A 250,411-nucleotide genomic window follows, 5' to 3' on the forward strand; every position below is an offset into this window, starting at 1 on the left:
AAATCTGGGAACAGCTGGCTCTCCCTGACTGGCTGAGAGCGAGAGTCCAAGTCCAGTACCAGAGGCTGAGCTCTGGCTCAGCAAGTGGACCCTTCTACCACGCTTCCCCGTTGGAATAGCGACCACTTCTCATTTTCCCTGAAAGATTACAGGGGGCCTTGTGTTTTCAAAGAAGAATTTTTTTTATACTTTCGGGCCAATTCGGCTTTTAAAAATTTGCCTTTGAGGATGAAGGCCCCAGGGTAGTGGTAATCTGGCCCTTGTCCCAGAGACGCACATTTCTAGATGATTAGAGAACTTCAGGTGGAAGCGTTACTCTGCTTCTGGCTTTATGCCTTAAAATATGACCTAAGGCAAGCTACCATTTCCCAGAAATGAAATATGTCATATGTTACTATTAAAGTGAACCAGAAAAAGAGCATTCTATTACAATAATGGGTTTTGTTTAAAAAAATTTAAATGTCAAATCCCCAAAGGAATAAAACATATTTGATACTATTATTGGAACAGCAATACCCGTAATTGCATGAAGTCCTTATACTTAGGATTGTTCCTATAGTAAGGGGATTTTATATCAACCTTTCAGTAAAATTATTGTGTCAGAGGAAAATGAGAAACAGCTTTGCTCATTTATTCATACAATCAATATGCATGTAATCAATATGTATTGGGGGTGACTGTGTGTCAGTCATCGGTCTAAATGCTGAGGATGCAACAAGATGACTAGAACATCTTTTTGCCTTCAAGAAGCTCACATTCCAGTTGAAGAGAGAGATGTAGCAACTAACTATGGTACAACGTCCCAGCAGTTCTGGTAGAGATTCCAATGTGACCATGAAATATGCTACATGAACTGTTAATTCTGACCAAAGGGGTCCTTGCTATCCTTAGTAGCCTGTTTGAGATGAAAGCTGAGTTTTAAATAAACTACCAGGAGAAAGCACATTTTAGGCAGATGGAATAGAATGGGCAAAGAGGTGTATAATAGGAAAAAAAAAATGACACATTAGGAATTGGTAAGTAGTTTTTTTTTTGTTTTTTGTTTTTGACAGGCAGAGTGGACAGTGAGAGAGAGAGACAGAGAGAAAGGTCTTCCTTTTGCCGTTGGTTCACCCTCCAATGGCCACCGCGGTAGGCGCGCTGCGGCCGGCGCACCGCACTGATCCGATGGCAGGAGCCAGGTGCTTCTCCTGGTCTCCCACGGGGTGCAGGGCCCAAGCACTTGGGCCATCCTCCACTGCACTCCCTGGCCACAGCAGAGAGCTGGCCTGGAAGAGGGGCAACCAGGACAGAATCCGGTGCCCCGACCGGGACTAGAACCCGGTGTGCTGGCGCCGCAAGGCGGAGGATTAGCCTAGTGAGCCACGGCGCCGGCCTGGTAAGTAGTTTTATGCAGAAACAGACGTAAGCTTCGCCGATTGTCTGATGTCAAATGATGGACTTAGATGGACAAATTTAAGTTAAAGAAACTTGAATGATTTTTGAGCAGTGTAATTTTACAAAATGAATGTATTTCACATGATCAGCTATAGGCCAAGTCAATGAGAGTGAGAGACAGAATGCTGCCTGGAATGAAATTGACATTCCCACCACGACTGGTCTGTTAACTTATGAAAATACACTTTCATCAAGAAACAGACGAACATTGCTCACTTCACGTGCTTCTGGGTGGATTGAACCTAATTTTGCAGCATTAAAACCAATTTTCTGCTGAGAAAACATGTCACAGAGGATTGCATGGAGCTTTAAAATTATTAATATTTTATATTTCGATGTCACCTTTTATCCTGAAATCAGTCCTCTACACATGGGAACAGATAAGCTCCAAGGAAACAGAGATCATATTAATACAGTAAGTCACAATGCTTTTCTATCTTCCATATTCTCAGCGCTTTCTGGCTGTATGTTTCTCTCACCTTTTGAGGTTAGTGGATATGGCTGTAAAACAGTGGGCTTTTTTCTGTTTTTTGTTTGTTTGTTTTTTTAACTAACTCCTATGAGAAGTCTTCGGCTCCAGAGTGGGCCATATCCTACAGTTTACAATCCTCCTGGAAGATTAGCTTTTAAGTTTTTTTTAAAAATATTTTAAAATCTTGTTTAGTTAAAGGTCAAATAGGCAGAGAAAGAGACAGGGACAGAGAGTGCGATACCTTCCATCCGTAGCTTTACTCTACTGCAAATGCATGTGACAGGTCAAAGCCAGGAGCCTGGAACTCATTCCAGGTCTCCCACATGGGTGGCAGGAGCCTAACTACTTGAGCCATTAACAGGAAGCTAGAATTGGGAGCAGAGCACTCCCCAGGGATGGGGGTGTCTTAACCAGTACACCAAATTCCTGCCCACAAGCTCTGGATATACGCATTCCCTACTGATCTCATCCTGAGTGGACGATACAACCACAGTTAGCGGTGTCTTCACGGATGCTTCAGCTTCCTCCAGAGAGTAACAAAATATCATCATCATTATCAGCATCCTTGTCATCATTACCCTCACAACTCTCAGAATCACTGTTACTTGTAAAGCACCCACTTCGTACCTGTACTGTTCTATAGTCTCAGAACTCCCTATGTATGCACACCATATTAACCAACTCCCTATGTATGCACATCATATTAACCAACTCCCTATGTATGCACACCATATTAACCAACTCCCTATGTATGCACATCATATTAACCAACTCCCTATGTATGCACACCATATTAACCAACTCCCTATGTATGCACGCCATATTAACCAACTCCCTATGTATGCACACCATATTAACCAACTACACACCAACATTGTAGGGTAATGCTGTCCACTAGAACTTTCTTTGATGCTGAGAAGATTCCATACCTATACTTCCCAATATGGTAGCCACTTGCCATATGTGGCCATTGAGCACTTCAAATGTGGTTAGCCCTGTGGAGGAATTGCATTTTTCTTTTACTTAATTTTAGCTAACCCACTGAAATAGCCATGTGACCGGTGACTATTATTTTGGACAACACAGCTGGTGCTTTATTATTATCAGTTTTTAAAGCCAAGCTCTGATTTCATCATCAGTAGAACTTAATAATGAATAGTTCTGAAATATTCTTGTGGCTATAAACATTTTAAAAAGATATCTCATACTCTATGTTTGGAGATCTTCTAGCTCATCACTTCTCCCTGCTAAAATTTGGTTTAAAAGATTTGTGTGGGGGCCGGTGCTGGTGCTGTTGTGTACCGGGTGTAGCCACCACCTGCAGTGCCTGCATCCCATATGGGTGCCGGTTCGAGTTCGGCTGTTCCAGTACTCATCCAGCTCTCTGCTATGGCCTAGGAAAGCCGTGGAAGATGGCCCAAGTCCTTGGGTCCCTGCACCCGCATGGGAGACCTGGAAGAAGCTACTGGCTCCCGGATTTGGATCAGCACAGCTCTGGCCATTGTGGCCAACTGGGGAGTGAAGCAGCAGATGGAAGACCTCTCTCTCTCTGCCTGTGCCTCTCTGTAACTTGCTTTCAAATAAATAATCTTTTAAAAAAAGATTTGTGTGGAATACACAGGGAAACTCCGAGTTATTTCTAAACAAAGGATAATTCGAAAACGTGAGGGTGTTATCTCCATTGTCACCCAACGGTCCCAAGTGGTCACTGGGCTATCTATTGAAAAAAAAAAAAAAAGAAAAGAAAAGAAAATTGGAATTCCAGGCCGGCGCCGTGGCTCACTAGGCTAATCCTCCGCCTTGCGGCGCCAGCACACCGGGTTCTAGTCCCGGTCGGGGCACCGGATTCTGTCCTGGTTGCCCCTCTTCCAGGCCAGCTCTCTGCTGTGGCCAGGGAGTGCAGTGGAGGATGGCCCAAGTCCTTGGGCCCTGCACCCCATGGTAGACCAGGAGAAGCACCTGGCTCCTGCCATCGGATCAGCGCGGTGCGCAGGCCACAGCGCGCTACCGCGGCAGCCATTGGAGGGTGAACCAATGGCAAAAGGAAAACCTTTCTCTCTGTCTCTCTCTCTCACTGTCCACTTTGCCTGTCAAAAAAAAAAAAAATAGAAAATTGGAATTCCAATGACTGATTTCCCAAAGGAAGACCTTCGCTTCCACTTCTAAAACTGGACCATGGAAGAGGGTTTGGGATGTCCATGGAGAAACACACAATTCGTATTCACCTGTCTCCCCAGGAAAGCCATTCTCGGTTCCGTGTGTGAAGATAGGGGCATGAGCTTTGAGGCGAGGAAACCGATCGGAAGACTTAATGACATTTCTGGTGAGTCCACGCTGTTACGTAGACTGTTGCCACTGCTAGAGAAAGGGAACCTCAGTAGCCCTTGTTTTGGACCATCTGTCGCGAAAATGTGACATATGCTTGCTTTGTTTACTCAACAACCAAGTGTAAACCGATACACCGAACTAGAAATCCCTGCATGGTGTCAGAGAGCGAGAGAGAGGAGCGAGAGAGCGAGCGAGCGATCGAGCGAGCCGGGGGAGGGCTGCCCCACGAGGGAGTCGGTCCCCGCAGACCTGCCCCCCGGAACACGTGCCCAGCGAGCGGGGAGCGCCGATGGCTGGGACGTCCCCGAGGCGCAGACAGGCGTTGGCGACTGCACACAATGCGCAGCGCGCACGCCGGCCGCCGCCGCAGCCAGGGGCGCGCCGGGCCGCCCTGTAGTTAAGTGAAGAGCAGCCCAGCCCTCCGCCCTCCCTGCAGCTTCCCCTGGCCCTGACTACCCGGGCCTCCAACTTCCCCCAAAGCCCCTGGCCTTTCAATTAACCTCCCTCCATCAAAACCAGCGTTTCTTCTCGGTGCTCCGAGGCGAACCATTGTCTGGCGTGATGGGTTTGTAGATTTGACAGCTGGGCTCACACAGACTTGGTGCAAACTCCGTTTCCCCGAGAGACGAACTTGGGCATCAGCACAGATCCCAAAGACTGGCCCCCACCTCCGCGGGCTGTCCTCCGCCCGGGGTCTCCGGACGCCGTAAGACCCCCGACGCTGGGGAAGGGGAGCCAGTGTCCGGAGCGGGGCACCGGGCTCCGCAGCGCCACCAAGAAGGAGCCTCCCCCTAGGCTGAGGTGAACTCCTGTGCGTGTGTTGGGATTTTTCTTTCTTTAAAAAAAGAAACATTTACTCTTAAAACAGCCAAGATGGAGGTCAGCTCACAAATTTCCCCAAGGCAGGTCTGCTCGGGGTTAAATGCATTGGGCTGAGGTCTCCGCTTTTGTCTGGTCGCCCAAGCTCGAGCACACAGGTAGAGACTGCGCGTGAATGCGCGTGTGCGCGCGTGTCAGTGTGTAAGCGCGTGTGTGCGCCGCACGCTGGCCTGGACTAACCGGTGGGCGGCTCCGCGGTCAGCGCCCCGGCTGCCCGGGTCTGAGCGTCTCCAACGCGCCAAGTCTTGAGTCACCGCCGCAATTGACGTGGGAGAAAAACTTTGTGTTGGGAACAAGGGTCTGGCTCGATTGCACGGAGAAAGAACCCTTGTGCAGTGTGCTCGCGTGTGTGTGTGTGTGAGAGAGAGAAAGAGAGAGAGAGAGAGAGAGAGAGAGAGAGAGAGAGAGAGAGTCTGGCAGCGCCCACGGCTGGCTGCACAGCGCTACGTGCTCCGCGCGCCAGCGTGCGGGTCCCGGCCCGGGTCCCGGTCCCCCGCCGCCGAGTGAGTGCAGCTGCGGCGGCCGCGCGGGCCCCCGAGAGCGCTGGCCGAGCGCTGCGGGGCTGCGGGAGCGGGGCGGGCCTAGGGTCCCCTTGTCGGGAGGAGTCCGGCCTCGGAACCCGCCATCCCCCGCGCCGCTTGGAAGAACCACTAACATCCCTAACGGGCACCCGAGCCTGGGGCCCTGCTCGGAAGCCGTCCTGAGCTCCTGGATTACTGCATCTTTTTTGTCTGAGCGCAGGGAAAGTGAGCCCGGAAAGGGAAGGAGGGGGCGGGGACAGCCCCCCCCCCCGGAATAAATAAATAAATAAATAAACTGGCTCGTCGCCGCAACTGGACGCGGTCCGTTGAGTCCAGGTTGGTGGCATTTGGAGAGTTTTCTCCTTTCCTCGGGCAGGGAACCCATCGCCGCCCCTCCCTCCCTCCCGCGACCTCTTCCCGTCCTGCAAACCTCCCCCAAGTTTCGGGCCGCGGGAGCGCTCGCGGCGCGGGGCTGCACCTGCCCCGGCGCTCGGGGGCTGTGGGTCGGCGTGCGCGCTCGGGGGGGGCAGTGGTGTGGATGCGCCCGAGTCCCGGCCGCTGGGCGAGGAAGCACGAGGCGCCGGCGCCCGGGTAGGGGCGCACGAGCCGGGTTTCGGCGGCAGCCGGGACGCAGGTTCCGGCCAGCCCTGCTTTCTCCGAAAGGAGGCGAGACCCCGGGAGGGGGGGACGGCGACGTGGGTAGCGATTGGTGGCTTGAGTGGGGAGGGCTGGCGGCAGAGCGGGCGGGCGCGAGGAGGGGGCGGCCAACTTCCCGGGAGAAGGGGCTCTCTCGGCGCCGGGGCTGGCTAGGGAGCCGCCGCCGCCGCCGAGGGCTCCGACTCCAGGCAGCGGCCGCTGGGCTCGCGGCGCGCGGAAAGTAACGTTTATTTATTAATTTGCACGCCTTCAGCCCCTGGGGTTGCACCCTAAAGACACCCCTTGGACTTTGGGGGCCCTCTCCCGCTCGCTCCGGCGGTCCCCCGGAAAATACGCACATGCCCCCAGCCGCCCGGGTCCCGGGTGGGGGGTGGGTCGTCCGGGGGGGGGGGGTCGGAAAGACTCCCCGGGCGGCGGCGGCGGGGGAGGGCCAGGGGCGGGCGGGGGGAGGCTCCGCGCTCCGGGCTCTCGTTTCAAAGCGCGCTCTCCCTTCCAGGTTGGGTCGGACCTGAACCCCTAAAAGCGGAACCACCTCCCGCCCTCGCTCCCGCCGCCCGCCCGCAGCTGAGTCGCTGGCGGCGGTGGCGGCTGACGGAGCGGGAGTTTCCTCGCGCGCTGGATGGAGCTGAACTTTGGGTGGCCCGAGGAGCGCAACCGTCCGGGGATCGCTGCGTGCTGAGCGCCCTCGGAGAGACTCAGCGGCGGCTGGAGATCTTTTTGGGGGGCGGGGACCAGCTGCGCGCCGGCACCATGTTCCTGGCGACCCTTTACTTCGCCTTGCCGCTCCTGGGTAAGTCGAGGCTGCTGCCGGCTTTCCTACCCACGGAGTCCTCCCGTGGGTCGCTCGCGGCGGCCCCTCCAAAACTGGGGCGCGGGGACGCTGGAGGTGGAAGGAAGAAGTTTCGTTTTGGGCAAGGGGGACCTTGAATCCTTGGGTTTGGGAAGCGGGGGCGGCCCGGCACTGCTTGTGGCTTTTCGTGCTTGGATTGCATTTTCCGTGCTTTTTCATGACCCAGCCTGGGAGAGGGGGGCACTAAAGGGGCGCGAGACCTCCGGCCCCGAGCCGCGCGCCCCCAGCGAGTCCCGCGGAGCCTGAGGAGGCGCCGCGGGCAGGTGGAGTGTGAGCGAGCCCTGGGCCGGGAGAGCAAACTTCGAAGGGAAAACTTTTCCCCCACCCCGAATAACGTCTCGGCGCTCCCCGCCGGGCAGCCGGCGGCGGCTCGGGGCTGGTCCGCCCTGCGCCTAGCTCGCGCTCCTCCGCCCAGCGCCCCGCCGCCGCCGGGGGAGGCCGGGGTGCCTGGGCTGTCCCGGGGCGGCAGGGCGCCGGGCACGCGGTGGGCAGCGCAGGCTCCGCGGCGGACCGCTTGCAGCCTGCGGGCTGAGCCTGCACCGCCCTCCTCGGCCGGCTGGGTAGGGAGGGGGATCTGGCGGCCGAGCTCCAGGGCCTGGGAAATGGACCCTTGGGTCCGGGCCGGGGGTGCCTGTGGACCTGCTCCCAGCTCCGGGAGCCCCAGAAGCCTGGCCAAGCATCCTGGCCCCGGGCACGCGCCCTCCCCTCCCGCGGCCCGGGCGCCGCCGGGGTCGCTGCACTCGGATTCCCTCTCCCCCACCCCGCAGACTTGCTCCTGTCCGCGGAAGTGAGCGGCGGGGACCGCCTGGACTGCGTGAAAGCCAGCGACCAGTGCCTCAAGGAGCAGAGCTGCAGCAGCAAGTACCGCACGCTGAGGCAGTGCGTGGCGGGCAAGGAGACCAACTTCAGCCTGGCGTCGGGTCTCGAGGCCAAGGACGAGTGCCGCAGCGCCATGGAGGCCCTGAAGCAGAAGTCGCTGTACAACTGCCGCTGCAAGCGGGGCATGAAGAAGGAGAAGAACTGCCTGCGCATCTACTGGAGCATGTACCAGAGCCTGCAGGGTACGCGCCCACCGCCCCTCCCGGCCCGCCCCCAGCCCCGGCCCGCCGGGCTCAGCCTGCGCTCGCTTCTCCCCAGCTGCGGAATGAGGCCCTTTCATTGGCCTCCAGGGACAGCGGCAGCTGGTGTTTGCTGCGGCCAGGCAGCTTTGTTGGGCCAGATCCTTGGAAAACCCGTGAGGTGGGGGGCGGGGGGAGTACCCCGGGAAGCCCGCTGACCTCTCTGAAGCCTGGGCAGAGCATCCAAGTAGGAACCCAGTAAAGACCCCCCCCTCCCCCAACAAGGAACCCACAACTTTTCTCCAAGGAGGTGGGCCTGGGGCTTTGAGTGGCTTCATAGAATAATCAGGCAGAGGCTGGCCTTGAATCTTGCCTGGAGTTTCCCTGTCTGACATAAGATAGGGTATAAAAGGTCCGGTGGAACCCATTCTCTCTCTAACCCCCCTCAAATGTGATTTAAGGCAGGTGTGTGAAAAACCATTTGTCATCTGAGATTAGCCCAGTCTTGAACCAGCTGGTGTGGTTCAACCTTGATTAACACAGAAGAGGCTCAGGCAGAGAAAGATCCACCTGCCACCAGGAGACAGCCCAGCAGGAGCTGTGTGGTCACAAACACGCCGTGCATCCGTCCCCTGATGGAGAAGCACACGTGTAGAATGCTAGGCTGGCCTGTCAGCAGCCGCCGCCTCCAGATCTGTCAATGAAAACCTCTTTCAGGTGGACTCTTTAGTAGCCAGGATACCTGCTTCCCAACCACAGGCCCTGCTTGGCGAGCAAACAGCAACAACGGGGCCTCCTTGGGTCACCTTCCTTCCATTGGCTCCTGGAGGCGAGCAGGGCTTGTGACGTCACTGGCTCTGATTTCATTCCTTTGCAAAGAGTGGGAGAGTTTTTGGCAAGATCGAGCTGGGTTGCTCTCCAATGTTTTCACGGCGCTCTGGGGAGAACAAGGACAACAAAGGCAGAGGGAACCCAAAAAGACATAAGCAGAGCCAAGTAGATGAATTGGAAATCTTTGAGAGTTTCCACATCTTTCTGTTACACAATCATAACATAATTAGAATTCAGATTCAGGAGCAGGAAACTGCCTGAACTATGTCTGTTGGCTTGGTTTTCATTTGAGCCCCGTCTTCCTGTGGTTTTTAGGAAACGATCTGCTCGAAGATTCCCCGTATGAACCAGTTAACAGCAGATTGTCAGATATATTCCGGGTGGTTCCTTTCATATCAGGTAAGCAGATTTATGCTTCCACTCTGATGCCTTTTTGCCTGCTTGAAATCCATTGGCTTGCGTTCTCTTTGGCTCTAAATAAGTAGGTAGTTGAGTGGCACAGTGTTTCTGGGAAATTAGAGAGAGGATGACGACAATGAAGAGGCAGAATGCCTGGAGATGATTGTATGACTTAAGAGTAATTCTAAATGAAGTAGTGTGGTATAGTGGTTTGCAAGGAGTTGGAGGGAGGGGACTTGGTTGCATTTTTTTTTTCACATTAAAATATGATTGGCCAGCTCATGCCCAGGGAGTGCCACTGCTGTCTGTAGGTGGCAAGCGTATTCTCTTCTTACTGCACACCCTGCACAGGGCCTCCCTGGAACGGGCATCTGTTCAAATGGTGCCACTCACCCTGTGAGACACCTGCAGATAATCTTGGATTGTTGAAGAATTTCGGATGGATTCTTTCGTCTGCCTCTGATTTAAAAGATTAAGCCCTATCATTTGTTAACAGTTCTCCTGTTTCTGATTTTTCTTGAGCAAGAAAGTACATTTGCAAGAGAATGCGCGTCTGCCCTGGTGGCCCTTTAAACCCCGGGGTGGTTTGTTCTGTTTCTCTTTGTGGTCTCCTTTGGGTTTGGAAGTGAATTTTGTTCTGGAATGAAGTTTTTCATACCATCTGTATTCAGACAGCTCATAAATAATGAACAAGGCCAGTGATTTCTCTTAATGACATACGGATTGTAGACTGATGTTGTCTATTTATTTACAGTTGAGACGTTTTCTTGAGTATATATGGCTGCTACAGATTACATGTCTCATGGTGGGTCAGTATGGTGGTTAATGTTGAATTTGGTTCTATATGAAGACACCTTGTCACTGGTGAGAATCTTCTGGTGTTCAAAATATTTTTGTGTTCGTCTGCAGAAAAGCCACAGAGCCCAGGGAGTAGATATATGCTGATATCATGTGTAGCTGTAATATATGCACATTCGTGTACCGAATATCCACTGAGCACCTACTACGTCCTGGCTGTTGTGGTTTGGGCAATGAGCCAGTTACTTCCCTGCCCATGAATCTTACAAGCAGCCAGCAACTGACATTTATTAAGCCCTTATTATATGCCAGGCACTGTGTTAAGAGCTTTGCATCATTACCTTATACAATCATCATCAAGTGCTTTTTACATAATTATTATTTCCATTTTAGAGACGGCGAGATTGAGGCGTAGTGACGCTAGGAAACCAGCCCACGATCACAAAGCTCCTAAATGGGAGAATGAGAATCCAAACCCTGATTTGTTTGATCCTAGGCTCTTGTAACATCCGCCCAATGCTACTGGGCCTGTGGTCCTCAGAGCAGCAGCCTAACATTGCCTGGGAGTACAGTAGTGGTGCAGAAGGTCAGGCACCCTCCCAGACCTACTGAGTCAGAACCTGCATCTCAACAGGAGCCCTGGGCAGGGACCTTGGTAGGCGCCTGGAACTTGAGGAGCGCTCCTTTAGGTTGTTCTCTCTTTTGGTCCAGAGGAAAAGTGTGTGTGTGTGTGTGTGTTTTGGGATGAGACATAAGAGTTCACGTTTAATATCAGAGACATTCATATGTCATCCTGAATAATGGCCAGAACTTCCACTCCAAATCCCTGTTAATGTGTCCTGTCCCCTTGGCTCAGCCAGCAGAATGGCTGAAACTGAGGAGGAGGGGTACACGCACTAGGGTGTGCGACCCTGTGGGTTTTCTGAGAGCACGTGTGTAGGAACTAGGATGGGAGATGGCCCAGGGGTACCAGAGGTGACCTTGAACTTCCTGGTGCTCTGAGGGGCAGAGCCTCTTGCCTGCCGCCTGCCTGTACTCCTCAGTCTTTGTTCCTGCCTGGAAGGCTGTGGCCTCCAGTGGGCAGTGAGAAGACAGGAAGTGGGCAGTGAGAAGACAGGAAGTGGACAGTGAGAAGACAGGAAGTGGGAAAGGAAGAAGGGCCATTTGGGCTTGAATCCCAGAACTGCTGGGAGCTGTGGGGTCTTTAACTCGTTTTCCCTCTGCGGGCTGCTCTTTTCCCTGTGGGTGATGAGGCGATTGGAGTAAGAAGTCTCCAGTCTCAGTGGTCTGTGATTCTGAGGGAGGACAGAGGTCCCCTCTAGAATCCCTCCACTGTCCCCCTATGTTCTGCTTTCAACCCTTGCATTCATCTGTGCAGTTGAATGTGGTCGTCCTCGGATACCCCCGGGTTGCCAGAAGGTCTTTGATAAGCACTGGAACTTCTTCTGCATGGACCACGTCTCACTGGTTCATTGATTGGAGGCCTCAGCTGGCTTTCTTTCCCTAGCAGATGCGATCCTGAGTTTGTGGGACCTGTTCTGCCCAGAACCCAGAAGTCCTGATGCACTAACCAGAGCCAGGAAGGCCTTGTCTGGAGCTCCATTTTCCGTCCCAAGGGCATTGAATTCAGGCTCCAGCACTAATGAGCTTTGACCTCTGTCAGTGGCTGTGTTCCTTAAGTGCGTATGGTGAAGCCACATGGAGCCGTGAGCGGCTTTAAGTCATCCAGTGATGCACATTACTCAGTGGGGCCTCTCTGGAATGCAGGATAGAGAAGCAGGATGACAAGTGGTGCTTTTCACGGCTTGAAACTGAGTTTCTGGAACATCTCTCTGTCTTGAAAATCTCTCTGAGGAAATCAAGACAAAGCAGGGTCTTTGCCTCTTACAGGTGAGGGAGCAGTCAGTGTCCACATTGGGATTCCACACCCAATGTGAAGAGTGCGTTCACCCATGCAGTCAGGGGGAGCTGAGTCCTCCCCCGAACAGGCCGTGCTTGGCGCTCTTGCTCGGGCCCTCAGCCATCTTTGCCATTGCTGACTTGTTAACCAGCTGCAAGGCTCTGGTGAGGGACTCTCAGGGGTTGGGCAGGAACAAGGAAGGGAGAAATAAGGCAGTATCTAAAAGCCGTCATCCTGTTCTGAAAGGAACTCGGGGTCCAAGTGAGATGAGGACTTAGGTGGGAGGTTGGGGGCCCCCTCTCGTGGAAACTTGCTAGCAAAGTGCCTGGCCTCCACTGCCCATTGAAGGACCTGGGAGGTGAGTTTCCGGTGAGTTGGCAGCAGTGTGGTTTCATTTTTTTATTTTTTGTATTTGAAAGTCAGAGTCATGGAGAGAGAGGGAGACAGAGATAGCTGATTCATTCCCCAAGTGGCCTCAATGGCCAGGGCTGGGCCAGGCTGAACCAAGGAGTGTAGAACTCCATACGGGTCTGCCCTGTGGGTGGCAGGGGCCCAAGCACTGGGACCATCCTCTGTTACTTTCCCAAGTGCATCAGCAGCGAGCTGGATGGGAAGTGGAGCAGGTGGGATTCAAACTGGTGCCCATCTGGGCAGCCACCTGCAAAGCCAGCTTAACCCAGTATGCTTTTTAGGAATCTGGAATGTGAGGAGTGAGTGGGAATGCACAAAGCAAAAAGTGCACCAGTGCAAGACCAGCAAGGGTGGAGAAGGAAACAAAGGTTGAGCAGTGTGGGCTCTAGAAAGTTCCAAGGCCAGCAGCCACACTGTATGTTAAACATCTGTGTCTCTCCAGTCACAACTCTGCTCTTTAACTTTGGTTCTGCCTCTCTCTTTTTTTTTTTTCTTCCCCAAAGTTTAGGAAATGGCAAGAAGTAACCAGTGATCTGAAAGGCTGATGGAGCTGCTGGCAATTTTTATTTTTTTGACTCTCTGGGGGCGAGAACAAAGCAGGCAGGGATTTTGTAAGTGTAGTAGATGCCAGGAAAGCCTGAGGATGGAGGATCCAAGGGAAGACATGAGCACTTCCTGGGCAGCAGGAGACAGAGAGGGCTCCACGGTACCAAAGTGTTGATTGGGAGATTGGATTTTGCAGAGCAGAATCAAGAGGTGCCAGGCCTCTCTCCAGTAGCATCAGACTTGATTGTATTGCATGCAGGAATCAAGGGGAGAGATTGTAGGGAGAGAACAATGTTAGAATTTGAACATACTATGGGCTGGTGCTGTGGTATAGTAGGTTAGATCTCCACCTGCGATGCCAGCATCCCATATGGGCGCTGGTTCATGTCCTGGCTGCTCCTCTTCTGATTCAGCCCTCTGCTAATGGCCTAGGAAAGTAGCAGAAGGTGGCCCAAGTGCTGGGGCCCCTGAACCCATGTGGGAGACCAGGAAGAAGCTCCTGGCTTTAGATTGGCCTATCTCTTTGTGGCAGTTGTGGCCATTTGAGGAGTGAACCAGTCTGTGGATGGTCAGTCTTTCTATCTATTACTCTGCCTCTCAAATAAATAAATCAGTCTTAAAGAATTTGAACACACCAGATCTGATCTGGGGACAGATGAAGTCCCAGCCTTCTGGTGTGCTCATCATCTCTCTACCAACATTCAGACCTTCCTGGGAAGTTTTAGAATCTTGAGATTGGTACCCAAGTAATTGCCAAAGGCTTGCTCTAGGGTGAGATGTACCTAAACTCGCTTCAGTCTGTGCAATTTTTCTGAAAGATGTGCTCAGTAATTAGACAATGTGTCATATTTATGTTGCTACTTTTGAAAAGCTTTATGGAACACAAATCTAGGGGCCAGCCCTGAGGAGCAGCAGGTTGAGCCACCACTTGCAATGCCAGCATCATATAGCAGAGGGCCCTTGAGTCCTGGCTACTCTGCTTCCGGTCCAGCTCCCTGCTAATGCACCTGAGAAAGCAGTGGATGGCAGCCCAAGTACTAGGCCTCTGCCACCCACGTGGGAGACCCAGAAGGAGTTCCAGGCTCCTGGCTTCAACCTGGCCTACTGTAGCTGTTTGGGGAGTGCAACAGCAGATGGACTATCTTTCTCTTTCTATCCCTCTGTCACTCCGCCTTTCAAAGAAATATATAAATCTTTAACAGAATGAATTTTGCTTATCGGAGAAGAGACGTATGCCATCGTGTGCTATGTTCTCAAGTCATGATGAGTCATGGCCCCGCCTCACCCTCCTTCTTGAAGCCCCCCCCCCCAAGCTCCCTGAGCTAAATCATCCCCCCATGTATTTCTTGCACATTATCTTTCCTTGCCTTTGCTTGGGAATCTTCTATCAGTTCTTGGAGATCAAGATCAAGTTTGACCTCTGAGTGAGTTCCCCCGACAAGCACTTCCGGTCAGGACTCCCTCATGCTGCACTGTGCTGTGACCTTGATCCCAGCACATGGAGAGACCTATTTATGCATCTGTCTCCCACTGGAAAGTCAAGTGCTTGCTTGTGATGGTGCGTGTCTGCTCAACACCAGCCATACTTCTTGTTCCCACACAGGTGTCCCATCAGCTCTGTTTAACATCAGAGCAGAAGGGCGGGTAGGGATGGGGTCCAACCTTCTGCTGTTACGGACGCAAAGCTCAGACAGAGGAACAGTTTGGCCAGAGTCAGGCCAATGTTGACCCTTCTGTCTACACGTTCTCTGGGCAAACTCAGTCTGTTCCTGGGACCTCAGCTACCATTTTCACTGATGACTCAAAGCCTCTCTCCTACTCTGGCCTCTCATGGGCTTGAAACCACTGTTTCCAGCTGAGTCCCAGATGACCCCACCTGGCTGTGTCTCCGTTACTTCAAACTCAGCCTGTCCCACATGGATCTCATCATCTTTCCCCTTCTCCCTGCACCCTCTCTTCCCCTCTCTGCTCATCTGAGCAGGAAGCTGTGGGGTCTCCCTCCCTCCCTCTGCTGGCCCCATCCCCAGGTCTGCCACAGGTAGGTGCTGTCTTCAGAATGGCTACCCTCTCCCCATTCCCTGTGTGCATCCACCATGGCTCCCGCTTGCACTTTGCATGGGCCTTCTTACTGACCTCAGCTGTGTCTTTTTCCTCCTCATCCTACCTGGCCTCTTCATTGCCAGGTCCTGTCTTTGTACCTAGGTGGCTTACAGGTTGACCAGTTGCTGTTCCGGCTTTATGCCCATGCTGGCGCTGGAGAAAGGACACAAGCTCTGGAGTCCACCAGCTGGGCGGTACCCAGCCCTGTTGTGCTTTGCCTTAGTCAGGTTGTTTAAACTTACTGTGCCTTGGACGTAAAACGGGATGATGAAAACGCCTACATAAAAGGGTCTTGTGGATTAAAGATGTGATATATAAAATATTTAGCATGATGCCTGAAACATGCCTAGTGCGTGCTAGATCCCAGCCACTTTTAAGGCCGTGCTGAGGCCATGCTGACTGTTGGCTGGCTCCTGACTCCCAAGTCTGGGCCTCTGCTCAGCAGATCACGCTGATCACGGAACAATGACTTGGAAAGGAAAGGCTACTCATGAACCACCTTGAAAACATCTGTCCTGTGTAAGAGGCCCTGGAGGAAGTCCTGCCTCCTAATAACCCAGCTTGAGGCGTAACTGCCCTTTGGGGAAGGCCTTTGTTCCTCCTGCGCTGGGTCCCCTCGGTGCTTGGGGGCCCCTGTCCTGCTCTGGGATCCGAGGTAAGTTTGCTGCAGCTGGTGATGGCTCTTCCAGTGCTTAAGGATTCTTGTGAGCAGCCTTCCCTTCTCAGCTTGACTGATTCCCATTCCTCTAACCTCTCCCCATACGTCTCTGTGACGCCCCTCATAGCGGGAAGAATTACTGCTCTCTGCGAAGGGCAAGCCTTAAGCCTGGGAGATGCTTCCGTCTCCAAAGGCTCCGCTAAGTACACTTACATTTCACTTTCACACACCACTACTTGGGCTTTTTATTCTCTCTTCCCTGCCCCCCAGCAGTCCATTTTTATTGCAGAGCAATATGAAATTACAAACAAACAAAAAAGGCCAAGAAATTTCACTCACTCAGGACCCTACCACCCAAAGATAACCACACACAAATGTTTGCATTAGCCTTTTCAGATTTTTTTTGGACTATATATGAGTATGTATGTACATATATATTTACCTACTTGCATATTTTTTTAACTGGGGTCATAGTTCATACATACTCTCTTTTTACCTGTTGATGACCAGAATCACCTGTGTCTCCGTGTCACTGACCACTTCCTCCTGAAGACAACATTTTGTCATTTAGATTAAATGTCAACCTCAAGAACTTTCAGGAATAAAGTAGTGTAGGACATTCTTGTATCTGAATGCTTGTGGCCAAGGCCTGAGGGTGCCAGCGGGGAAGACTGCTTTTACCTAGAGTCACTGTAGGGCCTGCTCCTAGAAGAAGGGAGATAAAACATCAGTGAGTGACAGGTAATTGCATGAATTGAAGATTGTTACAAGGTGCAAAATTATTTATAGCCAGTATGTCTGTCCTCATTCTTTCCCCTAACTCCTCTAAAATATTTCTTTCTGCCGTCTCTTAATTTTTCTGCTGTCGAAGCTTGTTCTTTTCAGAAGTGGTCCTGTTTTTGTTCTCTGGGACACAGCAGCAAATTCTTAGGGATTGGTCAGAGCAGTCCCAGCCCAGGTGTCAGGAGTCCTGTGTTGTGCTTCGAGCTTTGTCCCAAACCAGTTGGGTGACCTTGTGCTGGTGTCCCCCCCCCCCCCCGAGTCATCTGCTCCTTTTCATTGTGTGAAGGCACTGGACTAGGATCATCTTGGACACATTTCCTTCCTTCTTGAAGGTTCTGTATAGTGAATCTTGTGTTAACCTGAGACTTACTGTTTTTCTTTCTGGTACTTCCTTCATATTAAGGAAACTTATGATCTGGGCATGTATCTCCCTCATATTAATAACATTCATAAAGCATGATTTATTCAGTGTATACCTTACTTTGAACTAGAATTCATTTAAGTATCTTATTTGAATATATGGAAGATGATAAAATAAAAAATGAAGGGAGAAAAGAGAAAAAGGGAAACTGAGGATAGGGAAGAGTGAAGTCTCAAGTGAATGCAGAGGACAGACTGCATGCCGTAAAATTATATTTAAATAAATTGAATGATCAAGAGTGCCGTGTTTGCTTTAGAGGAATAAATAAAATCACTGGATTGGAGATGCAGTAGGACTTTTGGAGGTCATTCTAGTCCAATCCCCTTATTTTACTGATAAGAAAACTGAGAGTTCCATAAATTTATAGGCCAGTAGCACATAAATTGTCTAGGACAGTGATGACAAGTGAAATTAGGTGAGTGTTTGTTTTTAAATTGAGATCTGAAACTGCGTGTCCTGGCCCTGGCCCGTTCACATCTGGATGCCCTTGGGGCTACCACCCTTGGGTTCTCTGCAGTTAGGGGGAGAAGCACGGTCAGCTTCAGTTCAGCGGGCAGTTGTCCATTGTCTTGGAACAAGGGTTAATTAATCGGTCTCTGGCAACAGAGACCAGCGACTGGAACATTGATTCTCGTATTCTTTTGGTCTCCTTCAGAGTTGTCTGCAAGGAAAAATGAGAAATTATTTGTTGCTGTAAGCCTCACAGCCCTCAGATTAAAAATAAAATTAATCTTTGATCTGGATTTTTTTGTTGTTGTTGTTAAGCTAACCACTTCCTGTAATTTAGAGACTCAACTAGCTGGGTCAGTGATGAAAATGAATGGGTGATTTGCATAAGGGGCTAATTTATTATGTCCCCCCGGGCATTGCTTTCATCTCTGCTCCCATTCTAATTAATGTTCTAAGAGGGTCTCTCACCATATCAGAAATTAGGGGTGAAAGCAGCCATTGTTAACCTTTATTATTAGGGATTTTTATCTTCTGTGATCTTTTAACCATTTTCTTTTCATATCCAGGATTTACATGGTTAGGGCTGCTGTGTTTGGAGAGAAGACTTTAGGGGTGTTGTGTTCTTTTATGATCTTTCTTCAAATAGTAGTTGTTGGAAAATAAAAGTGACTCAGGGTAGCTTTCCCACCATGCACGGATTTGCAAAGCATACAGAAGGATCCGGCTGCGGAGCCAGGATTGTTTCTAAATACAGATCCTGTAGAACATCTATATCAACGTGCATCCACACACGCCCCGACGTGGCTGTGCGGTGTGTCTACCTGCTCAGGCACGCGTGTATTCATAGTGTGTGTGAGCGTGGATGGCTGTATCATCAAACATTCTGCCTCCCAAAGCTCTTCCTTGACACGTGTTTCAGTTGGTCCTGGCTGTGACAAAGGCAGCTGTGTGTGAGCGAATGTGACACAGCTGAGGAAAGGCAAGAGAACAAGCAATTTCTTCGAAAATCAATTGCAATTTACTCCTACTAAATTGGCCGAAGGTCCGCCCAGTCCAATCATTAGCATACGACAGACTTTTAATCATTTGGTCAAATGGCCTATTTTTGGTCAAACACAGTGGGTATTCTCCTATCTTGCAGTCTCTTTAAAGGGGAGGCTGGTGGGGTGCAAGAGTCCCTCTGGGGAGCCCCTGCTGTGTGTCCCCTCCCCTTCTGCGTGTCCCCACTGGTCACAGGCATCATTTCCTCCTGCTCCCCCTCCATGCTGGAGGGAGGTCTTGAGCCTTCTGATTTCAGAGAGGCTGAGTAGCTTTCTCTGAACCACACAGCTGGTCCCTGGGAGAGCTCAGCTGCCCGTGTTGTTCCTGTGACTCCAGAAGCTGTGCCATTTTTACTGTTGCGTGCACAGACCTGGGTCCTTTACCCAGACCGAGATGTCTGAACCTTCTCTCCTGCCTAGATACAGCGTCTCCCCCTGGGTCTCCCACTTTAAAATGCTTGTTTGACCGTGGCCCTGTAGAGCTGAAATGTAAACCAGTACCTGTTATTTTAATATTTAGCCCTGCCTGCTGATGGGTTCTTAATTGACAACCAAAATCCAGAACACGCACACTATTAAAACCATTCCTGCGGAACTGCAGAAATATTAACCAAAGAAGCAATTTCTGGATTGTATCTTTTTTCATTTCAGTGTGAGATGGAAGGGCTTCTAAAGTAGAGCAGAATGCCTAGGGCCATTTTTTTTGTCATGTTGTCATATAAATAGCGTTTACACAGTGGTAAAGAAAGGAATACATAGTTTAGTCCCACTTTAAGGTGACCTAATATGCTATTCATTTGTCTTCCACCACCCTGGCGCTGCCTCTCTGTACGTCCCTTGAATTGTCTACGAAGCACCAGGCTGACTGCGATTTCTGTTGTTCTCTGTGCGTTATCGTTTCGTGTACAGTTAATAATGTATGAAAATCAGTATTGATTGCATTCTTTGTAGGAATAGGCCAGCAGGCTTCTTGAAGCCCATGTTTATAAAATGTTTCATTGATCCCTGCTACTCTGAGTTTCAAATAAACTCTTGACGAGGAAGATTCCAGGAGATCGCTGACTTCCAGGGTCCCCAGTGGAAACGCTGTTGTCTCATAAACTTGGGAATGACAAGTGGCGCTTGCATGGCAATGAGCAGGAGCCGCCAGGCTGTCATTGTGGACATATGTGCGATTGGTAATGCCTGCCCTCACCATGGTACCGCAGGAGAAAGAAGAATCGTAACTACAACAGCTGTGAGAGGTGCTGAGCGGCTGTGTTCCTCTCCGGGCACCCCTAGCCCTGCTTGGTGGTAAGGAGCCCAGGCTGTAGTCAGAAACTTGTGTGAGGGTGCCTACCTGGGAAGGGGGAGACCCAGCATTCTCAGCTGGAGGTGTGGCTCCGGAATGCACACCGTAGCGCCCCTTTGCACGTCCTCGGATATCACAGAAGACATACTCCATTTACGTCAGGTGCACAATCTGCATAAAGGCTTGGTATACATTTAATTGAATGATATCATGTATGCATGTGATTGATATAATACATGCAGTGTATAATGTTACCTATTAAATATGCCTTATGTATATTTATTTTAGAATGAAGAGAACAGTTGATCAATTTCTGTGATCTCTCTCAGTTGGACTGTTTCTGTGTGACAGAATTTCATTCTTGCCAAGTTCGTTTATCTGATATTGCCCGAGAATGCTCTGTGAGCACAGTGGGAGGGCTGGGCGGTTCAGAGGTAAACAGGACCCTGGCCATGCCTTCTAACAGTGCTCTTTCTTGGTTTAGGGATGGAAATGAGAGGCGTTATGGTGAGTGAATAGAACTCTGGACAAAGCTCAGCTGTAGCTGTAAGAAGGGAGTAGCTGACCAGAGGGAGTTGTGGGTTGGAGAAGGCTTGCGGAAGGGAACTTTTGAGCTGGGTTTTGTGGAATGAATAGGAGTTTGGTAAGCAGAGGTGGTTGGGAAGGGTGTTTTGAGGCAACAGCATATGCAGGGGTATGGGGTATCTGGGATTCTAATTATAGGATGTGGGCCCTAAGTACCAGATGTGAAGAGGGCTGGTGAGGAGCTGGGGGAGAGGCAAATGTGCCACACCTGGGTTTGGCATCTTAGTAAAACCAGGGGAGAGGGATGACTGATTACCCCAGCGCTGCTGGGATTTTTGGGTCAAATTCTCTCAAATTGCCATGTTGTAGGGCAACACCACAGCGCAGCAAAAATTCCAGACGGTTCACCTGACGCGATTTGTGTCATGAAAGCACACACGGAGAACCACATCAGACCTCCCCCAGCATGCAACGGGGCTGCTGCAGGAAGCCCAGGCCAGGATCCCCTGCTGTGAGCCACCGCTCCCCTCTCCCAGGCGCAGCTCCGCTGGGAGAAGAGGGCCCAGGGTTTGGGTGTCCTGGAGGCTGCCTGACCTCCCAGGGTGCTTCTGGGAAGGTGGCAGGAGGGGGTGGGGAAGGGGGTGCACTTGCAGGAGGTGGAGTGCTCTGGGGCCACATCCAGGCGGGCCTTGGGTGCAGGAGGCGTTTTGGCCGTGGTAGCAGCAGGGAGGTCACTGGGGCCGGTGAAGAGGTGGACAGCCGGCTTCCCGCCCGCCGTTCTGCTCTTGTCCTGGGCTCAGGGTGGGCTTCTGTTTCCTTACTGTCCTGCTGCCTGGCCTCTCTGCTACCCCTGGAGGCCCAAAGGCCAGCACCTGCGTGCCGGCCTCCACACGCGGGCTTGTCTTTCCGCTTCTTTTTCTGTTTACTGTTTTCTTCAGCTGTCTCCCCGGTCTTCCGTCTCCCTTGGCTATTGTCTGCGCCAAATTCTGCACTTGATGGAGAACATTTCGCAAGGATGCCTGCGCACAAACGCACAGGTTCTCAGTGCGGGAGTTGTCTTAATTGAAAGCGATGCCCGCTCACCCCAGGGCACGCCTGGTGAGGGCAGGATGAGGAGGGAGGGCTCCTGGGACTGCAGCCAGTAATTACCACTCTGCACAGAGCTGCTTCCTCAGAGCTGCCCAGCCCTCTCGGCCTGGCCTTCCGGGTGCTCGTGACATTGTTTGCCTGGCCTTGCTCGGGGGTGGGCTGGGCAGAGGTGGTGCTGCCCTTTTTGGCTGGGAGGAAGACACCCCGAGCCTGCGAGCCCCTCCGGTCCTGACGACCACCAGGCAGCACCCATGTTTGTGCCAGAGCTTGAGGTAGGGACAGGGAGGGGTAGGGGATGAGGTCCCAGATGATCCTAGGGAATTAGGCCGCGCAGGATAGCTCAGTGGTCACGAGGGAAAGTTCTGGAGCTGGGCACTCATGAGCGGCAGGGCCACCGGTGAAGTAGCCCCAGTGTGCTAGTGCTCTGTGTATAAATGGAATAATAACAGTATCCACTCCAAGGGGTTGGTGGAGGTAACATTTACGCAATCTGTAGCCGGTTGTGGCTCTTCTGACCTGCTCCGGGAAGGGGAAGTAGGAGGTGAGTTTGGCAGGCATCTGCCTTTTTTTTTTTTTTTTTTTTTGACAGGCAGAGTGGAAAGTGAGAGAGAGAGAGAGAGAAAGGTCTTCCTTTTTTCCATTGGTTCACCCCCCAATGGCTGCTGTGGCCGGTGCACCACACTGATCAGAAGCTAGGAGCCAGGTGCTTCTCCCGGTCTCCCATGCGGGTGCCGGTCATAGCACTGGATTCTATCCCAGTTGCCCCTCTTCCAGGCCAGCTCTCTGCTGTGGCCCGGGAGTGCAGTGGAGGATGGCCCAGGTCCTTGGTCCCTGCACCCGCATAGGAGGCACCTGCCTTTTATAGGCCTTCCATCTCTCTCCCTTCGCCTCCTCCCTCGGCTTTTAGTGTGCAGCAGGAAGAGGAGCCCGTGTCCGTGGAGGCAGATCCCTTCTGCTCTGGAAAAAAGGAAAGGAAAGCAGCACTAGTGGTGGCCATGCCTGGAATGCCAGTCGCCGGTGCCATGGGTTCCAGGCTGTCCAAGCGTCACACTCCCTGTGCTGCTTGCTGGGAGCCAGCGGCGAACCAGGAGTGTGCACGGCCCAGTGAAGTGGCTGCGAAGAAGAGAAAGACGGTGCAGGGAAGAAAGTTCTGGAAGGAAATGGCAGAGACTGGAGCGCAGGGATGTGGGGAGTAGGTTCGAGGGAGCCAAGGTATGTGGATGGGAAAAGAAAAGAGCACAGAAAATTAACGTTGGCCCTGTGCTGAGCGGATGTGGGCTCTGTGAAAACTTATGGTTGTCTCTCCCTGATTATTCTCAGGCACGCTTAAAAAAATGTGCTGTTTGCAAACAGGGTAAAAGCAGTCGCAGCATTGTTTTCTATTAGTCGTACGAGGTTCACTGGCTACGGGTATTTTTTTCATTCTTGTCTTCCAAATTGTAATTTTAAAAGATGAGGCATTTCATATTCAAGAGTTTCCTTTGACTGAAATAAATTATTCATTTCTACCCAGTTTCAGAAACAATGAACATAATACTTAATGCATCACAATTAGGCGGGTGCAGCTTCATCTAAAATTATGTCCCGTGCACTTTGGTGGCAAACAGAGCAGTGTCCCCTAGATCTTGTCGACATTTGTTCGTCATAAGCAAGGCACAAAGAGGCAGAGACCCAGAGTGTGTTTTCTTCCTTCTCCTGGTGGAGGAGGGGCAGCCTAGGTCCAATGCCTTGCTCTTGACATTCCTCAGCTATTGGTGGCTATGTCACTTGGCCCAGAAAGTGAGCTGACTGCCGCTGTATTGTGCATGGGGTCACGCGAGGGTCAGACTTCTTGGGAGTCGCCTGTTTCTCTCAGTCCCCTTTGTCTGGGTCTGGGAGATCCTTCCAGCATCCCCTCCTCGCAGGACACTGCCCTGTGGGTTTAGTGGCGGCCATTCCTTGGAGCCTGGCTGGCTGGTGGTAGGGGTGCTTTCTAAGGATCGGTCCCTGGCCTGCCCTTCCGCTGCTACCCTTGCTTCTTGGGAACATAGCCATGGTGAGCGAAGAGCACGGACTCCGCGGAAATCCTCAGGCTTGAAGGCTTAGCTGAGCTGATTTTCCAGAAGCATCTGCAGGGCGGCTCTGCCTCCAGGCCCAGCCCGGGCTCAGGGCAGAGTCGGCTGTGGTTGCCAGTGCAGCTGTGACAGCATTTGTTGTGACATTGTCTTCCGCTACCTGCTCATCAGGAGGACACAGGGTGCTCTCCTACGCTGTCGCATCAAATGCTCCCAAAAGGCCTGGTTGTGCCTGCCGTGGAGGTGAGGGGCATTATTCACATTTTACGTAAGAAGAAACCAACAGAGAAGTCAAGCGACCTACCTGAGGCCACACAGCTGGTGGGGGACAGAACCTGGGTTTGAGCCAGGTGTGTTCAGTTGCAAAGGCTTAGCTTCTTGCATGCTGTCTAGCTTGTTGCCTTTTTGGTGAATGGGTCAAGAACAAAAGCAACTAAATCCAGGATGGATTCTCAGCAACCTTTGGTCTAAGCATCATTTTGTATGTTTTTAAGATTTATTTATTTGAAAGAGTTACAGAGAGAAAGGTCGGGGGGGGGGGGTGTGAGAGAGAGTTTTCCATCCTTTGATTCACTCCCCAAATGGCCCCAATGGCTGGGGCTGGGCCAGGCTGAAGCTGGAAGCCCAGGGCTCCATCCGGGTCTCTCACGTGGTGGCCCGTGAACTTCTGCAGCCATCTTCTGTGGCTTTCCCAGGCCCATTAGCAGGGAGCTGGATTGGACGTGGAACAGCCAGGGCTTGACCTAGTGCTCTCATGGGATGCTGGCATTGCAGGCAGTGGCTTAACCCACTGTGCCACAACACTGACCCCAGAGGTTTTTCATCCAAACAGCCAAAAATTACATCTCTGTTGTTTTCGAGAGGCTTAGGAAGGAAGCCCTGGACCCGGTCAGCACTGATCCCAGACCTTTCCCTGGAAAGTCTCTGGCCCTGGGTTAGTTTGTCCACGCCCTGCCCTGGCTGGCTGAACTGAGCTGAGCGCCTGGAAGGGCCTTGGCGCTCCTGTGGTCTTTACACCATGAAGATCTGCACCCCTGGAGATTCTGCAACCCCCAAAGTTTCGGGTCCCTCAGAGTTGAGGAGCCCTCCGTTATACTGTGTCCATCTGGCTGCCTGCTGGGTAGTTCCAGCTGGCCGCACCCCAAACGTGCTCCCTGTTGAGAACCTGCCTTCTCTCACACGCCTGGGGAATAAGGCGGTGGCGTCCTAGAATCTTACAGAAATGTTTCTGTGTTTTAGGGGTCGCAGTGCTGTAGTGGGAAGGAGGTGGATTTGGAGTCAGCTCTGGGTTTGCATTGCGGCGTCATCATTTTATGATGTAGGCAGGTGGTTCACGTGCGTGAGTCTCAGTTCTTCATCTGTAAATGAGGATAACGCCTACCGTGAGAGTGCAGGATGGGCTCTGTGTTGTGAGATGTGTTGATGCGGAGCGGCCCAGAAGTGCTAGGTGTTCTTCCTAAAGATCAAAAGCTAGGGGCTAGCATTGTGGGACCTTGGTTTAAACTTTCTCTTGTGACACAGGCATCCCGTATCCGAGTGCTGGTTTGAGTTCTGCCTACTCTACTTGTGATCCAGCTCCCTGCTAATGTGCCTGGGAAAGTACTGGCAGATGGCCCACATCTTGGGTCCCTGCCACCGTGTGGGAGATGGAGTTTCTGGCTCCTGGCTTTAGCCTGGCCCAGACTTGGCTGTTGCAGCCGCTTGGGGAGTGAAACAACTGATGTAAATCCTGTTCCTTCCTCTCTCGGTAACTCTGCCTTTCAAATAAATAAACAAATAAATCTTTTTAGCTGCCCCCCACCAAAAAAAAAAAAACTTACTGAAAAAAAGACATTGCACAGCATCCAGAGAGGGCTGGATGTGCATCCTTCAGTCCAGGGGAGACTTGGCGAACTGAATCTCCCACTTGGTGGCCGCTCTCTGAAGACCTCTGAGGACGTTGGAATTTGCCATCCTGAGAAGCACAGCAAACGACCCCTGGGTTCCCTGTATTACAAAGTGACCCCAGCCTGCTGTCTACCTCCTCCCTTGTTACCATCTGCAGCCTTGTCTTCTGTTTCCTGAATTTTCCTGAACATTCCTGTAGCCTGGCAGAGCTGCTGTGGTGGCACCTGGAGCGAGGGGAGGCATTGACCTGTTCCTCCACGCCCTCCCCCTTCATTAGGAGAAAGTGCAGGCGACACAGATGGAAGGAGCCTCGCAGCAATGGCTGTGTGCAGATCCGGCCTGCTGCTCCTCTCGGGGGCAGACCTTGGACTGGGGGGGGGGGGCAGGTGCTTGTGGGTTCACTGGCTGGGTGTGAAGCCTGAGCCGCACGCAGAATTTTCCTCTTAAGAGCAGAACAAAACCACTTTTTAGATAAGCACTCTGACGTGGGCCTTAAATGCCCAGCAAATATTTACCCTGCATGTAAAACACTCACAAATGTTGTTTAGAAAATCCTGAAATAGAAGATTTTACACGCAGGGTTTTATATTTGGTAATTGCGCGGGAAAGGGAAAGGCTCGCTTTTGTTGTCCACTTCGTGGGAGCGGCCTCTCCAGCACAGGTTGGGGGGGCAGAGCAGGGGGCCCCTGCCTGTTCCTTCCTGTCCTTCCCCCTCACTCAGTCCCCTTCTCATACTTGTACCTTCTCTCTTGTCCAAGGGTCTCTGGCGCTTTTGCCTTGACCATGGGCTTTGCACCACCTGCTTGACCTCGTGCATCACCAGGTATGGAGCATGGGATGCTGGCCTCCCCACCAGCTTCTAGGAATAAAGCAAGTCTGCTGACCAAAGTGTTTAAACTCCCAGGGGACTGGCATTGGACTTTTCACATTCTTTCTATGAGGGTACCTCAAAGCTGGCGCTGTGGCTTAACAGGCTAATCCTCCGCCTTGTGGCGCCGGCACACTGGGTTCTAGTCCTGGTCGGGGCGCCAAATTCTATCCCAGTTGCCCCTCTTCCAGGCCAGCTCTCTGCTATGGCCCGGGAAGGCAGTGGAGGATGGCCCAAGTGCTTGGGCCCTGCACCCGCATGGGAGACCAGGAGAAGCACCTGGCTCCTGGCTTTGGATCAGCACGATGCACCGGCCGCAGCGGCCATTGGAGGGTGAACCAGTGGCAAAAAGGAAGACCTTTCTCTCTGTCTCTCTCTCTCACTATCCACTCTGCCTGCCAAAAAAAAAAAAAAAAGGGGGGGGGGGCACCTCAAAAAGTCATGGAAAATGGAATTAAAAGTTTGATGCAAAGAAGCTTTGAAGTCCATGCATCAGAGAGATTTTCAGAAATTTCATGAAAATTCATATAATGAAATGCATGCGTATGCACCAGATGATTGAGTTCCAGTCTTAGCGTGTCCTGCGACGTAAGTTAATTTTTTTGCCAGGCCCTTCTGTTCCTCTTTGGGAAAGCCGTGTGTGTGGAGGCCACCCTGGCAGCTCTGTCCCACTCATCAGGCATTTGTGCAGTCAGGGTCCCGTGGGGGAGGTGCGTGCCTTTCTCAGGGCCCCCCAGCCCCCGCTGTCCCAGATGTCCTGTCTTGGTTGGAAGTGGTTGTGCTGCAACTTGATGATTTCCCTGGGAACTTCCTGGTTCCGAACAGCCGTGTGCTCTCCTGTGCTTTGTCAAGGGTCCTCGGATGACTTCTTCCTTCAGTGCATCAACAAATACTTTCCATGCCAATGCCAAATGCTTGTGAGCCGGGCATGGTCCAGGGGACATTGGCATGGACAAGACAGATGAGGCCCTGCACTTGTGAAGTCTGGTAGCGAGGATGGGAGGCGTTAAGTGATTTTTGGATGGCACTCGGTGCATGACCCAGAGAGGAGAACAGACCCGTCTGATGGTGAATAGAAGGGGAAGGGAACCTTGGTCACACTGAAGTCAAAAAGGGCCTGAACCCTTTGAGGAGGTGACTTTGGGCTGAGACTTAAATGGCAAGGAGGACTTGGCCATTCAAGCACCAGCCAAAGAGCACTGTTTGCAGAGCTCAGAGGCCCCAAGGTGGGCAAAACCCTGGTGCACTCCCCAGAAACAGGGGCCAGTGTGGCTGGGGCCTGGCTCCTGTCTGCCAGTGGTGGAGGCCAGGTGATCATCAGGGCTCAGGAGGGCACTATGGCTGGGGGTCATGGGGGCACCCAGGGGCCTTTGAGGCTGTGGCACCTGTACGTGGGAAAGGGCTGGGCGCTCATGTACCTCACCCATACGAAGCGTCCATGGTTGGGTGTTGCCACTCTGAAATTCTAAGGTAGCAGTAAAACAGCAGGCTGAGTCAGACACTTTGTGTTTGTGACTCAGAGTGACCAACGTGGCCCCCTGCACACCAGCATACGGGCTTTGAAAATATAAGTCTTAAATGATCATTCTCTGTGAGTGTTCATGTTTTTCTATTGATTTGTCTCATTTGAAAAAATGATAACCTAAAGGAAGAAAATAATAGGATATCGGGGTTGAAGGAGTCTTCTGTGATCACCACGTCCAGGCCTTTTCTTGGTGGGTGGATGTTGGATAGCAGCTCAGCGACCAGAGTGGTTAGGGCACTTGCTAAGAGGCACGCTGGTCCTGGGCCAGGGCCCCAGCTCTCCCTCCCCTCTCCTCTGCTCGCAGTTCTGTCCTCATCAGGCCTGAGGATGGCGGCCGCCTGGGGGTGCAGACTCTGTCCTGAAGGCACCTGTGTTCTCATCAGGAGGATTCTAGAATCCTAGCCCCAACTGTGGCGCTCTCTTCCCCTGAAGGACATAGTCTCTCTCTCTCTCTCTGTTTACTTATTTATTTACTTTTTAAAAAAAAATTATTTATTTATTTGAAATGCAGAGGTACAGAGAGGGGGAGAGAGAGAGAGAGAGAGAGAGAGGGGTCTTCCATCTGCTGGTTCACTCCCAAATGACCACAATGGCCAGGACTGGGCCAGACTGAAGCCAGAAGCTTCTTCCAGGCCTCCCACATGTGTGCAAGGGCTGAAACACTTGGGCCACCTTCCACTACTTTCCCAAGCCATCAGCGGGGAGCTGGATCGGAAATGGAGCAGCTGGGACTTGAACTTGTGCCCGTATGGGATGCCATTATCGCAGGTGGTCTCTTAACCCGGTGTGCCATAGTGTGGGCCCCAATTTATTTATTTCCATATAATTAAATGGCAGAGTGACAGAGATCAAGGGGAGGGGAAGGAGGAGGGGGAGGGGCAGGGTAAAGAGAGAATCTTTCATCTGCTGGTTCACTCCACAAATAGCCTCAACAGCCAGAGCTGGCCCAGCCAAGGCCAAGAGTAAGGAGCTCCATCTGATCTCTCGTATGGGTGGCAGGGCCCAGGTATTTGACCCATCATCTTCTGCCTCCACCCCCACCCCAGGGTGCATTAGCAGGAGGCTGGATTGGAAGTGGAATGGCTGGGACATGAGCCAGACACTCTGAGACGGGATGTGGGCATCCTACATAGCAGCTTAAATTGCTGAGCCAAACTCCTGTCCCACATAGCAGACTCTTCATCCACTCTGCTTTTTCTCCTGCTCCTCAGATGCACCACGCTTGTCCTATCTCCAAGGCTTTGTGCTTGCTTCTCCCCCTTGTCTAGAATATTCTTCTCCATGATCTTTCCTCAGTTAACTCCTTCATTCTTATATTTTCCCTTTCTGTGATGTCCACAGGACCTTCCACTAGCCAACAGTCTTTTGCTGATTTACTTATTTGCCTGTCTTTCTCACTAGGATGTTAGGGTGCCTAAAAGTCAGAACCTTACCTGGCTTGTCCATGTCTCTACGTCTAATCTGAGAAAGCCACGTCGTAGGCACTGAATAGAAATGCGTCGAGTGAGTTCGGGAATGAAGGACTGTGCAGTGGAGGGGACCGGGAAGGTGCAGACCGTGAAGCACCTGTTGGTGCCCGGTGCTCTGGTGAACTGAGACAGAAGTGGCCTAGCCTGGCTGTTCGCAAGCTCACATCTCGCTGGGGAGTGCTGTCTGTTTCTTGTATGGATGACAGAAAACTCTCCTCAAGAGGCTTAGATGATAAATAGAGCTTGTTAATTCTTAGAACTTAAGAGGTCCTGAGACAGTGCAGGTTTCTGGCAGACGCTGCTGTTGAGAACACGACTTCTTAACTCCCAGGCCTTGGCTCCTCCCCTGCTGTTGGAAATCTTATCAGAGGAGATGAGTGACATCTCCCAGCAGCTTCCTCTGCTTGCCTTCCTCATGGTCACAAGCGAGCTTCACACCATCCCCAACTGGGTACTCAGCGATAGCAGATGGAGCAGGGACCAAAGGTGGGCTTGGTCCCTGCCCTCAGGGAGGTTTATAGCCTAGCAGGTGACAGAGACACAAATACGACAAGAAGTCCAAGCATCAGGAGTGCTGGCCGGGATAGGCAGATGGTGCTAGGAGAGCCTGTGACAGGAGCAGGCTTGGTTGGAACTGGAAGAATGTTCCAGAAAGAGAGGCAAGGGGCAGAGGGTGTGTGAGGGAGCAGGCACGAGAGGCCGGTGTGAGATGAGGCTGGAGAAGTCACCTTGGACTGGTTGGAGCCAGCGGGAGGGAGTGGCAGCGCTGCCTGGCATCCGTGGAGCAGGCCTGCAGGGTCCTCTCAGCCCACTGTCTTCGTTGTCACATTTGTGAAGGAGCCACTACACCCATCTGGGAAGGGTGCAGGCGCTGGCATGCCCTTCTGAGAGAGTCTCGTTCTCTTCGGCTGGCCCCTTAGCTCCTCAAGCCTCAGTGGGACCTGGGGTTCCAGTCCTGTGCCTGTCTGCCTTAGGTATTTTATCTACTTGTGGGCAGGCTTGCAGGAGGTGACTATGGCAAAAGGCCTGGCAAGCGCCACTGTTCAAAAGCAGCCCACTTCTAGTTGTCCTCCTTTTCCTTCAAGATTCAACACAGGTAGAAACAGAGACCGAGCTCTTAAACTGTGGAAAGCAAAGTGAATTCATGCCAAGTGGAAGGCATAGCCTAGGCAGCCTCCTGCTCTCCCTCTCCATGGCTGTTCCCCTCCTGCTCTCCCTCTCCGTGGCTGCTCCCCTCCTGCTCTCCCTCTCCGTGGCTGTTCCCCTCCTCTCTCCCTCTCCGTGGCTGCTCCCCTCCTGCTCTCCCTCTCCGTGACTGTTCCCCTCCTGCTCTCCCTCTCCGTGGCTGCTCCCCACTGTCTGCCTTCCCCTTGTGCCACCCGACCACATTCTGGAACAAGTTCAGGATCACAGATCTGGTTGGATTCAACCTGTGGAACACACAGTCAGCTGGGAATTATGGTCTCATGTCAGCGACCCTCAAACATGAGAGAATTGCAGCTAGCATCTGTGTACCCATCACCCGGAAGTTACCAGCATAGCCATTAACCTCATGACTTTTTGCAAAAGGAGCTATTACTGGTGGTTAAAGTCAGAAAAGAGGATCGCCCAATGACTACTTCATTCTACGAGTATTTTGTGAATGCCTAGCTTGGGTATGCTGGGGCTCTGGGGAACAAGCCAGAAAGTCCTCGCCATTTGGAGACCTAGGTTCCATCCAGGGGGAGACAGATGGTAAATGAATATGCAGGGAAGACAACCAGAGGAGCTAAGGAGGAGAGAGGGGGGTGGGCACCTTTTAGAGGAAGCCCTGTAGGTTCTGTGACAGTGAAGTGGCAGTCATGAGCCTTAGGGAGCCTAGTACACAGCCAGTGGGAGAGAGCAGCCAGCCAGGGCCCAGGCTTGCAGGTAGAAAGGGGTTGGTGGGCTCAAGGGACAAGACGATGGCAGCCAACTGAGCCGTGGCAGCGCCAGCCAGCGGCCAATCTCGTGGCTCTGGGGCCTTTGAGACCACGATAAAGACTTTGGATTTGGTCCCATGTGTGACGAGAAGCTCTCGGAGGGGCTGGAGGGCTTGGGAGAGGGTGGTGTTGTGATTTTGTTTATGTTTTAGAGGAATCTCATACTGTTGATGGGCAAGAGGAGAAGTTGAGGAAGAAGGCTGCTCTGGCATAGCTCACGGCTGATGTGGGCTCGCACTTGGTTAGGGGTGGACAGGGATGGATTAGGGAAGGGGGTGAGAGGACTTTTGGTGCTGTCACCTACCTGGATGAATTGTGGTGCCATTTTCTGAGGTGGGGGAGGGGTGGGGATGAATGCCATCTGGAGGTGGAGACTTACAGACTTTCATTCGGGACAGATGACTCCGAAGGGCCGCTCACTCCTCTGAGCATATCTGCTTCTCCGACCCCAGGTTTCACGGAGCTGCTGTTCGTCCTGGCCGCGGGTGGAAGCTTTGTCACCTAAACCCTTCCGTGAATGATCCTGCACTCTTGAAGAACATTTAGCTCCTTCCCTTGCCTTTGAAATTCCAAATAATGCCACAGTGGTGCTCCTACTCCGGTCTCTCTGTGCGTGTAGGGGGAGTTTGTACTTAGAAATAGAGTGACTGGGTTGTGAGGCATGCGCTTTTATTTTTGGTAACAGGTTTATTGAGCTACAATTCATGTCTTGTGCAAGGCGATACACACTGTTTCCATGTTTTAACATTCTTAAGAATTAGTTTTTGCTTTTGATTGGTCACTGCATTTATTAACATATTAACCCATTTCTTGGCTTACCTCTCTAGGCTGAGTGTGTGTTTTGCTGTCTTGTGAAAAATAGTTATTTCATCAAGAGTTTATACATGGTAATCACTTTTTCCTTTTTCTTTTAATCAATAATAGACTATGTGTGTGTTTATTTGAGAGAGAGAGAAAAACAGATCTCATGCACTTGTTTCCTGCCTCAACTGCCTACAGCAGCTAGGGCTGGGCCTGTCCAACGTCAGGAGCCGAACTCAGCACAGGTCTCCCATGCGGGTTGGAGGGACCCACCCACTGCCGGCGTCACCTGCTGTCTCCAAAGGTGCAGGTTTCCAGGAGGCTGAAATGTATGCATCCCAAGCACTATCTTTTTTTTTTTTTTTTAAGGGATTTATTTATTTATTTGAGAGGTAGAGTTACAGAGAGAGGGAGAACAGTCTTCTATCCTCTGGTTCACTCCCCAAATGGCTGCAGTAGCCGGAGATGGGCCAATCTGAAGCCAGGAGCCAGGAGCTGTTTCTGGGTCTCCGATGTAGATGCAGAGGCCCTAGCACTTGGGCCATCTTCCCCTGCTTTCCCAGGCCATAGCAGAGAGCTGGATCAGAAGAGGAGCAGCCTGGACGTGAACCAGCATCTCAGGTGGAAGCTTAACCTATTACGCCACAGATCTGGCCCCCACAGTGTCTTAATTACTGCACCAAATGTGCCCTCCCCACGACTCTATTTTTTAGAACAACTTAGATCTAAAGAAAAATTAGGCAGTACAAAGAATTCTCGGATACTTTTCCACCCTGGCAGTTTCCCCCATTATTAATATCTTGTTTTAGTGTATTTTGTGTTGCTATAACAAAATACCGAGACTGGATAACTTACAAAGCAAAGAGTTTTATGTGGCCCGCAGTTCTGGAGGTCTGAGAGCCTGGATCTGGTGAGGACCTCGCATGGATGGTCTCTCACTGGCAGGAGCAGGGACTTAGGAAGGCACCCGGCCCCCTTGTAACATCTGATTTTCCCAAAGGCCAGTCCAGCCCCGTGAGACGTGCACTAAACCTTTCTGAAAGTGGTGCTGTCACTAAACCTTTCTGAAAGTGGTGCTGTCTGATGGACTTAACTTGCTCTAGGCCCTACCCCTTCAAGGCCTGACCACCCTAACACTGCCCTACTGGAAACCAAGCCTCCGGCACATGAACCCCTGGGGGACAACCATAGCGGGTATGTTTGTTACAATTAATGAGTCAACACTGGTACATTATTGCTAACTGAAGTCCATGGTTTTACATTACTATTTCCTCTTTGTGTTACACAGTTCTACAGATTTCCACAAATATGCAATACTGTGTATCCTTCATGGCATCATATGGAATAGTTTCACTGCCCTAAAAATGTCTTGTGTTTCTCGTGTTTACTGCTTCTCCCTGTCCTACCTTATTCCTCTGAGCTTCCGCCATCCCCGACTTTTATACTGTGCCCCTAATTTTGCCTTTTCAAGAATGTCCTAACATTGCAATCCTACAACTGCAGACTGGTTTCTTTCCCTTTATGCACTTATGGTTCCTCTGTGTCTTTTTGTGGCTTGATAATTCACTTGTTTCAATCACTGAATAATTGTATTACATGGAATGGCTGTACCATCATTTGTTTATCCATTCAACTATTCAAGGACAAGTTCCTTGGAGTCTCAACTACTTTTAGTTTTGGAAGATTATGAATTAAGTTATAAACATTTCTGTTCAGATCTTTTTGTGTAGATCTAAGTTTTAAAACTCAGCTGGGTAAATACCTAGGCGTGTGATTGTTGGATCACATTTTAAGTCTATGTTTAGCTTATGAAATTGCCAAAGTAGCTGTACTGTTTTGCAGCATCGCTAGTTATGAATGAGAGTGCTCCATGTTTGGCGTCCGCACCAGCATTTGGTAGTGGCAGGTTTTTGGGTTTTAGCCATGCTCTTAGGTGTGTAGTCATCTCTCGTGTTGTTTAATTTTACTTGGCAGTACCCTAACAGCACATCATGCTGAGCATATTTTCATAGGCTTGTTTTCCATCTGTGTGTCTTCTGCAGTGAGATGTCTGATCGTTCTTTTACCCAATTTTAAAATGGAGTTGTTTTCCTAGTGTCAAGAATTTTTTTTTCTGTATATTTTGGATAAGAATTCTTTCTCAGGCATGTGACTCATTGTGTCTTTTTATGTTGAAAAATGTCTTCATTTACTCTTTCTTCCTGAATAATAATTACTTGAGTATAATCTTATATTCTAGTTTGGCAGTTCTTTTGGCATTTTTACAGTGTTATTCCACTGCTAGCTGGCACATGTTACTGCTGTTGCAATGTCTGTTGTCACTCTCATGAGCTATTGTAACTTTGAGCTATATTTTAATTTTTCTTCTTTCTAATATTGTCAGGTTTCCTTGTTTTGCTTCACTGATTTCACTGATATTTAGCATGGAATTGTTTTAAATTTCTCCTTTTAGGCATTAAAAAGAGAGGTGTGTTTTCTTTCCTATGTGAATACTCACTGTGGGTAGCTCTTCCAGTACTTTTCCATGACCTCACTTCTCTTCCTTTTGAACTTCTATCAGATTGAGCATTTTATTCTTTCCTCCATTTCTCATGTTACTGAATTCTTATTTTCCATTTCTTTATTTCTCTAACATCCCTTCTGGGTCAGGTGTCTGGTTCTATCTTTCCTAGTCATTAATTATCTTCTGTGTTTCATTGAATTTGTACATTGAATGTTTTTATTTTCACAACTGTGGATTTTAAATTTAGAATTCCTACATAATTTAGAAAATCTTTTTGATGAAGATTGTGGCTTCTATTCTTCCTCTATCTCATGGAGCATAATTATTATAAAGCCTCATTTAAGATTGATTCATTATCATGTTCTGTCAGTAACTGCTCTTGCAGGCTGTCATGGCTTTTTTTTTTTTAATTGTGTATTTAAATACCTCAACTCTCTGTTTATCTTTGATGACAGTGGCTTTCCCGCACAGTCCTACATAGAGACGGAGGAGGGGGAGAGTGAGAGAGCGAGAGAGAGCAAGAGCAAGAGAGAGAGAGAGAGAGAGAGAGAAAGAAAGTCTTCCACCTGCTGGTTCACTCCCCAAACAGCTGCACTGGCTGGGGCTGGGCCAAGCTAAAGCTAGGAGCCAGGAGCCAGGAGCCAGGAGCTTCTTTTGGGTCTCCCATGTGTGTACAGGGACCCAGAGCCTGGGCCATCTTCCTCTGTTTTCCCAGATGCATTAGCAGGGAGCTGGATCGTAAGCAGAGCAGTCAGAACTTAAACCGGTGCCCATATTGAATGCCGACACAGCAGATGGCGGCTCAACTGCTGTGCCACAGCGTTGGCCGCCTATGTAGGGCCTTGAAGGAAATTTGTGAACTAAGCTATATTTTTCTTTGCTAGGCCTTCTAGTTTCATGGGTGCTGGGCTGTTTTTAAATGAACTCCTCACACCATGGAGGACTGCACCCTTACAAGATTCATGTTTGTTTCTGTGTCTTGTCCTCAGGCCAGTGAGCAGAGATGGTGAGGGCCCGATTTCAAGATGTGTGTCTTCTGGGATGCTGGTTTCCTGTGAGCTCTGCAGGGGTTTCCTGGACAAGGGCCTGTGGCCATGGCAGCTGCCTTCTAGGGCGCTGTCACTGTGTCTCTGAAGACAGACCGTCCACTGGAATAACAGGGAGCTCTAGAATCCTGGCACCTAGATTTTTTTTTCCTAAGGCTCCTGGATAATTTTCAATGTATGGGCCAGGTTGAAAATTATTGCCTTATAGGTATATGCCTCTTTTCTCAATTCAAAAAATAACTTCTTTTGTTATATTGCATTTAGTACTTTCTGGGTTTTTTTTCCTTTACTTTTTAAACCTGCATCTGACTGGATAGGAGAAGTACCAAATTTTAACCACTATACTTAGAAAAGGGATTCAAATAGAATGTTCCAGAGGCCTCCCTGGGTTATTGTATTCTTCCTGTGATTTTTAATTTTTCTGCAAAAGATAACTCTTTTTGCTCTCATGCCACCCCCCTTTCGTTTCTTTCAGCATGGGTGCTTATCAAATATCTTTAATTAAAATGAATTTATAGTTTGGACTGAATCAGAGTTAGTGGCATTCTTTGCTTCTCCTTTGTGATACAAATATTTGAATATATTCTGTAGTTGAAGAATATATTCCTAAAGAAGTAAAATTTGGGGTACATAAGTGTAGTAAGATTTTTAAATGCCATGTAAGGATGGAAATATTTGGGAGAAATAAATAGATCCGTCAAATATCAGCTTGAGAAGTTGTATTATTTAGAAGGGAGGTAGTTTTTCTGATTGATTTAAGAAGACAGATACGTAGGTTAATTTGTTTGACTACAGTAATCATTTCACTGTATATTTATGCAAATGTCATATCTCACATCTTAAATATATATAATAAAAAAGAAACAATGTATTTCCTATAAATACGGTTTCTGAACCCAAAACAAAGAGTTTCTGTTGGGATTCTGTCATTAAAAACTGTTTTTTCATGGCTATCCTCTCTGCTCAAAATCAAAGTAGGGCAATTTTAAGTAAATATTTTACTGTATATGGTATAGATTTTGGGGAGAAAATTGCCATTACCTGCTTGAGTGACTTTTTATAGAGAGTTGAGTTTAAAAGGAATTATCTCTGTTTATAACCACATTTTCACAATAGGCTTCCAGAACTTTAGAGCTGACTCTGGTCTGCGCTGAGTTCCATCTGCGTAATTGTAACCATAGACACTCAGGTCCCTAAGCACGCGCATCTGCAAACAATTGGACTTTGAGTTGCCAACAGGCAGGATGGGTTTTAGGCTATGTCTAAACAAGAGTAGTGGGGAGATGAAGCAATTATCTGGATAATTCAAGCCAAAAAATAAGAGTCCCTTGTATTGTATCTTTAATTTTCTGGGTTTTTTAGTTGAGGGGATGTTGTGATTAAAATCATCTGGGTAAGAGCCTGAGTTTCCCTCTGCACTCTGTGTCAGCTTTTGTTTTTGAGATCTCCTCCTTGGCAGTAACCGGTTGGAAGATCACAATCGTTGCTTGGGGATTGTGTCCTTTAGCTCACTTTTCAGATCCTTGGTTATTTCTTGCTGCCTTCCAGTGAGAATAGCTGGGTATCAAATAGTTTCTTCTGTTCTTACTGTCAGGGAAACTTCTTTCTGGATCTAATGATATTTCTACATAACCTCTAGAACAATACGCAGTAGTCCAGCCAGTAAGTACCCAATCTTTTAACATAACAACAGTATCTGTCTCCACCTGTATCTAAAAAAAAATCACAAGTAGCGTGCCAGATACTGCTCTGTTTAGAAAAAAATACCCAATTTGGCCATCCCATCAGTTCCAGATGGTACCTGTTTGTGATGAACCTGTTTACTGCCAACGTGGAACCTCAGCCAATGCAATTTAATTCCATCCCCAGTCTCATCTGTGTCATGTGGCAATAAGTATTAATGCCCATTGAACTGCTGCTCAGATCAGCTGAGGATGCTAACCTGGGGAAGGGGACAATGCAGACACTCAGCTGGGAGGCGTCCCAGACTCCATTTTTGCATCTGAATGAAGGCAACAAAGGAACTGTGACATTGTGTTGTAGAGATTTGTTTTGACAGGCTTGGTTCTCCGAGGCCTGTCTGTTTTCCCAGACTCTTCCAGGCAATTTGAAATGCTCACAAGATAGTTGGACGGAAGCAAGGGGACCATGAACCTCTTGGTGACAGGTTCTTGGAAAGGTGTGAATTGGTGTTCTCTCCATTGTTGGTTTTGAAAGTTCTTTAAGTTGGTCTCGCAAAAAGACACAATCTCGTCAATATTATAGAGTATTATACATAAACTGTTATAAAACCCTACAGTTTAGATATCGAATGTATTAAGTTTGCAATGATCCACTATGTGAAAATAGATGTACCTTAAGTAAGGGCTTGTTTCTGTGTTGTTTCATCAGTGTGTGAAGCCTTTATTAAGTGGTTGAGAGTATAAGGTCCAGCGCTGATGGTTTAAATCCCAAGCTTGCCTGTTTTTTGGGTAATCTTAACCTCTGTAAGCCTCACTTTCTTTATCTGTAAAATGGGATGATCTTTGCTGTGCCTACCTGTAGGATTGTCCTGACGGTGCGAGTGCTCAGCATCACCCCTCACGTGGAGCCCTGCTCTGTGAGTTAGCTGCGGTCATTCGGTTGTCCCTTTCACTCTGCAGACATTGCTTGAGACCCTACTGTGTGCCATTACTGGATGGGATGCCAGGTTTTTTTTTTAAGATTTATTTATTTATTTGCAAGGCAGATTACAGAGTGAGAGTGAAAGAGAGTGAGCGAGAGTGAGAGAGGGAGAGGGAGATCTTCCATCTGTTGGTTCATTTCCCAAATGGCCTCAACAGCAAGGACTGGGCCAGGCCGAAGCCAGTAGCCAGGAGCCAGGAGCTTCCTCCGGGTCTCCCATGTGGGTGCAGGGGCCCAAGCACTTGGGCCATCCTCTGCTGCTTTCCCTGGTGCATTAGCAGGGAGCTGGACCAGAAGTGGAGCAGCCAGGACTCCAACCTGCACCTATATGGGATGCCGGTGCTGCAGGCTGCAGCTTTACCCAGCTGAGCCTCAGCACTGGCCCCTGGGATACCAGTCTGCAGAGGTGTGTAAGGTTTAGTGACTCAGTCAGCAAGCAGGTCAGGGGCTCATAGGTTAGAAAAGCAAGTGAAGGAGCTGGTGTTGTGGTGTAGTGAGTTAAACCAGCACCTGCGATGCTGGCATCCATATGGGCACCTATTTGTGTCCCAGCTGCTCCACTTCTGATCCAGCTGCCTGCTAATGAACGTGGGAAAGAAGCAGAGGATGGCCCAAGTGCCTGGGCACTTGCACCTCCATGGGAGACCCAGATGAAGCTCCTCGCTTCAGCCTAGCTCAGCCCTGGCCATGGTAGCCCCTTGGGGAGTGAACAGCAGATGGTAGAGAATCTCTTTCTCTCTGCAACTCTGGCCTCCAGAAAAATAAACAAATCTTTAAAAAAAGAAAAAGAAAAAGAAAAGCAAATGAAAGTTAACTGTGATGTCATGTGGTGAGGGCAGGGGAGAAGGAGAAGGGGTCTTCACCCACGACCCTTTCCAGTTGTTTCCTGTTTAAGGGCCCAGGAGTTGGAGTGGATGGCTCCGAGGAACAAAAGTTCACTGTGATTCGTTTTTTCTTTAGACTCTTTGGGGTTTGAGAAGTGGCAGGACTCTGATCCTTGAGAGGAGGGCAATTCCATTTCTAGAAAGTGCCCCTTGGGCCAGCACCGGGGCTCAATAGGCTAATCCTCCGCCTTGCGGCACCGGCACACCGGGTTCTAGTCCCGGTTGGGGCGCTGGATTCTGTCCCGGTTGCCCCTCTTCCAGTCCAGCTCTCCGCTGTGGCCCAGGAGTGCAGTGGAGGATGGCCCAAGTGCTTGGGCCCTGCACCTGCATGGGAGACCAAGAGGAAGCACCTGGCTCCTGGCTCCTGGCTTCGGATCAGCGCAGTGCGCCAGCCGTAGCGGCCATTGGAGGGTGAACCAACGGCAAAAGGAAGACCTTTCTCTCTGTCTCTCTCTCTGTCTCTCTCTCACTGTCTAACTCTGCCTGTCAAAAGAAAAAAAAAAGGAAGTGCCTCTGTGTAAACGTGGTTTCGGTAGGTAGGGTTTAGGAGAAAGACAGTAGTCATTGGGTGCCCAGGGCCCAGTCCTACTGTCCTTGCGGTGAGGAGATGGGTGGGTGATGCATGGGTCCTGGGGGAGTAATCGAGTCTGGTGCTTGGGGGTCCTCACACCCAAAGAGCCCAAGCAGTGAGGCGGCTGGGCCACCAGGGTGGGGGTGAGAAGCGCTGGGTGCATTAGGTCAGCCTGTGAAGAAACAGCAGGAGCTTTGTCCGGGGACCTAGGATTAGACCAGCTGCTTCTTTCTGAAACTCCTAAGTCACTTGGATTTTCTTGGTGGCCGATGAAGCAGATACAGGATTTTTTAAATGTAGGGTTTAGGGAAATGGAGTGAGCGCCAGCATAGCATAGGGAAATGGAGTGAGCGCCAGCTTGTAGCTTCTTTCTTCCCCTGCATGATTTGCTGTGGTTTCCTGGATGGAGTTGAACTCTGAGGGACTTGTGACCTTTCAGTCTGATGACCCTTGCCTCCGGGTGGGCAGGGTTCTATTGTAGAACACATCCAAAACTGCACTGATGGTTGAGCTCAAATCTAACTCTTCCAGAATTTCAGCCAATCCTAGGAGACCTGGCTAGCTGCTTTAGGCTTTTGTTAGATGTTTAAAAAAAACCCAAGTAGAAATTATCTTTTAATGAAGATCAGCAACCTCCTTTTGTTGAAGGTGATACTTGTCTATCACAAGATAAATAATAATTTTAATTATGACTGTGGCATAGGAAACTCCTTTTTAGAAAGAATTTCATTCTAAACACGTGACAGACTAAATTAGTGGTTAGGAAGTACTGAAAAGAATTCATTGTTAAGTTGCATTTTTATCTCCCTTTTATCAGGCTTTCTTTTTTTAATTGAATGTTATTATTTTGGACCTCATAATATTTGCTGTGGGTAAAATAACAATAACTCATTAGAGTCAGAGCCTCTGCATGAGATCAATAACAAAATTTCCATTATTTATTTTCCCCAAAGACCTTTCGACACTGCACTTGCAGTGTGGTGTAGAGGAAAGGGATTTTATAATGATTTACTTTAAAAAGATTTTCACCTCTGATATATTTCCGGCAAAGCCCCACTAGAGTTGTGCTGTGATAATAATAATTATAAAACAAAAATGTCAAGAAATTGTTCCATCGTGATCTGCATTTTGACTACATTCATTTCCAAACCCCGAGAAGCAGGAGGCAGGCGAAGCCAACCGTGTTGAGACACCACATTGTTTCAACAAAATTGATCAACGTGATATGATAGGAAGAACCATAAATACAAGTCTAAATGTTCTTAATGGAAACCCATACATGAAGATGACCCTGTTGGTTCACTGATTGGCTACCTGACCTCTCTTTTTCTGTGGTCACCTTGGTAAAATGCATTTTTCTTTTTGCTTCTAATTTAGCTGGACATGGCTGGCGATATTCTCGCTGTGAGGTTTCTGTGCCATGTATTTTGGTGTGAGCCCAATTGCAAGGACTGAAAAACAAACCTATCAACTTTGGATGTTTCTTACTTGAGGACGATTACAAATGCTAATATTGTAGCTAAGAAACTAGTCTTCGACATGGCAAAAATGATTTTGTTTTTGTCGGCTAGCCTTTAAAATTAGTGGCCACATATTTTGCATGTCAATTGTTGAAACTTAAACATGTAGAGGAAGAGATTTAAATATTTCATCTCAGAAAAGTCTGTAATGTCCCATAGATTTTAGATTAAATGGATTAGATTAGAATAATTGCAGAAGACGTTAGTTCTTCACTGAACAGATTACAACCAATTAAGTTGTAATTCTGAGCCCTTGTTAAATAAATAACTTATTATCAATCATGACAGCAAAGTGTCAGAGGAAAGGAGGATTGTATTTTTCCATCAGTTGCTTGCTCTCCAAAGATGTCCAGTGGATGTGGAACATGCATAGAGTGCGGGCAGGGAATGGTGTGTGTCACACGTGTAAACATCCATGACACGCACACTCAAAGTCAAGGCAGATTGGCCCTTGCAAAGGCAGGCATTCGGTGTCTGGAGAGAATTGAAGGCTGGGTGCAGGTGGTGAAGTTTGCAGTGCGCTAGCACTCACAAGTCAGATGAAGTAAACCTTTCTGATACCTTGCGAGGTCACCAGGAGGTCACCTTGCAGGCCCGGGTCCCTGTGGGCCTGCAGCGCTGAAAGAGGCAGCTTTCCTGTTGTCAAAAGCTGCGCCTTCCCAGCAGCTGCTCGCCGAAGAGCCTGGGAAGAAATCAGCTGGGTTTACATGCACTTAACGTTGTATATAATTCCGGTGTTAAATTTATTGGAAGGCTGAGCCGAATGTAAAACACAGTGAAAAAAGGAGGCTCCGTGTGTCAGCTTTATGGCGCATTTGCAAGGAATGGAAGGTTTTCAGGACGTCTGTCCCGTCAAGGCAAGCTGGCACTCGACCCCAGAGTGAGGAGTGCAGGTTGGAGGTTTGATCGGCACTGATGCGCAGGTGTGTCTGTGTGCCGCCTGGGGGCTGCAGGCACAGCTGGTGGTTGACCCCAAGAACCCGCTTTGCCTCACTTCTGCGGGCCCTTGTTGCACTCAGCTCTGGTTTGTTGGCCCGCCAAGGCAAAGTTCGTATCCGTTCTAGGTTGTCCTTTATCCAGGGCTTGATAGCATGAAATCGGTGTGTTGGGATCAGGCAGGACTTGGCAGGACATTGAATGGCTGAAGACTTCTTTGCTGTGGCACTTTGGTGATGCGCAGGACTGGGTGCATGCAGATGGGACGGAGAACCGTGACGGTGGTGCAAGGTGGGGGAGAGAGGGGCGGCCGAGTCACTCCTCTTACTTGTGTGTATGCATGTGCATGTGCGTGTGTGGGTGTGCGTGTGTGTCTCTGGTTTGTTGCCTCATGAATCTATTCAAGTGCTTATTCTCTCCTGCATGGCAGGTGTTGTGCCAGGCAGTAAGTGGAGCAGATTGCCAATGAGCAGGGGCCTGCGCCTGACCGTCTTCAGCCTGAGTCCTTGCCCAACCGGCTGAGTGACTCTGGACCCAGCCACATGGCTTCCTGGTTTTCTCTTCTGTGAAATGTAATCTCTGCAGTGTCCAGGTTGCCTTCGGTAGTCGTGTGGTCAGGTACTCTGTGTTTCAACCACAGCGAGAACACTACACAGTTGTCCCCAGAATGAGGTGGCTCCCTATGTAAAGGTCTTCAAGACAAGCACTTGTTTCTTAGTGCATCAGTTTGCATAATATGATGTCTTTTTAAAAAAGATTTATGTATTTATTGGAAAGCAGAGTGACAGAGAGGCAGAGTGACCGAGAAAGAGAGAGAAAGATCTTCCTTCTGCTGGTTCACTCCTAGAATGGCCACAACAGCCAGTGCTGGGCCAGGCTGAATCTAGGAGCCAAGAGCTAACTCCACAGGAGCGGCAGGGCCCATCTTTGCTTCCTTCCCAGACACACGAGCAGGAAGCTGGATCAGAAGCGGAGAAGCCAGGCTCCAGCCAGTGCTCTGATTTGAGATGCCAGTGGCTCAGCCCACTGCAGCACAAGGCCAGCCTCAAAACGCTGCCTTTTGTATCTGTATCTGAGACAAGAGGCAGATCTAGACCGAAGGAAACTGGCTGGATACATGAGACTCTAATAATAACTGTAGTTGGCCATAGAGGATGTGGGAACTGGCGCTGGGCTGAGGGGGGCAGAAGTGGGAGGCTTTCCACTGTGTGCTCTTCTAGGTTTTTATATTTTGAACTCTATAAATGTTACCTCTTATCACGTAATAATAATGTAGCATTGTAAGTTCTTTGTGAGGGTTGGATGAACTAATGCACCAAGGCCTGGGTCAAAGGGAGCACTCCACACATGTGTTTGCTCTCCTGGTTGTAGTGGTGGTGTTGAAACATAGTTGCCTGTAAGAAGTGAACTTTTCCTGTTTAATGAAAGACTGGTGATAACAGGATATAACCAGTGAGGTAGGGGAGGAAGGTATAGGTCGCAGTGGGCAGGTGAGTGTTGTGCTGCCTCCAGTAAAGCTGCCACTGGGAACGCTCGCATCCCACACTGGGGCCTTGTCCGAGTCCTGGTTCCTTGGCTCCCTGCTAGTGCATCCTGGGAGGCAGCAGAAGATGAATCAAGTGCTTGGGCCACTGCCACCCAGGTGGGAGACCAGGGTTGAGTTCTGGGCTCTTAGTTTTGATCTGACCCAGCCCTAGGTCGTGTGGGCATTTGGGAAGTGAACCTGTGGATGGGAGATGCCCCCCCTTCACTTTGCCTTTCAAACAGATAAAAATAAATAAACAAACATTCAACTATGCTATGAGAGAACATGGAAGGTTGTATGTCAGAGTTTTGGGGGAGAAGAGGGAACCTCCTGGCCATGGTGGCCAGACTGTACCTTGTGGCAGTCCCTTTCTTGATTACAGAAGTGTGTGTGTGTGTGTGTGTGTGTGTTTAATCCTAACAGTTGCCCCTTCCCTCATATGGGGCACCCATTGTGTACGTTTAATATGTATATTCGTATATACGGGATTTATTCAGTATTTTTCACCAGTTGCCTGCTTTTAGCCTTTTTTGGGTGGGTGGGGGGTCCAGGTCTGGTTTTTCTCATTGCCTGCCTCCTGGAAGTTGGGGCCGTATTAATTTAGTGATTTGTTTGCCCTTGGTAATTTTTAGAAGTACGAATAGCACATGCTTTTCTTCTTTTGTATCTGGAAAAGGTACTGGCAGTCTGCTTATTTGGGTGTAGACGGGGAATGTTCTACCTTTCTCTGCTGAAAGGGAGTTGTGGCCAGTGCTATGGCTCCTGTCGGAGGCCTTGACCTGAGGGTCTCTCAGGAGGGAACTGGGCGGAGCAGCTGCCAAGGGTGGGAAGAAGGGCTGCTCTGGAGGGGGTGGGGTCCTGTCCTTGGGCCCCTGGGCTGGAGTTGTAATCCCCAGAGGGCACTAGGGGGTGCCCGTGTTCATGGCCAGCTGGTGGTGTGCTTGCAACAAATGCCAAGGCACAGGTAAGCTCCGGTCCCCTGGGGGACCCCTGTGGCTCCCCAGCCTTGGCCTCCTCTCGTGTCCCTGTCCTAAAGGGCAATGGCCAGGCTCCAGGGACGGGCCCTGGCGTACGCTAAGTACCACACACGGGGTGGCTTAAACGGCAGACGTTTGCCTCTGGCAGCTCTGGGGGCTGGGAGTCCAGGATCAAGGGGCTGGCGGGGTGGGTTTCACTCGGAAGTCTCTTGGCTGGACTTGCGGGCTGCTCACGCAGCCTTCTCTTTGCATGGGCTCTGGGACTGAGAAGGAAGTCCTCTGCTCTCTCTCTCTTCTTTCAAGGGCACTGAGCCCATTACGAAGTCTCCACTGTCAGGACCTCAATAACCCTGCTCACCTCCCCGAGGCTCCGTCTCCAAATATGCCTCATATTGGGGGTTAGGGTTGCAACATACGACTTTGGGGGACACCCAGGTACTGAGTCCATAGCAGGTGGGCTGGGCATCTGGCAGTGACTGTGGCCGATCTGTGGGGGACTCAGCGTCCCACCCAATGTGGGGCTGGGGGTGGTGGTGACGGAGATACCACAGCAACTTTTGGTGCAGTGCGTCGGCAGGGCATTTGGGGGCCCAGGGATGTTGTCGACACTGTTTCACCCTCTGTTAGGGACAGAGGGAGAATACACCCCGAGACTCATTTCTCATGACCCAGAGGCTTGTGGGTCAGAACACGGCCCTTTAATAACAGCCTGGGGATGCTCTGGCTGACCGCACGTTTCTGGGCAAGCTGCAGCGGTCATTTTGGTGGTAACAGGTGTCTTTCATTGATTGACTTTGGCAAACCTGCACCAGGGGCGCCATTTGCTTAGTGTCTGCTCCCACAGAGGGGTGCAGTTGACCTTGACTCCATGCACCTGGAGCTCAAATACCAAGGTTTTTTCCTAGTTCTGCCCCAGGCCTCTGTGCAGTGGCCCTGGGTAATACATTTCTGTGTGCATGCCGTTTATATTACAGAGTGTTTGGAGGTTCTAGAAAGACATCCAGGAGCCAAATGCCTTCCCTGGGGCTGCTGAGTGATCCAGCCCAAGGCCTCGCCAAGTTTGCAGGCCCAGGTCTCTGAGCAGTGAGCTGAGTTGGAGCCACAGGGTGGACCTCTCTTGAGTGAGGTGTCTTCTGCTGTGTACCCCAAGTGTAAGCCAAACGTGGAGAATTCAGAAACACCTGGGCCAGGTGAAAAAGACCAGCCGCATCTTCGGATTTTAAGTCCTGTTTCCCCACACCTGTTGTAGCTGTTTCTTCTTCGCACGTGTTCCTTTGTTTCGCTACGGCCCCACGCGGCTGTCACAGGTGGACCTGAGCTGAACCAGGTGAGAATGGAGTGGGTTCTTACGGCTCGAACTTCTTCCGGGGGCTTCAAATTTTCTCTGAAAGCGGGCAGGAGAGAGACGACTTGGTTGTAGGCGTTTTCCTCCCAAGGTAACAAAGAAATTGTGGACTCTGTGGGTTTAGCACAAAAAGCGCACATCCTTCAGGGCTGTAAGTGTAAGCACAGTTGGACCGTCTCACAAAGAGGAGGGGCGGTGGAGCACAGGGGCAGAAGGAGCCAAAACCAAAAAGGAACCGACGCAGAGCTGCCCGGACACTCTGGGCAGCGACCACTGATCACGGTGAGTGATGGGCTCTTCCCCAAAGCTGCGCTCAGTGATGGAAAATATTGTCCCCTTCTGAGCCCTTACATAAGATGGGCCTTTATGCGTAATTTGTGTTTGGGGAAAAAAATGGAAAATGTGAGACGTTAAGAGATTGCTCTGGTTTGGAAGGGGTGGCCAGTCGGGCAGAGCGGATGCTCCTGCAGGAGAAAGCTGCTGACGGAATGGGGGCGCCTGGTGAGCCTTGGCCTTGGGGGAGGGGAGAGGGGACAGGTGATGATGGGGAGACGGGGAGCATGCTGGAGCGGTGCTTCCGTTTATAAAAGGGCGAGGGTCCCAGGAGAGCGCCTTAGCGCAGGGTTACGGGGATCTGGGCTGGGCCGGGCCGGGCCGCAGCAGTGCCTGCCCTGGGTGACTGGGTAGGGAAATCACTAACTGGGTAGCTCTGAGATGCTGGTGGTTAATCCTGGGAATGCCCGACGGCAGGGAATCCTTAGATTTTAATTCACTTACACACTGCCAAGTATGTTCAGAAAGCTGATTAACTCAATCGAAACCAATCGTATCTTTAAAATAACAAGACAGAACTACAGGTGGTTAGTCTCAATACAACCTGGAACCCATGGAAACTTGGTCTTTGGCCCAGTTCACAAACATGCTTCATCCAGGGTCACAGCCTTCATGGGGAGAGTGGAAAGGTGGGCTCCCCACAGCAGTTCTGCCTGCAGGGGCTCAGCAAAGCTGGGGCCAGCTCCTGGAGACCCCGGCAGATCCGAGGCCATAGGCCCAGGAATCACAGGGTATCACAGAACCCTCCTGATTACTTTTTAACACCTTTGAGGCGTTTAATGATTAAAACGGGTTCCACTTCAGAAAACTTCAGAACAAGCTGTAAAAAGTAATTTGCAATTCTCCTTTTCTCTATATCTGAATGTGGTGTTTAATTACTCCATAATAGCTTTCTGTTCTGATGATTTGTTACAAAAATAGACAAGTCCTTTATCATCATTAAACACCAGGATTAGTAGTTCTTTTTAATCAGGAATCATTTAAGTATCTTAAAAGGTTTGAAGAAAAATGGCAGAGAACACTTTTTTAGGTATGAAATTTCAAACACAATGCCTTGATATTTACAATAAATGGATTCATTCAAATAGTGTATATTTAAAGAGAATTCAAGTCACTAAAATCCTCATCTCTTTAAATCACCCAACAGCTATTGAAGACAAGATTCTGGAAGGGTGCCAAATTACACTTTGTGCTGTGTATTCCCCGAGAAGTTGAAATCACTGGCGTTTCTCTTCGCGCTCTTTCTGAATCCTATGGGATATGTTTAATTTTTAACGTGGTTACTTTAGCACATGCCTGGGGTCCAGCTCTCCATCCAGGTTTGCATAGTTTCGCTGGGGGCAGCCTTCTTGCCTGCAACTCTCACAGGTTTCAGTCATCAGTCTTCGTTGGAGAGCAGAGAGTATAAACCACTGAGGAGCACGGAGGGTTCTCTCTCCTCCCCCCCTCCCCCCTTTCTCTCTCTGCTTTCTCTTTCTCTCTCCCCCCTTCCCTCTCCTTCCCCTCCTCTCCTTCCCCTCCTCTCCTTCCCCCCCTCCCCTCCCTCCCCTCCCCTCCCTCCCCTCTCTCCCCCTCCCTCCCCTCTCTCCCCCTCCCTCCCCTCTCTCCCCTCTCTCCCCTCTCTCCCCTCTCTCCCCTCTCTCCCCTCTCTCCCCTCTCTCCCCTCTCTCCCCTCTCTCTCCTCTCTCTCCTCTCTCCCCTCTCCCCTATTTCTCCCCTCCCCTCCTTCCCTCCTTCCCTCCTTCCCTTCCCTCCTCTCCTCTGTCTCTCCCTCCCTCCTCCTTTTCTCCCTCCCCTCTCCATCCCGGTTAGCAGTCTGATCCCAGTTTCCCATCTACTTGTCCACTGCAGACCTGGCCACTTGTGAAGGGTGTTCTGGAACAGTCCTGTTTGCAGAAGGAAGTGCTGTTGGTGCACACCTTGGTTGAATTGGTTTCCAGTGAGCTGCATGCTCAGCTCTTGATTTAGGTGTTGTGGAAATGTGAAGTGGTGCCTGTCACAGGGCACTGGCTTTTATATTGTAGTTAGAATTTAAATTTATGGGTGTATTACAACAGATTATTTTTCTTCCCTAAGCAGGTGAGTTAGAAAAAGGCTGGCAGCTGTGTTAAGTGAGGTCTAGAAAGGTCTAGAATTTGGGAGAGGGAAAAGGCAAATACTTATTAAGATTGGGAAAGGAAAGCCTGATTTTTTTAAAAAAAATTTATTGATATTTGGGGAGAGAGAGGAAAAAAAAAAAAACAGTCTTCCATCTGCTGGTTCATTCCCTAAATGGCTGCAATAGCCAGGGCTGGGCCAGACCAAAGCCAGGAGTCAGGAACTCCATCCTTGTTTCCCAGGCACCTGCGCTATCTTCCTCTTTTTCCCCAGGCACATAAGCAGGAATCTGTATCAGAAGCAGAGCAGCCAGGATTCAAGCCAGGACTCGGGTACGGGATGCCTGCATTGCAAGCACTGACTTCACCCTGCTGGCACAACACCAGGCCCCAGGCAAGCCCTTTATAATCTATGTAGCGCTGGGAAGCTTCACCCTGGGTTTGCCTAATGTGCACCATTTTTAAAATGCTTTCTGCCGGTTATGGTTATATAGTCGGAATCCATGATGAGGTCCGAGTAATCTGAGACCTACTTATCTCCATGCCTTAAGTGAGGCAAAGGCACAAACTCGTGCCTGTGTTCTGACATTGAACTGTAACGCTTTAGAGGGAGACGGCGTGGTCGCCGCCATGTTTCCTCATTTCAGCCTCCTCATTTAAGTCTGTAACTTGACCGGCGTCTCAGAATCAGCAAGAGAACAAAGCTGGGGCTGGACATCCATCCTGTGGGTCAGCCTTGGGGACTTGGGCACAGTCACAGGGACAGGTCTTGTGTCTGGCAGCCGGGTGAGGGGAGGGGCGGCCCCTTCCTCACTGGCCCACCTGCCGTTGCCAGTCTTCACCCTTTTTCAGAAAGGCCCTTGAGGCGCCACTGTGAGCATTTTACTCCCTGTTCGGAAGTCTCCCTGGATCCCCATGACGTACAGCGAAACTGGATAGGAGCAGCTATTTTAAACAAAGTCCACGCTTTCCTGACACGCGATGCAAAGCCTTTCCCAGCCTGTAATCTAGCGCTCTCCTACCTGTCCGGCTTCCTCTCCATCCCAGATGTTCCACCCATCCAGATGTTCTGTTGTCTCTGCAGCTCCGCCTTTTCCTTCTGCTTCTGCTCTGGGTATCCTTGTCTCTGAAGCTTCCTGAACGCCTGGGGCTGTTGCTTACTTCTGTAAGACTTTGCTTGCGAAGTTTTTGTTTGTTTTTAATGTGTGTGTGTCCCTGAGTTCCTTGCTCTTTTTTTTTTTTTTAATATTTATTTGTTTGAAAGGCAGAGTTACAGAGAGGCAGAGGCAGACACACAGAGAGAGGTGTTCCATCTGCTGGTTCACTCCCAGACTGCCGCAACAGTGCCGATCCAAAATCAGGAGCCAGGAGCTTCTTCCAGGTCTCTCATGTGGGTGCAGGGGCCCAAGGACTCTAGTGCCTTCCCAGGCCTCGGCAGAGAGCTGGATCAGAAGTGGAACAGCTGGGACTCGAACCAGCATCCATATGGGATGCCAGCACTGCAGACAGCAGTTCTACTCACTACGCCACAGCACTGGCCCCTCCTTGCTCTTTTAGTAGAGGAAGGAACCTCTGATCTATTTATATTGGTAGCTTCTAATAGTCACTCAGTGTTTCTAGAGTTGAAACCAGTCTTGTGTGCATCAACAATAACCTTATCCCATGCTTGGCAGAGAAGCCAGAATTGACATGTAGCAGCCTTTGTATATGCGCATCTTCACTGTAACACTTTTCCAGAAACTTCTGAGGAGCAGCTGGTGTCCGTGTAGGAAGGCCACTCAGCAGAGTGAGCAGAGCTTGGAACTTTGGCATACAAGAGACTTGGTTTTGTTTTTGTTCTTGTTCTTTTTTTGCAGGCAGTTAGACAGTAAGAGAGAAAGAAAGGTCTTCCTTCCGTTGGTTCACCCCCCAAAATGGCTGCTATGGCTGGCGCGCTGCGCCGTTCCAAACCAGGAGCCAGGTGCTTCCTCCTGGTCTCCCATGCGGGTGCAGGGCCCAAGGACTTGGGCCAACCTCCACTGCCTTCCTGGACCACAGCAGAGAGCTGGACTGGAAGAGGAACAATCGGGACAGAATCCGGCACCCCGACTGGGACTAGAACCCGGGGTGCCAGTGCCACAGGTGGAGGATTAGCCTAGTGAGCCATGGTGCCTGCCGACTTGATTCTTGAATCCAGCTTCTGCACTGTGGCTCTGAGCAGGTTGTCAGCCTCAGTTTCCACGTGACACAGTGGGTTAAGCCATTGCTTGGGAAGCCTGTGTTACATATTGGAGTGCCTGGAATCCCACCCGTGTTTCTGATCCACTTCCTGCCAGTGCACCTGAGAGGTAGCTGATGAAGGCCTAAGTACTTGGTTTCCTGCCACCCATGTTGGAAACCTGGGTGGAGTTCCAGGCTCCTGGCTTTGTTCTGGCCAAGCTCTGTTTGTTGCAGGCATTTGGGCAGTGAGTCAGTAGATGGAAGACATCTCTCTCTCTCTCTCTCTCCCCCTCCCTCCCTCCCCCCAGCCCCCACCCCTCTTTTCCACTCTGCCTTTCAAATAAATAAGTAAATGCTTAGAACATATTAAAGTGAGATAACAATGCTTTGATTTCAGAGATACCTTGAGCAGTGCATCAGAGGGTACATGTGTGTGCAGGGAGAGGAGTAGGGACTCAGGAAATGGTGGTGCTGAAAGTCGTCCTGAGGGTTCAGGGCTCTGTTTGGGTAGGAACCGTACCTTACACAGGTTTGCAGGGTTGACATTAAACACTGGTTAAGACTTCTAGAAAGTGATCAGATAGGTCGGTGATCACTCGCCTTGGACAGATGATTTGGCCAGCTGTGAAGTGGCCAGAAGAAGCCCCTTGGAAATCACGAGTCACAGATCCAGTTGCGTTTGTTCAAGGAACAACCAGGAAAACGTAGGGAAAAGTGCTGGCTAGGGGTGCATGTCTGCAAAGCCCCATCATTAGGGAAGACAACACGTTCACAGGTCCTAGATGACGTGAGCAGCTTTGGGAGACACAGTTTTGCTCACTGTAGCCAAGGACAGAGATGGGAAGGGGTGGGAGCACTTGGCTGTCCTCTGGAGCACCCCGGCTGGCTTCCTTGGGGTCCTTAGCTGGTAAGTGATGAGGAAGACGCCTTCCAGTTCTTTATCAGAGGCCTCCAGAATTTTGATGTCCTGCAATGACATTTCCATCATAATTCCCTTAACTTTCCAAACCCCACCACCCAGGGCTTTCTAAGGCAGCCAAGTGCTTACTGACTATCAGGCCTGTGAGATAATGGCAGTAGTGGGAGGATAGTGGAAAATGAAAGTTTTGATTACCCAGGATCTGAAAAAAGCCCACCTAGAAATAGCCATGTTACAGCCAGTTCTTTTGAAACTGGAAGTCAGGTACATTTTGTAACAACTGCTATAATTTGAAGATGTCTCAAGCCACAAACTGGCTCCAGAAATGGGTTTTGTTCTTTACAGCACAATTTGCCCCAAACATAGGCCCTTTAAAATAACTTGATAGGCTCTCAAAGAGGACCATCCCAGAGGACAGACTGTGGTGTATTTATCTTTGTATACGCTCGGTACTGGGCATGGGGCATGACCTGGATGAGGTGCTAGACCATGGTACTCTGTCTTTCTGAGCTTGCAGAGGAAATGGGCCTAGTGGAACAGGCTGTGAATTAAGCACTGTGTTTCCCCCCTGGACCCATTAGTAGAGATGAAGGACCCCAGGATGTTTTATCTCTGGGTCTGTGATACAAGGGGCATATAATTAAGCAGGTGCCGCCATCCTCTGTTTCAGCTTATTGGCAATTCTGAACAAAAGTAGATGCAGGAACTGAGGGGTAATCGCTCTGGGAAGACAGGATTCTAGTTTATGTATATTTTTAGGAAATGGATCTTAGCTTCTATTCCCACAGCAGGCCTCGAGGAGTATTGCGGAGTGAAAGAATGATAGGAGTGCTTGGTGCTTAGGGAGGGTCTTAAACTTGGGGTTGGGTAGATCTCACTTTGAATCATGGCCATGATTCTGGCTGTGTGACTTCAACTCTTAACGGGAGTGGTAGGATCCACTGGCTCAGTTCCTTGGGCACTGGTTGGCTAAAGGGGCGGCCACCCATTGTGTCCGTAGGAGTCTCGGCTCTGCTGCTTGGTGACTACATCTTGAACCACCAGCCCCTTCTGTAGCTGGGCCCCGTGTCTGTTTCCTCTCTCGCAGCACAGCTGTGCCCCTGGATTCTTCATAAAGCTCCAGCGGTGACTTGTTGCTCCTGACTTGCAGACCCCCAGTTCTCAGTGCCCGGGGCACGCGCATCGTAGGGAAGAGAAGCAAAACAGCCCAGTCCACGAGTGTGGGGTGGCGGGGAAGCCCTCCCAGATGACACGCAAAGCCCCTTCTGATGAAATCCCTTTGAGCAGACGGCTCCTTTCTGTGAATAGTAGTCTGTCATCTCCGCCTGATTTTTTTTTAATCATTTTCAAAGGACAAGCCTTTTGATCGTGAGTCTTAAAGAGTTCAGACGAAGTTTTCTGGGCCTGTCTTATTTGGGAAACATTTGTGCTTTGTGAAGACTCGGGCACGCCAATATTTAAAAGGCCATCCTGAGCATCTTCCACCCCAGAGCAGAGAACCAAATGGCCACGGGCAGCAAACAAGGAACCGTTTGTGCCTCATAATTACTGAGCAGCAGGCACTTTATGACTGCCGAGTGGGCTTCAGAGTTAATTACCATTTAGAATTCTGAAAAAGATAATCCTCCCAAACATCAGCGATCAGGAAAGTCTCAACGATTTATTTGTTTGGGAAGATCAATGCTAGATCTTAAAGCAGTTTCAAGATCAGTAGTAGGCTAGTATTCTCCAGTAGAAATAGAATGTGATTTAATATTTTCTAGTCCCTGTTCAAAAAATTTAGAAAAGCACAGGTGAACATTTTAGCGATAGTCTTTAATCTCAGCCAATATATCATTTCAGTATGTAATTTAATATGGACAATGATTTTTTTAAAGATTAATTTATGAACTTATTTGAAAGGCAGAGTGAAAGAGAGGCAGGGAGCGATCACTTGATCTTCCATCTGATGGTTCAGTCCCCAGGTGGCTGCAACAGCTAGGTTTAGGCCAAGCCAAAGCTGAGAGCCAATAATTCCCTCCAGGTCTCCTACATGGGTGCAGGGCCCAAGTACCTGGGCCATCCTCCACTGCCTTCCCAGGTGCATCAGCAAGAAGCTGGATTGGACGTGGAGCAGCCTGGACTTGAACTCATGCTCTGAACTGTGATGCCAGTGTTGAAAGCAGCAGCTTCACCGGCAGCCCCACTAACGATGATTGACGAGTTATTTCACATTTATTTGCTGACCACATCTGTGCAGTCCAGTGACTGTTCTTTCATTAGTGCTCATCCCAATTCATTCTCAAGTCCTCAGTAGCCACGTGCGGCCAAGGGCTACCATATTGGACAGCATTGGTGTGGACTGGGGCACTGGGCTAGGACCTTGGGAGGAGAGGGGATGCTGTCATTCATCTGGCAAAGCTTTGCCTGTGCCCAGTGTGCTGCCAGCACCTGCAGGTGCGTTTGTAAAATAAAGACGTAGGGTGCAGTTGTGAGGGTCTGGGTGCCTTGCAGTGGCTCACAGGCAGTTTCTCGCTGCCTGTCATTAGAAAAGTTTCTGTAATCCACACCTCTTTTCTTTTGTCAAACAGCTTTATTGAGATATAATTCACATACCATATGATTCATCTGCTTAAGATGTACAGTTCAGTGGCTGTTAGTAAATGCAGAGTTCTGCATCCATCATAGAATCAATGTTAGAATGTTTTTTAAATTTTTTTTATTTTTTGAAAATTATTTTTTAAATTTTCTTCCCAAAGAATCCTTTTATTTAAGGAATACAGATTTCATAAGTACAACCTTAGGAACATAGTGATTCTTCCTACCATACCCACCCTCCCACCCACTTTCCCACCCCTCTTGCTCCTTCCTCTCCAATTCCCAGTCCCATTCTCCATTAAGATACTTTTTTTTTTTTTGACAGGCAGAGTTAGAGAGAGACAGAGAGAAAGGTCTTCCTTTTTCCGTTGGTTCACCCTCCAAGTGGCCGCTATGGTTGGTGCGCTGCAGCCGGTGCGCTGCAGCCGGTGCGCTGGGCCAGTCCGAAGCCTGTCCAAAGCCAAGAGCCAGGTGCTTCTCCTGGTCTCCCATGCGGGTGCAGGGCCCAACGACTTGGGCCATCCTCCACTGCACTCCTGGGCCACAGCAGAGAGCTGGACTGGAAGAGGAGCAACCGGGACAGAACTGGCGCCCCAACTGGATCTAGAACCCGGTGTGCCGGCGCCACAGGTGGAGGATTAGCCTAGTGAGCCACATCGCTGGCCCTAAGATACATTTTTGATTAACTTTATACACAGAAGACCAACTGTATACTAAACAAAGAGTTCAACAATTTGTATTTAAAAAAAAAAAAAACCCTCAACAGTCAAGACAAGGGTTGTTCGAAGTCATTGCATCTTTTTTGAAACTGAATTAACTTTAAGGAAGCACCCAAGAATGATACACCTTTTGGGAGCCCTTAGACATAATTATAATACAGCTCTTTGAGGACAGAGGTCTTGCATGGGAAGTTAGTGCACAGTGACTCTTGCCATTAATTTAACAATTAACACTCTTATGAATGATGTCCCTGATCACCCAAGGCTCTTGACATGAGCTGCCTAGGCTGTGGAAGCCTTTTGAATTAAAAAACTCCATCAGTATTTTTTTCTTATGGCCATAAGCAAAGTGGAATTTCTCTCCTCCCTTCAGAGAAAAGTGCATCCTTCTTTGACCACTTCTTTCCCTGGGGTCTCACCCACTGAGGTCCTTCATGTAGGACATTTTTTGCCACAATGTCTTGGCTTCCCATGCCTGAAATACTCTTGTGGGCTTTTCAGCCAGACCAGAATGCTTTAAGGGCTGATTCTGAGGTCAGAGTACTACTTAGTAAAGCATTTGTTATTCTATGAGTCTGCTGTATGGACTGCTTCCCATGTTGGAGCATTCACTCCTTTTCAATTCTATTATTATTATTACCAGATCCTTATCCTATCCATATAATCACTTTAACACTTAAGATGGTATTTTTACCACCCAGTTTAAGGAGATTTGGGATCTCATGGCAAGTTTTTATACGCTTAGAAGTAAGTCCATAGGAATGTATGCAGAACTATACAGCTTTTCAGTTACAAACATCATACACTTCATAATTACAACTTTCGGAACATGGTGATTCTTCCCACCATGCCCATCCTCCCCCTTGCTCGTGACTGAAAGAAGAATGTTTTTATCCCCAAAAAGGAATTCAGTACCCCTTACCTGCCATCTCCCCATCCCCTGACACCCTCATATCCTCCAGCCTTAGGAATCATTAACCTGTTTTCTGCCTCTAGATTTGCTCATCCTGGGCATCTCATAGAAATGGCGACATCTGGTATGCCACTGGCTTCTTTGACTTGGCAAAATGTTTTCAGGGTTCATCTGTATTGTAGCATGTATTTGTACTTCTTTTTTTTTTTTTTTGGACAAGTATTCTTTTGTATGGTTATGCAACATTTTATCTGTTCATCAGTTAATGGGCATTTGGATTATTTCCACTATTTTGAATAATGCTGTCATTAATATTTGTGTACAAGTTCTTGTGTGGGTGTATTTTCCTTTCTTTGGGATACATACCTGGGAGTGGAATTGTTTGATCAAATGGTAAACTCTGTATTTAATCACCTGAGGGCCTCGCCAGACTCTTCAAAAGTGGCTGCACTATTTTACATGCCCATCAGCAGTATATGAGGGTTCCAATTATTTCACATAGACACTAATACTTGTTATTATCCTTGAAATAATCATTATAGCCACTTGTCATAGTCTGTTTGTGCTACTGTATCAAAATACTTGAAAGTGGGTGATTTTATAAAGAATGGGAATTAATTTTCTCCCAATCCTGGAGTATGAGGTGTACAAGAGCAAGGCTGTAGCAGGTTGCCTTGTGTGGTGATGGCCGCTCTCTGTTTCCAACATGGCACCTCGTGGCTGCCTCCTCCCAGGGAGGAAAGCTGTGCCAACCACGATGGCTGAAGCAGTGCAAGTGTTGGGCATGGTTAGAATGTTTTAAGCCCTGTAACAGGCTAGCACCCTTTTTCTCAGGGAGGTTGTGGTATACCAGCTGTAAAAGTCCTTCGTGAAAATGACATTTGCATTTCTACACGTGCTGGCTTCCAGAGAGTCACGGAGCACCTGTAGTTGGCATTTTGACATTTAATTCCTGGCTTCCATCTACCTTGGAGAAATGCCAACACTTGGGGGATAAAGAGTATGGGTCAACACTTGCAGGCTTTCATTGGTTTACATAGAAAATGTTGGTTCTGCTATCCAAGAAACAGATACAAGGAAGAGAAAGTGACTGCTGCATTGCTATAGGTGTTTCCTCATGTCTCTACTTTGGGCTCCACTCTTCCATGCTGGAGGCCGCTGGGCTTGGGAAATGGATCACGATTAGTTTAATCATGGTCAAGTTCTAGAATCCATGCAAATAATTCTATTTAGCACAACCAATATAGTTGCCAGAATGCCAAAGAATTCTGTTGACCTTTAAAGATATCCTGAAATTTAATTTCCTTATTAACCTCTGCCCATATTGCCTGCCTCTGAGGCAGCCGTTTGCCCTAGTGGACACAACACTGGTTGGGATGCCTGAATCCCATGTTGGGTGCCTATGTTCAAGTCCTGACTCTGGCTTCCTGCTAATGCAGACCTGGGAGATGACAGTGATGGCCTAAATGGTTGAGTCTGCATTGAGTTCTTGGCTCCTGGCTTCATCTCGGCATTTGGGGAGTGAACCAACAGATGAGATCCTGCTCTTTGTCCCCACCCCCACCCCCAGCTCCATCTTCCTGCACCCCTTGAATAAAAAGTGACCTGTTTCTATTAACTACCTTCCTGTGCCAGGCACTGTGTTAAACATTTGTGAGTCGCCTGAATCTTTGCTGCTCCATTACATTTCCTTGTTTCGTATTTTTCCTGCATTCCTTTCTTTTGGCGTTCTTTTATCCAGCTTTCATCCTTCTCTGTTCCCTTGCTTTTCCTTAGAAGGAAGAGTTAAGTTTTTTTTTTTTTTAAGATTTATAGAGAGATCTTCCATCTACTGGTTCACTCCCCAGATGGCTACAATGGCCAGTGCTGGGCGATGCCAGAGCCAGGAGCTTTATCTGGGTCTCTCACATGGGTTCCCAGGCCTTTAACAGAGAACTGGATTGGAAGTAGATCAGCCAAGATCTGAACTGGTGCCCATATGGGATGCTGGCATTGCAGGCAGTGGCTTTACCCACTACACCACAAGGCTGGTCCAAGAGTTGCTTCTCTCTCTCTCTTTTTTTCTTTTTTCTTTTTGTGAAGTTCAAAAACGGATATACAGCTAGGTAGTGTCTTTAATTGGACCTGAAATCCACTGATAGTAATGTTACAGAAAAATGTATTTGGGGGTCTAGAGACAGATATAGGATATTAAAAGTATTATACAAATAGCTTCTCTCTCTGGGTCATCTTAGAGAATGAGTTTACTTGTTCATGCCTCCTTCCACGTATCTGTTGAGAGAGAGAGTGTAGCACAGTGGTTGAGAGTTTGGGCTTGGGTCAGATCCCAGCTCACTTGCTGCCCTGTGACCCTTGAAAGCTACCATTGATCTCTCTGGAGCTGTGCCTCCTTACCTCTAAGAGGAGGATGATAATAGCTCCCTTTTGGGGTGATTGAGATTAAAACCATCTATGCAGAGGACTTAACATAGTTTCTGGCAAGCAGGAAGCTTTGAAAACATTAGTTATTGTTAACATGTGCCTACTCTGGTCTAACATCCAAACCTGGACCATGGAGCTGCAGCGCACAAAGCATTCCTGGCATCATGGTGCCTTGCGTTTAGTTAGAAGCAGAGAAAGGGAAAACACCAACTGTGTTTTCTGTCTGAACTGAGTTAATGCACCAAGGAAATGGGCAGGTGGCTTGGGAGCCATCGTGCTCAGATGATTTATCCAAGGCAATTTATAGCAGAGCCAGGCCAGAGGATGCAGCCCCTGCTTCGGAGGCCAGGCCAGAGTACATCCCGCTGCCAGACCGCCTCCTGTGAGACTCGGGTCCATTTCGTGAGGATCAACAATGCTTGATGTTGGGGCAGCCTCTTAGAAGTCAGCTTTAATTGTCTCTGGTTCCTGCGAGCTCTCCTGATAGTAATTTGTGCCAGGCCATCAGAATAATGATGATGGCCATTGTCTTATGTTGACTTTAAAAGTTGTCCATCCTGATAATAATGATCCAGCCAAGAGAGAGATTTATTCTGCTGGACAGTTGTAAATACACAGTTTGGATTTAAGAGGCTGGGTTACCAATCTGATTAAAGCCTGGATCTCAAAGACCTGGTTGAGGACTCTGTCTGTGATAAGATTAATCAGTTGATTTGGAGGTGGAGGTGAAAGGGCACGTTTCTGGAAGTATGTGTTCGGTGGATGGGTAGGAGACTTAGAGATTGATTCAAGGAGGCACTGTAACCTTAAGGGTTTCACATAGCTTGTAATTTATCCGTAATGGGAAAAATACCTTACCACTGAGATAACATCTTGGGGTAAATTTGAAATCACAGGCTGTATTATGGATGTGTTTGTGGATGTGTGTGAGTTGCAGGGGATGGATTTTTTTCTGTGAATGTAATTTAGCATAGCTAAGATGATGAATAAGCTATATGCAATAGGAGCCCATTGGATATGATGTGTGTAATTTTAGACTCGAAACCAGCGCGGTTTAGAACTCACAGGGACCTCCGAGATCATCTTGTACAAATCATTTTGCAGAAGGGGAACTGAATCCCAGAGACTGTGCGTGGCTCTCCCTGTGGTGCCAGCTGGAACCCAGATATTTACACTGCTGTGCTCAGAGACTGTAGAATATAAGGCTTGATCCCCAGGGGTGCGCTTTTAGCGTTTTGCCAATAGTGGGTTTATGTCTTAATCAGAGCTACAATGGGATGGACCTTTGCATACTAGGTGCTTAATAAAAATGCTTTCTGGTGACTCCTAATTAGTACTTAATTATGTAAGTTTAGGGAAATTAGGAGAGTGTTATTTGTCGACCTCTTCTTTTGTTTGGGCTATTACTGTGACTTCTGATTTCTAAGTTAGTGGATTCAAAAGAATTCAGAGAAAGTCATGTATGCTGTTCTTCTCAAAGAAAAACATTGGTTGCCAGAGAGACGGAGTTTAATATAGTTTCATATCATAGAGATTTTAATAATGCAGTCTAAAGTATTTGTACATGAATTCATTAAGCCCAGATTAGTCTTATTATAATTACTCAAAAAGTAATTCAATTTAAGAGAAAACATTTTAAATGGATATAAAATACACTGTTAGCTGGGAAGCCATACTGTTCTATTTTATCAGCTCCATAAAGTACTAGCAGACTTGAACATATCTTTCATAGTATACAGAATGCAATCATAAAAAGTATTATTCCTAAATCTATTTCTTTATGTTCTTTCAGTAGTTAAGAGCTTTATCCCCCTGTGCTAGGAGTGAGATATACTAGGGATAGAATGTCATAAAAATGTTAGGGACTTTTACTAGCTCCTGTCCCTTGCTGTGCCTTCCCAAGTCACTGTAGGCTGATGGGTTACAAGCACACAGCCCGCGATTGATGTCAGGAGCACAGGGGCTAGTTGGTGTAGCAGGAAGATACCTCAGGCTCTTTTTTTTCCCCTCACCCACAAATAAAAGACATTTCCTGAGCGCTCTGTGCCTTCGGAGGTACAACAATGTCAGGCAAAGCACTGGTCTTCATTTCCAACGTGATAAAAGGTGAGGGGAGGCCAGGAGCAAGGAAAGCGAGAGAACTTTCCCTGGCCTGCACCCAAAACCAGGCAGAGAAGAAAAAGGAGAGTGAGATTACAGACCACCCGGCTTTCACGGACGTACGGGGTCGTCTTTGGCAGGGAGGGCTGGAGCCGAGACGCGAGGTTTCACCGCCGGTGCTTAAAGCGATTACCAGGACTTGCTGGGGGTCTGTTCGGCCAGAGCTGCCTGCCTGTGCCTGGAGGAAGCGGGAGGGTCATGGATATTGGCTGTGTGGCCACCAGGCTGCCTGAGCTGTCTGGCTTCGGAGACACAGAAAACTAATCACTGCCCTGTGTGGTGCCACTGAGGCCAGGCCGGGCGCTCTGGAGCGGCCCTGGACTCTGGCGAGGCACCGACGGGAAGGGGATCTGCTTACGTGGTTTCTTGTCCTCAGACTTTGATTTATGCCATAAGATGGTGGAACCTCTTCTCAGGCAAGTTCTTTCTAGAACCCCACTCTAGGGAGCAGAGCTGTGCCCTTGCGTGGGTTGCCAATTCAGCTGCTGGCTTGCAGCCCCCACCTCTTTGGATCTTTAGGCACGAGGGGTGTGGTGCTGAGACCCAGGGCAGGGCTGGCCTTGAGAAACAGTGGGGGGCCAGGGGGACGCCCCCTGTGGGTGGGGTGAGTACTGCCAAGCAAGGGCCAGGCCCTGGGCTTCAGCAGCCTCTGGATTCTACTCTCCGCCTCTTGAGATCCTGGTGTTTGTAGGGTGTCGTTGGACCTCTGATCTCAAAGCTCCAAAACAATTCATTCCTAAGGCACGACTTGAATTGCCTTGGGCTTTCTTAATGGCAGGCAGCTGCGTGGTGATGACCGGGAGGAATTAACACATTTTATTTTAATGAATTTTCCTCTTAACGATCCTTGCACAGTCCTGTGTGAGACACAGAGGGTTTGCGAGCAGTAGGCAATCAACAGAAGTCTGTGGAGTCGTAAAATTTGTAGAAGACCTACAGACCAGCTATGGGGCGGTCTTCTATGCATTACCTGATTTGGTCTCTATAGCAATTTATGAGGAAGCACAAAAATTAGCTGTTGTTTCTGGCATGTTGGTGAAGAGAAAACCAAGGATTGGGGACATTAAAAAACTTGCCTGAGATCACACAACCAGATGTGGAAGGAGCGGTGGCTTCAGAACTTCTGTTACCCTGTTCTGTTGCTTGTTACTGTGACAATATTGACTGCTGCTTATTGAGCGTGCTCCGTGAGCCAGCCAAGTGCTGACCGCTTCACGTCTATGGTCTTGGTTGTCTTCACAGGAATTCTGAAAGTGTTTTTGCCCCCATTTTACTGAGACCTGGTGAGTTAAACAGCTAGTCCAGGATAGGTAGGAAGGCGGCCTAGCTGGGATTGAACTGAATTTTTGAGTGTTGGAGTGTTTCTGGTTCTTTATGTTCATTAAATCCAACTTGACCCTCATGATATCCCTTGTGGTAGATAAAAAGCTTATTCTTGCCGCCTCTATTTTCTTTTTAAAAAAAGGATTTATTTATTTAATTGAAAGAATTACTAAGAGAGGGAGAGAGCTTCCATCCACTGATCCACTCCCCAAATGGCAGCAACAACCTGGGCTGGGCCAGGCCAAAGCCAGGAACCAGGAGCTTCATCCAGGCCTCTCATGTGGGTGCAGGGGCCCAATTGCTTGGACATCCTCTGCTGCCTTCCCAGGTACGTTAGCAAGGAGCTGGATTGGAAGTGGAGCAACTGGGAAATGAACTGGTGCCCATATGGGGTGCTGGCCTTGCAGGCGGTGGCTTAACCCACTACGCCACAGTGCCAGCCCACCACCTCCATTTTACAGATGACGAAATAGGTTAGGAGGGATTGAGTGATTATCCTCGGTTTCTACTTAGTAAGGGGCTCCAGCTGAATCCCAGCCCATTGGGATCCAGTGGTCGTCATCATGTGCTGGCGTATTTGGGAGCACAGAGGGGAGTAACACTGCCCGTACTGGGAAAGTCACCTGCCTGTTGGGACCTGGGCTTTGTCAACTTAAAGCATGGCTATTCCAAAGGGCTGGCATTCAGCAAGCAGGGAGGCATGTGTGGGCCTTCCTTTTCAACACAGGGAAGAAAGAATTTTCTCCATTCACAGAGGGCTGCAGAATTGGATAGGCTGAATTCTAACTACTCTTCACGTCCATGTTCAGAGCTCACTGGATTTTGAAATTTGATGGTGGTGGGGCAGCTCCACCGATCTTGAATTTGACTTTGTTTCCTGGTGAACCTGACCCCATTCAAGGAAGCAGCATTCGTTCCAGCTGTTCCCTGGCTCCCATCCTTAGCCCTGGTTAGTTGAGTCCCAGTCAGATTCACAGTGCTTTCCTGTAAAAGCACTTGTACTTGAAAAAGATTTCTTTCTGTAGCTCGAACCACAGGAGAACTTGCAAGACAGCTGTCTCCCCAGGTGAGACTTCTTAAATGGGAGTTAAGTGCATGCATTTGCAAGAAACTAAACTCCCCTCATATATAATTTAACCTGGAAAAGAAAGCAGAATGGTGAGAGCAGTATGATTACATTGTTTGAGAACTGGTAACTTTACCTCCCCCAGTCATAAGGAAGTCATGCACACTTGCCCTGTTTGGCATATCTTTAATGCTGTGGAGTGTGAGCTAAGTGTGATATTGTAATAATAGTGAGGGTTTCTCTAACCATAGTTATGGACTGTGGGTTGAAATAGTAAATGGCTCCTAGCAGACTGAATGGGCAATAAGACTGCCATCCACTAGTGCTCGTAAAACAAAGTGAAAGATAAATAAAGGGGAACCAACTCACTTAACCCACGCAGCTCTGAGCACTGCTAATTATTAACCCAGACACAAGAGGGGGGTTCACCCGGAGTGCGGTTAAATCATTTTTAATCGTGGTAAACATGCCATGTGGACGAGCAGCACTCAGGAAAGTTTTTAATCAGCCATGTTTAGGAATCACCTCGCTTAATTGCCATAACTTATTAATACTAATAAATAATCTGGTCTTTTTATGGCCCCTGTCTCTGGAGGACGAAGTGCATTAAGGATCTCTACGATGTGAATTTCAGTGGCTGTGGGGGAGGGGCACACATCCTGATGCTCCTTTCCAATGGAAGACGTTGGACGTGGGGCTCAGGGAGGCGAATCTGAATTCTTTCTGACTTCCTGCTTCCCATATCTGTGTCACCATCTTGCTACACAGGCCCATCCATCCATCTCTGGGACCAGAATGGCTCCCGGGGCTGGGGGTGGGGCTGGAGAACAGTCTAGCTTTGTTCACATGGATGATTAGGGCTGCGGTTTCCTCCCTGGGGAAGTGAGTGTGAGCAGAGCTTTGTCTGAAGAGTTCATTTCCTCTGCACAAGTGTCCCCAGTGTCCTTTGGGCTCAACTTGATGGTAGCTGGACTGACCACTGGCAACTGGCAACTCTGTGTTCGCGTGCTTTCCAATTCCTGTAGACACGAGGGCACCAAGTCTTGTTCCCGGAGTGATTCTGCACAGCAACAGGTGGGAAAGTGATCGTACGAATGATTCAGCTTCACCTTGCCAACACCAGGCGGGGTGTTGGTCTGCCTCGGTTCTTCCTCATGAGAAGCTCAGGGTGTAGGTTGCTGACTCCCAGGTGTTCAGAGTTCTTCGTGGTTGGTTGGACCGGAAGCGGAGTATCGCACTCACATTTCAGGTCCTTTGATTTTCACAGGTGACTGCTTCTCCTGGTTTGGGACATGCGTGTTGGACATGAACATCAGAGCAAGAGTGTGGAGAGTATTTCTGTGGATAACATCCTCTGACATCCACGATTTGTGAGGGGTGGGCCGAGGGTAAAATGTAGCTGTGCATGCAGAAACAACCTGTTTCTGCCTTATCTCTCATTCTGCTGTCCATGAAGTATTTGAACCCGAGCCTGGGTAGCTCTTTCTGTCTGGAAAAGTGAAATTTTAAAGACGGTATGCAAGCCATTATTCTACAGAGCAAAAAGCTAAATGATGCTGTGAGCAGAGTGATTTATACTGGAGACCACAAAGGATATACATTCAGAGTGCAAATTACAAGATAACTCATGTGCAAAATTGTTGCAATATTTATACTCATGTTTATTAAAATTTACATTAGAATAAAAAGGTACAAAATGTAAATAAGGCTGAAAAGGAATAGTTGAAAAAAATCTAAAAGCGTTTACTCGCATATGAAAGAGTTTTTGGAATAGAAGGTATGAGTAGTGCTCTCTGGAGACTTGTCTGCTACAGTGTGAAACACACAAAGGAAGGGGTGAGGAGTAAGGGCATTGTATCCCTGCCCGAGGTCCCTTCCCCCATGCCCACCCATACTTCCCTGTGGTTCACATCAGAAGAGGATTTCGAAGGAAATGGCCTTTGTCAAAAGCCATGAAGAGAAGGTGGAGGATCCTGGACGATGTCGAGACTGGATCTGTACGGAAAGACTCATTTTATTTCACTGATGTTTTCAAGGTTGGCAATTTTTGTCCATGTTCATCAGAGGGGAACGATAAATCTCTAATATGTACCTGCTAATAGCAGTGATGAGCTTTTTGTGCTGCCTGCGGGTTCCGTGACTCTCCTGTAATCCTGGCTCGGATTTGAACCTCACGTGTGACCTTGAAAATAAAAAAGCTCTTCATTAGCTGGGACTCAGTTTCCTCGTCTGTCAAATAGGACCAGGCGAGTGCAGGGACTGACCGGCCCCCGTTCTCTGCCTCCTGGGGCGATTGCACCCTACCTGGCAGTGAGGACCATGGAGATAATTAAGATGCTTTGCTCTTGTCCTCAGGAGCTCATGGTCTACATAAATAACTAATTATAATATGAGCGCTAATTGCAGCATGCACAAATTACTTTAGGAGCACAGAGCAGAAACAGCGACTTCCCTCTCTGTGGGGAGAGACTTCACAGCAGCCGTGACATTTGAAGGCTGGGTAGGAGGGCTTCTCCAGGTGTGGGGGCCGGTCCAAGGGTGGGTGGCTCACACCGCGGGTTCCAGGAAGCTTCCTGGTGTGAAAGTGGTGTATTTTGGGAGCTGCAGAAGGTCCTTCTCTCAGCCTCCGGGCGGTGGCATTCTACACACTGCTGGATTAGAATTTGTATGACTGATAAGTTAGTACACTAAATACTGTATACATAGGACAGTCAAGGCTGTAGGGTTGTGGCACCAATGCGGCCCCTGCCCAGCCTGGTTGGCTGTCTTGCGTGTGTGCGAGTGAGTAATATTTTAGCCAAATCTCTTGGAATTGTGAGCTTGCAATGTGTTTCACCTGTGCCATAGCCGCCAGCCGGGGTGTGCCCTGGGAGTCTGTGTAGTGATGTGAATGACACCTCTCACAGGGCTCCTGTGTACCCAGGTGGGATGGAAACGCCCACCATGGGTTTTCGCTTCTTGCTGGCTGTTTCATCCTCGCCACTCGTGGGCCCTCCGTTCTTTGTGACCTTGTTGGAGCTGCTATTTCAAGTGATGACTGACAGCACAATTAAAGTTGATGGTGTAGCTCTCCATTTTTGTTTTTAAAGGTTTGTTTATTTCATTTGAAAGTCAGGGTTACAGAGACAGGAAGAGACACAGAGAAAGAGATCTTGCATCCGCTGGTTCACTCCCCAGGTGGCCACAACATCCAAGGCAGGGCCAGGCCAAATCCAGGAGCTTCCTCTGGATCTTTCATATGGGTGCAGGGACCCAAGTACTTGGGCTGTGCTTTTCCAGGCCACGGCAGAGAGCTGGATCAGAAGTGGAGAAGCTGGGCCTTAAACTGGTGCTCATATCAGATGCTGGCACTGCAGGCAGTGGCCTTACTCACTACGCCACGGCGCTGGCCCCTCCAATTGCTTTTAAATAAAAATATCATGGAGCAAAATGGAATATATAATCAAGTCTGCTTATGTACCCGTGGGCATGTGTGCAGCTGCATGAAGACAGATCTGTGATGAATTTCCTGGCTCCTGGCTCTGGATTGGCCCAGCTCCAGCTGTTGCAGCCATTTGGAGAGTGAACCAACAGATGGAAGACCTCTCTCTTTGCCTCCCCCTGTCTGTAACTCTGCCTTTCAAATAAATAAATAAATAAAAATCTCAAAAATAAAAAGCAATTGGAGTCTTAAATAATTCTTTAAATGGCTGCACAATAATCCCTTGTATGGTGTATATCATTTTTGGTTTGATTCCCTATTGACTAAATGGCCAATATTATAAATAATACTGTGATGAACATCCGTGAAGGCTTCTTTTATAATTTTAGTTATTTCAGTAGGTTAAAGTCACAAATGTGGTAGTATTGGGTCACAGAATGTATGTTTAACATTTCTGCATGTACTATCAAACCTTTTTCTAGAAGTTTTGTACCTTTCTACAATCCCACTGGCAGTGCAGGAACTGGCTCAAGTATGAATGGTGCTGTCTTGTCACTGGTGCTTTCCGCCTTCAAATTACGAGATGAGAGATCGTGATTGGATGCGAGTGCTTGGGGGGTGTCTGCAAGGTGGTAGAAGCAGGGTGAACCTGAACGCACAGGGGAGATGTCAGAAAGTCCCAGGCCTATGCACCTGTGTTCCCCAAAAGATACGTATCACAGTTCCGTGTTGCCAAACATTGAAGAAAACCCAGCTCTCCACAATAAATTATAGTCTAATCGCGCAGTGAATTGCTGTACAATGTGAGAAGGAGTGAGCTACCATGTGCTACAGTGTGGATGACTCCCACAAGCACTCTGAACAGCGAAGCCAGAAATAGAAAAAGTATTCATGCCCTAGAAGTGCATTTATACCAAAATCAAAAACAGGTTAAAATGAGTTAATGGTCTTAGAAATCAAGTTAGTGATTACCCTGAGGGGGAGCGTTAGTGACTGCTTACTTGTGTTTGGGCCAGATGTGTGTTTCCTAGAGCCAGACAGAATGTTTGGCATAGAGTAGCCTCTCAAATATTTGCTGAAAAAAAATACATAAATGGTTTTCACCTTTATTACAGATTGACCTAGGATTATTAGTAGTACTATTATTAGTTGTGAGTTATGATGCAGAGAATCCATAGACATGTTTTTGTTTATGTGATTTAGATATGGAACTAATTCATAGGCTCTCTTGCTATTTATTCTCTTACCTGCCACTGTTGGTTTTGCTGCAATTTATAAATCAGTTATGCAGGTTAGTAGTGGGTAAGGAGATGGTTTATGGAATCAGATTGGGGTTCAATCCTGAGCCTAGGTTTGCTCCTCCATGGTCTTGGAGTCACTTAACCTTCTGGGACCCTTCCCTCATCTATAGAATGAGACTGTTACCTACTTTATGGGACTATTGTGAACATAATAGTGTTAGTGTCACCACTGATGGTTCTGTGTTTGCTGTGTGCCAGGCACCATTCTAAGCCATAAAGCGCATGTGGCATCATATATTTAACCTTTCCAGCACTTTTATCTGTGTCGTGGTTTAGGGAACCATAATCCACAAGAGTTAGTAAGTGCCGAGCTGAGATTCAAGCCCAGGCTGTCTCATTCTAGAGCCTGTGCTCTTAACCACTGCCTCTGGAGTCAAAGGAAATAGGGCACAAAGGCGGCTTAGAAAAATCGGCACGTTAGCTGTGAAACCACGCTGTCCTCTGCAACACCTGTATTAATAACATGTTTCTCTTCTCTCTCTCTCTCTCTCTCCTCCTCCACCCCAATGTTTCCTCTCCCCTGGCAGATGTCTTTCAGCAAGGTAAGTCTCTGCCTTCTGCCTGTTCTTCTATTTGTGCTTTTTGGATTATGAGGCTTTATGTCACGTGGACTTTAGGGGACACGATGTGGACAGTGCCCTGAAGTGCCATGGGCCTCTGGCGTTTGGCCTCTGGTGCTGCTTCTGAACCGTGCTTGGGGGTTGCAGGGGAACTGGACAGGGCAGGGGTCATTGGGCCCTGGCAGGCGGCAGGGATGCTGGTGAGACTAGTGAGGAACAGGTGTCTCTTTGGGTGGGGGGAGGGAGGTCCCTGACCCTCAATGCTTCTGAGTCCGGGGCAGCGGCTGCGTGGTCAGGGCTCTCCATGCCAGTGCCGGCAGTGGAGGTTTGCCGAACAGACATGCTGCTGTCATGGAGGTGTGGACAAGACCAGAGCTGGCTGGCCACTTTGTAGCTCACAACCTCTCCAACTGGGTCTGTGACTGAGACAGAGCCCAATGAGAGCCTGAGTGTCGCCTCTTTCACCAGCCAAGGTCAAGTATTCCTGATCCACATGGCGTGTTCTGGCCCATGCACTAGTCCTCATTTGGGATGCGTTTGGGACACAGGAGACTTGAAACTTTTGAGTAAAAGTGGCAGGGCTCCACTGTTTGTATTCAGGCTGGGAAAGATGTTTGTAGCACGTGTCTGCTGCGTCTTTCTGGAACCCAAGGCTGGCTTAGAATACAAGAGACTGTTTTAAAAATACATTCAGACATTCCATAAATAGCTTCCAAGTAATCTTACAGGCTCGATATGTTCAAAACGGTTATTTCACCCAAACGTGCAGTGTGTGTCGCGGGGAATATGCTTTCTGCTTGAAGCACAGTTGTGGATAACAATACGTGCTCTGTTGTGTTGTCTTCTAAGAGTCTGGAGTCATAGACCTACTTTGATAAATAATTCATAAATCCCAACAAGCTATAAGTAATAAGTTCCATTTGGCTGGAGACTAAGAGATGAGCAAAATTGAAAAGGTGCCGTGACTGTTGGTGTAATGAAAGTGCTGCTGTCAGGGCCCGTTGCTACCGCAAGTTTTCTTTGACAAATTGGAGGTTCTGGGGATGCTGGACTAGGAGGCAGGCATCACCCTCTTCTGTCTGCTCCTGAAACCCCAAACGCACAGTCTGGGAGGTCTTTCTGGAACCTGTGTTCCAAGGCTCACGGAGAAGGGGCTTGTATCAGATCTGGCCTTTCTACACAGAGTGCTTGAGCACTCTCGTTGTTGTAATTGGCATAAAAAATGGCTTATCAGACTGCCTATGTCAAGTTCGCCTCCTTTTTAAATCAGTCATGCCATTCAATTGATGGGATTTGCCTGTCAGTAGCAATGATATGCAGAGCCAAAGTTATAATCATCTACAAATCACTGGCTATTGAAACTTAATAGCATCTGCCAGAGACGGAAGCTGCTAGCTACCCGGTGCCCTGTGTGGCGGTGGGCGGCAGCTCCCCTCCAAGATATTACTAGCATTTCAGATGGAGAGAGCTGAGCTCCCTTTTGTGAATTATTTACACGGCGCTGGTCTTGTAGGACCATTTTGGATGGAGACACGGCAGAAATGATGGTGGAGAGCTCGCCAGCTGGGACCCCCTCCTTACCTTTGTGTCTGGCCATTCCGCTTCTGAAAATAATGCTTGGGAAAACGTTCAGCTGGTGCCAGGCACATGAGACCAAGAGCGAATGTTCTGGGTTGCTCTCCACGACGTCTTCCGTGCTGGGGACTCTGGGCCAGCGTTGTGCCATTAACTGGAAACACAGGCAGGGTGCATGAGGAATGGTGCTAGAAATAAACAGGCAGAAGGCTGCGTGGCTTCCAATGAGCAGATGCCACTGGGTCGTCTTCTGAAGCCATCTACATCCGTGGTGACGACTCGGAGCTGCCCTGCCTTCCTGAGCACACAGTGGGCATCGAGGCCCTGCCTGCCCAGGGGCTGCCCAGGGAGTCACGGGCAATGACGGGGAGACGCCACTTTGCCACTGAGTGTGCCTGGAGCTGAGGGAGGGAGGCCTCTGTGCCCAGAGGAGTCCCTGCCTGCTCGGGCTGCTGTGCGCCGTGGCAGGTGGAAGAGGAAAGCAGGTTTGCAGTTGACAACATCAGACATTCTCGCAGGAAACAGAAGTTATTTCCTCTGGATTGCATTATCTTCTATTTCACTACAGATCAATCTTGTTACGGTAGGTGACAGCACGGCAGCTCCTGCAGGGCTTTTCTCGGCTGTATCCGTGGCGCGGGCACGTGGGAGTGTGCCTCCACCCTGCGCCTGGGCCATTTTCCCGCTGGTTTCGGTTCTTTCATCTATAAATGCCACTTGCTGTGGAGCTCGGAGCACAGTGGCTGAGGACAGTCGAGGACCGGTGGGCCTGCAGCTGGGCCACATTAAATGAGAGTTCCAGGGCCACGGGGACAGGTTCTCAAGGAGCCTTCATTGACACACATTCTCTGTTGTCCCCAGAGCTCCTGCACCATCAGGTGGCTCTCAGACATTCCCAAGAGCCCTAGAACTGCTCTTCACAACATCAGATGCGATAGAAACACTGTGCGTGCATCGGGAGCAGAATCTCGAGTTTTAGGGCACTTTGACACCCGTCCTTTCACAGTGAAGTCGGGAACACACACACACACACACACTCCTCATTCGAAGCTGCTGAAGCACTTTGTGAATGCTCGTCCAGGGACTCAAGGTTGATCCTGAAATTGAACAGAAACCACGCGAGAATAACACCACTCAGCCTGGCCATCAAAAGTGTACGTGGGCACAGTGTAGCGATTTCGCCATTGAGGTAATGCTGTCTGTGCTGTCAGCTGAAGTCCCTTAAAACTCTGAGCCCAGACTCCCAGCCTTTCCTCTGCCCTGGTTCTCACCCGAGCTGGGGTCTTGCTAGTGGAGAGCGCTTTCTCCCAGCTCAGTTACTTTGCAAAACCTCTAACGCGCTATGTGACGTGTTTACTCTGCAGCTGGTAAATATGTTCTCCAGGCACTTTCTAGGCCTTGAGGATGGGGCATGAGCAAGAACCAAGGCCCCTGGTCTGATGGAATCTACCAAGCCTGCAAAGGAATTAAACAAGGGAGATTTGGAGAGGAGAAATGAAGACAGTGTCTTGGGTGATGTGCTATTGCCAGGAAGTCTTCAGCTAGAATGGTCAGGGAAGTCCCTGTGGGCCATTCATCACACGCCAGGGTCCCAGGCTCAGGAGGGAGCGGGCATGGTGGGGAGTTGCTAGTGAAAGGGAAGATTGTGTGACAGGAACGAGGAAGGAAGTGGAGAGGTAGGTGTTATGGCTTTATTTACGTTTAAGAACAGCTGCCCTGGTTGCTGTGAAAATGGCCAAGATCAGAGCTTGTGCTGAGTAGGCTCAGGCCCTACCGGCTGCCCTTTGCGATTCTCTGTTCTCCTGGCAGTGGAAACAGTGCCCCACGCTAGCCGGCTCAGCTCTGCCGAGCGCCTGCGTTCTGCTCGCTTTGCCCACAGAGAATCTCGAATGGGCGGCTTGCACCTCGTATCATCTTAGAGGTGGCCAGTTGTGCTCATCAATACTTCATTAAAATATTCCCACATGTGTCTTCTGAATTTAAGGAAGTCACTTTTTGTGGTCAGTGTTGTGGTGTAGCAGGTAAAGCTACCACCTGCAATGCAGGCATTTCATATGGGCGCTGGTTCACATCCCTGCTCCACTTCCAATCTAGCTTCCTGCCGATGTGCTGGGGAAATCAGTGGAGGCTGGCCCGAGTACTTGGATCTCTGCCATCCATATGGGAGACTCAGAAGAAGCTCCTGGCTCCTGGCTTCAGCCTAGCTCAGCCCTGGCCATTCCAGCCCTCTAGGGAGTGAACCAGCGGATGAAAGGTTTCTGTCTAACTCCAACTTTCAAATAAACCTTAAAAAAGTGACTTGTCTTCAGTACAAACATACTTGCATACATGTGTGTGTCATATGTGTTATATATGATGTGTATCACGTACCTATATACTTTCAATCCCAGCTGAGTGTGATGTAGAGGAAGAAGAGCAAGTTCCAAAGTATCCAGGGCTCCTGTCACCAAGGGAAGAAGACCCTGGAGCCCACAGGGCCATTTGCCATGGCACCCACTCCCTAGCTGTGTAGACTGAGGCCAGGCAGGAATGTGGACCCACAACTGTCAGATAACCAGGGTTTCCAAGAGAAGCCAGCAACGTGGCGGCTGTGAGTCAAGCCTTATGATTTTTGAGCCTTTCATGGAAACTCAAACCAACCAACAACGTATCCGTGGCCCCAGGGACTTCTGATCTCAGTCTGGTGGCCAGTGCTTAGGAGACCTCAGCTCCGTTGCCAGCAAGGTTTCTGCCTTGGTCAGGGAGCTCTGGGCAGTTTCTGTGCCCTTTGGCCTCAGTGTTCTCATCTGTAAAAGGAGAGAGTTGTGGACACCTGTGATCCCACTGCACGTCCGCCATCTTGAGAAGTCGTGAGTGGCTTTTGAGTGGATAGAGACGCATCGCTTGTCCAGGCTTTGGCCATTTTCTGGGCACATGGGTGAGGGCAGAAGCTAAAAACTGGGGCTTAGAGAAGGTGGTTTCGGAAGTGGAACTCGCAGGAAACCCACTCTTCCCCACGCGGTCCAGGCCAGGCATTCACAATGGATGGCATTGCTTTTATGAACCTGAAGACAACGATAAATCACAGCTTGGTTTCTGACAGCTGAGCCAGGCCTGTTAATTGTTGGGGTGGGCCTGGGGTGATGGTGGCGGGGGGCCTGCCACTTAGGATGAGCTCCCGTGCATGTGTCTAACGTGTTGTTCCAACTGCCGGGCGGGAGCTTCAGTTTTCCCAGCCACTTGCAAAGAGCCGTCAGTTAGCTCTAACCGCTCAGCCGTGAGTTATGGTGCCCCCAATAATGCTTTACCTTATGAGATACTGTTTTCTTTATGTGTGTGAGGTTTCAGTGGATGAATTCCATCTATTGGCACCATTGCCAGGTAAACATTCCAGGTTGCTCTGTGAAGTTAAGTGAGTGAATGAGAAAAATGCATTAGTGCTTTTATGGTGGGAGGTGGTAGGTTCCCCGGTCACGCTTCCTACGTGCTAATGTTTATTGTGTCTGTATAGCATCCCCTCCGTCCTGCTCAGAATCAGTAGGATATTCTGAGTCATGCAGGAAACACATCCATCTTTTGAGCGTGAGCGGCACGATGATACCATTTAATTTTTTTTTTTTTTTTTTTGACAGGCAGAGTGGACAGTGAGAGAGAGACAGAGAGAAAGGTCTTCCTTTTGCCGTTGGTTCACCCTCCAATGGCCGCCGCGGTAGCGCGCTGCGGCCGGCGCACCGCGCTGTTCCGATGGCAGGAGCCAGGTGCTTCTCCTGGTCTACCATGGGGTGCAGGGCCCAAACACTTGGGCCATCCTCCACTGCACTCCCTGGCCACAGCAGAGAGCTGGCCTGGAAGAGGGGCAATTGGGACAGGATCGGTGCCCTGACCGGGACTAGAACCCGGTGTGCCGGCGCCGCAAGGCGGAGAATTAGCCTGTTGAGCCACGGCGCCGGCCGATACCATTTAATTTTACATGGATTCACTTTGTGTGTGTGTGTGGGTGTGTGTGCGCTGTGTGTGTGATGTATGAGGAAAACAATACTGGATTGTGGTAATCACATTCCTAGAGTTTGATCAGATGCCATGCGGACCCCACAGGGCTGCCTGCTCTCCGCCAGGTGGCCTTCATGGGAGTCTCCCCTTGCACAGATGCTATGTGTGCCTGTTCCAGTTGGAGGACATCAGTTTGGGGGTGAAGTTTTGTTTAATTTTTGAAAGAGTTGTTTATTTGTTTGAAAGTCAGAATTACAGAGGGAGAAGGAGAGACAGATCTTCACTCCCCAAATGGCTTCAACTGAGCCAAGCTGAAGCCAGGAGCGTCTTCTGGGTCTCCTCCGTGGGTGGCAGGGGTCCAACACTTGGGCCATCTTCCACTGCTTTCCCAGGCCACTAGCAGGGAGCTGGATGGGAAGTAGAGCAGCCGGGATATGTTCGGGTGCCCGCAGGGGATGCTGGCATCGTAGGCAGCAGCTTTACCTTCTCCATGCCACAACACTGGCCCTGGGGTAAGACTTTAGAGACTCTCCCCAACAAACTTGCGTTTAAAATTGTTGTGTCGGGGCCGGCGCTGTGGCGCAGTAAGTTAATCCTCCGCCTGTGGTGCTGGCATCCCAAATGGGTGCTGATTCTAGTCCCAGCTGCCCCTCTTCCAATCCAGCTTTCTGCTATGGCCTGGGAAAGCAGTAGAAGATGGCCCAAGTCCTTGGGCCCCTGTACCCACGTGGGAGACCTGGAAGAAGCTCCTGGCTTCAGATTGGCATAGTTCTGGCTGTTGCAGCCATCTGGGGAGTGAACCAACGGAAGGAAGACCTTTCTCTCTGTCTCTCCTTCCCACTCTCTGTAACTCTACCTCTCAAATAAATAAATAAAATCTTTAAAAAAATTATCGGGTCAATAGAGAGAGGGATTTTGAGATTCTCTATTGAGATGGTCTCTAGTAAGAGCAGTTTATGCATTTAGAGTGTTGCCTGGGATGATAGTGGTTGCATTGACAGTATTTGTGCGCCTCCTGGGTGCCAGGCGTTGCTGTAGTACTTTGCACAGTTTTCTCCTCGAGTCTTCCTCTAAAGTTTTCAAGGTGATTGTGACCAATAATTCTGTCTCGGGGAACAAACTGACGCACAGAGGGATTGACCTGGTGAGTGGGAGAGCCAGGATTGCTTTTTAATGGATAGGCTTTCTTTTGTAGAGTGGTTTTTGGTTTATGAAAAATCATGACATTAATACAAAGAGTTCTCCTATAGCCCTGTCCCCACCCCCTGTTAGCAGCGGTGTGGTCTGTTTGACTGACACTTGGGTGACTGAAGTCCCTGTTGAGTCGTTAGTTTTTGCCTAACACCCTTTCCTGTGCTGGGTCCCCTTCCTAGCCCATCGCACTGGGTTGTCATCATCTCCCCAGGGTCCCGTCGGCTGTGACAGGGTCTTCGTATGTTCCTACCCTGTAACAAAACCCTTTGTACTGGGTAATTTATGACAACAAAAATTGCTCACAGTTCTGGAACTGGGGAAGTGTAGTTCAAGGCGTCAGCACACTGGGCGTGTGATGAGGGCGTGCTCGTGGCTGCACTCGCAATGCCTCGTAGGCGTGTCCTCTTGATAGGCCGCAAACCCCACGTGTGAGGGCAGGGCCGACTCCTATGGTCCCCAGGTCTTGGTACTGTCACACTGGGAGTGAAATTTCAGCACGGGAGCTTGGGGGAGAGGACTACTTAGTCCACAGCAGACGCTTTGTCAGACTTCCCTTGTTCCTGAATGACTTTGACCATCTTGAGGAGTACGGGTCAGGTGTATTTTAGGATATCCCTCTCCTGGAATTTGTCTTACGATTTTCTTTTGCTTTGATTGGTGCTATGGGTTATCATGGAGGGAAAGTGCCATTTTTGTCATATCCTAGATCAAGGTCTCATACTAGCAACATGATTTATGGCGATTGAGCGTGATCCCTTGGCTGAGCCACGTTTGTCAAGTTCTCCTCTGTAAGTGACCCTCCCCCAACTGTACTCTTTGGGAGGAAATCCCTCAGGAGTGGGGAGTGACACTCCACCTCGCTGAGAGTGCAGTGTCTCTGTAAATTATTCTTCTGCACTGGAGATTTGCTTTTTATCTCTGTTACTGATTTATTCAATCGTGCATATCAATATGGACTCATGGATATTTGTTTTATGCTTTGGGTTATAATGATGTACTGTTTTATTTATTTTGTTGCTCAGGTTTTTCCAGCTCTGGCCTTTGGGAGCTCTTGCAGTTGGTTCCTGGGCCCCTTTGACATATTGACTGTCAAAAATACTTTTTTTGGGTGAGCACTCTGTAATACTTCGTAATACTGCAAGGTGTTCTTGACTCAACTTGTATATTCCCCACCCTGATCCTGCAATCAGTCATCTCCAGGGAGTCCTGAATCTTGATGTTAGAAACAAGATCTGGGTAACGATACCGGAGCTGAGATTGGGGTAACAATACTGGAGCTGAGATTGGGGTAACATTACTGGAGCTGAGATCTAGGTAACAGTACTAGAGATGACATTGGGGTAACAATACCGGAGCTGAGATCTGGGTAACGATGCCGGAGCCAAGATCTAGGTGCTGAGGCCACTGGGGTGTTGTTTCTTTTTGGCCTTCTCAGCTGACAGATCAGAGAAACATGAGTTCATCTACTAGCCTGGGAATATATACATACCTGTAACTGTTTGTGTCAGCAGCTGTGTCTGTATTAAGTTAAGCATGAGCTCTTACTGATGTCTCCGGCTCTGATCCATTGCTACATGGATCATTCTAGATGTCTCTGCCTTTCCACTTCCACAGTGAGACACCCAGGCCAAGATCTGACTTCAGATCCTGAAATACATTTTTCTGACTCCTAGTTGAAGGGTTTTCATCTGTCCCCTGTGGGACAAAGTCACAGAGCCTTGAGCCTTTCAAGGCCTAATGGGGCTGCTCAGATGAAAAAGGACAAGCTTATTGGGTGCTCCTCTGCTTCCAAACCAGACCCAGCCTGTACTCATGGCTCCCCAGCCCCTTCCTGGATGCCCAGGCTGGTGCACAGCCCCCTCCAGCAGAGGAGGTGTTCGGACTTGGAGACCTACCTCGACAGCTGCATTCATCAGCGGGCAGATGGAGATGCCCGTTTCATAATTCTTTGTGCTACCTGTGGTGTGCTTGACCTCCACGGCCCAGCAGTAGTGGAGGCTGCTTGACGCTGCCCTGTCAGGGAGCCACATGCCCACTGCTTTTGGAGCTGGGCTTGCTGGGAGCCACACAGTATCATAAATGTAGTTGATTTATACGAATTTATTGTTTGTAGCTAAAGTAAACCTTCGGGAAGCATACGGGGAAGAAATGTTTTTTTTTTTGTGCTTGATGACGGGTTTGATGGCACATCTCCTTGCTGCTAGCTGAGTGCAGGCCATTATGGACAAGTGGGGACTTCTCTGTTGGGGGGGGCACTGGGCCAGACCTCCTCTGGCCATGGCACCTGCCTTTAATTGTGGCATCCCTCCCCCACATCAACCCCATAATGCTTGGCGAGGTTGATCTCGGTTATCCAGAGTGCTCACCCACAACTCTGCCTTTGCATCTGTTGACTCCTCTGCCTGGATGCTATTTTTTTTTTTTTCATCTCAGTGGCTCCCTTGCCGCATTCTGAACCCCATCCTTCAAGTCCCCAGGCTCTGCCCCCAGGGTGCTGGCCCAGCTCTGGGGCCTGTGGGACAGGTGGACTCTCATTTTCACAAGGTCCTCTGGGGACTCATTATCACATATCCACAGCTGTTGGGACATTTTCCCTTGGAATCATTGAAGAAGGACCAGGTAGCCCTTCCCCTCCCACACTCCATCAGTGCTTGTCCCCCACACTCCTACTGGGATCTTCCCAGCACCTGCTCCTCACACCAGATTGAGCTCCTAGAAAGAACGGATCTGCGCTTTCATGTTGAACCCTGGCACCTGGTACAGTAGTGAGCGCGTAGTAGGTACTTGGTAGATGTTTGAATGAAAGTGGGAAGGCTAAGGGGCTCAGGGGAACTGGTGCTTTGTGTGTGGCTGTGGTGGGTATCTGCGGGCACTTGTGCATGACACACTTGCTTCATATCTGTGTTGGACAGTTTGCATCATTTTATGAATAATAGAAGGTCATGTTGCCAGACAAGCAAAATGTATCCTGCTTTTGAGGACAAAATTTCTTTCTCCATCTTGTTTGCCTACTGGCATTTTATTTCACTTATTTGTTTTATTTTTGGTGGTGGGGAGGGGGCATACTTGGACCAGCAAGGATTTATCTGCTCAGGCTTGTGCCGAGGATGAGCAGGGGGTATGGGGGATGTAGCTGACACTGCCTCGACCTCCCAGAGCTGAGGATTTCGCCAGAGACCCCAGGCTCCTCGGTCAGCATCCTGCCCCAGTGCCGGAGGAGGTGGAGGACGGTAGGTCCTCAGGGCTGCAAGGCTCTCAAAGACGGATTCCGGTGCTTTGAGAGCAGAGTGTCCTGGGTGGGCAGGCCTGGGAGTGTGTGTGTGGGGCAGGGAAGGACAGTCTGAGTGGAGATGGAGACAGAGGCCAGGATGGTGCTGTGTTGATGGGATGCTAGAAGGCAGTGAACATGCGAGGCCCTGGGGCCAGTTAGGGAGGCTTCACCCCCAGCCTTTGTATGGCCAGAAAACCTCTTTGTGTTCTCACAGCCTCCATCCCTCCAGGACGACCGCAAAGATTTTCTATCTTATTGGCCACCGAGTTTTCATATTCTTTCTTATCCATTTTATTACTCCTTTTGTTTCTCAAGGATTACCAATCAGCTTGTTCAGTGTTCTGATCAGCAGAGTGAGTGTTATGCCCTGAGCTGATGGAGCTCCAGTCCATAATAAAGGGCTTTATTTTAGATAGCTCAAGCATTAATTTTCTTGGTTATTTTAAAATCTAGGCAGCAGAGTTTAGATTTATCCTAGAATGTCCATGAAAGCCACTCTGGCTTTTTGAGCAGGGAAATAGCAGGTGCTGTGCACACCAAGACACTGCTTACGTTGCATGTGTGACCATCTCCTTATTCACCTAGCATGGGCTTGGGCATCAAGTGCTCAAGGCACGTGAACTCCTTTCCTCCCCAGAACAACCCTGTTGTGGGTTGAATGGGTTCCCTCAAAATTCATACATTGAAATGCAAACCCAGCGTGCATATCTGGAGGAAATTCCTTTAGGTGGAGCCCTCCTGGATGGGCTGGAGCCCTTAGAAGCAGCCAAGCGAGAGCTTCTGTGTTCCGTTCTCTGCCACGTGAGGACACAAGCAGTCTCCTATCCGCAAACCAGGACGTGGGTCCTCGCCAAGAGCCTGATCCTATTGACAGCCTGATCTTGGATTTAAAGCATCCAGGACCATGAGAAATACATACTTGTTGTTTAAGCTGCACCGTTTATGCTGGCCCAGGGAAACACAGTGAGATCCATGCACTCATTTCTTTCCATTTTTATCCCCATTTTTCAGATGCTAAAGTAGAGTCAGAAAACTTAGGTAGTTCTGTTTTGCAGAAGGTCTTCTGTAGTGTGAGTTTAAGTCTGAATTCTTGACAGCTGCATTACGGCGTCATCTTGGGGAGTCTGGGAGACGGAGCTGGGCTTCTTGGTGATTTTGGGATAGGTGGTGGCATGAGCAGGCAAGACATCCCACCCCATCCCTACAGAAACGAAGCCATGTGTCCAGCGAGAAGACTCATACGCAAGTCTTCATCACGGCGTTATTCACAATAGCCCCCAGATGGACAGAGCCCAGGTGTCCGTCAGTAGGCGAGAGGACAGACTATGCTGTACTGTTGGAATCCCACTCGGCGATAAACAGGAGCTGTGCACCGACGGACAAGTCAACGTGGCGCGTTTTAAAGCATGCTGAGTGAGGGAAGCCCTTCACAGCAGGAGACGCTCTGTGCGGTTCCGTGTGTGTGATATTCTTAAAATGATGGTGGAAAAAACTCAGCACTTTGTTGCTACTGGGGAAACGGGGGTGGAGATAGACTTGGAAGAGACAAGGGGGAACCCTGTGGGCTGATGATAATGCCTTGTCTTGTTGAGATTGGGGTTATACAAGGGTAACACAATGCTGAATTCAGATAATACACTTAAGATTTGTGCATTTTCTGTGTAAATAGGTAAAAACCTATAAACAAACACTGAATCCTGGCAAATGATGAGGCCATTACAGTATTTAAGGGCAAGTGGACAGATGCCTGCCACTGGTTTTGAAATGCATACAAAAAGCAAATAGGATGTGTTTCCTGCTGGATGGATACTGCAGTGATATATGGATACATATATGATAAAGCAAGAATAATTACAATGTTAATGGTACAGTCTAGGTGCAGTGTATAGGAGTGTTCATTGCCACATTCACTCAATTTTCCTATGTATTTGAAAATGTTGAGAAAGGAGAGAGATCCCAGTGGGACCTTTAGTATAGCTGGAAATCAGGTGACCCGCCGTGGGCATGCAGAGCCAGTCAGAGGTGGATCCCGCTCCCCCAGGAAGAGCCAGGGCTCCTGGGCCTGGCTGCAGAGCTCCAGGTCAGCGAGAGGCTTAGAGACCAGATTATGAGTGGTGTTTGCAGAGTGGGCTGTGGACTCTGACATTGCAACAGACCACCATGCACGTGGTGCCTTCAAACAACAGAAATGTATTTGGTCCCATTCTGGAGGCTGGGAGCCCGTAGCTGGGGCGTGGGCAGGGCCACACTGTCTCTGAAGGCTCCAGGGGAGGGGCTGTCCTTGTCCAGCCCAGCACCCAGCGGTCCTCGGCTGTCCTTGGGGTTCCTGAGCTTGAGGCTGCATTGCTCCCATGTCGCCCTTCCTCAGCGCAGGGCCGATGTCTCTGTACGTCCTTGTCCTCGCTTCGTCGTGGGAGGAAGGACACCAGTCATTGGACTTAGGGCCCACCCTAATTCAGCATGGCCGTACCGCAATGTAATTATATCTGCAAAGACTATTTCTAAGTAAAACCACATTCTGAGTGGACATGCCACGTTCAGAATGGACATGAACTTTGGGGGAACACTATTCAGTTACTCCAGCTGACCGTCCAACTGGGGAGGCCCAAAATGTGGGGAGAGCATTAATTTAGGAGCAGGGCAGACAAGCCATTGGCTGGAAAATGGGAAGGCAATCCTCAGGCAGCTGAAGAAGGGAATCAGAGAAAGAAGGTTTAGGGAGAGAGGGGAAGACAAGGCAAGTGGGTTTGTCAGGAAAGGGCCATGGTTCCACCATAGCCCTCTCTATCCATTTGTCTCCCAACTATCTTAAAGAATTAAAATGTAAATCTGGGAAATGAAATCCCTGGGTACAGTGTAAACAGAAGAGGCTTCTGCAGAGCAGACAAAGCTGTTCCTCTTCCTTGTTAAACAGCCAAGGGTGGGAAACCACGTCTATATGCACAGGTTTTATTTGAGATGGATTAAAGTTTGTGATGAGCGAATCTCTGAAGGATTGCAGGTGCGGTTCTCATAAGCCTGCAAAAGTTCAGGTCCTTATCTGAGGCTTATCCAAACCTGATGAAACCTTTTAGGCCAGTGTGGAGGTTAGGGACCTCCAGCAGCTGAAAGTTAATATCCTGCATCAGGAAACCACCTGCATGGTGCCGGGAGAGGGGAGGAGAGGCCTATAAATCGCTGTGCTCTGATCCGAGGCCACTGTGGTTTGGGGCTTCCTGGGTTGGGACCACCCACTCTCTCTCTCTCCGTTGGGTGGGTTACAAGGTCAGCCCGTTTAGCACTTGGAAAGGCAGAGATCATGCATGATGCTCCCTGGGACCTTGTACCACGTTCAGTTCTCACATCAGCTTGTAAGATTCTGGCCCCAGCCAGTGCTGGCCTGGCCTCCCTCAGCTGTGCAGGGGCAGGGGACATCTGCAGGCCGTACATACAAGGCCAGCAAACTCCTTTGGCCTGGCTCTGCTAAGGCAACCACAGGTGGGACTCGAAATCCAATAAATCCATAGCAGGCTAAGTTTTTAAGTTGCTAATTTCGTATGGCCCACGGAGGGCGTGATACGTCTCCAAATGGCCTTTGGCAGGAAAAAGGTTTGTTTCCCACCCCTGCCAGTCTGGTGTCCCCAAGCTCACCTTCCTTGGCCACTTCCTTAGGCCTCCCTTTGAGCCCTTGGATCTGTTTTCCAAGCTTATCCATGCCCCAGGGCCTCAGAACATCCCTCCCATTACTGGTTGCTGTTTATTAATTGGTCAGCTCCTCAGAGATGCCTGCCCCGCCCATCCCATCTGAAGTCTTAACACACCCCCCCCCCCGTTCCCACTGTAAAAACTCAATCCTGTTTCCTCCTCTAAGTGCATTGTAGCACTGATAGAGTTGATTCTCCCCTAAAATTGATGTCCCACCCAGAATCTCCCAACATGACCTTATTATCGGCCAATGCCTTAGTTTATTTAGGCTGTCGTAGCAAAATGCTGTAATTGAGTGGCTTACAGAACTTCTAGTGAGTCTGGAGGCTGAGAAGGCCGGGATCCAAGCGCTGGCAGATTTGGTGTCAAGTGAGGGCTTGATTGCTGGTTCCTGCTGTGTTCTCACAGGGTGAGGGGGGCGGGGAATGCCCTGGGAGTCTGCCCTCACGGCCTGATCACTGTCCAGAGACCTCCGCTCCTGTGGCCATCAGACTGTGGATGCTGGGGGGTGGGGCACAGACCTCACACCACAGTGGTTAAGGATCTTGGACTCTAACTCCAGGGACTCATTGTCCTGGTAGAGAGGACGCAGAATTCCATCCAGAGACAGGCACCCAGCAGATTCTTCCCTAGACACCTCAGGGGGAGCAGGGCCCTGCTGACACCTTAATTTTGATCATCTGGGCCCCAGAACTGTGACAAACAAGCTTTTTTGTTGGGTTAAGCCACCAAATGTGTAAGGATTTAAGCCATAAAATTTGTGAGAATTTGTTGTGGCGGCCCTTGAAAGGTAATGAAACTCTTTTGTTTTTCTTGTCCCTGTCCAACCTGCGAAGAAGGCACGTGAGGGAGGGGGCCTGGCTGTGTTGATCCCCTCCACACCCCAGTATCCGGAAAGGGCCAGGCACCTTGGAAGCGCTCAGGAAAGTGGGAGGCGACTTCCAAAGGGGCGTGGAAATGCACGTTGTAAGGAAAACTCTGGATGGTTTTGGATTTGCACCAGACATAGCTTTTGATTCCACTTTTCCTTGAACTTTTTGAAGTACCCTTGTATTTGTCAAGAGAACGAACCCTGTGATGGGAATTGCTGTTTCTGCCCCTCATCCATGACCTAGACACTGAAGGTTTATTAACTTGCCCAAAGTCACACACTTGTCGGAGTCAGAATTCAAACCTGGGCTTCGTGACTCTCAGGTTTAGCTTTTTCCCGATGCCTTGCAGTAGGTTTTTTTAAAAAATGAGTCTTAGTTTAGTACATGTTTCCATTTTCTGGTGTCTTCTCCTAGTGCATAGCATTATATGAGCATGAATGTGGCTTTTGGAAGTAAGATCAAGACATTCAGAGCTGACTTAGCTAAATCAAGTGGATCATTGGGCACGGTGCTGCACTTTTAGATGGAGACCAGAATTTAGAGTTAGCAGACTGGGGTTCCTGTGTTAACTGCACCAGACTTCCTACTCTTGTGGGCAGCAATCATCTTACTCATTTACTTATCTGCAAGGCCTAGAGCATTGTAAAGATTTAAGGAATATTTGAATGAATTACTGGACAGATGGCTGGCTGGCTTATACCCTGACGGTGGATGCAATTCCGAAAAAGTCCTTGCTGTAGAATTTAGAAAATGATGACCACTTTGAAGTTTCTACTGTGTTCCGGGCACCCCCTCCCTGTGTAGTCACAGCTTGCCTCTCTGTGTGGATCAGATGCGTAGTAAATCCTTCCTAGCAGAGCCTTGAAGTGTGTTTTCCAAAGGCATTGCAGTGCCTGGTCCTGAAATTTAGAAACAGTGTGGATACAAAGTAGGAAATTCACACCAGCTGCATGGCTAGACCTGGCTGCTGCTTGTTAACTGCTCTCCTCCTCAGAGGAGTCTTCCCTGGCCATCACACCTAACGTCTTACCCCATTCCCACTGTAAAAACTCAATCCTGTTGTGTGCCAGACCTAACCGCCCTGGGAACAGGAAAATGACTTTAGTGCTTGGATGTACTCCCCTGCAAAATGGACCTCCTCCTCCTTTTTTGTTCTTAAAGATTTATTTTATTTATTTGAAAGGCAGGGCTAGAGGGAGAGGCAGAAAGACACAGAAATGGAGAGAGACATCTTCCATCTACTGGTTCACTCCCCAGATGGCCCCAGTGACCAGGGCTGGGCCAGGCTAAAGCCAGGAGCATCATCCGGGTCTCTCACATGGGTGCAGGGGCCCAAGCACTTGGAAAATCTGCTGCTTTCCCAGGTGCATCAGCAGGGAGCTGGATTGGAAGTGGAGCTGCCAGGACCCGAACTGGCACTCATGTGGGATGCTGGCATTATCGGCAGCAGCTTAATCTGCTGTGCCACACGGTGGCCCCGTGGCCATCCCCCTGAAGACTCATCCGCAGAGTCTAGCATTTCCCTAGAGGATCACTTCCAATCCCTCTGGAATGGACACACTCAAGTGTTTCATTTATTTGTGTCTTTCCTTTTTCACTAGATTTTAAAGCCCTCCTCAGCTTTGGGCTTCTTTATGCTGCCTCCTTTTCAGTAGATCAACTTGACAGTGATGGCCCGATTGGCCGAGAATATATTATATATATGTATTATATATATATATGTATATATATAATACATATATGTATTATATATAAAATAAATATATGGATTTATTTATTTGAAAGGCAGAGTTAGAGGGAGGGAAGGACAGAGGGAGACAGAGATCTTCCATCCACAGGTTCACTCCCCAAATGGCTACAATGGCCAGGGCTGGGCCAGAACGAAGCCAGGAGCTTCTTTTGGGTCTCCCACATGGGTGCAGGGGCCCAGCACTCGAATCATCCTCTGCCATTTTCCCTGGAACAGTAACAGAGAGCTGGATTGGAAATAGAGCAGCCCATGTAGGATCCCAGTGTGCCAGGAGGGGGTTTTACCCCCTAAGCCACCATGCAGGCCCCTTGTCTCAGGTTTCATTAAATAGAGTTTGCAAGTCTGGACCTGAGCTGCATCATTGGGAACCAGGCAGGGGAATCAGTGTCCCCCAGTGGGGTCCCACGCGTCCCTGATAGAGCACTCAGTCTGTCCTCCACAAGAATGTGACACAAATATTTAAAGGCCATCAGAGATAAAGACACAGAATCAGCAGTTAGCCTGGCATTCTGTGTGTCTCAGTCTGGCTGTGAAAGTGTAACAGAAAATAGGGAACTAAATTAATAGTGCAAGCAGAGAAAGAGTTGTTGGGGCCGACCTTGTGGTGCAGCAAGTTAAGCTGCTGCTTGCAACACTGGCAATGCCATATTGGAGCACCAGTTCAAGTTCTGACTGCTCGGCTTCCAATCCAGCTTCCTGTTAATGCGCCTGGGAAGAGAGAGGAGAGGAAGCTTGCGGGCCCCTGCCACCCATGTGGGAGACCAGGATGGAGTTCCAGGCTCCTGGCTTCAGCCTAGTCCACGCCTGGTTATTGCACGCATTTGGGAAGTGAACCAGTGGATGGAAGATCTCTCTTCTCTCCCTCCCTCTCTGGTGCTCTTCTTTTCAAACAAAAGAAAGAAATTTTTAAATAAGAAAGTTCTTTAGGAAGGTACTAAAGAAGGTTCCCGTGAAGAAAAAAGATGCAGGAGTTGGTAAACAATTCTGTGCAGACTGGACATTTACATTTATAAATAAAGTTTTATTGAAACATAGCCACGCCCGTTCATTTACATATTGATGTGGTTGCGTTTGTGTGGTGGTTGCAGAGTTGAATGGTTTCCAGAAAGACTGCGTGGCTTCCTAATAGGAGCCATTTATTTTCTGGCTCCTTTGCAAGAGGAAGCGGGGAGAGCATCCCCTATTCCTGGCTTGACTCCTGCTTTCCTGTGTCTCCATAGCAGATTTTTGGTTAAAAGCCCTAATGAATGTGAAATTTCAGGAATGGTTTTCTGTCTTTTTGGGAAGTAAGATGAAGATATTGACAGAAGAAATGGGCGTGCTGGTGGCCGGGAGGTACTCCCACATGCTGAAGTGTCTACTTAATTCAGGCATGTAGCAAACAGTTATTGATGCCTTTCTCTGTGCGAATCAGTAGGCTAAAGATTGAGGCATAAAAAAAAAGTTGCAGGGTGGCTTTTTTTGCTATTCTAATTATTGAGTCTTGATAGTCCATGGATATTAGACTAATTCTCTATCAATCAGAATACTTAATTCTTCAGAATCCTAGCCCTTGCTCCAGCTAAATATTGTGTACTTAGCTCCATATCGACAAGAAGTATGGAAGAAATTTTAATTAACCTTTCAAGCTCCCTTTCGATTTCTTGAGGATAAATTGGAAAACATGGAGTGTCTACTGGGTTCATCTGCACTTGAGGGGAAGTTTAAATTTGACCCAGCTAGGTGAGCTGGGTCAGGAGTGAGTCATTGGAATTGGCTTTGTTTGCTTGACTGTTGGGAAAGAATTCGTGGGGTTATTTTTAAATATTTTATTCTCATTTATCAGTCAACTTTGGCATCATCGATTTACCCACAGACCCAGTTTGTAAATGTGAAACCAATTCTTTGGAATTTTTAGAAACTACTTTCCATGCGTACAGCAGGTGGAGGGACGGCAACCGAAGCCTCTTCATTTAAGGTGTTATAACAAGCTTCTTCCTTTTTACAGAATGTTGACTCTGGCTTCGGTACAGGGCTGGCCCAGGAGAATGGGAAGGCAGGGTGGTGTGGAAGTGGAAGTAGGCCCAAATGCCTAAGAGCATCCCACTGGGTTTGGACCGCGGATTGTCTACATCCCTCTGCCTGTCCTCTCAGGTAACAGGGCACAGAATTCCCCAACAAAAGCAGGATTTGTGTCTCTTAGGAGACCATTCCATCTTTGCTGGCTATACCAGAAAATACAAAACAGATGTGATTGGTGGTGAGAGATTGATGAGGCTTCTGTGAGCTTGGGATTTGATGAAACCCTTTACCTTTTCTCCAGAGTGTTGTTTATTTTTTCCCACTTCATCTCCCCAAAGTGTGTTTGGTTTTATTTTCCTTTGAATGGTAAAGAATATGTTAATAGATTTTTTAAAGAATCAACTCAAAAAAACCTCCAAAGTCTTAAAAATCCTTTCTGTTTCCTTTCCCTCCCCCAAACTTTAATAGCCCCTGGAGTGGGTGTGGAGGTGGCAGGCGTCTTTTGTACTTTCTAAACCTGCTGTTTGCACAAGTGGCTGTTATGACTGCACCAACATAATTGCTCCTAAAATGCCTCAGTAATAAAAAAATCTATTTTTATTTTGTAATCTCGAGTCTCCTTAGCTTCCATTTTTCTGGACCACTTTAGTAACTTCTGCAAATTAGCCTGACAAACAGTTTCCCAGCTTGACCAAGGAAGGGCTGTTTGTCAAGGGGTTGGTGTGTGAGGCGAGGGCCTGGAGAGACAGAGGGGGTGGGAGCTGCACGTAGGCGGTAGGGATTTGGTTCCTAGATGACAGCTGTTTCTCTCTCTTTGACTCTTTGAAAGAAAGCATGAAGACAGAGAACACACTTGCCAACATCTGCCCAGCATTGCCTCTGTTTCCCTGGGCTTGGTTGAGAATGAAGGGGAAGCATCCCTTATTCCTTATCTTTCTTGGTTCCCGTAACTGCTTCCTCCGCCAATCCATTTGGATATTAGGCTATGTATCATTTATTTTATTTAAAGGAAGGATAGAGAGTGAGTTCCCATCCCCTGGTCCACATCCCAGATGCCCGCAATAGGCAGGTTTGAGGCAGGCCAAAGCCAGGAGCCTGGAAGTCCGTCCATGTCTCCCGCATGGGTGGCAGAGATCCAGCTACTTGCCTCCCAGGATGCTCGTTAGCAGGATGTTGGAGTCAGGAGTGGAGCTAGGACTCAACCCTGGCCCTTTGCTGTGCAAGATGGACATCTTGACTGCCACACCAAAGGCCTGCCCTTCAAGTGTGCTTCTGAAAGTAAGTGTGCAGGGTGACACCGGATGGACGGATGGGAGCCAGTCAGCTTTGAGAGAGGGGCCTCCTGCCGGGGGGAAAGTGCCCTAGGAGCCCCCTTCTAATTCAGGGGTGCTGCGGTTTGGCTCTTCGTGGTTTCAGCCTCCGAACGAAGCCAGCTGCGTGTTTGCTTTGGGTGATTCATTCACCGTGAATGAAGTGGGCGCTCCCCGGGGGAGGCAGCTCTGATGGATTTCCAGGGGCTGCTCGTGAAGCTAAGGGTGGCTCTGTGCAAGCCTCTCACAACTGGGGACTGACGGCAAGAGAAGCAGCAGACGGTAGCCCACTCCTTTCTGTAGCCGGAGGCCTCGCCTGCACACTTGTGGATAGCCAACTTTCACACGCAAACTCCTGGGCTCTGGTGGGAACGGATATGTATTTGTTTGAGATAAGATAGGTACTCTTGAGCTCCGGGGACAAGGAGAGAGATTCACTGTGAGAGCATCTATATCCATGCAGGCAAGAAGCTCAAACCACTAAACCATTAAAAAATTAAATTACTCCTTAAGTCACCCCAAGGAATGAAAAGAAAGACTTCCTCAGACTTTGTTGTGTTGGCCACGCAATTCCTAACGTCCTGTTCATTGAAAACGAACTCCTATTTCTTCATTCTGCCCTGATCACTAAGAAGTCCAGGCCTTGATTTTTCTTCTACACGCTATAGAGCGCTGCATTTGGAGACCCGAGGAGACGGCCTCCTTACGACCTTGTAATTTTCCCCCGGGATGTGTAAGTTACCCCTTCTTGCGGGCTGAAAAGGTGCGGTTACACCGAGTTGGTCTGTATGGGCTGCACTGTTGATAGCATCGCTCTGCCGTGATGTGGGTGCTGAAAAATGTATTGCTTGGTGCCAAAAAAAAAAAAAAAAGTCATTCAGATTTCATTTTCAAAAGTTGAATTTAAAACTCAGAATATACTTTCTTTATAATTATGCTTCTTATTTGGCAACATATGGTGAAAATTTATGCGGCCTATCGATGTGAAAGAACAGAGCTGAGGCTCCGGGCTTTTACGGTGATTACATCTACCTGTATGGGGGCTTTATGTGCTTACAATTTGAATCATTTATAGATGCACACTCCACAGAGTTCTAGCATAACTAGTGCTGTGGGCTTTTTTTGCTGACTAAATGATAGGCAAAGCAATTTTCAACAAATGTCTCCCAGTAGGCTGTCATCTTAGAAGGCTTGTAATATTGCTTTTTAACCTTAGCATTGGCAGCTATCCAGAAATTATTGCATTGACACCAAACTGCCTGGCACCAGGCACTTGCCCTTTTCTCCACGGGAACCCGGTGAACTCTTAAGTAGGTCCCTGCTCCCCTCCCCTCACACTCCCTTGTTTTATTTCAGGGAGATCTTTCACCTGTTCTTGTTCAGCTATAGGTAGCGAAGCACAGTGGAAGATTAAAAATGCAGCAGAACAATTCTCTGGATTGTGTTATTCTTGCCTTTAATGCCTTCAATTAACATCTGGGACTTTGTCACAAAATAAAGCAGGCACATCAGTGGCACAGAGGGAGAAGGAAAGGCATTGTTTTGTCCCTCCCCCTCCGGCAAAGACAGATTCCACTTGCTCCCTTTTCCTCCTTCACTCCCTTTTCTTTCGCTTTCCGAACATCTTGTCAGTGGCTTTTTGGGGCTTGGTGGATCAGGCTTCTGTGGTTTGCGGGATGATTTCTGGAGACTGCGGGGGAGAACTGCATGAAGCGGATGTCGCGCGGTTGCCTGCTTAAGAGGTGGCGCAGAGGTGGCATCCTGGTGGCGTCCGTCAGTCCTCTATAAGAACTCCAGTTCCCAAGCCCTGCGCCTGTGCGGGAGCTCTGAGGACACTGAGTCCAGGCTGCCTTCCTTCTCCTTTCCACGCAGCGTCAGTGCCGGGTGGATGCTGGCTTCTGGGACCACATTGTTGAATTCTGGCAAAAAAGGATGCACTAGTCAGTTGTCGTGGCCACGTAGAGACAGGAGCAGTCTGGTGACTACGGAATTCTAGAAGGTTGATTGCAAATACCCACCAAGTTTTGAGTCCACTGGCTCTGTGTCATGTTGGGCTCTGAACCCTTAAAAGATTGGGCTCTGCGAGTGCCATTGTATTGCCAGCTGTTGGCGCAGCATTCAAGGACAAGCAGCCCAGCCTGCAGTTGAAGCAATGGTCATGGTGGCGGGTGGGGGGTGGGGTGGAGAATGCCATTGTGTCCATGTGCATCTGGGCTTGACTCACAATGGCATCTCCCAGCTTCATCCCAGTTGCTATGCCTTGGTTTTCTCCTGCGCACTGGTCCCCCTCTGCCTTGCCCAGGGCTCTCATCAGGCTCAAAATGCCTCCCTGGGGGGCATTTGTCTTCTCCTAGAGAGCTGTGCCCATCTTCACCTCCATCAGGAAAGGAGACCTTAAGGAAACCTCTGGCCTAATGCATTTGCCTTGACCTTCTGAAATGAGTCCTATAAATGGAGAAATAGATAACTATTATATATCCATGGTTCGGAGACAGGTCTGCCTTTGGCTTGGAAAAAGGCATTGTACCAGATAAAATTGGGAATGTAAACTATAATAGAAAATCAAGCTCAAGGTGTTGAATAAAACTGTGGAAGTCAGTGGTTTTCAACGTACTTTCCCTTGTTTCTGTTGCCCAAGAGAAGTTTCAGTCAGTGTGATTGGATGGACGGATGAACTTCAGAACCTGTTCGTGTAATAATTCCACTATGATGGATGCATAAGGAGAAGTTAAGAGAGTTGATTTATCTAAGTCACAAATGTAAATGGTTCACCAAAGGCTAAAGCCTGCTTGGAGTGTAGCTGGAGTTAGAAAACAGGGCAGGGGGCTCAGAAAAGGAGGAGAGGAGGCTTGGGGGTGTTCTCTAAAACAGATGGGAAGACAATGATGTACAGGAACACCCCAGAGAGCAGGCGGGACCTGAAGGGGCGTCATCTGCTGATCCAAGAAATTCATTGGAGGTGGCGTTCCTTTAACAGAGTGTCGGGGGCCTGCCGACAAGTTCTGTCCCCTCCAGCAGTTGCCCTTTGCAGGGAAGGACCCCCACCTTTAGGGGGGAAGAGGCTGGGCCCTGTCTCTGCCTGCAGGTAGAGCCCTTAGCTGGCCCCGGGGGGGCATGCTTAGCGTTCAAAACAGCAGTTGCTCACCTGCCTTTTTTTCCCTTTAATTATGGTAATTTATAATTTTTTATTTTTTTATTTATTTCATAAATGTGAATTTACAAAGTGCAACTTTTGTATTGTTGTGGCTTCCCCCCCCAACCTCCCTTCCTCCCGTGGCCCTCCCCTCTCCCTCTCCCACCCCGCCCTTTATCGAGTTTCATTTTCAATTACCTTCATATACTGAAGATCAACTTAGTATATACTAAGCAAGGATTTCAACAGGCTGCATTCACACAACCGCACAAGGTATAGGGTATTGTTCGACCAGTAGTGTTTTTACGTTTCATAGTAAAACACATTAAGGACAGAGATCTTACGTGGGGAGCATGTACCCAGTGACTCCCGTTGCTGATTTAACAATTGGCACTCTTATTTGTGACGTCAGCAATCACCCGAGACTCTTGCTACGAGCTGTCAAGGCTATGGAAGTCCCTTGAGTTCACCGACTCTGAACTTGTTTAGTCAAGGCCATGTCACAGTGGAGGTTCCTTCCTCCCTTCAGAGAAAGGTGCCTCTCTCCTTGATGGCCTGTTCCTTCTGCTGGGGTCTTGTTCACCAGGGTCTTTCATTTAGATTGTTTTTTGCCACCGTGTCATGGCTTTCCATGCCTGTGAGACTCTCATGGACCTTTTAGCCAGATCCGAATGTCCCAAGGGTTGATTCTGAGGCAGGAGTGCTCTTTTGGGCAGTAACTTATAATATGAGCATACTTCGAAAAGTTCTTGGGAAATGGAGTTAAAAAAGCAAATTTATTTTGGGGCCAAATTTTTTTAATATTTATACAAAGTACTCATTTCCCATGAACTTTTGGAAGACCGCTTATACTTAGCATAAAATTTACCGTTTAAATCCGCATGTGAGTGAGTGGTTTGGCGGCACCTACGCGTACTCCCACTGCTGCGCAGCCATCACCACCATCTATCAGCAGAGCTTTGTCCTCCCAAGCTGAAACCGTCCCCATTGAACATTGTCCCCAGTCCCCCTTGCTTCCGGCCCCTGACACCCAGTGTTCTACCTCTGTCTTCTGCGTTGGACTGTCCCAGGTACCTCATTTAAGTGGAATCATACAGCGTTTTTCCTTTTGTGCCTGGCTTATTTCACGGTTGCTCACCATGTCGAAGCCAGGTTTATCACCGATGAGAGCTTCGTATCGGGGAAGCAGATGTTCATTCCTCTGAGCCTCGGCTCTGCGGGCACCTGCAGGTGTGGCTGAACCCTATGTCCTAGGGACGCCTGTGGTGGGGGTGCAGAACCCCACCTCTGTAGGTCTCAGTTTAAATGGTGCTGCCATCGCCAACCGTCCTGCCTGAAGAGGGCTCCTTAGCTTTCTCTGGGGCCCTGCGTCCTGCCTGTTTCTATTCATCTCTTCCATCCCAGTATGTGTTCTACGTTAAGTGTATGGTTTTGTCCTCACTGGGGACCAGTCCCCCAGAAGGTATGATCTGAGAGGGCCGGGATGTCTTCCATGTCTTCCGTTGAGATTTATCTCTGGGGTGTAGCCCCATGCTTGTCACACAGCCAGGACTCTGCCAGCCCACGTGGGGTGTAGGGAGGGATGGAGCAGTTCCTCTCTGCCTCTAGCCGTGGTGGAGGACCTGTGTGTCTGGTTTGGGTGCCCCTGAGATAAAGGCTGACTCAATGCTCCATCCTCGCAGTCTTCATCCCCTTCCTAGAGAATTTCCATGGCAAATGTGAGGTCTCAGTTGTTAGGTTTCAGTAGCTCCCCGTTCAGAGCCTGACAAACCTTGCTCATGTCCCTCCATGGTTGTGTGCTCAGAGAAGGTAAAAGGATTTTAATATCGACCTAAACAAAACACAATTAAATGCTAAAACCTGCTATACAGAACTCAATCCCTCCATTCTTGTGCCAGCTAAAATAGTTTTTGGATGAGCTCCTTCGTTGGATTATCCACACCACTAACTCCTAGATTATTATGTTAATTAGACTTTATTAATACTGAGAATAAGGTAGCAGTTTTCATGCATAGGGGAACTGGAACAGAACTCCTTGAGTGGGGCTGAAGTCTTAGCCTGCTTGTTCTGAAGGGGGCCTCCCTGGCACCTCCCTCAACTTACTCATGGTCTGAAGGGAGAATTGCAGGCAGGTGATGGGGAAGACTGCCCAGGGTCCTCCAGGTGTGCTGACCAAGCGGAGACTGGAGCCAGGGCCCCAGCCACATCGCCTTAAGTGGACATTTTGGAAGGCAAAGATAATATGCAAACACTAAGTATTCACAGGATATTTGCATTCAGGAAGCGCTAGGTGCTTTCTGGACTACTTGGTGCTTCTGCATGAACTAACGCAAGAATTGCGGTCCTCGGCGCTCATACCTCGCTGCTTTCAGGCTTCATCGTGCGTTGGGATGCAACGCTTTGATCGCTTAATGGCACAGTTATCCGAACGCACCTGCGAAAAACTTCCAGTCACTGCCTCGTTGAGTTTTACCGCTAAAGTTCCAGGACCATCAGCGGTGCTTTGAGAAAGCGACCGGGACGTGACCCTGTGTGAACAGGTCACCCTCCAGCTTGTGGTGTAACAGCTTGGAGAGGGACATCAACTTGAGTGGACTGGAGGGTAGGAGGGAAGAAACGCTTGCTGTTTGCCTAAGCCTCACCGCAACTAATAAGGCTGCAGGGAGAGTCATCGTCCTTAGAAACACAGAACTCTCATTTGTCAGGAAACTCTCATTTCTTTTATGTTCTGTTCACCTGAAATGCAAATAGGAGTTCACTTGCGATTAATTAAGCGGATGATGGGTTGCAGTTAAAGTGAACTTCTAGCACCCCTCCTTCTGTGTACAGAATGCAGAGATAATTGGGTGGGAACCAAGATGGCATTTAACGATGGGTTTTATAAAGAGCCTTTCCCTTTTGACTTACATAGGTAAAGAGAGGCCATCCAGAGCTGTGGAGTGTCACACACTCATGTGAAAGCCATCGCTTGTGCCCCACGCCCTCATTGTGTAGGAGCGCCCGCTCATTTGGTTGTTGGCAAACCGTTGCTTAGTGGTGCATCAGTAATTAGGAACTGCCATCACCTCTGTGGGCAGCCATGTGGCTTCTTTCTCTTGTCAGTTCCTTGGAGGGTTGCGGGGGAGTCGCTGCTCGTCCCTGGTGACAACAAGCCTGTTTGGAAGTGGCACGGTTGGCCAGGCATGGTGTTATCTACATTTGAGCCATCAGAAGTGACATCACTTTCCCAGGGACAGGTGCTGGCACGGTGCCACCTGCCGCCACCCCCTCTCTGACCTATGCTGCCATTTCTGCGTCCTGTGGGCTCGGCCTGTGCTCCGAAGTCCCGTGGGGAATGTCCCTTTGGCACTTTTGTCCTTATTTGTCTCTTTCCCTGCCACCCCAAATAAAGTAAAATTTGAATAGATAAAAACTGCAGCTGCAGGTACACCAGAGCCCAAGCCTAGATAGTGGCTCAGGCAGTGCAGTCCCATGGGACATGGTGAGACAGTGTGAAGACATTTAAGGGAGCAACAGGAGTAACGGTGCCCAGCCCATACAGCCCTGCTGGTGTTCAGAATTCCAGCAACAGAAAGTTGTTGCCTGAAGAAGCTGAGGAGGGAGTGGGGTGGGGTGGGATGCCCCGTAGGGAGGGGTGAGAGGCCCAGCAAGGAGCAGGTGTGAATTCAATCCAGGCTGATCCCAAGTGAGGCTCACTCACATCCCTGCATTTGTCCCACTCGGAGCTGGGCTTTGGACCCCCCATAGTGGACATCACTGGTCATGGGCACCCGGCCTCTGGAGGGGACGGGGAGCGGCAACTGTGTGAGGATCTGGTGTGGCCCTTGGGAACTGTCAGAATTGACGAGAGCGCTGTTGGGAGCCTGTCTCACGGATAAGGAAACAAGCTGCGAGAGGCTAGGCAGAGTGCCAGCACCACAAAGCCGGGAAGTGGCAGGGCTGGGATTTGGGCCCAGGTGTGTTCTCGGTGCTTTATCTCTCTCTCTGCCCCTTGCCTACTCATTCACAGATCTTCATGCTACGTGTTACATTGTGACAATGACAGCTCTGTTCAGAACCAAGTTTCCTCCTACAGTCAAAGCAACTAAAAGCTAAAAAAAAAAAAAAAAAAAAATCACTTCCAAGGGGAAAACACGGAAACAGCTTGTGGATGATGCGCGTGAGGGTGCTGGACTGACCCGTGGCTCTGGAACTGCCAGGCACCCCGGGAAGCTGGCCTGGCCGAGGCGCTGGCCTGCAGATGGACATGTAGGATCACGGTCATGGGCGTGTCCCACCCAGGAGCCTCTCTACTGCTCTTGACCTAAAGGGAGGGAAGTTCCGGGGTTCTGTTGCACCAAGACGCTGGTTAAGCGCCCAGGAACCTGGGTGAGTGCTGAAGCCCATTTTCCACGGGCCTCCTGCTTTGAGAACTGGGCCAGGCTCCACGTCCGGGCAGGGCAGATGCAGTGAGGGGGCCCTGGTGTCGGCTGTGACCCTCCACGGAGACATTTCAATCAGAGCTGGAGCAGCCTGCCGGAGGCCCAGCTGCAGTGCCGCCGCCTCTTGAGATGAGGGCCTGGCAAGCAAGTGTGCGAGGCAGCTTGCCCTGATGGCCACGCGCCACCTCGGCCTGCTGGGGGTTGGTCTGGGGCTGGACCCAGGAGCTGCAGGTCCCTGCCAGGCTGGGCCAGAAGACACAGTGCTCCTCGGGGAAGTGTGGCTGTTCATCACGGGCTTGCAGAGTGAGGGTATTTCTGAGAACTGGGGAGGCTGCTGGCACACGTGCCCCGAGAGCAGGCTGCCATCCGTCCTCCTCGGAACTGTGTGCCCTCTCCGCTGACAGCTGGCCAGGAGGTGGCTCTCCCACGCCATCTGGGGCCTTGGCAGGCAGGTCCTCCATAGGCCTGGAGGTTCCGTGAACCAGTGATGGGAGGTCAGGAAAGCTGCCCGTGTGGGCCAGTCTTTACCAAGTCAGGAGAATTAACGAGCCAGTTAACAGTGCATTTCATGAACAGTTGGGATAAGGTAAAAGCAGGTGGCTGTCTTAGAAGACATCCAGGAGGGGTGGGCACCACACTGAAGTGCTGTAGGAAGCCTTGGGCAGCCTTTGGCAGCCAGGGGCCTGGAATGCACCCAAACATAGGTATGCAGTTGGCTGGCTGAGGCTGTGACCACTACTCTAGAACATTTCTCAGGGGACACAGAGGGGTGAGAGGAAGAGCATTTACCTGGGGAGCCGAGACCTGTCCCGGGTCCTGAAATGAGGTTGGAGTACGTCCTTGGTGGTGCAGAGAGTGAGCAAACACTTCAGGTCTTCAGGGAGCTTGAGCAGAAACTGGACCTGTGCTGGACAGGGATGCTCAGATTAATCCCCCTGGTGTGTCATGGGAGCAAAGTGCAGGCCAAGTAGCTTCAGCCCCTGTCGCTCTCTGAGTAGGAGACCCGGTGGCTGTGGACGTGGAGAGACAGGGTGAGGGTGAGGGCATGAGAGGAGAGAGAGCAGCAAACACTGGCCACCCCCTCCCAGCCTGCCAAGCCCAGGGCCTTCCTGGCGAGGAGGTGGCTGGAGAGAGGGAGAGCCTGGGCAGAACCGCTCCCCCCTCTTGTGCCCTCAGCGGGAGATGGGCGGTGGTGCGGGAGCATGTTGCTGTCCATCCGCTGGGCTCAGCCCACTCCATGCTGAAAACAAGTTAGGGTGGAAGTAGGGCCAGAGAAACATGATTTCAGACCGACCAGTGTTCACGTTCAAATGATTCGGGGCGAGGTTCTCCATGGATGGGTAAAGCAGAGGGGAGCTCCTGGGGCTGTTAGGCAGTTACATGACGCAGTGTGTGGCTGTGATGGCTGAGTATAAGCTGTTGGGTTGGACCACTGCAGTACCTCCAGCATGATAGGTGATTTCCAGTGTGGGTGCCGTCCTTGTCCTCCAGCCTTGAACCTCGGGTCTAGTGGCAGTGTGCTGAAGAGATGGTTTTGAAATGGTGAAAGAAGAGCAAATGGATGCACAAATGCCCAAGAGGGTGCATTTGTCTTTAAGACTGAAGACTTGGAAAAAATCAGAAAAATACAGGAAAATCAAGAGCGCAAAATATGTTGAGCAGACATTTGGGGAGACTCTTGGGTGGCCTTGATTATGAAAGCTAAGTGCCCAGCATTGGGCCGTTCCTAATCCCTGGTCTGCATTCAGCTGGACCCAGGGAGAGACCAACATGCACGATTCCTGGAGGGCTCAGCTCTGGGTGAGCCTGGAAGGCCATTGTCATTATCAGATACCTGGCCACTGAACCTTCAGGCCTGGCCTCTGTTCACTTCCTGCTGTCAGTCTAAGCACCAGCCTGAGCTGCTCTCAGAACTGAGAGTGCCAGGTCCTTTGCATGGCTTTGCTTTTGTGATTCTTGGGACTGGGGTGAGCAGGGTTTCTGGTGTTCCCAGAAGTCTCACAGGAGGCAAATGGCAATTTGTTGGCTCCTGAGCGGTGGAGTTGCTTCTGGGTCAGCTCCGATTCAGAAGATGAGGAACAGCTTGATTGCTTTGGAACCAGTCTTAGCACCTGGGGGCTCCTGGATGTAGTTCAGTGAGTGCTGCTGGCCACAGAATTAAGAGTTCTCCAGATCTCATTCGGCAGCTTTCCAGAGGGGTTGTTTATTTAGCTTTTGGCTCTGGGGGCTGGGGAAAAGGGAGAAAGGAGTTTGCAAACGGAGCATTGTTGAATCCACACTTGGCCACTTAAAATGCATTTTGCTCTTTAATAAACATCAAGGACATTTTACGGTTCTGAAATAAAATACAGGGCCAATAAGATGGTTTCTGTTTTCATGACTAGCATCATCATTAGGCCACCCTGCTAATGAGGATGGCGTAGGAAATATTGCCATCATTGCCCTGTGCAAGGGACAGCCCTGTCTTTGCTTTGTCTGGGTTTTACCTGTCCCTGCCAGCTCTATCATGCTCCCATTCGCATGGGTTGAATCTGTTCTTATATGTATGTGTGGGTCTTTGCACAAGATATCCTTTTTATGCCCATTGAAAAAAATACAAATGATACTATGCTGCAGACCTCGGTGGATTTCTTCCATTTTGACTCAGATCTTTTAAAGATCAATCTGTGTTCTTGCTGATCTCTTCAGCTAGTTTCTAGCCTCTGCTGCAGGAGGTTTTAAATAAATTCTTAAAAAGATGACAGTGAGTGAGTAGCTCAGCAAGGTGGTGTTGTGTGGCCATTTTACAGACAACTAAACCAAGGTCTCTCATGTAGGGATGCATGTTAAGGTGAATGGCAGAGCCAGGCCTTACTCCTGACACTCAGTCCAGTGCCCTTGCGAAGAGCAAGCCAGTGGCCTTGGTTTTCCCAAGTCCCATGGTGCCTTGTGCCTGTAAAAGGCTCTGACCTTAGTGGCCTTGATGGCTGCAACCAGAGGGTCTCTCCTCACCCCCTGCTCTCCTGCACATACGGCTGTGCTCACACACCGTTTCACCTGAATTTCCTGCTTTTTGTGACTCGACAAGAGCTAGCAGTACCTCCCACACACTACAGCAAAAAGCAGTATCACAAGCTTGTCATTATTCCTATAGGTATAAGAATAAATTCTTATAGGCATAAGGATAATCATGGCGTTGCTTGTAGGTTCTCACAAATGGACTCCAATAAGCTTATTTCAGTTCATTACTATTATCTGCCTCAAGAGCTTCATCAAAATCGACTCTACCAGGAAACACATTATTTACGGACTTGCGTAACTCGGTGTGATGATTTAGAAAGAGGAGAAAAATTGGGCTGCTGAACCCAGCGCCCTTCCTTGGGAAAATTGTGGTTCCATAAAAGGCTTAGAAAAACGATTCAGCGATGGAAGTAAGCTTTCAAAAGAGGGATGCTTTCGAGAAAGAGAGACTGCAGCCGCCGTGGATGGCGCATTACTTGGAGGGGTTGGGGTGGGGCTGTGGAAGCCCAGAGAGGAGGGAACTTACAGCTGGAACAAACAAGACGCTCCAGTCCCAGCATTCAAAACCCAGACTCGGAACTTAGAAGCCACCGAGGAAGAGCTGGGAAGGAGCCTAGGGAAAGGCCAGGAGAGGCCAGGGCTGGCCGTCGCCAGTGCAGAAGTTAAGATCGAAAGGAGGAGATCATTCGTTTTGTCAGGAGAAGAGAAACCCGGGGCCAAATCTGTAGCAGCTGAATATTGCATGAAGGTTGATACATAACTTTAATTATCATTCTGTTATTTGTTACCCTATTATCGCTACCCCTTTTTGTTTAGGAACTGAATAATGAAAATGAAAGTTGATATTGATGAAGACTTTCAAGTCACGGTATCTATCATGGGACCCAGCTTTCTTGGAATAGGTGTCAGGGAGCATAGATTCACAAAAGAAAATTTCATATTTGTGAGGACAGTGTAAGTATTTGGCTTTTATTTATGTCCTCACACGGTGCACAAATAGGTTTTCTGTCCACTGTGCTGGAATTTATGCCGCAGAGTCTTATTACAATATCGTAAATTGAACTATGTATGAATTTGCCTTCAGAAATACCATTATTTTTCCTGAATGTTCACCTCAGCCTGGCACTTTCAAACCTTTGCGTCAGAAGAGTATTGTCTGAATTAATTATGGATTTGTTGGGGAAGAAATATCTGCTGAGTGGCATGGATTGGAATAATGATTATTAGGGAATCTAATTCATCTGACAGATTGTGGATCGCCAGAGTTACAAGATTCTCAGTGGAAGAAACAAAGTGTCTCCTTTGCGAGGTTTGCACGGTGGGTGACCCTCGCACCTCTGGCTCATCTCTAGGAGCCGGCAGTCCTGGGAGCTCTAGGATCTGGACCCTGCCTTCCGCTGGACACAGAGCAGTGTCCACACAGTGTCTGCACATTGCCCAGCCTCCCATGGTCTTGCCAGCTCTCGGAAGTGGCAGCATTGTCTCTGGGCACCATTTGGAGGCCCTCTTGTTCTGACATCTCTCCCAACTGACTCTTCCTATCTAAATCCCGCTCCTCATTCTAGGCCCAAGGCACCTCTCTCAGATCACCTGACCCAAATGGCCCACCCTGTTGTCTGGCTCCAGTGCCCAGTGCAGGTGTCTCTCTAACCGAAGAGCATGAGTTCTAGAACCAAGTCACCCAGGTACAAATTCTGGCTCTGGGGCGGGGACTTGGCCTAGCCCTTCAGATACCAGTGTTCCACCTTGGAGTGTGTGGGTTCCATACCCAGTTCTGCCTCCTGACTCCAGCTTCCTGCTAATGGAGGCTCTGGGAGGGGTAGTGATGGCTCAAGTGGTTGGATTTCTGCCACTGACATGGGAGACCCTGAACTGAGTTCTTGGTTCCTGGCTTCAACCTCAGCCCTGCCCTGGCCATTGTGGGCATCTGAGGAGTGAACCAGCAGATGGGGGCTCTCCTTCTGTCTCTCAGCCTTTTAAATAAATCAAAACCTTGGCTCTGCTATGTGACCACTCAGTCTCCAAACAAAAGGATGATGGAAATCCTCAGCTGAGGGTTTTTATGAAGAGTTAATACGTGATTATTTGTAGGGTGCTTAGATTGTTGCCTGCAAACCAGTAGGCTGAGCGTGTTCAACGAAACCCAGGATGTGTAGCCATTCGGTTTTGAGGATGTGACTGGTTAGTCTGCTGGCCGTCTTTGGTCCTTTCGTTCACATGGTCAACCTCTGCTTCTGCCACCCTCCTTCTGCCCGGAGCTCTGTACCTGGGCCCGAGTGCTAAGGAAGGGAGGACCCAGGCCAGAGCAGGGGCCTGGCCAGTTTCAGGCTGTGACGCTTGGTGACCCAGAGGGGCTGACTCCCACAGGAAAGGACTTTGGAAAGAAGTGGAAGGCCAGGCCCTCCATCTGCGTAAGCAGCAGATGGTGAGCGCTTGTGTCCCACTGTCTTTTCTGCAGTCCCGCCAGGGCCCCATTGTTGGAGCGCATTCCACGCCTACAGAGACACATGCCACAGCAACCCTTATCAGGTGCTGGGTGGGGCTTCGTCTCTTCCCCTCCAGCTGACCACTGTCCCCTGCAGCTACTCGGTGGGTACAGATCTGTCTCCTACACCCAGTTTATAAACCCTGGGCCGCTTCCCTATACCACTGGATTCGATTCTTGTAGTGCCGTACCTCCCTCTGCACCTGCCTGTGACACACGGAAACTGTCAGTCAGCCCCTGCTCAAGAAGCTAGACATCTGGCCAAGTGACACATTAGCATAAACTGAAGACAAAGCTGATGAATAATGACAATACAGACAGTACAAACTAGCAGGGCTTGGGGTTTGCAGAAACCCCTTCCCCATAATTCCTGGGACACTCCAGAGCAGGGCTCCTGGCACAGCTAAGAACCTTGAGTTGCAGGGAGATGAAATAAGTGTTCACCATTCAGTTGTCTTTGAAACTTCCCAGCTTACAATCTGGGAAGAGGCCGAGCTCAAACAGGAGCCGTCTGCGGGTGAACCTCAGACGTACCGCACTACGCCAGGACACTGGGTCTCCCACGGTGCACATTTTATGCATCTAAAGTATATCCTTGCAAAGGGACGCCAGAGTTCAGCTTTTGAAAATGCGATAGTGGTAGTAACTGTTGCATGCCCTTGTTAGTGGAGCTGGTGAGATGGATTCTGGGGCCTGGGTCTCAAAGGTTCCTTCTGGTCTTGAGCTTCTGCCGTAAGCCTAGACTCTCTGGTGGACACTTTTCATGGACCCGGTTTCATGGTCTGTTTCCAGTTGGGAAGTCGGGACGCTTGGTCCTCGGTGTGTGCAGAGACGATGTGGGTTTGTTCAGCTGTTGGTGAGTGGGAAGAAGTGCTGGGAAGGGCAAAGCAGTTCCTTATCAAGTTGTGATGATGTCACTGAGATGCTGGAAGGGGCTTTCGTACTGCTTCTGTGTTTCGTTTCCCTGTCCTTTGGAGAGTGGGAGGAGGGGGTTGGTGTGCTCTTTCCCCCTTCTGCATGCTTGCATTTCGTGTTTTTTCAGTTGCCCACTTGTGAACTGCCCACCCTGACCCTCTTCCCAAGCTCCACATCCTTTTCTTAGAACGTCATTATCGTGTCCTGGCTGCTCCACTTCTGATCCAGCTCTCTGCTATGGCCTGGGAAAGTAGTAGAAGATGGCCCTAGTCCTTGGGCCCCTGTACTCACACAGGAGACCTGGAGGAACCTCCTGGCTGCTAACTTCGGATCAGCTCAGCTCAGGCAGTTGTGGCCAATTGGGGAGTGAACCAGTGGATGGAGGACCTCTCTCTCTCTCTCCTTCTCTCTCTCTCTGTCTCTCTCCATCTCTCTGTCTCTCCTCTCTTCTCTCTCTATGTAACTCTGACCTTCAAACCAGCAGCTGGTGGTTTACTCACCAGATTCCCACAATGGTCAGGATCAGAGCCAGGAGTTGGAAACTCAACCTGGGTCTCCCACGTGGGTGGCAGTGACCCAGTGACCTGAGCCACCACTGCTGCGTCCCAGGGTCTGCATGGGCAGGAAGCTGCAGTGAGGAGCTGGAAGCAGGAACTGACCAAGGCACTGGGATGTGGGACGATGGCACCTTAACTGCTAGGCGCAAACTCACTCCCTAGATCCTCACTCCTGATGCTGCTCGAGAGTCTCTCCGGGCTCATCACTACTCCCAGCCCTGGGCCTGCCCTCTTGCTTTTCCCATCACAGATGGCAATGGCACCTTGGCCCCGCACCCATTCCTCTGTTAGTGCCTTGGCCTGGGCTCTTGAGTTCTGCCCAGGCCTCCAGATGGGCCACTCTCTGCCTCTGACATCCTGTCGTCCACTCTATCTCTGGGATCACATCGCTGACTTGTAGATGTGCCCCGTAAGCGTATGATTTGGGGATGCTTCGTGAGCCTCGTCGTGCAAGTAGGAAGCCTGCCTTTCCTTTCTGAGCCTGTGTTGTTCTTCGTGCCTCTTCACCTTTCTTGCCAGTCTCCTCTCTGCCCCTCCGTCTGTGTTCTCGACACAGCTGACTCTTCACTTGCTCCCAGACAAGCCAGCTGCGTGGCGGCCTCTGCACTTCGGTTCCTGCTGTCCTTCGTCTTTATGCCCCTTATTTTCCTAGTGAGGCCAGTTCTCTAGCCAAGACTCTGCTCCAAAGTCCCTTCTCTGAGGCCATGAATCAGCCCACGAGCCCACGGCAGCGCCCCGCCCATGACCACAATGGTCTCCTGCTCACCTCTTTATCTGTGCCTGGAAGGTAACTTCCTGGGCACTGTCACTGAGTCTTTGCTTTGTAAGTCCAGTGTCTGGTCCATGGTGGCCCAGCACCCCATGAGGATGGCTGGAAGGACAGACAGACAGACGGAAGGAAACAAGGGAGTGGGCAAAGGGCTGACAGATGGAAGAAAGGGTGCATGATTTCTGTTTGACGCCCCCGAGAACCCCCCACTTCTGCCTCCTCTTCCACCTTCCCAGTGCCTAAAGATGTCAGACTTTTTTGGAGCGCTGCCACAAAGTAGACTCCTGGTGAATCTGTGGACTGACATATGTTTTGAAAACAGTGGGCTGGCTGGCACCGCGGCTCACTAGGCTAATCCTCCGCCTATGGTGCCGGCACCCCGGGTTCTGTCCCGGTTGCCCCTCTTCCAGTCCAGCTCTCTGCTGTGCCCTGGGAGTGCAGCGGAGGATGGCCCAAGTCCTTGGGCCCTGCACCCCATGGGAGACCAGGTGAAGCACCTGGCTCCTGGCTACAGATCAGCACGGTGCGCTGGCCGCAGGGCGCTGGCTGCAGCAGCCACTGTGGGGGTGAACCAACAGAAAAGGAAGACCTTTCTCTCTGTCTCTCTCACTGTCCACTCTGCCTGTCAAATAAAAAGAAAAGAAAACAGAGACCATATGTAGTACCAATAGCAAGAATAAAAGAAGAAACAACACTGCATATAAGAAAAAAAAAACAGTGGGCTTTAAGTCTGTTGGTCTGTAGGAACACATACTCTGATACTCTGCTTATGAATTCAAGATTTTATCTGTCATCTTTTAAAAAGAATGGGGCACTCGCTGGGTTATTTGTGTTGGAAACAGTCTGCCTGCATCGGACTAGCCCCTATTTTATTTTATTTTATTATTTATTTATTTATTTATTTTGTAGCATCCACTTAGGCAAAAGCTGAAGGAGGGCCATTTGGTAGCCAGCTGGGAACTCCGTCTCACATATGGGCCTGCTTTTTGACTTAATGCTTTGGCCCTGCAAAGTTGAAATGGGCAGATCCCTTCGGAAAATAAAGCATTGCACCTAGAAAAAAACTAAAAAGGAAACTTTGATTTCCGCTCGAATTTGAGAAGCAGTGCAGTGAATTCTTTGTTTCCTTTGATTACCATATTGACATTTACATTTTGTAGCTATGGTAATGGAGCAGTTCCTGGTGAGGGATGCGAAGGAGATGTTTCCCCACTGCCAAGCAAACGGACCCTGAGGATGGTGGAGGTCTGGCCCAGCTGCTGTACGGATTTTTCAGAAGCTTCGAATTTAGTTCACAAAGCAAAGCTAGCAGGAAAGTTCTGGATGAGATTCCCAGGCGAGGATTATAATGAGCATAAAATCAACGAGCATTAATCTCGCCCTTTAATGATCTGTTCCTGGTAATCTAGCATCACAGTTTTTCCCTCTTCCATCCTTGGTGGAAGGCAGCCTGCTGTGTTCCTGCTTGCTCGGGCTTCCTGATAAATGTCAAGCCATCTTTGGGAACTGGCACAGAGTTAGACAGCTAAGAAGTCACATATTTCCTCCAAGTTGTCCTCTTTCCTAAGGATATGGTCCACATTGAGGATGAAGCCCAGAACACATGACGCACGAGGCACGGGACCAATGCGATTAACCTGGAGGGAAGCTGACATTTCAGTAGGCTGCCACAGTATTGGTGTTTTATTTGTCTCCCGTGGAGCCTAACCGTATCCTGCCTGCTCCCTAGGATGTGTTCAGATGATGCCTGGATGCTGTATACAGGTTTTCTAACAGGCTGTGCATGAAAGAGCCCCCTCCACACGGTGTGCCTGGTGAGATTTCATTTGGAGCGCTAGGATAGAGAGAGCAAGGACTGTGCACCTGCCACCTTAAGTCGATGAGCGCACTGCACTTGCAGGCAGGATCCGTGGTTGGGCCTTTCTCATGGGTTATGGGGAAAACCGCACAAATCTTTCAGAAAAAAAATATGATAAATCCGTAGCTCACACAGAGCCATTATATATTATATTTTGCTTTCAGTGTTGAGAGAGGAAAATCATGTTTTAAAGCTTATTAAAATGTTACCCATATAGATAGTTTTTAGAGATAATTTATATTAGCACTGGTGCATAACCTTTTAAATTAATAATTCAGAACTGTGACTAGAGGTTTCAGTAATCTCCAGTAGTATATCATCTGACTGTTCCACTGAGAAATTAGCATTTATGGACTAAGGTATAAAACCGAAGATCTAGCCTGTTTGGTAGTCTGTTCTCAGCCAAGACAGCTTTCTTAAATGAAAGTCTATTAGTGTGAGAATTCTGATTTCGAGAATCAAATCTGTTTTAAGTCATTATGGAGTTTTATAAAGAAAGGGCTCGGCTGCCTAACACCACGCTGAGTCTTAAAAGTAGGCAGACTATTGATTTCTAGCAGGAGTTTTACTGCCCCAGACACTGAAGAATGATTCTCATGACTAAAATTTATAGGTTATTAAAGAGAAGAATGCAGGGGAAAGGCGAGTTGGAAGATTCACAGAATTAGCTCATTTTGTTCGTTAGAATCCACTTAGCTCTCTTTTCTGAAATCTAGATATATCTGAATCTGAAAGGTGTATGTGAGAAATTTATACTTCTCAAAAATATACTGGAACCATATTTTAGCCCACAAGGACAAAATTCAATCACTTTTCGGGGAGGTTGCAAAGAAAGGGCAATGGGATTTTTTTTTTTTTTTTTCCTTTGGAGAAGTCTAATTTGTCCCAAAGATCAGGGTTGGCAGATTTGGCTGCTGACTGGCTTTTTTTTTCATCCAGGAAAAAAAAAAATCCATGTATGGTCCAAATGAAATAGACATATTACAGAAAGCGCTCTCTAGCTTGGGTGAGTTGGAATGCAGTGTTTTGTTTGAAATCAGGTTCCGTGGCTCAATTTGGAATGGGGAAGCCTTTCTGAATCTCTGGGGAGATTGAGTCTATCCCACGCCCTTCAGAATGGAGCTGCAGAGTTATTGGAAGGACATCTCTGTGGAAGCGCACGTGCGCTCTTCCTCCAGTACGGGCCACCGGATACAATGGGCCTCTCCCCGGAAAGTGGAGAAACCGCAGGACTTGGAAGATTAGGAAGGGGCATCAGGTCTCGGCCCCATCCCTCCGCCAGCGTGATTGCACACACCCTGTGCCTTGTTGTCTTCATCTGTACAAGCAAAGCCACAACACCACGCCAAGCGGGCCTTCTCTCCTCTGCAGGGACCATAGGACGAGCCCAGCAGCCGTGGGAAGCACTAGCCCACGGTGCCAGTCCCTGGCCCCTGGGCAGGCTCAGGCCCCAGGGTTGCTTGGGTGAGGACAAGGTAGGATCATCTATGTGAACAGGCTTTGGAACTTACATAGATGTAAGAAGCCTAGTGTGGAACAGTTTCCAGTTTAAAAAGCGAATATTTGCACGCAGCACCAGACAAAGTAGAGAATTTATACATGAACAGTGTCGCCGCCTGTTGGGGATGGTGTTTCCCGCGCAGTGGTGTGCGCTCTCACCACTGGGGGTCTGCGGCTTCCTGGAGGACTCTTGGCTTCTGTGTGCCTTGTCTCGGAAACCCTCTTCTCCGGCTTGCCAGGGGAGTATTCGCGAGTCAGGTCTGAGTGTGTGGATCCGCTGCAGCCGGCGAGGGGTGGTGTATTGAGACCCTCAGGTGGCGCATGTTCCACCGTGTCAGGGGAAGGTCCCCACTCCTTGGCCTGGACACATGGGCCCATGCTTTCTGACTCCTGACTGCTCTCAGCCTTCGCCCTATCGCCCTGCCCTGCAGGCCCACTGGCGTTCCTTGACTCTCCCCCATGTGCCAGCCATTCCCCGGCCTCCCGCCTTCGCACCTGCAGCCCCGCTGCTGGGCATGCTGTCTCAGAACCCCTGTATTCTCAGCTGATTCTTCCTTCACAAAGGGACTCAAGTGCCATTGTCTTCCATCCAAGTCTGGATGTTCTTCTCTGTCTCCCACTGACAGCTTCACTGTCTTCTGTTGTAACGTTTGATCTCTGTGCCAGGGTCTGAACACACAAGCATGGAGAGTGGGGTTACTGGGCCTCCATCTCCTCTCCTCCCACCCCAAACTGCTTCACCGGGGAGCAGATCAGGGGCTCCCAGTAACGACTGGTGAGCAGGTGCATGGATCAGTGGATGCGTGTACATTTCCAAGTCTTGCCTTTTGACTTCTAGTGTCAGTTGTCGTGAGTGAACAGCAACTAAAGGGATTAGGGATTGCATATCCTGGTAAGGTTTGTGAGTAATCCCGACTCTGGTTCTTCTTCCCACAGAGCTTCCTGCAAAAAGCTTTGTTAAAAGATGATAGAATCTGGCTCAGGAACATTACAACCTGGTCCCATCTTCCAAGGAGTTCTCGGGGCCAAGGCGAGATGAAGCTCAAGTGCTCCCAAGTGTGTTCTCGGGACACGGGAGGCACCAAGATGGAGGTGTCGGGGATGCGGGCAGTTAGGGCAGAAGGGAAGAGGACTGCGATCTGGGGCAGGAAGTACTCACATCCGGGCTGCTCCCGGCAGGCTTTCCTCTCTGCCGCTTTGCTGATGCCTCGTGCGCACCTGCTCTTTCATTGTGCGTGGGAGTGAGTCAGTAGGTAGAGGCCTTCAGAACCTCAGAGTCTGGGGGAGGGAGCGTGTGACACCGATGCAGCCTTGGTCTGGAAACTTCCAGGAAAGCCATCGCCAAGATGTGCGTACGGCTCACATCTGCTAGCCGTCGCCATCATTCCAGCTGTGTGTGTGCTGTTCCAGGAAGCCTAATCTGGTGATTTAATTACACTAAATTACTTAATCAGAGAAATTTCGATGCTACAAATTATTACTTTAATAAACCAGAGAGAATAAAGAAAAATCTCTTGAATCTCTCTGCCAAATCAGACTAGGCATCCATTTTCAATTTAATAACTAATAGCACAGGAGATTGAAATAGATGTTATTACAGATTTTTACAAGGCAAAATATATTTAAGCAGGATCAGAAGGTTAATTAAAATTATAGTTGAGTCTTGTCATTCCCTGGCCACTTTTTCTTCTGTACAGTTGCTCTGAGTTTGGTGTCTGTTTGATAAAAATGCTTAAAATGGAATCCTCATTTAAAAGAGAATTACACTGGGAATTATTTCTGAGCCTGATCTCATGTACCTACGTCGGAAATAAATGCATAATTAACCCTTTTTCATGATAAATTAACATTCATTTTCCTAGGATTAGTAGGAAATAGCATAATACAGGACAGGGTTTGCCTTCATTCTAGCAGTCTCCTGGGACCTCTGACACTCTTAAAGGATTAGTAAACCTTGGGCTTCATTGTGTGTCTGTGTACATGAAAATAAGATGCAGTTCCTGCCTCTCTCAGAGAGAAAGGTTTCCCTAATTGACAGCTTTCACCAGCAAACAGAGGAAGATTAGCCTGCAAATGCTGTGGAGATGACTTTGGGGCCTTGGTCAGGGTATGTTAGCAAAAGAAAGCATCCTGTGAATATTGAAAATTGCAAATGAGTTCTTCCAGGACTTTTAGACATAAGGTTGCAGCAGCTGTTAAAATCGAGGCCTCTGGAGAACGGATCAGCTTTCAAGGGAAGCTCTTTGTCTGGTGCCTTCTCCGCTGAACTCCCGGGGTTTCCTTGTCTAATCTGATCCCACTTTTAAGAACCAATAGGTTTAAATTTCATGCCGTCTGGTTTGTTTCATTTGATTGATTAAGATCAGATTGGAGAAAGCGAGACCTGTTGGGGAATAGAACTCTAAACATCCTTGAGACTTTAACTTAAATTTCCCCTAGTTTTGATGAACATGAATCAGTTGCCACATCAAATATTCATTGAGCACCCAAAAGTGAGAGTAGGGAGCCAGCATTTTAAACTTCTAAGTGGAGAGAAAGGGCCAAGAAACTTCTGCTAGTGTACTCAGTGGCCAGTATGGTCTAGGTTTCCTTTGATTTAAAGACAGGCGTTTAGAAGGATGCATAGAGTGATCATCTGTTGAGTAGGCATAATACCCAGGTCAGAATCCAGCAATTTAACCTGAATTGTCTCAACTGAGAGCTGGGATGCAAAGAGTGAGACTTTGTGAGCAGTGTCATAACCCAGGGAAAGGATGGACTGACCCTTATCTTTCCTTCCCAATGCCTAGTTAAGGATTCTCCTTGGATTTGCCCTCTACTTAGTGGGATCTGTATCATGACTGAGGCTTAGTGTCGCGGAGTAGATAAGCCTGGTGACTTTCTGTCTGATCCTAACCATTACATTGGGCTCACTGGAAGCCTTTGATTGACAGATGATGAGGATCAGCTTTGGGAGAAGGAACATTTTAATTCATTTTTTTTTTTTTTTTAAGTTTAGGATCCATGTAACCATTGGGAGACACAGCGTGGAATATATGGACTATATCAGGAGAATCTCCATGAAGTGTCTCTGGGGTGCTGGGCAAGGTCCTCAGGTTCTTGTCCCATTGAGATAGTGGCCTCCATCTTGGGAAATGGCCTTAGATTTAGTACTGTGTCCTCAAGTTGGTGGCAGGGGCAACTGGTGTGAGATGACTGAGAGAGGGAGGCAGAGCCAGAGCCTGGAGCCCAGGCCACCGCATTTGCTGTGGTGAAACTGTGCTCACTTTCCCGGGACAAGGCATACTTCACTGCCCCATCTGGAACCCATGTCTGAATTTCACTGAGGACTTTGTTTTTGAAAGGAAGCTATGGCCGTGATCTGAAGTACTGCGAGACTGTTTACGCAGCACAGTCATTGTGGGTTGCGTTTGAAAGAAGATCTGGTGTGGAGCTGCATGCTGGATGTGATGGCATGGAGAAGCAGTTGGATCAAATAAAAGTAATGATGAATAAAACAACCCTAGCAGCAGCCAATACACATGAAAGATTTAGCGCTAGCCCCACAGACCCTGCCTGACACACAGCCGGGAGGGGAAGCTCTCTGGGGACAGTAGAATTCCTTCCTCAGTTCCCCAAGGCTAGCCCTTCCTCCCCACCGGGCTGTGGTTGACCCGAAGGGGAGTGGGGCGTTCACTTCAACAGGCCAGCTCCCATGCCTTTCCTTCGGAAGCTTGGAGAGCAAACGGAGGGAGGCCTGGACCACAGGATGATCCAGCAGCAGGTAGTCATTTGGGGAAGGAAATGGCTGATGACGAGGACAGCAGCCACCCAGGGTGGCAACTGTGAACACATGTGTGTAGACTGCTTTGGAAACCCCAGGACCTGATTTTTTTCCTGCCTTGTCCTCAGTCCTGTCTCGAATCTGTGTGAATGGTAGCATGGTGCAGGGCACACTGGCCAAGCTCCTCCGGAAGTCAAGCCCAGGACAGCAGGAGTTCTGCTCTGACTCAGTGCCGTATGCCAAGTGCATAGGACAGTGGCTTGGCCTTAGTCCGCTTTTAATGAAGAATTGTTGAATGAGAAGCGTACTTCCCTGGGTGAACTAGAAACTTCCATGAGATTTTGGACCATTGGCTCTCAACAATTTAAGAATTTCGTGAATCAAGGCTCAATTTTGCATCAGACTTGAAGGTTAATGCTCATGGGTATATCATGGGTATTTTACAGCACTGGCTATGTGAGGATCGTGGATATAAAGTAGTGTTCCTCAGGTCATGGTCTTGTCGCTGGATAGAAACACCTCTCCTTGGGATCTGCCCTATACCTGCTTCAGCTTACCTGCGGGTAGAGCCTGGGAATCTGCATGTTCAGCCCAGGCTCTCTGGATTGTTCTACTTGCTGGAGATTGAGAGCTTTGGTCCTGCAGTTCTGCCAAATGAGAGTCTAAGGGAGAAACTGGGAGAGGGGAAAAAATTACCTTGGTGACAATTCCTTTTGAAAATGCACGCTTCCAGCATTCTGTTGACATTTCGTACCAGGCATTGGGCTGAATCCACAGGGATCTTAAAAGGACTGAGGCCGCCTCAGCCCGACACAAGCTTAGGATCTGGCCAAGAGGAGAATAAAGATAACTGTCGAGGAGAAAGTGAGAGTGCTAACCAGACCACGTGTTGTGGTTTCCAGGAAAAGGGGACAAAGAGAAGGCCTCGTGGGGCCTGACCTGCCATGATGGGTGCAAGTTGAGCAGTCACGAGACAAAATCGAGTCCTGGGGATTCAGCAGCCAACACAATGATGGGGAAAGGCTTGAGGAGCAGCTGGCGAACGAGGAAAACCCCGAGTCTGATGGAGGAGGAAAATCCACAAAGACACGGGCTGTTGACAGGCTGCTGCTGCTACGGGTTTAAGAAAAGGTGATTGAGGATTCGCAGTTGGATTTCAGGGAAAGCAGATCGCTGGGAGTCTTCAAGGGAGGAAATCCCAGGGCAGGTTTTGACTGGAGTCAGGGAAGGGCAGGCAGTGATGGGCAGGGGAGGAGACTGAAGTGTGGACGGCGTCCGTGCTCTCTCCAGGCGTGGTAGCGGGAGTGCTGGCAGGTGTTCCGGAGAACGGGCTCTGGATGTGTTTATGATGATTAGAGGGCTTTGCAGAGAGAGAGAGGGATTTACTGAAGATGCAAGAGAGAAGCAAAGTCCCACAGAATAGTTAGAGATCCAGAGACGGTTGGTGAGTGGGCTTATATTGCCATACACTGTTCCGAGAGAGAGAGCGAGCAAGCTGCACACATACCAGGACTCCAAGGCAGGAGCTAGAGATTTTGAAAGTGTACAATGAGTCCCAGAGTCTTGTGACCCGCGGGGAGTAACAGTACACCAGGCTTGCCCTGCTTAGAAGTGAGTTCAGCAATGCTGTGCATGGTCGGGCTGCATAGCTGATCTGACCCACAACCTGAGGACGCAGTACGTTTCATTTCATAGGCCTGACAGCCTGGCCCTGTGACTGAGTGAGGGTTTTTCTCTTGGGGGACGTCCTCAGTGTTCTAAGGAGAGAACTGGACCAAACATTCCAAACGTATTCGAGTGGCTTCTTAGTCACCACTGGGGAATTGAAAGAGACAAAACATTGCCAAGCAAACTCTCCGTGTGTCTGCAATCTGCGCATCCCTGAGATGTTCGCGGGGACCAGGATGGGTTGAAGGCAGAATGAAGTCTTGAGAGAGACCTGGTGAAGACACTAAGACTCTAGCCTGTTCAAAACTTGCCTAAGACTTAGATTCCAGTACCCAAAGCAAATAGAAGCCCAGTGTTTCCAGAGATGCAGCGCCTGCAGGATAACCACAAAACTGAGTGATGAGTTGGTAAGGACTGTCTGTCCCTTGGAGGAGGAGAAAGCACAGTATTGGAGAGGAGTGCTGGGTATAGCCTAGCAAGAACAGCAGTTTTTAGGAGCAACTTGTAAGCATTCTGTGTAAACGGTTGCTTGAGTGAGGAACAAAATGCCTGTGGAACTTGTACCTGACCTTTCTGACGATGGTGACTGGGACAAAAGTGAGGGCTGGTCTTGGAGGGAGGCGGGGCCTCCTTGGACTTAAACTCTGCTAAGGGCAGCCCTGGATTGCAGCAATTTGAAAGTGAAGTAAAGACCTTATTTGATCAAGTGCAAATCATACGTGACTTTAACGGTATGCATTCGGCCGAGTAGTCTCTAGAATACATTTGCACGCAGTTTAACGTAACATGAGTGTGTTAAGTAGGATCTGGCATTAAAAGACCCAACATCAAATGGGAAACTGAAAATAAATGCCCACATTCTCCCTAGAAGACCATTCACCCTGAGGCCGTGGGCATTAATTTAACGGAATGAGGAAGCCACTGGGGCAGCTGTCGGGAGCTTATTTGATTTGTGAATAAACAATGCCTTCATTTGAAATGCTGTTCACTCTTACCCAAAGCAAAGCAGGACCATGAGCACAAAAGAGACTAATTGGTTGCACAAAACCTGCTGAAAAATGAACCAAAATGTGAGATTTTTTGGGGTCCCCATTGGATGTCTTTTAAAGGCAAATGTGGCGCTCAGGAGGTGCTGCTGATTCTTAAGTGCAGTGAGCGGCACAAAGCCCCAGGGCGGTCCTTGCTGTTTGTTGATGACAGCACATGCAGGCGCCCGGGACGTGGCCAGTTAGGCTTGGCAGGCTGCTCCGCGGAGGCCGGCTGCCTGCATTAGCCAGCTTTCTGTCTGTGGCAGACAGGGCTGGCGTGATGTGAGGAGGGGCTCAGGAGGGTGGCCGTCCCTCGTGGGTGCCCTCGGGGATTTCCTGACCCAGTGGTGCTACTGCTGACCTCGTGGGGAATGGAAGCACTGAGGAGCTCCATGGCAGCTTCTGCGGCAAGGACTTGATGACGTGGGACAAGATCTGGTAGCGTTCCATGTCTGCTGTTGCCCTGGTACTGGCACAAAGAGGTGACACCTGGGGCTACGTGCCCTCTGGGCTTTGCACTCCTTAGAACCTGTGAGTGAGCGGGCAGCGTGGTAGAAGTCTGAGGCCCATCTTTGAGAAGAGCGTGATATTACACTCCGCCACACTCCCACCCTCCACGACTCCCAGACGCGCCACGTGCATCCCACTCTGAGAATGAAGCTGAATGGACCTGCGCACCATATGCTTTGGGTTCTGTGGATTTGCCCCAGGCCATCGGTGCTGGGGCAGTCAGGCCACAGAGCCTGGGGGAAGAGACCTTGGAGAAAGGCGAGCTTCCAGTGGGCACGTTGTGCTTATTCATGAGTTTGCATGGCTTTCAAGATGCAGCTCAGCGCTTGCACTTAGCAACTGACAGCCCAAGATGAAATGGGCCTGCAAGACACCAGAGCGAGGCTCAAAATCTGGTTCTTGGGCTAACGGTCTTCCCACAACACCTCCGACGTGCCAAGAACAAATAGGCATGTCTGCAGTGCCGGGCTGTGCTCTGGCCAAGCAAGGGTCTGGACTCTGGGTGCTCAGTGGGAGCTGCGTGAATGTGTGCCAAGGCAGGTGGTATGGACGGAGACGAATGAGAAAGTATTGGTACGAGTGCTTGTGAGTCTTTGTCCTCTGCAAATCACAGGTGTTAATGGCGCAGGGGGTTGTGCCCTACTCATAGATTTTTATAGTATTTCTTTCCTAAAGAGCCAGCGAGTAACCTGAGATGTGTAGTGATCTTCTTTATGAACAGATTCGTCTTATGGGTCATTACATTGATTTTCCTCATCGAGGCTGGAGAGATTAAGAGCAGGGCACATGGCCTTTCCCACACCGTGGGCCAGGGGTCACCTGCTAGCAGCTTCGTGTGACATTAAGATGGTCAGCAGCCTTGTGACCAGCCCAGGGGTGAGGTGGCTGTCTTCCCCCACTGTTCCACATCTAGACAGGCGATCGAGAGCCCCAATCTGTCTTCGTGAATCTGGTCATATTGTGCATGAACTGAAGGCAGGTACTCCCTTCCAAGAACATCTTTCCTAAGTCAAAGCAGTTTCTTTCTCAAAAAAATGAGATATAATTTATGAATCATAGAAACATGAACCATAGAATTCACTCCTTAAAGTGGTTTTTAGTATGTTCATAAGGTCCTGCAAGACAACATGTGGTTTTTAGTATGCTCATAAGGCAAGACAATGTGTGGTTGCCTTCTTAACTATCTACCTTGTACATTAACGTTTCCAGCGTGGGCTTTGTGCCCATGAGCTTTTCCATGAAGTGAAGCGGCTAAGCACACATGCATGTATGGGTGCACGCAAGCGTGTGTGCATTCTCACATGCATTTGTGTCCTCCAGAGGCTCTGGAGATGAACCTCGCAATGCGCTGCGAGCCCTGACCATAGCGATGTGGCAGAAAAGGACCCCAGAGCCAGCTGAGGTGGGGAAGTCTCCCCAGGGTGCGAGTGCTGCAGGAGGCTCTCAGGGCTGCCCCTTTCGGTCTGCCGGCCGCCTGCTGACCACCGTGAACACAGCACTCAAGCAGGTAGAGAAACACACGCCCTGGGCCCTGAGCCTGGAGTTAAAACTGCTCTCCTGGGTTCTCTCTGATCTCAGGCTGCGCTCTCAGCTGAGATTCCAGTGCTGGCCCTTCCTTGGCTTAACCGCCTCTGCTCAGACCATGACCAGTCCTGGCTGGACTGACTCCAGGTCCGACTTCGGCTGGGGAGTGGGTCCTGGTGTCTTTTAGATTCTGGGAGAGCTTAGAAAACACAGTGTGAGCAGCACATGGGTTAATCCCAGAGAACAAAGTCAAAAAAGCTAATCCTGCTCAGAAACCTTGAGTTAAAAAAGAGTCAGTCAACAGAAAGCCATCTGGAAGATTAGCCCCTTCTCAGCCAGAAGGTTTATTTTCTAAGGTTGTGGTCTAAAATAATACTTAATGTTTCCAATAGCCCTAAATGCTGCTTTTTGTTTGAGCAGGGCCATGCGGCCCATTTACAGATTGACCTACAATTAATTTTGCACAAATAGTGGTGAAGTTAAGTGCATATCCTACCCCTCCCCTCCATCCAGTCACTCTCGCGGTGAAGCAGGGGCCCTGGGGCTCATCTCCCAGTTGGCGCCATGGCTCTTTTTCCTACCCGTGGGTTCTGTCTCCCAGGTGTGTCTGCCACCCTGGAAAGTGTCTGATCTCTGGCTCCCTGGGCCATCTTGTCCATAATTCTCCTAGCAAGGAGATCCAGGGCCACGTTTATCCTTGTTTCTATTCTTGTATGGATTTCCTATGAGGAGTTGAGCAGTAAATTAAGATCCTGTAACCAAAGAATTAATAATTCATTGTTGTTATTGGCAGGTGCCCTCCTCTCCAAGTAGTTCAGGAACCCACACTAGCTTGTGTAGAATTGAATGTGGCATTGTGAGTAGATACCCAGATCTATTCATGGCCGTGTGCCTGGTGGTCCCTGCCACTTGGGGGTTGTCTGAATGCATGATTTGTTAAAGGCAATACATCCTTTTGTGAAACTTATATTGCCCATTAATTGGTCATTGATTTCCAACCCATTTAGGACAGTTAGTCTTACAGATAATTGTATGCCTTTGTCATGTTGTATAACACTGGATCTTGGTTTATTGCTTGTGGGTTATGGTTTCATCCCAGGCACTTGAGTGATGTCTAATGACTTCTTACTGACATTCATCCAGCGCGTATTCCTAGAGCATCTATGTGCTGTGAGATGAAATGCCAAGGACATGCACACATACGGATGAATAAGTGACGGTTGCTGCCTTCAAGGCATCTCCAACTGGTGGCAGAAATAAGACATAAACCCAAAGAACTATTATGGGCTAGTGCTCAGCACTGTTCTGTGGTGTTGGTGGGGATGTAAAATGTTACAATAGTCTTGCAAAGTGATTTGGCAATGTTGTTTAAAATTAAAAAAAAAAAAATCTTTCCCATTGACTGTTATGACCCTGTTTCGAGGAATTTAGGGTTTAGAAATGCAGTACAAATTCCAGAATATTGACGGCCGGCAGTGTTTTTTGTAACAACAAAAGACAGAAACCAAAGGCCTTTGAAATCCAGTTATAGGGGTTTGGGGAATGAGTGACAGTTCTTCCGAGGGAGTGGAATGGAGTTGATTGCACGGTTGAGGCCGTTCTCCGTGTTGGCCACGTAACTGCCCCCAATATACTGGGAAGAGTGGATCATGTGTTTTTATTTTAGTAAAGAAAAAATGTTGTATATATTAGAATCTTTATGGTTCAGTTATCAGTGGGAGGTAGGATTAATTACTCTGTTTTATGATTTATCGTTTGTGAAATTGTAGGGAGTCTTCACTTATTGTTTTCTGAATTGACCCAAAGGTGCAGCACTGGTGAGTGAGAGAAGAAAGAGAAGGTGCCTGCCCTCTGACCCTCAGTGTGCAGGGTCCCCCTGTGGCCCTGGTGGTCAACAAGCAGGTTTTCTGCCCCAGGGTCCACTGGGGCTGGTCACTCATTTTGCTTGCACTTGAAGGGTGTAAGCCCAGCCGAAGCAGTGCAGCGTGGAGTACAAGGTCAGAGCTCTCCCTTCTGGTCAGCCCTGGGCGTCCACAGCCAGGCCCAGGACACACTGAGACGAGCTCCTTCCTGCGGGCTGGGTTCTGTGACACGGATCACTGTACGTGGAATCCGGACAGCACCTCCCTGATTCCTGACTCCTCCCAGGAAGGCGGGCTGGGGCTACGGCACAGTACGTGGTGTTACCTGCTTGGGGATTCTCCACGAGGTAGCATCTAAAGGCTCTGACAAGTTCTGCAGTGATGAGACGCGCTCGGCTTCCTTCAAATCGGGGCAGCCTGAGTGTGTGTGAAGGAACCTTCATGGGATCCCTTCATTTAGTTCTGAGGGACAGGCTTGCGAGCTGCAGAGGGGAGCAGAATAAGCCCAGCCACAGTGGGGTCCTGGCTCCTGTGCCTTCCGCAGAGAGGCAGGGTCAGCAGGTAACTAAGGCTGCCTCCTAGGGACCTGGAATTAATTCATGAACTTTTAAAATTTATATATTTATTTGAAAGAGAGTGTGTGTTGGGGGTTGGAGGATGTGGAGAGAGAGAGAGAGAGATCGATCGATCTTCCATGTGCTGGTTCATTCCCTAAATGGCTGCAGTAGCCAGGGCTGAGCTAGGCTGAGGCCAGGGTTCCAGAATTCCGTGCAGGTCTCCCATGTGGATGACAGGGGTGCAAGGGCTCAGGCCATCTTCCACTGCCTTCCCAGACACATTAGCAGGGATGTGGATCAGAAGTAGAGCAGCCTGGGCTTGAACAGGGCCCCAGTACGAAATGCTGGCAGCTTAACCTGCTGCACCACAATGCCAGCCCCTCCTAGGGAGCCTGATTTTAGTGACTGTGAGATTGTGTTAGAAGCTGATTTGCTTTCTCTCTACCATTTTTGGTCCATACTTGCTGCTTTGGATCCATAGCTGGACCACCCATAGTTGAACGTAGCTACGATACGTGCTGGCATTTTTTTATGGAGTTCGGTAATGCCTTGGTATGACAGTGCACCATTTTGGTCAAGTGCACAGCCTTTGCCCCTGTGTTTTGTGGGATTGAAGGAGTCCAGTGTGGTGACCTGGCTGGAAGGACCGGGCATCCCCTCCCTACCAGGGCTGAGACTGCATTGTGTTGGGGCCCAGGATCCTTGGGTTCCTGTGTGTGTTACGTGTCTGTTGCTATTGACAAAATGCTGCAGATCAGTTCAATTTTGCAGAAAGAGGTTTATTTTGTCACATGATGTCAGAGATCCAAAGTTGAGGGCCCACATCTGCTGATAGCCTTTTTTCTTTTTTAAAGATTTATTTATTTGAGAAGTGGATTGATAGAGAAAGGGAGAGACAGAGAGAAAGGTCTTCCGTCCACTGGTTCACTTCCCAAATGGCCACATCAGCTGGAGCTGGGCTGATCTGAAGTCAGGAGCTTCCTGTGGGTCTCCCGTGGGAGTACAGGGGCCCCAAATACTTAGGCCATCTTCTGCTGCTTTCCCAGGCCATAAGCAGAGAGCTGGATCAGAAGAGGAGCAGCTGGGACATGAACCGGTGCCCATATGGGATGGTGGCACTGCAGGCTGCGGCTTAACCTACCATACCCCAGTGCTGGCCCCAGGTGATGGCCTTCTTGCTGGCATGGTGGTGCAGGGCGTGTGTGGTGCTTCTGGTCTCTCTTATGAAATCACAGGTATTCCATCATGGGGCTCCACCCTGAGTCTTTATCTGATCCTAATCAACCCCAAGGACTCCATTTATAAACATCACAGCTGGGTTAAGTTTCCACCCTCTTATACCTCCCAGTGGGCCTTCAACTCAACAGGACTTTGGAGGGATCGGCCATGTACAAACCATGCTCTTGGGAGTTGCCCCTTGGCATCCTCTGCCTTTGCCTCCAGGGGAGCTCCCTCTGCCTGTGGGCTCCCCCACTGAACAGGAAAACCACCTGCTGCACTCACTCCGAGGGCCGCTCGCTGGCAGGAGGAGGGTCTCGCTTACTTCCTTTGTCTTGGTGACCTCTGGCATCCTGCCGAGAGGTCGTGGGCTGATCTTTTTCCTTGGAGTAGCCGCCTGCCTTCCAGCTCGGAGGCCTTTCCCACGGCTGTTGGCCATCCTCCTGCCTTGCCCATGGAGGCTTGGGTCCTATCTCCACGTCCCAGAGAGCAACCTCTTTGAGCATAAAGAGTTTTCTTGTGAGTAAAATAGTAAAAACCCACCTCGCAAGGTCTTTGCTTGAGTCACCCATTCTCTCAGGGGTCTTTTGAGCTGGGTACTAGGCCCATCCAGGGTCCCAGGCCTCATGGAGCTTACAGTCTGGTTGGAGTATGTTTTCTCTGTGTACCTGGTGATCCTGGAATCACAGAAGGCCTTCAGCCATGGAGTATCTGACACTGAGTTCCTCTCTGTGCTGCCCGTGGATCAACAATAATGATTCTACCTTCTAGCTACAGGGCAGGTGCATCCAACGGCTTCTGCCAGCGGCGGGAATGGGTCTAATGGGAGTTCAACATCATGACTTAGGGACCGTCTCCAGGCCGGCAGTGGCAAGCCATCTACCACTGGGCCTGGACGGTGAGATAACCCAGAGATCAGGGATCCGATCAAAATCTGATCTCTCAGATCAAGGAAGGTTTTACCCACTAAGCTTCCCAGGTAAGGCACGGAGGGCTCTTGTGTGCTCACCCTGTACTGCTTGTGTAAAACCAGCAGGTGTTGGAGGTATCTGAGACACCCCTGCATCACCAGCCCTGAGAATCAGAACAAGAAACCGACTGCATCCGTCGACTCCCTGAGCTAGTGCTGTAGCAAGGAACTCCGGGTTCAGCAGGAGGGACAGGCACGTGACAAGTATGGCTGGTGCTGTGCTGTACACAGCGCATTGGCAGGGCCTGAGGAGGAGGAGGAGGATGGGGAGGAGCCCCTTCGGAGGACAGGGCTGGGAAGGGAGGACGGGCAGGGAGTGGGAAACCACCAGGAGGGCAAGGAGACATTCAAGGCACAGAGATGTGTTCTGCACATGAGCAGAACTCAAGAACCTTTCCCAGGGGCTACCAGGCAGGGGTCTATGGGCAGCGCAGGGAGTGGGCTGCTGGCTGTCCGTGTGTTGGGTGTTCGCCCACACTGCCAGGCAGCCAGTTCTGAAAGGGCAGTGATGACCATGTGCCTGCCCCAATCGGACATGGACACCCCGATCAAGCAGCTTGTGAGTACTGGACCCTTAGAAGAAATCGCTGAAGCCTTTCTTTGAAATCCACACTGGGGGCAATTTGATTTCAAGTCAGCCAGCAGCGTTTCCCCGATAAACCACTTCCGAATGTTCTACTTCCAGACTTCAATGACCACTCACAAATACTGCCTAAAGAGCTCATGCCAGTGGAAATGTTTGGATTAACCTTTCCTTTACATTTTTAATGTTTGAAAGCACCAGTTCACTGAGGTCTCACCTTACTCATTCTACCTGGGAGAGCAATGCAGGCGGCCATCGAACCATTGTGGTCTGATCCTTTGAAGACAGCTTTGCTTCTAAACCCAGCAAAGGAGTCATTGAGCAGGGGAGAGCGGCTGGTTATAACTAGCCGGCACCAGCAGTGTTAAATTTATAAATGAGGGCACCCCCTTGCAGCACGTTGGGGGAGGAGATAATGAACCCACCCCCTCGTTTGGAAACACAATGGCACAACTCAAATTAAAGCACAAAAGAGAAACAGTGGAAAGCCTGCAATGAAATATCATCTCTAATTGGGTTTTCCTTCCACAATAGCACAGATTAAATGCAGAGCATCAACTTAACCTTTCCATTCACCGCCTTTGTCAGCCAAAAGCAGATGGTTAACATGATTTATATTTTTGTTCTTATTGTAGTTCTTTGCCATTTAATTGGAATCAGATTATCAAACTGTTTTGTAAACAATCTGGAATTGAGGTGTTTGTTTTATCACTGAATGAAATGGATAAAGAGATGGGATGGAGTCCGCTTTCCTTCGATTGCACCAGAAATGCATTGCGTGGGAGATGCAAGAGCAGGACAGACATCGAAAGGGTCCTCATAGTATCCCAGCACCGAGGCCTCCACGCAGGCCTTCTCATGAAAGGGCAGACACACATGAATGTTATTTGTCCTCTGAATGAGACATGTGGCATGAAATTCTGGGTAAATTCTTCAGAAAACTGAAGCAAATCATGTAAACCCATAACTTCATTAGACATTACCCCTAATGACTTGTCATTTCCTCCTTTTGGAATGGTCCCATTACATTAATCAGATTGATGTGGTGATAGATCATTCTTATTAAAAGGAATCGTCTTTTGTTGTCCTTACCAGTCTGCCTTCCAGAGTCTTGAACCAGGAATAGTTCAGAAAGCTGTGGCCCACTTCCCTGGTTTTAGTGACATTCTTTGTTCTACGTGGGCTGACTTGGGGTTCCATGTGGTTTTCTTTGGTGACTTAAGAGGCCCATTTATAAATGGGAATGTTACCTGCTCCGGGTGGGGCTGGGCCATCTGGGCCAGTTGGGCCTCTGTAGCATGGTGGCCTTGTTTGTGTTCTAGCAGTTTGTTTGTTTGTTTTCAGCAGGCATTGGAGCACCTGTTCACAGAGTGCTTCTCCCTTCCCAGCTGGGTAGATTCAGAAACCAGAGCTGGTCTTCACAACCATCCATTCTTCACCAAGTCCATAAACCTCTATGACTCTGGCTGTAGCTGTAACCCTCGCACTGTGTGATGGTTTGATGGCACGAAAGCAGGGCTCTTTAAACCTGACAGCCAAGCCTTCCATTTTTCATGAGGTGTAAGGGGAGTAATTACGCTGTCCCTCATCTTCTCAGCACGTGGCTTTCTGAGCATTGCCTTTGGGACCATGTTTTCCCGAACCTGGCTGTGCTCAGCCAATCAGTGACTTTTACAGACCTATAAACTCGTATTTCCTAATGTATTTTTCTAATGCTTGTTTATCAGTTTCTGGACTCAGAGATAGGTCCTTGTTTTCTCTAGAACCTTCTCTAGGTGTTTACAGGTGATTCGAAGCAAATCACTCAACTTGGGACTGCTGGTCAGCTCCCTAGAGTACAAAACAAGTGACAATGTGATTACTGGGGAGGGGCCCTATTGCTTGTCTCCCCCCCCCCCCCACTTAGAAAATGAAGGTTCTAAAAGGAAAGTGTGAGTGTTGTTGCCACTGTGTACAGAACCGTATTACCAGTTGTTAAAAGGCATGGGAGCCCACGAGCCTGGATTTAATCTATTTTGTTCTGCCTGTCATAGGCTTTGTGACTTTGGACAAGTTATTTCCCCTGTTTTCAATCTATGTTTCCATTTTCAATATGGGAAGAATAATATGTCTCTCATAGGATGCCTAGAAGATTAAAGGAGATACAGGTCTTGACACATTCAAGTACTGAGAAGCTATGCGCTTGTGCTCCTTGTAGTCGGGCTCAAAAGTGCTGAGTGTTTAAGCTGTACTATATTTGGCATGTAAATACCTACCCTCAAAAATAGGAACGGTGTCCAGCAGTTGGCTGTCTTTCCTAAAGAAACGTCAGCAGGACCACTGCATGTCAGGCTTTTTGTACACGTCATGGTCTCCATTGATTCGTCAGCAGCAACCCAGGGCAAAGAGGCTCAGGCAATTCAAAGCACAGATGTCCGCTTGGGCAGAGGCATGGTCCTGTGTGCACACAGATCCCCATTCTTCTCTCTCCCAGCCCAGGACCTGGTATGCTGTAAGTGCTTAATATGTGCTTGTCATAAAGTGGTTAGCACTCACTATTTTTCCAGACTTTCACTGAAGCTCACAGAGTCGTGAACACATCACAATGATACAGCCAGATGAAATTTTACAAAGTGGATCCAGCCAGGTAAACAGCTCTCATCAAGAAATAAGACATCTTTGCGTTGTCCAGGGCTGAACAACTAGAAGCCATCAAACCCCAGTCAGTGCTCCTAATGACACCCCCCAGAAATCTGCGTTCTACCAGGGACCCTTAGAGCAGCTGCCAGAAGAATGCCCTGGTTCTGTCCCTTAGTGACACTTGCTTTCAGTAAGAAGCAGCCAGAGCAGTCATCGCCCTCTTATCCCTAACAGCAGTTAGGGCACATTCTTCTGGGGAGGGTGAGAGGTGGATGAGCTGGTAGGTTAGGTCAGGTCCCTGTTGGAATGAGAAAGGAGGAATTCCCTTTAAGAATGGATCAGATGCCTGTTTCTGCCCAGAAGCTGAGTTAGCAAGGCAAAATACCAATTCCACTCTGGCTTTCTAGTTTTATCATGAGAATAGCAAGGAGTTAGTGATCCTACTGTTCTGAGTTTCTGGTTTTATCATGAAAATAGAATGACTAAGTTACCTATCCCACCCTTCTGTTGGCTTTTTTGTTTTATCATGAGCAGGCTAGACAGGATACCAGTTCTTGCCCTCTGATGGGTTTTGTCCCCACCCTGTGATTGATTACTAGCAGTTATTTGGCTCATCTAAGTTGTGCTCTAAGAGTCACTTATGCTGTTTAAAAGGCAGAGTTGCAGAGGAGAGACAGAAATCTTCCATCTGCTGGTTCACGTCCCAGATGACTGAAGCAGCTGGGGCTGGGTCAGGCCAAAGCCTGGAGCTTGTGGATGCAGAGGCCCAAGCCCCCGGGCCACCCTCTGCTTCTCTCAGGCTGTCAGCAGGGAGCTGAACCGTAAGTGGTGCAGCTGGGACAGGAACCAGCACCCACATGGGATGACAGTACCGCAGGCAAGGGCTCCACCAGCTCCATCACAGTGCCAGCTCCTGAGTTATGCTTAAAAGACTCCACTTTGACAACTTTCTCAAGTCCTCCTCTCTTGGAGACCCCTATGGCTGCTGTAGCAGGAGATTTTTGACTTAAATTTTGCTTTACCCAAAAAACAGAACAAAACCCCAAAAAACTAAGTGAAAGGCCACCACAAAGCATACCAAACACCGGAGTTGAAAGGTTTTATTGTTGGAGGTGGGGGGACATGACAGGCCAGAGAGAGAGAGGGCGAGCGAGAGCCTGTGCTGAAAAACAGGTCTTATTAGGGCCTTGCAGAGATAAGCAAGGGGGGGCAGCAAATTCCGTTAGGGTGGGGGTGGATCTGATGCTTGTGTTTGGGCCATTTGGTCAGCTGACTTCTAGTAAGCCAGGCTGGATTTAGGAACTGAAACTTAGTCTGGAGAGACCAAAATTACTGTACAAGATGGCGAGTGGGCCAGAGCCCACAGTGGTGCCCAAGGTTTAAGATGGCGCCTCAGATAAGACGGCACTGGTTTCACTAGCACCAAGGTGTCATGTGATCCAGAAGACCCCCTCCTGACTCTTCCCATTAACATAAGTCCCTTTACTCCCCAGAGAGGCCCCCTTTCCACCTTCTAAAGCATGGGTTGGGTTTGTTGCTTTGAATGTTATGTACATGGAGTCATATGACAGATATCTTTGAAACTGGCTTCTTATGTTCAATGTTGTTATGTTCATGGGACACATCCACATGGTTGCATGCAGCAGTGGTTTGTTAATTCCCACTGCTGTGTATTCTTCCACTGTATCAATGACGTTGGATATTTGGTCCCATCCAGTTGGGAACAACAAATAATGCAACCCTGAAAATTCTAGTATGTGTCTTCTGGCGAACATACTTGTTTGTACACATTTCTGTTTAATAAAATTGCAGGGTCATAAGAGATCGCTTACAAATATTCATTATTTCTGGTAGATTTTTCTGAAGTGGTTGTACCAATTAACACTCCCAATGACAGACAGTAAGGGTGCTGGCTGTGCCATATTCTCAATCGTGTTTGCTTTTCATTTTGTCTCTTCATTTTAGACATCAGAGTGGCTGTGTAGTAGTATCTCATTATGGTTTTATTTTGCATTGCCCTGAGCACTAAAAATGTCAAGCACCTTTCCATGTGTGTAGTGTGGGTCATTTGAATTTTCTCCTTTGTGAAATGCATGCTTGATTATTTTTCTACTGGATTGCCTATCTTACTACTGATTTGTAGAGTGCTTATAAAATCGAGATACAAGCCCTTTCTCAGATAAATGTATTACCATATCTCCACCTACTCTGTAGTTTGCTGTCCACCGTTTAAATGGCATCCTTTAGTGAACAGAAGTTTATTTTATGTAGTCCAACTTATTAGTTTCCCCTTATGCTAAATATTCTCTGTTTTGTTTGAGAAATCTTTGCCTACTCTAGTTCATTAATATAGGCATCTCAGCATCTTTGGGGGGTTAGCTTCAACCCCTAAAGATATAAAAGCTGTGGATGTTCAAGCTCTTTATATAAAATGGGGTCATGTATGCATATAAACTTCACACATCCTCCTACATACTTTAAATCATTTCTGGGTTACTTATAATACCTAATACAATGTAAATATTATGCAAATAGTTGTTATGCTGTGTTGTTTAGGTAGTAATGACAAGAAAAATAGTCTGCGTGTTCGGCACAGGTGTGATTTCTTTCAGAGTATTTTTGGTCTGAGATTGATTGAGACCGAGTGCAGCGCCTGTTGATTCAGAGTTTTCCATTTGCTATCCTATCAGCTGTATTATTTGTTTTCACAGCCAGTGAAGTCACTGTTTTTTGAGAGTTCTCAAATACATGGAAGCTACCAAAAGTGATGTCTTAAGGTGATAGAGATTTAACTTCCAAGGTAATAGATAGTACACAGCCTGTGAGAAACTTGGGGGTTGTTTAAGTGGAGTGTTAAGGGGGTATTTCAAAAAGTTTGTGGAAGATAGCATTGTGGAAAATATATTGGGGCTGGTGCTGTGGTGCAGCAGGTTAAGCCACTGCCTGCATCGCTGATATCCCATAGGGGTGTCAGTTCAAGTCCTGGCTGCTTCCCTTCTGATCCAGCTCCCTGCTAATGTGCCTGGGAGAGCATGGAAGATGGCCCAGGTGCTTGGGCCCCTGCAGCCAGGTGGAAGGCCCAGAAGAAGCTCCTGGTTCCTGGCCTTGGCCTGGCCCAGCCCTGGCTCTTGTGGTCATTTGGGGGAGCGAATCGTCAGATAGAAGACCTCTCTCTGTCTCTGTTTCTCTGTAACTTGGTTTTTCAAATAAATAAAATACATCTTTAAGACAAGAAAAAACTATGTACGGATTTGAAAGGCAGAGTTAGAGGGAGGAAAAGACAGAGGGAGAGAAATCTTCTATCTGCTGGTTCACTCCCCAAATGGCCACAATGGTAGGGACTGTGCCATACTGAAGCCAGGAGCCCAGAGCTTCTCCCAGGTCTCCCATGCAGGTGCAGGGGCCCATGCACTTAGGTAATCTTCCTCTGCTTTCCCTGGTGCATTAGCAGGGAGCTGGATCAGAAGCGGAGCGGCTGGGACACGAATCAGTGCCCATATGGGATGCCGGAATGACAACCCACCATGCCATAGTGCCGGCCCCAGTGCATTTATATTTTAATTCCACTTTACCATGAACTTTTAAAAAAAGATTTATTTATTTATGTATTTATTTGAAAGAGTTACACAGAGAGAGAAGGAAAGGCAAAGAGAGAGAGAGAGTTCTTCCATCCGCTGGTTCACTCCCTCATTGGCTGCAACAGCTGAAGCTGTGCCCATCCAAAGCCAGGAGCCAGGAGCTTCTTCCAGGTCTCCCACGTGGGTGCAGGGGCCCAAGGACTTGGGCCATCTTCTACTGCTTTCCCAGGCCATAGCAGAGAGCTGGATCAGAAGTGGAGCAGTTGGCACTCGAACCGGCGCCCATATGGGATGCCGGCACTGCAGGCAGCAGCTTTACCCGCTACACCACAGCGCTGTCCCCACCATGAACTTTTTGAAGCACTCCTCTGTTTGAGGAAACCTGCTGCTCTGCAGAGGTCTGCCTCTGACCAGGTATTTATAGATTGCCCACTTCCCACATGTGTCCTAGTCCCCATCTATACAAATCTCCTCTTGCTCTTAGAATTCTAGAAAGATGTGCTAAGGCATGCAGGATGGTGACGTGGTGGCCCCAGGGGCAGTAGAAAGGACCACTTCCTTGCCTAGTAGTTCTCTGTTCCCCCATCTCCGAATCCTTTGAGAGTCTTTGTGTCCAACTTCTAAGCCTGCTCTCTGGGCTCTAGAACTTTGTGCACAGCTGGGTTTGTGTTGCTAACCTAGTCTCTTAACAGTCCAGAGCCCGTTTCTTGATTTATAAAGTTGTGACAATAAAGAGGACCACTATTGTTGAATGAATGGGTGGATAGATTGACAGACAGATAGATGGGTGGGCGGATGGTTGGATGACTACATGGACAATGGTTGTGGTGGCCATTCCGACCAAGCTTGTAAAACACTTGGTCCTGTGTTGATACACAATTCAGTGCTCAATTAAAGTTACTTGTCTTCTACTCTCTTCCCAACAAATAATAATTGCTGAGTACCAGAATGTCATCAGCTTGGCAAATCTAGTGCAGCAGATTTTAAAATAAATCTAAATTACACTGCTAAGTCCACAGGGCAGCGTTGCCTCATGATCATGGTAGAAGATGGGCGTGATTTGCAAAATCACCAACATAAAATTAAAGACATCAACTTAAAGTGTTGAAATTGGAGCACAACAGCCTGTGCCGTTAGAGAAGTGCCTTTGGGGGAACCTTTTGAAACGACGCCTGTGAAGAGAGTCTGTGTAATCGTACAGCGTGGGGTCCTGACTTACTACAGAGCCTCCTGATTGCTGTGCTGCTGCCATCCTGGGCCACCGTATGCCACCACGCCTACCCGTTCCCCACCCAGCAGACAAAACGATCTCTCTAATGCATGAATCACATTGTGACACTTGCCTGCTCGGAACCCTTAAATGATTTCCCGTTGCACTTAGAATTCTTTCCAAAGTCATTTCCATGCTGATGAGTCTGTGCGTGGTCCGGCCCTGGCCAGCCTTTCTCACCTCTTTCTTATGGCTTCCTCCTCACACTCTGCTCCTGACTTACTCATCTCCTCCTCCCTGTCTCCTAGTCCCCATGCTTTCTCCCACCCCAAGGCCTCTCTCCACCCACTTCTCAGGAGGCTCTTCCCTGACCGTGCTCTCTAAGTAGGATGACAGAGTCGCCTGCTATCTTAGGATATGACTCCCTCCATACCCCGAGGTTTGCTGATCTCCTTGCTTACTTGTCTTGCTTCTCTCTCCCATTGGACTCTATGCTGTTTGCTTTGCTTTGGAATACAGTAGAAGCTCAATTAACAAATAAAGGGCTGATCATTTGTTATTAGTTTCAACCCGCCCTGGATTTTAAGGTCAATAGTCTGTCTGCCGGGTCTTCATCATTTGTGGGGATTCTCCTGCCTCCCTTCCTTGCTAACCACTGGTGCCTAGTCTCTGCCCCTTTTGGTGTCATTGGCCATTTTTCCCTCCATCTCACCACAGCAGCTGTAGCCTCTCGCTTCCCTAGCGAATCCATTGTTCCATTGGAATCTCTCCTTAAATCCCATTTGATCTGGTGACAGAAGGAACCACTCCAGTCTCATTGGAGATCATTGGCCACCTCCCCCAAGAGAAGAGTCAGGTGTGACCTAGAGGGTGCCCTCCTCATCCGGCCTTACAGCAGGTGTAGGTGTTCCTAACAGGAATCGTGTGTTCCGTTACAATCTCTCAGGGCTCCTCTTTAGAGTGTTTCATAGTCAGTGGTCTCTTGATTGTGAAATAGCAGAAACTGACTCAGTTTCCTTAATTCATAGAGAGGACTAAGAACCCAGGCATGCCCACAGAGACTTAAAAGCAAAAAGTACATCTGGGACTTGTAAGAGACTTTGCCTTGGTCTCTTTTTTTTTTTCTTTTAAGATTTATTTATTTATTTGAAATGCTGAGTTAGACAGACAGACAGACACAGAGAAAGAGAGCCTCTGCTGGTTTACTACCCAAATGACAACAGCCACCAGGGCTGGGTCAGGATGAAGCCAGGAGCCAGAAGCTTCTTCTAGGTCTCCCAGTGGGTACGGTGGCCCACGCACTTGGGCCATCTTCTGCTGCTTTCCCAGGTGCATTAGCAGGGAGCTAGATCAGAAGTGGAGCGGTCAGGACTTGAACCAGCACCCATATGGGATACTGGTGTTGTAGGCAGCAACTTAACCCTCTTTGTCTCAGCACTGGCCCCTGGTTTCGGTTGTGTTTACGCAATTGGCAGAAAATCCCAGCACCAGCTTTCTGGGAAGCAGCAGTCAACTGGTCAGGTAGTGGCCCCCAGTTTAATCCGTGGCAGCTGGGCAGATGGCCAGAGGGTGCTCTTCGGATTCAAACAGGTGCCTACCAAGGAGTGGGCTGTGCAGAAATCCAGAGAGATGTGCCTTAAGGAACTCCTCGGAGGCCTTTCCATGTCCCGTGCCTAGATCACACAGAGGACAGAAACAACAGTGTGAGGGCATGGCCAGCCCTGGTCTTCGAAGGTTCCTGAAGGAAAAGGAACATGGCCATGGCTTTTCTTCAATGAAGAGCAGTTGGACTAGACAACTAAGGAGGTTGAAGGAGGCTCATTGAGCAGGTAGATGGAGGAGGAGCCACGTGGATTCCGCATTAGCACTGTTGGGATGGCTTCCCCGATGGCGGGCTGGGGTGAGGGAGACAGCAGGCCAGTACAGTCATTCTTGGAGTGCTTGGAACATGTTAAGGGGATTTTCTGCCTGAGTCTCTCCTGGCCCCAGCATTCTCTGTTTTAGCTTTAAAATAATGTGATTTTGTTTTCAATGGTAAAATTTTTAAAAAAATGTTTTATTTGAAAGAATTGGAGAGGGGGAGGGAGAAATGGAAAGGGAGAGAGGGAGGGAGGGAGAGATCTTCCATCTGCTGGTTCACTACCCAAATGGCCGCAATGGCCCAGGATGGACCAGGCTGAAGCTAGGAGCCAGGAGCTTCATCTGGATCTCTTACGTGGGTGTAGGGGTCCTAGCACTTGAGCCATCTTCCACTGCTTCCCCATGCACATTAGCAGGGAGCTGGATCCAAAATGGAACAGCCAGGACTCGTACCAGCACCCTTACGGGATGCTGACACTGCATATGATGGCTTAACCTACTGGACAACAACGTGGGTTGATAAAGTTATGATAAATAGTAAACCACACTCGTATCTTACCCAGCCCAAGGAACTAAAGGACTGAAACTTGTCTTCACACAAGAGGAACAGTCCTGCATTAATTCCTTCATTGATGTCCCCAATTACCCCTTGGAGTCTGTATTGTTAGGATAGAGTGAGTCCATTCGGTAGATCACCTATTTGAAGTGCATGGGAATTATTAAGCAATAATGATATGTCAAGGAAAGCATACTTTATATATTTCTGAAATTATAGATGTCTTCTTGGAGGAGGGGAGTGTGTCTTCCTCCTCCAGTGAGTGGTAAGCAGTTTGTGCACAATTTCACATCCCTTCAGCTATGCATTCCCTTTGATCCCTAGCTTATTAAAATATGCAAATCTAAATTGCATCTTATTAATGTAATCCTTTGTGTTAAAGCTGTGGGGGCTAAAATTCCCTTTTTCTCTAACATATTTGGGTTTTTAATGTGCAAGGTGCGAGGAGAGCTTGATTTTCCGCAGGCCATATTTTCTAATCAGCCGTTATGAAAGATTTTTTTATTGTGCTGCTATTGCTTGCTTGCTTGGAATTCAAGGAGATAAAGAGGGATGACTTCACCGCTGAAGCCACATGTTCTCAGGCATGTCAGGATCTTCATTAATTGGCTGTAACTTCTCTGACATGACAGTGGCTCTGTTTTACAGCAGCATCCTGGAAGCAGGGTTTAAAGATGTGCCTGGTGTTGGAAGCACCTGATCCATGGACTTTGCTGACGGGGTGCAGGGGTGGTGACAGCCCCCGCCAGTCCCTTGTCTGGATGTGTGCAGCAGCAGCCCTCAGATCCAGGGTACCTGTGTCATTAGAACAGTTTCTTTTCAGTAAAAAACAAAAACAAAAACAAAACAAAACAAAACAAAAACCAGTGGTTGAAATTGAATTTGAATCAAGTTAAAAACTTGTTAGTAGACAGTAGACAGATGCATTTTCTCTCACTGGCTCCATTTCTTCTTCTCCCCGCTCCCCACTCTCATCCTTGCCTTCCTATGCCCTAGAATAAACTTCCTCCTCTTGGTTGATGACTCTCTTACGACCAAAGCTAATTATGTATAGCAGTTTATTCCCCTTGAACAGTTGAGGAAGTGGAGGCACAGAGGCTAAGCCCATAGTCATGTGGTTTTTGGGACCAGATTTGGGGGCCAGCCCAGGCCTTGGATGAGGATCTGTGCTGCTAACCACATGTGCGACTCACCTGTACTCATTGTGGGAAGATGCGGGATCTTCTGGTCCTGCCATCACCTCGCCGTGTGGCTGCTGGCACATTGCTCTGCTCCCTTCCCTCTTAAATTAGAGTAGTGGACTAGGTGTCTCCGACGGCACTTTGGCCCTGCAGTTTTGTAGTTCTAAGTCATTATTTAACTTGTTCTAAGGTGAAACCAGAAGACAAGACATGATTCTCAAATACGCCATGGCCACACAGGTGTTAAGGCTTGTTCTTTGTTATCACAGGAGAATGAAAGCACTCCAGCCCCATGTCTTATCACAGTCTTCCATTTAGGCAGAAATTGTTACATCTCCTCCCTCCCTCCCCCAAAAAAGGCTACCTGTGGTTTTTTTGACACCTCCTGGGAAAGGGATACCTGGGGGAGGAGTGCCTGTGGGTGGGGAGGTGGAGGGTCTATTTTTAACTGCAGGCCATTGCAGACCACTTCCTGCTCGGTCCTGTCCCCGGTCTTGGGAAAGGAGATCGCCCGGCTCTCATTCGCCGAGACAGCCTCGTGGTTCATAAAGGCAATTTCCCCTTGGCTGCTGCTGAAATGTTTTACAAAAAGAAGTTTGATGTGCACTGTGAGAGGATGGCAGGTGGCAGCTTTTTGTGTCATTCTTTGACATGTGCCAGCCAATGTGAAGTGACATGCGGTGACAGAGTCACGCTTGGTGCTAGCGATTTCTTTTGTCTTGATAAAACAGGTAGTCCCTTCTGCGGGGAGATAGGAGCAGGGGGCATGAGCTGGTAAAAAAGGATGCACCACCCCGCGTGTCTTCAGATGTGATGGCGCGCTGGGAGCCACCAGCTCCAGCCAGTCCCACAGAGCTTGGCCTCTGGCAACTGACAGCTGCCACAGTGTCTACCAGTGTCCCCCACCCCCAGGGCCAAACAGCTCTTTCCAAGCCATTTCTGCAGAAATCTCCCCTGGCTGGTCCCCGAGAGACTTCAGGATGCAAGCACATCCAGTGTGTTCTTGGTCTCTCTATGGAAAATTTCAAATATGCACACACGTGTCAACAGTGTATAGAAACACACAGACATCCACAAGCCCAGCTTTATCATGCCATAGCATCTTACCATCTGTGCGTCTGATCTCTCTCTCTCACACACACACAAATAAATCATCACAGGTCCCTTTGTCATCCCGAGGTCTCCAGGGTGGATTTCCCACAAAGCCAAGGAAGCTTATGATTCAGCCCTTATGCCACAAGCCCTGGGAGAAGCTCTAGCCATGTGTCCACGTGATTGTGTATTTTTGTAAAACTTTGTAAAATTTGCGAAAATCCAAGATTTTAGCCGCTGTCTCTCCCCCGTTGGCCTTGCCTCCCTTACATGTCCAGCAGGGTTGCTCAGGGCTCAAGACATTGGAGCATCTGTCCAAGGGGAAGCTGAGGGTGGGGGTATGTTTGGTTTGGTTTTAGAGTATTTACTGGGGTTCTCGGGGACCTTAATGTCCCTGTTAAAGGATTGCGGGATGTCCCCGTGGAAGAACAGGGGACGCTCCCGGGGCCACAGTTCTGACTCATGAGCAGTATGACCTGAGCGTGCAGGATCAGGGGTCATGTAGGGACTTGAATGTGGCATTCTGGGAGAAAGAAGGTTGGAAATGCACAGAGCCACGGGCGACCTGTGGGAGCGTGTACCACCTCCAGTTGTCAGCAGAGGGTTCCCTGGCCATCGACATCCGTTCACCCTGCAAGTGTCCCCCAGTCAGGCGTGCGCTTGATGATGGAGCCGATACAGTAACAAACATCATGTTCTTCTCTTCGTCGTCGAGTCATGTTCTTCTCTTCGTCGTCGAGACAGGTCCCTAAATTCTAAAGGCTTCTGGCCTCATGAAACCTGGCATAATGGATTTTGTTTGTCTCTTGATTTGGTGTTTATCATTCTCTTGCGTGTTTCTATACTCTTGCTACATATGTGGGTGTACCTACGTGTGTATATGTGTACGTGTACATGTTTTCTAGGTTTTATTCTTTATGTAAATGTTAGCATTCAGTGCCTATAGGTACTTCTCTAACTTGCCTCCTTTTCAAACATTGAGATTTATCCATCTTTAAATAGCATAACTTGTTCATTCATTTTCACTACCTGGTCTCGTATTTCGCTGTGTGAATATACCATAATTTATTCCTCTCGTCTTTTGTCAGTGGGCTGACAATGACTAATTGAAAATCGTGTGCTTACTCAGATGTGTGAAAGGTTCTTTCTAGCCGTGGTCTCCAAACTCTTGCTCAGGAGTACCCTGAAAGGGTTTTGGAGAGCTGTGCCTCCTGACCCACTTTTAAGTGGACATCTAAAATATATCAGCATGAGTTTGTGCAGTGGCAAAGGATGTAATTATTTGCATAATATTTTAACACAGGTATTTAAAGATGAAAGTTAAAAGTAAAGAACACTCATTTTTTTTAATGAAACCAATGAAATGAAAAGAATGTAATAATTGACTCCTCCCTAGCATCCATTTAAAGAACACATTATGAAGGTTTTTCCTTAATGGTTAAAAAGTTCGTATCACTCCTTTCCCTCTTTAAACTTGAACTTCTGTTCTTTTGCCCCAGAATTCCATCTTAATGACATGTATGTTTATGCCTGGCAGGCTTCTTTATTGATCACATCATCTCTCCTCTTTCCTGTTGATTCATAGATGTTCTGTGTGGTTTCTGGATCATTCTTGGGTCATTTTCTGAGATAACTGATCTTCCCCAGTCTGTAACTGATCTTTTACTTTGCTTTTTGGGATTGTTTTTGGGGTCAGTAAGTTTTAATTATAATGTGATTAATTTGGTGTTAGTCTTCTCTTTGTTGTATGAAGGTGAGTGTGATTCTTTTAAAAGCTTTTTTCTCCATCACATCATAAAGATAATCTGGGTTATCTTCTAAAAGTTTTAAAGTTTTTGTTTTTTATATTTTAATTTTCACATCCATTTAAAAATTTTTTGTCTATGAATACCTTAGAAATCTAATGTTATATTTTTCCAAGGGACTAGCATGTTGTCACACATTGATTCATTTATTTATCGTATTCACTGTAATAGTTATGATGTTTACTGTCAGGCTAGCCCATAAAAATTTTCTTTTTCCAAGAGGATACCCCAAAATTTACTCACTCAATCATACTATTAGTTCCCTGTACAGTCATTTCTCCATCTGTGGCTCTTCTAGCTTGTTGGAGAGAGTTAAAATTTCCATGTTTGTTGTAGCAGGTAGAGAATTAAACTAGGACAAGGCACCCTGCCAGCTGGTATCTTTTTCTTTCCATAAATCTAAGTAGCATTCAGGTAGTAGTTGCAGTGTTTGGATGTTTTTTGTCATCAGCTCAGAGCAAAGTGACCCTTTCAGAAATCTGGCTTGGGGGTCCTAGCAAAGACAACTGTCCTCTCTGGGGTCCGAGGTTGTCTTGGCCACTCAACCAATTGTTTACACATAGTGCCTGCCTGAGGGTGAGCAGACCCATCATCCTGTGCTAAAGACAACCAAGTGATGTTATTCAAACCAGCCTCTTATAGGGTCATTATGCCCTCTGGGTATGGAAAAAACCAAAACAAAACTGACAGTTCTGGTTTGTTTGAGAAGTGCATCACCCGGTGTCCTAAAACCCAGCCTCGGGAATTGGTGCATCGCAAGTCTCCAAGATACCCCGGCTTTTCCCCTGTGCGGTAATTCAATTTGAATGAACACACACTTGGAGCCCATGAACCGTACAACTGGTTTTGAGCAGGGATAAAGCTGGGATCATCCCCACCTCCATCGTGGATGGCTCACTCCTTTTTTATTTCATTCTGCTCGATATTGGCAGCAATTAAAGCTCCCGAGTCTGCCTCCTTTTCATCAAGGAAGGCATTAAAAATACCAGGCTGTCAGGGTGGGAAGCGGACCTGTGCTTCACTGTGACTAGTCTCCGGCTCCACCAAGGCGTGACGTGGTGCCCGGCATTCATTTCATGCAGTGGAAAAATAAGGGCGACTTTGCCTTTCATCTGTAGTAAGCAGAGTCTAGTCCCTGCTGGAATGTACCGAGTGGATGCACCCCATTTAGCTTAAAGTAACAGATCTATATAGAGTTGTTAATTTGTAGATAAATATGGGTTTTCTACTGTTGATGTTTCTTGATCCACCCAAAGTGGTTATATTAATACTGAAACATTATTAATCAATAGTGTGCTCTTTAAAAATACATCAGTAAGACTAGCCAATTACCTTTAAGTATATATCAAAGGGCACCAAGCGATCTGACATACACTCAAAGTCCATTAGAGCCACCAGACATATTAATTAAAATTCTTAGTTACAATAAGCCTTATGCCATGGATGGAATTTTCTGCTTTTGGTAACAAACAACTGCTGGCTAACCAAGAAGCAGGAACTTGCAGATCTGTTTGGGGCCACAGAGGGGTCTTGGAATTTCGGTGATAATAAAATCCCAGGGAGGAGTTCTCTGTACTTGTATCCAGTGTATAGACAGCTTTATCTCAGGGCGGTAAGATGAAGGTTTGCTGAGGACGTCTGTTTTGAAGGGAGGGGAGGAATTCTCATATTGAAGTTAACCACGACCAAAATAGAAGTGGATCTCAGGTAGTGCAGGGAAAACTGCACTTCAGATAAAAACGCAACCAAAGGGATGGACAAGATGTGTAGCACTGCCCTTTCTCCTGAGGCACGGTGGGCATCCTTGAACTTGGTCATGACGGTTGTGGCAAACACCCACAATGAATAATTCTGCACTGCTTGGTCTCTGCCCTTTCCATAGCCATTTGTACTCCTAGAAAGTTCTTTGTGCCGAGAGCTTTCGAGTTTTGTCATGTAGCAGGAGCAACACGCTTTTCTCTCAAGCTTCGGTACTCACAGGGACCAGCCTCCTACACACCTCTTGTCGAAGCAGATCCAGCAAACCAGGCTGTCCAGCCAGCATTCACAGGCACCCCTGGAGCTTAACAAAGAAACAGGAGGAAAGGGGGCCAAGACCTGTGAGCGCTGCTTTGCATCCCTGGCCCCTTGTGTCCTGTGCGCCCGGTGCTACATAGTCCCCTGCATCTCTAGCTGCTTTGTCAGGAAGTGGTGGCCTCATCACATCTAAAGGAGGCAGCCAAGCGGAGACATAGCCAAGACCCATGGTTAAACAGCACATACCTGCATTGCTCCTTGTGAGCTATTGTCTCGCTCTGTCCCCAGGCTGGTCTCCAGCACGAACCATCCAGTGAGAATCTCATGAGGTGTGACTGATTGTCATGCAATGCAAGTGAAATCTTTAGGTGAGCATTAGTTACTGTTGCAGACACGTTAGCTTCAAGTGGAAGCAGTCAATTATAGACTAGAGGTTTTATTGCTCCATTATTACCATGATACTATTAGGTTTGCAGCAGTAGCATTCTGTTTGATCGATCTATTCCAGGACATTGATGGATAGCTTTGTTCTTCAGATGTCAAATATGTGGGACTTCTGTACTTTATGTATTTACTGACACACTCATCTCCTGCAGATACCTGTCCCCCTCTGCGGTGTTTAGCCTTCGCAGGTGACTGTGATGTTTTTCCTTGGGAAACTGTGTGCCGAGCTTGTAATCACATTTATAATTTGCTTTCGGCTCGCTCTCAAATGCAGAAGCACTCCTCGGCTCCTGACGCTTGAAAGAGGTCTTCATGGCCTAGAGGACCTTTCGTTGGTGTCAAGAAATAGATTTAGACTTTTGGTGTTTCTCTCTCTCTCTGACACACACACACACAGACACAGACACACAGACACACACACTCGTAGACACCATTCTGGAAGGGAATTGCCAAGTTGTAGGTTGGGCCTCCAGAACTTTGGTTTTCTGATATTATGCTCCTTGGCCAATCTTTCCTAAAGCCACCTCTGATTTTCAGTTGTCTACAAAGATATTTCTAAGCCCAAATCTCCAAAGAGCATAAACCTCATCATCCACTACTTCAAACCCAAAACATCTCTAACTGTGGTCCCATGAAAAATACTAAATGGGACTTCTCATGTGAAATCCTTGAAGGGCGCGTGGAAGAGAATAAAGTTGGATTTTCTTTCAAATAAAACCAATAGCTCTTACATCTGGCTTTGAAGGTCATCTGTCCTACACAATAAACCAACTGGAAAGCATGAGAAAGCCTGTTCCCCACCAAAAAGCCACTTGGACTTCAGTTTGGTTTTATTCGAGAGCTTTTTGGAAGGCTCACTGTGCTTGCTGGCTGTGCCAGCTGCCTTCCTGAATCAAACCAGTCCCCACCTGCACCTTTGCGATGCTGCTGTAGAATCCATCTTCCACTACGTTTTCAACCTTAGGAACTTTCCAGATCTCTTGGGTGAGTTCATGATCTAATGCTTTCCTGGTAGCGGGGGCAGCTCTAGACAAATCAGGGGACCTTCTCAGGGGCTGTTCACTATTCAGTTTTTAAGGCCAAAGGACAAACGGCTAATTAATACCTGCATTTGGCAGGAACATGATACCAACACCTGGCTTTGTGTGGTTTTTCTTGTGTCTATAAACAGCATTTCCTACAGTCCAGAGCTGTGTGCCTCAGAGCAGTCCACCTGTAGGGCAGGAATCCTCTGTTGCCTTCATTCCTTCCCCACTGAAGGGCAGCATGGCTGGCCCCTCCTCACGTCTCGTCCCTGAATACCCTCGCCGAGGGGCGACCCTGTACCTCTTGCGCATCCCTGGGTGCTGTGTGCGTTAGCAGCTGGCCTCATCCCTGCCGCCTGTGCCCATGTCATTCTGATCTCTCCAGTCATAGAGCTGATGGAATCGTCTTGACCCCAGCACTCACAGTCAGCTTCTGCCTTGCCCAAGGTTAAATGCAGCTATTCAAGTGGGCACTTTTCATAAAAACTAGCTATGCACTAGTCCGGATCTCTCTTAGGCATATTTGGAAGCTTGGAGACATTTCTGGCAGAACACAGGCATTTCGCCTGAATGATACCTGCTTTTTCCTGGGCACATCTCTAGGTGGAAATACCAGGTTCCAAGGGCCGCTATTATTCTGATTTAGCCCTGGGTTCTGAATTTTTGTGGCACCCATAACTGAGACACTTATGTGAGAACCAAGTCAAGTTAGATTCTACAGACAGCCTGAAAGTTCAGGGTCACACACCTGCCTCCAGCTGCCTCAGCAGACTCTCAGCATCCTGTGGACAGAAGCCAGGTCAAGTACCTCCCGGGGAGAGGTGGCTTGGTGCCCAATACCACGAGGATATAGCTGCATTTACCCTGCAATTCCTGTGGGAGACAGAGCTGCAGATTAAGTTGCAGAAACACCATGGAGGTCTCAACTGCGGAATTTTAATGTAAAAATTCCAGGATTTAAGCTTAATCCTTGAACCAACTGGTGAAGTCCTTCAAATGGGGGAATCTCACAAGAGGGCTCAGCAGGGCAAATGCGTGAGTGCATTTGGAACCAATTTAAAGCTCAAAACCAAATGAGCAGAAAGAGTTGCCAACACTCTATTAAAATAAAACAAAGGCGCACTGAGGATGGGAGGGCACACACACGCCTGCTGCCTCTTCTTCTGGCTTCTTCCCGGCTGCTCCTGGGAGGCCATGGGGAGTCGGTGTGTGTGTTCGGGGTGCGGGGTCCTACTGTCCTGCTTTTCCTTCACCCACATTGGGAATATCTATGCTAGGGCCACCTGGTAAACCCAGTATAGTCTTCATTAGGAAGTCAACAGTGACACCTGGGCAGAGAAACCGGCTGTCCACTAAAGACACCGCCTACAGGCCAACTGTTTGGGAATGTTATCAGAACCAACTGGAAAGCCGGGATTGACTAAGAAAATTAATAGGGGTGCCGGTGGGTAGTAATAAGAAAAGCTTGACCTAAAGAAGACCAGCAAATTTCAAGTTTGATCATGGCTTGTACCTGGGAGTTGTGTAACAACAAATTCTCAGAGCGGGCTAAGCTTGGGCACTGTTGGAAGCAGTCAGCTTGTGGAACTACAAGAGAATGCCATATTTTTGTTCAGATAGGCAATCTAGGAGTAGACATATGATGTAGTAGTTAAGATGCCCCCTGGACACCCACATCTCATACATGAGTTCTAGGGTTTGAGTCTCGGCACCACTTCTAATTCAAGTTCCCGTTGGCTGCTCACCCTTGGAGTCCCTGCCAGCCTTGTGGTAGACCTGACTGGGGCCCTGGGCTCCTAGCTTCAGGCTGGCCCAGACTTGGTGGTGGTAGGCACTGGGGAATGAACCAGCAGATGGAAGATGTGCCTCTCTGTTTCTCTGCCTTTCAATAAAATGAAAATAAGTCACTACAACAAAATTAACTTTGAAAACTATGATCTTAAAAACTGTTAACCAAAGTTTAATTAACCTAACTGGGCAGGAAGCACTTTCTTCAAAGAAACTGGATGTCAGTGGACATTTAACCTGGAATCCACATCTCAACGTGATAGGCAATGGGTGTTCCTGTCCCCCAGACTTCTGGGATGCAGCCAGCCTTACCCTGGATTGCCTTCTCGCCAGAGGCTTCTCTCCCCCAAAGTGGCCCTGGCTCTGGCTCCAGTCCTTCACGGTCCTTTAGGAAAGCACACCCTGTAGATAAGGCGGCAGTGCTGCCATTATTATTCATGCGGCTTTTGTTTATCTTCCCAAAAGAAACAATGGCGCTGTGGCAGATGAGTGATGGTTGCGGGGCTGTGGTGGAGGTAAAAGCCACTGCAGGTGGAGTGGCTTAATGGGGTATTAATTGGGAAGCAGGTGAAGGCAAATAGGTAGCACAGCAGGTATGTAAATAGGCCCCTGGGAGGAAAGGCATTGAATTTTATGCTCTTTAACTAAAAATAAAGACCTGATATTTACCTTATCTGTGCTGAAATCCACAGTGTGAGGGCCTTGACAACCACCGACATCATCAATGATTCATTATTATCTCAGCATCATCCATGCTACTTAATAGGATCTTCAGCCTCTTCATTTGTCATGGTTTCAGTGTGTTCTTTGGCTTTAGGAAGCCATACTCTTGCTGCTGTCTGTGTACCTCGGCGGCCAGAACAGCTTCTGCAGGCTGTGTAGGAGAAGTGACGTTTGGGCGGCTAGCCTGCCTGCTGGCTGCTTCCTCCTTCACCCCAGCCAGTGGGAAGAGCACAGCGCAAGTACAGCGCGTGGATGGGCAGTGAAGCTGCCAGGAGCTGCGCGTGCACATGAACGATCTTCTGGTCACCTGAGGATGTCTGGGAGTGAACACTCGGGGGTTTCTGTTGCGTATATTCAGGAAAGTTGCATCTGTGATTGTCTTCAGAACTGATTTACAAGCCATCCATGTAGTGAAATGTTTGTAAATATATAAGGGGGCCTTCCACAAGTTCATGGAAAATGCATATCCTAAAAAACTATGCGTGGAGTTCAACTTTTTTCTCCACCAAAATATCCTTACCTTGTCATTCCATTTTTCTGCAAACTTCTGGAAGTGTTCATTGTAAGGAAAGGGGGAAGGAACAGAGAGGAGACAGGACGTGCGTGCACAGCCAAAATGAGTTTATGCAGGGGAAAATAAGTTTGCAGAGGCAGCTAACGGCCGGCGTGCCCACAGTGGGCACGCGGCAGATGGCAGGGATGTATTTACTATGGGCTGGGTTTACCTACAGCAGAAGCCAGGGGAGGGTCCGGAGGAGGGGCGGAGCTGAGCTAGCCTTACAAACTCATGGGCCTTCCTCTCTGCCTAGTGGTTGGGTGGGGAAGAATACAGGGCACGGGACTGAGCCAGCCTGAGAATGCTGGGGCTAGGGAGTCCCATGGGGGGGGGGGGTCTGCTCTCAGGCAAGGAGCCGAAATGGCTGAGACCTAAGTCCTTGCCCTGTTACTCTTGAATTTGTCCCTTATTTTCAACCCCTGAAGTCTCGCCTAGCATCATCGCTTGTTGTATTTACCACACTTAACTACTAGATGTGTTTGGCTTCTAAAATTTACCCCAGTGGAAGACTTGGACAGACTTGGGTTCTGCTCAGGGTATTCCAAAGAACCTGCCTCAGACTCCCAGGAAAGACATCCCATGAAACATGCAGAGTGATGGCAGCCTTTTTGGGATGTGTGTCCAGCTTCCCAGCAGGGTCCACACTTCGACATTCCTATGCATGCTATTTTAAAAGGCCAGGCACATTCTAACAAGGATAACTTTTTAATTTAATGGTAACGTAGAAAATTATTCAAGGGAGCCACTCGTATTTCTGTTCCAATTAGTCCTGTCCACAACACTCCTAGTGGAGAGTGAGGGAGACCCAGATTCCTTTCTGTTTAGCTGGCCCGTGTTTGTAGTTTTCCCTGGGGAGAGGCAGCACTGGTTTCGAAGATGTTTTTAGCCTTTTACTCTTGAAGTAGCTAAATATCAGTGGAGCTTGTGCTGGCTAAATATTAGTGGAGCTACAGTTTGTACCCCATAAAATGAATTAGGTTTATATTATCATGCAGATCTTTTCCTGTAGTTGCAGTACTCATTAATTTTACTGCTAATGAGATGTAAGCAATTAAATACCTTTAATTAATGAAAATTAGACAAAAGCAAGGGGTGCTGTTTATATCTTCATGAAAATCAGGGAAATGTTTGCAGATCTCACTACGAATTTTCTCTGTAAGAAGGACCACAAATCTGAGCTGCTTTTCTGGTACAGAGAAAGTCATTAAAAGACTGTGCTTTTAGAAAATTAAAGGAGTAGGCGCATATTTGGATGTTACCAAGATGATCCGAGATTGGAAAAGAAAATACGCATAACTGAGAGCCAGTCCTAGATGTAATAGCAAATTTCATGGTTGAAGATGCTACAGGATTGAGTACAATTAATAGTTCGGTTAGCCGTCGTTGAGTTCTGGGGTAGGCCCTGAACACATAATTAGATTATTAAAAATGGCCTGTCTTAGGCTGACTATTACTAAATTGAAATCCAATTATGCTTTTATGATTTTGCTGAAAAATATTTAGCTGTTGTTTGAGTCCTAGAAGATCATTTCCTTTTTGCATCAGCATTTGCACATGTCACAATGCATTTTCCAAACAAGTCCAACCTCAATTATCTTGGAATCAATCTTACATTAGATAAAATATAGTTTAATGAATGTTTTTATGTCTAATGTCATAATCGCCCCTCTCCATACTCGAGGAATTAAAAGATGACAATGGAAGTCTTTGCAAAAGATCTTGTTAATGGGAGGCATGCATATTTTAGAAATAACTAAATTGTGCCATCTTAATACACGGAAAGGCATTGTGCTCAAATATGTGCCCGAGTGCGCTACAAGACAAACTCGGTTTGGTTTTCAGTAATTGGCACTGGAACCGTAATAAAGCAGTTGTTTGCAAAGAGATGGGCTCAGAAATTTCTGTACTCCTGCAGGGTGGATTTAAATGCTAAGTTAAATATTGATGAACCCGAGATTTTTATAATTGATCATTGTATGATTTATACACCGTAATTATAATTAGGTTGAAAGAGACTTTAAAAAGCCAGTTTCCTGGTAGCCAAGGCCATTAAATAGTGCTAAGCTGCCAAAACAAAAATTAGGTGGGAACCCAGCCACCAAGTTCTAAGCGCCTGTCCCCACATCCGATGTACAGTGAGGCCCCACACCTTACCAGGCTGCCCCACCCAGACCACTGACTCCTGCACTGCCTCTGATCTTTCTCGTGCCTTTGTTTCAAACCTAGTTGAACGTAAACAAATAGAAAACTTCAGAGATCCTATGTATAACCACAGGAAAAGGTGGAGGAGGTTGGAAAGGTTAATTAAAAATGTAATGATCCCATTTGCTGAGACAGCACTATTAATCACAGTGTGGCAGCGAGCATGTGACCTGCGTACTCTTGCAGGAGACATCTAATTTTTTAAGGTATGGCGGGTGGCGGGAGGGCGGGGGGGTGCAAGCAGGCGACAGTACGTGCGTTACAGAAACGGGAGCGCTAAGGCATGAGGCTAGCCCCTGACTCCTCGTGGTGAACATTGGGAACGGACTTCACAGGTGGAAAGATTGGTTCCTAAGGTAGGCATTCAGAATGGTTCAGTCGCCATGAGCCCCAGAGGAAACTTGGTTATGGCTCCAGGCTTAATGTTGTTGTGTAAGGTATGAAAAAAACAGAACCAGGAGGAAATGTATCACTGTGTAACATAATGCCTCTGAAACATTGTGTGAATGACAAAATGGGCTCCCACCAGCCAACATGTGCCTGTTAAATGTAATTTTGAGCACCCTGGCTGGGAGAGGCCACACTCTTGGAGGATCAGTTAGAAGGGTCACAACCTGTTTGATCAGATTTGCCATCTGAGCCACGGAGCTGTCGGGAGATAAGAGTGTCAACGTGAGCTTCCAGAAAAAGCTTCCTGTGAGGATGTGGGCACTTCTTGGTCATTTTTGATTTGCTGGGATAACACTTTAGAGGGAGCCTGCTAGAAGAAGAGCAGTAGTTATGTTAACATGGTAATTAAGTCAGAAAGCAAGAGGACACAAGTTGTGAATCCGGTTCTGTGACCCTAAGAACAAAGGCAGAAAGACACCCAGAAGCGGGCAGTTCTTTGTCAACGCCGTTCTCTGTGTCTTGGAACTTTCTGCTTAATCACATCACACACAGGCCGTGCAGATTTTAATGCGCTGACTGTTTTGTCCTACCTCATAATCGAGAGAAATGGATTTCTAGTTGCGTGCATCTGTGTCTCATCCTGAATCGTTTCCACTGGGTAGCTGGCCCCAGCGTTTGCCAATCGACAGGGGCATTTTCCAAGTGGAACTAACCAGGGGCGGCCGGCCACCGTGATTAGCCTCTTTGATTTGGGACAGTGTGAGGATTGGGTCCGGGCTGAGGGCGGTTTCTGGCTTCAGAGGAGTTTAGAAACTGAACGCTTCTCCCAGTGCGTAATTCATCCCTGACACCTGCACGCCTCCCCGTGTGGGAGGGACCTTTCCAATTGCTCTGCTGCGGGTCTGGGTTGAAACCGCTGATCCCTGTGCTCTCCCGGGCAGCAAACAGCTGAGGAGCCTGTGCATTGGAGTGTGTAGAACCGCTGGCTAGGGTTTTCCATTCTGTTCCTGATCATAAACTTATATCCTAGACATTTGAAGTGATCGTCAGCAAAAGCAAACTATAAACAGCAAATCAAAGAACTTTCAGGCTTGGAGGGGACCTAGCCCACAGATGGGGAAACTGAGACCCACAGGGAACAAGCTGACTTGATCAGACCACGTTTAAATCCCCAATCCTCCTGACTCCTAGTCCATTGTGATTTTAAAAGTACCTAGCCCTTTTAATTCCTTGTTTTGGGATCTGGCCCTCTGGAAACAATGTCACAGTCAGCAGTGATCCCACCAGCGAGGTCTGAAGTCACTGTGGCTTAGGTGATGCCAGGTGACCGCGGGGTGGTGGAGAGTTGAAGGGAGAAGCTGGTGAGAGGGCGTCTCCGAGGAGCACCCGGGCTGAGCACCACTGCTCCCAGGTTTCTAGTACACAGCCGGGTTCCAAGAGTACTTGCGGTCCAGCCAGTGTGGCAGACATCTACCAAGTCAGAGAGCAGACTGGGGGAGAGCAGCCATTTAGTGCTGAGCTCTCAAAGGAGCTGGGGCAGGGGCAGTTATGGGGTGTCTGTTCTGAAGTGGAACCCGGGCGGGCCCCTGTTCCCCCTCGCTGCCAGTGCAAGGTGACACAGTGCCCCGGGGGACTCCACTGAGAGAGGAATCACTCTTCCCTCTCCTATCTCTGCTCTCGGATCGTTGAGGGAGCAGTTTTGTGTCCTGGGACTGTGTGTAATGGATGAGAGGATCTGTCTTCCTCCCAGGTGGGGAGGCTCAGCCTGCGCTGTGTGTCCTGTGATTTTAGACTGTTTTGAACTTACTGCAGCAGGGCAAGTACCTTTGGGGCGGGACAGAGTTGGAGGTGGCTATGTGAGGAACTGAGAAAGGAGGTGAGAGGAGGGAGGGGCTAGGAGCCGCCTTCTATGTGTTCTGAGCCACTGCTGTGTGAGACTTTTCAAAAGAGTAATATGGCGTCCATGAATTTTTTCCACTTTTAAAAAATCTTAAAATTTAATTTTTATCTGAAGGGCAGAGAGAGAGAGAGAGAAGACAGATTTTCCACCTGCTGGTTCACTCCCCAAATGCCCACAACAGGAGCCCACAATGCTCCTGAAGCCAGGAGCTGGGAACTCAGTCCAGGTCTTCATATGCGTGGCAGGGATCCAACTACTTTCAGCCATCCCCTGCTGTCTCCCAGGGTGTGCCTCAGCAGGAAGCCGGAATCAGAAGTAGAATGTCCTGGACTTGATAACGCACACAGGCATCCCAAGTGGAGTCCTGACTGCTGGGCCAAATGCCCACCTGTGTTCCAATATTTTGTTATAAACATTTTCAAACATGCACTAAAATGGAAAAAGGTTACCGTAACAGCCCCAGCACCTGGACTGTACTGTTAACATTTGATTGTGGTTGCTTTAACAATGCCCTTGTACCCAGCCCTTGAAGTTTTAAAAATACAGATACCGACTGGCGCCATGGCTTAACAGGCTAATCAATCCTCCTTGCGGCGCCGGCACACCAGGTTCTAGTCCTGGTCAGGGCACCGGATTCTGTCCCGGTTGCCCCTCTTCCAGGCCAGCTCTCTGCTGTGGCCCGGGAATGCAGTGAAGGATGGCCCAAGTCCTTGGGCCCTGCACCCTATGGGAGACCAGGAGAAGCACCTGGCTCCTGGCTTCGGATCAGCGAGATGCACCGGCCGCAGCAGCCATTGGAAGGTGAACCAACGGCAAAAAGGAAGACCTTTCTCTCTGTCTCTCTCTCTCACTATCCACTCTGTCTGTCAAAAAAAAAAAAACAGATACCAATATATTCCTTACATGCTCCAGTGTGTGTATTCACCGGTATTCAGTGGTCACTTTGATTTTTTGTCCTTTTGAGAGAATGTTTATACATGGGCAAACCTTCAATGTACCATTCTCTGCACCAAACTAGACAACTCACACCTCTGGCAGCATAGAGAACTTCCTTTGGGAAATTACTCTTGATTTTTTTGTTTTCTTTTTTTTAAAAGAAAGCTTTTATTTAATAAATATAAATTTCATAGGTACAGCTTTTGGAATATAGCGGTTCTTCCCCTCATACCCACCCTCCCACCCCTGCTCCTATCCCACCTCCTACCGCCTCTCCCATCCCATTCTTAATTAAGACTCATTTTTAATTATATACAGAAGATTAACTGTATACTAAGTAAAGATTTCAACAGTTTGCACCCATACAGAAACACAAAGTATTAAATACTGTTTGAAGACTGGTTCTACCATTAATTCTCATAGTACAACACATTAAGGACAGAGATCTTACATGGGTTGTAAGTGCACAGTGACTCCTCTTGTTGATTGAATAATTGACACTCTTATGATGTAAGTGATCACTTGAGGCTCCATTCATGAGCTACCAAGGCTATGGAAGCCTTTTGAGTTCGCAAACTCTGACATTATTTAGACAGGGCCATAATCAAAGTGGAAGTTCTCTCCTCCCTTCAGAAAAGGTAGCTCTTTTGATGGCCCATTCTTTGGCTGGGATCTCACTCACAGAGATCTTTCATGTAGGCCATTTTTTTGCCACAGTGTCTTGGCTTTCCATTCCTAAAATGCTCTCATGGGCTTTGTAGACAGATCCGAATGCCTTAAGGGCTGGTTCTAAGGCCAGGGTGCTATTTAGGGCGTTTGTCATTCTATGAGCCTGTTTGCCATATTGGATCATTCTCTCCTTTTTAATTCTATCTATTGTTATTAGCAAACACTTGGTCTTATTTATGTGATCACTTTGACACTTATTCCTAACTTATCAGTTGTGCACTTAAAATGATCACTTTAACTAGTAAGATGGCTTTGGTACCTGCCAACTTAGTGGGATTTGGTGTCCCATGGAAAGTTTTTAGCTTTACCCTTAGGGGTAAGTCCAAGGGAACGTGAGCCAAACTGTACAGCTCCCTCTCTTACTTCCACTCTTATTTTAAAAAGAAATCAAATTTCAATTGGATTTAAGCACCTAAGAATAATTCTGTGTTAAGTAAGGAGTTCAACCAATGGTATTAAGTAGAAAAAGAAAATAGTAAAAAGAATAAAATAGTAATCTGCTCCTCGACAGCCAGTAAAAAGGCTGATCAAGTCACTTCTCATAGTGTCAATTTCACTTCTACAGCTTTCTTTTTAGGTGCTCAGGTAGTTGTCACAGATCAGGGAGAACATATTATATTTGTCCCTTTGGGACTGGCTTATTTCACTCAGTATGGTGTTTTCCAGATTCCTCCATTTTGTTGCAATTGATTGGATTTCAATTTTTAATCCTGTGTAGTATTCCATAGAGTACACATCCCATAATTTCTTTATCTAGCATTCTGTTGAGGGACATTTAGGTTGATTCCATGTCTTAGCTATTGTGAATTGAGCTACAATGAACGTGGAGGTGCAGATAGCTCTTTTATTTGCTGATTTAATTTCCCTTGGGTAAATTCTGAGGAGTGGGATGGCTGGGTTGTATGGTAGGGCTGTATTTGTATTTCTGAGGTATCTCCAAATTTTCTTCCATAGTGGCTTTACTAGTTTGCATTCCCACCAACGATAGATTAGTGTCCCTTTTTCCCCACATCCTTGCCAGCATCTGCTGTTGGTAGATTTCTGTATGTGAGCCATTCTACCTGGGGTGAGGTGAAACCTCATTGTGATTTTGATTTGCATTTCCCTGATGGCTAGTGATAGTGAACTTTTTTTTTAATGTGTCTGCTGACCATTTGGATTTCCTCTTTTGACAAAGTCTGTTTAAGTCATTTGCCCTTTTCTTCACTGGGTTGTTTGTTTTGTTGTTGTGGAGTCTCCTGATTTCTTTGTAGATTCTAGTTATTAATCTTTTATCAGTTGCATAGTTTGCAAATAATTTCTCCCATTCTCTTGGTTGCCTCTTCACTTTTTTGCCATACTGAAGCTTCTCAATTTGATGTAATCTTATTTGTTAATTTTGGCTTTGGCTGCCTATGCCTCTGAGGTCTTTTCAAAGAAGTCTTTGCCTGTTCCTATATCTTACGGGGTTTCTTTGATGTTCTCTAGTAGTTTGATGGTGTCAAATCTTAGATTTAGACCTTTAATCCATGTTGAGTGGATTTTTGTGTAAGGTATAAGGTAGGGGTCTTGCTTCATATTTCTGCATCTGGAAATCAGTTTTCCCAGCACCATTTGTGAATAGACTGTACTTGTTCCAGGAATTGGTTTTAGCTCCTTGATCAAATATAAGTTGGTTGTAGATGCTTGAATTGATCTCTGGCATTTCTATTTTGTGCCATTGGTCTATCCATCTGTTTTTGTACCAGGCTGTTTTCATTATAACTGCCCTGTAGTATGTATTGAAATCTAGCATTTTGATGCCTCCAGCTTTGTTTTTTTGTGTAAGATTGCTTTGGCTATTTGAGGTCTACTGTGTTTCCATAAGAATTTCAGCATCATTTTTTCTAGATTTAAGAAGAATATCTTTGGTATTTTGATTGGTATTGCATCAAATCTGTGAATTGCTTTTGGAAGAATGCACATTTTGATGATATTCATTATTCCAATCCATGAATATGCAAGGTTTTCCCATTTTTTGTATCTTCTTCTATTTCTTTAATGTTTTGTAATTCTCATTGTAGAAAACTTTGAAATCCTTGGTTAAGTTTATTCCAAGGTATTCGAATTTTTTTTTGTAGCTGTTGTGAATGTGATTGATCTTAGAAGTTCTTTCTCAGCCTTGGCATTATCTGTGTATACAAAGGCTGTTGATTTTTGTTTATTGATTTTATATCCTGTTACTTTACCAAACTCTTCTATGAGTTCAAACAGTTTCTTAGTGGAGTTCTTTGGAACCCCTAAATAAAGAATCATGTCATCTGCAAATAGGGATAGTTTGACTTCTTCCTTCCAAATTTGAATCCCTTTGATTTGTTTTTCTTGCCTAATGGCTGTGGCTAAAACTTTCAAGCCAGTATTGAATAGCAGTGGTGAGAGTGGACACCCTTATCTGGTTCTGGATCTCAGTGGGAATGCTTCCAACTTTTCTCCATTCAATAGGATGCTGGCCATGGGTTTGTCATAAATTGCCATGATTGCGTTGAGGTATGTTCCTTCTATACCCAATTTTTTTTGTTATAGTTATGGTGTATTTTTTAACTTTTATTTAATAAATATAAATCTCAAAAGTACAACTTTTGAATTTTAGTGGCTTTTCCCCCCATAATCTCCCTCCCAACCGCAACCATCCCATCTCCCACTCCCTCTCCCATCCCATTCACATCAAGATTCATTTTCAGTTATCTTTATATACAGAAGATCAATTAAGTAAAGATTTCAACAGTTTGCACCCACACAGAAACACAAAGTATAAAGTACTATTTGAGTACTAGTTATAGCATTAATTCACATAGTACAACACATTAAGGACAGAGATCCTACATGGGTTGTAAGTGCATAGTGACTCCTATTGTTGATTGAACAATTGACACTCTTATTTATGGCGTCAGTAATCACCCAAGGCTCTTATCATGAACTGCCAAAGCTATGGGAGCCTCTTGAGTTCGCCAACTCAGATCTTATTTAGAGAAGGCCATAGTCAAAGTGGAAGTTCTCTCCACCTTTCAGAGAAAGGTACCTCCTCCTTTGATGGCCTGTTCTTTTGCTGGGATCTCACTCACAGAGATCTTTGATTTAAGTCTTTTTTTTTTTTTTTTTTTTTTTGCCACATTGTCTTGCCTTTCCATGCCTGAATACTGTCATGGGCTGTTTAGCCGGATCTGAATGCCTTAAGGCATTCTGAGGCATTCTGATTCTGAGGCCAGAGTGCTGTTTAGGACATCTTCCATTCTATGAGTCTGTTGTTCTATACCTAATTTGCTTAGAGTTTTCATCATGAAAGGGTCTTGTATTTTATCAGATGCTTTCTTTGTATCTATTGAGATAATCCATATGGTTTTTGTTCAGCAGTTTGTTAATGTGGTGTATCACATTGATTTGCAAATGTTGAATCATCCCTGCATACCAGGAATAAATCCCACTTAGACTGGGTGGGTGATCTTTCTGATTTGTTCTTGGATTCTATTGGCTAGAATTTTGTTGAGGAATTTTGCATCTATGTTCATCAGGGAAACTGGTCTGTAATTTTCTTTCTCTGTTGCATCTTTGTCAGGTTTATGAATTAAGGTGATGCTGGCTTCGTAGAAAGAATTTGGGAGGATTTCCTCCCTTTCAGTTGTTTTGAATAATTTGAGAAGAATTGGGAGTTAGTTCTTCTTTAAATGTTTGATAGAATTCAGTAGCAAATCCATCCAGTCTTGGGCTTTTCTTTGTTTACTGTTTACTTTGTTTTCTTTGTTTACTGATTCAATTTCCATATTGGTTATGGGTTGGTTTAGGTTTTCTATGTCGTCGTGGCTCAATTTAGGTAGGTTATATGTGTCCAGAATATCTATCCATTCCTGCTGAGTTTCCCAGTTTGTTGGCATACAACTCATTGTAGTAATTTCTGATGATTCTTTTTATTTCAGTGGTGTCTGTTGTTACTTTTTTTTCATCTCTAATTTTATTTTGGTCTTCTCTCTCTCTTTTTTTTTGTTATTTGGCTCAGTGTTGTGTCAGTTTTGTTTATTTTTTCAAAATAAACAAGCTCTTCATTTTGCTGATCTTTTATATTTTTTTGGGATTCAATTTTGTTGATTTCTTCTCTAATTTTAATTATTTCTTTTTTTCTATTAGTTTTGGGTTTGGTTTGCTGTTGTTTTTTAGATCCTTGAGATGCATTGATAGCTCATTTATTTGGTGTCTTTCCAATTTCTTGATGTAGACACCAATTGCTATAAGCTTCCCTCTTAACTCTGCTTTTGCTGTAGCTCATAGGTTTTAACGCTTTAATATGTTCTATTGTTATCTTCATTTGTTTCCAGAAAGTTTTTGATTTCTCCTATGACCCACTGTTCATTCAGGAGTGTGTTGTTCAGTCTCCATGTGTTTTCATATGCTCTAGAGATTCCTGAGTTGCTAATTTCCAGCTTCATTCCACTGTGGTTTGAGAATATCCATGGTATGATTTTGATTCTTTTGTAGGATGAAAAGTTCTGTAGTTATCTGTTAGGTCTTTTTGGTCTATAGTGTTGATTAAATCTGCTGTTTCCTTGTTGATTTTCTTTCTGGTTTTCTGTCCGTTGCTGAAAGATGAGTATTGAAGCCCCCAAGTACTATTGTATTGGAATCTAAATCTCCCTTTAAATCCCTTAACATTTCTATTAAATAGCCAGGTGCCCTGTAATTAGGTGCATATAAGTTTATAAGTTACATCTTCCTGTTGAATTGATCTCTTAATCATTATATAGTTCCTTTTTTTGTCTCTTTCAACAGTTTTTGTGTTAGTCTATTTTGTCTGATATTACAATGGCTACACCAGATCTTTTTTGGTTTCTGTTGGCATGGGATATCTTTTTCCATCCTTGCACTTTCAGTCTGCATGTGTCTTTGTTAGTGAGATGTGTTTCTGGCAGGCAGCAAATAGTTGGGCTTTATTCTTTAATCTATTCAGCCAGTCTATGCCTTTTAACTGGGGAGCTGAGGCCATTTACATTCAAGGTGACTATTGATAAGTAATTACTTTGCCCTGCCATTTTTCCAAAGATATTCCTGATTTATACTTTGAACTTCCTGTGATGTTTTACTGAGAGATTTTCTTCCCTTACCTTCTTTCGTATTGATGACCATGTTGTGTGTAACATATCTTTAAGCATCTTTTGTAGGGCTGGACAGGTGGTGACAAATCCTTTCAATTTCGGTTTGTTATGGAAGGTCTTTATTTCACCTTCATTCACAAATGAGAGCTTTGCAGGGAGTAATTGCAGGATGACAGTTTTTTTTCTTAAGACTTGGACTATATCTTGCCGTTCTCTCCTAGCCTATAGGGTTTCTGATGAGAAGTCTGCTGTGAGTCTAATTGGAGATCCTCTGAAAGTAGTCTGGGATTTCTCTGTGAACATTTTAGAATCTTCTCTTTATATCTCACTGTGGTGAGTTTGATTACAATGTGTTGTGGTGAGGATCTTTTCTGGTCATGTCTATCGGGAGTTCTCTGTGCTTCCTGTACTTGGATGTCCCTTTCTTTCTCCAAACCTGGGAAGTTTTCTGCTAGCATTTCACTAAAAAGACCTTCTAATTCTTTCTCTCTCTCCATGCCTTCAGGAATTCCTAGAACCCGAATGTTAAGATTTTTTTTATAGTACCTTATAGATTGCCAACAGTGTTTTTTAGATTTCTAATTTCCTCTTCTTGTCTTTGGTTTGACTGTATGCTTTCCTGTATTGTGTCTTCTAAGTCCGATATTCCCTCTTCTGCTTCACTAATTCTGTTTTTAAGACTCTCCTCTGCATTCCTTACTTGCTCTATTGAGTTCTTCATTTCATTTTGATTTCTTTCTTTCTTTTTTTTTTTTTTGACAGGCAGAATGGACAGTGAGAGAGAGAGACAGAGAAAGGTCTTCTTCTGCCATTGGTTCACCCTCCAATGGCCGCCGCGGCCAGCGCGCTGCAGCCAGCCCACCGCGCCTATCCAAAGGCAGGAGCTAGGTGCTTCTCCTGGTCTCCCATGGGGTGCAGGGCCCAAGCACTTGGGCCATCCTCCACTGCACTCCCTGGCCACAGCAGAGAGTTGGCCTGGAAGAGGGGCAACCGGGACAGAATCCAGCACCCCGACCAGGACTAGAACTCGGTGTGCCGGCGCTGCAAGGCAGAGGATTAGCCTTGTGAGCCGCGGCGCCGGCCCTGATTTCTTTTTAAGATCTCAATTTCATGGGAAATACTTTCTTTCATGTGCTGCATGGATTTCAATAGTTTATGTGTTTGGTTTTGATTACTTCTATGCAATCTTATGTTCAATTTTTTGAGTTCCATTTCTTGCATTTCTTCTATCTCATCATCTCACAATCTAGTATTGTAGTGTTGTGTTCCTTTGGGAGTGTCATGTTGCCTTCCTTATTCTTGTTTCTTGGATTGGTGCGTTGTTTGGCATTTATGAAGCTACCTGTTCTTCTTCCTCCCCTCCCCTCCCCTCCCCTTCTCCTTCCCCTCCCCTTCCTTCTTCTTCTCCTTCTTCTTTGTTGCTGTGGTGTTTTATCATTGTACTATGACTCTGTAGATAAGTGGAATGTCTGCTTTCAATGAATCTCTAGAGGCTTGTAATAAGTGTTGCCAGAGAGTTCTGTTCAGTTCTCCAGGGTTAAGGGTGTGCTGAAGGTGACTCAACCAGGGTTGGCATGGTAAATCTTCTCTCTCTTTTTTTAATCATAAGGGAGGTTTATTCTTCTTAGCTGAGCTCTTCTCAATGCAGAACAATGCTTGAGCACTAGTCCCAGTGGGTATAATATTTGTCTGCTCTGTCCCAAAGACCACACAAAGGATCTGTGCAGTCCTCAGTATAAGTTCAGATTCCCCGGCAATGTCTCTCACCAGGTAACTAGGAACCTCTGATGTGGAATCTCTCACTGAGACTGCTCAAAGTCCAACCACAACATGAGTCCGCCCATAGACCTTCAGTTTTTTTTCACAGTGCTGGTTCAGAAGCTTCACCCCGTCACAAGATCCTAGCCCTCTGTTAGCTCTCTACACCAGAGTCAGGAGTCTCTGCTCGTCTGGTTGCCAGGTGCAGACATGAGCTGGCGCAGCTGTTACGTATGTCCAAAATGGTGCCTGCTCTCTTAGCTTGTAACAGTACACCTTTGTAAAGTGATGGGAGTGAAAGGAGAGAAAGAAACATGCCTGTCCCGTCCTTTTTTTTTTCTCCTCTAGTTTGGCTGGTACACTTCCGCCAGGGGTCTTGAAGCCTAGTTTCCTCTTGTCTCTTCCTGTGACTTTTTCACCAGTGGCTTGGCCCACTGTGGTCTGATCTCACCTCACTTACAGCACTGGTACATCGGCTCTCAGCTGTAGGGGTCCCAAGCCCTGGGCACCCACACCTTCCACGTAGGTCCACTGTGTCCTCTAATTTCACAAGGGTTTCCTCTGCCATTTTTTCCCTAATTCTTCCTGAGACTACACTATCTCTACTTTTTTAAAACTGTCTTCTCCTGGGCTGGAGCATTAAGGTCCCTCTCCACTCTGCCATTTTGGAACCTTGATTTTTTTCATCATAAGTTAGTTTTGCCTATTTTACAACTTCAGATATGAGTATATGAATAAAATGTGTCTTCTTTGTGTAAGGCTTTTTACATTCATGTTGTATGTATCAGTAGTTAATCTGTTCATTTTTTTTCTGAGTGCTAGTCTACAATTAAATCATTTTCCTGTTGATAGATTCAGATACATGGACTGTTTACAGCTTTTGGTCAATATCAGTATACCATCATAATATTCTTTTATAATCCCTTTTGTGGTCCTAGGACTAAGTTCTCATTTTTGTTGGATAAATACATACAGGTGGAATTGCTGTGTTGTAGGGTAAGCATATGGTTAGGTTCTTTTTTTCCCAAAGAAACCTTTTATTTAATGAGTGCAAATTTCATAAGTACAGCTTTTGGAATATAGCGATTTAGTGATTCTTTCCACCATACCTGCCTTTGCACCCTACCACCTCCTCCCTCTCCCATTCCCAGTCCTATTCTCTATTAAGGAAAAATACCTGTTCCTGTACAGTCAAGACAAGGGCTATTCAAGTCATTGTTTCTCAAAGTGTCAATTTAACTTCTAAATATTTCCTTTTAGGTATTTTATTAGTTATCATAGATTAGGGAGAATATATAATATTTGTCCCTTTGGGACTTGTTTATTTCACTAAGTATGATGTTTTCCAGATGTATCCATTTTGTTGCAAATGACTGATTTCATTTTTTTTTTTACCACTATGTAGTATTCTACAGAGTACATATCCCAACGACTTGGGCCATCCTCCACTGTACTCCCCGACCACAGCAGAGAGCTGGACTGGAAGAGGAACAACCAGGACAGAATCCGGTGCCCCAACCGGGACTAGAACCTGGGGTGCCAGTACCACAGGCGGAGGATTAGCCTAGTGAGCCACTGCGCCGGCTTCCAAACTGTCTTAAATAGTGGTATTACCAGTTTACATTCCCACCAACAGTGGATTAGAGTACATTTTTCTCCACATCCTTGCCAGCATTTATTGTTTGTCAATTTCTGTATGAAAGCCATTCTACCCGGGGTGAGGTGAAACCTCATTGTGGTTTTGATTTGCATTTCCCTGATGGCTAGTTATCCTGAACTTTTTTTCATGTGTCTGTTGATCATTTGGATTTCCTCTTTTGAAAAATGTCTTTGTAAGTCCTTTGCCCATTTCTTCACTGGGTTGTTTTGTTGTTGTGGAGTTTCTTGAACTCTATATATTCTGGTTATTAATCTTTTATCAGTTGCATAGTTTGCAAATAATTTCTCCCATTATGTCAGTTACCTCTTCGTTTCCTGAGTGTTTCTTTTGCAGTACAGAAGCTTCTTAATTTGAGTAAACCCATTTGTTGATTTTGACTTTGATTGCCTGTCTTTGTCAAGAACTCTTTGTGCCAATGTTTTGTGGGATTTCTCCAATGTTCTCTAATAATTTGATTTTATCGTGTCATAGATTTAGGTCTTTAATCCAATTTGAATAGATTTTTTTGTGAAAGGTGTAAGGTAGGGATCCTGCTTCATACTTCTGCATGTAGAGATCCAGCTTTTTCAGCACCATTTGCTGAATAGACTGTTCTTCCTCCAGGGATTGGTTTTAGCTCCTTTGTCAAATATAAGTTGGTTGTAGATGCTTGAATTGATTTCTGGCATTTCTATTCTGTGCCATTGGTCTATCCATCTGTTTTTGTACCAGTAACAGGCTGTTTTCATTATAACTGCCTTGTATGTCTTGAAATCTGTCATTGTGATGCCTCTGGCTTTGTTTTTATTGTGTAAGACTGCTTTAGCTATTTGAGGTCTCCTGTGTTTCCATCTGAATTTCAGCATCATTTTTTTCTAGATTTGAGAAGAATGCCTTTGGTATTTTGATTGGTATCGTATCAAATCTGTAAGTTGCTTTTGGAAGAATGTACATTTTGATGATATTCATTATTCCAATCCATGAATATGCAAGGTTTCTCCATTTTTTTGTATCTTCTATTTCTTTAATGTTTTGTAATTCTCATCTTAGAGATCTTTGACATCCTTGGTTGAATTTATTTCAAAGTCTTCTTTTTTGTAGCTATTGTGAATGTGATTGATCTTAGAAGTTTTTTCTCAGCCATGGCATTATCTGTGTATTCAAAGGCTGTTGATTTTTGTGTATTGATTTTATATCCTGTTTCTTTACCAAACTCTTCTATGGGTTTCAATAGTCTCTTGGTTGAGTCTTTTGGATCCCCTATTTATAGAATTATGCCATCTGCAAATAGGGATAGTTTGACTTCCTGTTTCCCAATTTGAATACCTTTGATTTCTTTTTCTTGCTTAGTGACTATGGCTAAAACTTCTAGGACAATATTGAATAGGAATGGTGATAGTGGACACCCTTATCTGGTTCTGGATCTCATTGGGAATGCTTCCAACTTTTCTCCATTCAATAGGATGCTGGCCATGGGTTTGTCATAAATTGCCTTGATTGTATTGAGGAATGTTCCTTCTATACCCAATTTGCTTAGAGTTTTCATTATGAAAGGCCGTTGTATTTTTCAAATACTTTCTCTGCATCTATTGAGATAATCATACGTTTTTTTTCTTCAGTTTGTTAATGTGATGTATCACATTGATTTTGCAAATGTTGAACCATCCCTGCATACCAAGGATAAGTCTCACTTGTCTAGGTGAATGATCTTTCTAATGTTTTGTTGAATTTGATTGATAATTTTGTTGAGGATTTTTGTGTCAATGTTCCTCAGGAAAATTGGTCTCTAGTTCTCTTTTTCTGTTGCATCTTTTCTGAGTTTAATAATTGAGGTGATCCTGGCTTCATAGAATCAATACGGGAGGATTCCCTTCATTTCAAGTTATTTTGAAAAACTTGAGAAGAATTGGAGTTAGTTCTTCTTTAAATGTCTGGTAGAGGGGCCAGTGCTGTTGTGCAATAGGATAATCCTCAGCCTGTGGCGCTGCCATCCCATATGGGCGTGAGTTCTAGTCCCCGCTGCTCCTCTTCCAATCCAGCTCTCTGCTGTGGTCTGGGAAGGCAGAGGAAGATGGCCCAAGTGCTTGGGCCCTGCACCCACATGGGAGACCAGGAAGAAGCACCTGGCTCCTGGCTTCTGATGGGCATAGCTCTGGCCATAGCAGCCATTTGGGGAGTGAACCAACGGAAGGAAGACCTTTCTCTCTGTCTCTCCCTCTCACTGTCTGTTTCTCTACCTCTCAAATAAATAAATAAAATCTTTTAAAAAATAATTAAATGTCTGGTAGAATTCTGCAGTGAATTTTCACAGTCCCACTTTACAAGCCTCCCACAGTCCCAAGCACCCAACCCTCTGTCTGTTCTCCCCACCAGACTCAAGAGTCTCTACTTGGCTCATTGCTGGGTATGGACACGAGCTGGTGCAGCTGTTACATATGTCCAAATTGGTACCCACTCTCTGTCAGCTTGTTATAGGACTCCTTTGCAGGATGATCGGGGAGAGAGAAAACGAGTCCCCCTTGTTTTTTCTCCTCTAGTTTGTTGAGTACAGTATCCCCACAGGGCTCCAAGCTGGATTCCCTCTACGCTTTTCCTGCAACTTTTGTATCAGTGGCTTGGGCTGCTGCAGCAATGCTGGTATGGAGGTTCTTGGCTGCTGGCGCCATAAGTTGTGTTTGTCCTCGCCCTCCACATAGGTCAGCTGTGTTTCATCCATATGTTTAGTTTTATAAAACGCTGCCCAAACTTTTTCACACTGAATAGATCTTTTTTTAAATTTATTTATTTATTTATTTTTATTTAGTAAATATAAATTTCCAAAGTACACTTTATGAATTACAATGGCTTCCCCCCCCATAATTTCACTCCCACTTGCACCCCTCCCACCTCCCGCTCCCTCTCCCATTCCATTCACATCAACATTCATTTTCAATTATCTTTATATACAGAAGATCGATTTAGTATATATTAAGTAAAGATTGCATCAGTTTGCACCCACACAGAAACACAAAGTGTAAAATACTGTTTCAGTACTAGTCATAGCATTACTTCACATTGGACAACACATTAAGGATAGATCCCACATGAGAAGTAAGTACACAGTGACTCCTGTTGTTGACTTAACAATTTGACACTCTTGTTTATGGCGTCAGTAATCTCCCTAGGCTCTAGTCATGAGTTGCCAAGGCTATGGAAGCCTTTTGAGTTCGCCAACTTTGATCTTATTCCGACAGGGTCATAGTCAAAGTGGAAGTTCTCTCCTCCCTTCGGAGAAAGGTACCTCCTTCTTTGATGGCCCATTCTTTCCACTGGGATCTCACTCACAGAGACCTTTCATGTAGGTCATCTTTTTTTTTTTTTTCCAAAGTGGATCTTTTTGTACTCCCTTAAACAACATATGAGCATTATGAAGTTTTGCATTTTTTTCTAATATTTGCTGTTGTCAACCTTTAATTTTAACTATTGTGCTTTACTTTTGAATAACCAAAGATGCTGAACACTTTTCATATACTTATCAGCCACCTACTTGTCTACTTTTGTGAAGGATAGGTTCAAATATTTAGCTCATTTTTAATTGGGTTATTTTCCTTTTATTACTGAATTTTAAGCATCCTTATTATACCTTAGATACTAGTCCTTTTATTTTTGTTTTGTGTTGTTTTGTTTTTTTTTTGGGGGGGGGGGACAGGCAGAGTTAGACAGTGAGAGAAAGAGACAAAGAGAAAGGTCTTCCTTTTTCTGTTGGTTCACCCCCCAAATGGCCAATATGGCTGCCATGCTGCGCCAATCCGAAGCCAGGAGCCAGGTGCTTCCTCCTGGTCTCCCATGCGGGTGGAGGGCCCAAGCACTTGGGCTATCCTCCACTGCCTTCCCAGGCCACAGCAGAGAGCTGAGACTGGAAGAGGGGCAACCGGGACAGAATCCACCCCAACTGGGACTAGAACCTGGGGTGCCAGTGCTGCAGGCGGAGGATTAGTCAAGTGAGCCACAGCACTGGCCCAATACTAGTCCTTTGTCAGATATTCTATGAACCTTTTCTCTTTTATTTGTTGTCTTGTCTGTTCATTTTCTCAACATTGTCTTACCATGAGCAGATATTTTAAATTTTTATAAACTGCATACCAGCATTTTTCTCTTATGGTTGTTGCATGCTATTACCTGTCTAAGGAATGTTTGCATACCTTCAAAATTATTTTGTTTCTTCTGAAAGATTTATCATTTTAACTTCTATGTTTAAGTCTATGATCTGTCTTGTGTTTATTTTTATGTATTATATGAAGTAGAAACTCTGTTTACATTGATGGCCACTTATTCTAGTACCATTTTTTGAAAAGAATTTATTTTCCCATTGAAGTTCTTTGCCATCATTGTCACAAACCAAATGGCTGTAGTTGTGTGGGTATATTTTGAATTCTGTTCCACTGTTCAATTTGTCTATGCCTGTCCCATACCACACTGTCTTGGTAACAGTAGCTTTATAGTAAATCTTGGGTTTTTTTTTTTTTTTTTAGATTTATTTATTTGTTTGAAAGACAGAGTTACAGAGAGGCAGGAGAGGCAGAGGCAGAGAGACAGACACAGAAAGAGGTCTTCCATCTACTGGTTCACTCCCTAAATGGCCACAATGGACAGAGCTGGGCCGATCCAAAGCCAAGAGTCAGGAGTTTCCTCAAGGTCTCCCATGCAGGTTAAGGGACCCAAGGACTTGGGCCATCTTCTACTGCTATTGCAGGCCATAGCAGAGAGCTGGATCAGAAGTGGAACAGTCGGAACCCCACTGGAGTCCATATGGGATTCCAGCACTGCAGGCAGTGGCTTTACCCTCTATGCTACAGCATCAGCCCCTATAGTAAATCTTGAAGTCAGTGTAAGTCCCTCAGTTTTGTTGTTCTGGTTCAAATTGCCTTTGCTATTCTGGGTCCTTTGCATTTCCATATAAATTTTGGCATGTGTTTGCCAATTTCAAATGTATCATGATTTGGAGATAATTGACATGTTAACAGTATGCAGTCTTCTGCTCCATGAACATAGTATACATTTCCATTTATTAAGTCTTTTAAAATTTTTTATCAGCAGTGATTTTAGTTTTCAGTGTAGAGATTTTTCATGTCTTGATAAATTCATTGCTAAGTGCTTTTTCAATTTTTTGGTGCTATTGTAAATGGAATTATGTTTTAAAATTTCATTTCTCAAACTGGGCCTTTGGCCTAGTGGTGAAGATGTTGATTAGGATGCCCGTGTCCCATATGAGAGTGCTGGGTTTGACTCCCAGCTCTGGCTCCTTACTCCAACTTCCTGCTCATATTGAACCTGCAAGGCACTAATGGTGACTCAAATAGCGGGGCTCCTGCCACCCATATAGGAGACCTGGACAGAGTTCTAGTTCTAGAATGAACCAGAGGATGGGACCACACCCCCCACCCCTATCTCTCAAGAAAAGATTTCTCTGTTTTCATAAATAACTTATTAAAGTGATCCATTAAAGAACTTGGCTTAATCATCCCACATGTCAAATATATATCAAGGCATCACGCTGTACCTCATAAATATATACAATTCTTATTTGTCAACATAAAATATTGTAAACTTACAAACTCAAAATAATTTACAGTTAATTTTAACATTAACTTTATATTCTTTGACTTATTCATCCTAGTAGTTGCTTTACAGATTTCTTAGGATTTTCTAAGTCATCTTTGAATAGAAATGTCTCCCTTCCCGATCTCTGTACCTTTTGTTTCTTTCCATTGCTTTATTGTGATGGCTGGGATCTCCTGCACACTGCTGATTCTAATGGTAAGAAGGGTATCCTTTATTCAAGTCTTAGAGAAAAGCTGTCCACATTGTATCATGAAACATGATTTAGCTGCATGTTTTTCATAGCTGTTAATGTTATTTTTTCATAGCTCCTCAAATAGAGAAAAGTATTTTTAATTAAAATTTTAAATATTTGAGAAAGAAGAGAAAGAGACAGACAGCACTCCCATCTGCTGGTTCAATCCCCAGATGACCTCAAGAACCTGAAGCCACAGGCCTGAAACTCAATCCAGGTCTCCCACATGAGTGACAAGGATCCAATTACTTGAGCCATCTGCACTGCCTCCAAGGGTCTGCATTAGCAGGAAGCTGGAGACAGGAACCAGAGGTGGATCTTGAACCTTTGCACTCTGATATGAGATGTGGACATCCTCATGGTGTTTGTAAGCACTAGGTCAAACACCCATCCAAGATATTTTTTTTTTTTTTCTGTTCTTAATCTTCTGGGCATTTTAAAAAATTCTTGAATAAATACTGAAATGTACTACTTGATTTTTCTTTGTTTATTAAAATAATCATGGTTTTCCTCCTGTATTCCATTATTGTGAATGTTTACTAACCAACATTGCATTCTTTGGATAACCCCTCATCAATCATGATGCATTATTTTAACATATTGCTAAACACAAGTCTCTAAAATTTTGGAAACATTTTTCCATCTTTATTCATAAGGAACATTAGTCTATTATTTTCTTCTTTTGTTTATGCTGGTTTCTAGCATTTGGATAATGCTAACCTCATCTATTGAGTTGGGAAGTGTTATGAATTTATTTTGTGTGATGAAAGAAACAAGAAGTCACATTGACCTGTGAGTTAATGAATTAAGTTTCTGCCTCTGTAAATGTGCCAGGTGATGTACTGTGGAATTTGTCACAGGGTCTAAAATCATGATAAGGAGTTGGAGCTCTGGCAAGGGTTCTGTATTGATGCAAATAGAGTGAGGCTGTCACACCCACTGAAGTTAACTTTGATCAATTGATTTAGACAAAAAATGGTTCAGCCTTTCTACAAAGCTATTCCTTTAAAGTATTGCTTTTTGGTAATATTAAAAGATAAACTTAATTAATCTTTTATATGGCTTTAACTTAAAGTAACTAATGGGGGTGGATGGTTGGCACAATGAATTAAGCCCTTGCTGGGGATCCCTGCATCCCGTATTGGAGTCCCTGATGCAAGTCCTGGCCACTCTGCTGCTGCTTCCAGTTTCCTGCTTGCTGCACTCTGGGAGGCAGCAGGAGTTGCGAAGTAGTCGGGGCCCTGCCGCCCAGCTGGGACACCTGCTTGAGCTCTCAGCTCCTGGCTTCAGCCTGGCCCTGTCTCACCTATTGATGGCAATTGGGAAGTAAACTAGCAGATGGAAGTTCGTTTCTCTCTCTCTCTCTCTCTCTCTCTCTCTGTCTCTCTCTTTCTCTCCTCTCCTCTCCTCTCTCTCTGCCTTTCAGATAAATAAAAATACATAAGGAACAGTTAAAAAGGCAGCTCATATTATAACAAAGTGTACACTGGCAAATTTTTGAAAGTGTGTATTATTATGTGGGCTACTTGCAGAGAAAAAGAAAATGAAAATTCTCTAGATACTTGGATTGACTTTATTTCTTAGAATGTTATTGGGAACTAAGAAACATTAGAAAGCTCTCATTCTCTGTAAAAGCAGCACACACACATTAAGCATGTACAAAACTCTTTGAGAACAATGAAGTGCAAGCTAATGACATTAATGGAAAAATGGCATTATTTAGCTGAAACTGCATGGGTGTTTACAGTCTGAATGTAGTGGTGTGTTACAGCGGCATTCTTTTGAGGGTGTCAGGCCTGTGTTACTGGGTGCCAGGTGATGACCTCATTCTTCTGCCATTTTTCTCGTTTGAAATAACATGAACTGTCTGTCCGTTTATCACTGGCTGCATCATTTGAGTGCTGATCTACCTCTGGGTGTCTGGTCTTTTCCTTTTAGCTAGAGATTGTAAAGCGCCATCTGACACCAGAGCCTCTGTAAATACAGGTAGTAAAACTGTGTCCATACCCATATCCGGCTGTCGGGGTCTGATCCAGATGATGCAGGGATACGGTCATATTAATTTATTTTAGATGATCATCAAAAATGCATAAGTTAGCAATCTAGGCAACTGGAGACCTTCGAGAATATAAATCACTGCCTAGGGCCCAACAACAGGACATTAGAAGTCTCCATAGAGGAGAAGGCTGGACGTGTCACCAAGGCCCGGAGGCCCTGGTAACCACATCAGGGCACTTGGCGACTGTCACTCATGTCCTGAGAAGCCCAAGAGTGGAAATAGAAACAGGCTGGGGAGGGGCATGATGGAGAGATGGCTCCAGGAGTGTTTGCTGATCAGCAGGCCTGGGTGTGCAGCTGCTGGCTTCCTGCACTGGTCGTCCAAGAAAGGTTGAATACCTTGTTTATTGTCCCCCACATTAAACTTGTGGGGCTCAGATGCCATTGGCAGAAATACGAACCCGGAGCACAGAGAACACAGCTTGCTGTGCCAGGGTGTGAGGCTGTGATTTCAGATTTGGATACTGGATTTTCCTAGAGCCAGCTGCATGTTCCTTGCTCTGAGATATAGGACTGGCTTTGCATGCCCTTTTTAATTTATGTTTAAAATACTCTGCATGCTAAGAACAGTTAGCGGCCGCTCTGTCCTCTGGGTGGTGTAGGAGAGATGTTGCACTGCAGCTTTTAGAACTTGTGCACCTTGCACAGCTGTGTAACTTAATTCCCAGTGAACCCTGCCCCCACTGCTGGCAGTCAGCCTTCCGTGCTCTGCTTCTGTGCATTTGGCTATTTCAGACTCCTGGTGTTGAGCGGTCATGCCGTGTTTGTCTGGCTGTGATCAGCTCATGTCACTGAGCACAACTTCCTCAGGTTTTAGCAGTGTCGCACATTATAGGGTGACCTTTTGAAGACTGAGTAATATTCCATGTGGCCTCCGACATACAGGAAATACAGGGACTGAGACCTGGGCAGGAGCTCCCTGGGGTGCCCAATGCTGTCTGCTGCTACCCAGCTGCCTCCCTGCCCCGTCCGGAGGGTCCCCGGCCAGCGGATTATCAGTCCTCCAGGGGCCACCTTGTCAGTTGTCTGTGGGAGGTTTTCCGTCACTTCTCTCTGCCTATAGAAACAGCTCTTCAGCATGGACTCAGTTTGGTTCTCCCCATCTGCTCAGCTTGTAACTTTGCCTGTTGGGCTTGGCCCTGACCAGCACCTTCAACCCCCGCCCCACCACGAACCCAGAGGACCCCAGCTCTGCTCCTGGGGACAGCAGAGGGACAGCAGAGGGACCGCCGGCAGGGACAGTGCTGGTTTCTCTGGCAGCCTGCACAGCAGGCAGCATATGTTTCTTGTGATTCCGAACGCCCGTGGTTTATAAATCCACTGGAGGTCTGTCCAAAACACTAGCTGGCTTTTCCTAATCTGTGACTTCGATGCTCACAGAGCCCACATTATTATATGTGGTGGGTTAAGTGGCAATTGAGGTTTGCAAATTTTATGTGATTTATTCTGGTTTTCCTCCAATAGCCTGAGAGTTGAAACTTAACTACATTATAGTTGCTTCTTTCTGTTTAGCGAGCCTGGCATAGTATTTTGTCTTCTGGGCTCAAATAAGCATGTAATTACTCTATAATCATATAGTAATTAGCATGTACTATATGCATTTATTACATAATTATATTCCTGGAGGATTGCATGGCAATTAGACTTGCATTTAGCATATCATTTTACATACTGTATCATGAGCAAGTACATAATTTGTTGCTTTTATCTTTGATCCTAATTTCAGTTTACTGACCAGGCTCTGGAAATTTATTCTCCTGTCAAATTGTTTGCACATAGCCGGGCAGGGGCCCGAGTTCCATTGACTTTGCTCTCTTGAGCTCTTGCTCCTCCCTGTACACCGAAGGAATTACACGGGGCTTGTGCAGTGTCCTGGGTTCCCAGTGTCATGAAGTCATGAAGTCATTAGCTTCAAAGCTCACTGAGTTCTTGCCCAGCCGGTGTGGCCAGCTGAGTGTCAGGAGCTCAGTGCAGACAGAGCGGGTGTGGGCAGTCCTGGGCCGCACACTCTGCTCACACCTCTCTGTTCTCCGCTTCACAGTGGAACATGTCCCCAAAGGGAACAACTGCCTGGATGCAGCCAAGGCCTGCAACCTCGACGACACCTGCAAGAAGTACAGGTCGGCGTACATCACCCCGTGCACCACCAGCATGTCCAACGAGGTGTGCAACCGCCGCAAGTGCCACAAGGCCCTCCGGCAGTTCTTCGACAAGGTCCCCGCCAAGCACAGCTATGGGATGCTCTTCTGCTCCTGCCGTGACATCGCCTGCACCGAGCGGAGGCGGCAGACCATCGTGCCCGTGTGCTCCTATGAGGAGAGGGAGAAGCCCAACTGCTTGGATCTGCAGGATTCCTGCAAGACGAATTACATCTGCAGGTAGGGTGCTGGCAGTGGTGGTGGCAGGGCGAGGCCATGGATGGGAGCGCTCCTGTTCCCTGTGCCCCTCGCTGGGCAGAGCAGGATGGCAGGCTGGCACGCTTACTGAATGGGCCAAGTTCTGACCTCGGGTCTCTTCCTGCTTTAACCAGGGAAAGTTGAGGGAGCTGGAGTCAGGAAAACACACCTGCATTAGCGCCTCTCAGGTGAGCGGGTCACCTGGGCTAGGTGCACCTGCAAAGGCATGTGCCCACCTCTTGAGTTGTGGGCAATGCCAGTGGTTGCCAGGGGCTCAGTAAGTCAGGAAAGGCATTGGCTGGAGATACAGAGACGGCTCTCAACCTTCCGGGGTGAAAGCTGCCCCAAAAGGATGACCCCATGTCCAGCCACAGGGAGTGGAGCTTAGAGAGCTCTAGGCCCTTCTGTGGCTGCAGAGAATGGGCTTCCCCAGCTCAGTTTTCCTTCCTACTCCCAGCCTCCCCTGGAAATGCTGCCAAGCTTGGACCATGTGGGAGACATCCTCTCCCGTCTTCTTTCTGGCCACCTGTTGCTTTATTTTAATGTTTGATGGAGTCCAAGGACACATTCTCTGCGGAAGAAAAGACAACATGGAATTAGGTGGAGTGGAAAGAGCAGGTGGCCGTCCACTCTGCTCCACTGGTTCCTGTCCCAGCCCCGGGCCACCTCTGCTATTTCACGTGTGTTCTTCTAGAACCTGGGGTTGCATTTAGTTGCTGATGCACCAAGGAGAGTCTGATAAGCAGAGTCTGAGTCTCTGCAGACGGAGGCTGTGCTGCACCTCGACCACAAGAGCAGGTGGAATCCCAGACAGGACATTGTCCTGGACCCGTGTATTTGTCCCCAGTCTCAAGTCAAGAGCCCTCAATGCCAGCTCTGATAAAATCACATTACTCAATAAGTCTTAGGCAGGTGCACAAGTTGGGAAGAGCGTGGCTGTTTGCTTGTTCCCTGTTTGAGTTTGCTCTTGAGTTTGCTCTTGAGTTTCTCAAGAGCAGAGAGCGGGAAAGAGTCTGATACGTGGAGGAATCTGGTTAGCTGATTTCTGGTCACTTTAGGTCTGGCTCCTGTAGAATGGGTCCCCTTCTTTCCTTAAACCAACTCTGATAGGAACCAAAGGACAGTGAGTGTCCTCAGGGGAATAACTCTCTTGTGCTGAAGATTTCCTGGCAATAACGCTCCTCCACCTTGCTCTGAGAAAGTTGGAAGCAGGTGAACCGAGCAAGGACGTGGATGACCAAACGTCCTAGAACACCTAGGGAGGCGTCGGGCATTGCGGACGTGTGACCGCAAAGGCTCGTCTCACTTCCAGCCCCTTGCCTATCAAGTCCCCTCTTGGCTGTGTGCTAGGAACAGGGCTGGGTGTCCCAGAAGGGTCCCAAGCCAGGTTCCCGGGGAGGCTGAGCAGCCAGGGGGTCCACTACCCCCCTTGCAAAGGATGAACGGGGCAGAGGGGCAGGGCGGTGGGAGGGAGGAGATTCTGAAGACCCCTCCTTTGCACCCCCTGGATCTGAACTCCAGCCCTGGGCCTCTTTAGCTGTTGAGCAGCAGGGAATCCTCCTCATGGGAGCAGGGCTGGGTTTCTAGAATCTTCCTCAGCTAAATGCAAATGGCTCTTCCTGACTCCATGGTAGGATGTTATCCTGTGCACTGAAGGGCCCAGGCCAGCTGCTGGGCTTTTCATCCTGCCCGGTGATGGGAGCGGTGGAAGATACTAAGTTGCTCTGTTCACTGAGCAGAGGCTGGAAGAGAGCTGGGGTGGAGCCTCTTCTCACCTGAGGGCCAGAGCAGGGCGGTGACCTTCGTCCCAGGCCGGAAGCCACCTTGAGCCCTTGCATGTTCTTCTTTTTTTTTTTTTTTTTTTTTAAATTTTTTAAAGTTTTTGACAGGCAGAGTGGACAGTGAGAGAGAGAGAAACAGAGAGAAAGGTCTTCCTTTGCCGTTGGTTCATCCTCCAATGGCCGCCGCGGCTGGTGCTCTGCGGCCGGCGCACCACGCTGATCCGAAGGCAGGAGCCAGGTGCTTCTCCTGGTCTCCCATGGGGTGCAGGGCCCAAGCACTTGGGCCATCCTCCTCTGCACTCTCGGGCCACAGCAAAGAGCTGGCCTGGAAGAGGGGCAACCGGGACAGAATCCGGCGCCCCAACTGGGACTAGAACCCGGTGTGCTGGCGCCGCTAGGCGGAGGATTATCCTGCTGAGCCACGGCACCGGCCATTGCATGTTCTTCTAAAGAGAGAATCCATAGAGGGTTGGTGTGAGTCCAGTAAGTCAACTTGCTTTCCTGCTGAGTGCAGAGAGACTGGCTTGGCAGGCGGGAGAGCTGGGGGTGGGATGGGGGTGGGTAGTGGCAGGAGGAACCCGTAGAACATAGGATGGTTGGGGTGCCTTGGAGAAGGACAGATTCCAGAAACTGAGACACCCTCAGCTGCAGGGAATGGACTCAGCTGATGGGACGGAAATGTACAACTGGAGGCAGGGTGGCCCTGCCTGGTGGCTGCTCGTGCCCAATTCCACCAAGGCCATGATGGGCTGCACAATAGCCCCGTGTCCTGGGGCAGAGCTTCCTGGGACCAGGCGGCACCAGCACCGTGGTCTTGTTTGTGGCTCTGGGTAGGAAGCAGAAGCTGCTGGGATTCCAGATCTCTACTGCCCAGGGGCGCTACCCGGTGAAGTTTGCCTCCTGTGAGTGATGTGTTCTCTGCCCTGCCTTGAGTTTTCCCAGGGAAGGCGAATCGGTGCCTTCCCGCGGTGTTATTCGTTGTTAGGTTATTTAGCTGGGAATTTCTTCCAGAGCCTGGACTTACTCCTCATGATGACCCCTCCCTGTCCAGTGCAGTAAGTGTAATTTGAGCTGCTGGGTTGGCCGGCGGTGTTTTCTTTCATCAGATTTTATTAATCTCGTCTTTTACTCCATGCCCTCTCCATCCATCTCCAGGAGGCCCTTGCACCTCCTCCTGCTGTGAGCAGCCTCTGTGATTGGCTGGAGCTGGAGCCCCGCTCCAACCTTTACCCCAGCCCTGGTGCAATGACTTCAGGCCTATTTGAATATCCCTGAAGGGAAGGGATGGCAAGGGGGGAAACTGCTTCCTAAGAACCAGCTTCTTCGAAGGCTCACACTTACAAATGCCGCATTTCCATCTTCGCATCAGCCACTATCAAAGAGCTGCTCAGGCTCATTAAGACTTCCCTGAACTTAATATCCTCCAACTCGCGGCCTTGAGCTTTGCTTCCCCAGAGTCCCACGGTGTGCTACACAGAACCTGCCTCGCCTCTGCCTCGCGCCTTCAAACAGACGAGAAGCAGCTCCTTTGACTTTGTTTTTCTTTTCTTTTCCCTTTTAGGGAAGCTGACAGTTCCTTTCCTCGTGGGGTGTTTGGGGAGAGGCGAGAGCTTGGCTGGGCCTCCGAGCAGGTCTGTAGCAGAGCAGTCAGAAGCTGTTGTTGGAAAGGAGAGAGGAAATTGAAGAGCTTCATGTTCCGCCCCTGGTGGCACAGCGGCCCCTGGCCCCATCTCTCTGGTGCTTTCCCGGGTGCCTGGAGAGATGTCAGGTCTGGTTCGGGGGGAACGGAAGCTCACCTTTATCCCTAGTGCAAACAGTCAGATCCACCTCCATTGTTTGAACTTCCCTTACCTCCTTGCTCCCAAACTGCCTTCCAAAGTAAGCTCTGCACTGAGCACTGACTTAGGCTGCCACAAATATGCTCTTCAAAACACCATTGTCCTTCTAAAGAATTTCAATTAATACTTAAGTGTCTTGGAATTACAGGAGGTCTAGCTTCTTCCTCTTACAGCGTGCCATGCTCCCCCTCCAAGGCCCCCATTCTCATCCAAGAACCGCAGAAGTGGATTCCAGGATCCATTCTGCTTCCAAGGCCAGGTGGCCTGAGGCCACCTAGCAGCTTTCCTGCCTGTGGCGTTAGCCGTTGCCACATGGTGTCGCTGTTGTGAACAGCGCAGTGCATGCTTGGTGGTTTGATGCCCATGGCCTTGGCTGCTCTGCACATGAATGGGGATGACCCTCGGGCTGCAGATCAATAGCTCGTTGTTCATACCCATGCATGCAGCCGTTGCTTTCCAAAGCTGGGTCCCGAGGGGTTCTAGCCAGTGCCGAGTCTCCTCCTTTGCACACCACCAGTCTCGGCTCTGTTTTTCCTTGCCGTGTGTCTTGGGTGGAAGTGGCGTTGGCATTCTTACTGGTCAACAGTGCTGAGTCAAGGCCGTCTGTCCTTTTAGAAATTTTCTCATAATGCAGAACTCAGGAAATGGGGGCTCCGTGTCCTCTGACCCCAAGGCTTAGCCCTACTGGAGGTCTGATGTATCCTCCTGGTGCCCAGGTGTACCCAGTCTTCCAGGTGCAGGGGCTCTGAGCAGATCACCAAGTATACAATTCTCCCTTTGTCCAGGGACCGAGGATCCTGTAAGTGTGTTCTGGTAGCCTGGGAGAATTTCAGCAGAGCTAGGAGGATCTCCGAAGTTGCACCTGCAGTTTCTAAAATTCTGCCCTAACCAACCCTACATTTTCCACACAAGGGGTGACCCCTGTTGAACATAAAGGAGATATATCGTTGTTCATTTGTCAGCCGGGGAAACATGTCACAAAACTATGCAGCAAATGTCTGCTCCAGGAACTTAGTCTGACAGTGTCGTGTACCCTTAAAAGGTGAGAAATGTGTTCTCTTCGCTTGGAATCGGGCCCTTTTGCACAGTAAACTGTGGATCTTAGCAAGAACATCTTTTACTTCTCGGGCTTAAATTCCTCCACCAAAACCTGGATTCTGCTTCACTGTTTCTGGGCTTGTCTTGACACACTGCAAATGCAGGAGAAAAAGGCTCAGAGGATAATTAATGCCTAAAACTAGATGGGGAGATTAATTTGGCACTTAATTTTATTTTACGCTGATTCATTCACAAATGGAAATCAGCAATTAGACAATGCAAACTTTTGAACCATGGAAAGAAAGGTTTGGGAATATGAGAAAATACAAGTCAAACATTTTCCAGTTCATTTGAGCAGTTTTCATTTCAAATGAGCACATGGGTGTCTTAGGCAGGGTACTCAGCACCGCACGGCTATTAAACGTGCCCCCAGCCCCACGTGAGCTGCCTGCACGCTTTGTGCAGGAGGCCTGCTGGCCCCTGTGTGGGCCTGAGAGAACAGCAAGGGTGTGTGACACCTGCTGTCACCCTTGGCCTCCCTGACTCCATCTTCCAGGCCTCCAGCCCCCACACTGGACCCTGAGACATGTGGCCGTTCAACCCCACTCACCAGGGCCCGAGCTCCGTCAGCTTGGCCTGCAGGGGTGTCCAGAACTGCGAATCGGGTGCGATCCAGCTCCTGGTCCCTCTTGCCATCTAGTATCTCTCTCCTTATCGCTCCCCTGGCAGAAGCACCTGTGGAGCCGCTTGTCTACTCCTCCTGGAGCCTGTCCCTTAAACACCTGTCGAGAGTCACCCCTTGTTCTCTGTGCAGCCAACTCTGCTCTGCACCTGCCCAAGCTCGAGTCTCTGTCTCACTTCCCTAGCCTCTTCCTTCACCTTCCAAAGTCACTTCTGCCTCTCTTGTCCTGAAGACAGAACTAGGAGTTCCTTTCCTCGCATTTGCATATCGTGTTGGTTGTTGGATCCGTGTGGACAGATGGAGCCTTGGCACTAGAGCTGTCTATCCTCGGCGTTGGGTGTGGAAGTGGATGGAAAAGGAATGGAATTGAATCTGCCGGGATGCCGGAGACACCTTGTTCAGTCTTTCTTTGGGGTAGGGGTGTCATCCTGGAGGATCTCAGAAGCCATATTAAGGTCAGGGTGGCTGAGAAGCAGGGACCATAAAGCAGAAGGAGGAGAGATCAGTTTGGGGGGGGGGTCCTCATGGTGTTGGAGGTGGGAATAGGGTCCTGCAGGCCCTCCTAAAGGCAGAGGGGGAAATCGCAGCATTCTGTAGAAGCAACACATTGGGGCCTCCAGTGCCACACTGAAGAGTTAGCTTTTATCTCATAAAGGTTCAGGAGAGCCTCCGGGGAGCCGTGCGTGGGGCATCGGAGGCCAGTTGGAAGGTTCTTGCAGTGGACCAGGTGAGAGGTGAATTGAAAACAATGCGTCTCCGAGAAGGGGCTGGGATACAGGGGTGGGTTTAGAATCACCCATGTAGAGATGGGTGGTGAAGATGGATGTTGGATTTTGCTCGCTGGGAAAAGTGGGTGAGAAGAGAAAAAGAGACCCTTGGGACCATCAGGTTTATGTTGAAAGTGTCTGAGGAGGCCCTAGAGAGATGGGAGGATGGAGAATTAGGAAACCAAGCAAGAGTCTCAGCAAAACGAAGGGAGAAGAGGTGTGAGAGTGGCATGATCAGTGCCAGTCACTCACATGGCAGTGGCGGGGGGGTGGCTTAGAAGGCCAAATGTGCCTCCATCTGTCCATCTTTCCATCTTTTTCTCCCTCTGTTTATCCACCCACCCACCCACCCATCCACCCATCTACCCACCCACCCATCCACCCATCTACCCACCCACCCATCCACCCATCTACCCACCCACCCACCCACCCATCCACACATCCATACACTCACCCATCCACCCACCCACCCACCCATCCACCCACCCATCCATCCACCCATCTACCCGTCCATCCACCCATCTACCCGTCCACCCACCCATCTACCCGTCCACCCACCCACCCACCCACCCATCCACCCATCTACCCATCCACCCATCCACCCATCTACCCATCCACCCATCCACCCATCCATCCATCCATCCACCCACCCATCTACCCACACACCCACCCACCCACCCACCCATCCATCCATCCATGCATCATCTCTCCAGCAGCACTTACAGTGCCAGCAGTAAAGGCCTAGCTTCTTCCCTGTGGTGCAGTAAGGAAGGCAGGCGTGCCCATGCACGTGCCCACATGGTATGGTTTGCCAGTCCCTGGTTAGGAAGGCACGAGGTGCCGCAGGAGAACAGCCAGCTTAGCCTGCCTGTCAGCCAGGCTTCCCAGAGCATCTTCCGCCTGAGCTTGGCTGCAAGGACACCAGGCATGGAAGAGGGCAGCCGTGGTGACACAGTCGCCCCAGGCTGTGGGTCTGAGGAAGGCATTGGAGCTGAAACAGCAACCTTTTCACTGGGTGTTCGTGGTAGGCAGTCCTGGGCCACACACCTCACCCCTGTGATCTCTCATCAGCCCCCTTCCTGCAAGGGGCCAGCCGTGGGAGTGACTGGCTGGGGTGGGGAGCACCCAGCTCGCAAGTGGAGGAGTCGGGAACCAGCCCCGCCTTGCTCACTCTGAAACCTGGTTTATGTCGCTGTTTCCACATGATCATCTTCCCCGATGAGACTGCAATGTTCTCAGCCCGTTCAGCCTTACTGCCTTTAGTTCCAGACAGCCGGAGTGATGTCCCGGCCAGTCCCCGAGTCCAGATGCGCTTGCTGGCTCAGTAACTAAGACAGCATCAATTTTAAAGACGGTTTGCACAGAGCTGGAACATAATGTCCATCAGAGCCTCTCAGCAGCATTTTAACAACAACAAAAAAAGAAGCAACTCAGGTAATACGTGCTCATTACCATCTTGCTTTATCTAATTTCCTTTTGAGTGCTCATTGCTTATTATAGAGTGGGTACTTGGTGACAGCTGACTGATTTGAAAGAGTTGCTTCTGCAAATAGTAAAAATGGTTTTATTATTAACCCATTTACTCACTGCAGGTGCACTTACAGAGCCCAGTCTCCTGGGCAGCGAGGCCCTAGGTGTGTGAGTCACCTGCTCGTCTTGCAGGTGCTCTCGCCCACCTGGTTGGATCTCCAGCGCCCTGCTGAGCTGTCCTTTGAGTTCAGAGTCTTGACCCTCACCCAGCCCAAGGTGGTGGACATCAAGGACCTGCCGTGCATCTCTTAGGATAGATGAAAGCTCAGCTCTCACAGAGTGACACCAGCTCTAAGCCATGGTTCTGTCACCCAGGTGGGGTCATCCAGGTGTTTGCCTTCCCGCATTCTCTCTGCCCTGGGGTCATTTCATCAGTCATTAGCAAACCCCTCCTTCTTGTGGATTGTGTCTTGAGGACAGTATGGTGGGGAACCAGACCTTGGGATCCTTCTCAGAGGTGCTGAAGAGGGGAGCCTGGGGGTCCCTGGACTTTGGAGCACCTTGTCTAAGACCGCAGACTGATCCCCTGTACTGCCCCACATGGCTTGCTCCTCTGAAGAAGAGAAATGTCTGCTCTACGCTGTGGCCGCTGCACCTGCTAGCAGCTGGGACATTCACAGGCATAGGAGATTAACTTCTCCATCCCTGCAGCACAGAGTAACCCAACAAGGTAGAGTTCATGCTCTTTTCCCCACCAGCTGATTCCAAGGCTGTTTCCATTTCATATAGCATTGTGTCCTTTGTTTTCCAAATTGTTCATCCACGGAGCAAAGGATGGGGTGTAATGGCTTGAGGAGAAGGGAGACCCCAGCCCTTCTACGGGGTTGCCTTCATCCAGACCAGCACCTGCAGGGTCAGAGGGCATCCCGTGGTGGCTGGCATGCTGCCCCGTAAGCTAAGCTAAGGCCGTTTCTTTCTGCCTGGGCCCTGCAGCACACAGGACTTCCTTTCTTGGTCACGCATGCTTTGCAGTTGACATCAGGACCCACAGCCTGTGACTCAGAGCAGTCTCATTTTTATGGGGGAAAATCTGCCCCCTCCATTATGAATGGCTATCATGTTCTCACAGAGGGGAGCATACCCTGTGTTTAAATCATGGGGAGGGGTTCCCCCTGGGGAGTGGGGCAGGGCTGGGCTTGGCAGTGTGAGACCAGGGCCCCTCCTCCTGGGCATGCACAGGGCTTCTCAGTGTGGGGCCTGGCCCGGACACCTGCCTGGCCCCTCCTCAATGGGCTGGGAGTTGGGAGTCGGGAGTGGAGTCACGCCCTGCATCGCCCCAGCCTAGGTGTCCTGCAGTCGCACTGGCATTTTCATTTCCACGGGGCATTTCCAACTCAGTGAATGGGAAATTGCTTGGTAATTTCCAAAGGCAATTAATTATGCAGAAAATTTTGCATCCAAGAAAAACAACAATTTGAAAGAACCATCAGTGTGAAAAGTACCACACCAAGCTGGAGTCCTGAGATTTTTTTTTCCCTTCCCCAGATGCTGTCAGTTAAAGTTGTTCAGAGTGCTGTGGACCCGGGCCCACCTCGTGGTTCTGTTGGTTCCATGGTGTGCAGGCAGCTGAGGCCTCAGTTTCTCTTCTGTAAATGGGAGGGCAGCAGGGCTGCTGTGCGGATTGAAGGAGGCATTGGTACAAGAACATCAGCAGGTGCCTGCTCCTTAGTGCAGAGAACTCCGAGATGTGCCCCCTCCTCCTAAACTTTATCAAAGATGGCAGCAAAGACATAAGAATCGAAGCATAACACTTCCCCCACCAGTAGCAGGCAGAGACCTTTACTGGAGGGTGTGCCGCATGGGCAGATTTTAATGCTTCACGCCTTCGTGCAGCCATCGCGGTAAGCGGCGCGTGGAAATGCCAGTGCCGCTTTGTAAGACTGTGTCACTGACCTTGTACATCACCCTCTTTGTACCACTGGGGAAGACAGGAAGGCAGAGGTGGGGTGGACAAAGCCCAGAAGTGTTTCTGTCTTCTTAAGCTCTCTGGCCAGGCCACACAATGGTTGCGTTCACAGAGGCACAGTGACATGTGAGCAGAGGTGGCCATGAGACCGCTGGGCCTGGAGCGGTGGGATGCGCTGTTGGTGGGTCTGCATGGGAGAGCGAGGTGGGCACTGGCAGTTCCGTGGGGACGCGCCGCTTCTGTGGCCCAGCGCAGCCGTGACAAGGGGTTCTGAGGGATGCTGGGCGTGAGTCAGTGGCGTGTGGGACCAGGCAAAGGGCAGTGCCTGACTCAGTGAGACTGCATCCGAGCCGCCCGCCCTCTGAATAGCTTCGGGTCATGAATCATCCACTTAGGAAGCAAGCCACAGCCAGGGGCAGAGCGCCTGGCAGTGCAGAGCCAGGGACATTGTCGTAGGAGTGTGTGGATGACGGCGAAGGTGGTGGGTGAGGGTGATGGCTGGGAGGACATTCTTTGGCATTTAGAGTGTGCCAGGGACTGTGCTGAGCGCTTCCCAGCGCCCCAGGTGGGGGGCTGTCGTCATGCTCCCCCTGCATGGATGGGGGGCAGTGCTGAGATCTTGAGCTCTTTCCGCGTCACCAAGAGGTGCTGCCAGAAGGCGGAGCAGGCAGTCTGCGGGCGCAAGCTCTCCCGCACTGCACTGCCCACGTCACGCCCAGCGTGCCCCACTTGGGACTTCTGCCCGTGTGACTTCAGAGACCTGAGGGGTAAGTGGAGTCGGATACTGGAAGTGACCTTGATTGTACGTTTTCTTCTCCACCTTATCATTTTTAATTAATGGATTCATTTGAGAGGTATAGGAGGAGAGGGAAAGAGAGAAGAGGGGAAGAGAAGGCTCCTAATTTGCTGGTTCACCCTCTAAATGCCCTCTAGGGATGGGCCAGGCTGAAGCCAGCAATTTGGAACTCCATCCAGGTCTCCCGTGTGGGTGGCAGGGACCCAACTACCTGAGCCATCAGCTGGTGCCTCCCCCGTGTGCCTCAGCAGCAAGCTGGAGTCGGGACTGGAGCTGAGTGTCAAACCCGTGCACTGTGGTCTGGGATGCGAGTGTCCCAGCCACTACGGCAAACACCCACCCCTTCCTTATTCATTTTAAAGCCAAAATGTTAAACCAAGGGACCTTTGGATCTCATCCAGATAGGGCTTAAATATTACTCAGCAGACAAATTGTGTCTCATCAGAGCAGCTGCTCCTAACCTGTTTGGTTCCTGGGTTCCCTTAAGGTGTTACAAATGACAGAGGCTCTTGAAGGCTGTTGGTTTTGTGGGTTAAAGCTATCAATACCTACCGTATTGGATCAAAGCTGAAGAAATGTTCACGTCTGTTACTTCATTTGAAAATAGCATCAGGATACCAATGAAGTGTTACAGCCTATTTTTATTAGAAATCACTGTGTTTCCCCAAAACAAACAAACAAACGTCAGGAGAAGCAGGACATTTGTAGCTTCACGGATCTAGTGTCTGGCTGGCGGACGGCTGGGTTCTTTCTCTGCCTCTGCACTGGCCCTGTTGATTGTTCTGCCTTGTGGCCTCCGGGATGCTCCCCAGGGAACCAGGTATATAAGGTCTTAGGGTGACCAAGAAAATTGTTTTGGCCTCACTCACCCCTACAAGTCTGTCTGAGACCACTGGGATCCCAGGACCTCACTCGCTGCCATGTCACATGGATCAGAATCATCTTGGGCCAGGAGACCTGAGGTGGCCTTGGACTGAGACAATGTGGTGTGCACCTACCTGGGTCTGCCTGCTCAGCCACAGCAGGTCTGGGAGGTGAGGCTGCGGAGCGAGGGCGTGGGGAGGCATCAGTCGTAGCTGGCAGGTGGAGAAAGGTGGGGCAGAGGAAGGCTGCCATCAGCGGTGGCATCGCGTGGGGCCACGTGTTGGGCTGGAGCGCCGGGTTCAGCCTGGCTTCTTCCTCTGAGAGACACCTCTGACAGGCAGCACCTTCCAGATGCCCCTTCTCTTTCCTAGCACCACAGAGGATTCGCCGTGATGTCCGGCTAAGTCAGGTGCAGCTCCAGGCTGATGTGTAAAGCACTTTGTGTCCGGAAACCTTCTGTCGAGTTTTCTCTTGGAGAAGGGCCTGGGAAGCAGGCCACAGGCTCTGGGCCTGGAGCACCACTGTGTGGTGTGCCTCAATGTGGGCCATCCAAGAGCAACCCCTCTTGTTCCCTCCTGCTGTCATCCCTCACCACGGTGAGAACCCTGGGCCTGGGGTAACCCTTGGGATGTTCCAGATCCCACTGAGCACCCAGCAGTTGGAATTCCTGCTGGAGGGGTTGCTGGCTCCCAGTCTGGGGCCAGGAAATGCCCTTTCTCCAAGAATGTGCACTCCAGCAAAGGATCTGGACCCTGCCCTAGGAAACCTGTCTGGGATAAGACACGTGCTGTTGGGGAGAGACCCCTTCCATATTCAGAAGTTCAAGCTGAGACAGGATTAGCCAGAAGCAAAGTGGACAGCTGGAGAACATTGCACATTCTCGCTTGTGGTCCTGGCTGATGTGTCATTGCTACGGCTGGTTCAGCAGGACTAGACGGCTGGAAAGAGTGACGCAGCCTCCCCACAGGGTGCACCTGCGCGGGCAGTGGTCAGTGCTGTGCTGGAACAGGCCCAGGAGGGGGCTTGGGCCCTGACTTCCTAGAGGGCCATCACTCTGAGACAATGGTTTTCCAGCATCAGTTTCTGGTGTATGAGGTCTGGGCTACTTCCCAAGCATTTGCATTTCTAGAGCATTCCTGGTGCTGGTACTGCTTCTGGTGGTGGTGGTCTGGAGTCCATACCAGGAGAGCTGCTGGGCTGGTGGCCTCCCCAGCTCTCAGAGAGGTCTGCAAAGCTGAGAGTGGGGAGTAGGCACCAGATGGGCATTGCCAGGTGCTCAGACCTGGGGCAGGATGTAAGAGATGGTGGCTGGGGTGTGGGCTGTCAGCCCACTGTTTGGGGACAGTGGGGACATTGCAGCCCAAGAAGTCAGAGCCATGGGCAGGGACAACAGTGGGGAGGTCTCTACTTCCCACTGGGGCGGGGTCTGTCTGGAAAGCAGTGAGGAGCGGGGGGAGCATGTGGACAGCTCTGACGCCTGCCAGTAGCTCCTCAGATACAAAAGGACTGTGTATCTGTTTAGCTGGTGCCTAGGTCAGCCCCACAGTCAGTCAGGACCATGCCCTCATTGCGCCTGGGACAGAAGACAGTGCATTGTCCATGGGCTGACTTTGGACTATGGTCGCAATCCATTTGGTTGAGTTATGCCTGAAAATGCAAAGCAAAACATAGGGTTTAAAAGCCATCATTAGAAAAGAAATCCTCCTTCCAAGGTGACCCCTGGAGCAATCTTCAACCCAAGATCTTCCAGTAAAGAAAGCTGACACTTTCTATGGTGCTGTCACTTTTCCCACATTGGGAGCATCTTTCGTTGCCAGGAGGGGTGGGGGGCAGTGCAGATCTAGAAACAGCACCTACGCTGACCTGCCGTTCAGATCATTCAGACATGCGCGCCTGAGAGTCAAGGTCAGCGTGAACCTTGTCCTGTGTCCATGGTGCTGTTCTCCTCCCCAGTTCACTGCTGGGGCATAGGCAGGGTTAGCGGGAGGAGGTCGCACTCCAGACCCCAAAGAGACTGTGTCTGTTTCATCCTTGTTCCTGTCCCACCACAGCCACCACCAAATTCACAGCATCTTGCATTGTAGGTGCTTAGTAACTGAGATCATGGAAACTCTGGTTGCCTCTCAGTGTGGCCATTCTTGAATGCTGGGCAGTTTGTGCCGGGCCCTGTGCTAGGCGCCGAGCTACCATGAAGGATCCCTGTCCTGGGTGCCCGGATACCAAGGCATCTTGGAGTCATCTAGAAAGCCCTGCCCACAACTCCACCACTCCCCAGCATTCCCAGGCACAGCGGAAGCAGGGCTGTTTGTGCCACGTTCCTAGGATTCTGTTAGGAACCCCTGTGGGACAGCGCTCTCCTGAGGGAGCCACACTAAGTACATCTTGTTCGTGTAGCCAGCAGGGAGTGCTGGCCTTCAGACCCTCCAGAACCAGAGGAAGCCTCCTTCCTGGAGCCTGGTCCACTCTCCCTGCCTGGGGACCCTGGGGACCCTGCCTGATTCTTCTGCACCTGTCCCCTTATTGAAGGAGTAACACCTGCACTGGTGCCTCCCAGAACCAAGGCTGGAAGATACCTCTGCCTTAAAACAGTAACTTTTACCTCCAGGAATGGGTGTTTGGCTCAGTGGTTAGGGTGTCTCTGCTCGACATCGGAGAGCTTGAGTTTGACTTTGAGCTCTGGCTCCTTGCTCCTCACTCCAGCATCTCCCTAGTGAAGACCCTGGGTGGTAGTGCTGATGACTCAACTAACCGGCTTCCTCCCATTCTCAGAGCAGAGGCCGGATTGAGTTCCAAGCTTCTGTCTCCAGCCTCAGCCCAGCTGTGGGCATCTGGGGAATGAACTAGCAGAGGCGGTTTCTCTCTTGTTCTCTCTCTCTCTCATGTAAATTTTTAAAAATATTGTACATCCAAAGTGCATTGCACTCTGATACTGGCTATGGGCATTGATGCTCAGCCCCACCCTGTGGAGCAGGTGCTGTCCTACTAGGGTCCGGGTTTCATGCGTGGGTGAGATGGATCACAGCAGCAGGGCAACTGGGGTCTGGCTGACTTGAGGGCTCATGTTTGTCCCGCTGTGCACGGTGCTCATGTGTCCTGGGAAGATCTCCGTATGTGTCTGCTCCTCCAGGAAGGGTCTCCAAGGAGGTGGCCCTGGCCAGGTTGGCCCCTGCCACTTCTGAGTGTGTGGGGTAGACTTGACTTCCACAGTCACCCTGGAGCAAGCAGGGCAGTGGTGCGAACAGGCTGGAGAGCCCCTAGGCTTCTCCCTACCGTGGGGCTCTAGCTCCACAGCTGTAGGCTGGGGGTACCGCTCTGGGTCTCGGGGTGCTCAGCTATGAAGAAGACTGCCCAGGTCAAGAAGGTTACTTGCACCTTGACAGTGAAGTACCAGGCCCGGTCACAGCATCTGAGCCTGTGTCGTGGTTGTGAGTCGTGTGAGAGCAGTCAGGCCTGTCCCGCGGGATCGGTGATGGATAGCGATCTGCAGGTGACTGGGGTGGCTGTGTGTGGCACTCGGACCCACTCACTCATTCTTCAGCTCACTCACTCAGCACATGGTTGCTGAACACCAGGATTATGCTGCGCGTGATCCTCGGTGTGCACCTGCTCCCGCTGTCACCAAGGCTATTCCCAAGGTGGAGACACAGAAGAGAAAGGGATGTTAGGAAGACTGAAGCCGGCAGCCTCCACAGGGCTGGGAGCCAGTGAGGGGACTGCACAGGAGGCCCAGAGGTGGGAGAGAGCTCTCTGAAGGGGTCAAAAGAAGCCTTAGGATCAGTGTTCTCTGTAAAGAGGTTGGGGGGCCGTGGGTTATAAAATGGCTCATGCGAACCAGGGGAAGCAGCTCCTTTGTCCAGAAGGGGTGAGGGAGGGAGCTGTAGTTCTGAGGCAGCTATGAGAGCTCTAGAAAAAACACCTAAAAGGAGGCTGGGGGTGGGGTGCTGTGGACAGGGGGTCTGAAGCACAGGTTACTGAGACAAATTACAGACTTTCCTAAGAGAGAGGGAGTTATCATCTGATGGCAGTGGGGCGATTTGTGCTTTTGACGTATGAAGCCACAAGTCCCCGTCTTCTGAGCCATAGTCATATTCTCTGTGTCCTCGCTGGGAAGAGAGATATTAGGGACTCGTTACTTGCTCAACTCAAAGTCTGTTGACTTCAAAGCAACTTGCCTAGAAGAAAAATGACCTGGTGTCTATTTGCTGTTGAATGTAATTTTCCTTAGGAAGTCTGCAAGCCTATTAAAGATTAATAGGAGATCTTATTTTCATATGTTTCTGTTTAAAGTTTGTTTGTGCAAGTGTGAGTCGTTAGCCACTCAGCCACCCCGTGGCCCGCCGCGTCCCCACCCCTCCCAGAGCTCTCAGAGGTACTCCTTTACTGTGGGGAAGGCGAGTTAACATTGAGCAGAGCTGGGGGCGGAGGAACCACACAGGTATTTAGTGTGTGGGAGCAGGGGAGGGGTTTCCAGACAACTAAAGTCAAGAGAGCCTGTGTCATTTTATTTTGTCATCGTCTGGGACCCCCCAAAGAAGCACCATGTGGCTGAAGGAGGCCAGGCAGCTTTTGGATTAATATCTAGAATTTACCTGTGTTCCTCAAGCTAACTGGAGTTCAGATCCTCCCAGGGTAAACATCAAGATACCAAGTTGCCTCCCTTGTCACTGTCTTTTGGGGGCACAAACAGCACCTCCTTAAATGGACACAGGCCAGATGCTTTGCCAGGCCAGCAGAGGGCAGTGTGGGGGGGGGCCACACACAGAATTGCCTGTGAGACAGTGCCCTTCTTGGAGGAGTCCGGGGTTTGTAGGAGAAATCTCTCCTTTGTCTTCAGGATAGGAGGAAGCAGAGCCATGCTAAGCATGTGCAGATCTCAAACAAGTGGACCTGTGACCTCACAAAAAGGTATTTCCAATGCCAGGCTCTGAGCAGATGAATTCTAGGTGAAAAACTGGTGTGGCCAGCTTGATCTAGAACTTGACCTCAAAGTCAGCGTGCCCGCCTGGGCGGGTCCAGACCAGAACGGAAGATAAAAGCACCCATGAGGTGCTGTTCTCACGTTGCAAACAGGTGCTAGTACCAGGTACACTTGCCCTTCCACCATTAACAACTCGAAGGACTTAGGAGTGTCAGAAAGGCTGTGGAAAAAAACAGAATTAAAATAGCAATTTATTTTAGTGCAAAAACATCTGAAACCCATGTATAGTTTCATCAATATATGAATTTTCTGTGAACTTTTTCAAAAACCCTGTGTGCTGTCATTCAGCCTGAGTAAAATGCTTCAGAGAACTTAGGATTCTTGCCGTGACACTGAGTTGAAATGTAAGGCCTAGCCCCTCTTCAGATTGTATTCTGCCTCTCAGTAAGGTTTAGTCTTCAGTTGCTGCGGTCGGTGGTGGCTTATTCTTTCTTGTCTGTGGGTCCGATGTACGACACAGGTCTCACTGGGCTGAAGCCAAAGTGTGGGTACTGCTGGGTTCCTGTTGGGGGCGCTGGGGAGAACCCATTTCCTGGCTTTTTCTCACACTCATTCTTGAATCGTGGCCCCTTCCCCCATCTTCAAAACCAGTCAAGGCTGGTTGAGTCTTTCTCAGATGGCCTCTCTTTGTTCTCTCCTCCCTTTTTCACTTTTAAGGGTGTTTGTAATTCCACTGAGTCCACCAACATAATCTAGGATAACCTCCCTCTGTGGCCTCATCACCTCTGCCAAGCCCTGCAAGGAGGCAGATTCACAGGTCCCAGGGAGGAGGGCGGAGACATTGCTGGAGGCCGAATATCCCCTGAGGTTGAAATTACTCCTATCACACGGAGGTTTCCTGCTGTGCATCTATCTTGTTTTTCTGCTTTTTAAGATTTATTTATTTATTTGAAAATCAGAGCTACAGAGAGGGAGAGGCAAAGAGAGATTTTTCCATCTGCTGGTTCAGCCAGGACAGGGCCAGGCTGGAGCCAGGAGCTTCATCCAGGTCTCCCACGTGGGTGCAGGGGCCCAAGCACTTGGACCATCTTCCACTGCTTTCCCAGGCACATTAGCAGGGAGCTGGATTGGAAGTAAAGCAACTGGGATTCAAACTGCTGGCACTGTAGGCAGTGGCTTTGCCACAGTGCCAGCCCCATCCATCTTGTTTTTTATTTGAGGGCTATCATGAGTTGTGGCAAAAGTTATAACCTGTTCCCAGTGGCTGCTGGAAAACTCAGAGCCAAAAGTGTCACGTGCAGCCAGGGATATGTGTGCCTGTTGTACTGGTTGTACCACTACCTCTATATGATCTCTGTGCCCCTGGTTCCCTCACTAGTGTTACATTGGTCACATTGCATTGTGGCTCTACCTGAATGCATCCCAAAATACTTTGTGAAGTGAGGGTGGGCACAGAGAATGAAGCCGTGGCAGGTGACCTTTGCTCTTCAGGGTTCGTGAGCAGTTGATGTGGAGCTTCTTAGCATTCCAGGATGAGGCATCTGTTAGGATTTGCCGCTGCAGGTGGAGGTACTTGCTGAATTCTGCATGATACTAATGCATGCCATCGTCGGCCTGGAGTTTAACGCGTGGTTCTACTGGGGAAAGACTGGTGGACCATCTAGATTTCTGTTTCTCTTTGTGGCCAAAAGTCACAAAGCTTCTAAAAATTTCCTGCAGAAATATAAAGGACTTATGGGGTAAGATTGACTCTTTTAAAGAATCTTAACGTATTTGTCCCCTGTAGTTATGGCAGCAGAAAACTATTGGATATCTGAGAGCACAGTGATCATTTCCTCACCCAGAAAGCTGCCAATTTCTTTTCTCCTTTGATTTCTTCTCTTAAAAACAAGTACCGCCAAAGCTAGATTTTCTGCGCTATTGGACAAAACATAGCGTGAGTAATACAAAACAACTTTATTTGACTTGGAGATGCAGCAGAGTGCTGTCTGGGATCATTCTGTGCTCTCATTTCTATTCACAGTTTGCTTGTGCAGTGACCAGCAGTTTGTGCATTGAGAGAAACTGGCTGAGAGCTCTGGGGAGGGAGGCAGGGAGGGAGGTCCCAGCCCAGCCTAAGGGTAGCCCCGGGGCATCCGATCAAAGTGGCAAACTAGCCTCTAGCTCCTCATGGAGTCCCTTGTGCCAGCTACCGCGATTTGCCTTTCACATTTGCTGGATGGAGAAGAGGTGTCGAGCCTGGTCAGCCGCGCTGTGGACGTTGACTGATGGCTGTCAGTGTTCGTGTGAGGGGGCGGCAGGAGGGATGCTGGGATTGGTCAGATGCCGAACTGGACTTGCCCCAGGGAGCTGCTGCAGTAGGCTGTGATCAGAAAGGCAACGGGAGTGTCGCTGTCTGCCCTGCGGCCTGCTGGCCCTGAGCCCTCCACCTGCAGTGCCCGGAGCAGGGCCTTGCCTGAGCCCCCTCCTCAGTGGGTGTGGCTTTGGGAGAGTGGCAGTGGGTCAGGCTTGGAGCACTGTGGGGCGGCCTCCTGTGGCCCACGTGCAAGGCAACTGTAAGAACTCCTGCACACAGGGGCTGCCAGGGAGCCTGACCTAGGAGCCAGAGGAGCAGCCTTGCTTAGGGTTTCCCCAGGGCTTTGCTGAAAGCGTTGGATCCTCCCGAATATCAGCATGAGGCTGCTCAGGGAGTTTGGGGGTGGAGAGCAGGTGTTGATCTCTACTTGGCCACGGGGGCCTTCCTGTCCCAGGAAACAAAGGCGTTAGGAAAGTCTAAGTGGCTTCTTGGACCTCATAGCTCTTTCCCAACAACATGTGGTTGTGGTCTGGCCGAGTGACCGCGAGCGCATCAGTTGGCTGGGCTTTCAAAGTCCCAGCGTGAGCAGAGCCGAGCGAGGGGGCTGATGGACATGAGATGTGCGGAGCTTTGTGTGGCTGCACTGCACCTGGCCGTGTGGCTCTGCCCCAGGGCCTTTGCCCCAGCGTGGCCACCCTGCCTTGCTTCCCTGGCCAGGGGTGGGCCCAGGCTCAGCCCCACAGCTCCACAGCCATGCAGATGCTAGTCCGGTGCTCCAGGAAGCCAGAATTCACAGCAAAGTACAGAATAGCAACACGCAGTCACACCCCCTGCAAGATGTATTTAATACAGGCTCCATTTCCTGGAGACAGCTCTCCAGATGTGGGCTCCAGGAGGCTGTGGGAGAATCGGGGCTAAGGTAATTTTCTAAAAACAGAAAGTGGAAAAATCTGTTTCATGTCACTGTACCAGACAGTTCCCATCCCAACGTTCAGCGTTGTGGTCCCTGGTCTAATATTAGCCACCTGTGGTGCACGCTGGTTTTTTATTCTGCAGCAGATATTAGCAGTATTAGCAGACTTACTGATAGTTAGTCTTTTCAAAAAGAAAATATGCTTTTCTCCGTAATCCGCTGGCAAAAAGTAGCTGTTGCTAACGTGCTTTTATTCTCAGAGTTCACGTGGCTGAGAGCTGTGTGGTGTCACCAGAGAATTCCTGCCTTTGGGTTTCTCAGATTTGTTTTGGTCAAAGTTGGGGCCTTTGGTTAAATAGCTGTAGCCAGTTTTGTTTTGTTTTGTTTTTGACAAGAAGAGTTAGACAGTGAGAGAGAGAGACAGAGAGAAAGGTCTTCCTTCCCTTGGTTCAACCCCAAATGGCTGCTACAGTGGGCGCACTGTGCTGATCCAAAGCCAGGCTGGTCTCCCATGCAGGTGCAGGGCCCAAGCACTTGGGCCATCCTCCACTGCACTCCCGGGCCACAGCAGAGAGCTGGCCTGGAAGAGGGGCAACAGGGACAGAATCCAGCACCCTGACCGGGACTAGAACCCGGAGTGCCGGCGTCACAGGCAGAGGATTAGCCTAGTGAGCTGCGGCACCAGCCTGTGTAGCCAGTTCTAAGTGTGCAATATAAGGACGTGCGGACGATAGACTAAATGTTCCTCTGTGACCTTGCTGTATGTGTCTGAGGAAGGGGCCGGGAAGTGGGGAGAAAAGATGGAAGAGTGAAGTAGAACTGTATTGGGCAGCTGACACATTGTCCATTCAGGATAAGGAGCTTTATGTAAGTGGTCATTTAGGTATCACAGTAGCCGTATGAGATGCCTTGCATGGCACTGGCCCCATTTTTCAGATGAACAAACTGAGGCTTGAAGAAATTAACTTGTGATGGTGTGAGAGAAAAGAGACAGAGGTGGTCTTAGAAACAGGTGCCTGTCGCTGCCAAGCCTGTGTGCCTTCTGTCGCATTTCCTGTCCTCCGCCAGACCATTGAGAAAGCTGTCAGGAACCAAATGCCTCAGACCTACATCCTAGGCGCAGAAGCCCTAATGTTCACACTGGGTTCCGAGGAAAACTCCAGGGACTTTTAGGCAGGTAGATCCGTAAAGGGATCCTGTGCCAGCATTCTGGTTTATACTGGTTTATACTGGCAGTGGAGTCGCGCAGTCCTTCCAGGCACTGGTGGCGTCAGGAGGACCACTTCAGAAACGGGAGCCGAATTCACGGGCAGACTCGGCAGCCACTTGTGCCATCCGCTCTGCACCCTGTGCACCTGCCATGCTGCTGCCTGACAGAGTGCCTGGCACCTCTCTAAAGGGAGTGCCTGGTCAAGGTGAGAGGGGAAGGCACAAGTGCACTTGATGCGTTCACAGTAATCCCAGGGGAACTGAAGTCAACCCCGTCCCCGGGCAGTTGGGGAGCTCCTCCCCCAGTGGATGCCATGCATGGCCCCCTGCCAGGGGGCTCTGAGCAGGTGCTTACCCTCTTTGGGCCTTGGCTCCCTTGTATGTGAAATGAGGGTCTCCACCATTACAAATCTTGTTTTCTGGGCTCAAAGGAACCCAGATGCCTTGACATTCAAATTGTGGGTACTGGCAGGATGGGATACGGGTAAGAATAATAGTGCATGGAAGACAAGCACCTGTGTGTCTGTTGTTGTCCCTAGCCAGCCTGCAGGTCCCCTGGGCGGTGCTTCTGAGGTAGAAGGGAAATCCCAGAGCTGAGAATTAGGCAACACACTCAGAACTCTGGCGGCTTAGTGTCTGAGCCTGGATCCTATTCCAGAGCTCCCGGTTCTCGGTCCAGGGCTCCGTTCCACCAACCACGCGGCTGGTATCCAAGGGTGAGCTGTGTCCTGGAGAAGCATCCGCAGGATTATGGTCATCTCGGATGAGGTTCAGTGGGCATTATGTGATTGTTTGGTTTTTTTTTACTTGTTTTCTACAACATTTTTCCTGCAGACTGTTACTGAAAAAGTGCAGAGATGATCTCTCCACCCCCCACTGTCAAAAGACCATCTGCTGTTTGAGCAGGCTCTCCTAGATTTTATCATTATAATCATTTTTCTCTTTCCGGTTAGCAGCGTGCTTCCTTTAATAGCATGTTTTCTGCCTAAACCACTGTTTTGCAGATTTCCCGAGGCCATCTTGGCTTTTGCCTGCCTGGTCCTCCTCCTGGAGGGGGGGTTTTCTCTGACTGAGGGTGACACATCTCTACATGAGTGTCTATTCATTTCCTTTTCATTTTCTCCGAGAAAAACAATCGGAGCCCATCACTGCTGTAGTCATGGAGATTTCATGTCTGCAGCAGAAATCCCATTGTGGAGTTGCTTTGTTAATCCCACGCTGGACATCCAAGCTGCCTTGTGTTGGATCACAGCGGCCCAGGCAGGGAGGCCATTGAAATGGATTACAGCGTGATTCATGACCCAGGGTGGGCAGGGGGAAGTGTGTGCCTGAGGGGCTGACCTCGGGTGCTGTGTTTATGGGTGCTGCTGGCCATGGCTGCTGGCTGGACAGATGAAGACGGTAGAACTCAGCTCCAACTACCCCTGGCCTCCTGCTTCCGCACAGTATCATAGGCTCAGCATGGGCACAGCCAGCTTCTCTGTCTTCCTTGGAGAACTCTCTCCCTCTGTATTTTTTTTTCCTCTAGAAACCTTTTATTTAAGGTATACAAACTTCATGTATTTCGCAAATACAACTTTAGAAATACAGTGATAGTGATTCTTCCCACCATACCCGCCCTCCCACCCCCACTCTTCTCTCCCTCTTTTATTCCCATTCTTATTTTTCACTAAAATCTATTTTCAATTAACTTTATACACAGAAGATTATACTAAGTAAAAGTTCAACAAATAGTATGAAAAAACTATTTCTCAACAGTTTTTTGATTTCTGCTGTGACCCACTGTTCATTCAAGAACATGTTGTTCAGTCTCCATGTGTTTGCAGATGTTCTAGAGATTCTTGAGTTGTTGATTTCTAGCTTCATTCTATTGTGGTCAGAGAAGATGCATGGTATGATTTGGATTTTTTTTTTTTTTACTTTGCTGAGACTTGCTTTATGGCCTAGCCTGTGATCAATCCTTTCTCTAGAAGAATGTGTATTCTGCAACTATAGGATAAAAAGTTCTGTAGATATCCTTTAAGTCCATTTGGTCTATTGTGTTAATTAACTATTTTTTCCTTGTTGATTTTCTGTCTAGTTGATCTGTCCATTGCTGAAAGTGGGATATTGAAGTCCCCTATTACTATTGTATGGGAGTCTGTTTCTCCATTAGATCCATTAAAATTTCTTTAAAATAGCCAGGTGCCCTGTAATTAGATGCATATACATTTATTATGGTCATATCTTCCTGTTGAATTGATCTCTTAATCATTGCACAGTGCCCTTCTTTGTCTCTTTTAACAGTTTTTGTGTTAAAGTCTATTTTGTCTGATATTAGGATGGCTACACCAGCTAGTTTTTGGTTTCTGTTAGCATGGGATATCTTTTTCCATCCTTTACTTTCAGTCTGCATGCATCTTTGTTGGTGAGATGTGTTTCTTGTAGGCAGCACATAGATGGGTGTTGTTTTTAATCCATTCAGCCAGTCTGTGTCTTGTAACTGGAGAGTTGAGGCCTTTTACATTCAAGGTGACTATTGATAAGTAGTGACTTTGTCCTGCCATTTTTCCATAAATATTCCCCATTATTTACTTTGGATTTCCTTTGTATTTTACTGGGAGATTTTCTGCCTTCACCTTCTTTGATAGTGGTGACCATGTTTCTGTGTTCCTGTGTGTAGCACATCCTTAAGCATCTTTTGTAAGGCTGGATGAGTGGTGACAAATTCTTTCAATTTCTGCTTGTCATGGAAGGTCTTTATTTCACCTTCATTCATAAATGAGAGCTTTTCAGGGTACAATATTCTCGGCTGACAGTTTTTTTTTTCTCTGAAGACTTGGAATATATCTCAGTATTCTCTCCTAGCCTGTAGGGTTTCTGATGAGAAGTCCACTGTGAGTCTAATTGGAGATCTTCTGAAAGTAACCTGGTGTTTCTCTCATGCACATTTTATAGTCTTTTCTTTATGTTTTACTGTGGGGAGTTTGACTACAGTGTGTTGTGGTGGAGATCTTTTCTGGTCATGTCTATTAGGAGTTTCATGTGCTTCCAGTTCTTGGACGTCCCATTCTTTCTCCAAATTAGGGACATTTTCTGTAAGTATTTCGCTGAAAAGGCTTTCTAATCCATTCTCTTTCCATGCCTTCAGGAACTCCTAAGACCCGTATGTTCGGTCTTTTGTTAGTATTCTAAAGATTTTTATTTATTTATTTGAGAGAGAGAGTTACAGAGAGAGAGAAAGAAAGGTCTTCCTTCTGTTGGTTCACCCCACCCCCCACCCCAAGTAGCTGCTACAGCTGAACTGCGCCGATTCAAAGCCAGGAGTCAGGTGGCTTGGTAGTATTCTATATATCTCCAATACTGTTTTTTCATTTTCTTCTTTTTTGGAGTCCGACTGTAAAATTTCCAGAGATTTGTCTTCTAACTTGGATATTCTTTCTTCTTCTTCACTGAGTCTGTTGTTAAGGCTTTCCACTGCATTTTTTTTTTTGTTCTATTCTTCACTTTCAGTATTTCATTTTGATTTCTCTTTAAAATCTCAATTTCATGAGAAATTTTCTTTCATGTCATGTATGGATTTCTTTAATTCATGGATTTGCTTCTGATTACTTCTAAGCAATCCTGTGATCAAGTTTTTGAATTCCCTTTCTAGCATTTCTTCAATCTCTTCATCTTCACATTCTAGTTGTTGTGTTTCTTTGGAGGCATCATCTTGTCTTCCTTATTCTAGTTTCTTGAATTGCTGCTTTTATTTTTAGGCATTTGTAGTGATACATGTTGGTTTATATATTTTTTTCCTGTGATGGCTTTTATCTTTGGACTATGCCCCTGTGGATTAGTGGAGTGTCTGTTCTTTCTGTGAATACCCTGGTGTATGCTGGGTGTGGCCAGAGAGCTCTCTATTCAGTATTCCAGGGTGAGGGGAGTGTCCAAGGTGACACCCACGTTGAGCATGGTAAATTCTTTTTAATCAGAGGGGAAATTATGCAGCCCTGTTGGCTTAGTCTCATGTTCACCTCCTTTCCTCCGAGACCAGTGCCTGGGTCCTGGCCACAGTGGGTACAATATTAATCTGCACTGCCACAAGAACCACACAAAGGATCTGTGCAGTCCTCAGTGTGAGCACAGGTCCCGCAGCAATGACCCTCACCAGGGAATCAGGGAGCCCCGAGCATGTGGAGCTGCCCAGCGTGACTGCCCAAAGACCCCGCCACACCCTGCACACTCCCAGGCAGCCACAGTGTTTTTATAGTCCCAGCACACAAGCCTCCCACAGTCACGAGCCCCAGCCCTCTGTCAGTTCTCCCAGCTAGATTCAGGCAACTCTTCTCGTTGGCTACTGGGCATGTGGACACAAGCTGGCTCAGCTGTTACACATGTCCAAACTGGTGCACGCCTGTTCTCAGCTAGTAACAGGACACGGGTGCCAGGTAGTTGGGGAGAGAGAAATGTGTCCCCCTTCCCTCTAAGTTGGCAGGTATACTGTCCCCCACAGGGCTCCAAGCCAGGCTCATGCCAGGCTCTTCTTGCAGTTTTTTCGCCAGTGGCTTGGGCTGCTACATCCTGGTTTCACCTCACTTTCCAAAGCTGGTGCTGAGGCTCTCGGCTGCTGGGGTCCTGAGTTGTGCATGTCCACACCTTCCACGTAGACCCACAGTGTCCCTCCAATTCACATTGAATTTCCTCTACCATTTTCTCCCTAACTCTTCCCTGAGGTTACACTCTCTCCACGTTTTTCTTTAACTATCTTCCCCTAGACTAGAGCAGTAAGCTCCCTCCGTATTCTGCCATGTTGGTGCCTTTCTCTCCCTCTGTCTTTCCTGCCACAGCACCCCTGTCTGTGGGGTTCTCCATGCCCTGATTCTGCCTGCTCCTTCCCACGGGTTTGACTTCCATTCTAGCCATACCCACCTCTCAGCACATCCTCCTGTCTCTCTCCCCATTTGGCCCTCAGTTCTTTGCTCTAGATCATGGCTGCAGTCTCCGGGGTAATGATCTCTCCCACCTTTGGCCAATTCCCAGCTCTCCCCAATGTGGCTAGAATAGTGAGGGCATAGAGCAGTTCTTAAGCAAATCTTTGCTGAATGACTAAGATCCAAGAGCCTTCCTAATATGCAAATCTCATCATGTTAACTTGATTTAAAGTCTTTCAGTAAGGGGCCAGCATTGTAGCATAGTCGGTAAAGCCACTGCCTGTGATGCTGGCATCCCAAATGGCACCAGTTCCAGTCCTGGTTGCCCCACTTCTGGTCCAGCTGCCTGCTAATCAGCCTGGGAAAAGCAGCAGAAGGTGACTCAAGTCCTTGGGAGACCTGGAAGAAACTCCTGGCTCCTTTTTTTTTTTTTTAATTTATTTTGACAGGCAGAGTGGGCAGTGAGAGAGAGAGAGACAGAAAGGTCATCCTTTTTGCTGTTGGTTCACCCTCCAATGGCCGCTGCGGCCAGCGTGCTGCGGCTGGCATACCGTGCTGATCTGAATAAGCCAGGTGCTTATTCTGGTCTCCCATGAGGTGCAGGGCCCAAGCACTTGGGCCATCCTCCACTGCACTCCCAGGCCATAGCAGAGAGCTGGCCTGGAAGAGGGGCAACCGGGACAGAATCTGGCGCCCCGACTGGGACTAGAACCCGGTGTGCTGGCGCCGCTAAGCGGAGGATTAGCCTGTTGAGCCATGGTGCCGGCCGCTCCTGGCTCCTTGCTTGCCATTGTGGCCATCTGGGGAGTGAACCATGAACCAGTGGATGGAAGATCCCTGTTTCTCTTTGTCTCTCCTTCTATCTCTGTAGCTCTTTCAAATAAATGGATCTTTAAAAAACAAGCCCTTCAGTTACTCCATTTATTTTAGGATAAAACCCAAACTCGCAGATCATTCAGGCTTTAGAGATCTCACCAACATCATCCCCCACAGTCCCCACTTCACCTGTGGCCTGGCCCTCCTGAGTGGGCATCTGTCAGTGTTGTGTACCACCTCTATGAGACGTGCAGTGGCTGAGAATGGTGTCCAGCTCCAGAGTCGGATGGAATGTGGTCACATGCCAGTTCCACCTGGAGGGGGGTACCGACCCTCTCTATGCCTTGGTTTCCTGATCAATAAAATGGGATGCTAGTTTTACCTGGTAAGCTTGTTGTGAGGATTGAGTGTGTAAAGCATATCAAATACATCAGTGATGCCTGGGCTTTGGGTGGGCACGATTATCGTGTGTTACTTCATTCTGCCAGAAATACCCTCCCGTGCCTTTATCCGACACGTCCTGCCCCTCCTTTAAGGCTCAGTCCCTGTGTCACGGCCTTGGTGACACCAGCGTCTGTAGCTGTGTGCGTCGGGGTGAAAGCTTAAGTTATGGAAGCAGAATGTGTGGTTTTAAATCCTGGTTCTGCCATTGACTCTTTCCCTCTAGTTTAACCTCCCTCTGCTTTACCTTCCCCATCTGTAAAATTAAGATCATAAAATAATAGTACCTGCCTCATGAGAGTCGCCAAGAAAAAATCCCAAGTTTGTAAAACGTACCTAAAGTCTATGAAAACGTCCCTCACACGGGGCCTTGTTTTTATTAGCAGCCTTTCTGTTATCAAGCGCTAGTCACTGTAGCATTACCATGTCTTTGGCATGTGTCCCTCCACATCTAAACTCCAGGTTATTTCAGTTCAAGGACAGCGGTTTTTCATCATTTAATCGCAAGCACATCCTTCGGTCATGGGAGGGGCAGGAATCGCTGGTTTGTCGATAGTCCCACTTGCACGCATTGCTTTAGGAGATTTTTAGGGACTTGGGAGAAGAAGATGCTGGGAAGGAACAGTCCTTGGAGAGAGACCCTTTTCTTTGGAGGGAGTGCAGACTGGAGGGAGCTGGTACTGCACATTTCACTTCGCAAGGGGTAATGGGGTGGGGGGGGGGGGGGAGGATTGTCTCCGAAGGCTTGCGACCTGATGCCCAAGACATGAAGCTAGATTTTTATTTTTTTAAAAGATTTATTTTATTGGAAAGTCAGAATTACAGAGAAAAAGAGAGAGAAAGAGAGAGAACGAGAGTGCTTCTGTCCGCTGTTCATTCCCCAAATGGCCAGAGCTGGGCCAGGCCGAAGCCAGGAGCTTTATCTAGGTCTCCCATGTGGGTTCAGGGGCCCAAGTACTTGGGCCATCTTCCACTGCTTTCCCAGGCACATTAGCAGGGAGCCGGATCAAAAGTGGAACAGCTGAGACTCAAACCAGTGCCCATCTGGGATGCTGGCACTGCAGGGAGCAGCTTAACCCACTGCACTATAGCGCAGGCCCCCTTGAAACTGGTTCCATCACATTGGCTCTTAACCAGCCGTGTGCTGGTAAGTGTTTCATAAACAGTTCTGCAACAACAACACCGAGCCCTGATTTGTAGGGTTTGCTAGTTATCGTCATGCGAATACTCCCGCCATGGGCACCCTCAAGCTGCCATTGTGGTGTTCATCAGTTAGAAAATTCCTCAACATTGATTGACAGCCACTAAGGAGCTGGCCCAGCCAGCACATCCCCGTGTCGATTTCTTACTTCAGTTTTTCCTTCCATAAAGTGGGACTCCCACAACGTGACCATCATGTGTCCGGAGATAAGTGGGACCGGAGAGAGGAAACATCACGTGTGTGCACTCTTGTAGCTTCCTGACCGCCGGCTGCGCTCATCCGAGGCCGGGATCTGTGCCCACAGTCTGCGCTCACGGTGCAGCCTGCCCGGGGTTCTGCTCCCAGCAGTCTATTTGGTTTTATCCTCCCAACTGGGGCTATGCTCTCGGTAGCAGACTGACTCAATTAGCCCTTCATTCCAGAGTCCAATTGCAAGTCAATTCCGAGGTTGTTAAGCAAAATGAGTCTGGTGGTATTAGCCTCGCGCTGAAGGACTGTAATCCGCATCGCAGTGTTGTTCAGCTAATAGTGTGCTCGAGAGACCAGGAGTAACAGGAGACGCAGCTCTGGGGGCCGGGGATGGGGCTGCCAGGCCAGAGAGCTGCTCGATCGCCAGGTTGTGTACAGAGCTGGAGCCCCAGCTGCCCGCCCTGCAGTTGGCCCTTGCAAAGTTAGGAAGCCAATACCGCCAGACCATTAACTTTCATGACCAGGAAAATTCTTTTGAAATTAGCACTCACTCCAAGCTGGATGCCATCGGAAGCCAATGGAGTAGGCCTGAGCCACCTATGGAGACTGCCTCCAAAAAAATAAATCCTTTTACTGGACTACAGGAAATAGCCAGGTTTTACATCCTTCTGTGTGTGCAGCTGAAGTCAGCAAGGCACACACGTGTGCACATGGGAGCTCCATTTGGAGGATGTGGCCCAGCACTGGGCATCACTCGGGGCGTCTTACAGAGGGCCTCGCTCAGGCGCAGCAGGGGCCATGCAGAGAAAATACAGCAGACCTACAGCCTGTGCTGTAGGAGTCACTGGGGTGGGGGAGCCAGACCCGCAGAACAGCTCAGATCCGGAGGTGGGACGTGGCTTGGGGACCAGTGTTCGAGGAGCAAGCTGGCCCTGCACGCACCCTGCAGCCTCTGCAGCGTGCTGTGGACTTAGACCATTGCATCGGGCCTTTTCATACCCCTGCCGGTTCAAAGTTGTCTCAAAGGGGTGTGTAATGTGCTTCCCACGGGTGCTTGCGAACCTCCGTGATCTCACACTTCCCAACCTCGGCTCATTTGTATCATGAAGTATGCTAAGGAAATAGCAGTTCCTTGGGTGGAAGGGAGTGAAGACTGGACTGGGTATGTTGGCAGCCAACTTGAGGGTGAGCTGAACACAGAGGAAAACAGAGGCAGCAGCCTCTCGTGGTCTCCCCTAATTGCTGGAGAATGTAAATTCCCTCCAAGTGCCTCGGGCTCTGCCACAGAGGCAGAGCTGCTGTCTGCGGCAGTGACCTCAGGGGTGGCCCACTTCTCTTTTGGGATTCCTCTAACAATGTCCCCTTCAGACTGAAAAGGAGCCAGTTGGCCAGCGAGAACCCCTGGCTCCTGGGTCCAGCCTATATGCGGCTTCTCTCCACTTCTGCTCTCCACAACCTCTCGGTCACTGAGGGCTTCTGGGTGAAGTCCCCAAAGAGCAGCCAGACGCCGCCATTGCTCAGGGCCCCTCCAGGTGCGACCTCCAACCACAGGCTGGCCGCACCTGCCTCTCCTACCTGTCCCTGTAGTCCCCCCGACCTCCAGTGAGCTCCTCAGTAGCCTTGCTAGTCTGAAACAGTTCCCTGGCCCCAGGCTGGAGGGTGAGCGAGGACTCACAAGACAGAGAAGAGCATTCGCCTTTAAGGCAGTAGGAATTGCAGGCACAGATGGGCTGCAGGATCCCGTTTGGATGCCAGGGACATGCTTCTGTATAAAGTAAATATTTTCCCAGTGTGGCTCTCCGGTGAGTGTGTGGAGAAGCATATTTCCTAAAGATGCAAATAAGTCTAGTCAGAAATAAATATTGGATGGAAACTTCAAAGCCTTCAGATTTCTCCAGTTAGAGCCCTGAAGACTTCTCTCCAAATAAGCAGTCGCGCAGGTGGATGAGGGCTGGGGGAGGGGGCACTCGGGAGGTTGTGGAAGCAAACGATGCCAACAATTTCCTAATTCATTGTTTTTCTGTGTATCTGTGTGTGTGCAAAAAAGCTAAGCAATGAAAGAATAAAGAAAAGTTACCAACTGTCCAGAGGCTTAGGATTCTTCCTCTTTATGATACATTTTTCACATTTTTAATTGACATGTAATTATAGAACACATTTATGGGTTACGGTGAGCTGCTTCAGTGCAAGTGGACAATGCGTAATGATGATCCGATTAATCGGCATAGCTGTTGTCTCAAATGTTTGGCGTTTATTTGTGTGGGGAACATTGAAAACCTTCTCCATGAGCTGCTTTGAAAGATACAATCAATTGTTGTCAACCATGGTTACCCCGCTGGGCTACGAAGCACGAGGAATTATTCTCGCTCCGCAGCTGACCCCGGTACCTGTCAGCCATCTTCCCGCCATGCCCCCGGCCCCCAGGCTTGCCCAGATGTAAAGCACTTCTCCCCTCTTTCTTCCCATTGTAGGTCTCGCCTTGCAGATTTTTTTACCAACTGCCAGCCGGAGTCAAGGTCTGTTAGCAGCTGTCTGAAGGAGAACTACGCTGACTGCCTCCTCGCCTACTCGGGGCTCATTGGTGAGATGGGGGGGGGGGCCGCAGGGGTAGGGGTCTGCTTTACAAATACCCATGCTCTTTCCGTGGGAGCCTGCAGACAGCCACGCACTGAACGCCTCCAGTAACCCTTTGTGCTGGGGCTTGCCGTTAGGCCCTTTAGGACTCGCCTGTAGGAAAAGGAAAGAGAGAGGGGGAGAGAGGATAATGGATGTACATAAGGCCAAGGCAGGAAGCAGGGATGATTAAGAAGCAGGAAGACTGCAAGTTCTTAGTCCAGTGAGGCGTCCCAGTTGGGGAACTGACCACGCAGAACAGACACAGGGGAGAGAGCCGTGTTGTGGCAGGAGAGAGAAGTCGAACAACACTAATTGAATTAGGGAACTTTGAAGAAAGGGAAGTTGGAAGACATTCAGTCTGGGCAAATCAAAACGCCTGTTTCCCAGAAATAGCCCTTTGGAAAGAAAACCCCTACATGCTGGGGCCTTTCTTTCTTGTCATTGCTATTCTTGGTAATTCAGCTCCCGACGCACAAGCTGCAAATCAGACCAGACGCCACCCCCCCCCCCCCAAGACAGATGTAGCCGAAACAGCGTTTGCCGTCTTTTCAGATCTGAGGCTTTAGAAGAACGCATGTTCTTGGCATTCGAGAACAGCGAGGCGTCAGCAAGGTGGAAGAGAGCCAGAGCCAGGCACACTTGTACCCGTGGTAGACGGGGCCGGCAGGAGGAATGGTGGGGTCCCAGGTACCGGGAGCAGCTGAAGGCTTGGTTGTGGGGCTTTGTCGCCGTCAGTGTCTGGGAAGGAACGTGTGAGGGAAGCCACAGCTGTCAGAAGCCGAGGGCTCTGCCGGAGAGCAACTTCCTGCCAGGTGTCTGCGCCAGGGTCAACACCTCACCAGCAGGAGGTGTCACACACGTCGCCAGCAGGAGGAAGAATGACAGTGCAGACTAAATTCCTTGTCACCGATCTGTCTGGGAAAATTGGAGCCAATATGTAATGCAGGCACAGTGCTGCTTCCTGGTGCACTGGTCCCTCCCAGCTGTCTTGAGTGACACCTTTTCCCAGGCACTTAGCAGCTCTATCCACGCCACCAGTGAGGGTCCCTGCTCAAGTCAGTCCTCCAAATTTGCTCTCATCTCTGCTCTCCCCAACTACGTTATCTGTCCCTAGTAGGAATTCTTATCAGCCACAAAAGTGTGGGAATGGCCAGCGTAACTAAGGTCTGTTCATTGGCAAAAGGAAAATGAACGGAGAAGCCCGCAGAAGATGTTAGGCGTCAGCCGCCCCTTGCCTCGCTGTGATGTCTGTGTGCACTCCATGCAGTCCGTGGCCTTCCAGGGGCATCCGTTCATTAACCCCCCATGAGCTGCAGAGGCACAGTGCTGCCTGCACTACTGTGGGGGTCAGGAGGAGGCTTGGCAAACCCTGCATGCCAGGGATGGAGGACACGGAGGGAAGGACTGGCTGGGGAATGCATTCCGCAGACCAAACTGTATTTGTCTCTTGGGACTGGATCTCCCCTCCTCCCTAGTTCCTGGGTTGCTGGATCCTGACTTCTCTGGCAAGCTCGTGCTTGCTATCCCTTTGCCTTCTGTTGGATCCACTGTGGCTCCCCTCACTCAGGCCCTGGAGTGCCTGTTTCTTTCTCAACCAAAGTGAGGAGCCCCCACAAGGCTATGGGTTCGTGTTCTCATCCCAAGGTGTCATGGGTATTATGTAGTTTAAAATCAGTAAGGAATGTGGGGCCTGGACAGTATGCCCTTGATCCACGGGAGTTGACCACAAAAAGGTCATTTTTGGCTTGCAAACCCAATGCATCTTGTGGATTACTGACCACCTGTAACTTGTTCCACAAAATATCTCAGAAGGCTTCTTGGCAATGAGAAGAAGGCATTGTCTGGCGTGTGCCACCCACGGGAAGCCATTTGGGTTGCATTAAGCGTGAATGTGTTGTGTTTCTGCACTGGCACAGACTCATCAGAAAAACCATGAGAAGCACAAGATCGGGGCGGGAGGGACCACCCGGCATTTTGGTGAGGACTCTTGAGGGTCCACAGACAAGAACTCCAGGAGCCACTGGCTTAGAGAATTTCCGCTGTTGGCTTCTAGTTCTTTTGCAACTCTGAAGAGTTTATTTAAAATCATCTGAGAGTCTGGTGGCCAGGTGCCACCTATATCCACCTGTACACCTCCAGGACGTGGGGTGGGGGTGGGGGGCTACCCAGGGGAGGCATCTGAGCTTCCCTGTGTGAAGTGGACTCCAGTCCTACGAGGGTTTGTAAGATATGTAAACCCATTTCTACCCATTGATGAAGATTAATGGTGTTTTCACGAAAGCACAAAAGATTTGGCAACTCACGCAGTCTGAGTTAATCCTCTCCTAACTCCGTGACATCCATACCATTTGTGCAGGGGAAAAAAAAATACCCTGGGTGCAGCTCGAGGAGTTCTGTTGTAATTTTTTAAAGTAAACGTGTAAATTATTTTATGTGCTCAAGATAAATTGCCAAGAAAATGCACTGCTTAGCATAATTTCCCACTCGGCCGTCAGTGCGTGTCATTCTCCACGCGCATCCGCTGTGGCCGGAGGAACATTTGGTCCCTTTCAGGCTCGGAGGAGCCCGCGCCGGCACGCGGGGGTAAAATGGCGTGTGTTTTGCTTACAGGCACCGTCATGACCCCTAACTACATCGACTCCAGCAGCCTCAGCGTGGCCCCGTGGTGTGACTGCAGCAACAGCGGGAACGGCCTGGAAGAGTGCTGGAAGTTTTTGAATTTCTTCAGGGACAATACGTGCCTCAGTGAGTTTCAGAAAAAGAAGACACACACACACACACACACATGCATTTTCTTTGCCAGTTCAAGTGGCTGCACCTTTGCGTTTCTCTGCCTGATGCTGATGCTCCCTCCCCCTCCTCCTCCCTCTCCCCCTCCCCCTCCCCCTCTCCCTCTCCCATTTCCTGCCCCTAGTTCCTCTTGGCCAAGCTGTGAAATGCCGTGGGGAACCAAGCAAGTGATGGACTGGGTGCTTCCATGGCTCGGATGCCAGGGCTGCACATACCCGGGGGTGCATCACATGGGAAAGATGGTTCCACCCACGGCTCACACTGGGACCTGGGCAGCCAGCGGGCAGTCCATCCCGGAAGTTCTTGAAACCTGGGTGGAATAGAGCGTGGGAGGAGCTCAGGCGAAGGAGAGGGGGTTTGGCCTCCCAGGCTCTGAGGAAAATGAGAACGTGACCAGTGGTAGCCCCTTGGGTGTTCAGGGTAGGCACCCAGGAGCCGCACCTCTCATGCCTGGAGGAGCTGGCACAGCAGCCAGGGGCTCAGGAGGCTGGTGGTCGCAGCACCACAGGCAGGCCCTGCGGGGGCAGGGGTCCTGTGGTGTCCCGAGGCAGTCTAGATGCACGGTTCCCAGAGGGACGAGGGTAGAGAGAAATGCACCCTGTGAACAATGGGCTTTCATAAGCTCCAGAAGCCACATCCCTCTTCTGTGCACCCCGGTGAGCTTGCTGGAGGTGGCGACCCAGCTGACACACGGAATTTTATGTCTTCTGCAGCCACCCCCGTGATGGGTGCTTCCCGTGTGTTCATATTCATCCTATGGGGCAGGCGTGGGGACGCTTTTTTTTCCCCTTGCCAGGGCTATTTGGATATTTGTAGCATCATTTGCAGGCCATATAAAATGATCAAATTAAAAATTAGTCTGCTATAGATTTATTGAGTTTTAAGTCTCGCCTGTGGTTGCCTTGGCAGTGTCAGACTGAATGATTTTATTTACTTTCTATGGCTCACGGGCTGGATGTTCCCCACCCCTGTCGTACGGGGTATCAGATACACGTGCTCTTGTCTCCAATGGTCTTCCCAAAGATGCTAGCAGTATGAGTATGATATTACTGTTATTTTTTCAAAAATTTATTAATTTGAAAGGTAGAGAGTCAGAGAGATCTTTCATCTGCCTTTTCACTTCCCAAATGCCTACAGCAGCCAGCTCTGGGCCAGGCCGAAGCCAGGAGCCAGAAACTCCACCTGGGTCTCCTATGTGGATGGCAGGAGCCCAAGTACTTGGGCCGTCTTCTGCTGCCTTCCCAGGTGTATTAGCAGGGGGCTGGAGCGGCCAGGACTTGAAGCAGGCACTGCAGGATGGGAAGCTGGGCAGCATAACCCACTGCCCCACCGTGCCCTCCTGAGACAGCTGGGTAATGCCGGTGTTCACAGGGACCGTCTGTGTGGGAGGCTTTGTCTGTGCCTGGTGTTAAAGGGCCTGTTGGAGCAGAACATCAGGCCCCAGGTCTGACTTCCTGGGGGGAGGCTGGATCCAGGTTCTAAGATCACTGAGAACCCCGCACTGCCAGTTTCTCCATGCTGCTGTGGCAGTGTGTCGACTGATGTTTAAAGAATGAGCGACCTCCCTTGTGCACACACAAAGCTTTTCAGCGTTACCCTAGGATCTCATCATCATTTCTTTGAGAGAAAAACAAAACAAAACAAAGTCCTGTTTGCTCTCCGGGTGCTTCAGGTAACATCACTGAAATCAATTGCCTGGGTCTTCTTAAACATAAAAAAAGCTTTTGGGTTTTTAAGTGAAACAAGGATTCACAAAACTAACGTCTGGTATGCAGGCGTTCGCTAAGACACTGGGCACACCAAGGAATTGAACTCGGACCTCTTACTTGGTCTTGAGTTTATGAAAGTAATGAGGCTACTTTAGAAAGTGGGGGAAAAGTGGAATTGAAAGCTATGTTTAAGGGCCGGCGCTGTGGCGTAGCAGGTAAAGCTGCAGCACCAGCACCCCATATGGGCGCTGGCTCAAGTCCTGGCTGCTCCGCTGATGTGCATGGGAAAGCAGCAGAAAATGGCCCAAATCCTGGAGCCCCTGCACGCACGTGGGAGGCCCAGAAGAAGCCCCCGGCTCGGCTCCTGACTTCAGCCTGGCCCAGCCTTGGCCGTTGTGGCCATTTGTGGAGTAACCAGCTGATGGAAGATCTTTATTTCTTTTTCTCTCTCTTTCAGCCTTTCCAAAAAAAAAGAAAGAAAGAAAAGAAAAAGATATGTTTACTTTGGGGCAGTATATTTATTTGACATCCACACTAGTGTTTTTCATAATATGCATTTTCCCATGAGTTTATACGAAGGAGGGGGGGTCAGCGAGGACCCCTCAATCTGTCCTTTCCACGTGCTGTGCCTCACTGGCACAGCGCAGGAAAAGCAATGACCACGCAGACCACCGCGGCGGGAGCTTGCACTCCCTGGCTGCAGCCCTCTTCCCTCACAGAGAAATGGAAGTTGCCTGTGCATAAGGACATTTGGGTGAAGGGGCGAGTAGTCTGGTATCTTACTCCTAACGATTTCGCAATAAAAGTAAACACATTTGTTCTGCAGCGGGGCCAAAGCCAGCCGGAGTCTTCACAGTCGTTCCATTGACACTCTGCCTAGCAGAGGCACTGATCACCTTGTCTCAAAGGCCCTAGATCAGAAAGACTTTGAATTTGTGAATTCCAACCCAAGTGGAGAAACACAGTGCCACTCCCCAGTTCCGCTGTCACAAACACATCTCCTCGGAACAATCGCCTATCTCCGGTTTGGGGGTGTCCCAAAGCCAAGAGCTTTGCAGACATAGCTGGGATGGAATGGAAGTAGAGGAGAGATACCAGCTGCTCTGATGTGTGTCTATTTCAGGGCCCTCCCCAGGGGGCCTCCTTTGATGGCTCATCTGTCACCCACTTCTCTGTGCCCCCCCACCTTGCTTTACTTGGCTCCAAGCTTTTCTCACCACCTCAGGTCTTGCACACTTCACTTCCCTTCCTCCCAGGATTCCGGTCTTTTGTGGCTGTCATTGTTATTCACTGCTGTGTGAGTGCCCTGTAGAGCAGTGCTGGGCACTTAGCACATATCCCACTGATGCTGACCGGGACCACTGAACTCCTGCATGGCCAGGCCAACACACTGGGCAAGCACAGCTGGTTTTAGCCAATGGCAGGAGACTCCTTTTTTGTTTATTATTATCTAAAACTTTTATTTATTTATTTAAAAGCCAGACTTAGGGAGAGACAGATCTTCCATCCTCTGGTTCACCCCCACATGGCTGCAACAGCTGGGGCTGGGCCAGGTTGAAACCAAGATCCAGGAGCCTCATCTGGGTCTCCTACGTGGGTGGCAGGGGCCCTAGTCCTTGAGCCGTCATCCACTGCCTCCCAGGTGCATTAGCAGGGAGCTGGATGGGAAGCAGAGAAAACAGACTCCAGCCAGCGCTCTGCTAAGGGTGCCAGTGTCGCCGACAGGAGTCTCTTGAGTCTACATCTTAACAAGAAAAAGGAAGGGTTTTCTTGTTGTGCTCCTGGGGGCCCCGTTGGACACTGGCCCCTGTGCACTCTGACTGAGGCATCAAGCCCTGTGACATTTGGAGGGGCCTGACTTGTGTTCTGTAGTCCCTGGAATCTGCTTCTCACAGCCCCCCGAAACGGGAAGGTGTCAAAAACAAGCTCCGGATTTGCAAACCTTAAAGTGTTACAATCTTAGAACAAAATGTCACTTCCAAGAGGAAGATTAGCCTGAAATTATTCTGTTTTGTGTGTTGCAAAATGCCAGCGAAGGATCCTCTACGAACAATTTACACATTCAGGCCCCAAATGGAGGAGTTTGATTTCTCATACAATGAATATGAAATAAAAAAAAAAAATCCCTAAGTCCAGGGCAAACCCCCGAGGACCTGATTAAAAACTGTTTTTTATTCATCTGGGGGAGGGGAACAACACACAACCAATTTACTCTTGCCATAAAAACAATCTAATCCTATGAAATTGTAATAAGCTTTTAAAGTTTTACATTTTAAACTTTTCATTTAAACAGGGCTGCTCCTATCTAATTATGCAGATTCTGTTTGGAAGACTGGGAGCAGAAAGGGAAAAAAAAATAATCTTACTTAAATTTTCACTAGACTTGCATATGGTTTGGGTAGGTTTCTCTTTTAAAGAAACTGTTTTGCCTGCCAGATTAGTCTGAATACCATAGAGTTGCTTTGGTCTCTGGATCAAGGAAGCACTTCTTAAAAAAAAAAAAAAAGCGTTAATTTGCTTCTGCTATAGAATTTTGACAGAGCACAATGAATTTCTTGAGAAACCGGATGGTTATGGTCTCATGCAACAGTTATGAGCCTGGGTACTCCAAGGGCTGTAGCAATGAGCACTTCAGGGTAAGGCTCCTGGTCAGCACCAGGCATGTACATGGGAACACGGTAAATATCTGTTGCATCTGGAGTACAGCTAAGTATCTGGCTCTGTGTTTAATGATTGAATTGGTTTTTGGAGCCCCTGACCCCTAACACTGGCTCTCTGTATGTGTAGGGTGGATGGATGGATGGGTTTTGGTCAGAGAAGTCCATTGCTATCATTAGGATTTGTAGTGTGACTCCCTGGCTGTGGCTGTCATTCACTGCTTGACTTTGAAATCGGATTTCATCTTGTTTTACTGCAGAAAATGCAATTCAAGCCTTTGGCAATGGCTCTGATGTGACTGTGTGGCAGCCAGCTCTCCCAGGACAGACCACCACGGCCACCACCACCACAGCCTTCAGAGTCAAGAGCAAGTCCCTGGGGCCAGCGGGGTCTGAGAACGAAATCCCCACTCACGTCTTACCACCTTGTGCGAACTTGCAGGTGAGGACTGGGGACTGGGTCCAGATCCCCAGTGGGCACTCACTGCTGTGTGGGCACTCACTGCTGGGGGCTTGCTGGCTCATTTTCCGAAATGTGTTTGGAGATTCTTGGAGCAGGCTGCTCAGGTTTGAATGCTGGAACTGCAGTCTAAACATACCAAATGGAGATGGCAATGATGTTTCAAGCAGTGGCGAGAAAGGCAGGCTGGGGCGTGGAGTCAGCCATTGACTAGGGGCGTGGCTTTCATCAAGGCACCTGCATCTGGCCCTGGTTTCTTCACTTGTGGAGTGAGGTGTCCCAGCAGGTGCATCCTGGATGTTTTGGTCAGGGGGTGGTGGCGCTGGTTAGCTGCTTACTTATTTCTTTATTACGCTGATCTGGGCTCCCTACAAAGCAATACCAGGGGACTGTGGAGGTAAACCAGCGGCTCTGTGGCCAGGACAGGGGCTGCCTTCTCTGTAGAGTGCCAGATGGGGCAGGCAGAGGAGCTGCGAGTCGCCCTACAAAGCTCCACATGGGAGCAGAGTCCAGGCAGAGAGACGGAGAAACTTCCGCAAGATACAAATGGTGATTTCCCGCCTCTAGTCAAATCCAGCCTTTGCCTGCCCCTCTCGTGCCCTCCCATGTTAACGGGGAGGCGGCGTTTGGCGAGATGTTACTTAGGTGCAGGTTCGCAGAGCCCTCTCACCTACCTGCTGCACCGCTGGGGAAGCTGCTGTTACTGTGCTTTTGCTGCATCTGGTCCTGGCATTGAGGACGCCGGGGCTCAGAGAGGAGTTCCTGCTCGGGTCATCGCGCTGGTGGTGGGGGGCGGTCACAGATCCAGTGCTGTGAATCCAGGAGCCTCACTCTTTCCCTGGCGGTTCCTGTATTTTCTGGGATCTGGGCAAGCTCTTCCTCCTGCCATGCCATGCAAGGGGACCCTTGTGTGACACGGATGCCATGCACCATGCTGTTCCCTTGTAGAACCTCCCTTCTGCCTGCCCCTCCCTGCCAGGGGTCAGCCCCTCTGAACTCTCACCAGAGCCACTGTCATGACCCACAGCCCACTGTGTTTGCTAGGAGCAGCGTCTCCCCTCTTCTTGGATTCCTGCACTCATTGAGGCTTTGGTCTCTATTGTGGGTCCTCATCCCTGGACTCACTCTCAGATACACACACAGAAAACTAAGGAGGAAGCAGAGAGAGAAAGCAATAGCCCAAGGCCAGCCAGACATCTTCAGCATTTCCTGAGCACTTACCATCCCCTAACCATGGTGTGGAGAACGCCAGGAGGAGGGGGCAGCTTGGGGCTTCCTGTGGCATCTGACAGCTCCATCCTGCCGCAGGACCCCAGTCTCAGAAGGGAAGTGAGTGTGCAGAGAGAGACCCAGCCAGGGGGAGGCGATGTGGAGCCGGGCAGGGAGTTGGGCTGCCGCTTCATCTCAGTGCCTCAAGCCGGGGCAGCCCTGGTTCCCTTCGGGCTCAACTCCGAGACTCCGGCCTCAGCAGAGGCAAGTGGCCGTGTGAGGGCTAGCACCCAGTTAAGGTGGTAATGGCAGCAGGTGTGGATTCTGCAAAGCATGGGTGAGCCCTGGCTACAGCATTCCCACGGAGGGCGGCTATGGGGACAGCCTGTTCATTAAGTCCCTTCTGTGTTCAGGAACTTCGTGCAGACAGACCTCAAGTCACTGGCAGTGAACTTAGAATAGCAGGCCAGATGTGGCCTGTGCACAGCTTTGAAAAAATCAGGCTCAGTTAATAGGTGACGTTTCAGAATAGTCATCCATGGGAAGTCGGTGAAATTCAAGTTCAGGCCCCGGGAGGGGCCCTGCCTCCCTGCCCCCTCCCAGCTCCTGGTCGGGTTTCCTGGGGTCCAAGAGCCCCTCGGCGTGGCCATGAGGCCACTGCTCTGCCTCCAGCATGGGTCTGGCAAGGAGTCTGCCCTGCCCGGGGGACTGTGTGTACCACCCCAGGGTTGCCCTGGCAACGTCAGGGAACACACACGCACTCTATCCCCAAGACACCGTGCCTTTCCTTTCTTTGGATTAGCGGTAGCAACTCTGCTTTGTGAACAGAGGGGCAAGAGTAAGAGGAAAGCTTGCTGTTTATCTCAGGGCTGCTCCACTGAGGCTCTCGGTGGAGGGGGTCGTGAGCGGTGGGGCTGGCAAAGAAAGAGGGGTGGCCAGGCTCTACCCCGTGGTAGACCCAGCAGCCACGGATCCTGAGGCCAGCTTCCTGCTCCCTGGGAGGTCTTAAGAGTTCCTTAAAGCCTTACTTTGTCACTCAAGATAGCCACCTGCTTGAGCCCATGTGTGCATATGTGAGACAGGGGATAAGGGCCCAGGCTTTGCAGCCACGTGGGTGCCCGGCTCTGCTCTTGTCCTTCCTGTCCTCATGGTCTTAGCAAGTGTGCCAGCCTCACTGAGGAGCCTTATCCTCTGTGGGTGTGGCCTCCTGCAGGTGAGAGGATGACCTGGGGCACAGTGAACATTCCAGAATAGTGCTTTAAAATGTCCCATGCCATCCCTGTCTCAAGTCGCTTGGCCGCATGGACCCTGTTTGGAGAGGAATGGTGATGTTGTGCCTCGCTCAGGGGTGGGTGCTGGGCCGGATTGTGCTGGGGAGCTCTGGGGTGAGCCGGCATGGACAGGTGCAGCTCCGTACCTGCCTGCTCCGGTTACTCCTCGTAGCAGCCCTGTGCTTCGTGTGTGGCACACTTCCCTCCCTTTTGCACATGAGGCAGCTGTGGCCGGAGGGACTGGGGACTCAGTCAGAGGCACAGGGTGATTCTGAGAGCTTGGGATTTCCCACCCTGAGGCCAGCATGCTTTTGCCTTGTTCCTGTGACACTGGGACAATGGGGGCTCTGCCTTTGGGTCAGGAAGGAGGAGGAGTAAAGAAAGGAAAAGTGGGGGGGGGGGGAGAGCTGGTTTTGAGAGCCGTGTGGCCTGCTCTCTGCTGAAGGGCAATGATAGAAATGAGGGCAGCAGGAACAAGCTCACATGCGTGAGTCCCTTAGACTGGGTTTGTTTGTACCTCAGCCCCAGGAGGCAGGGGCGGGGAGGACTGAGAGTTTGCCAGTAGAACTTCTCACGGTGTGATGACCTCTTAGGGTGACCTACGTGAACAGCGGGTCATTGGAGGCCAGAGGATGGGGGCTGGTGGTGGGGGAGGGGACTGTGATAAGTGACGGGCCTTCACCCCAGGGACATCATCCCTCCTGCTGATTTAGGACTGGTGCCTGGGCTTCGGGCTCCGGGAGACCCATTGTCCCCATCTCTCTTTCCCTTGCCTGCCCAGCTGTCTCCAGATGAATTGCCAGTTGCCAGGGGGTCCTCAGGACGGGCTTGTCCCAGTCACGTGTGTCATCACTCAGAACTGATTGAAACCAGCTTGGGATCCACTGGTAACACATTCAGAGGAAGGCACTGGCTCTGGCAGCTGGAAAGTTCCGTTCCCTTGAGGTGCGCCCTCTTGTAATGTTTTAAAATACACAATAATATGAGAAATCTCTCGGGCACTGGAGGGTCTGTCTTAACATTTGAGATTGATTTCCCCCCTGGAAGGGAAGAACTAAGAGTGAACATTTTCCAAAAGCCTGCCTCCACTTGCCCAGTGCCATTCGGCCCGGGGGGCCGGGTCCTGGGTGTGGTGAATCCAGGGCTCGTCTCTGGTCCCTAGGAAAGACTCGGCTTCAAAGAAGGGAAGTTGACGGGCTGGTATGAAATGTCATAGAAATGTCCAAGTGCTCGCCCCCTGAGGTGATCAAATACCAGGTTTTGGGTAACCCGCCAAGCTCGCATGTCAGAATTAATTGGCAGTCATATTAGTAATGAGCATGACACAGGCTGTGCTATTGTTGGCATAGTCCTTTGACTTGTACAAAGTGGTCACGTGAAAACAAAGAGATGGATAATTCTACCAATTACTTCATCTCCTATGCCCTTGAGTGGTCTGGTGGCTGGGCCCCCTCAGGGTATTTAAACCAAATGGACTGTACTCGTCGCTTATTTAAATATCTTGGGGGATGTAAGGCGGAGTTGGAGAAAGTTCTACTTTGTGTTGCCATACGCTGCTTAGCAGTGGTGACTTGCAGCCCTGACTGTGATGTTTGTGGACCTCCGATTGCCACGGTCAGATAGGATATAGCCACTCTTGGTGACAGTGGGAATTGGTTCCAGGCCCCCCTGCAGATGCTAGAATCCATGGATGCTCAAGTCCCTGTATCAAATGCCGTAGTATTTGCATGTAACCTACCCATATCTTCCTGTATAATGTAAACAGTCTCTAGAGTACTTACAATACTCAATGTAATGTGAACACTAAGTGAATAGTTGCTATACAGTAATGTTTATGGAATAATGACAAGGAACCAAAAGTCTGTACACATTCAGTACAGATGCAATATTGTTTCCGACAATCTTCCATTCAGGGTTGGTGGAATCTGCGGCCAACAGCACAAGCTGCATCCAAAGTCACTATTCTTTTTGTGAGCTGGATAAAACCCAAGTGTAAGGAGACGTGGTGGACCAGCCGTGGTAGATCTCTGGTTCAGGTCCCATCTCCTCGTCCTGCTGGGACTTCTAAGGCAGTGTTCCAGTGAAGCAGCTTGCCCAGTTGTAGAAGAGTTGTCCACACGGACAGCCCCTGTGAGAATGCTTCCTGCCAAGGCCAGTGGGGCAGAGGTCTGCTGTCCTCCCCCTGTACCCTGTACACAGCGTCTTACTTGGCTTTCCATCTAGGGCTGCACCTTCCCAGCCTCCCAGCAAGGCTCCCACACATCTCCTTCTCTTCCAGTAGTAGACTTAAGCATCCAGAAACACTTACAGGATGTGGCTGGCAAAGTGGAGGGTGCACATAAGCTTTTAATTTTTACCTGTTCTGCACTAGTATACTGAAAGTAACCTCTATTTCGATGATCCTACCCCTTACCCATCCCCCTGTGGCCCCAACACTCATTGGACCCACACAAAGTACCCTTGTTCCAGAAGGGCCAGGCCAGATCAGACATGATTTAAAAACTCATGGCCAAACTCCAAACGTCTAGAAGAGGCTGAGATTATCTCAGCCCACTAAACACTCAGGACCGTGCTGGCTGGGCCCAAGTGAAACTTTGAAGTGTCGAGTTTTAAAAGGAGAGCTGCCAATGTGTGCGCTGTAAATCATTGGTGCCAGCAGACTGACCCCATTATGTCAGCTAATCCTGAAAATACAGGAGGTAGATTTAAATCTTCTAGCATGAAGCACTTAATCAATATTCTAAATGTTTTTCTTGCAATTTATGCCTGCCGAGCAATGGGGCACTTTGGCGTCCCGTTAATCTTCTATTGGAGAAGAGGTGCTTGTGAGTGTGGCTGGGTGGTGGGGTTTTGCACAGGGTGCCTGGTGTGAGGATAGGGGACTGGAAAGTGGGAGTGGAGAGGGAGAGGTATTTCCACCCCAGGCCCTTGGCTTGGGCCAGACGTTTGATTGCCGCCTCTAACTACACCCTTGTCTGCATTGTGGAGCTACTCAAGGGCACTTTCTCCATGCTGTCCTCTTAATTTGTGGTTGACAGCCTAAGATTGAGTTTGCTGGAGCTTTGAAGTTGGTTAAACCCAAATGAAAGACCTGGCTTGCCTCCTATTGCTGTGTGACGTAGAGCACATTTCTTACCCTCTCTGGTTGTATAATGCAAGATACTGTGTGTCCTTGTGAGGAGGAAAGAGTGGTGCAAGTAGGCAGAGGGCCAAGCGTGATGACCAGGCAACCATGGCACTCAGCGCTGGCCACCAGGGTCATTGTCCTGAGATGCAAGAAAGCTTTACCCCTGGATGCGGTGGCTGTGGGGCCGGGGGCAGTGGAAGGAGACAGAGAGCTCTTTATATTTTCGGTCTCTTAATTTGTAAGAAGGGTTTGAAACAAATGTTATCCTGCCAGTTCTAAGATGTGTCATTTCAGGAAATCGCAATGAGAGGAGGGGAATGGGAGGAACGTGCATTGGTCACCAGGCCAAAAAGGAAGGGAAACCAATGCAACAAAGAAAAGACCAGGTCCTGAGGGATTAGCATTGTTCCAGCTTCCACCCCTCTCTGCCCAGAGGGAGCCTCCTGGGAGCTTCGTCTTAACAGCCTGCTTCTTGGAGCCCTGTCTTGGAGCTGCCACACCAGGCAGATCTCGCTCCAGCCTGGCTACCGGAGTGGGGCTGTCGGCCGCATTGCTTTAACCAAGGCTGACACTGGGAAGAGGAGACACAGTTGTTAACGGGAAATGTTCTTGGTTGCAGCAAAGGTGGGGTCTGCGGACTGCTCCTGCCTTGTAGCCCCACAGCCCAGGACTTGGGAGTCTTTCCCGTATCTACACTCCAGCCATCCACTTAGCTGCCTAATATTTATCTTTAAACGCATGATGAGACATACTTATTGATTCACACACGTGAGCCTTTGCACTCGTGTGATGCTGTTGAAAACATGTGAAATCATGAATTCACTGTGCGGGCTCTGCATATTAAAATAAGCATGGAAACACTAAACACGGGAAAGGAGGTTTATATGTCACCCAGAATAATGCCATAGTGGTCTGCAGACTCCACTCTGGGAAACTATAAATAGTCACATTCTATGATAGATCCCAGGCCAGTTAGCTTGAATAACTTGTGTCACCTCAACTTTGTCTGCTTTGCCATTAATAGAGCAAATGTGCATATAGCACTTCCCAGAGCCATCCTCATGAGGGCAGAACTATTATTATTCCATTTTTCAGACAAAAGACCCAAGGAACAGAGGCCTGATCAGCAGAGGAGAGACAGGAAAGTAGACTCTCCCTGCCGTCTCTATGTGTTTATTTTTAATTTTTTTAAAAGATTTATTTATTTGAAAGAATTACAGAGAGAGGTAGAACCAGAGAGAGAGAAAGGTCTTCCAACTGCTGGTTCACTCCCCAAATGACCACAATGGCCAGGGCGGAGCTGATCCGCAGCCAGGAGCCAGGAGTTTCTTCTGGGTCTTGCATGTCTTCTGCTTTCCCAGGCCATAGCAGAGCTGGATTGGAAGAGGAGCAGCTGGAATTTGAACCAGCACCCATATAGGATGCTGGCACTGCAGATTGGGGCTTTAACCCACTGTGCCATAGCGCCAGTCCTTGGATGTGTTTTAAACAGCTACACTGCATTACCTGAGTCAGAGTACCTTACACATTCTGTTTCTGGATAACGTTCTTCATCACTATAGATTAAATCTGTCCCTCAATGCTTGTTGAACATCTGGCAGATTGAAGTGTCAGGCTGGTCCATAAACCAGCATAAAGGAAAGTAATGATGCTTGTGCGGATACCAACTGGCGTACCACAAGACAACTCAATTCTGATGCCAACCACTTGGAGCCACGTCGGACTCCCCGAGTTAAGGGCAGGTCCCCAACAAGGCAGCCTTCACTCTGATGCCAGCTGCACTTGGGGGTTCCCAGGCCACCTGCATTTCTGACCATCCGATTGCAAGTTCAGGAATTCCCATAACCTTTTCAAGTTCAAGTCATTAGAATGACTCACAGAGTTCGGGAAAGTGCTGTACTTAGGCTGACAGCTTTATTATAGAGAATGTGAATTGTACGCAGCCAAATGAAGAGATGGAAAGAGCAAGGTCGGCGGGGCGGGGGCTCTCAGTCAGAGCTTATGTGCCCTCTCCCCATAGAATTAAAAAAAAAAAAATTAAGGTTTATTTATTTGAAAGGCAGATCAGCTCAGAGAGGGAAAGAGAGAGAGGGAGGGAAGGAGAGAGAAAAAGAGAGAGAGATCTTTCATCACCTGGTTTACTCCCCAAATGGCTACACCAGCCCAGTCTGGGTCAGGCCAAAGCCACAAGCCAGGAATCCCAAGCAGGTCTCTCATGGGGGTGGCAGGGGCCCAAGTACTTGGGCCATCATCTACTGCCTTCCCAGACACATTAGCAGGGAGCTGGATCAGAAGCAGAGTGGAAGGGCTTGAGCCAGCGCTCCAGCATGGGTTGCCAACATTGCAAGCCGGGGCTTAGCTCACTGTGGATGAAGCCAGCCGGCCCCAACACGTTGCCCTGCGCTGTGTTCACCAGTCACCAGGCTCCACCAAGCTCAGTGTCCAAAGTTTTTATTGGTGTTTGACTACATAGGCAATATTAATTGAATCGCTGGCTCCAGGACTGAACACAGTCTCCTCCCCACTCTGGCCTCCTGTTGCTCAAAGTCCCCATGCTGTGACTGACCCATGGTTGGTTTTGTTGGTTTTGCTGACCCATGCACACCGGGCTGAACCAGGGGACTCGGGCATTACAAAGGCACTCCTATTACTCTAGAAATTCTTAGGATTTAGAGATTCTCTCTCTCTGGAAACAGGAACAAAAGCCAGTAGAACCCTTTACTGCACAACGCCTTATCAGAGCTGGTTGTTTTAAAATAGAATTTTAATTCTAACGCTCTACTGTGAAGCTTCCCCTAAGGGAGCCGGTTGGAATTTGAAGGCCTCACTTGGTCATCACTGGTCCCTGCATCCCACCTCAGCAGAGAAGTGCTCTGAGGGGCCTGCCTGAGTTAGGCCTTGCTTTAGGGGGTCTGTTTTCCAGTGGCTTCTCTGGCCTGCTCTGCCAAGGTGCAGTAGACTGGAAAGGTGGAGTGGTGGTTTTGAGATGTGTTGAGAGGCGGACCCTTCTCCATGGGCGGTCACTGGCTCCCTCTGGCGTGTTTGCCGTAGGCGGGCCGCACACCCCTCCGCCAACCTCGGTGACTCCAGGGATGAGCGTTCAGCGGTAGTCTTGGCTCTGAATGGGTCAGGCTTCCCCATCGTTGGCACGGTTGGCATTTCGATTTGGGTAATTCCCTGTGACGGGGGTCTGCCCTGTACCCCCGGCCCCTTCTCTCTAGATGCCAGTAGCATTTTCCCCAGTTGTGACGACCAAGTCTGTTTGCGACATTGCCCCATGTTGGGGACAAAACTGGCCCCAGGTGGAAATCACTGCCCAAAGCCTCAGAGACTTGCTTTTCCTTCCTCTTAGCTGCCTCCTCCTCAAATGAGAAGGAGCTAAGGGAAAGGAGAGAACACGGTGCAGTGGCCCGAATCTTTGCCGGTGGTACTGGAAGAACCTGGAAAGGCCTGCGGTTACTTCTTATCTCAGCCCATTTGGGCTACAGAACAAAACACCAGACTGGGTGCTTAAGCCATAGAAATGTACCGCTCATGGTTCCAGAGGCTGGGAAGGCTAAGATCAAGGGGCAGGCCGATTGGGTTCTGGGTGGGAGCCATCTTCTGGGTGCACGTAACCCCTGTCTTGTGGAGGAGAAAAGGGTCTCTGGTGTCTCATCCTCTCCTAAGGGTGCTGATGTCATCATGGGGCTCGAGCCTCAGGACCCCACCTCCTAATACCATCTCACGGGGGGTTAGAGCTTCTGCATAGGAACTGAGGGGCACAGGGCTTTAGCACCCGTGTTGGGAAATTTCAGTCTTCCCCTGGCGACACCAGTGCACTGGTGATGGCCTCAGACAGTATCACAGGGGACACTGACTTAGGCTCACCAACTGGCTCTCGTCGTTTGGGGACCTGCCCAAGTCTACAGCCTTCTAGGACCTCGCACCATCACCTTCTTGTGAGTGATAGTTGTTGGTTGGCTGGTTGGTTGCTTTTTTAGGCTTTGTGGGAAAGGACCACAGTGGATGGAAGTGTTTAGACCAAACCCCCGGGAGGTTCCTCCCACCTGGATCTGAGGAAGGGGGAGTTTCAGGAGGGGTAGGATTGAGGACAAGTAGAACAGTGCCATACACGTTAGCCCTGAGTCGTAGCTCACACACTGAATCCAATGACTGTGGAAACTTGGATGCCATTGCCTAGACCTTCAGTGGTCTTGGGGCTACGTGTTTCCTGTGACATTTGGTTTATGGTCTTTGGCAGGGGGTTGGGGGGCATCATTTCTGTGTGATACTGAATATTTTCTAGCACCCACTATTGTGTGTGTCTCATTAAAAAAATATTTGAATCTTGGCTACACCTAGCATTTCCTTTGCATAACGTGCTCCTGCCTGGAGTGTGTTTGTTTTCAGGGAAAAATGAGCTGTGGGGGGTCTTCCCCTAGCAGAATCACTAAGTGGCACAGCCCCCTCCCTGCCTCCCTCTGCCCGCCTGGAAGCCTCATGGCAGAGCTCTGGACCAGGCTGCCAAGTGGCCTCGGGGCCTTTGTGGCAGGCCCAGCTCCTCCCAGGGTGAAGAGACTGCCTTCCTCGGGCCTAAAGGCCTCGGCTCCAGGTGCCAGCAGATGAGCTCAGAGGGGAGCCGAGCATCCCAGATCCACCCACGCTCGCCCTGGGAGCAGAGAGGCAGTTGTGGAAACTCTTTTTGGGATAATTGCTGTAGAGCACTTCCAAAGCCCGTCAGCCAGGAAAGTGCCGGAACTCGGAGCTCAAACTTGGAAGTTCCTCTGTTCAGGCCGCTGCTGTGTTCTCGGTCGCGTATTCAAAGCCCACTGGAAGTGGAAGGCTTCAGGGTCTAACGGGCACCAGCCGTCATGTAGATAGCATCAAACATGTAAGTGGCAGGTGCTTGGTAACTAAACATCTCACTTTGGGCCAACACAGAGAAACTGAGGCTAAATGGAGTTGCCAGTTGCCCTGATGTGTTCTTCACAGCACATCTGTATTGAAGTGTCACACTGTATCCCGTGCAATTGTGATGTGCCAGTTAAAAACTGGGAACACAGTCTCACCGGGGGGAGAGATTGTGGGAAAATGATCAGTGTAATTGCAAACCCTAATCCTTAGTGTCACCGATACGAGACCTTAGTGTCACCGATACATGGCTCTTGGTTAGTTTGGGGTGCAAGGGACGTAGGGAGAGGCACCTGCCTCAGGACAAGCCGTTGCAGCGCCTGCAGGGATCAGATGTGGGGCTGCCTGGAGCAGCTGTTAGTAGATGTGGACTCCTACACACTGAGTCCGGTAACGACGTCTTTGTGAGTGGCATGTCTGAGTTGTTGCCAACTTCGGTTCCACGTACTGTCAGGATACCAACCACTATAATTTAAGTTTACTGTATCACCACTAAAGGGTTTTTGTAATTCACCTAAAAAGTTGTAATAGGCTTGAGCATCTTTGGTATAGTTTAATAATATAGCATTTTATAGCTGGCTGTAAAATTTCAGATTATAGTTTCAGCAATTGTGCAATTCTATTTTATAGTTTAATAATTGTTCAGATGAAGGGGAGTATAAAGATCCTAAAAGCCAATTTAATGACTTAGAAAAATAGCTTTTATCAGAATCTGCTGCTCACCTTCAGTGAACCCAGGTGTCACCTTTTCTACAAAGGCAGGTTGTGGGATCTGGTTTTCTCAACCACAGCGTCGCTGTGTCCACGGTGCAGTGTCTGAGTTATAATTTTCCTCTCGTTACTCCTTTCTCCTGCGTCTCCTCCAGCTGGAATAAACCTATTTGCCAAGCTCAAGGTAAACGGCATCCAGACCAGAAGAGCCAGGGTCCAGTAGGCAGTAAATTGGTTCTCCCAAGAAGGGTTTTTGTTTTTAGACAGCCCCTTAATCACACTGCCTCAACCCCAGCTCTTAATTCTAAAAACAGTCCCTTATTAACACCTGCGAATAACTCAGACCTCATCATTCTGTGGAATCATTGGCAACAAGGAGAATGCTATGTTACATTTGAATTATATGCTGTCATTACAAACAATAAAAAAAATTGTATGCCTATAGCCCTGGGAGAAGGCACTATCTTATATTATCATTGACATTATAGCCCGTGCTATATTTCTGGAATTTTCCCAGCGGTGTGTTGTCCAATAGCTAAAGTCACTCAAAGAGATGGTCCTGGGCCAGGTACACATACGAGGTGACCTGTGTAGCTGTGGGGCACTCCGTGGGGGAAATTTTGTCCCAAGACCCTGGAGTGCTGTGAGATTCTTGAGAAGACTGGCTCTGGCTCAGGGCCCTGTTTCATTTACACAGAGATGGCCACAGAGGAAGCCCCGTGTGGCTGAGCTCTTTCCTCTCTGGAGTGTTGTCCAGGGACCTGAGACTCGTGACCCCTTACTACCCTGTGCTATAGGGTGGGTGGAGAACAGAGCTTTCCTGATGCCGGGGTCCTCTGGAGAGTGGAGGCAACACCGTGGTTCATCCACAGGATAACGTGGCTCCAGTAAAATCAAGAGCGTGATCATCTGTTGTGAGTGGGAAAGCCATGCGTTAGGGGAAGCCAGGCGTGGGATGTGATGGTTTGAACATGAGTTGGCTCCTGAACTCAAGGAGGACTTTAAACCCCTGAGTCATAAGTTAATGCTGCTAATAGGGTGGACTCTATATCCAGTTGTGGTCTTCAGGGGTTGGGCCTGGAAGGTGGTCCTTGGATCCTTGGGGGTGTGCCCTCTGAAGGTAGCTCACTGTCTCTGTCCAGAGTTAGGAAAGCTGGGTCAGGCCCAGCCACTTTCTGCTTCCGGCCTTCCTGCCTCCTCTCCACAAGTGTGCCTCCATTACCATCTGCCCCCATCAGCAGGCAAACAGCGGGGCCACCCCGTCTTGGACTGCGAGCCTGCAGAACCCTGATCCTTATTCATAGCTTAAATAGTATTTCCTTGTGGTAACAGAAAGCTGACTAACACAGTGTTGATTGTACCGCATCTTGACAAAGGATCTTGCGAACAATTGGCCAACAGCAGATGGTTAGTTCTCAGACTTGCTTTTTTTTTTTTTTTTAATGAAAGAAAAAATGTTTAGGAGTTGTCCTAGAAGGCACTGAACAGCAGGCTTGTTGCTACAATAAAAGCAAACCCTCCTGCAAAGTTGGTTGGAGAGTACTTTAATCTCTCTGATCCTTGGATTTGTCATCTGTGATATGGGAATGGTAAGCACTCTTGCCTGGGAGAGTGTAATAATTAAATCAGAATCCCCCAGCACAGTAACTCAGCTGCGGCGCAGTAATCACTTTTATCATTATTTCTTCCTCCTGGGTGGTCTGTGCTGAGGGGGTCTTTGGCGACCTTTACCCTGAGATGCATCTGGGCAGTGGACTTGGACGTCATACAGGTGTGCTGCTTTGCAGAAATGGGCCTTCGGTGGAACCAGCCAGTAACGATTAGCTATGTAAAATGATGCCTTCTCATACGCATCTCTTTGACCACTTTTCTCAGAGGATAACTTACGGACGGGGATGGATAGAGTAGGCCTCCCTCGGTGCATCCTGGGCGAACCATCAGGCCACCTGCTCCTGTGGTCCAGAGGGCAGAGAGGCCAGCCCATCAGAAGGATAGTAATTCAGCTGTTGGACAATTGCTTAACCCAATTGCTGGGTAATAAACATGCTTAATAAAAAGGAATAGGACATCTGTACCGTCGTGGCTGTAAATATGCTCTCTTGCTCTGAGTAACCTATGAGACCACCTCTGAACGCACTGAGATCGCGTACTATAAATAAATCCAATTTCTTATATCCCCTACTGACCTGTTATCCTTTGGCCTTGTAACCAGCCACGCCTCCTTGAAGGCTGTGCCTCGTGCGATAAAATTCAACCAAAAGCTTCCCCCTCCCTGCACTTCACATCTCAGGCCCGAGGAATCTCAGGATATGGGTGCTGGGTGGATGTTTGGGGAGTTCTCCTCGGGGTGGCTGTTCCCCGCGTGGCTCATGGTCACGGGTACCTCAGCTGTGACAGGAAGTGCTCCTCTCCAGGGCTCTCAGGGAAGCAGAAACTGCCTGGCCTGGCGTGGCCTTTGACCTCCCGTGGCAGCCACATCTGCAGCAGTTGCTTCTGGTTTCAGGGTGAGGCTTAGCAGGACCCTGGTGCTCTGTCCCTGTCAGTCTGTGTCCTGGTTCTAGATTGCCTGAAGTGGCTCTGTGTGTGCTGGCTGTGTGACCCCAAGCTGTTATTTATTAAAGATTTATTTATTTGAAAGACAGAATAACGGAGGGAGGGAGAGAGAGAGAGAGACAGAGAGAGACAGACCCATCTTTCATCAGCTGGTTCACTCTCCAAATGGCCTCAACTGCTGGGGATGGGCCAGGCTAAAGCCAAGAGCCTAGAACTCTACCTGGGTCTCCCATGTGACTAGCAGGGCCCCAAGGACTTGGGCCCCGTCTTCTGCTGCTTTCCCAGGTGCATCAGCAGGGAGCTGAATCAGAAGTGGAGCAGCGGGGACTGGAACCAGCACCCATATGGGATGTGGACATTATAGGTGGCAGTCTAACCCACTGCACCACAGTGCCAGCCCCTGATCCCGAGCTTATTACCACGTCTTAAACCCTTCCTTGTTATCAGGATGGTAAGAGCTATTTCAGAGGGTTGATGCAAGGATTACGAGGGATAACGAGTCGGTATGCGTGGGTGTTGAAGTGAGATTGCCTGGGTTCAGATCTCCGCACACGCCTGGCTAAGGAAGCTCGGGAAAGTCACAGCCTCTCCTAACCCCTCTCTGTTCCCCATCTGTGCCAGAGGGAAGTGCCTCCCCCAGACAGTCACCAGGAGCATTTGGTAAAACGGAGATGGGCCCGTTGTCAGTGGCGTCTGTCGGGAACGTTAGTGCTCGGTCATCATCGTTCATCTACTGGGGTTTCCCGTGTTTTCAAGGCTACTTTTCTCTGGTTACAAAAAGCATATATTTTTTTAAATTAAAAAACAAATGTGGTTTTTTTGTAGCACCAAGAGTGCTCCGTCTCCGCAGCCACAGGGTGAACAAAGCCCTGCCTGCAGCCCGTGGAGTTTTCTATCAAAGCTTAGCCGCCGCCATAAGTCACAGAACCATTCCGGAGCTGCACTCAGCCGCCCATAAATGCACGGGAGAATGAGGGGCTTAATAAATGTTATCTGATGGTGATGAGGATGCGTGGCTGATGAGACAGGCTTCCTGCACTTCTCATCAGGGCCAGCGATGAATCTTTTCTGTTGCTTCTGCACATTTGCATTTCCTACTGCACATCTGGAAAAAAAAATGTTTCCTTGCGGGGCAGTCCCTCCTCATCATCTTTACCCTATCACAGCTGAATATTCGCGCTATAGCACACCCTCCACCCCCGCCCCGAACCGTCATTCACACGTTGTTTGGCATCATCTTATTGTTAATTGGGCATAATTTTCTAAATTACAGCGCCTAATTGCTTCTTGTCTGAATATTTTACTAATCAAGCAAGTTAACCATGAACGAACACATGCCATTCTCTGGTGTATTTTGCAACTTGAGTTTGTCCCAACATAGGGAAAGGCAAAGGAAGATGTAAGAGGATCGTGTGAAGTCGTGACAAGAAGAAAGCCCGGCCAGAGCACCCTGTTAAGCTCCATGCTGTAGACAGTGCCTGAACACAGTGCTTTTTACCATCCTGCCATTAGTGTTAAATTACAAGTGCAGGGCTGTCGGCATCCTTTTATGCTGAGCTGGAGACAGACAGGGAAGCCCCGGGGATTGCTGAGCTAATGGAGGATTGTTGATGCATCTTACTGCCCCGTGTCTCTTTCATGGCATCCATGTTTAAATCCCAGCGGTCACAGAAGACCACGAGCTGGTTCTGCACTTGATGCTCACTTGCCCGGGGAGCCTTTTACCTTCCCCACTCTTGCTGCCATCCACAATTGACCAGAGACCATCCAGCATCTGGGAGATTATCAACAGCAATCTGAATGTTAAATGGACATCCATGTGGAGTATTACACTGGATTCTCTCAACAACCTACTATTTAAACAGAGGGACCGGAGTGTTAGAGCCAAGATGATGGTTGAAACCGCAGGTTTAGAACCTGTCTGGTTTAAGTTCTTTTTCGCCCTATTTATCAACCAAGTCCTAAGCTGTAGGCAAAGCTGGCTACAGAAGCTTGGTTACTCTGCAGCCGTAACTGCTAATGTACAAGGCCCACGTTACGCACCAAGCAAGCAGGTTTCCCCTCTCCCCTGTGGAGAATGCAGGCTTACAGGAGTCAAGAGTGTGTGTTCTCAGACTTTTTGTGCTGGCCGTTGGTATTTTGCTTCTGTCATCTAATTAAACATTATATGAATGATTAAACTAGGGACATTAAATAGCATAATTGGTTCAATGAAAACTAAGCAGCATACATTTCAAAAAAGTTACAGTAAAAAGCCCTTGGATTAGCTGTGGGTGAGACAACTGTAGAAGAAAGATTATAAAAATGTAGAGAGAATCTGCATGGAGCTTCCTCTGTGGGTGTCCAATAAGTGTCACCTCTGTTTTAAAGGAACCGAAACTGGGGATGGTAGACCATGAATCACAGGTTTAGTTTACGTAAGACACAGCACGGGAACTCCCACCAGTAGTCTCTTTAAAAATGGTGACCTTGGTCATATGGCCAAAGATCAGTAAATTGATGGCGGTTAGATTTTCAACTGAAGTTCATACAAATGCGTCCCTTCCAGATGATTGCTCTGTCACTGCCTGATTGACCACCAGGGGCCCAGTCTTTGATCAGGTCCAGGAGGAGAGGGTCTGCTCCAAGCTTGGTGCTCAGCTCAAACTAAATCACACAGTTAAACTCGGACTGCCCCATGGACGTGAGGATTCTAAGACCTTCTAGATTCTAGGGCATGTGTCCAGGTCACCTTCAAGGCTACGGCCTCTGCATCTCCATCTGGCTTTATTTCAGTGCACTGCACGTGAGGTGCTGGAGGCCTCACCTAAACATTCCCCACCTGGGTGTGAACCATGCTTCCTCCAGGTAAGGAGGCGAGTGCGAGCCCTAGGAAGCCCGCCTCCATCTTCTGACCAGGCTCAACCAGCCCAGACTAACAAAGTTGGCCCCTGGCACACTTCCTGAGGCCCGTGCTGAGAGTGAAATATCTCTACAAGGACGTTTTAGAGCTTAATGTAATGAGAACCTTTTGGCTACGGTTCACAAAAGGAACAGAGTCTGGGAGAAATAGGTGGAGGAGGCCTGCAGAGAAAGTCCCCAATGACACAGCCAGCCCTTTGGAGGAGGAGCACTGCCCCAGCTCCCCCTTGCTCTTGCCACGACCCTGTTCCCTGCCTGGCTCGTGCCAGGGTCCAGGGATCTCGGCCGAATTCCATTTGGAGGAAATGGATCCCTTCTATGTGCCTCCCAGACTCTGAAAAACAAACTCCCAACCCCGGCGCTCCGAGCTGGCCTGATCGATGTGTGCGCTGGTTGTAACACGGTAACAAGCCATGCTACCAAGTTTGTAGGAAAAGTGATTCACCAGGAAGATGAGTTTCAAGACAGTGGCAGGGATTGTGGAAAAGCTGGCCACCTGTTTCTGCCCCGGTGCTCCTCGAAGTTAATAGACAAAACCTGAAAAGCTGCAAAGAGTCGGAGACTCTGGAACACTGGGCAGACCCCCAGGCCGTAGCTTGGATTCATTCGCAGGCAGCAGCTTCTTTTTCCTGTTTTTTTTAATGTGCAGAAATTACTTAGGGCAAATATGCAATCAAGTCCGTAATAGAATTGTTATACAGTAAGTACTCCCCCATAAAAGCCTATAATCAGGTGAATTTGATTAAAGCGCACTGTGGGGGGAAAAAAGCCAACTCCAACTCTGAAGCAAGTGGTTCTGCTCAGTTATCCTCAGAATTAGGCGCACACCCTCTTCCCTGTGTTTTGTCTTACAAAGAAACATCAGATGCACAGACTGAACTTGAGAAATGGCTTCGGGTGTTCCAGACTTTTGCTTCTGGCCTGTTTTTGGGAAGAACTGCAGTGGCTTCCCCTAGCAGAGGTCCAATTTATGCCGCAGAAGAGACTCGTATGCTAATAAACCGGTATTGACAAGTGTGATAGATGCCTCGAGGTACTTAGTGAGCGCTGCATAGCAAAGTTGATTGCATTTTATAGTCTGTGTATTTCTCTGTTTATTGCTTGTATTCTGTCATTAAGCAAACAGGTTCCTAATATAGCAAATCTCTCTAATCAGTAAAGCAAGGGAGAAAAGAACCAGAGCCTCATTAATTAGGACTCGTTGGCTGCAGCCTGGACAGTCTGTTGCGATTGGATTGGGCAGCTTCCTCTGGTTTTATTTTCTGGAGGTAGAGCAGAAAACGGTTTTTTCTTCTGCACGGAGGAGAGCAGAGAAATGTTCCGTGCCCTGCTGGCTGACAGCTGCCTGAAAACCCGAGATGAAACACTGGCTTCCCCGCAGAAATGGAGTCCTGGGGCAGCAGAGGCCAGGCTCTGGGCTGGGTGTGCTTTTAAGTCTCTGATTCCATAAAACAGCAAACGCGCTACTCAGGAACCTGACCCGTCCCCACGGCTGCCGAGAGCCTGCTGTGGGCAGAACCGGGGCGGAGACTGGGCTGAGTGCTGTGAAGTGGGTATGTGTCTGTGTGTTCTGCCCAGGGAAGCCCTGGGCACCAGGACCAGCTTTCCCAATGCTAATCACTGGGTAAAAAGCAGGAGTGGCACCGCTCTGACTCCAGGTAGCAGAGGTTAACAGCATCTAATGCATTTATTAACCCTCTGGTGCCAGGGACTGGCGTGGTCTGGCCCCACAGTGACAGTGCCCTGGAAATTCTATTATGTGACGTGCCCAGACTTGCGGATTACCGCCAGTGACAGTTTTATAACACCAGAGCAGCAGCTGCTGGAGTGACAAGCGTACGAAGTGCCTCAGGCACAGGTTTCCTTGGTTTGCTAGAATGTGGGGAGGTTTGGGCCCAGGCTTCTCCAGGGCTCACCCCACCTTCCCTTCTCAAGATGTAAACCACGAGGTCCTGTGTTTGCTGGTGGCGATGCCACCAACTCAGAGCATCTCCCAAATCCGCAGTTAGGATGCATACACTTTTTGTGAGATGAAATGATTCACTTTATCAACATATTGTAACAGTGATTCGAGTAGACTTTTAGAAAAAAATCCTTTTTTAAAAAGATTTTTTATTTGCAAGTTAGACTTACACAGAGAGGAGAGGCAGAGAGAGAGGTCTTCCATCTGCTGGTTCACTCCCCAATTGGCCGCAATGGCTGGAGCTGTGCCAATCCGAAGCCAGGAGCTTCCTCCAGGTCTCCCACGCAGGTGCAGGGGTCCAAGGACTTGGGCCATCTTCTGCTGCTTTCCCAGGCCATAGCAGACAGCTGCATCAGAAGTGGAGCGGCTGGGTCTTAAACTGGCACCCATATGGGATGCCAGCGCTGCAGGCCAGAGCGTTAACCCGCTGCACCTCAGCGCTGGCCCCATATCCTCATCTCTTTTAAAAAGACATAGTAGAGGTTTGGTGTCCAGAAAGGTGGGGCAGGCTGAGGGCTGTGTTGGGTTCCTGCTACCCCGTCATTAGCTGAGCCCTGTGCCAACACTTCCATGTTACAGCCCAGCCTTGGCAGGGGCGCTTCCAGATTCTGACTCCGTGTGCCTTACAAAGTCTCAGAAGTTGGTTTGCCGTTTCATTTTCCTGGGGCCATCCCAATTCTCAACAACCAAGGCAAGGTTTGCAGTATGCAAGCGGTCCTTGGAGCGACCATTGCGAGGGGATGGGGGAAGCCCTAAAACTTTATCTCTTTGCATTTACCATACCTGACTTTCAAGTGTGGACACAACAGGTTTGTCAGCTGACATGGGCTTGAAGACCCAGATGTTTCTATGTAGGCGCCTATCCTTCAGGCATCCCTGGAGGCTCCCACTGGGTACAAGACTCAACAGCATGCAATGGGCCAGCAGCAGCTGGGTCCGAATCCAGGACCCGCCCTCCATCTGCGGCATACGGCATACACTGTTGGGCCCCATGCTGTCCCAGCTGCCAATTTTCCACCTGTAGTGCACACCGTCCAGGCCAGGCAGCAGACACACTCTGGCCTGCCTCTCATTTGGAGTGAAAATTTTTTTTTTTTAATATTTATTTGAAAGTTACACAGATGGCAGGCGCCGTGGTTTAACAGGCTAATCCTCCGCCTTGCGGCGCCGGCACACCGGGTTCTAGTCCTGGTTGGGGCGCCGGATTCTATCCTGGTTGCCCCTCTTCCAGGCCAGCTCTCTGCTATGGCCCGGGAAGGCAGTGGAGGATGGCCCAAGTGCTTGGGCCCTGCACCCGCATGGGAGACCAGGAGAAGCACCTGGCTCCTGGCTTCGAATCAGTGCGGTGCGCCGGCCGCAGCGGCCATTGGAGGGTGAACCAATGGCAAAAAGGAAGACCTTTCTCTCTGTCTGTCTCTCACTATCCACTGTGCCTGTCAAAAAAAAGTTATACAGAGAGGAGAGGCAGAGAGATCGAGAGAGTCTTCCATCTGATGGTTCACTTCCCCAGTTGGCCAACAGCGGGAGCTGTGCTGATCCGAAACCAGGAGCTTCCTCCAGGTTTTCCATGTGAGTGCAGGGGCCCAAGGACTCGGGCCAACATCCACTGCTTCTCCAGGCCATAGCAGAGAGGTGGATCAGAAGTGAAGCAGCCAGGTCTTGAACCAGTGCCCATGTGGGATGCTGGAACTGCAGGCCAGAACATACACCACAGCGCCCCCCCTTGGATTGAAATTTTTAAAGCTCTCCCATCCGCGTGCAGTCCTTTGATTCTGGAACCCCCGTGCCACCTGCCGCTTCCACCCCCAGGAACATTGCCCTTCACCTGCTGCTCAGACTCACAGCCCGTGGTGGCCCCTGCATCACGGCACGTTCCCGGGCACCACGTCCTCTCGGGAGAAAGCTCGTGAACACACTGTGTAAGCAGGGCCTCAGAGCCCTGGCTGTGGACTTCTAGTCTCTGGAGTGCCCCGTGCCTCTGAGGGGTGGGAAGACGTTGCACAGGAGAACAGGCGGTTTCCCAGAGCATCCACAGGGCCTAGCTGCCCCTCCTCCCCGGACTCAGCCCCTGTCAAGTTACACCAACCTGAGTGGCCCTCTGGGCAAGGAGAGCTGGGGGGCTGCTGCCCTGGCTTTGCTCAGGCCCCTGGGGCTACAGGGAAGCAAGGCCCAAAGTTACCCCTTTTCTGCACAGAGAGGCCAGTGGGCTGCCCACTTTGAAGAAACAAGAGCCCAGACACCTCCTAGACTTGGAGCTGGGCTAATGCATTTTCCTGTGTGAGAGTCATTCCCGGATGCAGAGTGAGACCCTCGGGGATTAAGGAGGGCTCAGAAATCTGCCTTCTCCAGGGCGTGGCTGGAAGCCCCTTCACCATCCTTTACTAATGGCGGAGTTGTTAGCCTTTCTACCAGTGCTGGAGCAGGTTCATGGGGTGACTGAGAAGCATAGCTAGTGAGGGTCCCAGATGGTGCAGATGGTGGGTGAAACCCTGCCTGTGGGCGCTCAGCGCAGTGTACATGGCCAGGTGGAGGCCTTCCCTCGGAGCCTGTTGTGGTCTAGACGCGGAGGCACAACTTGACAGTGACTAGAAGTTCCGACGGCACCTGCAGGCATACCGCGCCCCAGTCTGGAGGTCACGCTGCCTTCTCTGTGTACTTTAGCGAATGTGTTTGTTATACAAAAGATCTTAGCAAGTTCCTGTCTTTTGTAGATGACGGCTTAGGAAAGAAATGGCAGAATGTGACGTTTTAGGGCCATTTGGGTGTCTGGGCACAACTCCAATCTCGAACAGAAATAAACCTTGTGAAGTTGTCCACATTGTTCTCTGGAGGGAGCAGCGGACCAGAGTCGCTATTCATATAGAAGTAGGCTCGTGAGTCGGGCTCAACTCCTCTTTGGATTTTCCCTCTGATCCCCTTCCACGTGACATTTAGTGACCTTTGAACAGCTCGGGGCTGCCTCCCAGTGCCTTACATTTGATGCCTGTTTAAAGGTTTCTATTTCATGTGCACAGCTGCCATATGCAAATGCAGGCAAAGATTAGGATGCTGCCTCCCGGGGAGTGGGATGGTAAGGAATTACGTGGCGGTGAGCCTGCTGTCATTTTCTGTCATAAGTGCCTTGCCATGGGTGCCAGCCACATACAGCTGGCTGTCCACCTCCCCCTCGATGCAGGTGTGATGCCTACCCAGGCCTCGTCCTGAGGGCGACAGCAAGGTGGGGGTGTCACGGGAGTTCCTTGAGTGGCCCTGGGAGGAGGGAGAGCCTTGGAGAAACACGTAGATTGCTGTGTGGCCTTGGATAAGTCACTCCCCTGGGCGCTGATTGTTTTTCTTGGTAAAACTAAAAGGTTTGTACGGGCCAGCCATTTTCACGAGTGTTTCCGTGGTCATTATTTGAGCAATGAAACCTTTTTTTCAACCAAATCTCAGGCAGAGGCCCAGTGGATGGTGGCTCCTATTAAGAGGATTTACCAGGAGCTCAAAGTTTCCAGAACCAAGCTCCTTTGCAGCTTTCCCAGGGGCAGACTTCAAGATGTAGGACTGGGGTCTGTGATGGCCTGCGAGGTTTGTCCAGGCACCCATCTGTAATAGCCTGTGCCTTAGCGCTCAGTGAGTGGCTTACTCAGTAGGGTGGAACTCCCCCAGCCCAGTGACTATGTTGTTTTTGTTTGCCATACTCTGCCCAGCCTTGGGAAATAGGAGCACGGTAGGTGTTTGCTGACAGAGCAACAAATAACCAAGTGACCACAGCAGCTTCAAGAAGGCCCCTCTCTATTTAACTAATCAATGGTGATTAAAAATAGTTTTTATTTATTTGAAAGGCGGAATGACAGAGGCAGAGAGCTTCCATCCTGATTCCCTCCCTAAATGCCCTTCAACAGCCAGGGAGAGGCCAGATGGAAGCCAGGATCTCCACCAGGCTCTCCAACATGGGGGCAGAAACCCAAGTACTTATGCTATCATCTGCTGCCTCCCGGGCACACTGGCAAGAAGCTGAACCCAGAAGTGCAGAGTTGCTGGCATTAGAACAAAGGTGTCTCAAGAAATGGCTTAATCATTACACCCCCCCCCACCTGCCCATGAGTGGGCATTGTCACTGCAACATTTTTAAGGAGGAGGAGACACCCCCCAAAATCAACATTCAGAAATAGAATCAGGTGATCGGGAATTTTTCATTAGTAATCTAATGCTGCCTATACTGCCCCTGCAGAAGCCATGGTTAGCTCTTGAGCTTTTGAAACAAGGAAGGTCTTGATTGAGGTATGGCACAGTGAATAGCAGGTTTTGAAGACTTGGTATGAAAAAAACAAAATGTAAAGTGTCTCATTAAAAATATTTAATTTTTTTTTTTGACAGGCAGAGTGGACAGTGAGAGAGAGACACAGAGAGAAAGGTCTTCCTTTTTGCCGTTGCCATTGGTTCACCCTCCAATGGCCGCCGCGGTAGGCGCACCACGCTGATCCAATGGCAGGAGCCAGGTGCTTCTCCTGGTCTCCCATGGGGTGCAGGGCCAAAGCACTTGGGCCATCCTCCACTACACTCCCGGGCCACCGCAGAGAGCTGGCCTGGAAGAGGGACAACCAGGACAGGATCGGTGCCCCGACCGGGACTAGAACCCGGTGTACCGGCGCCACAAGGCGGAGGATTAGCCTAGTGAGCCGCGGCGCCGGCCTCATTAAAAATATTTAGATTGGGGCCGGCGCCGCGGCTCACTTGGCTAATCCTCAGCCTGTGGCACTGGCACACCGAGTTCTAGTCCCGGTTGCTCCTCTTCCAGTCCAGCTCTCTGCTATGGCCTGGGAAGGCAGTGGAGGATGGTCCAAGTGCTTAGACCCTGCACCCGCATGGGAGACCAGGAGAAGCACCTGGTTTTGGTGCTTTGTAGCAGCCACTTGAGGGATGACCTTTCTGTCTAACTCTGCCTGTCAAAAAGAAAAAAAATTTAGATAGGGACCTGTGCTGTGGCATAGCAGGTAAAGTGTCTGCCTACAATACCAGCATCCCCTATGGGCACCGGTTCGTGTCCTGGCTGCTCCACTTCCAATCCAGCTCCCTGCTAGTGTGCCTAAGAATGCAGTGGGGGATGGCCCAAGTAGGTCTCTGCACCCATGTGGGAGACTCAGAAGACTCTCTTGGCTCAGCCCAGCCCCAGTCGTGGCTATTTGCAGAGTGAACCAGTGGATGAAAGATTTGTCTCTCCAACTTTGCCTTTGAAATAAATCTTTTTAAAAATTAGATTGATTCCATGTTGAAATGAGACTATACCGGGATAAGTAAAATATGTTGTGAAAATTGACTTCACGTGTTCTTTATTAGGCTGCTACTAGAAAACTGTAAATTACACAGGAGGCTCACCGTGGGGCTCGTGTACTTACTGGATAGCATTGCGCCGAACGTTGATTAATGGGCCGCTGGTAATTGCTCTTCCCCTTTATGTTTGAGTCTTATTTTCTTGTCTTTCCCCAGGCACAGAAGTTGAAATCCAATGTGTCAGGCAGCACCCACCTCTGCCTCTCTGATGTAAGTTGTGTTTCTTTTTGAGTCTCTGGGTCCCTGGAGGCAGAGGAGGAGAGAAAGTGTTCAAAGACAAAAAGGTCTCCAGTCCCGAGAAGGCTGAGCCCCACCCGCTCCGTGGCCACTGTCCCTTTGTGCAAGGTGCAGATTTTGGACCCAGCACCCAAAGCTGTAACTGAGCGTGGGACTTCAGAGCTTCATCTGGGAACAGAGCCCCGCCCTGATGCTGGAAGCCACTCTGTGCTCCAAGTCCCGGCACAGGGAGGATGCAGGACAGCTCCCAGTGCTCGCCCTCTAACCCTCACAACCCCAAAGGCAGACAGTATGGGTCTCACGCAGGTTCGTGGTTCTTTCTCATGAATTGAAATCTCAGGGGTAAAACCTTGGGTCAGCTTTGGTGGGTGGCTCAGCCAGCTAGGGGCAGGGCGTTGGGCAAAGGGTGCATGTAAGCTGTGCTGTGGTACAAGGAACGCACTCAGTGGGTGATAATGAAAACTTCCTTTCTTACAGCGCGATTACGAAAAGGATGGTCTCGCTGGTGCTTCCAGCCACATAACCACAAAATCAATGGCTGCTCCTCCAGGCTGCGGTCTGAGCCCACTTCTGGTCCTGGTGGTAACTGCTCTGTCCACTCTGTTATCTCTATCTTTGGCAGAAACATCGTAGCTGCATTTAAAGAAAACAACATGGACATGTAAAAAGACAAAAAATTGAGTTATCTGTTTCCTGTTCTCTTGTACACCTCAAGTTCCGGTTTTAGGAGCCCAGTTGAGAAACAATTCCATCCGACTGGAGCTTTCTTTTTTTTTTTTTTTCCTTTTTTCTTTCAAGAAAGCTTCTTGTGATCTTTCAGGGCTTCTGTGGAGAACCCGAGGCAGTGCTACATTCCCAGCGGAGAAGGCTCTGGGGCACACTGTGTTGCCAAAGGACAGTGTGTAAATCTGATTGTAGAGCAATCTGGGGCCATGGTGTCCACCGCGGTGGTGGTGGTGGTGATGGTCACGGTTTTGATCTGACCAGCTGGAGAAGGAGTTGCCACTTCTAAAGATCCGTATCCATGTAATGGCTTTGAGTTCTAATGACATAAACTGCAACCTAACATAGATGACAAGCCTTTTTTTTGCTGTGCTACAAAGCGCGGATTCTCATGAAGAGTGACCTTTGTGGAAACAAGCTTGTGCCAATGTTCACCTTTTTATATGTGCTAGCATTTTCCATGCTAACGTTTATATACTGTAAACAGTTCTGTATTTGCCTGCAAAACAAAAAAGCGCCTGCCACATCCCAATGTAGTATCTGTCTCTTAGTCAACAGAGCGTGGGCGCGACACTTCACAGTACCTGGATCATGGAACGACCCTCTCCTAAGCCTCACCTGAGTGAGAAGCCCTTAAGTAGCAGGTGTCAAACATAGCCGAAACATCGCTCTAGAATTCTTTACATTTATGAGGTTATATGTAGACAAAACAGTTTTACTTCTAAGTGATTTCAACTCTTGGCTTTCTATATTTTGAAAGTAATGATACGGTCGTTTTTTTTACTGATGGTTTAATATAAAATATGTGGAACTTGTTTTCCTCTCCTAAGTTAGCTCCAGTACTCACTTGACAACTACAACTCAAAAGCAGACTCGGAGGGACCTCGTGGTCCAGAAGGAAGCTCTGTTGCATCCTCACAGTGGGGCAGGAGGATCCAGCACATCCCAGCGGTGTGTTCTGAAACACAAGGGTGCCCGCCTGTGAGCAGCCATGGCCGCTGGCAAACGTTCTGCCATGTCTGATGGCAGCCTTGCCATGGACGCAACCCAGAAGCTTGGTATCACCTGCCACAGGCCACTTTGATTAGAATGGGGCCCGAGGACATGGTTGTTTTCCCGAGGATCGTCTTTAAACCTGACCATGACGTCTTGGCCGCTGTTGGGTCTGGTAGGCCCGAGGGAACGCTTGCATCTTGTTTCTGTCCTCCGTGGCAGGTGGTGACCGACTACACAAAAACGAGAGAAAGGAGGTTTATGAATCAAGAGGATCGACATGAGGCCTGGGGTGCGGAGTTGGTTGGCACAGCGAAGCAGAACAGGACTCTGGGAATAAGGCAACCGGCTCTGACACCCGCATATCGTTCGTTCTCTTCCTCTAAAGAACAGACCCTAAAGTGCACTTTGGATGCCTGGTTTTAGATGGTGACACTCAGAATCAGCAGTATACCAGTACTGGTGGCGCGCTCTCCCACACTGACAAGACAAGACAGGCTTCTCCGTAGGCACGTGCTGGGGAGAGGCAGCTTTCTCCCCGTGTCGGCAGAGGGGCTGGAGGAGCAACCCCACGGCGCGCAGGTCTTAGCATCGCCCTTTGCCCGCTGAAGTTTGCCTTGAAAGATTCATCACACTACTGGGGGGAGGGAATCTATGAAATCCCAGGTAAAAGCATAGTCTTATAGCTCTCTTGGTGTTTGAAGTACATTTATAGCCAAATGTTAATAAACACAAATGTATAATACTCACCACCAACTTTTTTCACTTCCAAATGTTTTCAAGGGAAATTCATGAAACACCCAACTGTATTTGATTAGCAAGATTCCATAAAGACTCTGAATAAACACATTAAATGTGTCAAAATATTTGGAATGCCAGTCATCTATGAGGGCCTATCTCTTACAGAGCGTATTTAGTTTGGATTAAGGTATCTCTCTCTGTATCTACTCTGGACTAATTGCACGTGGGTCTGAGTCTGTGTGATCCACTGTAGAAAACTATTGATTTCTTCTGCAGTAAACAGCAGCTCTAATTAGCTTCAGATGACCAAAGAGGAAACGGGAGTTCTGAGTGCTAACAAGGGCAGGCTTTATCGAAGAATGCGTGGATATGCAACACACAAATTAAATTTTGAAAAGCCTCATCCATCACCAACAGAGACCTCATTTTTCTTCAGAAATAAAAGCTATATTAGAGTTATCAAATCCTCCGTTTGAAAAATAAATTGCTGATTAAATAAACTGGGAGTATCTTGTTCAGGGACCACACGTTAAGAGAGATTTTACAAAATCCAACCAAGCCAGTGCTTCTGCCAACCAGGATGTTGTCATTTTAACACAGTGACCCTGAAACACTGAAGCAGGCCAGTGATGTCTTTTTACCCGACTTCCTCTTGGAGTTTGTAAAAGCAAAAATGATTTACCTGTCCTTCAGTCCCTGTGTTGATGGACTGACTGTCCCTTGACCGGTGTTGGGGCCTCTTGCAGGAGGCGTCTTGTTGTAGTTGATGCTGATAGAAACAAAGAGAACAAGTTAGGCCTATGGAGCCCAGGACTCCCAGAGCAAGTCCAGCCGTCCCCTACTTAGAGAGGGAGAGGGACGGAGGGAGAGGCAATGTTGCCAGACTGATCAGAAGCACATTCAGTCCCCTTTGATGTTGAGTATCTTTGACCAATATGCATTGGAGTGTTTCCAGAGAGCACACGAAGGAAGAAGTGCACAATGTAGAGAAGGGGCTCAGAATGCCGAATGAATATTTTTCCATATCAGATTTTTTTCAAGCCTCTAATAGAAAAAGTCTACATTGCAAATTCCATAGTTTATTTTTTCATTGAGCATAGCAAAGTATATCCAGAGAGTGATAGGAATGTGGGTTCCATTTAATTTTCTTAAAATACACTTCATTTCCCTATAGTAAAAATGTCTTAGAAGTTGTGGCTGTGTGGTCATCTGATGAAGGACAGGCTCCTCTCTGGGGCCCCATGGCCTCTGACTGGGCCTGCTCCTGGGTTAGTGTGCTCCAGGGGTCAGGGCTCCCAGCTCTGTCTCCCTTCCTGCCTCCGTCAGACCCTCCCCACCACTCCATCTGCCGAGTTAGGAAAATGGAGGGCGGAAGCATTTTTGAGCCAGTGTGAAGTGCTTGGGAAACGAAACATAAGAGCAGTGGGAGTTTATATAATTAGCAACTTCTTTTCTCAGCACCCAACATAAAAACTATTTCCATTATTATTTACAAAATAGTAGCCTCGGGGGAGCCATCTTTTGGAAAGTAAGTCTTCATTCATTTTGTTAGATGTGCGTGACTTAGCTCCATGAACCGTGGGCCGGGAAAGGCTGCGTGGATGACACACGCCCCTCGCTCCTGGACGCCTTGCCCCATGGTCCTGGTTGCTCTTGCTTGCTTCTGCTCTTGGCTGTAGCCAGCGAGACCTTGGCAGAAGCGATGGCAACAGACTGGAGTGAACGAGCCCTGGCTCAGGCACTCCAGAGAAGCCCATCTGCAGAGGGCTTGAGAACGTGGATGGAGGGCAGAATCGAGGTGCAAGAGGCGGCCTGCACGCGTCACGCAGTCTGCTGATGGCCCTTGCTGACCGGAATCGGCAGCAAAGCAGCCAGGGTTTTCTGGATCAGGCAGCAATTCCTTCACAGGAAAGGAAAGCCAGGAATATCTGCAAAATCTCGCATCGAGCAGCTGGGGATTTTGCTGGCTGCTCGGAGGAGCTCCACTTTGTTCTGGTCCCCAAGACGCCCGGCACCTGTACACGTCTCGCCACACGCTGAGCTTGACCCGGCTTTTCTTCTCAAGAGACCACTCGTCTAAGTCTCCCGACTGGAATTCTTTTCACGGGACCCAAAGAGGGTCACAGCAGAGGCCTGAAATCTCCGGTTCTTGCCGCTGCCGCCAGCTGGGAATGCATTAGGTGGGGCATTTCATTCCCCAAGGACCGTTATCGGGAGACACTGGCCGACTCTACTCTCGTTCGTATCTGGAACGGACGCCTTCACCGCCCTCCCTCGTTCTTCGTGGCCTCCACATCTCACAGGGCCCCTGCCCAGCAAGTCCTCACCCTGAAACCGCGATTTCTATCCGATGTCTGTTTAGGATGGAGCGGCCCCTCTCCGGAGCTCGACAGTCTAAAGATGATCTTCATCCCCGACTAGGAATTGTGTGTGCCTCTCCCTCCTGAGCCCACTCTTCTCAGCTGGGGGCATCTTGTCTGCTATATCCTCACTGGAAGTCTCTTCTCCTCTCCAAGACAACACGGGGGTGGCTGGCCGGCAGGACGCGACACCTGCACTTCTGTTGGTTCCGAGACCCAGCCAGAGGGGTGGGGCCGGCGTACAACCCCTACTTCCATAAACCGCCTGCACAGAATCCCAGCCTGCTAATTGTCATCAAGGCCCCGGCCCCCTGAGATCTCCAAGCTCATTTGACCAGCACAGCTGTGACTTGGGCTGTGTGCCTCTGGCAGGTGCCACTATCAGCATCTTGTCCCACTGCCATGAGGAGTTTGTTTTTGTCCAAGGGCAGCTGCCAAGCCCAGCACCAGTATCAATAGAAGGTTCTGTTTCCTTTGCATCTCAGGCTGGGTTTTCCTACCGATTCCGTTTTTGGGTTGTGGAAGGAGCAGGATTCTGGGGAGAAACCATCAGCTTTCCATTCATTCTGATGTCTTTGCCTGCTCACCAGCCTGCCCCAGCCGGAAGCGTGACCCATACTAAGTATTTAAACAGCACTGGATGAGAAGTTTTGGGATAGCGGAGGGCTTTGTTGTCCTACAGTAGCGTGAACTGGCCCACTTGCATAACCCTGCTGGCATCCAGCTGTGTTTACCCGGATTTGTCCTCCTGAGATTATGGAGGGACAGACACCTGCGACCGAGACTCTTAAAGCATTTGGACCAAAACAACTTCACATCTGGCCCCCGTGTTTCCCACCCAGGAGGAGCTCAGCATGGCCAGCCAGGCCCAGCACATTCAGCTGTCCATCACCGAGGCCAGGACCCAAAGCTGGGTGGGCTTTGTGGGAAGTTAGCTCATGAGTCTGCCTAGATCTCGCCTTGCTGCGTGCGCGGTATGTGGGCAGAAGAGATGGGCCACTCTCCGGAGGATATCCTCTCCAGGGGCCACGTCAAGTGCTTGTCCATTGAGCACATTTCTTGAACGAGGGTTCCGAGTACATGAACCATCACTTGTAGCTCAAGTTCCCTGGTGCACATCTCTTCCAGATGGGCAGAAGCCTTTATTAGACGTGCTTTAGACTAAATTCTTTTTATAAATAGTCCATGCACCTGTTTTTCAGGTTCGTCTCCAAGACTAAGTCTCTGTCCACATTTGTGTTGTAGGAGAGCCCAGTGCACCCTCATTGGGGGAGGCAAACATATGACCCTCTTGCTGAGCCTGAAAAACCACCCTGAAGAACCCACATGATCCCTGTTCTGGGCCTCTGATGGCTGTGAGCTTAGTGGAGTGGCCAGAGCTGGCAGGTACCAGCCACGGTGCAGGCGGGATAAGACACTAGAAGTGCTTTAGCAAGGACAGAAACAACAGTGCTCAAACACAGCAAAACGCGAATGTGCACAGTGACCCCGATGCCCCCCCCCAACCCTAACATAGATCAGGGGAGAGGGGGAGGTAGGATAAGAGTTGGAAAATCCAATGGATGCTCTGGGTGTAGGAAACCCAGAGCTACAAATGCCTATATTCAGTAAGGTCAGGTTGGTCACCTAGGGCCAGGCCAGGATGACTGGAGCAGGTACAAGTGAGGGCGCTCTGGGCTGTGTCTGTGAAGTAGTAGGCAAAGCTCACATTTAATGCTGTGTGTGTGAGAGAGAGGGAGGGAGAGAGAGAAAGAATTGCTGCAGGGCTGCATGATCCAGCAGTATCTTCCTGGCTCGCAAAGCATGCCTGATCTCAAGGTTGGGTTTGTATTTTATTTTAGCCTTAGCTGAAGGCATTTCTCAAATGTGGCCAAAAAAAAAGAGAATGGAAACTGTAGCACCAAACCCCACGTCGCCCTTCCTTATTGGGCCGTGGCCTTGCTGGAATCCGGCCTTCCTGATGCGCTGGTCTGCATTCAGAAGTAGCCAGCTGTCCTCAGAGGGTTGAAGAAATGGCTTCAGCACCCTGACATCCGGGACCTTACAGTTCTCCTAATTATCTGTCTTTCTCCTCTTCTCCTTTCCTTCCCTGCGGGGAGTGGGGGAAGCACTTTTCGCCTGGGAGTTTGCTTTAAAGAGTTTCCCTGTCTCCTCTGTGTTATCCCTTGATATTGAAATTATTTTCTCTGTTTAATCCAACTCCTGCTGAGAAGCTGTGTGAGATTTAGGATGTGGGATTTTTTCTTGTACACTTTGGGATGTCTTGCATTTCTTACTCTTGCCCCGAGGGTACGTCTCGACTTCTGCTCGTTCTGTTTTATGCAGGTTAACACCACAGGTGGGATGGAAGAAGCCTTCTGATTTCTAGGATATTTTTAGAATTCTGTCCTAAGCCAGGGGTAGAGCGAGCTTCATTGAGAAGCCTCTGGTTACGAGAGGCGGCTGCTGAGCCGCTTCCCTCTGGGTCCCCACGTCCTGTCTTGTGTCGACGGAGGTTACACCTGTGGATGATGATCCATCTGTCTCGTCGTCTTGTGCGTCTGCGTTCACGAGGACACCTGTCCGTGCTCCTGGGCTCAGCCCCACGCTGCCTCCTCACACAGCTGTTTCTGCAGTGTGCTCTCTGGCTGACACCCGCAGAAGAACAAGGCGTGCGGAAGTACAAGGTTTGCATCTTGGGCTCCAACAGAGGTTTTTTGACTTCTGAGTTTCCTGTTAGCGGAGTGCTCAGGCTCAACAGAGTGGGCGTAGTCCCTTTGGCCATCCCTCCACCCAGAATATCCCAATAAACATTATTTTCTTTTGTAAAAAAAATATTGTGGTATCTCTTTTTTCTTCATTTATTGGAGAATTCATTCATGGGAAATCTGCACATCTAAGGAGCCTGGTGACAATGTCTTGGGGTTTCCTGACAGCAGATGAGGACGGAGTAGCCGGCACACAGGCTCTGGGGCCCAGGTGTTTCAACTGTGGCACTGGTGACATTGGAGGCCAGGTCATTATTTGTAGGTAGGGGGTGGGGAGTGGTGGGTGTCAGCATTTGTATAGGGTTGACGCTTAGTAGCATCAGTGGGCAGCCCCTGTCCCCACTCGTGATCAAAAATATCTTCAGACATCGCTAGTATCCCCTGGGTGGGACGGAAGTACCCTGGCACCACTATCTTGGACCCAAGTGAATCACTTGGGATACCACCAGGAGCTGGGTGTAGTGTAGAAGCCACATGTGCTGCTGGTTCATCTGCCCTCATTGTCCCGAGTCACACTGGATGAGTTGTAGAGCCTTACACAAAGTACATATTTTGATAGAAGATTAGAGACTTCCAAACTTTTTTAAACTCTAGCATCTTTGGTCAGTCCCAGGCCAGGAAAAATCACCTAAGGTCACATAAGGCAGGATTTTGCGCTCTGAATTAGGATCATGGCAGTGGCTTCTCCAACTCTAAGCCCCTGTCTTACCGGTGAAGTCATCAACTCTGGCATCCTTCTGTCAAGACCCGGCTCATTCATTTCACCACTGTTGTGGGCCTCGGGGTGCAACTTCCAATCATGAAACCCGCCCCGTGCCACACAGGGGCCTGCGGCTCCCTCGGGAGCTTTTTCACTCCACAGGGCTTCCCTCCTATCTGGCATCTCGGCCTGCTTTCAGACCGCTGCGTGTAGAGTGATTTAAGATCAGGCTGCACAGAGTCCCAGGTTGGTTGGGATAAAGACGTGCAAGCATTTGGACCTGGGCCTGGGGTTTTAAAAGGAAACAAAAGCCCAGATCTAGGCAGCTCATGCGGCTCTGGGCTTCTCGGGGCAACCGGGGCAGAAATCCCCAAGTTCCTTCCCAGAGCAATGAAGCCCTGTGGGTTAGCACAGGTGTGGCTGGGATGTTCCCAGAGTCCTCAAGCAGCTGTGTGAACGGGGGAGGACTCGGCGCACTGAGCGCCCTGGGGACCCGGAGCATCCGCCCACAGCCTTCGGTTCCTGCTCTGATCTCCGAACACAGCCAGGGCCTCAGGATGCAGCGGATAGAAATTTTAGGAGGCGGAACAAGAAACGTCTAATAAAACCCAGAGAGAAATGCCAAGAAAGTGAATAAAAGCAGTGACAGAGACAAGATGCTAGGCGGCTTGTGGTTGGTGACATAAATTAAGCATAAACAAAAAACACAGTGATGTGCGAGATGCAAGCAGAAGCGGTCATAAAAGTGACAAAAACTGCCAGTGCCGGCTGCATCTGTGCTTTGTCCACATCAGAATTCTCCCATCTGGGCTCGTAGACAGAACTCCCCGTGCTTCACAGACAAGGTAAGTAAGTGCTTGGCCCGAGAATATTTGGGGTGCTTATGTAAATAGGAACACTGTTTTTAGAACACTGACAGTAAGTACTCTAACTGAAAGCCCCACTGTCTTTAAGTAGTCCCCGGCGTAGACTCTCCTACATTCTTCCACGGTGTGTACAGACGTGTCCTCATCCCAGAGTCATGGGTAATAGCAAAATACAGAATCACCTGTGAACTGGTTACAGAACTTCCGGGACGAGGGAGTGTTAGGCAGCTACTATGGAGAAAGGCAGGCTGGAGTATATGAGGCGGCAGGCATGGGGTCATGAAGACGCAGCCCTACTGTGCACAGTTTAGAAAGCAACAGAGGAGGGGCAGGCCCTTTTCACCGTGGTTAAGGTGCTGCTTAGGATTCCCACATTCCATGTCAGGGTTCCAGGGTTCAAGTCCCGGCTCCACTTCTCATTGCAGCTTCCTACTAACACGCAGTCTGGGGTCAACAGGTAGTAGTCTAAGTAGTTGGGTCCTGGCCCAGGCTGAGTTCCGCCCTCCTGGCTTTGGCCTGGCCCAGCTTGGCTATTGTGGCCATCTGGGGAGTAAACCAGCAGAGGGAAGATCCTCTCTGCTTTGCAAATAAAAATAAATTTCAAAAAATTAGGAAGATCATTGTTACATACAGAAGTTAGACACTAGGTAATCACAGATAAGCAGATGGGTAAGGATAGCCTGACTGGTCAACAGATAGACGATGTAATAAATCAATCGCTAGATGAATATTTTCTGGATACATGGTTTTTCCTGTGTACATACATTATTTTTAATATTTATTTATTTATTTATTTAAAAAGCAGAGTGGGCGAGAGGGAGAGAGACCTTCTATCTGCTGGTTCACTCCCCAGATTTGCCCACAAAAGCTGGGTCTGGCCCAGGCCAAAGCCAGGAGCCAGCAACTCCATCTGGGTCTCCCACATGGGGGGGGGGCAGGCACTTGGACCATCCCCCGCCGCTTTCCCAGGTGCATTAGCGCACAAGCTGGCTCTGAAGCAGAGCGGCTGGAACTCAAACTGACGCTCCCAGGTGGGATGCCAGTGTCGCAAGTGGCAGCTTAATCCTGTGCGTCATGATGCAGCCCCTACAGTCATGATTTTTTGAGAATAAGTAGTAAAGGGAAGACACAAAGCAACTTGGGAAGTGAGCTCAGAATCTGAGCCTGGCTCTTTACAGGAGGCTGATGTGGCTATGGCTCAGAGCACTCCCTGGCTGGACGGTTCCTTCAGCAGCCAGCAAAGCCCTGCCCAGCCCTGGAGATGCCCTCGCCAGCACCTCTTGCAGGATTCATTGTTGCAATTTGGGCAAGAGGCACCCGTGGGCACCTGCTGTGCACTGTGCCCATAGGAAAGGTTTTCTGTAATTCCTCGCCTTCTGTTTGCCGCACTGGGTGAGTCATCTTCAGGCAGGACCTTCCGGGCTGGGTCTGCTTTTCCAAGGCATTAACCTTGATCTGCAGACACTGCCCCCAAAGGGTTCCCTAGACTCCCTATGCCGGCTGTCAGTCATGGGTGCTCATCTCGCACCAGCCCAGGGATGGATGGGCTGTGCGAACGGGATCCTGTTCAGTCCTCACAGCAACTCATAGAACTCATTTCATTTTGAAGCCAAGGAGACTGATGCTCAGAGAAGGCAAGAGACCAGTACAAAGCCGCACAGCCCAGGTGGGACCTGATAGCTGTTTGCTGATGCCCACACCCATTTCAACTCTTCTGCTCTGCTCTCAGGGCTTGTGGGGAGCAGGGACGCTCACAGGTATACCCCATCCACCATGTCCCCACCGCATTTCCTCCCAGCTGCCTTTGGAGCCACTCTGAGAACAGGCTAAAGTGGCACATTGCAGTATGAGCTTGTCTTTGAAAGATAATTAGATGGTCTCCCTCGCCTTAAGGAAAAGAACAGCAGATTAAAAAAGAAATATGACGAGGTTTCCAAGTGCCAGCACTGCTCCCCGGAGAGACACACTTCCATTTCAGTCCCTCATTCCAGACATGAAACCAATTAAAGTAGTTGCAACATACACAGACAGTTAACACCAAGTGGCAAAAGCCTGCCTAAGTGATTTAAAGAGCTCATTACCCACTGCCTGTGCCCAAACATCGCTGGCCTGTGCCTGGACAACGGGAGATGTTCTGCCCAGCTTGGACTTGTTAGGCTGCCCGGTCACCCCCACACCTCTTCTGTCCGCAGCACACAAAGGACATCCAAGAGAAGGTGGGTAGGGCAGCCTTGTGGTAAACGGAAATAAATGATTTTGATGGGAAAAAAACTTGAAATCCATGCATTGGAGAGGCTTTCAGAAAGTTTATGAAAAAGTACATGGATTTTAAATTTTTTTGCACCAAAACTTATCTCTTATTTCTGTTGTCTGTGAGCTTTCCAAAGTCTCTTCCGACTTCTGACCTCTGGCAGGGTTAAGGCTAAGGAAAATCTCTCGGCTGCTCATTCCTGTCTGGCCCTAGCTTTGACCTCAGTCACTTGTGGCGCTCACCTGGACAGCCTACAGGACAAGAGAGGAGACAGCATCGTGCCCACCTGACCCCCACCAGGCAGTTCCCCTCACCTGCTTCTTGGACCTGGGGCGCCCACCTTTGAAGTGAACAGACCAAGGTCGGTGGCAGGAAGTGGGTTTTATTCCTTGATTTCAAGGAGTTCCTTCCAGCTGGAAGAATGGAGCTTCCAGACCATTCCCAGGCTGGGAATTTGTCAGGTGTCTCTGACAGCGTCAGGGTGCCGCCAACCCACAGCAGAGTGCCGGGGTGGGGTCCTGCACCTGCTTTTGGATCCAGCTTCTGCTGAAGTGCACCCTGGGAGGAAGCAGGTGATGGCTCGGGTAGGTGGGCGCCTGCCATTCAGTGAGAGTCCCGGATTGACTTCCAGGCTCCTGGCTTCAGACACTTGGAGAGTGATTCTCTTTCTCCCTCTCCTCGCACCCCTGCCTTTCAAATAAATAAATAATGAAAGTTAAAAAAAAAGGGGGGGGGCCACCACCCGGACCAAGGAGGAGAGGTAAACCAGGCAAGAGGAGCTGTTGTGCTGTGTGGTTCTCAAAGGTTTGCTTCCCGGCCGGCGCCACGGCTCACTAGGCTAATCCTCCACCTAGCGGCACTGGCACCCCGGGTTCTAGTCCCGGTTGCTCCTCTTCCAGTCCAACTCTCTGCTGTGGCCCGGGAGGGCAGTGGAGGATGGTCCAAGTCCTTGGGCCCTGCACCCACATGGGAGACCAGGAGAAGCACCTGGCTCCTGGCTTCAGATCAGCGCGGTGCGCCGGCCGCAGCCGCCATTGAGGGGTGAACCAATGGAAAAAAAGGAAGACCTTTCTCTCTGTCTCTCACTGTCCACTCCGCTTGTCAAAACAAAAAACAAAAACAAAAAACAAACAAACAAACAAAAACAAAGGTTAACTTCCCCTTCTGGTCAGCTGGAAGAGACTCTCTGACCTCCCAGGTTTGCGTCTGCTCTTCCAAGACATCTCTGCCCCTGGGGGGGGGGGTCTGTGGCTGCCCAGACGACGCCCACATAAACTTGGGGGTGCTTCACACTTTGCAGGGCATCAGCACACCTGGGTGCCCCTGCTGGCTGGGAAGGCAGCTGATCACCCCCGTTCTCTGGATGCAGAGAGGCCTGGTGTGCCTCTGTCGGGCAGTGGCCAAGGAGCCCCTGCAGCCCAGCCCCCCAGGGCAGAGTCTCCTCCTTCAGCTCCCGCTCCCTCTCCTTGCATCTTCCCACTCCCATGGGAATTGCACTGTCCGCGTTCGCCAAGCACACCCATCACCGAGCTTTTCAAGCTGTTCTTTACATTCTGGGGCCTGGGGGATAGCCAGCTTCAGGCCTCCAGGGATCTCACTGTGTGCTGGCCCCTGGCTCACAAGCCTCAGCCTTAGGGATGCTGGGAGCTTCATACATGCAGTACACAGGTGGGATGTGGCTTCCTCGCTAGGCATGAGCACTAAAAGCAAGGTCTGGGGCTGGGACCACAGGGAGGTACCAGTGCTGCCCCCTGGTGGACCCCTTACCTCCAGGAGCTGGGCGTCCTGGGAACGCTCCCACCCAGCTTGCCTCACCCGCAGAACCTGCCTGGAGCCAGCCAAGTCCAGACTGCTCCCCATCACCATCCGGGCCCTCCAGATCCACTCACAGCCCCCACTGTCCACTCTGTTGGGTCCCTGCTTGGTCCTCTGTTTCCCCAGGGCACCTTCCCCCACTGCTGGCTCCCTCTTCTTAGGACATCGCTCCTCCCCTTACGTGAGTTGGATGGCAAGAAGTGGTCAGTTCCAAGTGTCACGGGTTGGAAACGCACTGACTCCCTAACCTAGCGATCCTCACAGTTCAGCAACACGGCACACTGAGTGTGGGCTGTTTCCTGGTGAGTGGCGGACTGGCTGGGAGCTGTGTTCATTGGCATCACAAGACGTGTCAGCCCACACAGCGCTGGCCTGGACAGAGTGCAAGAGACAACATTTGGAGTATGTGACGACTTCTACCAAACACTTGTCACTTTCCTACCACTGCCAGGTTGGACAGGCGCAAGCCCAGCTGCCCTCAGGCAGGGACTGGCTGTCACTCTGACCATGGCTGTTCCCACAAGGCAGGTGCTGTTGTTGTCTGTTGTGCTCAGAAAGTAGACTCCAGATTAAGGAGCTTAGCAAAGCTCCACGGTCAGAGGAGTCCCCCCCACCCCATGCCGGATTCTAGCCAGGCAGCCGGTTTTGAGGGTCTCCGTTGTCACCTTGGTATTATCCCAGCTTCAGAAATGGATTCCTGCAAAATACATCATTTCTTGAAGTGACAAAGGGATCTGATCTTTAGGGAAACCTGAAATGGTAAACAGGTAATCCTCAGGCACCAAGAGCAAGCTCTGGATGTGTGGGGTTACTTTCTTCATTGGGATTCACCCAAACAGAGCCAGCCCTCAGGCGGTCACCTCACTGCCGATGTCTTCGAAAGTTCTGACCCCTGACCTTGCTGCTCCGTCTTCCCATGCGGCTCCATGTGCTGCAAGGTGCGGTCCTCATCCCTCTGCTCCTTTCTTCCTGTCCTCTCTCCTCGGGAGAGCTCATGTAGTCCCCAGTCCCAGTGGCACCTGGAGCAGGTGACGCGATGCTGCCTGCCATGGGATCCCACTCAGTCTCCAGTATTTCCAGCCTCCCTGGGAAGAACCTGCCACTCCGCAAATCCACCTGCCACAGATAGCCATCATCCTTGTCCCACTCCAAGCCTTCCCACTATGGATGAATGCGCTCAGTTATCCGGGTTTGGGGAGACAGTAGAGGGTTAAAGAACAGGGCTGCCTTCTTCCTGCCCTCACACAGCAATGCGGAGAGAATTTGAGCATCATCAAGAACCCATGCTGGTGACAAGTGCTGCCAGACTCCTCAGCTGTAGAATCAGGACAATGACACTTACATCATCAGGTGGTTCTGAGGATGCCGTAGGCAATACATGCGAGGTGCCCAGGTCACTGCAAGGGGGTCACTACAGTGAAGTAACTAGGCTACAGGAGGAAAGGGCCCAGGAGTGGCTTTAGTCTGGGTGACCAGAGGAAGTCTCTCCAAGGAGGTATCCCTGGATGTAAAAGTTAGGAAGTTAGGCAAGAGCACATGAGGCAGGGGCCGGCACTGTGGTGCAGCAGGTTAAAGCCCTGGCCTGAAGCACCTGTCGGTTCTAATCCCTGCTGCTCCTCTTCTGATCCAGCTCTCTGCTGTGGCCTGGGAAAGCAGTAAAAGATGGCCTAAGTCCTTGGGCCCCTGCACCTGCGTGGGAGACCTAGAGGAAGCTCCTGGCTTTGGATTGGCGTAGCTCTGGCCATTGCGGCCATCTGGGGCATGAAGAAGCGGTTGGAAGACCTCTCTCGCTGTCTCTACCTAACTCTGTCTTTCAAATAAATAAAATAAATCTTTAAAGAAAACGAGCACATGAGGCGGCAAGAGAGCATCAGGGCCGTGGCCGAGGTGGGAACGGACAGAGTGTGATAAAAAGCAGGGCCACCAGGACTGCAGGACAGGGTGACAGATGGACACGGTGGGAGAGGCCGGCAGGGCCAGACCCCGGGAGATGTCCCAGTGCTGTTGGTGGGAGAGTGCCCTCGTGCTCACGTGTAGGGTAAAGAGGCAGAGAGAACAAGTGGGGACCGAGGCCATCATCCATGCAGAGAGGATGGGGCCCCTTCTGGGACGATCAGAGAGGACACAAGGCCACCAGAAGCCTTCAGGACAACTCAGGGCCTTGAGGAGAAGGGTGAGCAAGGGGGAACCCCTTCCTGGGGGGGGGGGCTTTGCAGAGGATGGGTTCATGAGGCAGCAGCAGATTCCAGAAGGGTGGAGAGGAAGAGAACCCACAATCCCCCTGTTATATGTGCAGGGTGCCTGTGACCCCGCCCCCACCAGCCTCCAACTGCAGGCTCCGTCTGACTTTCCTCTCTTTCCCCGTCTCCCATCAGCCAGAGGCCTGGCCTTCCCTCAAGGGCTGTCATCTGCAGCAGCCCCCAACCTTCCTCCCACACACTCCTCTTCCCGACTGCCCTGTCCCCAGAGCTGTCAGGCCTCCCAGCTCTGGCTCCAGGCTACCTCTATGTGTCCAGTAGGCAGATTGACCATCCTCTACACAGGGCCCCTCCCACATCCACCTGCTGCTACCACCACCCATGCCTCAACTCCACTCTGGGAAGCCTTCCAAGTCACTGCCGGGAATGAGTTCCCCATTCTTGGGGCACCCACAGCTCTCAGGGTGCCGCACGCTCACTCCTGCCCATGCTTCTGCATGACCTGACATTGTCACTCGATTCTACTGTGATCACAGGAGTCTCCCACCCCCCGGAAAGAGAGGACAGACCCCTCTGCCCAATGCACAGCCCCCTAAAGACACAACCTCTGCAGATCAGGTGGCTTGGCTGTTCTGAGCCCCAGTTTCCCCATGCAATGCAGTAGATAACAGAACCACCTCAGGGGTTGTTGGGAGGATCCTAGCTTGCTAATAGCTGCTGCTATAAAGGGGCTGATAATCAGAACCGATAGAGACACGGATGGGAAAAAACCGAAGGTGATGGCAGGACCCAGGCTGGGCCTGTGGGAGTCTGCATGTTCACTCACTTCCTGGGAGAGGGGATGCTGAGCTCCGCCCAGGCTTCCTCCTTCCTCCTCTAACAGTCACTGGAAGCCCCCACGTGATGAGCACCGTCTTCAGCAGACAAAGAAAGGGGACCCCTGCCCTCATGGGAGTCCGTGGACTTTTCCTCTCCTTGTCCAGCAGAAAGAACTCCCACTTCCCAGGGGTTGGATTGAGCCTCATTCACCCCAGGGGGTTGGTTCCATCCGAACTGCATCTGGGAGATACAACGGAGCTTGTGATATCCAAAGGGACAACTGGTTCTTACAAATGGGACCAGGAGCTTTGGTTTACAGTGTGTCATACACCCTCATTCATTTATTTGGTTTGGAGAGCTGAAATCTTCAAAAGATTGCCTAGTCCCTGCTACCACGCACCACACTCTTTTGGGATCAGCGTCTACCCAGCGATGCCTCTGCACGTCTACCCAGACAAATGATATTGTTCCAGCGCTTGATAGAAGAGTCATTTCTCTGTCTACTCACATCCTGTCACTTAATTGTCATTGTATAGGAGTTCATTGACATTCCCTTAATCTGTTGTGAACAGTTAAAAGGCTCTCAGATCCAGGCAAATTCACAACAAGTTTATTTGCCTTTTTATGATGATTGAAATGATGTGCACTGTAAATAACCTTATGTTCAACACTCAGTGATATTAATTTCACTTGACTTCATAACTTAAGGTCAAATACGTTAATCAAAACCACCATCATTAGCAGAGTTTCCTTTTCTATTAAGCGATTATGATCACTTACTATTAATGAGTCGTGAAGTTTTAATAAATTTTTGCTGGTGTGAAATTGCAAAATAGTAATTATGACACATTCTGTATGGATGGCTTGTTCCATGACGTAAATTTGCCCTCATGTTGGTAAAAATACAAAAGAACAGCAAATAATGAATCAGTTGCTGTTGTGGAACCCAAATAAATAAATGAATGAAAAATGAAGAACCTTGTGTTGTTACTAGTGAACTGTTTCGTAGCGAGTCCCAGGCACTCACAAAGATTCTTGGTAAAATAACACCTTATATAAAGCCAGAGGAGAAATAACTAAGAATTTTGAGGGTTGAATTGAGTATTTCTGGCAAGGGGCTGACTGTATGACAGCAAGGGGGTAGGAAGAGGCCTTTGGGACATGAGATGTGTATGTGCATGGATTCACAGGAACGGGACCAAAGCATCGACCTCTCGGTGCTGGGAGAGATCCCAAGAGCCTGGACAGCATCAGGGGTGGTGGAAAGGCCTTACCATCCACACCAGGGGCTCTCAGCAGGTCACACAAAGTCCCCAGAGGAGGACGTGAACATGCAGATTCCCAGTTCCACCCCCTAGAAATGTTAGTTCAGTGGGTCTGAAATAGGGCCTTCTTGGGCATCTACAGATATTCAGGATTATTCTGAAACAGGTGGTCTCCGGGTCACAGAAATAATTATGTAGACACCCTAAGCCAGCCACAATTCTATAAAACCACACCGGAGTCAAAATTTTCATTAAGCAAACACTTGTGTACCAGAGCCTATGCTAAGCACACGACTGTAAATTTTCTAGGTTAAGTTCACAATGGAGGAAGAAAGGTACAGTGTGTATATGAATAGCAAACATGGCATCACCTAGCGTTTCCTGAGTCCTTGCCACGTGCCAGGCCCACAGTGGAGTATTTGTTGTTTCATACTTTACATGCACACTCAGAGTGGGCCTCACCATAGTGGCATCTTAGCAGAGGTGACGACCCAGTCACCAGATCAAGTGATTTTCCCATGGTCACATGGCCAGCAAGCGGCAAAGGCAAGCTGAGGCGTGCGCTCGTTAGGCAGGCGGTAGGCGGTAGGCGGTGGCTGAGTGTGTTTATGCACAAGAAGGGTAAATCAGAGGGCAGGGAAATACTTCCAGTTGAGCAGGGGTCCTTTGGGGAGCGCATTTCCTGCCGTCTAGGGCCATGGCGTTCTGCTTCGCAGAGCCCTGGAGACTTTGGACTATTCTGAGGGTTCCTTGTCCTACTTCCTCCCCCCTCCACACCCCACTTCCTCATGTATGTCCCAATCACGGCGAATGCTGTCTTACGACAAAGTGTCCAGAATACCAGGCTCAGGGCAAGCAAGGAACAAGGCTGAAGCACAGGTTCAGAGAGGCGTGCAGAATGGAATCTGCTAGGGCAGGGGTGGGGGGGTGGGCTGGATATAGGATGGTTAACCTGTCGGCACATCTGAGGTTAGGAGACAAGGTGGGAGATTCCACATTCATTTCGGCATCAGCTGTAGGAGGCACCTCATTCTTTTAGAAGGCCACACAGTTTCTGAGTAACAACCCCAGTGCCTGCTCCATGCTGGGTTCTGTGCCAGGGACAGTAGGCACCTCTTAAGAAAAGCTCACTGTGTTAGACTCTTCATCAACATCCCAGCCTCCCTTACTGAGCACCTGCCACACGCCAGGCACTGGCAGAATCTTTTCAATGTCATCTGCGCACAGCCCAGGTCGACGACACACTACTTCCTCCAGTTTGCAGGTGAGCCTAATGAATGCATCTCTCTCCTAAGTGGGCATGTGGGGAAGTGAAATCCCAAAAGCCTGTGTTCTCTCCTCCCTTCCCATGGTGACACAGAGAGGATCCCCATCCATCTTTAGAATTAAACAACAACAGGCAGAGCCACTTCAGTCACACAGTATAACCTGGACAGATGGGACCTGCCAATTATGCTAATTTACAACAACACAGCTGGGCTGTTCACACACTTTGCAGAGCCGAGGTCACCCCTTCTGCAAGGAGAGGCAGGTTGTCTGACACAAGAATAGATGAAAAGGGGCCAGGAAGCAGACGTCCCACCCAAGACGACCAAAGTGACAGGGACGAGCTACCATACCGGGCAGAAAATGGGTCAGGATTTTCCTATTAACCACCAAACACTTCCCACCCCCGGCAGCTCGGCCCCACCCGTGAACAAGTGCGTGCGTCTGTGTGAAGCAAGTCTCCCCAGTTTTCTGTCTCAGACTTCACAAGCAGGCCACAGTCCCCCTGCCCCTTAGATGCCCACAGGAAGGCTTGCTCAGGTTTGCCAAGGTCAGTGTTACAGCTAAGTCGGAGCTGGCAAACACTGCCGCCTGTGTCCTTGACAAACACAGCCATTTCCCTTCTTTTTGGCAAGACTCGTGTCATCTGGCTTCTACATCATTGACTAACCAGTCTCCATCTTCACACATGCAGGAGGCAAAACTGATAGATGACTAGTGTCCATGCGGAAACAGAAATAATGAGGTGGTAATCTGCAAATAGCTCCAACTCTACTGCTTCTGGAGTGGAGAGGAGAGGGGGGTGGGGAGGGGAGAGGAAGAGGCTGAAATGGCCCATTGCCCAGGTTCCAGGGTAGGGCAGCACCTGCTGTGGGACCACGCCTCCCTGGTGATGTCACAGGAAAGTTTGGTGCCAGTGAGTAAGAATTCACCACCTGTGGACTATGCTAGGACGGCCATTGGCTTCACTTTAAATAGTAAACCAAATTAAACACTAATTCTTGTTGAGAGCTTACTGTACACCAAGAACTGTGCAAGGTGCAGGGACGGCCCTATTTCTCAGAATGAGAAAATGCCACACAGTTCTCTGGTGAGCTTCACAGCCCCAGGAGTCTCGAGGAGTAGCATAGCATTTACAGTGGTTTTTCCCAGTTGGTTGGGCCATGTATGGTTTCTCGCTACTTTCCTATAAATTCAAAGTGTTCAATGTTGAACAATTTATACAATGAGAACAGCAGCACACTCCACTTTTTAAAATGCACCACGAACCTATCACCTGCAGTAAAACCATCCACAGGGAGTAGAGTTTTGCTACCCACGTGGATCACTGACAAATCTTGGGCAAAAGGCTCTAATTAGACCGGCACAGCCAGACAGCGCACTCGGACTGCTAAGCTCTCTCTCAGCGACTTTCCTCTCCCACCTCTCAATCTACTGTCTTCTTTTCAAACATAATTAATGCTGCTGGTTTCAAAAGGACATCGGCAACTCCCAGTATAGTCAGATAAAAACTGAAGTGGGTGCAAAGGAAGAAGCAAAGTGAAGTCCACGTTGGGACCAAGCGTACACAGGCCCTGGCCACTCGCGGGTGGGCCATGGTTCCCAGTCATGAGGGCTCCACTCTCATGAACAGGAGCAGCTGCCCCTATAAAAAGGCCTTGCAGACAGAGTTCATCCCCTTTAGCTTTTCCACCTTCTGCCACCTGGGGGAACAGGGTTCTTCCCCTGGGGAACCATCCTGGAAGCAGGAACTGGACCATCATCAGACAATCTGCTGGCCCCTTGCTCTTGGGCCTCCCATTCTCCAGCACTGTGAGCAGGAAGTGACCACACCAGTGGGATAGGGAGAGCCTCAGTGGCCCAGGACGTGGCTGGGGCACCAACCCGAGTAAGGAAGACACCAGCACCGGGGAGTGGCCTTGTGTATGGTGTTGGAATCCAGGGGAGACTAAGCCAGGGCACCCAGCACAGGCACTGACATCTGGGAACGAGTGAAGAGGACTTTGTGCAGGAGGGTGGGGTGTGTGGAGTCGGTGTTCAGCAGTGGTGAGTGAGGCACCTGCTCAGGGAGGGGGTGGGGGACAGCCCAGCTTGGGGAAGCAGAGCCTGGGCAGGGTACGGGCGGCCCCTGTGCAGAAGGGCAGTCTGCACTGGGACACAGAACCTGGCTCGGAGTTGAGTAGGGTAACCATCCAGAAGTCACACTAGAGAGCAGTGACAGGAGACTGACTATATATAGGATACTGGTCAAATAAATCAATCTGTTAAGAATACTAGGAGTCTAATTTATTACTGTCGGACAGTTCCAAAGGGAGAAACTTAGAATGAACTTTGTAGTATCACAATGCCATTGGAAATATCAGTATAAACTGTTTTTCAACATTTAGATATTACAATAAACAGATGTACATGTGTCTATTATGCACATCATCTCCTGGGTATAACGATATCCCAAAAGGAGCACAAACCACCAACTGTTTTGGTCTTGTAGGACATTCTTCACCAGAAATATAAAAGTCTAGGGCACCTTGGAGAAAGCTGATTCTACAATTGGAGATCAGATAAGCCTGGAACAGTTTGTTGTCAAAAGTAAGGGAATTCTTAAAAAAAATTGATGGGGACATGTCAGTGAAAGGGCAATCACTGGCTGCATCTGGGAAATTTTTAATTAAAAAATATAGGACTAACATTGGAAAAATGAGAACCAAGATGGGCCAATACTGCTGTAATGAAATGAATACAGTGGAAGATTGATGAAGAATGATGTCTCCACATAGTCTCAAAAAATGTCCCTATAAATGAACACTTATTATTTCCAAGGCAGGAGGCAGGGAGGCAACTCTACAGGAGAGATGCTCGGCCGACACCTTCATCAGAAACAGGAGAGCATCATGGAAAGAGGACAACTTAGCAGTGAAGTTCAGGAAGAAATTGTAGATGCTTCTGTGACCTTCCTGCACAAGCTATTCATGAGGAAGTAGCAGAAAAACCCACACTGAGCACATCGAGCAAAGATCTGACCTGTGATTCACAGGAGGATCATGGCGTGGAAGTTTGGGAGAGACTAAGGGAAAGGACACGAAATGGACAGAACGCAGCCTGTGACCCTGGGTCTTTATGCAGAAAACACATCGTTGAGATGATCCACGGAAGTGCAATGCTGAGGATTAGATGGTGGGGACACCGCCAGGCAGGCTCCTTGACTTTGTTGGGTGTGTTGTCGTACTGCAGACCAGTGTCCTTGTGCGTAGGAAATGTTCTCAAAAACAGGGACCCAGGGCTGATCAGGTATTCACGGCAGCCGTTTATTTTCAGGCCAAAAAAGTGGACCTGCTAAACTTTTTGTAAGTTTGAGATTGGTTTGCAAGTGTTTAAAAATCACTGGCATAGAATGGCGGGACTGCCCATCGAGGTTGTTGGTGTAGAAGGGGAGGCCATTCCTTCCCTACTGCAAGACGTATGGGAAAGTCAACATTTCCTTAGCGCACACCCCAAAACATCTCCTACTGCAGATGGACAGGGGTGATCAATGCCTCAAAGTTTCAGCATAACTATGGTAATTTTTCTCTTACGGTGGTTTTGCAGCAAGAAAACAAACTATCTCATCCATAAAAATCTACCGCTGGAAGACTTATGGAATGCAATATTGAGGGTCTATACTGCATCAGTTAGTTGCCAAAATTGATGCCAGGAGGACTGAATGAGGTGAGTTGCTGAAGTGGTTTATTACTAGAAAAAAATCATTAATGAATTTTGACACTGGCGGTCATGAAACAGCAGGGCCAATTGTTCCCGAGATTAATTAGATGAGATCACCTGAATTGATTGATGTAGGTAAGTACGGAATGC

General features: G+C 49.0%; 1 protein-coding gene across 2 annotated transcripts; it reads left to right on the top strand.

Moving 5' to 3' along the window:
- The first annotated feature begins 6,434 nt into the window (after positions 1-6,434).
- GFRA1 (GDNF family receptor alpha 1) lies at positions 6,435-235,413 on the top strand. Of its 2 annotated transcripts, XM_062214549.1 has the most exons (10): positions 6,435-6,514; positions 6,791-7,084; positions 7,912-8,205; positions 9,349-9,432; positions 164,974-165,310; positions 195,880-195,989; positions 198,635-198,769; positions 203,441-203,622; positions 227,738-227,791; positions 228,296-235,413. In XM_062214549.1, exons 2-10 carry the CDS (start codon positions 7,045-7,047, stop codon positions 228,449-228,451), a joined length of 1,392 nt encoding a protein of 463 aa, XP_062070533.1. In that variant the 5' UTR covers positions 6,435-6,514; positions 6,791-7,044; the 3' UTR covers positions 228,452-235,413. The 2 variants fall into 2 exon arrangements, with proteins under 2 accessions (XP_062070533.1, XP_062070534.1); XM_062214550.1 differs by lacking the exon at positions 6,435-6,514 and having other exon boundaries at positions 6,789-7,084.
- Positions 235,414-250,411: the final 14,998 nt, after the last annotated feature.

This window comes from Lepus europaeus, chromosome 17, assembly GCF_033115175.1.
Source record: "Lepus europaeus isolate LE1 chromosome 17, mLepTim1.pri, whole genome shotgun sequence".
Classification (NCBI taxonomy): domain Eukaryota; kingdom Metazoa; phylum Chordata; class Mammalia; order Lagomorpha; family Leporidae; genus Lepus; species Lepus europaeus.

Coding starts and splice junctions, on each gene's coding strand:
- GFRA1 (XM_062214549.1), top strand. CDS start 7,045: ATGTTCCTGGCGACCCTTTACTTCGCCTTGCCGCTCCTGG. Junction 165,311..195,879: donor AAGACGAATTACATCTGCAG/GTAGGGTGCTGG, acceptor TTCCCATTGTAG/GTCTCGCCTTGCAGATTTTT. Junction 195,990..198,634: donor CGCCTACTCGGGGCTCATTG/GTGAGATGGGGG, acceptor TTTTGCTTACAG/GCACCGTCATGACCCCTAAC.